The 288,358-nt window shown below is 39.2% G+C and overlaps 6 protein-coding genes and 1 long non-coding RNA gene across 30 annotated transcripts; 3 read left to right on the top strand and 4 right to left on the bottom strand.

Moving 5' to 3' along the window:
• The first annotated feature begins 2,215 nt into the window (after window positions 1-2,215).
• LOC141922784 (general transcription factor IIE subunit 1-like) lies at window positions 2,216-5,729 on the top strand. Its single transcript, XM_074822682.1, has 4 exons — window positions 2,216-2,744; window positions 4,035-4,236; window positions 4,718-4,941; window positions 5,344-5,729. Exons 1-4 carry the CDS (start codon window positions 2,297-2,299, stop codon window positions 5,727-5,729), a joined length of 1,260 nt encoding a protein of 419 aa, XP_074678783.1. The 5' UTR covers window positions 2,216-2,296.
• A 2,352-nt stretch (window positions 5,730-8,081) lies between these two features.
• Window positions 8,082-53,299, bottom strand: PCM1 (pericentriolar material 1). Of its 17 annotated transcripts, none has more exons than XM_074822664.1 (40): window positions 53,213-53,299; window positions 48,732-48,850; window positions 47,865-48,110; window positions 46,479-46,751; window positions 45,762-45,932; window positions 45,479-45,595; window positions 41,996-42,173; window positions 39,687-39,796; window positions 39,051-39,267; window positions 37,627-37,825; window positions 37,180-37,356; window positions 36,329-36,486; window positions 35,903-36,117; window positions 34,216-34,370; window positions 34,005-34,134; window positions 33,163-33,297; window positions 31,446-31,636; window positions 30,701-30,898; window positions 29,543-29,765; window positions 29,275-29,420; window positions 27,813-28,006; window positions 26,473-26,656; window positions 25,457-25,815; window positions 24,757-24,915; window positions 23,812-23,868; window positions 22,454-22,626; window positions 22,243-22,371; window positions 21,544-21,664; window positions 21,087-21,224; window positions 20,709-20,842; window positions 18,974-19,108; window positions 18,261-18,458; window positions 15,878-15,937; window positions 13,951-14,089; window positions 13,108-13,256; window positions 11,403-11,478; window positions 10,170-10,420; window positions 9,860-9,952; window positions 9,618-9,741; window positions 8,082-8,416 (listed from the first exon to the last, which is right to left on the bottom strand). In XM_074822664.1, exons 2-40 carry the CDS (start codon window positions 48,825-48,827, stop codon window positions 8,391-8,393), a joined length of 6,234 nt encoding a protein of 2,077 aa, XP_074678765.1. In that variant the 5' UTR covers window positions 48,828-48,850; window positions 53,213-53,299; the 3' UTR covers window positions 8,082-8,390. The 17 variants fall into 17 exon arrangements, with proteins under 17 accessions (XP_074678765.1, XP_074678768.1, XP_074678766.1 ...); XM_074822667.1 differs by having other exon boundaries at window positions 20,709-20,836; XM_074822665.1 differs by lacking the exon at window positions 53,213-53,299 and adding an exon at window positions 52,963-53,186.
• Window positions 53,300-66,110: 12,811 nt separating this feature from the next.
• Window positions 66,111-99,333, top strand: FGL1 (fibrinogen like 1). Of its 3 annotated transcripts, XM_074822660.1 has the most exons (9): window positions 66,111-66,184; window positions 70,718-70,793; window positions 76,559-76,739; window positions 79,203-79,362; window positions 81,414-81,511; window positions 82,451-82,539; window positions 83,097-83,284; window positions 87,242-87,365; window positions 98,289-99,333. In XM_074822660.1, exons 2-9 carry the CDS (start codon window positions 70,728-70,730, stop codon window positions 98,298-98,300), a joined length of 918 nt encoding a protein of 305 aa, XP_074678761.1. In that variant the 5' UTR covers window positions 66,111-66,184; window positions 70,718-70,727; the 3' UTR covers window positions 98,301-99,333. The 3 variants fall into 3 exon arrangements, with proteins under 3 accessions (XP_074678761.1, XP_074678758.1, XP_074678759.1); XM_074822657.1 differs by lacking the exon at window positions 98,289-99,333 and having other exon boundaries at window positions 87,242-90,063; XM_074822658.1 differs by lacking the exon at window positions 98,289-99,333 and having other exon boundaries at window positions 66,165-66,228; window positions 87,242-90,063.
• LOC141922781 (uncharacterized) lies at window positions 96,205-102,876 on the bottom strand. Its single transcript, XR_012623087.1, has 3 exons — window positions 101,499-102,876; window positions 100,317-100,382; window positions 96,205-98,336 (listed from the first exon to the last, which is right to left on the bottom strand). It is a non-coding gene; the product is annotated as an uncharacterized LOC141922781 (long non-coding RNA).
• Window positions 102,877-104,756: 1,880 nt separating this feature from the next.
• Window positions 104,757-234,002, top strand: MTUS1 (microtubule associated scaffold protein 1). Of its 6 annotated transcripts, none has more exons than XR_012623086.1 (16): window positions 104,757-104,786; window positions 143,105-145,339; window positions 147,636-147,834; window positions 158,664-158,837; window positions 163,439-163,570; window positions 165,628-165,717; window positions 167,039-167,086; window positions 203,820-204,037; window positions 217,093-217,159; window positions 224,653-224,867; window positions 225,404-225,509; window positions 226,510-226,583; window positions 226,683-226,778; window positions 229,352-229,468; window positions 230,288-230,903; window positions 231,726-231,776. XR_012623086.1 is itself a non-coding variant. In XM_074822651.1 (16 exons), exons 2-16 carry the CDS (start codon window positions 143,285-143,287, stop codon window positions 231,940-231,942), a joined length of 3,906 nt encoding a protein of 1,301 aa, XP_074678752.1. In that variant the 5' UTR covers window positions 104,770-104,786; window positions 143,105-143,284; the 3' UTR covers window positions 231,943-234,002. The 6 variants fall into 6 exon arrangements, 5 of the variants coding, with proteins under 5 accessions (XP_074678752.1, XP_074678753.1, XP_074678755.1 ...); XM_074822651.1 differs by having other exon boundaries at window positions 104,770-104,786; window positions 230,806-230,903; window positions 231,726-234,002; XM_074822652.1 differs by lacking the exon at window positions 104,757-104,786 and having other exon boundaries at window positions 143,105-143,628; window positions 144,355-145,339; window positions 230,806-230,903; window positions 231,726-234,002.
• Window positions 234,003-237,482: 3,480 nt separating this feature from the next.
• On the bottom strand, window positions 237,483-263,225 carry PDGFRL (platelet derived growth factor receptor like). The gene is made up of 6 exons (XM_074821265.1): window positions 263,171-263,225; window positions 252,483-252,777; window positions 244,474-244,625; window positions 242,760-243,053; window positions 242,300-242,439; window positions 237,483-238,206 (listed from the first exon to the last, which is right to left on the bottom strand). Exons 1-6 carry the CDS (start codon window positions 263,223-263,225, stop codon window positions 238,018-238,020), a joined length of 1,125 nt encoding a protein of 374 aa, XP_074677366.1. The 3' UTR covers window positions 237,483-238,017.
• A 3,095-nt stretch (window positions 263,226-266,320) lies between these two features.
• Window positions 266,321-288,061, bottom strand: SLC7A2 (solute carrier family 7 member 2). The gene is made up of 11 exons (XM_074822647.1): window positions 287,675-288,061; window positions 286,261-286,416; window positions 283,863-284,028; window positions 283,162-283,298; window positions 282,259-282,481; window positions 279,007-279,143; window positions 275,695-275,797; window positions 274,243-274,448; window positions 273,726-273,892; window positions 272,644-272,752; window positions 266,321-272,052 (listed from the first exon to the last, which is right to left on the bottom strand). The coding sequence occupies exons 1-11, from the start codon at window positions 288,048-288,050 to the stop codon at window positions 271,865-271,867; spliced, it is 1,968 nt and encodes a 655-aa protein (XP_074678748.1). The 5' UTR covers window positions 288,051-288,061; the 3' UTR covers window positions 266,321-271,864.
• Between the last annotated feature and the right edge of the window lie 297 nt (window positions 288,062-288,358).

Genomic DNA, 288,358 nt, shown 5'->3' with positions numbered 1-288,358 from the left:
GTCCTGCACACTGGTATCTTCTCTGCTGTCTGAAGCTTCTTGGCTATTCTCAGTATATAGATCATCTCCTCTGCATACCCTTATCCCAACTTCAAAGGAAAGCCTACTCAGCTCTAAGAGCAAAGAGCCCTTGCTGCAGAGGGGGAAAGAAAAATTGCCTGCTGAGTGCAGCTGGGGCATGAACATGGTCAAGTGGCTCAAGGATGGCCACTGTGCTCACTAACTTGTTATCCAGTAGGTCTGCTTATGATTTTAGCTGGCAGAAAATGTGCTGGCAACTTGAGGCAGTTCATCCATCAAGGAAAGAGGTGGAGATGGGATTGCAGTCAAAAAGATTTTATTAAACTTCTATTCTCTTTTCAGCAGATGGAGTTCCTGACTCTTGACTAGAGTATGTCCTTGTCCCACCACAGACACAGCCGCACGCACGTACACAGACAGTGTGTCATACCTCTGCTAGGCCTGGACTGGCAGCAAGAACAGGATTTAGCTTCTGGGAGACTCGGTTGAACACAAGTTCAAGGTCCTGTGCTTTCCTGCCTGCAGAAGGGTATATTGTTTGGTCATGTGATGAACTACGCTGCCCTGCTAACATGTGAGAGTCAGGTGCCCTGTAGTTATGCCTCTTTGGAGGATGAGGGCAAAGGAGAAGTGAAAGACTAAAACTATAATAATAATGAAAAAAATTTGTTTCTTCAAAGCTTCTGTGAAAAACCATAGAAGTGCTCTTCTTACAGTCTGAGGAGGACTGTCAAGGAACTGACTGACATTCCCAAAGCTTCTCTCCTACTATGGTTAAATTTAACTCTCTTGGAACAAAACAGAGGAATTAGGTTAGACAGCGCCTCTGAAGGCCATCTGCTCCAACCCTTGCTCATGGCACAACTAGTCTTGAAGCAAGGTCAAGCTGTGCAGGCTCTTGTCCAGTTGAAGTACGGAGACTCAACCTCCTCCCTGGACAGCCTATTCCAGTGTTCCCTCGCCCTCCCTGTGGGAAATTTTGGTCACTCTGGTGCTATTGCCTTCAGGGTTTTCAGCCTCAGACCAGCAGGTTGACATTTGGCTTAGGTTATGCAAAAGCTGGTGCTTCCTCTGTGAGATGCAAATTTAATTATGTCTCAACTACTAGGCTACTGCAAATAGGTTTTGTTCATTTAACTAGGATTTCTGATGAAGGTCACCTGAAAGCTCTGTGTAGCAATATGCAATTACCTGGGCTTGAGCCTCGGCAGTGGGTGCCAGTGCTGGCAATGCCATACCATGCCATCCCACTACTCACCCACCTTCTGATCCAGTGGCTATGCCAGCTCTATTTGGATGCATGTTGCACTATTCTCTGCAAAACAGTCTGGCTAGAGACTGCAGTATCAACTGCTACTGCAGGATTTTAACACGCCTCAAAGAAGGGAATTGGGATGTGGCTTTATTGAAACATAGCTCAATTTTTTTTCTTCTCCTTACAAATAAGAAACAGTTAGGACAGTTGGACTGATTAAAATTATTTACATTCTAGTTAACGGGATTAAGAATTGGTTATTGCCAGAAGCCCTGTTTCTACAGGGAAGAATAGCAAGGAGGAAAACGTTCTGCTGCAAATGTTCCCTGGTGATTTAGTGTGGTGAAACAAGCAGGAACAGCTCCAAGCACCCTGTGCTGAGTGAGGGTAGTGCCAGACAAGGTGGAGTATCCTGTGCCCCTGCTTGCTAGGCCTTTGTTTCACCACGGCAGCCAGCAGAAAAATCACAGAGAGCAAGCCAAAAGGTGCTGAAACACCTCTTGTGGCTTTGCCACAAAGGGAGATACAGTATCATCTATTTCATGTATTGTTATGAGCTAAGCTAAAGATTTCTTGCCCAGCTTGTGTCCTGAGCTTTACTTTTGAGCACAATGTTCACTTCAGAACACTGGCTGGCTGTGAATGAAAACAGATACCTCAGGCAGACCTAGACAGGCAAGTTAACTGTGCTGTCTTCTGTAAAGAGGATTGTATGAACTTCATGTAACCCATTTTGCTAGGTATCTTCTGTGGGATTTTACACATGAGGACCTGAATATTTCAGGTGTAATCATTGTACTTCAAGATTAGGTAATCTTTGATATCTATTGATACCTTCCCATCCCCAGGTGCAAGTTAAGGATTTTACATTAATCTAGTCAGTGAAGACTGTTGCAGAAGTGCAGCACAGCAAGTGACCTACTTTGTACCTGCCTGTGAGCACTAAGAAAGGTTCCTAGAGCTCACCTCCCTTCTGTTTGTTGTATAGCACTTCTCTTTCTAACAGTGGTTCAGCTCCTGATGGAAGAACAAAACGTTATCAGAGAGGTCCCAGCAGTCCTAAAGCGCCTGGCCAAATATATAGTGCGTGGTTTCTATGGAGTAGAGTACTCTCTGGCCCTTGATATACTGATCCGCTACCCCTGCGTGAAAGAGGATGACTTGTTACAGTTGCTCAAGTATGAGCATAAGCAACTGCGTGCTATCCTTAACACACTCAAGGCAGACAAGCTTGTGAAGCTGCGTATGCGAGTTGTAACGGGGCCTAATGGGAAGAGCACAAGGCACAATTACTATTACATCAATTACAAGGTGCTGGTGGATGTGGTAAAATACAAACTGGATCATGTGCGCCGGAAAATAGAAGCAGATGAGCGGGATGCAACTACCAGGTCCTCTTTTAAATGTCCATCTTGCTCCAGCACTTACACGGACCTGGAAGTCAATCAGCTCTTCGATGTATTTACAGGTATGTTGCTTAGATTATTTGTTTGCTCTTATCTTAAAGAATAACTGTGATAGCACAAAATTGGCTCCTGTGTGAACTTTGCAATAAAAGCATGTTTGTTAAGATATACTTCTTGTTTGCTGGTGGACAAGGGCCTGGGACAGGAGAAGCTGGGAGTTGAGTAAGAGAAAAAGCTGTCTATTTTTCCTCTTGCTTGGCCTGTTCTAATCTTGAATATATAAACTGGGGTTGGGAATCTGATGTCAGCCTACAGCTTTGCTATGAACAAGATGCTTAACCTGGTTTAAGATTACTCATCCAATTCTTGTGAGTCCCTCATACGGACATGAGAATACAGTACTCACTTGACTCCGTTCTGAATGTGTTAGTTAATCCATTTACGTGTTCAATTCTTCTAATGCAAGAGTTGGACAAGATGGATAAAACTATTTCCAGCCACTTGCTGTAATAAGCGCATTGCAGCCCGGCAGCAGAGGAGAGGCCTTCTGTCAGTCCTGTGCAGGAAATGGGGAAGGGTAGGCTCCTCCCAGGGCAACACGACATGTCCACAGAAAGGGGCATCAGAGCTTGCGTGTTTCTCTTCTCTAAAAATCAAAGTAACTAAATAGAGAGTACTCTTTCAAAATGAGTTAAAATGGCATCATATTGTAATACATTACTCTAAGCACAGCAACTGTGTTAACATCCAGAGCCAGGGAGAATGAACTTGATATGACTAACTGGAAATGTCAAAGGTGACATTAGAGTTCTGTCAGTTAGCAAAATCATCCCTTTGTTCTAAATGCAGGGACTTTGTCAAGTTACTGAAATGCAAACATTGAGGCTGGTGATAGATTTTAACAGAATATGCTTTAATTTTTTTTTGCTTAAGACATGAATATAGGTTTTTAGCATATGTTTTGGTTTTAAATGAGTCTTTTTGAACTTTAGAACTCTGAACAACTAAAATAAGATGGTATTTAAGCTTGCAAATGTCTTTTTCCTTACATTATGAACTAAGAGATGAGATCAGAGAAGAAAAAAAATAAACCTTACGGTATGATGATACTCCATGTCTTTTTTTTCCCCCCAATATAGACATTTCTCTCTTGCATAGCAAGTGTGTGAATAACAGTCCTTCTCAAAAAAAAAAAGCTTGATTTTATAACTTGAGTTCCTGTAGTTAATGTGAACAAATGGATAAAGTCAGAGTATTTTGGTAATTGTCCAGGCTGTAGATTTCTTAACAAGGTACTGCTGATCTTTTGTGTCCTATGAACATGAGCATTTCCAATTTGGATAATGTTGCAGAGACCTTCCGTTGCACTTACTGCAACACTGAAGTAGAGGAAGATGCCTCAGCGCTTCCTAAGCGTGATGCTCGAACATTGCTAGCAAAATTCAATGAGCAGATGGAACCTATCTTTGTGCTACTGCGTGAGACTGAAGATACTGTTCTGCCATATGACTTGCTGGAGCCTGAGCCAACAGAAATACCAGAATTATCTGAAAGGTATAAATGTAACCCTAGAACTTCTGATCCATACAAACCCCACAACTTTCCAGTTGTAAAATCTTTCCAATACTGAACTTGCAGCCTACTTTTTACTCCATTCTCCTTTGTTCAGTACTGCCAGCTGCTTAATGAAGAAGCCTATAATATCTACATTAGTTATGCATTTATAGTTTTATTTTTTGCTGTATTAATTTTTGATTTCTCCTTCAGCTAATGTTCATTGTGCTTTCTGTGAGAAAGTAACACAGTGTGCTTCATCCAGAGATGTGCTACTGAAGAACCTGTGCAAAAATCAGTAGTTCAGAACCACTTGCCTCTGAGATGAAGTAACAGGGAATCCAAGTTGTTTTAATATAGAGCACTTGTTAAAGCCAGTCTGCTGACAAAACATGGTTTTTATGTCTTCTTTTTTTTGAATGAGAAATAGGGGGTTCTTGACTGAATTTAACCTGTCCAAAATGTGTGACATTTCTTTCAGCTTTGATCAGAAGGTGGGTTCAAGTGTGCTGGAATCACGCAGCCAACCTGAAAAATGGGCCGATAGAAGTACCTCTTTTGGCAACATGTACACCCAAAACTTAGTTATTGATATGCAAGACTCTCAGACCAAGCAGAAAACAAGAGAAAAAGCAACTAAAAAGCAACCTATCTGGATGTCACAGAGCACGGTGGAAGGAGCAACAGCCACCAACAATAGCATTGGTAAGTTTTAAGCATTGGCAAATACTTAAATTCAGCATCCCTAGTGCATTTAAATACAGCTTTCCTATTGAAAATCTAGTGAGCTTGGTTTAGCATACAGAATAGTGTTTCAATTCTTCACTAGTGGCTATCAGATCTTAGTTTCTCAAAACTAGTCTTTAGACTGATTTAGGTAGTATTCCTAAAGCCAGAGGTCAGGTACCAGGTCCTGAAATTTTTGGCTCTAACCATGCAACATTAGTGGTAATTTTTAAAGTGGAAAGCTCTTGGAAATGCCAGCACTTTTGAGAAAATGCTAGTGTGGGTAAAAAAGATCCAGAGTAGAAAAAAAAATAATTTCTGTAGGATGCCTGTGGGAACTCTAAACTATTGATACCTCTAACACTTAGTATTGTGTATTAGGAGTAAATGCTTCTGAAGAAAGTGTTAAAGGAACCAACACTGATAATGACATCATCAAGACTCTTCTGATCCATGAATCCAAGTCATTGTCTAGCACAGACCAGGCTTCTCTTGTCAAAAGCAAGCTACCTGAATCAGGCAGTGATACTAGCGAGTCTGAAGAAGATGCCAAGTGCTCCGGAAAAGCAGGAATGAAAGTAGCAGGCAGCAACTTTAAACAAGAGGAGGAACAGGAAACACAAGGTCCTATTTTAATAGTAGCTGGTCAGCCTCATTCATATGATGAAGTTAGTGAAAATCCAGAGCTTGTGTCTCTCATGACAAATGAAGAGAGAGAAGCTTATATAAAAGTGGGGCAAGAAATATTCCAGTCTGTCTTTGAATAAATACTGTATGAATATAAAACTTGTATATAAAGGGTGAAGGCTTTTTTGAAATAAGACAGTTAGTCTAATAGGTTAACTTATGTTCTTCAAAGTTTATCACTGAAGGGTTAAGTTTTGTTTGAACTCCTTGCTGTTATGCAGACAGCAATCCTGTAGTAGGTAACTACAGTTCAAAATACTAGCATTGCAGCAAAAGCAACCCAAGTTATTATGGGTTTTCTGTTGTCTTAATCCTTAGACTTTGAATGCTGTAACTAGTTTTGGAGCACGAATCATTTCAGGATACATTGGGATCTGATTAAAATAAAGTTTCAAAGGCAGTGTTGCAATCTGTTGTAAAAAAACCAATTATTTTGCCTTCTTCCCAGAAGTAACAAATACCTCCAGGAGTGAAAATGAGTCAAAGTCCAACATGATTTGGTTTCACTCCATACCAGTGCATTCCATTGTATTGTTAGGTCATTCACTGTACAACAGTAACAGACAGGTGTTATACAGTGATCTCCCTCTGAGGGAAGAACTGTTACTAAATCATGTTACCTATAGAAGAGAACCAGCTCTGGCCTCTTAACTTTCATCTTAAAAATAATTTTCTGAATTCTTTGTATTCACTGCTCCACAGAACTGTCCCTAGAGTGAAGAAGTGTGCAATGGATACTGGACAGTAAATATAACATTTGTTTTGGTCTAGATGGGTAAGGAAGCAAGCAATGGATCAAGCAGAAGATACTGCTTCTATCTCATTCTCACACTCTCCTGTAATCTTTTTAAGCAAGATCTCCTCTACTACCACTGGAGAAACACATTCTACTTGACCTGAACTACACGAGTAGTAGTGAAAGTTAGGAAACACTACTGTGAGGGCGACAGCACCAGCACAGGTTGCCCAGAAAGGTTGTAGAGTCTCCCACCTTGGAGATACTCAAAAGCCACCTGGGCACAGTCCTGTGCAACTGGTTCTAAGTGGCCTAGCTTGAGCATTGGGGTTGGAGGTTGTGACCTACAGAGGTCCCTACCAACCTCAACCAGTCTGTAAAGAAAGGGCAGAGAGCAAGTATGACCAAAGAAATACCATTCCAGTGCCTTGAACACCATTCCAGGCCAAGAACTGAGGAATGGCATGCTATTTCTGGAGCTTGAGAGTTTAATGATTTACCATATAAACTAGACTTGTCTCAGCTATGCACAGATCTTCTTGTTCTACTTTATGAAAATGTCCTTTTTGATCTACTAAATGATTCTTTATTTCATTTTCACAGTTTTGCCTTTGTCACAATGTATATCCTCTGTCCTCTAACTTGTAAATTTTTTTCTGCATACAGTATCACCATGAGTTTAAAGCCTGCACAGTAACTAAACTGTCTTCAAACCCTCTGATGTACTTTTATTGTTGGAGATGAGAGGCATGGAACTGTAATCTGCCATTTCAAAATTCACTCATAAAACCTGGAGACACTCAAAACAAAAAAATCACAGAAAGATCACATTTTATTCAAACTTCAGGCGTATTTAAGCTTCACTGTCTCCCACAGCGTATTATTTATTACACTAACCTCAAAAGGAAGACAATCCTGAATTAAAGATGACCAATGCTTTTTAACTACTTTGAGAAAAGCCATCTGTTTTAAGGTAAACTGGATGCAGCATGTATGCTGAACAAGCTATTTCTAACTCAATTTTATAATTTACTGTTATTAGTAACTCTGAAGTGAAGAAAACTTTTAGTCTGGTTCAAGTTTTCCAATCTACTTTTCTACAATCCTAATTCTGCCTTTGCCATCAGACATCATTAGGTGCTGACTTTAACTTTTTTTAAAATATTAGTTGTAATTTTTAAAATTTCTTCCCTCCTACATGAAAACTCTTCAAAGTCAAATACTTTAGGAACAGATTCTACAGGCTTTCAATTGCAGCAATTTTAAGCATTACATGTGAAAGGATACTAAAATTTTCAGACAGGTTTATCCCTTTGCACCTTGAAAATGCAGAACAGAAAATGCAGAAAGTTGTTTTTTCTGCAGTTAACTACAAACCCAGGATATTTACTTCACCTCAGATAAATGTGCTGATAGAAATTAATTCCACAAGCCCTGAACAGGAACCTTTTTTTTACAGACTGGCTATACTCTAGGCTATAAAGGCAACATGTAGGTATGTACTGTGTCTACACCTCATACTTGTAGAAGATGGGGAACTTGGTGAGACAAGAGTTTCCTGTCCCAGGAAAGTTAGCATTGTTTCTCTGAAGGAGTTACAAACTGCTTACAAGCAGGCCAACACTTAATGTCAGTTAACTTCCAACAACAGAGTGCATACCATTTTATAAGCCACAGGAACATTTTTCCAAAGAAATTTACAGACAAGTCCAAACTTTATTTGAAACTACCATTTTGAACAATTTTAAAATTACTAAACAAGTCACAATAAAAAATAAAAAAGATTAAGACAGAAAGAGAACAGTGCAGCAAAACTGAATAGAAGAGAATTCAGTTACAGCTGTTCAAACTGCCACAGGCAGAAGTTAGCATACCTATCCTAAGAGGCAGTGTGTTAAAAATCTTACATTTTTATACACTTCCAGAATTCTGGGAAATTAGTGCTGATCTTCCATATGCATTTGTATACATGGATTTTATAAATGCAGGTATCCTCAGGTTATTCTCATGCACTTTGAGCTCCAAAAGTTTCTGTAAAATAAAGAGTATACTCATTATTGCCTACAGCTACAAGCCATCAAACAGCTCTTGATCGCATTTCAACTCCTTATAAGTATCCACTGAAGCACCTTGATGAAAAGTTTCATCCTCACCTTTTTTTCCCCACAAGCATTTTGAGCCATGGCTTACTTGAACAACTACAGCCAGCCCCCATACACAGATTTGGAATGGCTTAGTTGCTAGCTACCAACTGTGTGTGCCATGGCATTCCTAGCTAGACTGCTCCCACACCAGGTGTAAGCATCAGTATTGATGATGCTGACACAAGACTTCTGCTAGCATAGCTGTGACAAGCAGAATGGTGATGGGCAGAGAATGAAATGGAAGGAAAGATGCACCTTCCTTCACATTCTATTTTGGAAAATCCTATGCTGTCACTGCAGCTGCATTAAGAAAAGCATTTTTGTCAGCTTACACTGAAGAATTATAGGTAGCTACACTAGCAGAAAACTACCACCATCAGAATACCCAGTTCATGCATTTATATATGTCACTATACCCTCCACTGGAGAACTACAAGCCTAACCAGAGAACATAAGCCTCTAATACCATAAGTTGTGTCACAACATGAATGTCAAAAAAAAGTTTTCTGACCTGCATTACCATTAAGTTTTTGCAGCTGCATAAATACTGTTTCATGAAAGTGACAATTTTTTATTGCTGTCATACACACTGATCTTTTTTACCTCATTATATGCTTCATATGAAAAATAATTTTATTTTCCCTGAATAGATACTTTACTGTTCTGAAAAGTCTCTTGAACTTTTATAATACAAAACCACTGACCAGTCTGTCAGCAAATTATATTGAGCATTATTAGATCAGATAATAGCAATTAGAATGCACAGTATTATTAAAACCAAGCTTGTGCAACAAAAATACTATTCCATTTTAATAAGTTTCAAAATCATTACATTATAACATGCATTTTACATATGTTAATTTTTATGACTTTATTAGCCAGTGTATCTAACAGAAGCATATAGGAGGAATGGAATGCAAGATCCCTTCAGTATCAATACATCATTTTCAAATGCATGATAACAAAAAAAAAGATATTCTTTCAGCATCATGATAACTGCTTGCTTCTATCAGTGATAACAAGATGTTTCTAGACCATTCCAGAGTGTTTTCCCAATAGGTATAGAGGATTTAAAAAATAATCTTTACCAGGTTCTTTCAAACTTTGGGCATCTCCTACTAATTCTTGATCTTGAGCTCCACCTCCATCCAGTAATTCATCAGACAAACTGTTGGTTTGGGCCTCTGTTGCCATTTTCTTCATTAAATCTGCCTTTGTAACAGATAAAGTGAAACTCAAAACTCTGGGTAATTCTTACTGCTGTCTAAGTAATTAAGAGATTTAGGGTGTGCACTTCTAAACAGCCATCCCACAAACAATAGCAAAATACCTCTGAATATACTGCAAGCTTAAGGGGCAAGTCTTCAACTTTCACAAAGTCATCTTCATCAGATTTTTGACTTACATTTCCAGAACCAGCTTCCTGTTAATAAAAAATGACGTTTAGAAAAATAGTGCTACTTTGTTTTATTTTCACTCCAAAACTAGATTTTTGACTATTCTTATAAAGTACATCAAAAAACAATGCCCATATCAAATCTGCGATGAAAACTGAACAAGACTGGAAACTAGAAATAATACTGAAATAGAAAAAAAGCTTCTCATTTCTCTTGGATGTATATTAACTGAAACATACGTACATATTCATTCACTAACACAGGTGACTCCGTATCTGGGCTGCCAGCCATGGAACTTTCAGAACTTGCAGCAGATTTGTTTCCTACACATGTTGTATCTAGTGTTTGAGTTTCATTTACTGGTAAAGATGAGCTTGATTCTTCTGTTTTCATACCAGCTGTTATAAAGGATTCTGGTGTACTGACTGTTAAAGGTGGTGCATTCTCCATGACGTTGAGGTAATGAGGCAAAATTGTAGCCACATCTTGTTCACCTAAAACCGCAAAACTACATTTTAACTAGGTAGAGACAGTAAAAGATTCTGAGCATGCAAGATTCCCAGATGATTTTTTTACAAATTATGATCCAAAGCTACAAATAATTAATGAAAGTGAATTAGAGTCTCTCAGATCAACACAAAACTGACTAAAATAAAACATCAGTTATTTGTACTCTCACATATAAGTATCAGCAACTATCACAAGACAGTATGTGACTTAAAAATTTCTGACAATACAGTTGTGTTTTGGTTTAAAAAAGCCCAACTTCCAGAACTATATGACCTACTGTAAAATATTCATTCTAGGTATAAGGAGATATGATACAGAACAGTAAGTTCCTTATCATTTCACCACAGTCTTGTGCAACACAGGATCTACTCAAATACGGCTTTTAATCTACAAAAAAAAGACCAAGAACAAACACAGTATTTGCAACGAAAAACACAGGAAAAGAAGGTGGTAACAACAGTTAGATTAGAAGTAACATTCATACCACCCGGTAGTTTTCTGTCTTTTGACAGAAAATGATCTCTCAGTTCTTAATCAGTTACAACACAGCATTACTCCCAGAAATAAATCCTTAAAATATAAAGTGATTTCGATTGCTAGTAAATGGTAGTATCAGAAAAAGCAACTACTAGACAAATCTAAACATCTAAATACTGTAACAGACAAATTAACTCTGCTACAGTTGTGTGCCAAGGGCTGCAACAAACAAATGAAATTCATGCTGTTGTCAAGCATTAAAACCACATCTACCTAGCTAAGATGATTCCAGGTTTCCTTTTTAAAAGGTCTGCTGTGTCTATATCAATATAGAAATATCTAGTCAACTGATACAGCTGCATGAAAAGAAACAGCCCAGTAAACTCTTGCAAATTTGATCATCTTCGTCTTAATTACATATATCACAGGCACTGTCCAAGGCAATTCTCACAGTATGCAAATTCATGTAGAAGTGCATACAGGGCTTACCTTTAACATTAGCAGATTCTTGTTCTGATGACAAAATCTCGCTGCTTTTAGTCTTACTCAATTCTTGGTTTGAAGTCTATTGGGGAAGGTGCAAACAAGTTAAAACAAATTCTACTCATCAGCTTCATAACTTATTGGCTAATTTACTCTTCCTTGCTAACTAGAAACACACTGTACACTTGCTCTACGTTTTTGTCTTTTCACTAGTTTGAAATAGACAGCAAATTCTACTCTATTCATCAGCTAGTCAACAACTCTTTAAGAAACTATTAAACACTGATATGTGTGTTTTATCTGAACAGGTAATTTTTTTTTTATTATAGTAGTTCCCAGATAAACTCTTTGGTTCCACTGAAAAGATCTGTCATTTTAGCCTTTTAAGTAAAATGTTCCAGTTACATCCTCGCCTGATGTTAATAGCTGTTGAGTAAACCAAAGTTTCAGGTCAATCAAAGAATTGACAACTGTATTCGGTTTGTGTGGCAAGGTTTTGGTATCAGGGGGGCTACAAGGGGGGCTTCTGTGAGAAGCTGCTAGAAGCTTCCTCTATGTCTGCCAGAGCCAATGCCAGCCGGCTCCAGGATGGACCTACCACTGGCCAAGGTCAAACCCATCAGTGATGGTGGTAGCGCCTCTGTGATAACATACTTAAGAAGGGGGAAAAAACCCAGTGCAACTGCAGCCAGGAGAGGAGTGAGAGAAACACCTCTGCAGACACCAAGGTCAGTGAAGACGGAGGGGGAGGAGGTGCTCCAGGCACTGGAGCAGAGATTCCCCTGCAGCCCGTGGTGCAGACCATGGTGAGGCAGGCTGTGCCCTGAGGTGGACGGAGCAGCAGAGACAACATGTGATGAACTGACTACAAGCCCCATTCCCCATTCTCCTGTGCTGCTTGGGGGAGAAGGGAGAGAATGTGGGAGTGAAGTTGAGCCCAGGAAGGAGGGAGGGGTGAGGGAAAAGTGTTTTAAGATATGTTTTATTTTTCATTATCTTACTCTGATTTGGTTGGCAATAAACTAAGTTCATTTTCAAAGTTGAGTCTGTTTTGCCCATGACTGATTGATGAATGATCTCCCTGTCCTTATGTCAATTCACGAGCCTTTCATTATATTCTCTCCCCTACCCTACTCAGTTGAGGAGGAGGAGTGATAGAGCAGCTTTGGTGAGCACCTGGGTGGTGGGAAAACCACCACAACATCAAAATGTTTTTAAGGAAACTAACAGTGAAATGATAATAGCAGCCATTTCACCATTGCTCTAGAAAAAGTTGTATGATGAAGTGGAAAGACAAAGACATGCTAGAATACAAGAGTCAATGGATTCTGCAAAGGAAAGCTCAATTGAAACTTAATGTCAGCAAACACAGAGGAAGAACCAATTAATGGTTTAAAACATTATGCTTTTTTGAAAGTTTATCTTTTCTGCTGCAGCTTAACATTTTCCCTCTTTGATAGCAGATTTAAATGTTAGTTTTGCCTGTGTCCATCCATCCATTTTGACAGCAGCGATACCAAGAATAAATTCAGGTGGGGAATGCTACATTTTGTATGTAGTAGCTATTGCCTTCCTGCCATTTTTTGTATCACTCTTCTACTTTCATAAGAATGAAAACAGTGCAACAAGGAAAACCGAGGTACAGAAAAACATGTACTCAAAAGCTGTGCACTGACTTAGGTTTGTTCTGCATTTACAACTTCGGTGATACCTGTTCATTTTCAGTTGTTGTTTCACTGCTGGCTTGTAGTGATGTCTGCACATCAACAGGTCCTTCCTCAAATTCTATTTCATCATCTTCATTCTCATCTTCTCCACTGCCATAGTTAGTCAGAGCCTGGGTTTCTGCTTTTGATAAACCTGAAGGTAAATCAATGTAAAACCACCTTCATATTGGATTTACATATTGACAGAGCAAGTCAGGCTGCAAAATCCAAATCCCTTTTGGGAATTTATTGCAATGATCAGTTACAATTCTTACTTCAAAACATTCTTTGAAGTTAAGATACAGTGATGACTTAACTTTCAAAGATCCACATACTGTACATAAGCTATATTACAAATAAACACCACTGTGTTGGTGTAAAATATCTAAGTTATTGAACAAGTCAGTGTGAAAAATGTAAATACAAGGGAAATCAAGCCATAAGTAGTTGGTGTAAGACAACAAACAGGAAAAAAAATTATTAAAAACTATGCAAGCTTAAGTAGAATCATATTTAAAAGAATCATTTACATTAAAAACTGCATAAAATTTCAGCAGCTTTCACATCATTCAGGTTAAAAGTTGAGGAACTTCAAGTTTAGCTGAGACAATGAATCTGATTCTAACGTGTTTTTACAGATCTACTGATTACAAAGAGAAAAAGTTCCTCTCATTGGAATGTTTAACCCTTGACACAGTACTAGTAAACACAGTACTGGGAAACTTTCACTGGAGAATCTGTGAGAGAAGGCATTACACAGCAGTACTTCATGCAAATCCTGCTGTAAAATTAGTTGGTCAAAACTACAGTGAAAGCACTGAATAATGAGCTATATAAAAATCACTTACTTATTGCCACTGGACCGCTTTCACTTTCCTCATCATCCTCTTGATCAGACACATCAGACCTAAGACTTTCAGGAACTCCATTGCCATTATACATTTCTGAGTCCTGCACTTGTTTAACAGTTTCAGTCTCATCCTTGTCCTAGGAGAACAAGGAATAGTGTGCAATATCATGTTTGTTTATGTAAAGATTAAGTTACTGTTTCTGCATCAAGGAGTCACCTTTGTTTCTCAAAAATAAGAAAATCTACAGACTCAAAATAAATGGTTAAGTACTCCTTAAGGCCTTGAAATGAATACTGAAAAGCTACTCCTGAAACACAGCATCAGAACGTACTATAAGAGATCATGCACTGTTCAGACTAGCTATGAAGGACATCATAACTGATTGTTTCATTATCTGAAAAGATTCACACTGATCAGCATGCCAGCTTATTTTTTTTTTTTTAAATTAGGTTTGCCATTATCAAAAGGAAGACAGACACACCTGCATTATTACCTTCTAGCAACTTCCCCAATTCTCTTAAATGATGTAGAGTAAAAATCAGGACTATTCCTAACTGCAGCTTCTCATTTCTTTAGCAATAACTACTCAGCAGTTTCTCTGCTGAGTGATTTACTAAATACCTTGAATGAGAGAATTCTGCTCAGTCTATATGAGCCCCAAGCCCTGAGTTTCGCTCCAAAGCTTGACAGAACTTTTCTACGCTACAGCAAACCTAACAAGTGACATACAGCTTCCCACTGCTACTTCCAAAGCAGTGTGACAGAAGCTCTAAGCCCTAGAAGTAAGCACTGACTCTGTGCCCATACATGCCTATGCATATACCTATGCCCATTTAAGAAAGCATTCAACATTCTACTTAATACATTACCTATATCTTTCCCTTGGCTGGAAAAAGCTGAACATTCCAGCAGAAAACAGAATACTTCATATACAACACCTCTCCCCAAACACAATGATTTTAGTGGTTTTCAAAACAAACTTAAAGAGAAAAGGGAGACATTTTGGGTGCTAACATTTAATACTCAGCATACAGACTTTTGACTCTGAGGACTTCAAATACCGTATGTCCCAACTCAGAACATCTGCCTTCTCCTTAAGATGAAAAGTAAAACAACTTATTCCATACCATTAAAAAAAAAGTTAATTGCTGAAAATAATTAAGCTGTCCTTCTTATTGAACTCTTCAATGAATGACTACATTCTCAATGCTCTGAGCTGAGAACACAGGCAACGGCCCCAGACCAAATCCTACAATAAACACCTTCAGAACAGATCTTTTTTCTTTAAAATACAGAAAATGAATACTAAGAGGAAAAGCAAGATCCTACCCTAAAGCTGCTGAGTATCACAAATTATTCCATTTCAATTGTGTAGGATTCAACATAAACTTTGGTCTTTTTAGACTTTCAAATTGTCAGTCCTAAAGCAAAGCTCATTCTGCATAAAGGTCACTGACAATAAATAGACAGGCATCTTTAATACTATCTTTGTTGATCTGAATGCACTTCTTGAAAGGTAACAAGATAATGTTTTATAAGAAATGCATCAAACAGGCTTTACACTGGTAATGGCTCTGCAGTAGAAACAGGAGTAAAACCAAGAGCAACCAAGGAACTGATATCTAAGTCGTGTTTACTGAATGCATATAACAACAAAGACTTATCGATGAAGACAGATTTTTTGGTAGCCATTAACCAGACCATCAACCCAAATTAAAAAAGGGAAATTATAATTTAGTTAGTTTGATACAATAAATCACTGAAAGTAACGGAAAGCAGATAAAATCCATGATGTTTAATAAATTTCTAAACACTAGGAAATGGGCTGCTTACGAATACTGGATTTATATGACAGAAAATAGTAAGACTAAGTGATATGTGAAATTATCTGAGGAATAAAGACAGTTGAGAAGCATAAACATACTTTGTCCTCATCGACATCTTCAGCAGATGAACAAACACCCACCTGGAGACCTTTTTTTGCCTAGAAGAAACACAAACTGTCTTCAATTCTGAACTGAAATAACTTTGAAATACTGAACCAAACTAGGGCTTCAAGAAAGCCTGGCTGAAATGCCAGTCTTACCAAGAACTGCTACCTCAAAATGGCAGTAAGCCACAGGGACTTCTACACTACGAGAGATGTTTACACAGATGTCCTCAAAATTTTAGAGTTGCAAAACATTACAAAAAACCCTGTGATAGCCCTTTTTGTTTAAACAATTATGTTTACAGGGGCTAATTCTCCACTCTGTGGTTGAATCATATTTAATGTATAAGAATTAAGATATACCACCTCTGGTTAAGACAGAGCACTATGTTTTTCAGCATGAAATCTAAAACCAGTTAGATTACTGGACTCAAGACAGCCACAAAATTGAGCAAGATCAGATGTGTCTGCATCAGGATCCCCGAGTTGAAAGCTGTGAAAAGGCCATATAGAGATAACTGTGCAGGTCTGTACAAAGTAACCAGGACCTACCAGTTCTGGCTCATCTCTTGCTCTGTTGAATCTGAACTGCTGCCACAGCAACAATACAAACATTGACCTTAACCCTAATTCTCTGTCTTCCAGAAGAGAAAAAGAAATGCCAGATCTAAGGTGGCTCCATGCATTCTCATACCAGTGTATAAACCAATACTTTATGTAACAAAGGCTCAATAAGCAACTTCAGGTAAAATAGCAAGTCATGTCCAAACCCTTCCAAATTCAAAGTGTTTCTCTGGCCTCTTTACAAGGCACTCTGCAGTCTCTCTCATACTAGCCACATTACTGGTATATCTAAGTTGAACTATCTTGAAATATATATGCTTAAAAACTACTTATAGGACTTTATCGTTTATAACAGATCCACAAGATATCTTTCATTGAGATTTTAAAGTAAGAATGAGTTAAGGGTTTTCTTTGGTATTTGTGTTTTTAGAAGAAAGCTGAAAGGACACTGAAGTCATACCTATACTATAAAAGAAGAAACACTGAGTTAGATACCTGACTGATTTAAGTATACGAACGTGATGTTTTAATGTTTGTTTTGTAAACAGTTCATGTAACTAAAAAAAGCTATGTTCCTAAAAACTGCAATAAAAATTAAAAATGGTGATGCAACATCTTCAATAATGTAAATGGTGCAAAACCCAAAACTTGCTTTGTTAGAGCAGAATATGTACTACAGTCTCAAATATTTCTGAGAAATCTATATATATGTTATACTTCAAGTCTAGAAAGTGATACTTTCTACACATGTCGAAACACCAATTATTTGATGACTTCACAAGACTTACTCAAGTTAGGCAAAGATGGTGCCTAAGTAAGCACCTGCAAGGAAAGCTGTAGGCATAACTGGAGAGATAACAAACTGGGAACCCCCCATATGTCAAAATATTTAGCTGGGACAGAGTTACATTTTTTTCATAGTACCTTGTACATGGTTATGTTTTGGATTTGTGCTGAAAACAGGGTTGATAATACAGAGATGTTTTTGTTATTGTTGAGCAGTGCTTACACAGAGTCAAGGCCTTTTCTGCTCCTCACCCCACCCCACCAGCGAGTGGGCTGGAGGTGCACAAGAGGTTGAGAGGGGACACAGCTGGGACACTGACCCCAACTGACCACAGGGATATTGCATACCATGTGACATCATGCTCAGCATATAAAGCTGGGAGAGGAAGATGGAAGGAGGGAACATTCAGAGTTATGGCACTGTCTTCCCAGGTAACCATTACACATGACGGAGCTCTGCTTTCCTGGAGATGGCTAAACATTTCCCTGCCAACAGGAAGTAGTGAATGAACTCCTTGTTTTGCTTTGCTTGCATACACGGCTTTTGCTTTACCTATTAAACTGTCTTTATCTCAACCCAGAAGTTCCCTCACTTTTACCCTTCCAATTCTCTCCCTCATCCCACTGAGGCAAGGAGTGAGCAAGTGGCTGTGTGGTGTCGAGATGCCTACTGGGGTTAAACCACAACTACTCCTCAATGGCCCCAGATGTTAATACTATTTCAACACTTGACTACTCCCTCCTGTGTGAACATATGACCATTAAAACACATTTCCTCTGAATTACCGACAAAGTCTACACAGTTAGGTATCTGTAACAGACACTCATCTATAATACAGGACATCTCCCTTAATGAGCGAAACTAGTCCATGCTTCTGCACCAGCAATATTGTAACTACACAGCACTAATTTGTAAAAAAGAATAAATATACAATGTATGAACTAAGATAATCGAAGTAGCTTACGAAATACAGATATTTAGGAAACTCAGAAAAGCTACGTTTTTCAAAAACATAATAGAACAAACCTCTTTAGCATAAGACTGTATCACTTCAGTAGTTTCTATTTTTCTTTTACATCTCTGCTTTACGGAAATACTGTTGTTGTCCAAGTCTTGCATAAGTTTAAAAAAGGCTAATTCATTAAATAACACTTCAGAGATCTCCACAAGAAGATCTTCCCCACAATCTTTTAATTTTCTACCAGCAAATTTCGCCAGTGAATCCTGTGAAGAGAAATAATTCTTCAGTTCTTGAAACAGGCTTTCAAACTCCAAATTCTAAGTATTTGTCATAGTACTACAAAATCAGTAAGGTATATAATAGCTCTTACTTTTTTTAAAAATATGGTATTGTGTCTTAAACAGATTTTAAATAGAATCTCTAGTCACATAACAGAACTTATCAAGTTACTGATTAAAAACAGAAGAAAGAAAAGACCAGCCTATTTTCAGAAATTTACACAAAATGTCCACAAAGAGCACCACCAGAGCTCTCCTTGAAGACAGCCACAGGCAGGGGACACACCCCTATCTGGCAGTGATGGAAAAGAAGTTCAGTGCATGGTAAAGCTTTACCTTCAGGATACAAGGTAATACACCTCATTGCTGTATCAAAGCTTAAAGAGAACAGCAGCTATGCTACTAAAGTTGTAAAATATAACTTCAGGGAAGCTGTTTTATCTGTTTCTCATTATCCAAGTTGCAATAGTATTGCAAAACAACACTGAAAATCTACTAACCTGAAGTATACTGCCAAGCTGCTTATGAAAGAACTTCACAAATTCTTTACTTTCATCGTTTTGTTGTGTAAGAGTCAAGACCATACGTCTTACTGATGTCAGTAATTGAGAAGAACATACTTCATCCATGTGTTCCTAAACAAGTATCACAGAATGAGTTTAGTTACCATTAAAAAAAATTAGCCATCAACTTAAATACTGAAATTAATTTATAAAAAAATCACCTGTCCACTGAAGGAACAAGCACTCCATGAACAGGTCCTAACCCACCTTGCAAAACAAACTAACTGGATCACAGTTATAGCAGATACCATACTTCACTGATGACTGATTTGCCATGATAACAAAGCTTTATCTTGCTTCTCAAATACAGTACATGCCATCTTTTAATGTTTGGCGAAATCTTCATATATTGTGTGCTCAAGTGTATTAAAGTGTATGTGAAGATACCTACTGTTGTAAGCTTCCTTAAAATTGCAAACACAACAAGTCTTCAGGCACCGAGACTGTGACATGTCAGCAATATACAGTTTTTAAACGTAGTATCAACCAAGTACCTTATTAAACAAACTTAAGCTTATATACAGCACACACTACAAAAGGGAACTTTTTTCTCTAACCTTGCGAAGAGTGAACTGTGACTGTTTCTCCTTCTTTCAAGAATTACATTTCTGTTCTGTATTCACAGAATCACGGAATGGTTTTGGTTGGAAAGGACCTTAAAGACCATCTAGTTCCAACCCCCCTGCCATGGGCAGGCACACCTTCCACTAGACCAGGTTCCTCAAAGCCCCATCCAGCCTGGCCTTGAACACTGCCAGGAGGGGGCACCCACAAGCTCTCTGGGCAACCTGTTCTAGTGTCTCACCACCTTCACAGTAAAGAATTTCTTCCTTATATCTAATCTGAATCTGCCCTCTTTCAGTTTAAAACCATTACCCCTCATCCTATCCCTACACCCCCTGATAAAAAGTCCCTCCCCGTCTTTCCTGTAGCCCCCTTTAATACTGGAAGGCTGCTGTAGTGTCTCGTGGGAGCCTTCTCTTCTCTTGGCTGAACAACCCCAACTCTCTCAGCCTGTCCTCACAAGGGAGGTGCTCCAGCCCCCTGCTCATCTTTGTGGCCTCCTCTGGACCCGCTTGAGCAGGTCTATGTCCTTCTTATGTTGTGGAGGCCCTAGAGCTGAACACAGTACTGCAGGTGAGCACGAGAGCAAAGTAGAGGGGAAGACTCGACCTGCTAGCCACACTTTTCTTTACAAGTAGTAGTTCACAAGCTCTCAACAGCTTTAAAGAGATTTGTAAACAGGACAAAATAATGCTAAAAATCAAGAACTCAGAGCTGTTCTTCAGAAATATCTCAAGTTACATTGTATGTAACAGTTTTAATTAAAGTTATCTCAGTCGTATTTCTGTACTTTTAGTAAAGAGATTCTCAAACATTTCTATTTGATTTGGTCAGCTCCAAACAAAGAAATCTCTATTCTTGACATCAAGTCCACCAGCCCTATGCAATCTAGAAACCTTACCATTTCTTTCTCCTACTAAAAACTCCACAGAATCTGTCTCTTGGAGTACTCAATTCTTACTTCATCCTCAGCAAGGTCTGCAACTTAACACGTTTATTGGCAGCTGTTGCTAAGATGGAAGTTATCAATTTTAAATAATGTTCTTCTATGACATCATGCAGGTCCTTTTCCTATTCTAATTCACACATTATTGAAAAGAGTTCTTACCTTCAGAAAAGGAATGACCTCTTTCATAATTGCCTTAATCTGCCGGTCAAGCTGCTGAGTATCTATACGAGGACATGGAACAGCAGAAATTTCGCTTGACTGTGGCACAGGAAGACATTCATTGGTGCCTGGACCTCGTTTAAAAAAAAACCAAGCACATTTAAGTATTCAACATTACTATTAAAGAAATAGCAATTTCAAAACTATATGCTTTCATTTTTTAAAAATAAATCATATTTACTGAAGTATATACTTTGAAACTTTTCTAAATTTTCAATATAAATGAAGAGGAAAGCAATTCAGCCAATTAAATGATTCTTGATAGTTAGAGAAAAAATTATTTTCTAAAACTAAGCAAAATATGTATATAGTGCATACCTTCTAATTTAGCAGCAGAAGCACCCTGAAAATGACTAGAGCAGACCTCAGAGTCAAGGGTACTTTCAGCTTCAATTTTCATACGCTCATATTCCCTCATCCTAGCCAAAGCTTGATCTAAGTGAATCACTGTGTTGCCTATATTTAGAATAAAAACACCTTTTAATCTAAATAAAAACTTTACAATTGATAGACAAGTAAACAATGATAAAGATGAATTCAAAGCCACAAGTTTTGAAGTCTACATATAACTGTAGTTGAGTTATAGTATTTCATTACACATACTGATCAACTTGAAGTGTTTCAGAAGTGGCTGATTTCTCTAAGTGTTGTTTTATAGAACATGTGATTACAAACTAAAAATCAAAGAATAGCATACTATTTGAGCATATACAATTGTAGGCATTTTAGGAGGGAGGAAGTACACTTACAACATTGTAAATCACATCATTCTTACCAAGGTCATCAGTGGCAAAGGGTTCAAAATTTGAAGATGTGGACATAGTACTCCCATTGTCTGCATCATTTTGTTCACAATCTTGACATGCTTCTGTAGAAAAGTTCTTGCCAAAAGTCTCCTAAAAAACACCAAACAACTGAATACAAATCAGAAATGCACCATCCTCTCACAGATCTGTCAACAAGCCAGCAATTATTTTCAGCCACATGCTGTGGTATCAAGACTTGTCACCAGGCTGCCTGACTGGGGAACAACCTTACTTTCAGGATATAAATCCATCAGGTGAATGTTTGTTTCAAATACTTCAACTATAAACTACATAAGAAAGTGTACAGAGACATCAGCAATTCTCTAAACACAAAAAAACAAACATTTTTTTGGGAATCTCCTGATCAGTACTTGCCCTGACCTTATTTGCAACAGCATTTTCGCTCTTTTTGAATCAGTTTCCAATTTATGCCCCTCTCCATGTTCTATTCCTCCCCAACACATCACTTATTTCCAGCATCAAGAATCCTACCTTATTTAATCAATTTTGCATTAAGATTCTCTTGCATTTTTGTTTACAAAAGTTTAAGTTGATATTAATTTTAGGAAAATTCAAACACTAGTATGAATATTTCAGTACACAAGCATGCATGCAAACTGAAAAGATAGAATTTTACAGTAAACTAGCTTCTGAACTTGAAAACTTACATCATCTGTAGAAGCAAGGCTTTCACTGGGAGTGAGTTCAGAATTTGATGCCATCCATGTTGAAGCATTCAGTGATTTTGCGCAGTTCCCTTTTTCATTGTTCTCAGATAAATGTCTGGTCACTATATCCTGGATAAGGTAATAAATTTATACTATAAAAAAATCCACAATTTGTTTGATTCATACACAAGGTGAAAAGTTTTGTGCATACCTGTAAAGCATACAGAGCCCTTTGCCTCAGGTAATCTGTATTTAGCAGCTGAAGCTCATGAAAAAGTTCAATAAGAAAGTGGGGACGAGACTCATTTTGAGAAATAAGAGTTGCCACTTCAGAATAAATTGTGTCTCGCAAAGCTTCAAACATAGAAAGATCACTACCAGTTTCTGTAGAAAAAAAAAAGAACTCATTAAGCCCTTGACATGTATCCAGTTGAAAGACAACTGCCTGTTAGGTATACAAGTTACAGGTACACAAATTATATCTCAAACATTGTAGATTCCATTATATAGCTGCTTTCTTAAAGCTTACTCACTTCCTGAAGGGCAAAGATTTAAACATTCTGAAATAATACTTTATGCAATCCTTTATATATGAAATAAAACACAAAGTATTCATAAAAATAATTCACAATTCTGAACAATACTTTTAGAAAGTATTCTTTAAGAGAATATTGCACACACCACAATGTTGCTTTCACAATAGGTTTCAACACAGAAAATGGAGTTTTGATATTTCAAACGACATAGTCAAAGCTCTCAAGTTCATATAATACAAGTAGTCCGCACTTTTGCAACACAAGCAACAACATTAAGAAAGCTCTAGACTGAATTCAAGAAAGCCACTCCTTCCCACACAAGCATAAAACCTACACTCTCATACATGTCTAATATAAATTCTGAGGCTCACATAAAACCTCTTACCCTTAAGCCCTGTTACATATGTATGAGAAGACAATGTGTTCCCTAATAAGGCTTCCATTCCTTTGAAAATTAAGGACTACCCTTGCATCACAACAGTTACATTACTATATACATATTTTGGCAAGTGCTGAATGGAAAAAAGTTAAATTTGGAAAACTCAGCTTAGTTTAACAGATGCATATTTGTTAGTATTCAAGTTAATGAAGTTATTAGCAATACAGCAAATGTTACTATGCAATTTGATTATCTGCAAAGAGTTTACCAGTACTTTTAAGCAGAAGCAAGCTTTTTCAATCTTTAATAAGCCACCAGAAATAGCTTCCCTCCCCATCAATAAAATGTAATAACTTTTAAACATACTAAATTGCCTACTGAAATTAGTTTTTTGTTGTAGTATCTACCTGTGTATTTTCTATTTGTAATTGTAACTAACCAAGATCATGATAAACACATTCTATAATTCACAAGTAGTTCGTATTGTTGCATTTCACACAAATTACAAGTAACTTCTCTTGCCTTGTTTAAAGAGAAGGTGCTGCAATAGTACTAATTTTGAACATCTGCTAAACAGTCTGAGTTATAGGACCAAAGCTGAGAGAAAAAAAAAAGTAATAGGACATTGTTGAAGCTAAGCAGTGAATGCATTACCTGGCGCTTCAATGCATGCATTTCTGTTAGACTGCTGCAGAATTCTCCTAGCATGCGCTGTAGGAAAGTGGGGATAGACAGTGATAAACACAAAAATGTGCACCAGAAATAAAGACAGGGTCTATACAAAACAGCAGGAGGAAGACTGCTTAGTCATCCAAACCACATCAAAGCTGCTTATTGTGAGAACTTGACTCGTAAAACTTTATTACATCTATCAATAAACAGCTCTTAGTGTGGACACAGCTACACTGACAAAGCTGTACATCGTGCTACAATGACTATAATTCCTGCATCTTTCAAACAAAACAAAGATACTGGCAGAACCTAAAAAGACACAGAAGAGAGTATTTTTACGATCTAGATGCAAGAAAAGCAGTGCAGATGGCAAAAATGTAAGGGTGCAGATGGCAAAAATGTAAGGGTTTATGTGATGTTGTAAGATTGAATTTGAATGGTATTTGGTAGAGCTCCTTTTAAGCATGAACAGAAAGAAAACATGTATGCAGTACAGGATGCAGTTTAAATGCTAAACAGTTTCATCTGTTGTGCATTACTTTCCACAAAAACACCAATAAATGGGTGAGGTTTCTGGTTGGCTAGGTTTTCGTTTGTTTTACAGTAACAGGTTTGTTTCTAATTTACTTTAATCAAGTACCTAATCTACAGAAAATACCCCAAATTAATCAATACCCAGGTTGTTTTTGGTGTGGTGGTTTTTTTTTGGTTGTGTTTTTTTTTTTTTTTTTTTTTTTTTTTTTTTTACACACACTTTAATGTTTACAGCATCCTTCGAAATCAAAGAGCAAAATCCACATGCCAAATATACAGTATTGTCTTCTTGTCATAATACACTGCTTTTAAATAACACACTAGCAACTAAGTATGGAGGTCCTTTACTCAGAGGAATTCACAAAATAATTACTGATATTCAGAAAATAATACCTGAAGACATTTCTGTAGATCTACTGTATTTAATTATTTTTTCCAATTGTTCCCGATTCCTTTTGCTGAACACCTTTGCATGAACAACCTCTTCAGAGTGTCTGCTTTTATTGCTCTTGCAGGGTTCACACACACTAGAAGCGCTTGCACTTTCATAACCTAATGGGAGGGAATGGAAAGGGAGAAATAAAAAAAATAGCTTACAAAATGTTTTATTACTTTTAAAAATTTGTTCAAGAGCAATCTCAAAGATGCAAAACACCAATGATGTTTCCTAGCTAAGAATTTTCCTCTGTACACTGAAGCCATAGAGTAGCACTAAATCCTCAGTGACTACAACAGTATTATACATACTAGTACTGTCCCTCTTCTCAGTCAGTGTTTTACTGAAGCACACCTTTCAGCAAGCCATCCACTCTGAACATGAAGATGATGAAGAGAAAGATTCTCCTGGTGGCTTACTCCAAATCTTAGCAGATCTGCATCCACTATTCATTCAAATCCTGATGTCCTCATCAGTTACATTTTGTATTTACTGAAGTACTAAAAAACCTTATGCAGTTACATAGAACGAATTAATATTTCAATAACTTATTTTCATTATTATAGGTACTATTTATGGAGAGCAAATTCCCTGGAATGTTATGATTATAATCCAAGTTGAATTTGCCATGGTATCTACAATTACTTTACAACCTACCAGTATTTTTAATTCTGCCTTTTAGCTGAGAAGAACTCTTCCTCTTATTCTTTGATTTGGGTGTTTTATCTTTTGATGCCAAGCTTGCTTGCGCTGATGCTTTTCTAGATTTAAATGTCTTTGTCACAGTAGTTGGGTCTACTGGATCAGGCATGCTACTAAAACTCTCCAAAGACTCTTCATCAAACTCTCTTCTCCTGCTCATATCAGACTGATTTTTATGACCAGAAGCCACGTTTTGTACTGAAACTGCAAAACCTGCTTTCAGCTGAGATTGATCATCTTTTTTCACTTCCTGGCTATCATTAAGCCAAGCTGATCTTTCCTCCATTTCTTCTTCAGGTTGTCTATGACTCCTTCTGTCAGAAAGAAACACACACCACAACATATCATCACGTAGTCTCTCAGAGAGAAACAGCATGTATTACTAGGCAAATAGCGTTATCTGTAACGCAAGGTATCTGCCCTAGTTACTTAGGCACCAACTGAGTATTAAAAAAAAAAATAGTGAGAACCCTTCCAAATGGAAAATGGAAGGCATCTGAAAAAACTCTCATTTACCACAGATTTCAACCAGAATATACTTATACAGCTATTGCTGTGTTCAAATTGTACTACAGAACAAAACGTTTCTTGAAACAGCATTCAATACAGTCTACTGTAGCACAAAAAATAAGCATTCACTGAAATTATATCCTCTAGTTATTCAAACAGCTGTTACAAAAAGCATGGAAATGAAATATTCCTCCACTTACAAAAAGTATCACAAAACCACTCCAACACTATATTTGATCTTAAAATCAAATCTTAAAGAAATGATACATTAGTTAATATACAGAAAAAAGTTTAAAAATTGCTGAGTAGTAAAAAAATTAAACTGAGAAACTACAAAAGTATAGCCCATCTTGTAATTCTATTACAATTAATTCCCTAAAACAGTGATGAATTCCCACAAGCCCCAGGAAAGGGAGAAGAAAGGGAAGAAAAAAGGAGAGTTGCAGCGTGACATGACATACCTTTGTTTTTCTGCTCCATTAGAGGAGCTGCTTTCAAAAGGTTTGGGGAATGCCATATACTCAGTTTTCCCAGAAGCACTATGATCTAGAGGATGCTGTTGCTCCTGCTGCTCACTGCTGTGTGGGGAAATATTGTGGGAAAAATCTCCAAAACCAGAAGGGAACACTGGATTATAGTTGATACCTACGAAGTGAACAAGAGAGTCAGAAGATACTACCTCATTTATCTGTGTGGTAGAAGTCAAATTCGAGACATACTGTGTGGCAACATAAAATTATGAAGCAAAAATAAAGAGGGGAAAAAAAACTTTTCATCCTGAAAGCACTGCAATAATCAGAATTTATCTTAAATGCAGGTTTCAAACATTACTGGATACACATGCCCCTACAATCCCATCAGTGGAGAGACAAAGGTGCTCCAAGAAACCCCAGTAAAGAGCTCCTACAAGTGAAGGTAAAAATGACATCAGTTCCGAAAAAGGCAGAGTTCTGTCTGCATGAAGACTTTATCAATACTTCAACTACCGTCAAATTGACAAAAAAATTCCAACAGTACAAGTATTCTTAGGAGTTAAAGAAGCAAAATTCATAATACTTATTTTAACTTCAGAATCTTTACAGTAATGGCAAATTGAACTAAATAGTCTTCTGTGCAGGTTCCATATAATTTAAAATATATTCTTAAACAGAAAACAGACTTTAGAATCTGAAAGCTGCAATCTAGGTCTATGCCTATTTCCTGGTTTCCTGAAAAATATTAAGACAGCTTTAACAACTTATTGTATTTTTTTCCATTTCAAATTCAAGAGTAAAAGTAAGTTTGGTAATGAGATTAGGAACACTGTATCCAAGTCAACAGTTACTCTATAGGAACAAAAATTAGTAGCACACTACATTTACAGGGATTTAAAACAAAAATGAGTGCTGGAACTTCTAAGAGAAAGAAAAGTAATTACAAAGTGCCAACTTAGAGGGTTGATTTAGAACACTATTAAAGGCTTGTTGAAGATACGTAAAAGCTTCAGAGGTTGCTTCTCACATGTTGGATGAAGAACATTTAAAATGTTAACTTTATGGAGTGGCTGTTCTTAACTATAACGAACTTCTTATTGGGAAAGCCTTGCTTTTCATACTGAAGTCAAAATATACAATTGTTCAGAAATAAACATTAACAAACTTCTGCTAGGATAATACGGACTCATACAAGTACTGTTTAAGACCGTTTCAATATAAAGCAAAAGTCCCAGAGTTTCAGCAAGTTCACATTAAGATTTCAATTAAATGAGGGAACAGAAATTTTTGAAATTCGTATTACTTTTCACACCTGTAGTAATACTCACCTGGAGCAAAGGAAGAAAAATTAGTAAATCCTGGTACATTAAACAGGTTCACAGGTTGTGGAGGAAAGCTGAATGGACAGAAAACAGGAGATGGAGGTGGTGGTGCACTACTGCCTCTCTCCTTTCTTGATGGCTTCTCTTGACACTGTTGTTGTTCTTGCTGGCGCATAAGATCATTTAACATCTGTTTCAACCTTGAAAACAAGGAAAAATAAACACTTGGGAGAAAAAAAGAATGCTAAGGGAAAGCTGTAACTTTATACTCAAGTAATTTGAAATTAATATTATTTCACTTGCCCCACGTAATGTACATAAAGAACTGCTCCATTTAGCTAGGGAAAAAAAAGAAGAAAAAAACCCTCATATTTATTGCCAAGCAACAGATAGGAACAGTTTTAAAACCAACCACTCTGTACTAGCAGTCATTTTTCTAGAAGTTAAACAAAGAACAACAAAAAATTGACTAGATGCTAAAAAAAAGCAGGCTGATAAAGAAACTTAAATAAGATACAAAATACTTGCAGAAGCAGCATTAAAACTACTGTAAAATGTTGTATGAGGCCAGTAACTATATACCACATACCAAATACAGAGACGAAGAGCCTGAACTTTCATGTGAGGAATTAAAATTACTATTGCATCTTTTTTGAAAAATATCATTGTTCAGAAGGTAGAAATAGTACATCCAAATGAAGCATAAGTCAACATAAATTCTGACTGACTGAGAAAGGATGAAAAGTCTTTGCCCATCTTTCCATAACCATCAGAATCCACGATCTTGCCAGGTAGTTTAACAAAGACTACAGACATAAAAACATAGTCAAGGAAAGCAAGTCTACATCAGAAAAGCCAAAAAGCTTAGGGGAGACCTTATCACCATGTTCCAGTATTTAAAGGGTGGTTGCAAAGAAGATGGAGACTCCCTCTTTACAAGGAGTCACATGGAAAAGCCAAGAGGTAATGGGTACAAGTTACTCCTGGGGAGATTCCGACTGAACACAAGGAAAATTTTTCACAATGAGAACAATCAGCCTTTGGAATAATCTCCCCAGGGAAGTGGTGGATACCCCAACATTGGACACTTAAGATTCAGCTGGACAGGGTGCTGGGCCATCTTGTCTAGACTGTGCTTTTGCCAAGAAAGGTTGGACCACATGATTCTTGAAGTCCCTTCCAACCTGAGATTCTATGATTCTATAAAATAAAGCTATTGCAATAGGTTTTTGGAAGAGATGATACCTTTCAGTTCTCTTCACTCGAGATTACTCAAAAAGAACTAAAGGCGTTAAAGCAGTGGTGAAAAAAACAACCAAAAATGCTGTATACAATTTCAAAAGCTTGTAATTGACTCAGAAGTTCAGTAGCCTCATATTTAACTATTACCTGTAATCTTTTATTTACATAACTGTGTTCTCTGTTACTGAAGGCATTTCAAGTTCCACAGTCAAACACTAATACAAACCTTTGGATGTTATTCTGCTGCCAAGTCAGTTGAGTGTAACACTGGTTTAATTGATGCATAATAAGATGCACTTGTGAAGATGCAACATTATTGGGCATCATATTGTAAGGGCCTGTAAGCAAAGTCTGTAGAAGACAAGAGAGAGTCTGTGGAAAGAAAATACATGACAGTGACCATATTACCAAAACCAGAAGTCATTGCTGGAAAGCTTTAGAGGGAAAAAAAAACAACAACAAAGAACAGCAAAATAACCGCGCTTCATATCTACCTGCTGATCCTGCATCAAAGTTTGACAAATGCTAACACTAAATTCATGCTGTTTCTTCAACTGATTGATCTGCTCTTGCCATTGTTCCTTTTCTTCCACATATGAAAGTTCAGACATCCACCGAAGGTTTTCCTGACGTCGCATACTTATGTTTTGCTGTTGCCTGGCCTTAGACAATGGGCGATAATTCCCATCTGCTGAAAGAGGACGGCAATTTTTCCACCTGGGTGGGAAAAAAAGGAAGAATGAGGGCAAAAGCTGACATTTCAAACAACTTGTTCTAAGGATACTTCCATTATTCAAATTATGTTTCAGTTGTACATTAACAACTCACTTGGCTCAGGCCATTTCAGCGTGCCACCTAATCACCCATGTGTTTTTGTCAATCCAACATTATCCTAAACAAATGGAAGATAACAGCCACACAACTGACCACCACCGTCAAAAAAGAATTGCTAAGGATGTTTCTGGATCTTGTTTTTAGTATCATCCATTACCGATACATTATATGTACTCAAATGAAAACAGAGGCCACCAACATAATACACTAAGAATTAAGAGGTCCAGCTCCTGACTAGAAGGCCATTATCTACTGAAATTATTTTGGTATCAAAACAGAGGAAGTCAACTGAAGAGATATACATTACTTTTAATGTGGCATTTTTATTTAGTCACATAAAGCTTAAGGAAATCAATCAGGTAAGCAAGAGTTAAAAATATTCATGTTAATTAAAATATCTTTTAAGAAATAGTTTTCAAAGCTGCAAAAGCCAACAATTTGAAAGCAAAAATTTCAGAGTTAGTTTAATTCTCTGAATTACTTTTTCTGAAGAGACCAATCAGTATCATGGCAAAAATTTCATACAGGTTATCTTTTAAGCTGATTATAAAACCATGGTAACATAAGGAGCTACTGCAACACAACTGCAGAGCTCAACGGCAGACATTTAGTATGACCAAAACCAGAAGAAATAATCAGTTATACACCCTGCAGCTACAGAGTATCAGACAAGGAAGTGCCACTACACACAGCTCCCTAGCAAGCAGAAAAATATTTCACTATGCTGTAGAAGGATGCCTTGTAGTTAATGCAATGCTTCTCCCACCCCTTCCAAATATACTCTGACAAGCATCATATCAACAAGTAATGCCACTAACCTATCTTTGTTTTCTTTAACAAAATATGCATTTTCTGGTATGTTGTTATTGGGATAAATAGAGAAACTGTCATTCAAACTTGACACATCTTCCTCCTCTTCTTCTGCCTGACCAACTCCATCAGAGAGATAACCATCTTCATCTCCATTCTCTTCCTCTAGTGCACACTGGGTAGAACCTCCCCAGGTAGCCATTGTCCTAGTGAACATCGGAGAAAAGAAAAAAAATTAGAAAAGGGTGTTTGGTAAGGGAAGAGTATTTTTTTCTTTAGTTTATGATAAATTATTAAAAAAATCTGTTGACAATTACAAGTCTATCTTCAATTAATCAAGCTGCACCAAAATTAGTTTAAACATCTCACCAATGGAAAATGAAACTAGTATTCTTCTGATACTGGCACAGTTAATTAAAATTACTTACTGTTTTGGAAAATTATTACTTTATTATTGTTAAAAATGGTGTAGAGCTAAAGAGAAATTACTCTGATCATCTGGCATTTTCCCCCCGCTCTCCTCTCCTTAGGTGATTTTCACCACTTACAGAGCAGGGGAGACTAAATATGCTGGGAAGACCCATAAAACTGGCAAGTTACCAACTAACAGTCACTTTAGCAGTCAACAAATTAATTTACTGCTCTATCATCTCATTCAGTGCTCAGATGAAAACAGGAAACTGCCCCAAGACTGACATCTCGCTAAACAACAGAAGCACCCACCAACTACCACGGAGTGACTCATGTTCTTACTTTTCAGTCCTACTCTGCTGTGGAGTATGCTGAGCTTCTGATCCTTCACTTTTAACAGATGCAGCAACAGTAGATATCGTTTCTGTGAGCTCTCTCCTCCTCTGATGTTCAGCCATTAAAGCTTCAAGTTGCTTTCTTCTCTGTCGCAACTCTTCTCTTAAAATCTCATGTCTTCTCATCTCAGACCATAACTGTTCACAGTAAAATGAAAGATATTAGAATATAAACAAAATAAATACTAAACTAAAGCATGTTAAAATTTCAGTATTTGATACTACACTGATACCTTTTTGTTCAGACATCGGTATTATACTGTAACTGAAGCCACACCACAGAAAGCTGCAAAAATATATTCTGTATTTACTATTTATCTCAAATACTGCAACATCTAATAAAGTAATGAAACTTTACAGGACGTAATCTTTTAAGAAAAACAGCGCACGTTTCACTCAACACCGTTTCTATCACATAATTTATGCATTGTTAGTTAGCTCTAAATAGCATGACAGAATATTACCCTCTGAAGAAATCTGAAAATTGTGCCAAGTACTTCTTTCATAACCAAGTACAGAATACAACAAAAAGATTTTCTGCAACCTGCAGAAGCTTCAAGTTGCAGTGTATTGTTGAACAAGACCTAAGGAAGCTATGATTTATAAAGAAGAGCACATAAAGGGAAAGGTATAGGTAGAAAGAGACCTTTACCTACATTAGACTAGATACACTGAAAGCATAAGCAGCAAGATACTTTTACAAACACATAAACAGCATAATGTAATAGTATAACATACAAAACCAATTGTGTAAGCTAACTAGACTGGAAAACACAGACTTGAGAGACAGGCAAGTGACAATGTACTCAAGCCTGAAAGCAAACAAATGAGTTGGTGGTGGCAGAGCCAAAACATTTTCCAACAGAAATCCATACATATTTTGATAGTTAATAAGCCAACCTGTTTGTAGACTGTTAGCAATTGCATCAGCATATTCATTGTACAGACAGTTTCTTTTTAGCAGGAGGAATTTAGACCTTTTTAGTGAAAAGAGACAAGTTGTCCTATAATGCTTATCTGGAAGATGTCAAAGTTCTGAAATTCTCTTCTTGGCGAAGGAAAATTTGACTTTTAATGACAACAGTACAGGCATTGCCCAAATCAGCCTCACCTAATCTGTTAAAGGAAAATTTACAGGAATGCTGATGCAACTTACAAAGAAAGTCTATTAAAAAAGGTATTTTTCAGATATTTGTTTCTGACATCTAATCTAGCCAGGAAGCACTTTTCACCACATTTCCCTCTACTCCTACCAATGTTAGCGTAATTTTCAGAAGGACTGAGTAATATTCAGATCATTATTTAAAACACAAATTTTAGGGGAAAAGAGGAAGGAACACACATAGAAGATAAACTACATTTCAAATACTGCCATCATTTTCTTCATGGATATCTTGCATGTGGTATACACTATCCAATGTTCACAGTACAAACTCAAAACTCATTCAACTTCCACATTAATTTTTGGCAACAACTGCTATACTTGCGGAAAGATCTCTTGCCAGTTCAGGTCAGTATTTACTTCTTTCCAGAAATGAAACACTTTGTTAAAATGGCTACTACTTCACTTCCCATGTCAAGTACTTAAAAATGTGTCCATGTTACCTAGAACATTTTTCATTTACAAACCTTTTTTAAGTCAAAGAACATCAAGTATGAAATACCTCATTGCCTACTGGTACAGATTCATCAAACTCAAGTAAAGGCTTGCCAGCTGCGTTACACTCATTCATGGCCGGTGTTGAGGTTGCTGGTGAACTCTGCCTATTTGCTGGGCAGTTACCCAGGCCAGCTGACAACTGAAAGAGAAAGCAAAATGGCAAAATAGAGTAGAATAGCTTTCTAAAAACTTACCTTCTGTTAAAACGCAACACAGTTCAGGCTTTATGAGGTAGAAGAATTAGTATTCAGTGAAAAGGGATTTCCAAATCAAGGCTAAATATTTTTCTCAGAACTTAGCCAGGAATCAACAAAACTTATTTTTACGTAATATAATGTTACATAATGCTGTAGATGCACAGTATTGATAATTTACTGCTCATTGAAAAAAGTTAATCTTCAAAGAGTAAGACACAGTACAGCACTGTGCAGTTAAGTTTGAATACAAGGTGTTGACCATAGTTGTAACACACAATATTGTTTCAAAATACCTGACCCTGCAAATGACTACTTAGAATGAAGGTGCAGTGACTAGCAGGTATGGACAGACGCATTTCAGGTTAAAAATAAGACAGAAGGTTCTCTGTCTTTGAAGGCTTTATATCAAGGCTTTTGAGGTCAAACTACAGTGAAATTCAAGCTTGATACAGAAATCACTGTGCAAGAACCTACAGTGGAATAAGATAACCAGAGCTCTTCTCTAGGCTTAGAAGTCCAGCTGCTTACAGTATACAAGTATTACCAGTTTTATTTTTTTCAAATTTTTATAGCGAAAATATGGTGTGAAAGGTATCTTATGCTTTGTTGCTCAACAGCTTAAGAAAGCAAAGAAATACATTCTACCTACTTGAAGGTCAGGACAAGCTTTCTGTAACACTTGAATTTTTTCTTGAATTTCAATCAGTTTTCTTCTTTCTTCTTGTAACTGCTTAAGCTCCTGTTGCTGCTGCTGAAGTTTAGCTTCATAAAACTTCTCTCTGTGCAAATAAGTTATCCACGTATTACTTGGCAAGAAGTTGCCTAAAGCATGATTCTACTATCCTTTGACAAAGGCATACCTTGCTTTTTCATTTAGTCCTACATCTTTTTGTAACTTGTTGGTACTAGCTCGGACATTGTTTGGTTGTTGCTTTGCCTCTTCCATCTCACCCAAAAACAAGTCACCAATATTAGATGCATTTGCAATTGTTGCTTGAGGTTCTGGATCACCACCCTGGAAGGATGTCAGAAAGACAGTTAGACTATCTTCAAGTTGATACACAAAATGTAGCAAGTTGTTTGTCAAACTAATTCTTCAAAACTAAACAGTCTGAATGGCTTTATCTTTAGTTCAGATCACATAAACTACGAAGTCATCATCTTCATGGCATCATGACTAAGATAAATCAATGAGTGAATTTAACTTCCACTATAAATGCAAGTTAACTTGTCTCACGATGGGAGTATAAATGAGTTGAACTCTCTTTTATGCCTGATGGAGTGGATAGAAACACACAGGCATGTTAAGAAACAAAGGGGGAGGTGAAAAGAATAGAAGGAGACTGAGGTGAACAAGACTGCTTAATAACTGTAGCCATGAAGTTAAATATTACTATTAACAGCTTAAAATAAAAAACTACTCTTGAAAGTTAAATCTAAAGTATTTAGAAACTTTCTACGTGGTTCTATATTCCACTTGTTTCCATAATTTTTGTATTTTCAGTTCTCAACTTAAATCAAAAATATTAAAGCTGTAGCCACTATTTCTTTTGTTTTCCAACACGATCATTCTTAATACAGAACCTGCTTAACAGGAGAGATCATGATGAGTGACCACGTACAACACAGCTACGCAGTCCTACAGTACCATTACTGAGTACATACAGATACAAGCCTTGTAAATACAAAGGAAAGATTGAAGACATGCCATTAATTAGGTTACTTCTTAAGGAAGCTGCTGTATCATCTCTAATTCTGTTAACATCTCTACAGTGATGATAAAAAACAAGACTGATCTTGATGCTGAGAAATTTTTGATAGCAGTATACTCTTCAAATAACAAGATAGTGTTTATACTGGTGCTATTGTAAAACGTATGTTCTAATTGAGATTGATTTCAGAGTTCTCACACAGAGCCTTTACATTTCTGATACACCTATGTGTATTCAGTATGCAGACACTACATTAGATGATGCTCAAATGTGTGCATTCTGCAGGGTCATTAGATACATGAAAATATGTTTTAAATAAACATCACTAAATTAGTATGAGATATTCTGAATTAAAAAAAACTTTCAACTCATAGCTGGCTCTCAAGATTCCCAAACACGCCAAAAAACACCACCCCCAAACCAAAATACCCCAACTTGGACATGTTGCAACATCCAAAGATTTTAATCAAAACCAAGTAGTTCTTCCTCACTGATTGAACAGTGTTGCAAAACCTAAGGTTCAAAACCTAAAACTGATGAATATTCATTATACACTTTAAAATGTAGATCAGTATTGCTTAAAAAAAATATTACACTTCTTGGGTAATATTTTGTAATCCAGTGCTAAGGTTAAGTATTAAGGCCGTTCTTCTGTTAGGTTAGCAACCCGCAAGAGAATTCCAACAATGAAAAAATCAAACAGTATTTTTTTCTCCCAGCCTAAAAATTAGCATTTTAAATGTTACGTTAAGTGGAGTGTTTTTCCCCAAAGTTACACACTACATGAAATAATGAATGCTACATTTTTTTGCACACGTTTATATTTATAAAATACCTGAACCATAGCAGCAAGGTTTTGTAACTGTCTAAGTTTCTGTTTTGCAGCTATAAGCCTATTGATCTTCTGCTCAAACTCAGCGTCTCCAGCAGCATCACCCAGGCTGCTTCTGTGACTAGATATGGAATCTTCGCTAACTCTATCTTCTTCCACTTCATCATCTTCACCTTGGGGTAGGTCAGCGTCTTTGTCATCCTCCCTATTATGACAGTCTGGAAATGGGGAGAGGAAACAAAACAGTACCAACGACACATTATTGAACTTCTAAAGGCCACTGTAATTACTAGACATTAGAAAAAAAAAATCAGCTTAATGATTAGACTCGAACATTTTGCTCATCAAACAATTTTCTCCCAAATTTGGTGCAGCTATCAAAATTATCTGCACTAAGACTTAAAATTATTATTAGACTTTAGAACATACCTAGAGCAGAAGACATTTTTAGAGTCCTTATATTAGCAGCAGATCGGTTATTTATTTCACAGTCTGTATTAAGATGTCTTCCATCTCTGTTATTAGTTCCACACTGTACATTTGAGTTGCTATTTATTTCACTCCAACTACTGATTCCTTGAGGGTTTCTAGGATAAAATACATTACTCATGTTAACTTTTAAACAACTCATATTGATGGAATTTTACTTCAGCCATTTTATTAACTGACTTTTATGTGTCCTGACCCTTTAAAAAATTCAACCCCATATAAAATCAGTCCAGACACCTGAAATTTCTCAATGGCCATCTCTCCAAAAGCTTTTTATTTTTTTTAAGCAGTCAGAAGCAGCTATGCATTATCCCCTGCCAGATCTACAATACAAAATGCTTTCAAGGTATATGTTTATATTATAAAAGCTTTATGATTCACAGCTAAATTAGTATTCATTTCTGCACAGTGAAGATCCTTGATGCACACCATTGCCCTGTTGGGCTACAGCTGCAAATGCCTCCCTAAACTGAAGTTTGTTTTCATTCCAATTCTCTAGTCTAGGCCTGTTAAACTTCTAGTGCAATTCCATACACATAATTCAGTGCTTAAACCCAAAGGAATTAGAGAATTTGAAGTCTCTTACAGTGATTTTCTAAATGTCCAATCTACATAAGTTACCAAGGACAAGATAGTTATCTGTATAAGAAAGCTACTTCAAATGAAAAATTTTGGAAAGTTACTGTAATCCCAGAATTAAGTTAGTGCTCTTTGACTGAAATAATGTATTGCTTCAGGAAACCTGCAACAACTTAGCTACAAAGATTTATGATGACAAAAAATATGACAACCTAATATTTGTAACAGGCTGTGGATCTTCATGTTCAGAATCACTTTCTGATTCTTCTGTTTCTTCCTCTTCCTTAGTGTTTTCATTCACAGCATCTGTCATCATATCAGATGTTTGCTCATAGTAGTGAACTAACTCACGTAACTCATTCAGTCTCTTACGAACTTCATTTAGCTTCCTGAGGAAAAAAAGAATATGCCAAGTGTTTTGTCGTATTAATCAAATCTATGTAGAGTTGAAAAGTACATATATAAAGTTTACTGCCATTTTCCTAGCTGTAAGAATCTTCTGCTTGAAGCTCTGAACTCATTTAACTGTCTTGGATCATCTACTAAATGGTCTATATACTAAATTAAGTAGATTAAAATAGGAAATTGTTTCCTGACACAGAACTTAAGGGTAACACTCAAAATCACTAAAGCACATTATGAAAAAAAAGAACTTTTACTGAAGCTTTTCTGTTGGATTTAGATTGTCATCCTCTTCACTCTCATTCTGAGAAACCAGGCAATCAGGAGGATAGGGAGCAGATGCCAGGCTATTCGATTCACCATTCACAACAGTTACTATGCCTACAGGACCAGAAGCAGCTGAAGTTGTACTTCTTTGATCAATACTCCTTTGAGGAGAACCTGAAGTAGGAAAAACTACAAAAAAGAAATAGAGCTCATAAGTACAGCTTTCAAAAAGGAACCCACTGAACTGTATTAAAATGTAACTACAGAAAATATTATCAACATAAGAAAACCAGCAGTTAATAACTTCTTTTCTTAGAAGAACAAATGCTTTCGTCTTAAGTTACACAGTATGCAATGACAATAGGCAGAGAGTAATAAGTAGCTTTTGTAAACAATACTTCAGTAAGTTCCTTTTAGCTTTATCAAACTTCAGAAGTGGAAGCTTTCATGCTGTGAATCTGCCCAAACAGTTCTTTTAAGGGTTTATTTACAGCTGAATGGCTTTTTTTGAAATTTAACATTTCAACATGATAAAAAAAAATCCTATCAATTTTTTTCTTCTGCTAAGCTCTTTCGCCCATGAGACATTTGACACTTGCTTTTTCCAGCTATGTAAAATCATATCCAAATATGTTCATATTATATGCATTAAGTACATGTAGAAAAATGGGGGTATAGTAATGTAACTAATAAAGCATGGTCCTGGAGAAGGGCAGACTGCTTTAAGTGCCTCACTTCTTAACATTAACCAGAATACACTGTGATCACCCCTCAGAAGTTTCCAGCTATAGGACAAACCAGTACAATTCACCAGTACAAATGTATTTCTAGAAACATAAAGTAAGAGCAGCAAGTAGGCCCACATCAAGACTTTAAGGAGAAGAAAAAGCTGGCTAAGGAACAGGCCCAAACTCCAGTTCATTCAGACAGTTAAGTTCCTCTGATATGGCCTATGATCAAAGTCCCTGCGACTACTGTATGAGAAAATCTTTTGACAGCAGACAAGCAAACCTCATAACACCACAGAACTACTCACATCTGAAGTGCCAAGAACATAAATACAGATGTACTGCGATAAAAATACAGAAAGTTCAAGTTCATATGGTACATTCCACAAGTCAGATGTGTCAGACAAGCCTTGAAGAAAAAATATCCCGTCACCACATCCTCACATCAGTCCATTTCAATAATGTTATAAACCGAAGTGCTACTAGCAAAAACACTCATAATTACTCAGAGCTCTCCATTAAGCCAGAAACTTACACAGCATTAAAAACCATTTACATAATAACGCTCCAGCACAGCTTTATCACCTGCATTTCATTAACCAGTTGCAACATGAAAGATGTTACAAACATGCATGTTAAAAAAGTTGAATTTCTGAAAAGATACAATTCTGCCTCTATTTACTTACAGGAGGAGTTATTTAGATGTTGGTCACGAAGCGTATGAAGTTCACCTAACAGTTTGTCCATTTTTTGCTTTTTACCCTGCAACATTCGCATCTTGTTAAAAAGCTGCGCCTTCTCATCTGACAGGTGCTCAGACATTGAAGAGTTTCTGCTCTGTGAAACCTCTCTGGTAAGTGAAAGACTTTCTGCTTGCCTTCTATTGTCTGGTACAGACTGTGTCTACAAAGAGTAATTTCATTTTGTTCAGAATACTATGAAAAAAGCCAAATAAACGGTAAGAAACAAAAAGCCCTCTTACAGGCTTACTATGCTCAACACCAGAACAAACAACATTATAAAGTAAAACTGATACTGAAAACACTTTCATGATATTCCAATTATATATTAAATTAATATATAATTATATTGCGATACAGAAAATATTTCTTTGGAAGTTCATAGAAAACTGAGACAGAAAGCACAGATCAGTCAGCTAATAACTCTTAAGAACACAAGATGCTGAGCTTTCAAGTTTGGGGAAACCTAATTACTCCACTAGCAATTGCATGCAAATAAGCAGACAAACATTTAACTGCTCTGATCAAAATAATAAGAAACAGACAATGGCAAAACTTATACAGTGCAATCCAAGGACTGACCTGAGAATCATGAAGCTGGTTGTGAAAGCGCTGAATTAAGTCATTCAATTCTTCATTCAGTTCTGATGTAAGGCTTACTCCTGAAACACTACCTGTAGTCTCTGTTACAACTGGGCATGCAGAAGAAGGAGAAAATGTAAATACTTTTCCAGAGTGATGAAATAAAGGCTATTTGATGAAAATGGCTGGTTTCTCAAGAACATCAATATACTGCACCTCTTTAATGTTGTGTCCTTCCCACCAACTTTACTCTTGAAAGATTACTTCCATTACAGAAATACTAACAAGCCAACTCACAGCTCCTTTGTGAAGAACCACGCAAAAGGACTTTATAAGTCTGTTCTGTGTTTTGCTAAAAAAGTCAGAGCAAAATGAAAACCACCAAGCTGCCTAGGGTTGATGGAAACATTTTGCTTGTTAGAAACAAAACTGTTATTACTTAGTATAGCCAAACTAAGAACAGTGCATGTAATTTTACTTCCTTAAAGTAATAAATTAAGGACACCAAGATTTAATCTTGGTGTAAATGGCAATCTTTACAGCTGCAAACAGGGGTTTGTCCTTCAAAAAGCTTTATGAGAAGAATACATTAAGACAGCTTTTTCCCCCTCCCTGTAAGCTCAGATTCAAGCAGTACTAACAACTGAGAGATCCAAATAACAACTGTTTCCCTAAACATGAACCAACACTTCATAATGAAAATCAAGCACAAGTATTACTCATTTTCCCCACAGACCATGACTTTGTTACCTGCACAATAAAGTTTTACTATTTTTCAAGTTTAAAACCATTTTTTTTTGCCCTATGTTGAATTTGAATCTTTACATTTCCTATTCTACAATTCCTGCACATACCACATCTTTACGGAAGTCAACACAAACAGCAGTAAAACTGTTACGAGTGACACAAGTGGAAATACGAAACAAATAAAAACAACACCAAAGAGCTAAAAAAAAAGTTCTAATTTATCATAAGTAATCCTATTTTCTACCCACTTCACCTACCCACTCCTCATCAAGATGGAGTTTTCTATATTTGAGGGAAGAAGAGAAAGTAGATTCCATCACAGGTCTACTGCCACAGAGCAGGTGGGAGAAAAGCAATTACTGAAAACCATTTAAGAAACAAGAAAACACCTTCCGTAAGACACGTGCTTCTCTTGCTCCTGTGATAGCTTTCTAAAAGCTCTTTACTTACTAATTGCTCTGCTTCTCTTCCTACACTAAAATCTACAGTTTTAACTAGTTCCACCTTCTTTCCTACAGTCTATCAAACCAAGGACAGGAGAAAAAGCAGAAAGAGGAACTCATCAGAACAAGGAATCTTAAAAAGAGACCTTTTGTAAAATGTAGAAACCAATGCTTATATTGCTACAAATTAAGCTGTTTTAAATACAAAAATTAACTGTAATAATAATCAAGCCTAATAGCAACTCTTACGGGAAAGAGTCATGGAACAGCAACACAGACTGAATCTGTATTTGCTCAGTGCAAAAATGTCATTCCCTACAACTGCACGCATAACTGTACCCTATTTCCAAAGAAAACTGAACAGCATTTAGGGAAGTGGGGGGTGCAGGACAAGCTTCCAACAGAAGATAATTCACATGTCAACAGTGCACAAATGAAGGACAACTATCTCCCTTTTAAGACTGAACTCCTGAGAAAACAACTCTGCTAACAAGCTTTAAGCAGATATCAGAAGGAAGTCTCTGTCCCAAAGATATTTTTTTAAGAGTTGGAAATATAAGAATTAGTAGAATGCTTTTAAACTGAAGGTTATAACATAATGATGGTGCTCTGTTATCAGAACCATGTCCCCAGTTTACACGCCATGGAATTTCACAGAGTTCTAGTTTCATATTTACTTATGTAACTGCTTTAGCAACTTCCTCCTTTCTTTTACTGGATAAATCATTAGTCTACCAATGGCTATTAAAATGCCAAGCAACCAGCCACTAAAACCAAAATCCCATGAAAAAGCAAACAAAAACTCAAACTACCAACTGCCTGTAGCCAGAAGGATGCAGAAAGGGAGAGAACACTCTATATCCTCCTCTGATTCTTTCCTTCAAAGGCCTGGTACAAAGATGGAGATGAGAGGCAGACCCCTAATCTGAGGTCATAGACCAATTCTTAGGAGAAAAACCCACGCTTAACCACACATTTTACAATGTTACAATGCCAACTCTTTTCAGAAATAGAAGCATTGCAGTAAAAAATACCTTTTAATGTGTATTCCACAATTCCAGCTTTAATCATTCAATCAGCACGCTAACACGGTATCAAAGACACCATCATTCCACATACCAGAATCATCCATGACAGCAATTGCTTGCTCTGCTTTATGCTGCAAAGCAAGAAGAGCTGCCTGTCTTCCCTGAAGAGCCTTCAATTGCTCCTGCTGTTGTAGCATCCTTTTCAATAAATCATGCTGCTTCTTCAAGTTCTCCAACTCTTCTTTAGCTTCCTGTTGAGGATCTCTGGCCTGCAAGATACGGAAGAACATTACCATAACCATGACAATACATTTGTTGAGTACTAGTGACATAAGCCTCTAAACAAGCAGGACTTTAATAGAATCAAACAGCCTGGTTAGTGTAAAAAGGTGAAAATGAAACAGCTTCACCTTTCCGGTAGTCCTTTTCAGTCTAAAAATTTTAGACATCCCATAGGGAGAAGCCTGTACCACCAAGACATGCTTACCACTTCTGAGGGTTACGTTTTCTTTAGAAATCCACTCAGCTGCCCTAATGTCCCAAAAACTAACCCAAGCATCCCTCTGTCTCTTGAATCATAGAAGAGGATATTAAGGTATGAGACTGGTAAAGCTAAGCAAGATAAGGCATAGTATCATGGAGTATATAATACAAGATCTAGATTGATTTACTGGCCTAAAACATCTAGATTTTCAGCAGAAAGTTTTGGACAGCTTTTTTTCCTCTAACCTACAATGTGTTTAGTTTTGTATGCTGTATTTATGCCACAGATACTAGAATAGACCAGATTTAGGTAAACCAATTTCAAAACAAAAAAATGTGCAGAAGCCCCTCTATATCATATATTCCAACACATGGAAATAGATCTGAAGGAATGAAAACATGTTGAGCAGTTAAAATATATTAAAACTAAGTTATTTTCCTCATCCTATCCTTATTAAAAGCTGAAGATTTGTCTCAAAACTTTTATCCAAGGATTGTCAGCAAATTAATGAGATATCCACAGTTAAAATCTCTGACCCTGTTTGAAATTGGATTATCACACTATGCAGATGAAACCATGGAAAAAATTGCCTCCTTTTCGTTAGGAGTTTACAAATATTTAAAAAGAACATTACTAACTTAAAAGCATCATCTGCCCACATAGTGCTGAGTTCTTTAAGTACAAAATTCTCTCAGTCCAAAAATTCTGCACCAAATGTCAAAATAGAAGTGGGCATCTTATTAACTAGTTCTGGATACCAGGGAATGTTCAACTTTCCAGCAGAGGAAGGAGAGCCCGTCCAGAATTCTAAACTTCTCAAAGTGTCACTAAAACATGCACTGCAACTGGCACTGATCATTCCTGTTAAACTTTCATCTTATATATAAAAAGCAAAGTCAAAACAGAGTACGCAATGAAATCAACACAAGAAGGAACGAGTGGAAGCAAGGGAAAAAGGGAATGTCTCTCAGTCTTCCTCACCTATATAGCTTTATCCGAAGTACCAGATTTGCTCGAGTCCATCAAAATCACAATTTTTTTAAGCTTAGTTCTACATTTAGACTAATAAGCTTGACAAAACATTCAAGCCTTTTATTTTATGGAAAAAAAATTAAATCAAACCTTTAAAAAAATATCAGAGTAAGAGACAAAGCCACAGAAGAGCTAGTAACAGATAACAGAAGAAGTTTTAGACTCCAAGCCCCTTAAGTCTTTCCCCTTCCAACCAAGTATTTATATAAACAGCTATACAAAAACATTTGTGGAACAAGTTAAGGCTGCTTTCCCTAATTTATTTTCTCTATGTGGTATTAGCTTCAATTTGCATTGGCAGACTGTTGGTGTTAACATGACAAGTGCCTAGAAGTCACATTTACAGTATCTTTTTCCAGAAAGAGAACAGCAAAACTGGAAGGATCATCTATGTAAAATCAGAACTCCTGCTGCACAGTTACATGTAGTACTTTCTCTCTCAGTGTTGTCAGTTCAGAAGAGAAAGCTGTCAAAATTTCTATTTAAAGGGAAAAAAGTCTAGGCAAAGAAGATTCATTCAATGAAAAGATAGCTGGATACAGATAAGCAGGCCAAACATTCACTGTAAGTAACAAATACATCTGAAGCAGTTAAGAAGAGGAAGAAAAAAAAAATCAGCATGTATAAACCCTATTTGAGGCTAAAGTAATATTTTGAAGTGTACCTTTGAAGGCAATCCATGTTCTTGGCTATTAATCCTACAAGGCCAGATTTCCCTGTCATTCAGAGTAGCTCTGTCACTCTTCCCTTTAGGGCTTACTGTAACCTGTTCTTGTGAAGCTGAATTCCCTAGTTTGTCCTCAATGCGGGGCCGAATGCTCAAACTAAAAGATACCTCCTTCATTAAATAGTTTAGTATGTTAGATTTTAAACATGTGCTTCAACTTAGCATGCACTTTTAAGTTATCCACTTATATCTTGTCAAATAATGAAAACTAATATAAAATAAAATCTACTAAAGAGCAAAGATATTTTTAGTCATTCTTAGGATTTTCATAACAGTAAGGCTCCATATAGCAATCAACCTATTAAGACTAGAAACATTCATTCTACATGTAATATATTCAAGCTGCATGTAAAGAGAAATTAGATGCAAAATGACAAGCCAAACAATAGAAGTAAAACCCATTTTGCAAAGATGAAGAAAAATGCAAGTTTACATGCATACTTTTACAAAACTGTACTAGTCTCTTTCTAGTTTCCAATTTTTTTTTAAGTTAAAAGTATGTCTTTTGTGTTTATCATTTTATTTCTTTAGAGGGATAGAAGTTCTTACAAACCTAAAGAAGTTTTTGTAATTATTTTTATGTTTTAACTGCTGTTTTACTTCCAAGCACGTAAATTGTCCTCATCTGGAGAACTTTCAGTGTACTAAACTAGTCAAAACAGTACTAGCTCTTTGGTGCTATACTGTCCTCAGTATAGTAGTATTGGAAGATGTAAAACATAAGTTGTTATTAAAATGCTTTTGTATCTACTACAAGAACCGTTTACCATGTTAATATAAAAGCTTTTATAAATAGAAAGGAAGATTGTCTGTGTATCTCCAAACTAATTACAGAACACATTTTCTAGAAGCTGTTCATGTCTCCAAAGAGAGAAACTTCTGTGTCAGGCCAATATTTCTATCATATCACTAGCAAGATGCTTGGGCAATGGCCCACTGATGACTCATTTCTAAACCTCTTCTCACCCAACACCAGCAAGTTTTCCCCATTAACAGAAACAAAGTTATAAATGAAAAATTGTATAGAAAATTAGTCTTTCCTATATCAATCCAGTGCATGCTCTGCCAAAGCAAACATTTAACCCTTCATTCTACTGTGAAGACTAAAGATTTTTTAAAAATTAGACACATTTTTGTTGTGACAGAATCATTAGTTTTTTCCCCCCATATTAAAAAAAAATAATATCCACACATGCATGAATACCTTCTGAGTATTTGGGGATGGTTTTTTTTTTTAATTGAACTGAAGATATGACACTATCATAACAATCACCACAAAACCAAAACAAACTCTTCATTTCTAGCACCTTAATTACTAAAAGGCAGCTTACCGTTGTATCTGAAGCCTCAGACTGCACATCAATGTTTAGCGATGTGCTCTCACCTACAGAACCAGATCCCACAGCTGAATCTATAGTCCGAACATCATCCTCCTCATTTTCTCTAGCCTGAAATATTTCATTGGCATAAATCAAAAGCTATATAAGGGGGCAGGTAAAAATGAATTATGGAAGGTACTACATATCAAAGCCAACACCCCCAGTAGCACCATCAAAGGTCAACTCCTAAAACACTTACAGTGCAGAAACAAATATATTATATTCTCAAACTTACAAGCATCTTTTGCAAAAATTTCAGATAGGATTTCTCCTGCTCTTTAAGGTGATCTATAAGGTGTGATAAACGCTCAACATTGGCCGATCTTTCATTTTTCTCTACAAGATCATCCCGCATGGAGCTGGCCTTAGCAATATAGTCGCGAATCTGAACTAGTCTGCTCACAATCTGTAAAGACACTGAAATTACTGAATGCATTCAGCTACAGCTTTAATGTATTTAATGCACAAGACATGGTGATAGCAACAGCAAAGTAGTAATTAAAGGGGTGACATACTAGTACTTTCAATCCTATAAGCACACCTCTGCAAGTGGTTAAAAGTGAACAGCTTTTGTAACGATAGATTTACGCATGCATGAAGTTGCAAGGGGGCTTCTCGACATAGGCTAAAACAGAATTGAGCTCATTAACATATGAAAACATTGAACTATGAGAGTAGTTTCTGGAACTGTGCGGAAAAGAACCAGCCTCTAAGATGAAAATACTGCTTCTGTTACCAATAAGCAGACTTCTAAAGAACAATACATGACTAAGTTTGTTTTCACATTTTCCTCAAGTCAGCTTTTAGAACAGTGGGAAGATAAGTATTTCCAATAAAGACTTAATGTTTATACTTTCTGGAAAATATAGGAAGATACACTGAAAAGTAACAAGGTAATTAAAACCCTTCTTAGGAGTCAATATTCTGTAGACTTTATGGGCTATGTAAATACCTGGCTACTATCCATAGCTGCTTCTCTCCTTCCATCTTCTTGAGCAGAGACTTGACAATTTTGCAAGAAATCCTTGCTTACAGCAGCTCCAAACAACTCCTTACATTGCACTGATACCCCACTTTCCTTTTTTTGGGATCCTGAGGCAAGATCTTTGCTTTTGTTAGTATTTATCTGCAGTGACAGGAAGTTGAATGGTTTTTTGTTTTCATTAAGTTGACGTTTGTTGTTAGCAGCCGTTGCCCTGCCTTGAGAATCACTTCCAATGCTTCTCTATAAAGAAATAAAAGAACAATTGCTTTATTTTCTTCCTCCAATATATTCTCAACACTGATCAGTTTCACTGCTTGGATTATCAGTTTGGCAGTATTATTAGGCTGATTTTAAGGTTACCTTAGTCACTGATTAACCAAAAGCTAGCTAAAGGCAGTGCTGGTGATTTTTGCCATGGAGTTTTCAGAAAGCAAGCCCACCCTCCCAGAACAGCTGAGAAGCAAAAGGGTTCTTCAATTCCTCAAAGCTTAGCTCCTCACCCCAGCTGTGGCCTTCACCTTTACTATAGTGAAAGGTACCCTACTTCTCCAGGTACATTTCAGAGAATAACAGTAACAAAAAAGCAACATATTCACTTGCAGAATATGATACCTCATAACTTCAGCTTTTCTTTACAACCTTATGAATAGCAACTTGTTGCTGTAACATACATCTGGGGAGGAAGTTATGCCCAATCTTTATACTCTAAGCCAAAGCAATGAATCACATTTGAAAGAATCTTCACAACCCAAACAAGTTAATAAACTTTGGCAAAGATTAACAAGCCTCTATTCTGAAACTGTTAGAACAAATTTATGCTTTGTTACCAAAGAATTAATCCCTTGTGCTCTTCATTGTTTTGCACAAGGAAAGGACGAATGTGCCATATTCCCAAAGAAGCAGTTATGGCTCAGGAATTGATGCCATACCTTGCTTTACACTCTACTGAGCAGTTTTTAACACTACTCTTCTACTTAATCCACCATATTCAGAATCGCAAACTGGCACTTCAAGAACAGACTTCCAAAATAAGGTAACAAATATTTTTGAGTGGCAGACAAGTATGATGAATAAGAAACACTGATCTGAGGACACAGGAATTTGTTAATGATTGAGAGGAAGAAAGTGAAAACAGCTAGCTTACTCTCAAGCATACAAAAGCCACGGTCCTGAACTTTCTATAATTTTCTTGAGTTCAAAACCAGAATTTTGATTTAGCTCTCATAGCGCCTATAAGCTTTTTTTACTTTAATCACTTATGAAAGCTTGCTTTATTCATCTGTCAAATTATTAAAAGATAGCTGAATAAATTTGGTAGTCACATTTAGAATGGGAGCTAGTATTCACACAAACCTGATCCAGATCACTGAAGTTTATTCTTTGTTTAAGCCTTTCTAGTTCAGCCTGCTCTGGAACAGACATCTGGGTCATGTATCGAGCATGAGGAAAACTATGAGGAGTTCTGGTCTTCCGTCGTCCCATTCCAGGTGAGGATTCTGGAGATATATCATTAGTAAGCCTTGTTTCAGCTTCCCCACTAAGCTTTTTCTTGTTTTTTTCTGAAGATCTATTTGCTTTCTTCTGTTGACTTCCCCAGTCCTTAAGGGGAAGGAGAGGGAAGAAAAAAAAAAGTCGGAATTGTTATCCACATAGATAAAAAGCAACTGTTTCAATTCAGTAAAAGAGAGTTTACTTCCATTTTAGAAGTAAAAATAAAAACCACTATCAAAATATACACTTAAGTTTTCTCGAGCAAATGTCACGCTACAAAATACAATTTTCTCCACTGCATAAATTAAAAAATAGCTTGTCAGGAAATTTTAAACCCGTTTCACCCTACACTGCATTAAATTAATTTCAAATGAAGCTAAAATCGCATTTTTCTTCTTTGCTGAAGACTCTTCAGCAGATTAGAACTTTTAAAATTAACAGTTTTCACTTTCATGACACCTGCAATGCTTTTGTGTCTAGCTACTTTATTTACCCAAAACACTTCCCATAAATACATCTACAGACTTCCAAACCTCTGAATTACCAAGCCTTGTTGCTTGCTTACATTTACCTCAATTATTTTCATTGTTTTTGCAGATACTTACCTGTAAAGCTGTACTGACAAGGCTAGGGGTTTTGTATTGTTACCTGCCACTAACAGAATCTACCTGGTAATTTTAACATACAGTATAAAATAAAATGGCAACTGAAAGGTAAGATTAATTATACCGTGTTGTTCAGCCGGTCATCAAGGCTCTCACTGCTCCAGCTAGGCAAGTCCTGATCATTCATGCCTTCTTCAAAGGGACCACCTCCTGTTGCCATGACAAGCAATCAATAAAATGAATCTAAAAGAAATAGTTGAAAGAAATGTGCTGTATTGAAATCAGTTTATGTAGAACATTTTAAAGATTCATAATCTGAGATGACAACTACATATTCTTTATAAAATGCAAACGCAAGGCTGTTCTAGGAAACTAAAACCCCTGTTCAGTAAACCATGTTACTAAAAATGTAACTGTGAGAACACAGATACTGGCATTAAAAATTAAACAATTGAGTCCGGGGTTTTTTTTAATCTCTGCTCTTAGAAAGAAATTTTTTTTTCTTAGGCTCTCAATTTTCCTCACTTTAAAACACACTATACAATCCTTGGAGAGGCTGCTTTATGATTCACAAAGCCTGCACTTTCAGGTCCAGGGTGATGTCTATTCAATACAGTAAGTGACTTTGGATATTCAATATGACAAACTTTCACATTTATTTCAATACTAAGATGTTGACAACAGAGCACTGAAGGGAATACTTGATACAACACATAGAAAATAGATACCAATAAAAGGACTTTTACTGTCTTTGCTACAGGTTTAGTTATTTAAGCAGTGAATGACGAGCTACTTATGTAGTTTCTAGAAAAAAAACCCAAATGATTTGGGTTTCCTAGAGCTTTGCTGCTCTCTAATAGTGTCATTCCGAGCAGTATAAAGCAATCTCTATGCCAAAGTTTTCATTTTCACTTCTAGTTTTGACAGTAGTAATAAAAAAGTTGTTAAATCTGCAAGATCAGAAATGAAGTATTCCTTTATGGCAGTGAAATTAGATTAGCCTGTTTGAAAAGGTGAAGAATACATAACTGTATATACTCTCAGGCTGCAATAAAACCTGTGTAGCCTAAGTGCTGCTGGCACAGTTTCACTGCACAAAGCTGTTAACTTTTGCTTTGTAACAGCTATGAAGTTCCGTTACATATGTAGAAGAAAAACAGTCTGGCAGAGAACTACTTTTTCCAGCTAGTTTTAACTGCTATGTTAAGACATGATCCTAGCTTTATCTTTAATGGAAAAGAATCAAAAAGGACTATTTATTTCTAAACGTTTTACTGCAACCTATCTACTATTAATTTTCACACCAAGATTTCACACAGCATGGGTGAAGAAATAGCCTAAAACTCAAGATTAAGAAGTATCTAAGAAGTTGGGGTTTTTTATAATCAATTCCAGAAAAGAAATTATTAACCCTGAACTAAGTTTAAAAGCTGTACTAGTACACCTCTTCTGCTTAAGTATAGTATTCAGTCAAAATCACACAGTACAGCCCTCCCAGTAGGTGCACTGGCACAAAGCAGTATTTTTATGCAAACATAGCCTATTATGATACCATTAAGGAAATGCTCATTATACCATACCTCATCTCCACTCGGCAGTGTACCAACCTAAGTCATGCTAACACAGTTAGGAATAATTCAGCTTCTGCATCTCACAATCAAAATCATAACACAGGTATAATTAAGTGCCTGCTACTCTGGGAACTGGCAGATCTGTGCCCTGCTGTCCTTGCACGTTCATTCACACTCCCTTCTTCGTCCCAACAGATGTGTCCACTAGGCCGTGCAATCAGAGTACCATCTACAAACCAGGTAGCCAACAAACAAAATTGAAGTTAAAAAAAACCCAGATGAGATCTCAACTGGATAAGCTCCCTGGTCTGGCTAACCTTATGACTATATAAGATCTGTAGGCTCAAGGAAGGCAAATAAAAACAATGTCATCAGGCGGAGCGAAACCCAGACACATCAACTGTGAAACCACACCTTCTGTGCAACTTTCACCCAGGTGAACTGTGAGATTTATTTAGAAAATAAGAAGACAATGCCTTTTCACATTTCATTGTTTTCATGCAGAAGCACAAGCATCCTGTGAAAAGTTCAAAGAGAAGCTCTCCTGCCAACTCAAGGTAAATATGACAAGCATCCAAAGCCAACACATAGTTACCAGTTTAGCTTATTTTAGAAACAGCTATGTTTTGTAAGAACTTTCTTCAGTTACAGATAAACTGTTCAGCTTTGCTGATGCACAAGACCCAACATTTCATGTGGCACTCTATCCTGCCTGACACCACTAAGCATAACAAGTTCATCTTGACAAGATTAGAGGCCATCTGGGTTTACACTTCAATTCAGTAAGCCACTTGCTTCTCCTCATGTTATATAATTCTACTAAAACCATGGCAAAAGTAGTTTTTCCCTACCTTGTACTGTAAAAACAAGAAGTAGCAATATTCATCTTTACGTAATAGAAATAACTATTTGTATTTGATTTAAAACTTTGACAAAAGCTATCTTCAACTATCTTTGCTGTAGGAGTCTCTGATTACCTCTGAAGTAAATTCACTGTCACACATGGAATATTCTGGATAATATTGTCAAACAAGGACACTATGCAGACACCAATGCTCTCTAATAAATACAGCTCAAAAATAACAATATCCTGATTACTTCCAGCAAGAGAATTTTAAAGTGTTCCAAGAGAACTGTGTCCTTCCCAGACAGCAAGTTTCTAAACATTATAGTCTTCATATTTCCAAGTTATATTCAAGTGATCTTAAGATCACAGAGCTATGCTGATATTTTATCCCTTCGATTTAGTTAAAAAATATGAAGAGGTTCAGCCAAGTTTCTTCTTAAAGAAGAATTTCTCCCCTACAAAGCTGTGTTTTTCACCTCCACACACATACTTCACTAATTTGTATTTTTCCTTACTTTTCATTTTACCAGCTATTTCCAGAAGAAATCCTTTTATAAAAGCTCTGGTATCCTCCCATTATGCTATTTCTGCATCCAGCGACCCATTACCAATCTCAGATTCTTGCACATTACAGAATGTGTATAAAAGCTCTATTTGAGCATGTGCGTACTGCCTTACATCTACTAAGGGACTTGGGAAAAAAAAAAAAATACTGTCAACTATATTTTCTACAGAAATAGTAACTTAAGATAACATGTACGATTATAGTCAAAACATGTAAGACTACAGTCAAAACATATTTTGTACATGTAATAGTAACATACAAATTGCTCAAAGTATCACTACCAAACATACTAATGAACCAGATACATATTTTTAAACACCTTTTCTTTCTACAGCAGTTATTTGTGACATTTTTTCCTATAGCATTTATGTGAACTGCAAGAGCTCTGAAGAGCACTTAAATCTGCAGAGCTTTTGAAAATTAAAAATGGAAAACAAAAAGTAGTAAAAAAAACCCCACAGAGCTATAAAGACTGAAAATGGGATCAAACATGTCTTTAAATTTAGTTTTTACGACACGTGCCCCTCACTGAGCATTAATTTAGCATCAACTCATTCAACGCCTGCCGAGTACTGCCAACCATACAGTACCATCAAACAGAAACACACAGCGCAGCAAGCCCTCCCTTGCTGCACCGGGCAGCCCCCGCACGAGCAACGCGCGAAAGAGACCTGCAAACTCGAACACCCGGACCACAGCGGATCGCCCGGCACCCCCAGCCCGCAGGCCCGGGCCGAGCCGCGCACCTCCGCCCTTCCCGGCGCCCCGCAGGCTGCCGTCCCAACCTGGCCCACTCCCACGGCGGGACGCCGAGCCCAGGCCCGGCGGGTCTCGCCGCCGCCAACGGGGCCGGCAGGTGGAGCGATCCGGGGCGTCCCTGCCAGCCGAGCTGCAGCGGGAGGCGGGGGAAGCGCCGGGCGGGCCGGGAGGCGCGCGGGAAGCCCGCTCCTTCACGGCGCCAAAACCCGGGACAGAGGAGGAGGAGGGGCGGGCGGGCGCTGCCCAATGCGCCTCGGGCAGAAGCACGGCCGTTGCCACTGCCCCGCCGGCGTCTCCTCAGAGAGCGAGCCAGGCACCCTTCCCCGGGGCGGAGGGGAGCGGCCCGCCCCAACCGCCAGCACCGCGCCGCCTCCCTGGGCCTGCGGGCCTGGCTCCGCCGCCGCCTCCGAGCTCTCCTCCCCGCTCCGAAGCTAACCCCGCTCTCCTTGGCGGCCGGGCGCCCACCCACACGGGCCCGCGGGGGCGCAACGGTCAGGCCCAGCGGCCTAGCCCCCCCCCCCCCCCAGCGGCGGCCCCCGGCTCCGCCCGCGCTCCGCTGCCCGCGAGAGAACGGGGGCAGCCCGCCGCGCGAGGCGGGGAGAGGGCGGCTCACCCCGCGGCGGAGGGGGGGTCACCCAGGACCAGTTTCTCCTCCACCGCTGTTCGCCGCCCGCGAGGCCCGGGCTGCCCAGTCGGGCGTTCCGCCGTCCGGCAGCGGGGAAGAGCAGCGGCCCCGCTTCGCTCAGCGCCGCAGAAGAGCGCCGGCGGCGGGACTCACAGCCCTCCCTCAACGACCACCGCCGCCATCTTTGCCGCCGCTCCGTGAGGGAGGCGGCCCCCAGCGGACGGATACCCTCCGTTACCTGGTAACCTCCGCCCAGCGATGCCCTTCCGCGCTGCGCAAGCGCCGCCCTGGGCCCCGGGCCGCCTGACTGCAGGGCGGGAAGGGCGGCGCTTCCCGCGCTCCTGGGCGCCCCCTGGCGGGCGCCCCGTGCAGCCCCGGCGGCCCGCGGGGCCGGCCGAAACTCCAAATCCCAGCGGGCAGCGCGCGAGGCGCGGGCTCCGCCGCCCAGGACAGGGGCTTTTCCCGCCAGGGCACCGCCCTGCCCCGCCCTGTGATGGGGGGAGCGCGTGCCCGCCGCTGGCCTGCTCGTTTGGCTCGTAAAATAAAACACGGAAGCGATGATGAACCCTGTAAATGATTTAACGTGGCTGGAAGACTAGTGAAATCACGTCAAAGCCCCGAGCGTGGGCGAGGATCAGGCCCTGGCCCCAGCCCCATTTGGAGCAGTATCGACTTGCAGAGTCTGTTTCTGCCTGCTTTTGGTCTCCTGGGAGAAGTCACAGCTGAAAACACAGCAGTGAAGAGGTGGAAATCTTGGTAGTCTGTCCTACCTTTTTTCCTTCTTATTCTGCAATGCCATTATTCGTCTTTTGCTATTTGATTTAGGGCTTGGAGTTTAGAGATCTAGGTTCTTTAAACTTTCCTTTGGAAAAAAAAAATAGAGGATTTAGCATTTTAAAAATAGTTGTGAGTGATACTTGTGCTCTGCTTTACTGTTATGCTCCAATCACCCAGTTGTTCCAGGCAGATAAACTTGTTATTTAGCAGAAGTTCTTGTTAGTCCACAGGGGGCTGGACTTGCATAATATAATCAGTATTTTCAATTTCTGTTTCAGTAAAGCTGACATAATTTATATTGCTTTCATTTGAGGGGGTTGTCCCTCGTCAGAATGGGAAAAATGAATTACCGTTTTCAGCATTTTCATTACACTCTTTTCAGCAGACACACTTAATATTTATATAGGCCTCACAATAATCCTGGGTGAGAAACGTTCTACTGGTACTACTGGTAAATGTAGTTAACCCCCCATCTCTCTCACATCAGTACTTTTACCAATGTATTTTACTCCACCAAAAAATAAATGACACGTTAATCTATCTGTAGTTTAGAAAAGGAACTAAATTACTGGGAAACCGAAATAAAAATGTTTCAATAAAAATCCAGTTTTTCTCCAGCAGATGCCCCTGTATCAAAGAAATAGTTCTGGACAATATGAAGTGCATGAAAGAGGTGAACATAGGATTGCCTGTTATAGCAGCACTTTTATCCCATTTCTACCATGGGCTACATGACTATATCCATAACTGAAATTGCTTTAAAAAGAATCTGCAACAACTTGATGGAAGCTCTCTATGTATTGAATATATATTATTGCAATTCTGCAGCTAATAAAGAAGTTCATTTATCAGCTTTTTAAAATTATACTTTCAAGTAATGCCCTTTTATCCTAGCTTCAGGTACCACGTCTGGATATTCAGAACGATATTGGCAGTGTTGCTGTTGGCAAGACACTTTATATTGTCACAGTGGCGTATCTCCCACTGCCCAGCAGGTGGAGGCAGAATTTAAGAGAAAATAGTGCCTTAATACAATGACTGTCATTATTTTTGTTGTTGTGATTTATTCTTAAAATACAGCTCCCTCATTCCCGTTGTTTCCCACAGGAAAAAAAAAAAAAAAAAAAAGTACGTAAAAATATAATACACTGTTAAGGAAAAACTAGAAATTAAATAGATTTCAGCATGTTTTAGTAACAAGGTCTTTACTGTAGTCCTCTGTATGTCATAACTGCATATTTCCTTACCACAGAATGTCAACATTGGTAGTATGTCTCTCATAGGAGCTTACAGCATCATTACTCTGATTCCTGCTTGACATTTGTGAGACGATTTTTCTCTTATATTTTCTGTCCCTCTTCTGGAATTGGCTGCAAACTTGTTCTTTTTTTTAAAAAAAAAAAAAGTTCTCCGAAGAAATAAATCAGTACCAGCTCCTCAGAGACATTTTTCATTGGGTATGGGAGCTGAAAAAAGGTACAGTAAGCATTAAGGAATCATGGATTGTGCTGCAAGAAGCATTCTTTCCAGTAGGTGGTTCTCCACTACTGTTATAAAATAGTATCTCTGGATTTGGGATTGACTGTAGCCAAAACTAATATGGCTTAAAGAATGTCCTGTTAATTAAAAAAAAAAAAATATTTGGGGGGAAGTCCTATGTCAATGCTAATGAGCTTCTAGATTGACAGTAACTAATTCCTCCTACAAAGATCTGTTATAGGTGCTTCCATCAGCAGACATGCTAATGAATGAACCCTCACAGAAACTGAATGGATTAAGATAGCTCAATTTAATTAGGATTGAAAGCTATGTCAGAGACGTGATGATTTCTTGTGCATCTGCTGGCTATATCTTGTTAATTTCACTTTATTATTCCAGAGTGAAAGGAAAGAAGGCAAAAAAAATACAGGCATGTAAGGGCTAGAGACAAGAAGGGAAGGAATAAAGTTTTACTGAGCCAGAGGAGATAGGAGGAGTAGTTGGGGGGAGATACTTTTAAAGGCCCTGAAACAAGAGCAGTAATTAATAGGGCATTCGGTACAGATAGTAATTGTCCACTTTTTTTCTGATTTTGTGACAAAGAGGTTTTTGCTGTAAAAATGAAACTGTCCGAAAATGATTGGTCTACCATAATAGGGCTTACACAGTGACTATCAGGCTACTATATTAAAGGTAGTTTTTCTTTCTTTGTGTGACATTAGATTGGAAAGATCTTTTAAGGCATTAGTAAAGAGTTTTGAGTTGATCTTTGCAGGAAGATAAAGTGTCCATTTATCCTTGTGGGAGTCTGATCATAAGCAGATGTAGGGCAGAGGCACAGGCATTTAAGACTCCAAAGCCATGCGTTAGGCTGGCCAAGGATTAGCCAATTCACTACCGCTGAAGAAGAAAGCAATTTTTGATGATCTGCTCAAACATAATAGCCATCAGAAGTAATAAAGGAGAGTAATTGGGAGCTAGGTATTAGCTAACCTGGTCAGACCCTGGAAAATGGCCTGAATCTCAGCTGAAGAATGGACAGGATCCCTGTTGTAAACCTTCCCCATATCTGCAGGGGTGAGGAAAGTAATCCTCTTGATACTACTATTATCTCATCAGTCTGTAATATTTGCTGTTATACGCACTCAAGGTATTACATTCTAGTAAAATACTAGTGACTGGTATCAAATGGGACAGAGCCACAAGGCATAATCAATTTTCTTTTAAGCATGCTTGTTTCACACAACCAAAACACATCAGGAACACCACTGTTGCCCTGCCTAGAAGCCCTAGGACCACATTTTTCTCACTGTCCCCTTTGAAGTCAGGCTTCATTAAAGCTGATTTTGAAAACCATTTTAAAAGAGGTCTCACAGCACAGAAGTTAGCAACATCATAAGTACTATTTCACTCTTAAGAAATTAAGATCCTGTTTCACAACCAACGTACAAATATGGTGCTTAATCTGGATGTCCCTCTTTGGTGTTTAGTTCAACATTTATTTGATACACTGTACTTTTAGGTATGTAGTCTCATCTAGTTCATTTTTTTCTATTTCCAGTCCAGTAACAACATCTTCAGTTTATTCCTTGACTAACAAAAGCAGTTCAAGAAGAAACAAAATACTTTGGTTGTTCTGATAAGACAGGTTTGAGTTAAACAGGCATATCTGCCGATTCCTTAGAAAGGTGATTAAGGAACAACCTATAATTCATAGAATCTTGGATGGTCATTTTATATCATGATATTGTCTAGCCACTTCCACATTATTTAGATTTCTGGAGTCACAACTTAGTATGTGCTACATTGAAAGAAAAAAAAATAAAAAGTGAGCAAGAGAAAGATAAAATGATTACATAGCTTAGAAATACCACATAAGTTTCCCTCTCTGAATTGAATGAAAGGAAAAGAATATGAAAGAAATAAGTAACCCTACCATACGTTATAAAGAAAGATTAGGAACCAAGAATTCTCACACCTCTCTGCCTAGCCCCAATATTTTTTTTCCATTTTACAATGAAATAATTTTTTATTTTTTATTTTCCTTGGTTCTGAGTGTGCAGAATGAAAGATACTGTACGACTGTTTGAGAGTTCATTCTAAGAGGAAAAGGTTGTAGATACTTTTTTCCTTTGTAATTAGAAACTAAAATATATCTGGTAGTGTCATTCCTTCATAACTAAGTGCTTTCTCTACACTCTAGGGCTTCAGTTATGTTGCAAACATATCAGCATGAAAATAGTTAGCATAAAAAAGCTACAGTGAATTCTTCAAACCCACCTAATTTTTCTTTTCATATGTGTTCATATTTCTTTAAATGGAAAAAATCTGCCAAAGTTGTAGGTCATTTTATAGTCACTATGCAGTTTGATAGTGAACATCTGATCCAGAAAGATTCAAATTTCCTAATAATTACATGGCTTTACATTCATAATCTAGTATGTGTTGACTTTTTATAAAAAAGTTGTCGTAAAGACTTCCACTGTAGCTACACAGGGTTGATTAGTTTTATGATATACTGCATTTCATCCTTTGGCAATAATGTTTTCGAAATAGATACTTGCTTTTCTGATACAGTTTTTGCAAATACAGAAGTGCTGAGTGAGCATGATGACCTGGCATGTCCAATGACTATACATATATATATATGCAAGCATTTAAATTAGGGTAACTTTGAAGGATTTTTAAATAACTTCGTAATTAATTTTTTCTGTCACATTTCTAATAAAATTTCTTTTACGGTTCCTTTTTCTTTTTCTTTTTTTCTGATGATAAGAGGTGTAGTAGAGATTTGGTGCTAAGTGGTTTCAGTTACACTATTGATTAGGGTTGGTACAGATGGATAACAACACTAAATGGATAAATACCGAGGAAGAGAGATTAGTTGGTGCACCTTTCCAACGAGATTACATACTTTTCACAAAGTAGAATATAGGAGAAGTATGTATTTGGAGAGAACAAAAGGAAAACTGGGGCCAGCGGGAAGCTTTATGGGTAAAGGAGGCAGTCAGGAGAAGGCAGGGTATGTAAGCTGTTCTTGTGAGTAAGGCAGAAAGTTATGGACTATGTTGTCTTCTTGGCTCTTGCACAAAGATCTTGAGCAAGTCCTTTGTATGCCATAAACATTTTCTCACAATATAGCTTACAGAATCACAGAATCAACTAGGTTGGAAAAGACCTTGAAGATCATCTAGTCCAACCACTAACCTAACATTGACAGTTCCCAACTACACCATATCCCTCAGCGCTATGTCGACCCTACTCTTAAACACCTCCAGGGATGGGAACTCCACCACCTCCCTGGGCAATCCATTCCAACGCCTAATAACCCGTTCTGTAAAGAAATGCTTCCTGACATCTAGTCTAAACCTTCCCTGGCACAACTGGAGGCCATTCCCTCTTGTCCTATCGCTTGTTACTTGGTTAAAGAGGCTCATCCCCAGCTCTCTGCAACCTCCTTTCAGGTAGCTGTAGAGGGCGATGAGGTCTCCCCTGAGCCTCCTCTTCTCCAGACTAAACAACCCCAGTTCCCTCAGCCGCTCCTCCTACGACATGTGCTCCAGACCCTTCACCAGCTTTGTTGCCCTTTTCTGGACACACTCAAGTAATTCAATGTCCTTTTTGTAGTGAGGGGCCCAAAACTAAACACAGTAATCGAGGTGCGGCCTCACCAGTGCCAAGTACAGGGGTAAGATCCCTTCCCTGTCCCTGCTGGCCACGCTATTTCTGATACAAGCCAGGATGCCATTGGCCTTCTTGGCCACCTGGGCACACTGCTGGCTCATGTTCAGCCGGCTGTCAATCAACACCCCCAGGTCCCTCTCTGACTGGCAGCTCTCCAGCCACTCCTCCCCAAGCCTGTAGCTCTGCTGGGGGTTGTTGTGGCCCAAGTGCAGCACCTGGCATTTGGCCTTATTGAAACTCCTACAGTTGGCCTTAGCCCATCGCTCCAGCCTGTCCAGGTCTCTCTGTAGAGCCTCCCTACCCTCAAGCAGATCAACACTCCCACCCAACTTGGTGTCATCTGCAAACTTACTGAGGGTGCATTCGATCCCCTCGTCTAGATCATCAATAAAGATGTTAAACAGGAGTGGCCCCAAAACCGAGCCCTGGGGGACACCACTCGTGACCGGCCTCCAACTGGATTTAACTCCATTCACCACAACTCTCTGGGCCCGGCCATCCAGCCAGTTCTTTACCCAGCAAAGCGTGCGATCATCTAAGCCTCGAGCAGCCAGTTTCGCCAGGAGAATGCTGTGGGAAACGGTGTCAAAGGCCTTACTAAAGTCAAGGTAAACTACATCCACAGCCTTTCCCTCATCCAATAAGTAGGTCACTCTGTCGTAGAAGGAGATCAGGTTTGTCAAGCAGGACTTGCCTTTCATAAACCCATGCTGACTGGGCCTGATCCCCTGGTTGTCCTGCATGTGTTGTGTGATGGTACTCTGGATGAGCTGCTCCATCAGCTTCCTGGGTACCGAAGTCAAGCTGACAGGCCTGTAATTTCCTGCATCATCCTTCCGACCCTTCTTATAGATGGGTGTCACATTGGCCAATTTCCAATCTGTTGGGACCTCCCCGGTCAGCCAGGACTGCTGGTAAATGATGGAAAGCGGCTCGGTGAGCACCCCAGCCAGCTCCTTCAGCACCCTTGCGTGTATCCCATCTGGTCCCATAGACTTGTGTGTGTCTATGTGATGCAGTAGGTCATTGACTGTCTCCTCCCGGAATGCGGGGGGGTCATTCTCCCAGTCTCTGTCTTCTGGCTGAGGAGGCTGGATTCCCTCAGTACAACTAGTCTTGTTATTAAAGACTGAGGCAAAGAAGGCATTAAGTACCTCAGCCTTCCCCTCATCAGTTGCTACCAAGTTTCCTTCAGCATCTAGCAGGGGATGGAGGCTCTCCCTGGTCTTTCTTTTGCTATTGACATACTTATAGAAACATTTCTTGTTGTCCTTGATTGCTGAAGCCAGATTAATTTCCAGCTGGGCTTTGGACCTCCTGATTTCTGCCCTGCATAGCCTCACAGCGTCTTTGTAATCACTGTGAGTGGCTAGCCCCTTCTTTCAAAGGCCGTAAACTCTCCTTTTCTCCCTGAGTTGCAGCCAAAGCTCCCTGTTCACCCAGGGTGGTCTTCTCTGCCGCCTGCTCCTCTTAGAGCACCTGGGGACTGCCTGCTCCTGAGCCATAAACACTTCCTTCTTAAAGAGTGCCCAGCCTTCCTGGACCCCTATACCCTTCAGGACCATCTCCCAAGGGATCCTGTCAAGCAGGTGCCTAAACAAGACAAAGTCAGCCCTTTGGAAGTCCAGGATGTCAGTCCTGCTTAGCCCTTTCCTGGCCTCTCTAAGAATAGAGAACTCTATTATTTCATGATCGCTGTGCCCTAGTCATTAATTCATGTTTGTTGTGTTCTTGGGATTAACGAATAAAAGACAGACACCAGCAATGGAACTTATTGTGATAATTTTTTTAAAAATTACTCTGGGCCTTCACCAAATCCACCATTTTTCTATGTTCTGCAAAGGACATGTGTACAGATCGAGGTGTTTGTTAGATCTTTAACTTCTGTGATGGGTTCCATCTATGCTAGTAATATCTATGCTGTCTTTGCTACTGTCTATTGAAAAAGATGGGAGTGAGTGCTCATTTTATATTTCTAATTTCTCATTTTATATTTCTAATAAGAATTGTGGGGATGCCATATTTGGAGTGTGATAAAATAATGTCTAAATATGCTGAATTTGCTGATCTTATCCATGATAATGAAGGTGTGTTGCTGATTTCTGTATTGTGTATCTGAAATGACAAGATTATGAAATGACTGAAATGACTAAATTATGCACCTGTTTCTTAGAATACGACACAAAAATGAGGTGAATTACTTAAAAACGGTTTTATTGCTGCATATTATATCCATACACCAAAAAAGACAGTGCATTCATTCTGTCATTTCAGAATGAGTAGGAAGTTCTTTTCTGCTTATCTCTTTGCCTTATTAGGGAATTACATTTGTTGTCCTAACATTTCCAATTCATCATGCAATTATGCAAGTTTTAGAGATCTGTTATTCATATGCTTCAGGTTGCAGTCATAGGCCCTGGTCGCTCTGTGAAATCTATTTATATAGTAGGTGAAATCTTCGTAAGTTTATAGATGGACTTCTGTATTTTCGGCGTAATTTGTTTCTACCACTGCTTTCATTAGGATTATGGCAAGCATTTTGAAGACAGCATCTTAAAAGAATCAAGAGCTTTAAAATATCTGAAGTTTCTTATTTGTCCAAAAGTAAGCAAAGTATAAGCTTGGAGCATTCTAACTCATCCAACATTGAAAAAGTAAAATATTATGAATAAATTGTATGAGAGAGATGGCTAAATGTCACACATAAGCAAGTGCACAATATTCCTTAAAGGAATAGGCAAGTGAAATAATAATGGCCACTGTCTGCTTCAAAGACTGAAGCCTGTGGTGGAACACTAAGGTGGCATGCCTGAAGACTACTGCAGTGACACTGGATATCACCTCATGGAACTATGCATGTCAGTGGAAAGAAAGAGTGGAAAACTGAAATACAGGAAGAAGGCAACAGTGTCATAAAGAGAGACAAAAGAAATCAGTAACCCTCAGTAAAAGGTAGTACAAAGTGGAGAATTGGAATAGTGAACAGTGATGCTGCCTCCTTTTGTTGATTTCTGCTGTGTTCAGTACAACAGGACTTCTTCATATGCTTCCCTGTGAATAACCAGAATTGCATCAAGGAGGTCCATCACAAGCATCTCATGAAGTTCAGGGATTTGTACTGCCAAGAGTGTGTCACTCTGATCTTGTTTTGTAGCTATTTTAATACTTTGGTGCGAGCTTCTTGTATGTAAATGAGACAGTCCATGGAAGAGAGTTGCTGTTATTTGACTAAGTAGCACTCATGTTAAACTGGCATAGATTATTCCAAAGGAATCCTGAAATGCCAGATTACCTTAGTAAGAAGGAACCTTGAGAATCTATTAATGCAGGACTAAGTACGACATACTCTGGTTTTTGATACGTGTCTCCAAATAAACATAAAATACTAACAGCTAATAACTATATTTGACTTTCAAAAGCTTAGTAGATATAATTTTCTACAGCAGTCCAAACTGTTGACTAAATCCAGTGTAGCTTTTTGATCATTTTATTGTCTTGAAATGTGGGCCAACTCTTAGGTACATATGGCTAAAGTGAACTGTTGAACAATCTGAAGTAACTCCACTCAGGCAGATAGAGTTGTACTCACTTTCATCAAGTAGTCTGCCCTGGAATGTTGGAAGCCATTTAACATGTTAATCAGCTATGCAAACACCCACAGCATTGTGTGTGCAAAGCTCTGACAGAATGTTTTTATTTGTGGAATACACTTACAATGGGAAGATATAATAGTAGTCTGGTAACTGGCACATTGTCAATAATAACTACTTAACCAGATTTTCTTGTAAACATACCATGCAATTCTTAAGTCAGTCTACTAAAAAATATGCACTTACTTTTGGAAAGGAGGCTACCTTTAAAAACATGGACATACAGAGATTTTTTAGTTACAAAGCTGTGTTTGGCCTATCTTTGATTTCAGCTCTGTTCTGTTTCAGTAACAAAATATTATTATGGAAGTAACACATTGCTACTACTTTATATGTTAAAAAAATAAAAACCCCAAAAGTTACATGTTCTCATAATTCTGATGGAGTTAGTCAGGTTGGGCTTTAGGGGTTATTTTTGGTTGTTTATTTTCTCCTCTCAGAAAAAAGTCTAGTGTCTAAGTTATGAATCCAAGCAGCACATTCCATTTAAAGGTATTTTCAGTTTATTGTTGTTACTGTTTAGCATATGCAAAAGACCATTTAATTGTCATCTTATTGGATATACAATGCTGAATGCACATTTTCAAATACGTGATTTCAGCCAATCCTAGAATGGAGTCCATTACATGTTTTCTGTTTTATCCTTAGCATTACACAAACTAAAACAATACAGAAAAGAGCATAAACAAATTAATTTGTAACAGATGGAATGCAAGTACCTTTTGACAAACACAGAGTTACCATGTTGTGGTTGTACAATCTTTGACCCTTCCATATTTCTATGTGACGACTGAAGGTGATTTAAAACTTTCCTGGATAAAAGTCATTCACAGGAGAAAAAGTAAACCTGTATATTTTATAAATGGTTCTTAGCACCTGTGTTACAGCTTATCAGGGAAAAGATGCAGGTTCCTCGTACTATGAAAGCTGGTTCTGTGCTTGCAACTTCTTTTGAGTCTGAATGATAAAAGGATGATATTATGAACATGTTATCTTGTGTTTGCTGATTTTAGAATGATAGAATGGTTTGGGTTGGAAGGGACCTTAAAGATCATCTAGTTCCAACCCCCCTGCCATGGGCAGGGACACCTTCCACTACATCAGGTCCAACCTGGCCTTGAACACTGCCAGGGAGGGGGCAGCCACAGTCTCTCTGGGCAACCTGTTCCTGTGTCTCACCACCCTCACAGTAAAGAATTTCTTCCTTATACCTAATCTAAATCTACCCTCTTTCAGTTTAAAACCATTACTCCCTGTAATCATCACTACACTCCCTGATAAAGGGTCACTCCCCATCTTTCCTGTAGCCCCCTTTAAGTACTGGAAGGCTGCTATAAGGTCTCCCCAGAGCCTTCTCTTCTCCAGGCTGAACAGTCCCAACTGTCTCAGCCTGTCCTCATAAGGGAGGTGCTCCAGCCCCCTGATCATCTTTGTGGCCTCCTCTGGACCCACTTGAGCAGCTCCTTGTCCTTCTTATGTCAGGAACCCCAGAGCTGGACACAGTACTGCAGGTGGGGTCTCACAAGAGCAGAGTAGAGGGGGAGAATCACCTCCCTCGACTTGCTTTTGGTGCAGCCCAGGATACGGTTGGCTTTCTGGGCTGTGAGCACACATTGCCAGCTCATACTTAGTTTTTCATCCACCAAGTCCTTCTCCACAGGGCTGCTCTCAACCCATTTGTTGCCTGGCCTGTATCCATGTCTGGGATTGCCCAAAGCTTTCTGTCAGATAAACTACCTGGGAGGTACTCAGCTGACAGTGCTAATATAAGGAGAACAAAGACCACTGATTTCTTGTGCTAACTATTTCTTTTAAACATCCACAAAACATGTAAAATGGATTTAATTCAGCTGACTGTTTTTACCTTGCTTATAGGGAGTAATAAACATCTTGATTTAGTGTAGAAGTGAGGAACAGCAATTATACATACTTTTATAAAAAAAATGATAAAAGAGAAATTAATGATCCTTGCCATATTTTGCTTCACTTCTGTGCAAACTCTCCCAAGAGCAGCAAATCTGAATAAGATTTGTGTGAACAGCCAGGTCTTTACTGGCCGTGTTAAGGTCTATGACATTTCCCAGTTTTCGGTATTGGATATATCCAACAGGCCTAAGAAAGACCTTTCTCTCTTCTTTTTGTGCTTATATGACTTCCATTGGTATACTTTGAGGGTCTTCTATTTAGTATGTTTATTCTTGCAAAGTCATTCTGATGATGAATAGCGTATAGACTTCTTGAGTAACACAAATCTCTGACTTGACGCTGTATATAGTTCTTGTTTAAATGAACCACAGCCATACATTTTTGCCATCTAGTCTTTGTTTAAAGACTTCAAGTGATGGAGAATCTACTTGTAAACCTCAATAAATTGTTTAAATGGTTAATAAATCCGAGTTTAAAATGCCATGTCTTTTTTCCACTTTCTAAATTCAGAGCCCACCCACTGAGTAATGATTGGTTAAGAGTTAAGGGTCACACTATGAATGGGTATCTCCCTCATTGCAGAAGTCATTATCCATAGTAAGATTCCCAGTAAAAATTACTTGCTGAATGATTTTGAGTTTTTGAATGATTCTTAGTGTAGGCTACTCATGAGAAATTTATTGCAATTATTAAATATTTGAAATTTAGAATAGGACGTTAATTAGTTGATGTAATGTAATTAGTAAAGAGAAATACTGCCAAGTAACAGATTCCAAATAATACACCAGAAGTTATTCAGAGGATGTGTGCAACCAGTATTAGTCTTCAGAAGGAAGTTGATGGTGTGAATATTGTGGAATGTAAAACTCCTTTTACTGCTTTTGTTCAATATTTCCTTAAGAGTTCACTTTTCCCAGAAGCGTTCCTTTAAGCATATTCATTTATTTAACTTTTTGGGAAGAGCCAACATAGAAGGAGGGCAAACACTCAAAACAAAACGCATTTTAAAACATTCTTTGATGTATTCATCTGGCTCTAAAAAGCTTGTATAGAAAGTGATTTTGTCTAACCAAGTCACTGAGATTATGTGCTTCTGAGAGCCTTCCAATTTAGCTAAAAAATACTGACTTACATCAAACAAGATTCTTTGTCCTTTTTTTCTTGTTCCCTCTGGCTTTCTCTGTACTATCTTTGCTACCTCCTTTTTTTTTTTAGCAGATTTCTTTTTATTTTGTCACCTCTAACATGTAACTTCTAGTCTGAGTGATTATGTTTTATTTCTAAATCAGTTGAGTCGATTATGCTCTCTCTATACCTCTGAAGGCTAAGAGATTTAGGCTCAGATTCTGGAAAGCACTGGATTATATAGCTGAATATGATGCTGAGAGCAATTTCCTGGGTTGGAGCAGTGAAAGGACATGGATGATCCCTTGTTATTTTTGGTCTGTTTTTATTTCAGAAGTGTTGTGTTAGGCAGAATTACCATCTTCTCCTTGTTATGTTGCAATGTAGTCTTGATAACTGCAACTTCTCAGTAACATTCCTGCATTCTTGACCAGTGACTCATAGCAGATGTAAGCCTCAACTCCACACAATTTAATAGCAAAAACAATCGTAGCCTGGGAGGGGCTCTGGAATTCTTTACATCAGTTTAAGAAGATTTAACAACTTTGAGTTCTCTCCAGAGGGTAAAGGTAAACGTTTTAGGTACCTGTGAGGGAAGAAGGAAGAATTTGGGGTAATTGCTATAGTTACGGTTTAAAAGTAGTATGTTTTTGAAGGCCATATAACTGGTGCAATGTTGCTAACAATGTATTAATGTTTTAGCAGGAACTAGCTATTTTGCTATGATATCTAGTTAGTTAGTAAAACTCATATTCAAACCTGTAGTTTCTAAATTTATAATAATGTATGGCTGTATGAGCAAGGCTGCTTTTTAAACCTAAAAGTAGATCAAATCACGAATTATCGTCAGTTTTTCAGATGAGGAAAATAGGGCAATTTTTGTAACACTACCTAATTAAAACAAAGCAAAATTTGTGCTGGAGTTTAATCATTAAAACCACTTTGAATTTTAAGAAACTTTGAATAGTAAATGAGTAATCTCATATGGATAAAATTTCAAGGTTTCACAAGAGTTGCCCTTAAACTTCCATTTATTAAAACAGAAAGTGATTTTTTTTTCAGCTAACTGTTAAGGGCTTGTGTTTACAACTTGAAAATATTACACTGTTTTTCTCACTCTGTCATGATTGTGTGATGCGTGTCTACTGTCTGAGATTAAGATTTTCCTGGAAAGGAATCTTCCCTGCACAAATCTGGGGGTTTTTGTTTTTGTTAAACTAACACAGGTGTTATAACAAAAGTCTTGGAAGTCTCTCAGCACTTATTAACTCTTCGGATTCACTAGCATCAACAACACAAAAATAGTTGTTAAATTATGCAAGTGTTTTCATTTGTGACATGGATTAAGATTTGTGATTTGTTTGTAGTTTTTTGGAGTGAATGTTTTTATTGCATTGTGTGTGAATGTTTATCAGTGGTTGTATTCTCTCTCTGCATTTTTAATTATTTTACCTTCCACGTACATTTCTGGATAATGCATTTTAAATAGCTATATAACAACCAGATAAATGAGTGGAGAAATTAGTTTAAGAAATTGACTTTCAAAGCATTCTTCCTTGAGCAAGATTTTAAGCTTCCCTTGAACAGAACTTGAACTTTACATATTACCAAAGAGCGTGGATGTGCACTTTCAGAGAACTGTTACTAATAAAACCTTTTCTGAATTTTTTTATAGAAATGTCTAAAACTAAGTAAACAGTTACCCACAGTAATTCCAAGACTGAACCTGTTGATTCAGTTAGTGTATGCAAAGCACTTTGAACATATATGGGGCTTGACCCTATTTACCACTTTTCTTATTGCTGTAGGGTTGACCACTCAGTGAATTTCATGTCAGTGAAGCTGTGGGATCAGATAAACTACGTGAGTTTATACCTGCTGAGAAATTGGCTCAAAGGTACAAGGTACTGCCCCTTCCAGGATCAACACTGCTCACTGTCTCCTACCTCATCTGGGTCTCCCTGCTGGGCAGTGACAGAAGCAGAGAAACACTGTTAGGTCAGCTATTTCCTTTCAGAGCATGAGTTTTCATGTCTCATCCTAGTCTTCTTGACTTTCTCCTTTTTTGGGAGGACAACAGCACAAAGATTTTGGTCCTGCCAACCCTTGTTCTTACTTCAGGTCCACTCTTTTTTTCCTGTGTCCTCTCTCTTTCAATGTCTTCCCTGTTTCTGACTGACAGGTCTGCCAAATGGAGCTCCCAGTTTCTCCTTCTTTATACTTGTCTTAATTTTCTTACGATCATAGTGAACTCATATTGTGATTGACTACAGGATCAATAATCCATTTTGGTTTACTGTCCAACTTTCTTAAAAACTAAACTCCAGGATTAAAATATCTTGAGAAATGTATTTAAATAATCACATTTAGAATTTTATTTATGCCACTATTCCTATATTTTGTTATGTTTTTTGAACATATCTTAGTTCAGTGCTAAAGCTGATACACGCAAAGTTGTTTTCCAAGTGCAGCCCTTATGAAGTTCCCCACAACAGGAACACGCTTTAGAAAGAGGCACCCTTTAAACACAAAGGTGACTTCATCTGCAGATGACAAACCAAACCAACTGCACACACTACACTCCTCAACTCTTCACTCCTTTTGTCCAGCTTGCTCGTAGTAGCTCACACAAGGGACATGATCTGCCTTGATTGTGCCTGATAGTCTTTTTTTTTTTTTAGCTAACATAAATTTCTCTGAATAGTATGCAAGATTTACTTGATAGTCTTTTTTAAAAAAAACAAGAATGCTGTAGTTGTAAAGCTGTGTGACCCATTTAAGACTGATTGCGGTATTCAGGCATTCATAGTCGGTGAAATCCTGATAGAACAGTTTGAATATTAGGACTAATGTGAGGGAGAACAGTGTACTTTTATAATGAAAATAACAGAGAATTAAGCAGAACAGTTAAATATGAATCTTCCAGTGAAAAAATATAGTCCCTTCTTCCCTTGATAACATATTTAAGATATGCATGGAGTTGGAACAGCAGTTACCAGAGATGGATCATTTGCAGGTTGTCCAGATAGCTAACGTACTCTTTGGTCACTCCTCTCACAGAAAGTGTCATTGCAACAGATGGCAACAGCTGCTTTCAAAACAGTGGTGGCTGCAATAGCCATAATTACTACTGTCGTAAGGTGAAAATGCTTGGTTTATTATGGCAGAGACCTCTGAAATCTAAATTAATAACAGAATTCAATGCCAGGCAATTCTTGCAGATTCCCCCCCCCCCCTTTTTTTAAGCCTGAAATTCATAGGATTCACTAATTCGAACAGTAGCAGAACTTGTTGCGTTGAATTATGGTAAAGTTTCTAATTCAAATGATACATTATTTATTTGTTTAGCATGAAGAACAATTTATAACTTAAAATTCAGAACCTTTATGGCATAGAATACCTTAGCCTAAGATTTTCAGTTCACACTTTCTACTCAGGAAGCATTTTATAGGTAATTTTTAATGGATTCCTTTGGAATCCTTAGAGATAGATATCAGCTTAGTATAGTGGTTTGCAGCTTAATGGTAGATGTTCTGTATGTCCAAAATGCTTTAAAAAACCCTCTGAGCTGTCTGTAACATGAATCAGTGGGCACCAAGTACCCTCAACACCTTGTGTCTGCATCAGTCCAGCGCAAGAAGTGGTATAATGAGCTTTATACAGCTATACTTGGGCCTCACAACTCTATGGTTTCAAATATGATGCTTTCAAACCAGGAAAACTCAGAACTAAAAATTTTTAAAAAATGTTGCTTTTTAAAATAAGGTAACTGTAATTTTAAAAAGCATCCTAAGTATTTTATAGATAGGTGTTGAAAACCTGAAACTTGTCTGGGCTGTAATTTGTACTCTTGCATGAGTTTTTCAGAGATCGGTGAAAATCATAAGTTGGACTTGTCCAATTTTACAAGAACTTAAAAACATACTTCACATAAGCACTTATCTTTGTACAGTAAAAAGCTCAGTCTGCCAAAGTTCCACTGGTGTTTTGTATTAATTACTGTAGAAATGTGAGTGGAAATGTCCATAAAGTTGGTGTTTCAATAATACACGCTGACATGGAATCATTAATCTCTATTATAGGTTTTATGCTTTGTCTAACCATGAATGTTTTAACATGTATTTAATTTAACATGAATGTTTTAATATGATTTAATTTAATAAGTAGAAAAAGCAGAGTGGACACATACTTTGGTTCAAACAGGCGTTAGCATATGTTAAATGAAAATATTTTAAGTTAAAAAAAAAGAAACAGTCCTCAATAGCTCACAGCAGTTTAACTAGTCAATTTAGAATTGGTTCATGTATAATCTATGTAAATATTTTAGTAATTGGAGGCCTTGGTTTCTCATCTGTGAGCTGAAAAGCGTACATCTGCCTTACAGAAAATTGTGGAGTTACATCAGCTAATGTTTGCAAGGCAGTGAGATACAGTGGTGATTGTTTTGGCATTTAAATAATTTTCATATGAAATAATAGGATTTAAAATGCTATGGGTCATACAGTACAAAATATGCATAGCTATCTGTTGAAAGTTGTCATCCTTGTCACCATTAGAATAAAAGCTGATAACTATTATGCATTTTTCCTAAAAATTACTCTATAACAGTAAAATTATCACCATCCTCTCCTGGCACACAGAAGTTGCACAAATCCTTAGTTCAAGGACAACTAGCCCAATTCAGATTTTAATTACTTGAATATAACAGCGAGCTTGCTCCCAACTTTAAAGGACAAACAAGGAACATTGCCCTGCTTTTCAGAGCATTTTAAAATGCTATTTTGTTTTTGTCTTGTTTCACAATAAAATGCATGGGTTTGAATCTTGAATAGCTGTCCTAAAATACATAGAGAGCTCTGATACAAAGTGGCCTAAAAGGATAAATTCTGGTTTTACTGGGTTTTGGAGTTGTTCTTGATCAAACTATTTTAGACATTTGTAGTGAAGCCTAAATATGCGCTATATTTACAGTATGTAAGAAAATAATTATAGGTTAAATAGATTATTTCTAATAAAAAAAATTTCATTCAAATAAATATTTTCAAATATTTCATTTTAATGTTTAAGTTAACTAGTATTTCATTTGTTCCTCTACTTCACAGCTTCCAAAGAATGAAGATTTTGATAATGATTGATTTTGTCCTTGCAGCTGGCTTGATGGATGCCATTGGCAGCTCTGTAAGTTCTAGTAATTAAATTTGCCTATAGAGTTTCTTCTAAATATTTCATACCTTGTCCTCCATAGTGCTTACAATGTATCTCAGCTACACAGGATGGCAGAACCTTTGATGGAAAAGCTCAGAATTCAGAACAAAACTGAAGGACGGGGGAAATAACCTCAAATGATGTTTAGTGGGGACAAGTTTCCAATGAGGAAAGAAGTAAAAAATGCATGAATATACAATGGAAGATAAATGACAGGGCAATAGCACTGAAGAAGTTAATCCAGTCAGTTTGTTACTAGATCCGTCATGAAATAGGAGGCGATAGAATATCTTAGATAAAAAAGGTATCATATGATGCGTTAACAGGCACATTGTACAGAAGGCACAAGACAGTTTTACTACCATTCAGGAGTAATGCTAACTCAGAATAACACCGTTAGTTTTGAGCAGTATACCTACAGAAAGGCAAAACGCAGGAACTCCTAAGCGGTAGCTGCAGCAGTAGTATTTCTGGTCATTGACACTCTGAAGAATGTTTCTCTCCTTTTCTACCTTGTCCACTTGTCATACAACCTTTTCTCAAGTAAGATCCACAGCTTCATATTCTTACGTGTTCCCATGTTACTCTGTTATAATTCACACTCAGAAGCAATGATCAAAGCTCCTTCATTTCTAGCTCCCAAAACCTTCTGTTATGTATTCTGCCTCTCCAACAAAAACCCTAACACACACACACACACACACACACACACACACACACACACACACACACACACACACACACACACTCTCTCTCTCTCTCTCACACTCTCTCTCTCTCTCTCTCACTCTCTCTCACTCCGCTGCTTAAAATACTTCTAACCTCACCAGTCCTGTACTGCCTGTCTTGGCTGTCTTTCCTAGTTTGATATTCAGGTCCTAACTAGCAGGAACCTGGGAGATTGAATTGTTAATTCATAATTGCTTAATTTACAACTAGGTGAGCATCATTGTTTGTGGCATACATTATTTTATGGAAGCCTTTTGTTCAGATAAGTAGCTCTATAGCAGCAGAATAGGAAGTAGCTTCCTCTGTAATCACTTCTGCTCAGAGGAGAAAAGTATTACTAATTTTTATAGAAGCCTACTGAGAAAAAGGCATTACAATGAAATGTGTTTGATTTCTTTTGATTTTTTACTTGGAATATTAGGGGTTTTGGCTGACCCTGTGAATAAAAATTCGGAACATTCTGAAATCTCTAATTTTTTGCATTTTAATCTCATTAAAGCACTAATCTCATTAGAGATTTTTTGCAGCTCATTTAAATTCTAAAAATACAGGAAATAACACCTCAAGTAAAAATCTTGTATTTTTATAGTTTTCATAAAGTATTCTGAGTCTAATTTATAGCATCAATTTTAATGGAAGGTCACTAGCTGCTAAATAATTCACACAATAATGAAATAAAGATTGTGAATGCACATTAATTGCAGTAGCTGGTTAAATATGGGACCGCCTGTCCAAGAGCAGAGCTGTCAGCAGTTGTTAGGTAATTGCTTCTCAATGTGTAGTACAACAGTTGCTTCACTGAAACAGACAGAACAGGTTATGTTCAGTCTGGTTTCAGTCAGTGGGCACTGCTGTCCACTGGAGACAGACACAATCAAATTCATATTTTTTTGAGTGTTTCAACATTGTAATAGTTTAACTTTGGTCCATATATAACAAAAGGAATAACAATATGTTATAGCTGCTGACTCTTATAACCGTAGGTTACATTTTATTTCTATATTACTCTAGCTGTGCACTGGTTTAACTCTGATGATTTTAAAAGAGTTATCCTGTGAAAAAGTGTAGTAGTACATTAAAAGAATAGTCTGGTAACCTGGATATCTAAAAGCCATGTTGATCCACCTTGAAGTTACACAGCTAACTTGTGATTGTCCCATGGGAAAAGAGGTGTGGAATTCCAAATATGAGAATTGTGGTTTTGCTGTGCAGCAACAAAATGTAATTTTTTTTGTCTGTTTTTGTCTGTTGACAGAAAGAGATGTCAATGAGGAGGCTGGAGTCAGGGAGAGAAAGCAATGTATCAGATATCCAGAGTTTTCACATGTGCGTTACTTTCAAAACTCTATGTTTGCTCAGCCATTTCTTTCTTATGGTGTAGTTATTCAGTATGGCTGGTGATTTCTTGATTGTTACTTACTATTTATCAGCACTGTGAGCTTAAATCCTTTTCATCAGGAGATTGCTATGTGTAATGTAGATACATTATTGTTCACCCCATAAGAGTGTACATAAGAGTGTATTGACTATAAATCAGATGACAGCCAGCTCAATGTTAGTTTTTAATTTTCATGAACTAATTCACAGTTTTTAAGTAAACAAAAAGAAAAGATAAATTTAAAATACAAAGGTAAGGATAATATTTGGAGGTGTAGCCTGTTGCAGACTTGTGTTTGATTCAAAGGACAGGACCTTCTGTGGTGGTATATGAAGTAGTGTCTAACTTCGATATCAGGTTTTTCTAAGATACGATAATTTTTTAAAAGTTCTGTACTTTTACTACATAATTTAATCACAGTAGGAGAATGGCTTTTAGCAGTATGAATAGGTGAAGTGACAGATGCATTTTCACTACACCTGAAGGAAACACTTAGCTGCCTGTAGCTGCCTCTCCTCAAAAGTGCAGGCTTGTGCTCTCTCCAGAACTGAAAGTAGCTCTTCATGGCTCAGACCTTGCCATGTGTTAAAGAGAGTACCCACCTGAAGCCTTGCCTATGAAATTATAAGGGCCTGATGACAGGGGACACCATTTTCAGGGCCACCCAGGTCTTTCCTATTGTATTTTACCATGTTCTCCAAGGTTGGGAGTACTGAGTTAAGGCTGGTAGAGGCTAACCTTCTCAATAAACAGACACTGCAGTAAAAACTGATAAGTGTGGCATGGTGGCTTCTTTATCACTCTTAATATGTTTAGGATTAATATTTGCTCTGACTGTTAACATGGTTTTTTTGACAGCTTTACTTCTATAGTTAGCATTAGTTTGTCACGGTGAGCCTGGAAATATTTTTTTTTTATTATTTATTCACTCTTTCTCAATCCACCTGTGCAGCTCTCCAGTTCTCCATAATTTTCTGTATGCACTTGGGACTAGTCTGAGAATTTTCAGAGGCCCATCAAGGAAGGCTCTTCTGAATTTCCCAATTCAACTCAGCTTTTGTGAAGGGTTTATATGAAGCTGCAGATAAAAGTTGAGACAACCACCCTGGAGAGACTGCATAATAGTGCATCCTTTCTTTGTAATATGCAACATGTCACACATTAACCAGTGCTTATGGTCAAATAACATCCCTTTAAGCCACTGCAGCAAGTTTGTCTCTGTATGCGCCAATGTTTTAAGTATTCTTTTCTCTTGTTTCCTGCTAGAAGAAAATGAGGGTATGCTAGGGATCTTGTATAGCTATCAACAACTGAAAAAGATTTTCAAGGGAGTATTCTTAAATAAGATAGGACTCTAGGGATATTAAATGATTGGCTGCTTTGTTTGTTCTTCTAAAAATGTTAGTGTTTGGTAAACGTGCCTCTTACTTTACAGCTCCTCCTTGTGGTCAAGTATCTCAATGGTTTCTCAGGACCTAGTAGCAAGCAGACAGTTGGGAGTCTGCAGACACACCTGCTGTCAAAGCAGCCTGACATGGGCAGCCCAAACCCAGAGAGGCAGTTGAACCTTCTTCTCTCGAACAGGCCACCGACAAATTGCCTAGTCCTGCCACGTGTATATTCCCCATTCTTTTATTCCACCATGTATATTAGATTGCAGTTAAGTATGAATTAAAGCAAGCATCTGATACACTTCAGAAATACTTAAAGCAGAGGCCTATGTTCAGGAATTGTTCTGCAAAGTCTGATCATCAGATTTTCCAGTGTGACTAAAATGGAACATGATGGCTATGAACCACTTTACTGAACTCATGGACACAGATTCTTTTATCTTCAAATACTCTCTTGAAATGTCTCTAGTTCATTTGTGTATTTGTTGAAAGTGAATTGCATCCTCTCTAGTGAAAAAGCAAAGGGGCCAGCAACACTTCTTTCTATCAGAAATAACAGGTCATAGTCATGACACAGTTTATATGGATGTTCCTTGACAGTAGCAGAAGTTCCTCTGCTTTTTAATTAGTACCACAAATCAATTACAAAAAAAAGCTGCATGTAGCAGAGTCATAAAATGCAAATTCTAATTAATACTGTTAGTTCAATTCACAAAGTTTATTCCTGGAGTTGTGGGGAATGGTACTGCAAGGTAGTCATTCTAACCAAAGCTGTGTTTGTGCTGCATAGAAACATACAGAATGGTATCAGCTTTTCAGATAAAATTTTTAAAAATCACTGCAGAAAGAAGGCGACAAGAAACATTTTGGGGAGTGTTCATGGAAAATAGGTGAAGCCTGAGCATGATACAAATTAAAGTATGCGGATGTCACTGGAGATGCACATCAGTATGTCACTTCAGATCTCTCTGTAGTTCAGTGTGATAGGGCAATGTTCTAAGATATCAGCTCCTACATATGGATTGCAAATGTTACAGGTCTACATCCTTAGCTCAGGTAAAAAATGTTACCATATGAATAATGTTGTACCAATTTAGAACTATTGCATATTTGATCTTGCATATCAGATGTTCAAAAGGTTGCCCTCTGATTTTGCTTTTACAGTGCTAGTTGTGCTCCCATGCAAGCACCATAGCTAGTAAACTCTGCTTGCTCATATAAAATTGCAGAGACAATGTTACTGATGCAAAACCTTATGTCAGATTTGTAAAATGTATGATAAAACCCCAAAGGCTTTTTTCTGCATGTTGAAATCAAACTTCTTTAATATCTATTTGAAACTGTACAGGCTGTTCTAATTTAAGCTCCCTAGATTGGGTTCTGTTCACTTGGCTATTTTACCATAGTCATTAATCTAAAAACAATTATTTATTCCTCTGTGTACATTCAGCATGTCAGAATTTGGAATAGTTATTCCAGCTCTCTTGTCATGTGTCCCTATTTGCACCAGGGTAAAATGAGTGCTAGGCATCACCATATCAGAATTGCCACATTTCTCACCCACTCTGCATGGCAAAATTAAGTGTACAAGTAACTGCACAATACTGACTTTAAGTTTGTAACTTTTATTTTTCATGCATATTCGCAGCTTCTTAGGGACTATTTATTTTAGCATGCCAAAAATGAGCTCGAAACTTTACAATATTTATGTTGGCAATGTTAAGATTCTTATCATAAGAAGTGTGTAATCTAAAAGCATTTGAAGAATGCACAATGTAGTTGAAAACATATCAATGTGGACTGTTTAACACTCTGGGATTTTAGAACCTTCACAATGTTAGTAGGAGGCCTCACTGGATAGTAAATCTCTGTACATGGCAGGTGACAGAGAATAAGCAATCTTTATGATAGGGTCTGTAAAAAATCTTTATGATAGGGTCTCTTTTTCCCTAAAATCCCCTCTGCATGTTTGCAGTGAGAGCTGGTAGATACAGCCACTAAAGAGAAGGGCTCTTTGCAAAGCAGTTATATGTTTGGTCACTCTGTAATATACGAAATAATTTTAAATAGAGGTAGCAACTGAGGTAGAAGTCAACATAGTGTCTCTAGGGGATTGTGACCAAAATGTTTTATTCAAGTTAAATTTTATTTATGATTTGTTTAGAGGGGTTTTTTTGTGTCACATGTTAAACGTGACAAAAAATTGATGGTTTTACAATAAGATATGTTTTCCTCACCAGGATCTACAGAACTGTTTTCACGAGCAGATACGACTTCAGGGCCAGGTGAGGCTTCTGGAACATCGTGTGAAACAGCAGCAGTTAAAAGTTGTACAGCTTTTAGAGAAGAAAGAGATTCAGTACAGTGACAGAGGAGATGAAAACAGTGTCATTGACTTGGGAGGAAAAAGACAGTATTCAGGTTAGAAATGAAGCTATTCTTTTCATTTCCATTCATTGTAATGATACGCAGAAGCTTTAGCACAATTGGGCCCATTGACTTATTGTTTTAAAAGCTCATAGAAAATTGTCTGTTTAAAACACAGTGTTCAGCTTTTACCTAGGCCTGCTTGCCACAGGGAAAATTGTTAATGTTACATGGTATAAATCAAATCAGGATTGAAGCAGTTTATTGATTTATTAGTAGCGCATAATTAAAAAACAGTGAACAATAAATTCAGAATAAATATGAGCAATACAACAGATAAAAGCCAATAACAGACATTTACAAAATGTTAATAAACAGTTACAGATTTCTAAACACCCTTCTTCAACTAATCTCAAAAAGTTCTAACACACAGAGTCAGTTCACATTCACACATTCAGAGGGTTGCGTGGGTTACAAGCACACACCAACTCTGTTCCAATCTGTAAAGTCCCTGAGACATCCATATTTACATGCATAAGCCTGGCATAGTGATATTTGCATCTCACTAATAATATTCTATATGTTGCACCATTTTGACTGAGTTAGGTTCAGCTCAGGACATCTCAGCTTCTAAAATACTGGTTTTAAGTTGTTTTTGTAATCTCACCAGCATTCTGGTAGTGAGCCGGTCCCTCTGCAGTGGAAGAAGGCCAAGTGTTTTCGCCTGTAGTAGATGGAGTGAGGCCCAAACTCTTAAAATAATAAAACACCATCCAAACCAATGGTTGGATTGAAAATACAATTTGGGGGTCTGATTCTTGGGTGGTGTTCATTTCTAGTTGTCCATTGCTAGAGAGTCTAAACTTCTATAATTGTTAATAGCCTTGTTTGAATATACTTGTAGTGTTTATACTGCTAGAGGAAATCACAACATATAACAAGGCATCAAATATAATAAAGCACCATTAAAATGAAATTAAAAGCAGTTGCAAGTCTGACTTTAAATTTTAGCTGTATGTTTATTTATGTATTCAGCACCCTGGAATACTTTTTTTTATTATTATGACTGACATTTATTACTGGAAAAGATTATTAAAACCACATTTAGCTGAAAGGTATTTGTCCTTTCTTAACATATGCCTCAGTTTATTTTCTTAAAATGTGATTCTAAATAACAGATCTAAGTTGTTCTGATTTCTGATGACTTTTTTTCCCATTATTTTTTCAACTTTCCTTATAGGTTAGGAAATGCTTTTCCCTGTTGATACTGCATTATTTCATTCAAACTGCTGTAGCATTTTAATGTCAACAGAGCTGGATAATTTGGGGTTAGATAGTGAAGGAGAAATTCCACACTATATACACCTGCTAAAAATTAAAATATGATGAAGTGTTTTGCTAACCTACTAAGAAAATAATGAACAAGAAAAGCTATTTTCTATAACCCAATCAAACACTCTCTAGAAAGACAACTTAGCTGTTATTTAAATCATGTTTTCTATTAGAGTTTAATCAAATCCTGGCATAGCTATTTGTTTCCAGTATGAAGTGTTTATTTTCTATGTCTAATCTTCACTGACACTTTCACTGAGAAGAAATATAATAGTTCAGAAAGTTCCAGACTGGCCTGGAAGTTTAGCCAACACGTTCATAAACGTTTCAGGGAAAATCTTACAGTTAATCAGCCCTACCTTCGCCAGGAAAAACAGAAATGTTGAAAATTATATGTCTTTCCTGTATGACTGCTTGATGGTAGATTACATATAAACAAAGAACTCCTTTCATTTCTTAACTCTTAGAGGAAAAAAGATAAGATTATACAATTACATTGCTGTTATATTTTCATGAGCTCTGAATTTTGTCATTGCTGTAAATGCTGATTAGTCATTAACACCAATGGAGAGCAGACTGTAAATGGTATCAAACCGAAGTGGTATCATTTTACACATATGCTGCACTTTTTGGGGATAGTCTTCTATATATTTTTGCACTTCTTTGGTACAAGGGACAAGAGTAGCAGGTCCAGCAATTGTTTCCCTTTTCAAACACTGGTGATTCCCTACTCTTGTTTTTGGCAGTTCTCCTGTGGACTTTCTGGACATAGAAGTACACGTTTGTTTTTAAAGGTTACTGTGTGAACAGTATGTATGTACAGAAGTTATATGATTGTAACAGGATTCTAATGTGGATTACACCATTGTAAATTAGAAGTGACACCACTTAAACCAGAGGAATCATTTTGCTAGTCAAATGAAAACAAAAATGATAGTATTTTATGGTAGAAAAAGATTCTTTTAAAGAAAATAATTACAGCTCAATAAAGTTTTAAAGCAACACAAATAGAAGTAAACGTGCAAAAGTCATGAAAATGTGTTTGCAATGGTATTTCACCTGTATTAGCCTGGTTCATATGTGACTCTTGTATGACATGACTTGATTTCTGTTACTGACTTGATTTCTTATTTTGCCAGTAAGTATGGGACTAAAAAACCTGTCCAATAAATGTTTTGTAAACAGATTGTGCAGAAATCTACAATGACGGCCATAAGCAAAGTGGATTTTATAAAATGAAACCTATCCAGAGCCCTGCTGAATTCCTTGCCTTCTGTGACATGTCTGAAGGGGGTGGTTGGACTGTTTTTCAGAGACGTTCTGATGGCAGCCAAAATTTTGATAGGTAGGTACTAGACTTAGTCATTAAAATTGGAAATAAAGTGGAGAAACATTAAACCAGATGGAACTAAGTTAAATCTTAACTTTAGAGTTACGTGAGTAAATTGTTATCTCAGATAAATGGGTGGGGTAGCCTCCAGATGAGATACCACTTCTGGCTCTGTCTCTCTTCTGGGAGACATCTTTTTCTGACAGCTTGTGCATTTTACATGAGGACACTTCAATGTCAAATGCATTAACAATTGTTGGAGCAAGAACTCATAATGACAAGTAAAGGACTACCTTGTCTTTGGCAAATAGTAAAAATCTAAAAAATAAAAATGTAAGGAGTCTGCTTGAACTAAAATACCATCAGCAAACAAGTATGAGAGAAACCCACCACAGAGTAATTTATAGTTCATGGTAAAATGCCTCCAGGAAAGGTAAAATGGGTGAGAACTTGATCTGTGGACCCTAACCTCCTTGCCTTTGCCAGGAGTCAAGCACTTTTGGGAAAATTCCAGAAGTGAAATCTTTGGTGCTCTGAGACTTGAACATAAAAGACCACAAATATTTACAGATATTAGAAGCCACAAGAAGGTTTTTAGAACCTCCACTTTTCTCAATTTACTTTTCACATATCTGTATACTTCTGTGGATTTGTGTCTTACCTGTCTTTATAATTTCTGTAACTAACTTTACAATACCCTTATGAACTAGAGAAGCGATCCCCAGAGAGGATGAAAAACTGCAATCGAGCTAAGAAAACTTTGCTCTTCTTATTTTGTAAAATATGGTCAAGACAAGCTACAGAAGCAATCTTTAGTAGTTTACAACTATTACCACCATACATCACCCATTCTTCTTCTTCGCCAGAGTACCAGCTATTTAAGTCACAGAGGCTGCTTTCTCTTATGACTGCCAGTCCACAGCCTAATACTTTCACCCATTGGTTGAAGTATGTTTGCTTCTCATCAAGGAAATAGATCATATTTTTGTCTCTGTTAGAGCATGTCATGAAACCAAAACCACTGAGAAAGTGTTTCAAAGCCAGTGTAGACAGGGAAAAGATTCAATGCTTTCAGTATACACATCAATTCTTGAAACTCTGCACCAGCATGAGTTAAGAAATTGTTAGAATCAGTCAATAAGTCAAAGCTGAAAACTGCTAGCTAATACCTCAGCTTACAAATTATACAGCCAGCTGCAGGACTTTCACAGCTTAATCAAATCACAGAAAATAAAGAAACAATGCTCGTGATACGCCTACACATTCACTTAGATCCCCTGGGTTTAACCAGGAAAAATGTTTTCACTTTGGGTAAATTGTGCTATACCAGAGATTGGACTGAGCTCATGTGTTTTCTCCTGGTCTTAAAATCTGTTAACATTAAATGTACCTCTTAGGACTACTCTTTGGACTGGGATTCAGTGACCAGTGTAGTGTGGGATTCAGCCCTTCACATGTGAGAAATAGAAATAATTCTGTGAAGATCAACAATATAAATAAGATAATAAAGTCTAAAATATTTATTATTGCTCCAATATATAATGAACCTACAAAGAGTTCAGCAGAAGACTACCAAGATGATCAAGGGCTGGAGCCTTATGAGGACAGGCTAAGCCTGGAGAAGAGATGACTTCAGCAGAACCTAATAGTAGCTTGTATCTACCTACAAGGAGGTCACTAAGAAAACAGAGCAGTGTGAGACCTCATTGAGTAAACAGACTCTTCAGTGGTGTCTGGTGGGAGGACGGGACACAAAGTACATAAATTGAGACAAGAGGGCTTCAGACTGGATATAAGGAAAACTTTTTCACCGTGAGAACAGTCAGCAGGTTGCCCAAAGAGGACGTGCAGTCTCCATCCTTGGAGGTTTTCAAGACCTGACTGGACGAGCCCTGAGCAACCTCGTGTGGTCTCATGACTGACCCTGCCTTGAGCAGGACATTGGACTAGATTAACTCCTGAGGTTCTTTGCAATTTGAATTATTCTGTGATCTATGGTTGTATGATAAAATAAACATCCGAGCAAACTTGCTTTTTTGATAAATTAGTAATTTATTTTTTTTCAGAGTCTGGACTGACTATGAAGAAGGCTTTGGAAATTTTGTTTTGCCAAATGGTGAATATTGGCTTGGAAATAAAAATCTTCATTATTTGACTAATCAAGGTAAGATCTGTATTGTAACAATAGTCTTCTATTGTTTCTGTTTCTTTGCTCTTTCTGGGCCATTTTTTACCTTTTTTTTAAGCATAAATCATGAGTTCTGCTGTTAGTCTTCATGAATTTCTCCAAGTTTCAGAACAAAACACATTTTAATATATGTTTTCTAACAAAAGGTTCAGAACTGTCATTGGGCCAATGGCATGCAGGGACCCCCTGAAAAGCAGCAACAGTAGCCTGTATAGGTATACCTTAAAAGAATTGTCGGCACCCATTTCATTCAGCATCACTAACAGTCCAGAGTCAGGTAGTGTGCTGTACCAATTCATTTAGTCAGGGCTTTACATGGCTGCGTAGGCTATTACATGAAGGTAAATCTAGGCCTGTCCTGTGGATGAGACTAGTCTTAGAAAGCTATTTCCATCTTTCTGATAGTCACTCAATATAAGTTCTGCTTTGCTGTAGAATGCTGCATATACAAAACTTACCCATTGACTTAGCCAGCTAATTCATATGGAAATCAGTGCCACCAGGATGTGGTTCTAGTTTAACTCTTTTATCTTCAGAGTATAAAAATCTCATTTTCTTAGATGTACGCTTATTGATTGATTCTCACTGTCTTTTCATTACCACCTCAAATACCTAACTAAAATATAAAGCCTGTAAGGCCTTTTTTTTAGACATTTTTTGTCTATGCTCGAAAATCTGCATTAGAATAATTATAAAATTTTCTAAGCTGAATCAGGTGAATAAAGACAAAGAATAGCAAGACATGCTTTAATATGCATAAAGAAGATAAAACCCCATAAAATATGCTGTGATGATAGAGATAAGATTAATGAGAAAAACATAGTATTTTAATCTTCTACTATAATACTCTGTTCTGAAAAGTAGTGAGATAGGCTAGTTTAACGAAGATAATTTGTGTTGTTGTTATTTCTTAAGGGAACTATACTTTAAGAATTGATCTAACTGATTTTGAAGGAGAACGGCGTTTTGCACAATATGCAAGATTTGGAGTTGCAGGTGAAGAGGTAATAAAATATTAAATAATGTCTAGAGATTTTAATGTAAATATGGATTCTGTAGATAGACAATAAATGTACGGATTCCTAATTTTCATTAAGGTTTGTGTAGAACTTATCATATTTACTTTCTTAATGAATGCTTGGAATTTTCAAATATGTAATAATAGTGGTTTACATTGATACATCAGTTTTACACTTTCAGTGAGATGTATGAATCATTTGGTTTAGCAGACATGGATAAAAGTGTTTTTCTATTTTTGTTGATATTACCAACAATAACGGTACATGAAGTTCTGATTTGTTAATATGTACTGCAAACTAACTCTAATATTGTTTTATTATGTCATTTATACATAAGGTTATTAACAGATTTTACACCGGTAAGCATCTTTACACCCTTTCATTATCTATTACACAATGTTTAAATGATATGACATTTTTGAGCATAAAAATAGTAGCAAATGAAACAGATTAGTTTCCTCTTTGTGGTTTCACTTTCTGACATGCTAAAGGTTAAAGACATATTGGAACTTTATGTTCCCTTTCTTCACATTTTTCACTAGCAATCTTATGAGATGAGCTGTGGTGAATACTCTGGTACCGCTGGTGATTCCCTTACTGGTGGATTTCATCCTGACGTAAAATGGTGGGCTGATCATCGAGGAATGAAATTCAGTACTAGAGACAGGGATAATGACAACTATGAAGGGAACTGTGCTGAAGAGGAAAAGGCTGGCTGGTGGTTTAACAGGTATTTTGACTTTATATCAGTACTGTCAACTATTCTGCTTCATGCATATTCATACAGTAATAATATATGGTAGAAGATAGGATTGGCATTGTTTATTACATTTGCAATCTGCCCTTGACCCCTTCCAGAGATCTCAGTGCTGGTAATACTGAGACTCGCTTTAGAAGGGACAGCACCTACTGTACAGCTCAAGCTGGTCTGTGATAATGGTATTTGCCATAGACTTTGGTTGTCTTTGTTATCAGACATTAAGGAGAAGACAATTCTGCCCCTTTAAGGTAACCAGTTTTTACGCAAGTAGGTCATGTAGAGTTTGCAGATGTATCCCTGTTGTACTTCATTCTTGCATTTCTCCTGCATTGCACTAGACCAGATGTGGCAGTGCTGCAGAATAGCTGACAAGTTAAGCTAGTGCCAGCTTATTAAGCTTCATTTTTTTCACCTCATATCACAGCATCTCACTCTTGTTATTCCTTCTATATCAAGATGGGAATGCGTCCACCCAGTTTCTGTCAGTGAGTATGGCTGGACTGAGAGGAAGATTTTTTTAAATAGGGTTCAGTAAAAGAATTTTTAAATCCTACTTACGTACAAAATACCAATTCAAAAATAAAGGATAAAACTGGTAGCCTTAGCACTGTCTGTACAGACAGCTGTGTTCTTTCCCTTAATTAATTAGATAAATACAGCCGTGAAAAGAAACTGTACAATCTAGCTGTGTAATAGAGAGGTTTAAAATACAACTCAGGGAAGCATACTACTCTCATTGTGATCTCAGTTCACTTGGCAAGCGCTGCCAGGCTGGATCAACTCCATTGTTTCTCTGTGTTGTGTCATACTTTGTTTCTGTTTTTTAACTCCTCATTTTCCAAATTCTATTTCCATAAGTAGCCTGTGATCACCTTAGCTGATATGATGTAGCTATTAACTCAATGTTTCACAATTAATTACTTATTGTAATACATTTTAATTCATTTGCATGGATGGTGAGTCAGCAGAATGTTTGAGACACATGGAAAAAAATCACATGTATACAAAGGTTTTTTGCAGTTCTAATGAAAGGTAAGATATAAAAGGGAAAGGCAATTGTGTTGGAGATCCTTCTCCCATAAAATCAGAACTTCTGTGGACTTAGAGGAATATCTAGACCTCAAGTAGCATAAACCTCTGATACCATGCCATGGAGTTCATTAAGAGTGAATCAGCAATCACTTTTAGTCAATTGCATACATTTTTTGCCTGTTAAAACTTTTTTTTTTTTTTGGTAGTATTTGATTGGTCTGGAAAAAAGAATGATCCCTTTGCAAAAGTAGCTGTACAGCAGAACTTGACAGTTATTAATACCTTGTAGTTGGTGCTACGTAACTACTAAAGATAGCTGTCTCCTACCAGACTAGTTCCTATTATGGCTGTGTAGCTCATGCTCTTAAAGTGACAGTCTATCTAGATAATGAAAATTAGTTACTAATAGTGTTATTCCACTGCCTTGCTAGTGACTTTTTTATGTTAAGCCTAACATAAAACTGAATCCTGCAAAATACTAGTAAATGTCAGTGTCCTTAAATCCTACCCAAAAGAACAGTACTGGCAGAGAAAGGAAAGCACTCAGAACACGTATTTGTCATGCACAGATTAGCACACATAGAAGGAATTAGTGCTCTTGGCTGGTTTGTATAGGAGCTCCCAGCTATGAAGGAATTTTTTATAGCCAGCTCTATGCTATCTGGACTAATGGAATACAGAAACACCCAGATAATATGAATACCAAGGGATGTGACACAAGTGAGACCACATGGAAGTAGCTCAGAACTAGTTTAAAGCCACTGGTCTTGTTCCAGCTCAGCACTTGTTATCCTGGACTTCTGTTGAAAAATGGCCTCTCTGCATTCTTTTGTAATCAAAGTTCTAGAAGAGATTTTCAGCTTGGATGCAAATCCACAGAGCTGGGTTCACTCTGGTACTACACCCAGGTCATAAGCTTTCCTGCATCTAGTGTGTTGCAAAGGTCAGTAGGTTTATAACTGGTAAAAGAAGAGCTAACAAGTCTAGTTGGACATGAGCTTATTCTCTCCCCAGCACTCCCAGTTCTAGTTACACCATGCATGCATGATCACAGTGGATCTGTGAGGCATCAAGTTGGGGCCACAGATCTCACTAACTCAGGCTTCCTGCCTCACCAATCATCCTGGGGACAACATAGCTACATCCATCTGGGGCTGTACTGGAGTCAGTAAGTCCAGGCAGAATTCAAACAGTTCTTCAGGGAACCAACTCTATCTCTCTGCATCTGTCACACAGTTAATATATAATTCAGATAAAATGTCCACAGATAATTCAGAGTTGACTGTACTTTTGAAACTATTGCAGTGCAGTTTTTTACTTTAAAAATTAGCCTATCAGAAAGAAAGAACATCGGCTAACTTTAAGGTGCTTATTGACTTGTGAATAATGAATGTTGCTTCAGAATATCATATCAATAATCACACACCAGTTGTTTCTTTAGTACGTCCAGTTACTTCAGACAGCATCTAGTTGGTTACAGAGTACTGTATATTTTTGCTATTAGTGCCTCGGGCACTAATTAAGAGTTGTTACTGGCTCATGTTGCTGTTGACAAAATCATGTTTTGCCTGCTTCCATCAAAGGAAGTAAAAGAAGGGATTCGGTTGATCTAAGTATCTCTTAGCAACTATGATTCTTCTAATGAAATCTGTGTTTTGGTTCAAAGTGGACAGAGTGCCTGATCAATGCAGAATTTGTATGACTAGAAAGATTATGTCAGCTCTGATACAAGTTTGTCATTCTCAACCACAAAGTCACTTTTGATATGTGCAGTTTATAAGCTTTCAACCAACACATTACCAAAACTGAGCTTAAAAATTGTAAGCAATAAATAAGCATATATATATGAGAATTTTCCTATGTGGATTTTATTACAGTTTTTCAGTTCTCAAAAACTGTTGTTAATGAAGTGTAAGCAAAGCCAAAGAGACTAAGTTTTGCCAGTAATAATATCCATAAGGTTCATTTGGACTGTTTTCTGTTTGCTTATTTTCTGAAGTCTGCTTTTGAAATCATCATGGTGTTTGACAGCTAGATATTAACAGCATTTAAAACAAAGCACTGGACTGGCAGATAAACTAAGCCAATTCATTACAATATGCTGCAGAAAAAACAACTGTTTTGCTCTCCATATGGTCACATAAGGATCTAAACTTCTTTCTTGTAGAAACCAACTGATTATCCAGGTTGTGCTGGTACCTATTCAAGAATTTTGGGTTTTGCTAGGGGTTGGTTTGTTTGTTCATTTTAACCACTGTATTTAATAAACTGTAATAGCATTTCTGCTTCAGTGTGTTAAAGAACAAAAAAAAAAAATGTACTTCATATAGTCAAATAAAGTGCCAGCTCTGATGATCCAGTGAATTGGTATACATATGTTTAACTAGCTGTCAGATTCATCTATTTGTAAATAGAAGTCCACAGGTGAATAGGCAAACTGATAGTGGTATTCAGGTTTTGTCATATGAAACACCATGTGGAGTAACTGCAAAACTTCAGAGGGGCTACTCTGGAACAGCAAAAAGCAGAACAGTGTTTCTTTCCCAGAGTTATGCTTGGTGTATGCCCTGCTGCCACACGTGACCTGGGCAACTCTAGAATAATTCTCCACTGAAACAGATTAGTAGGCAAAACTCAGAGAGCTAGTAACATCAGAAAATGTGTGGAAAGAACAAAAAGACCTTTTGTTTTGCAAGAAGCTAAGAGCACTTGCAGTTCTGCCCTAATTAAATTGTTATTGTTTAGGTGCACTTAAGTCCACAAATGCAAATTTTTGCAGCTGTCAAACTGGGCTTTTATCAACATGGCGAAATTTTTGACTCACACAGAAACTACAGGTGCTTGCAACTTTTGGACAGGAGGCCTTATTTCTGTTTTCCTTTACTTTTCCACCAGGTGTCACTCTGCCAACTTGAACGGTTTGTACTACAAAGGCCCGTATACTGCCAAGACAGACAACGGGATTGTTTGGTACACTTGGCATGGGTGGTGGTATTCTCTGAAATCTGTTGTCATGAAGGTCAGACCAGCAGACTTTGAACCTAATATTGTTTAAGTATTTTATTAAGACGATTTATCTAGTTAATCTTTTAGCAAATCAATCCAGATTAAAACAGATGGGCAGATTTTTGCTTCTCATCTATGCATATATAAATCCAGAATAATTCCTCTGCAACCAGTAGTTTTATGAGATGTAAATGAGAAGACAATCTGGCTTGTGAATCTGTAGATACAATATATTGACATTTGGACTTTACCAAAAGGCTAAATAACAAAATCTGCAACTAATTTTAATGTCAGCTCCACTTTGAAGATAGGCTATCATGATGCATGTGTAGAGGGAAATGTATTTCATGTGCAACTAAAATCTGACATTTTAGAGGTTCTTAGTGCTTGATTCTATAAATCTTTACTTTCTTTATATAATCTGTTAGTCAAATGCCTTGTTCAGTCACTTCAAAGCGGTTCTTCTTCTAAGCCTATTATCTTCTCCTTTTCCTACATCCTTGTCTTGGCTCCCTGGGCTTTCTCCCTTCTCAAGCTGCAGATACACGTTTTTCTTGTACAAGAAAAATTGTAAGAGAGACTCTGCCTACCTCTGGCTTTTGTGCCTAGCACCACAATAGACTTCAATTGCCAGTAATAACAAGAATCGTTGATTAGTGCTTGCTGCCATGGAGAGGTCAGGAGCACTCTCTAGAAAGCTATCTGATGAAATGTAATCTATTTCTGCTGAGCAGATGCAAATGAAGATTGTAAAAAGCACATGAATCTGAGCCAAACTTGGGCACTTTTATTTTCCTCGTTCCCTAAAGTAATTTTGCTTTTGTGGTTGAACTGTCAGTCTCTCTCCCTCTGTCCAAATACAGTTTTTGAACCTGGCAGCCAGTTTCAGTCAAGCTTAACATAATGGAAACTAACTTTTGGCAATCTATCAGTCAATTCATAACTACATTGATATGAATACAGATCAGCTGAATGATAATTCCCTGCATGGCCATTTTCCCTTCCATTTCCATCCTCCAAAACCAAAAGTTTGGCAAGAATTCTTGAAAGAATTGCATGGAATAAGGGAGGGAGGATGTGTAGAACAACTGGGGGGAAAAAGGAGAGGTTCACATGAAACAGTTTCACTCAATAAGATAAATCAGATTACACCTAAACAAAAAAAAAAGGGAAATAAGTAGAGAAAATATGGGTTCAGGCAGCTAAAAAGAATATTATAATGTAAAAATGGTGCTGATAAACATCTGCAGTATAGAGGTCTTGAGGTCTGTGGTTTTTAGGTAATAGCAGGTATTCTAGATAATCCAATCTTTTTCTTGATATATTGATAGATACTGTGCTAGAGATTTCTAGTCTTGAGCACATCCCTGTACCCCTGCATGAGAGGACCAGTGGATAGCTCTACAACTGCTTATTTGGGACCTAGTTTAATCAGTTAAACCAAATTAAATTCCGTGTCTGACAGGAAGGCATACCAGCCTATGTTTATATGTGTATGTATATACGTATATACTTATATACAGTTGTATATGTATTCAGCATTCAACATTAAAACAGAACATCTGACATGTATTTTTATCCAATTTTATTACAGAATTTAAAATGGGTTCCTGTGTAATTCCATGAGCAGGTCTAGAGGTATGGGTCATTAATAATATGATGGAAGTTCTGGAGAGGTTTAGAAAGATGTTGTAAGTACAGTATTTCCCATCATGATTTTCAAAATCTTTTGCTACTCCAAGAGGAGGATTTAATTCTTTGCAAAAACATGGATGACATTATGTAGAAATTGTAAAAACACCCTTAGTTTTTCACAGGAAAATGGAGAGATTGGGTTATGTATTTGGAGAGTATCAAGACAAATAATATTTCACATAATTTAAGGAAAAAACATGGAGGATTTAAGTACAGCAAAGTTGGATCTCTAGCACACAAAAAAGACTCTTAAGATGTAGAGATTGTGCTCATAAAATCTGCAGTAATTTTTTTGTTTGCTGCAGCATAAATCCATGAGAACACTAATGAAATCTTTCAGCTGATTTAGGGTGCTTTTGTCATATTCTGATGTAAAATTTGACTCCCTTTCTCTACTGGAAATCATAAAATGAAGGAAGATCAAATCTTTCTTTATACATCTTACAATACATTTATATGTTTATTTGGACTGAATGCTCTTCAGAACAAGGACTTTGATATCCTAGCTGTCTGAAAAGCATCTAGCATACTGCTAGCAATATGCAAATCCAGTATTTAATTCTGACCACCTTTCTATGGCCTTTCTTTGTGTAATAAATCTTTTTGGCCACATGAAAAACATGTGGAAGTGTTGTAATTCCAAATGATCATATAATTGTTCTCAAATAAACAAACCCTTTATTTTCCAATGGCAAGTTTAAATAGCTACTAGAAAAGAGAGTACAGCTTGGAAGAGAATTCTTTTCTCTGCCTGGCCTGGCCTGTTCATATTAAATTATTTCCTCAACAGGTATGAACATGTTATAAGGTATTCTTTATTCTTACAAGACAGCAGAACAAAAGCCAGTTTATTTGTTCAGGCATTAGACAGAACAGCATAGTAACTCCCAAATAGATTAAAATGAATACATACCGTTTGATACAAATCATATAACCAAACAGAAGAAGAATAAGAATCAAGGAAATAACAAGGGAAATGTTTTGTCAGTCATGATTTAATAAAGAACATAATGATAGCTACCAGCAACGTGTAATCAAAAATGCCTGATGTTTGTAATATTTTGTCAAGGGAAACACCTTTACATTTTGAGTTGTCTACTTCTGTTTTCTTCCATTTGCTAAACATTTTGGAGATTGAAAGAATGGAAACCACAAGTCCAGGTGAATTAAATGATCAGTAAAAGAACCTTATATGCTACAACATTTGTTTTCCCTAAAACGTCTAGTGTGCATTGACAGAGCTGAGGTACTGCAGTCTGGTGTACTGCTTTCCAGTGGAGACTCTTCTCTTCAGCGCTACTGCCTAGCTAGAGCCTACCTCTCCCCACCATTCCCAAAACTGTTACTCCTGACACAAATTCTTGAACCCCTTTTTAAAATACTACATTTTGTTCTGTCAAAGCTACTTCTCCTTGCTGTTAGCAAAATGGTATACCCAGAAAGGGGAAGCGAACCTCAGCTTACCAGGTCTGTGAACAGTTTTCTCCTCATTAGCTCAAAAAGAATGAAAATGCAGCTTTTCATACCCTCTTTTTTCTTTTCTTCAGTAGTAGGTTCTCTTTGGCAGTTGTGAAGGAGGTAGAAAGAGCAGAAAAAGTATCCAGGGAGGTACTCTGTATCTAAATTTTCAAAAATTTCCACTTATTTCTGTCTTGGTTTTTTTTTAGTTCTCTATTAAGAGGTCAACTTAGAAAGCAAAAAATTGAGCTTTTCAAAACCAGGAGGTACTTTGAAATTAGTATGAGCATATGCTTGCTGTTTTCTCAGAGCAGGTCTGAGAATTGGAAAGTCAGCAAGGTTTCAAGCATTCAGCCAAAATCCTTATGCAATATATGCTCAGAGAGAGAAAAGTTTTAATTTTCTGTTAAAGTGCTTGTCAAAGAGAATGTAGAACTTTACAGTGATAGTGGTTCTTTGATGCTTAATTATTTTCTTGTTGACTACATAGTACTCATCCAAAAATCATCTTTTCCAAGTACCTGAGGGCCATCTTAACCTTTGCTTAGTGCAGGATGAAATCCAGCTTGTCATTGCTATGTCTTCAGTTAACTATGACAGTTCCTCTTAATGCTACCCTAATGCTAAAAAGATTGCATCAAAACAGTAATGTTGATATCCAAACGTTGATTAAACAACCCAGGGGCCAAATTCATATGTTTATCTGCCTGCAGAAGAACCAAAACATGGCCTTTGCAAAACAACCACAACCCTGTAGCTCGGTTTTTCCACCCTTCCTCAGCAACTCGTAAATACCTGTGTATAAGTTTCTTTTACCTGTTTCGTATAGAATCTAAGCTTCCTTCCTTCCTTCTTTTCTTCCCTTCTTAATGACAGTTGGATCTTTAATCTTGCCCATTGGTCATGTTTTGCATACCTGTGAATGCCTGGCTTAAGGAACCTGGGTAGCTTTGAGGTTCTGCAGAAGCTGAGCAAAGGCTCGGAGGAGCTAAATGGTGTACTTAAGGCACCTAAAATGGCAGTTGGATCTCTAAATCTCTTGTGAGAATCAGTGTCCAACCTAGTTTATAATCACATTGCATTGAATTATTGTAATGAATATATCACCCAACACCATGGGCAGGAAAATAAGCAGATTCCTCTTAAGAGTATATGGTTCTCACAAATGATTACCTGAATTTCAGTGCATCCAATTTTGTTGCCCTTGCAAAAGGTCCCAAATAATTTTCAATCCATAATCTCCCATGTAATTGCAAAATTATATTGCCACAGGAGCCACTGGGCTGGCACTTTCTGCAACCTGATAGTTCATATTAAATTAGCTGAACACAGACAAGTGACATATGAGCAGAAAGGCTTTTATGTTGGTGATATCCTGCACTAGATGGTGCTCTGTACATGTATTTTCTTAGGCAATACCACATTTGTAAACTAGTACAAATGTTTCTCCAGATTAAGTTAATTATTAAATGATAGAAAACAAGTAAAAAATGTTTAAGTGAATTTAGTCCTTAACTTACGTCTGAAATCATACATAAGTTCCTAAGGTTACCCAAGTCTTATGGAAATTCACAGCATCTAATTATGTTGAGGTATGGCACATTTAGGCAGTTAAATTATGGGCTCTTTAATTTAAAAAGCCTTGCATTACAACAGTAGTTCATATCTTCTGCTGATCAGCAAACAGCAACAAAACTGTGCAAGTTCCAAACACTACCTGAACTAACATACTGTATTCCTGCTACAATTCTTCTACTGCTCTTCCCTGATGGGATCTCTTTCTACTTTTCACATCTCAACTACCCTGAAATTCAAGGGAACTTTAGTGGAGTGAGGGAAGCCCATCTTTATATCATAACAAAAATAATAAAGCATTTTAATGTTACTCATGATCAGGAAACAGAGATTTTGTGAACACTTGTGGCACCAGCAGGATGAAGTAAGTGCTTGTGCCATAGTGAATTCACTGCAGGGAGAGCAGGAAATCCATCTCCTGCCAAGATGCCATACACCCATCTGGGAAAAGCACCCTCCCTGAAATCAGTGGGTTATTCATGCGGTACTCAGCAAATGTAAAATTCATGCTGCATGTAATTGCTAGAAAGTCACTCTGTAGGCTAGTATCTAAGTTTGAATTATTAACACTTGCAAGATGTGAAGGGGATTTTAATGTTTGTAATGCATCTCCTTTTTCTTATTTTATAATAACTTTAAATGACTTATTTTAAATATCCTATGGAAGTTTCTGAAATAATGCTAATTCAAATTGTTCCAGTACTCTGACACTGAATCCTCTCTACCTCTGTTACGCAGCATGCTTAATTAAAGATAGCAGCACAGTTCTCAACTACTCCTCTTACTGACTTTTCCTAACAAGGAGCTTTAAGCTTCTGACTTGGTTTTACTACCCCTCTGAGTACAGAAAAAAAGAAAACAGAAAAATCACACCCATCTGGAAGAACACAAGTCACTCTTAACCTAAAATTTCTAAGGAAAAAGTTCTAGAGTATTGAAGGAAGGGAAGGGCTTCCTTTTTATGTTTACACAACTTGAAAAAAAAAAGTCATTAATAACACAACTCCAAAAAAATGTCATTAAGATTTGTAATCCATAACAACAAATTCTACTTTATATTTATCTTTAACTCCCCAGCATTAAACTAAAGCACTTGAGCCTCTAAACCTGGCATAAAAGTTTAATATATAAGATACTAACTGGACACCTTCCTAGCTATGTAATTCTCAACTTCTTTTTTTTTTTTTTTCTCTCCCCAAAAGAATGAACAACATGAATCTCATGCAAATCAACTCAGTCCAGAAAGGTTACACTGGGGATGAATTAGGCCTGTCATCTGCTGCTCAAGCAGATCATTTACACTGTATCCCAAAGAAAACACAGCTTTAACAACAAATCCTTTCTATTATTCTAATACTTTCTCATTAAAAAGGTTATCAGCCATATTCATTATATAGCATTTTATAGGTAGTGTAGCCCTGTAAGTCTGTATGTGCTCTGTAATTCATGATCAACAACCTTCTCCTGTGTTACCAGAACAACAAAAATATCTGCGCTTACGTCCAGCTAGAGCTGGAAAGAGCTAGAGCTAGAAAGTAAGGAAGAGATTGCCCATGACATCTCAGACTTACGTGTTGATGCATGGGATAACAGGCTATACATTATCTATATAGATCTCATTTGTACACTAATTAACCCGCAAAACCAAAATTTGAGAGAAATTGAGACATCCTGCAGCTTTTCAAAGAACACCATCACTAAAGACGAGGAATGATCATGCTGTCCAACACATGAAGAGTTCCTGACAGAAGTAATAACAGTGTTATCAAATTCACTTTTGAAGTCTCCTGGTACATCGCAAAGTGTCTGCAGGAAAAATATGGACTTCCTTAGAGAACAGCACTATCACAGTGATTTCAGCAGGTGAAATATAATTTATGTGGATATTCACCTTTGTTTCTTACTTGATGGGCAGCCTCTTCATCTAAGACAGCTTTAAAAAAATACTGAACTCTGTATCATAGACTTTGCTCATGAAAAGCTCTTACCAGAGAATACACAAGGAAACATGCCACATTATGGTTCTTTATAATATCAGTGAGGATACAGATATTTTTGAAGAACACAGTGGAAGCTGGTGTCTAGCAGTTGCCTTGTCTCTGTTATTCACCTTTTTTTTTTTTTTTTTTTTTACCTACAGTATCTCCTTTCAGTTGAATAGTGCTGGAACCAAAAATGTAAAATGAGACTCGAGAGAAGTCAGCTGCTAATAAAAGGTTCCACTGTCCTTTCTTGCTGACCCACTAATTTAAATGCAAGCAACTCTGATGTGATACCAGAGAAAGCCTTCATTGGGGTGTATTTATGCTTACACATTAAAACCAAAGAAGTTTCACCAGACTGCTTATTGGAAGTGTTATAACATAAATCTTCAGCTACAAATGCATTTCTTCGATTATATGATAAAAACAAATATTTTAAGCAAAGCCTCTATTAGTCTCTGAAAGAAAAAAGTACTGTTTATTTCACTGCCTGTTTTACCATCAAGGAGTCCAGTCATAGTGGGAAGAGAACAAGTGACTAAAATGAAAATCCCTTTTCTCAGACATACAGATTTTGAAAGGCAGGGAAAATCTGGAACCCTTCTGACTCATGGATCTAATTTTCTTAATATGAAGAAGAATACAACCTAAATGTACGCATTTTCACTTTAAGAAGTGGAACCAGGACTTCACAGATGTAAGAGTGAGAATGAATGCTTGCCCCCATCACCTCTGATTTTCTCTGTATCATGTAGCAAGTCACTGAACTCTTTGATACTCTCCTTATGTATGAGAAATACGATTTAACCATTTTACAGAGCACTTTGAAACCTCCTCAGGAAACATGTAATTCAAGAACTACATTTTATTCTATTACTAGCCTAGGCTACTAGTTCTGGCTGATCCCTGTCTATAATCAGGAATCTTCAGGTTTTTCACTTGGATAAAACCTTACTAGCAGCAGTTTCTAAACTATATACAACATAGGAAGAGAGGTTAAGGCTTTTGTGCACTGTCTGCATACTGGTTTAAGATAGTAGAATGGCTCCGTTTCAGAAGCATTGTCCACAGTGATGAATTCAGTCTCTGGGAAAGGTGTACTGCACAAGTATTTCACAGTATATTTAAAATGCTCAGAGTTCTCCCTGAAAGATTACATCTGCCAGTTTACATCCAAGCTGTGTATTTAAAGGAAAGAAGTGCTGACTATAGCAGAAGGCTCCACTATACTTAGCACATATTGTCTTCAGTTTCTAGACTGGCATGATTAATTAAGAAAGTCTGCAGCTTCAACTTCCATAGAGATAGCAGTGCTGAAGAGCAGGAAGTAATCAGCTCGTTGGCACCACCATCCATTATATCAATATTCACAGAGAGAGACAGGATCGGTAACTCTTAATAAGAGCACTGCCTGTTGTAGCCATTTTAAACACACTGCAAGCTGCTCATCGTAAATGGCAAATGAAATCCAGAAGGACAAATCAATGTGCATAGTATGGTATTTCAGTCAGTGTTCTGTGATACATACAAAGTAGGGAAAAAAAACCAGGCATACAGGGATTCCTTGGAGAATTCTTAGAGCTTAGAAAATGCTATTTGTTACTCCAGTTTGCATTTCAGACTGTGGAAAATTATAAAAATGGACAAATGCCCACTAACAGGAGGCTGAGCAAGAGCTTGTGGTTAAGAGGGCGCCATGTGGGACAGCAGAGATGACTACTCTTCCGCTGCACATTCCAACTCTGACTCAGAAGCTTGTCACAATAGAAAACATATATGTTTTTAGAATCCTGTGTGCAAATAAACTGACTTCTGCCTTCAAAAGATTCTGACACTGCATCTTGGTGGCTTATCTACATGCTAGCCTTAAGTTCAGCTAAGAAAAAGCAAGTAGCTAGCAATGAAGAAACTAATATGTTCATTCCTACTTCAATTTAACTTTTCCTCCTACTATCCAGGACTACTGACCTATCAGAAGAAGGAACTGAAGTGAAAACAAAGAACAAAATAGATTACCCAGACAATGTTAGTGTTAATGATTTTGTAACTTTGTGTGTTTGGCTTTTTCTTTTTTGATACAGTTCATTATACTTCAAATTAATCCTTAGACTGCACAATAGCCAAAATAACACATCTAAAATATTAATTCAAAATTTATCTGGTTTATTAATAACTTCATTTGTTTACAATGGCTTTACAGTATGAAATATCAACAACACACAATTTCACAGATAAATCCTAGTACATCCCAGGTGAAGAGTGCTGTAGACACATAATACATGTGTGACCTTTCTCATTCACCTGCAGTTTTCCAACAAAATAATGTTGTTCGTATTTCAGATGCACCTGATTCAACAGTAATCTTGTCCAATTTGTACAGTCACATGGCTTGAACCCTAGACAGGACTAAGTTTTCTTATGTAAGACCTGTCCAGTCATCAAAAACTATGCCAAGAACAACAGTCTTGCAGGCTGTTGCATTTAAGTTGTGGGGTTTATTCCCTAGCAAAGTTTATTTGGTCGGTTAGAACAAGTGTTGGGGAAGCAGAAATAATACATCAGACCTGTTCTAAGGAAAATAAGGGTCGGTTTAGACATGAGTTCATGTAAGACCTCTAAGTGATCTGTGTTGCAGTGGAAAACATGGACTAAAACACATCAAGTACAAATAAGAAAATTTATATTTTTTTTTCCTACTGGATTATTTTCACTCTAAATTCCATATGTGTTTTCTCATCTTCTTCCCTTTGGCTTGTGTTACCACCCAGGAGGGAAAAAAATCCTAAATTGACATTCATTTTCTTGCTCCCATTGGATGCATACCATTTCTTTAAAATGACATGCAGAAAAGGCTTGTTTTGTATTTTCTTTACTTGTTTTCCCCCAGTCTCTCATTGTCCATTCAGTAACCTTTCACGCATACAGAACAGCATTCAGTTTCAATCACCAAATCAAAAGCACATGCTGTCCCTTCATTAATGTTAGAATTCGTCTGTCCATATTGGAGAGGATGGGGAAAAAGAAGAGGAAAGGTTTTCATTCTCCAGTTACATGGCTTTTCAACTTTAGCAGTTCCCTTTTGAGCAGTCAGTGCTAAATTCTGCCATAGGCTGCTGCAACACATCTTCCTCACAGCATTGTTTTGTTCTACCCTGTCCCAGCAACGCTCAGATGGGGACATCTTGTTGTCACACAGAACCAGTTTCGAGCTTTTCCTCTCTATTTTGTTGGTACAAGTTTGTGTTTAGTACCCGCTACCTTTATCACAATTACTCTAATTTCTTTGTTGTTTCTGTCCACTTACATATACCATGCCTCCTTCTAAACTGGACTGTTCCAGCTAATATGAACATTGGCATAACGTGCAATAGTAAGGTGCTGTGTGTCTAATGCAATACACATTTGCATACACAGAGATCTGAAACCCACAGAAGCTTACTGAAAGACCAGAAAAATCCCATTACTGATAGAACAGAGCCTAAGCAAAGAGCAGTGTGGTACACTACATTGCATTGTCTTGTGAGCTCAGAAGCAGCATCAAGTTAGCACCTATTAACAACTTACTATGCATCAGCTGGTCTGCAGAAATTGTCAGAGTGTATTACTTTGCATTTGCTATAGGCAAACTGTGTGGAAGTTAGCTTAGCCTTCTCTCCTGTCAGAACAAGTCACATCACCATGTATTTGCTGCTGGCTAAGAGCCTATTCATCCCCATGTCCACATTTACCACTGTGCAAATGATACTAAACCCTGCTAACTTAATCTCACATCCAAGCCTCACATTGGGGAGATGCTGCAATAGCAATATGATTTACTTGTTCCTTAATCACAGAAAAGTCACAGAAGCAAATAATATTCAGCTCCATTTAAACAGCTGACCTGCTACAGATAAGAATGGAATTGGTTTTACTTCAGCAAAATTTTATTTCTTCAAAACATTAAGTCTGTAGTGAGCTAGTAATGAAACCACTGAAAAGTAGGAAAAGAAACTGGTTGTGTAATCTTTTCCTTCTATTAGTTTCCCTTAAATAAGTCTTAGTGCAAATAATTCTTCCTCTGTTAACCACTGTTTATATAGCTGAAGGCAAGCGTATTTTGGAGCTGTTGCAGAGACATAGCCCTTAAAGGCTCAGGAGCACTTGTTTCCTGACAATAAACACTTTCAAATAGGTCTGTGCAAGTATCTTCCTGGAATTTTATCTTCACCTTCATTTCTTTCCCACAGATGGTTGCTTGAACAGAAAGGACAACTTTTAGAAGAAAGGGTATTTTCCTTTAAAGAAAAAAAAGAAGCAAAGAAACAATCAGTAATAAAAAAAAAGTAAGAATGTGTGGTGCTGGCTGCTTTTCATCCTGCACTCAAGACTGAAAATGTCTACTCCCTGTTCACTGTCTCTAATAGCTAGATTACCTCCCACTCCTCCAGCTTCTGACTCATCTGCCAGCATCTTGTGGGGAAAGCTCCTTCAGTTTCTCCTCTATTTTTCTACAGGGTGCCACAGAAATTTGTTGTCAGCCACTGTCTATTGCACCGAGTAGTCCCACCTGCAAAGAGATCCAGCTAGCATAGCTAGGCACTTTTTTCACAGGTCTCTTCCTCTCTCTCTTTCCTATGATGAAGTCATTCATCAGGTTAGTGCTCTTGTGGTTATTTAAACATCAGCTCCAGTTCAACATGACTGAAAACCAGGATTTTCTTTCTGTTCAGTGATTTCTTGACATCTACAAAGAACACCACTATATTCTCTTAGGAAGTGGGCAGGTTTGGCTGGAAATCTTCACATTGTGGCAATATATGAATCTCTCAAACATCTTCACATGATCTATGATTTAACCTTTCCTAGCAGCCAGCCTCCCAGCCAGTAACCTTTTTCAAGGTTTAGCCATCTTCTTTGATGTAATATCCCTCCCCCATTGCCTTGATAAAGGCAATTAACTTCTCAATTGTACTTACACGGATTGAAAATACCATTTTAAAGATAACTCTGCTAGGCTGTCATGTTCACTATACAATCTTCTTTTTTTCCTCTCAGAATAGATAAATAGCCATGTTTGGTATTTTTGCATAAATTCGCTTATGTGAAACTATGTTTGCTTAGGAAACAGCATATGTGGAAAACACCAAGGGGTAACAATTGTAGGTACAGAACAGTAAAGTTGTCATTCTGCATATGGCTATGTAAGCTTATTGAAACGACACTGAAGAAGTAAGGGGGAAAAATTAGTCAATTCTTTTTCTAACTGGAAAAAATAGAAAAGTAACTAAAATAGTCTAGAAGAATAATATACAAATTCTCAATCACTAATATCAGGAAGGAAAAAAACCCTCCTATGTAGATTTCTCAAAATATTGATAGGAATAAAACTGTTAAACTGATATCTGAACTCCACAGAAGATGAAACTGTTTTCCTTATTTATTTGCCGTAAGAAAACGCTTCCAAAAATTATTGAACAGAGTTGTTCTTATGAATTGTGCTAGAAATCATGAGTCAATTCTTTAATGTGCATTTAAGAATAATGGAAGGAATAAATAATTAATAACACATACAATGTAGGGGTTTATCTAACAGATAATGGCCCACAAAAGCAAGAGTTTTATTACATTAGGGAATCAAGTGAACTACAATTAGTCTAATGGTTAAAGCGTTAGGAGTATTTTCTAGTTCTCCACGAGTGCTGCTTGTAAGTAGAGGAGTGAACCTTGTTTTCGTGGAAAGCATATGAAAAAAAAAATCACTTAAGGGATTAATTTAGCCCAGAGATCTGTGATGTGTTCACCAATACTTTTTGTGGGGATACCCAGAGTCTGTCTAATTCTTTTCTGAACTGTGGAGGAGAAATACCAAGGATTCTTAGAATGATTTTACTTGTAGCCATTACAGGTACAATCACCAGTAAAATTACAAGATCCAGCCCAAATTACCATCCAAAGACATTTTCAACATTTTCAGCAGGACTACTCCTAATGATTTTCTCTAGCATACATCATTAGTATGTTGTCAAAGCAGGAAGTATACAATTTTATTCAAATAGGCCTTGGGCAGAAAAGAAGTCATATGAATGTGAAGTGTGTGGTAGCAAAAATTAAATATTCATTAGTAATTGAGCCTCAGAAGATAATGAAGACTTTCAACTGTAGCGCTATACTTTTCTTCCACCAAAATTGGCACTGGCCTCCAGAAAGGTTTGCTTTATTTTATGCAGTACTTTAAATGTAGTCTGCATAAGCAAACAAAGGGGAACAGTACTTACCACTTGCCAAGGAAATTGAATGCAGTTATCACATTCATTACATGTCTCCACTGGCCCTCTCCCCACCTTAAAAAAAAAAAAAAAAAAAAAATCACAACAGAGTACATTAACCTCTGGACTGCTGGAATTATACCTGACTGAAGTCAGCCTCGTGATGCCAAAAATTACCTGTGAACACACTGCTGTGTAGCATGAACAAATCCACAACATGGTGTTTTCCCAGATACAGCCAAGACAAGACTTACCACAAACTATAAACTACCATAGGCCAAGCTGTTGCAGTGTTAAGAGCTGCAACCCCCAAGTTCTGGCGCTGGTTTCCTAGCCAGGAGCCCCCAGCTCTGGGCCAGGTGCCCCCACTCCCCACCACATCAGAAGCATCCATACCTTGGACCAGAATCTCTAATAGCCAGTGTGAGAAGCACCCGAGTTGCCAATTACTGACACCACAACTATAACCTTCTTGGCATCTAAAGCATTTAATTCTTGAGTTATGCTGGAGCAGGGTCTGCATTTAGACTTTGGCGTCTTTCAAAAGCATGGCTGGAGGATGGAGAGGTCCCCTCAGCAGCTAAACAGGTAGAGCTTAGACCTGGAGAGTCCTGAGGACAACACTGAATCCCTAGCCAGCACTTCCCAGGATGTCACCAGGCCAGAGGCTAGCTGGGAGGAATGCCTTTCATTGTGCCTGCTGAAAGGCTGTTATTCCAAACAAACTAATCCACATTCATTGGGCCAGGGAAGCAAGGCATCACTTTGCAGTGCAACAACTAAGGTATCTAGCTGGGAGAGGGAAATTTAAATTTCAATCCCTGTTACAAGACTGCTTTTCTAGCTGATTACCATATAATATTAAAGTACACAAGCTGAGTGAGTTCCCTAATAACCTATTCAAAACCATCCATTACCCTGGATACCAACAGGACACAGACTTGGCGGTCCTGTGCTGCTGCATTTTTACTGCTATTGATACTCAAGTTACCTGGTACTGTTTCAAATTATTTACACCCGCTGCAATCATATCTATTATTAAAGACAGACATACACCCATCTCAGCATAGTTTTTCTTTTCAGCCCCTTCAGAGGCATTTGTGGAACTTATTCCTGACTAACTCCTCTTGACAAGAAATAAGGAAAGAATATAAAAAACTGTCTGTAACTCCCATTTCTTCCGTTTCCCACCTGTTGTGATATTCACCCCTTGCTCTGGTCTCTCCAATTCTTTCCCATGCTTTATTCCTCTTGGTTACTTTCCCCCTTGTCATCCTTTGTCTTCCATGTCTCTTCCTCATGTAAGTTTTTCTGCCTTTCTTTCCTCTTCTTTCTCTTTTCCTTCCCTCCTTTTTCAACATTAAGTTACATGATACTTCAGTCTTCCTCCTATATTTATGAAACTCAAAATGCATGGACCAGAAGAGCTGAGGAAGAAGAAAAAAGGCAGAGAAGCAAAAGTCATTTCATGGCTACTTAGCAAGAGAAGAAAGAGCTGTTACGAGATTTTGATCAGAACAACTGATTCCAACAGCTTTTGATTAGAATCCCAGGAAAAGGACTTCCAAGAGCAAATGATGCGAAAAATGTAAATTACATAGACCTCAGTGGCCTCTCTGGTTCCTTCTCCTTCCTTGCATTGAGAGTCCTTGGCCACTTTGAAATCCTCCTTGATGAGATTTGACAAACTTGTCCACTGTGCAGTGACTTCAACTACCATCATAAACGTGAATACCATCTTCCCTCTTCCCAGTTGGGAAGATATTAAAGGAATGCCAGTGCAACTATTCCTGAATTTCCTCATTATTATCGCATTTTAAAAGAACCCAAGTCTCTGTTTTTTAAATCGATTTTTTTTCCCTTGATTACTGCTGTATGAAAGGCCTAGACAAACAACAAGACCAGGAAAAATGAAAGAGCCATCAGAGTGGAATGGTTGCAGCGAATGCTGAATGAACTGTGATCTTTGGTGGGATAAAGATCAACATGACAAGCTTTCAGCTGTAGCGATCAGTCGATACTTTCCAGACCATCCCCACAGTGACAAAGAGAGAGGCATTTTTAAGTTGTAATTGAGATTAGCCTTGATACATACAGTTGGAACCATGCCTGTGAACTTTGCTAAAAGGCTGGCTATGTAAACCATCTATCACTCAGTTTCACATGAGCAGTGATCTAATGACACCACAAAAATCTCACGATGTCCCTCGCTCCACACGTCCAGCCACAGCAGCAGACTCATGCCAGGGTGCTTCAGCTGTGCTACTGAAGGGTTTGCCTCCCAAGGTCTGCAGCACCGTACAGACCCTCACTACAGATTGGCATTATTCCCTCTCGGGATGTCCAAGTCTTGTACAATGCTCAGCCTTGTAGCCCCAGAGCACTCTTGCTCTAATGTGGCTCACTACATTTGCAGTCACGTGCTAACTGAAAGCCCATGCATAATACTACTAACTCCAGCATGCTTTGGATGAAGCCCATAAAGATGGGCAAGATTGCTTTTCATGGATGGGAATAAAATATTTTGTTTGTTACTACTAAGCTAACCACAATAAAAATAAATAGTTCTCTTTCATGTGGTGGTGAAACAAAGCAATCATGCTATATTCCTTTTTTAATTATTAGGTTGAAAGATTCAGTGTCTTCCTGGCATGCTTAATTCTGAATCATATTCATCACATATATAAATAGCCAGCAACTGTATATAGTAGTGGAGGGTGGAGGGGAAGGTCAGGGAATTAGCCTGATGTCAAGAAAGCATTTCCTATGGAGTCACCAAATCTGTCCTGGATACAGACTCCTACGTTGGCACACAGGGAGCCCAGAGGCTGCTGTGCCCTCGCGCACCAGACACACTGCGTGGTAAGCGTGTCCAACCTTACCGGCATTTGAAAGCTTCTCCTCCTTGGACATTGCATAGGCAAAACTTACTTTTGGGGGCTTTGTAAAGGTGAGTAAAAGATTTTCCTTCTCTACCTCCTGTTATGGGTAGCACCACCAGCTGAAGACACTGCTTTAGTGCTGAATTCCCAGCAGGTGCTCCATGGGGTCTGGGAGACTGCCACGGGATGTACCTTCCCCAGCGAAACCCCTGAGAGGACAGATCCTGGAGGGAAGAAGTGGCTCTACTACCACTCAAATCCAGGACGTTGAGCACAAAGATGTGGCAGCAAGTAATACTGCGGACAGGGTGCTCAAAGGCAGAGTTAAAGTTGTGGCCAGTCACTACTAAACTCAAACACGTTGCACGTGGTTTGCATTTGTAAACTATTTTGCATAAATGCAAAGGTTTAGCACAAGTCCAGCACTGCGCAGCTCAGGCCATCGGGAAAATTAAGCTAGAACCTCCTGGGGTTTTTTGTTGTTGTAACCTGGCCATTGCCTCGGCGTTGCTCTGCGCCACCACGCTAACCCCAGGCCCACGACAGCTCTCAGCTGACCCCGGAGGCACAACCTGCGTTTTGCACACTCCCTGGTCCGGGATGGCAGCAGTGGGCACGGCAGGGCCAGCCGGCCGCCTCGGGCGGAGGCCCGGGGCCTAAGGGAGCCCGGCCCGGCCCTGCCGGGGGAATGCGGCCCGTCCTGACCTGCCGCTCCCCGGGGACGATGATTCACCCCGGTCCCGGCCGCCGGGCGCGAAGGCAGCGGCCCGGCCCTCTGGCAACGGGCGATCTCGACACTTCTCACCCCGCGCGCCGTCTGCGAAGCCACACGCGGTTTAAAAATTAAAGCAAGGAAAGGTTTTGTCGTCGCGGGTTGTGCTCGTGACTAGCGCACCGTGCCCGCCTGGGGCGAGGTCACCGCCTGCCCGTCACCACCTGCCCCGGCTCGGCTGCGGGGAGGGCCCCCCCCTCCGCCGGGCCCCGCTCCGCCCGGAAAGGCGCCGCCGACATGCCCCCCCCCCCCCCCGAGGGGCGACAGCCTCCCCGGGCGCCGCGGCGGGATCCTTTTCCTCGCTCCCCCGCGGTATTTTTAGTCGCTGACCCAGTTCCCCCGCTTGCTACCTGCGCCTCCCGCACCGCCCACCGCAGCGCGCCCGGGCCCCCCCCAGGGCGGGCAGCAGCCCCCGCGCCCCCGCCGACAAAAGCACCGCCCAGGGGCGGCCCAGCCCCGCGGCCCGGCGCCAGGTGAGGAGAGCGGAGCGCGGGGCCCGCTGTGGGGCAGGTGCGGCCGGAGCGCGGTTGCGGCGCCTCGCTCGGGACGGGACGGTCCGGGCCGGTCACGGAGGGGGCGCGGAGCCGCCGGGGCGGGGGGGGGACTGGGGCGCCCGCGCACGCTGGCGCGGGTGCTGTGGGCTGCCCGGTGCTCGCGGGGAGCGGGCGGGCGCGTGGGCTGGGCGCGGAGGCGGCGCTGCCGGGGCCTCCGCGGGGGCGGAGGGGACCGCGGTGCCGGCGACCGGCGCGGTGCGGAGCGGCGGTTCGGGGCAGTTTCTTCCTGCGTAACCCAGCCGCAAGTGAGGGGCGGCGTCTAAGCGCCGGCGTAAGTACCGATTTGTTTGAAAAAAAGTCTCGGTCGTTGTCCTCCCCCGCCCCGTCCCGTTCCCCCTCCTCGTACCCCAGCGCGGGCTTCCCGGGGCGGTGCGCGGGGGCGGCCGGATAACGGGGCCGGGGCTGCCCGGCCGCGGCGGTGCGTGGCCGGGGAAGTGGGTCACTGCCGCGGCCTGGGGGTGGCCGCCGCTCGGGGCTGCTCGTGCTGTCTCTTCTCTTTTCTTCTCGGCGCTCGGCCGCCCGCCGCGCTCCCGTGTGCGCCGGCGAGGAGGGACGGCGGGGCACGGCCTCGGGGAGGGCACAGGTGCAGCTGCAGCGAGGGCCGCGCCGAGGGACCTTTCCCCTGGGCTGAGGAGCCGAAACTTCAGCGGGCGTTGGTGGTGTGTTTGGGTTGTTTTTCGGTTTTTTTTTTTGTGTTTAAAGATGCGGAAATTGTACACTGCTGGCGTAGCTTTTTAGTTAGTTGAATGCTGACATGGCGTTTGAAACGTTTAAAATCTGATAGAGCTTCCTCTCATGCACCCGGACTGCTCCTGTCCTGCAGTAAGAGCACGAACGCTCCTGAGATTTTACAAGAGTATCTTCCGTGTTCGCTCCTCCGCTTGCAGCTATTTATACCACTCAAGGTTGGCACGGGCAGGAGAGACAGTGTTTGAAAAGGACATGGAGTTTAAACTTGATACCATTGTTCCAAGGCCAGAGTGCAGATGTTTAAAATAAAGCAAAACAAAAAAAGCCCCAGCAAACATCTCCCTCAAAACAACCTAAGCACCTCCCACCCCCTGTTTTTTAACTTTGTGATGGAAGCAGAGAATAGAGCATCCCATCTCTCTTCAGGGATATGTAGGTTTTAGCTTCAGACACAGCTCTGACAATCTGCCACCAGGACTAAGGCTGTGCTTTGGTGGGGTTTTTGTTTTATGCTGGTGATATCATGGACAGTGCAACTGGTTAAACACACCAGGGGGGTTATCTAAAAGCTGAAGTCTCATGCTGTGGCAGATACAAGACTTCCATTTAAGCAGATAAAATAAATCGTTATTGGTCATTGTCTATACATTGTAAGGTTGGTAACAGTCTAAAGTAGCTATAAATGTAAAATACTTTAATACTAAGTCTAGCAAACCAGATGATACCTACACTATTGAATAGATATATTCATGGTTAATAGTTTTCTTCCCCTTTTTCTAAATGAACTCAATACACAGCAATAGTTCTCTCTCTAAAGTGAGAAGAGATAAGCTTTTCATGTAATGCAACTTACTTTTTTGGGAGCAGAAAAGCTTTAACCTGCTTTATATATATTACTGAAATTTTCGGAGTGGATGGTGGTGACCAACATGATGGAGTTCACTGTCTGGATTACTAAATAGGACAGGTATTAAAATGTTTATTCTTTGTGACTTGCACATGCTCCTGTGGAACCACTGCGATGCATTGTAGCGGCTGGCTCGCGTGACTCCATACCAGCCACTGGGGCTAATTTAGTTCGCCTAATGCTAATTATCATGGGTGAGCAATAGGTTGCTTTTTGAGCTCTCTTTTTATGGGGCATAATTGTACATGTGGTAACAAGGCTGTATTTAAAATTTATATAGTCACTTTTAAACTATTGCAGAGTTCAGATTTCTGGCTGAGATCAGTCTGCTTCAGAACAGTGACTGAAATAGTGATAATAATCTGATAATTCTCATGGTAAAACTTTACCTGGCATAATTTTCCATCCAGAGTAAGCATGATTCTGTGTGTAAAGATTCTATAACTTGAAAATATTTGAACAAATGTGAAACTTTTAGTAGCTGACACCTTACAACAGGTTTCATGGTATCTTTCTGAGCAATTTAGATTCAATAAATAGCAAGCTTTACTGTTGGATGCATAACTGTTCCCAGTTCTCATGTGTTTTACTTCTCAGGTATTGATTTCAGCTGTAAGAGTAAGTCTGCAAAAATGCAATGTAAAGGCCTTGACAAAGTCAAGATTTGACAGAGTAATGACACTCTAAATGCATTTGAGACTCCTGTTTCTAACTCTTGCATTTTGTGGTTTCAAACTTTTGTCTGCCGTCACGTATGGCAGAAGTGGGTTTCTGTTTTAGGAAGAGCCAAGATTCTTGCACAGAGGTGGATTGTTATGATGTCAACTATAAGGAGGCTTTTGCTTGCCTCTTTTTTTTTTTTAACTTGTAGGACTTAGAATTGAGCTGAGATCTAACATGTCAGGTAGCTAATGATCTCAACAATCTAGCAAAATAATTCCTTAGGCTTGTAATAGCAACTGTGGAATGCAGATTAGCCAGCTGGTAGTGTGGGACTGATTTTATATATATAAAAATAAAAGCGTAAATATGGTTTTATACATATATATGCATTTCATACGTGTATAAATGTATACCTTGCATATATATAAATGTGGTATGTCACATATTCGTACTAGATGCTAAAGTGTGCCACTGCTGTATTATGAGTTATTGATATTGAGAGATACCTATGTGAAAGTGCCACATGTGGTGTGATCCAGCAGAAGCTACTGAAGTGATTACCTGCCTCGAAGTCCCTATCTCCATTTAGGTCATTTTGTTCTCTTCATTCAATTTCATAGTATATCCTGATTTACTGTTTAATTGGGAAAATCAAGTCCTTTTATAGTTGTCTTTATCCCATTAATTCAGAGGATTACTTGGTGAGTTTGTGGAATGTTCAGTCTGTGCAGTAGTTTGGAGTTAAAGCTGGACAAGGTTAATGCTCTTTTTATTCTGCTTTACTTGATTTCTTGTGGAAAGGGAAACAAGCTTGTGCTTCTTCAGTGTTTGTGAAGTGTAACTGGCTGTTGTACAGTTTCTTTTAAGCAAACATAAAAGTGAGAATGATAAGAGCCTAGTTTTTTGTTGAGGGAGTACTTGCACTGTGGAGCTTTTTCCTCTTCCTAATTCATGTATGAAGATGTTTTTAGACTCAGCAGTTGCTCTGATAGAGGCATGGGTAGAGTTGTTTTCTGCTTTCCTATTTTCTCTGTCATGGAGACTATTTCACAGAGTACATTGGCTATGATAGATATATTTTATTATTTGAAAAAAAATTAGTGCTGTTTGATAAATTTCTTTGTCTGCTAAGTGACAAAATGATATTAATTATAAGTTTCGATTTTCTACATTAGTGGGCTTTCTCCGCTACCAAAAAGTTATGTCACAACTTAACTTTCCACTGGACAGTATGATATTCCTTTTTTTCCCCATTCCTAGCACCTGTATTAACTCCAGTTTTATTTTATTGACTTTTCTTTCCCCCGGGAGAATTGCATTAATCCTTAATTATTCTAGCACTTTTCCACTTAAGTTACTTACCTCAAACTGCTTCAGTTAGTACCCTGCTTAGTTTTTGTGTCAGGAAGAACCGAAGCTGCTATTAGCGGGTGACTGTGATGCGACCTGTGTATCGCCTGCTTGTATCAACTCTCCAGTCTCTGTTGTCATTCCTCTTTAGATGGTTGCCCTAGGTCTGTCATTTTGTTTGACTTTACCATAAAACTTATTTTAGCTCTTCCAGATTACTGAAATCTAAATGCTAAGTTGCCAGTGTGCTCTCAGTCTTCAAATATTTAGAAGTTTCACAATTATTTTTCTTTTTGCAATCTTAAATATCTATTAAAAAATGGACACTAGCTCATTTTTGCATTTAATATAAATGTGGATATATGTTACTGTGCAATATGGGAATTCTGTGGGGAAATGAAACTAGTGCACTCAGAGCAGTGGGAGTTGAGATACAACTCACACTGGGTTTTGATGAACTGGTCCCTACTGCAGACCCCACTGAACATGCACGTGGTGGTTGTCTTTCTGCTCAGAGTGACAGTGGTCATCAGCTGTACAACAGAGTCCTTGAGGTGGTGTAAAACAATCTGAATGTGTTTGGTGTAGCACTTTTTCCTAATGGCTGCTATTCCTACTGCCTCTAATACCTTTATCTGTATAATCTGTATATAGTCTCTAACAAGAAGAAACAAGAAAACATTGCTTCCAGAGACAGTTTCCCTGCTGTTTGCCCCATTTATGTCAGTGAAGAAGGTGGACAGGCCTTTTTCAAGCTAAAACAGGGTTATTGAAGGAGGAATTTTCATTACTATGAAAAACATGTTTGTAGTTATTTAAGTAACTCTGTTTTCCCGTTGATCTCCTGGCAATGTACAGTGTGTCCTGGACTTGTTAGTTTAGTTTGATGGCATCAGCTGGTATCTGTGAGGTCTGGATGGAGTGGCCTGTGAAATGATGCTCCTTTTTCCTTTGTGACTGTAAATCTATGCAATTGGGCAGAAAAGAAATGCTTTTAGTCATTGTACTCCTGAATGAGTGTGATTGCTTCGAGCACAAGTATAGTGAAGACAGGGTGGAGTGTCTTTGCGTTAGAATCAGGGGGAAGGCCAACAGGGCAGATGTTGTAGTAGGAGTCTAATATAGGCCACCCAACCAGGACAGAGAGGTGGATGAAATATTCTATAGGTACTTAGGAGAAATCTCACGATCGCTTGCCCTTGTTCTTGTGGGAGACTTGAACTTCCCAGACATCTGCTGGACATACAACACAGCAGAGCGGGACCAGTCCCAGAGATTCCTGGAATGTGTGGGAGATAACTTCCTGACGCAGCTGGTGAGTGAACTAACCAGAGAAGGTGCCCTGCTGGATCTCCTCTTTGTGAACAGAGAAGGACTGGTGGATGATGTGGCGGTTGGAGGCTGACTAGGGCACATCGATCATGAAATAATAGAGTTCTCTCTTCTTAGAGAGGCCAGGAGAGGGGGAAGCAGAACTGACATCCTGCAATTCCAAAGGGCTGACTTGGTCTTGTTTAGGCACCTGCTTGACAGAATCCCTTGGGAGATGGTCCTGAAGGGTATAGGGGTCCAGGAAGGCTGGGCACTCTTTAAGAAGAGTCTTAATGGCACAGGAGCAGGCAGTCCCCAGGTGCTGTAAGAGAAGCCGGCACCAGAGAAGACTACCCTGGCTGAACAGGGAGCTTTGGCTGCAACTCAGGGAGAAAAGGAGAGTTTACGGCCTTTGAAAGAAGGGGCTAGCCACTCACAATGATTACCAAGATGCTGTGAGGCTGTGCAGGGTGGAAATTAGGAGGTCTAAAGCCCAGCTGGAAATTAGTCTGGCTTCAGCAATCAAGGACAACAAGAAATAAGTATGTCAACAGCAAAAGAAAGACCAGGGAGAGTATCCATCCCCTGCTAGATGCAGGAGGAAACATGGTAACAAGTGATGAGGAAAAGGCTGAGGTGCTTAATGCCATCTTTGCCTCAGTCTTTAATAACAAGACTAGTTGTACTGAGGGAATCCAGCCTCCTCAGCCAGAAGACAGAGACTGGGAGGACGACCCCCCCAAATCCAGGAGGAGACAGTCTACTGCATCACATAGACATACAGAAGTCTATGGGACCAGATGGGATGCACGCGAGGGTGCTGAAGGAGCTGGCTGGGGTGCTCACCAAGCCGCTTTCCATCATTTACCAGCAGTCCTGGCTGACCGGGGAGGGCCCGACAGATTGGAAATTGGCCAATGTGACGCCCATATATAAGAAGGGTCGGAAGGATGTTGCAGGAAATTACAGGCCTGTCAGCTTGACTTCGGTGCCTGGGAAGCTGATGGAGCAGCTCATCCAGAGTACCATCACACAAGACATGTGGGACAACCAGATGATCAGGCCCAGTCAGCATGGGTTTATGAAAGGCAGGTCCTGCTTGACAAACCTGATCTCCTTCTATGACAGGGCGACCCGCTTACTGGATGAAGGAAAGGCTGTGGACGTTGTCTACCTTGACTTTAGTAAGGCCTTTGACACCATTTCCCACAGCATTCTCCTGGCAAAACTGGCTGCTTGAGGCTTGAATGGGCACAGATTTTGCTGGGTAAAAAACTGGCTGGATGGCCGGGCCCAAAGAGTTGTGGTGAATGGAGTTAAATCCAGTTGACGGCCGGTCACGAGTGGTGTCCCCCAGGGCTCGGTTTTGGGGCCACTCCTGTTTAACATCTTTATTGATGATCTAGATGAGGGGATCGAGTGCACCCTCAGTAAGTTTGCAGATGACACCAAGTTGGGTGGGAGTGTTGATCTGCTCGAGGGTAGGGAGGCTCTGCAGACGGATCTGGACAGGCTGGAGCGATGGGCTAAGGCCAACTGTATGAGTTTCAATAAGGCCAAATGCCGGGTGCTGCACTTGGGCCACAACAACCCCCAGCAGCGCTACAGGCTTGGGGAGGAGTGGCTGGAGAGCTGCCAGTCAGAGAGGGACCTGGGGGTGTTGATTGACAGCTGGCTGAACATGAGCCAGCAGTGTGCCCAGGTGGCCAAGAAGGCCAATGGTATCCTGGCTTGTATCAGAAATAGCATGGCCAGCAGGGACAGGGAAGTGATCTTACCCCTGTACTTGGCACTGGTGAGGCCGCACCTCGATTACTGTGTTCAGTTTTGGGCCCCTCACTACAAAAAGGACATTGAATTACTCAAGCGTGTCCAGAGAAGGGCAACGAAGCTGGTGCAGGGTCTGGAGCACATGTCGTACGAGGAGCAGCTGAGGGAGAGTCTGGAGAAGAGGAGGCTGAGGGGAGACCTCATCGCCCTCTACAACTACCTGAAAGGAGGTTGCAGAGAGCTGGGGATGAGTCTCTTTAACCAAGTAGCAAGCGATAGGACAAGAGGTAATGGCCTCAAGTTGCACCAGGGAAGGTTTAGACTGGATATTAGGAAGCATTTCTTTACAGAACGGGTTGTTAGGTGTTGGAAGGGGCTACCCAGGGAGGTGGTGGAGTCCCCATCCCTGGAGGTGTTTAAGAGTAGGGTCGACATAGCTCTTAGGGATATGGTGTAGTTGGGAACTGTTAATGCTGGGTTGATGGTTGAACTGGATGATCTTCAAGGTCTTTTCCAACCTAGATGATTCTGTGATTCTGTACTCTTGGATGGATGTGAGTATTTGGTGCTGGTATTATTACAGACTTGATTTGCCTCCATTCATCTCCTGTGGGAGTTGTAGCTGTGGCTACTGGAGAGAGATGCTGACTGGTCATGTCTCTTGTTGAATTGTAGCAGACTGAATAATCTTGTCTGAGGAATTTCTAAAATAGGAGGATTTTGCTGCCCCATCATTGCAGGATGGCTTGAGAACTAAGGATGTGTGTGCCAATGGGCAGTCTGATAGAATTGTGGTAAAGAGTATGGGCTGGTAAATAAGTTGCCGTGAAACAAGGAAGGCTATGAATGTGTCACATCACCTATGGTTTGTGTGCCCATTCTCGCAATAAACATATGATGTACGTTTTTTATTTTACTTGGTGTTTTACTTCATGCTCCTAATGAGTCAAACATGATTACTCTTGAAAAAGCTAAAGGTAAGGTAGTATTTCAAGACCGTGATGTGAGACCGCTTTTAAACTGGAGGTATAAATGAAAGATGCTGCTGACACTGGTTTATGCATATCCTGTTAATACCTAGTCTGCAAGAGTCATGAGTTCTTGGATGACGTTTGAGGTGCTTGCTCTTAATACATGATTGAAATGTTTTAGTGGTAGTGAAATATTTTATTTAGTGTGATTACTAGAGATATTTGAAATACCAGTGGTGTGACTTTAAAAGAGAAGTCGGGAAGTGATTGCAGAATACTTTCCCTGAGTTTTCATTTCTCTTTAAAAAATGTTTTAATTTCCAGAATTACAAATTGGCTGGCAGGTACCTTTGGAGGTCACTTTTTCCAGCCTCCAGATTAAAGCAGTACTACTGCCTGTGCTAGATCAGTTCAGCCATGGTAGGGTCCAACTGAGTCTTCAAAATTTCAGTGGATGGTGTTCTGTAACCTGTTCTGGATATTCTAGCAAATAACTTTTGTTCAAAGAAATAAGTTCAACTGGGATGACTGATGAGCCACTATGGGGGTTATAGGCAAGGGATGCTACAGAAGTCAGTTGACAGTTGTACCCAGTTTTGGGTTTTGGTACTGGACTCTTTCAGATGAAATGCATAGAGACCTTCAAGGAATGAAAGAAGGAAACTCTTTGGGTTTGGTGTTTCTTTTTTTTCTTCTCCTCCTTCTTTTATTAGTTTCAGTGTCTTGAATTCTGTGTTACTTAGGGTCACTTGTCTGTAGCTGCAGTATTCCATACTGGTAGTTTCCTTGTGTCTGTCTTGGCCTTTAAGTTGCTTGGTTAAAAATACAGATTATGGCAAACTCCTTCACCATGAACTTTTGGCAGTAACGGGAGTAGGTGTTCCTTTTGGGAGATGTTGATCCATAAACAAACCCAATATGCAGTATGCTTCCCAATGTTAGGATTATTTACATCAACATTAAAACACTAAATCACCATTACAATTCTTAATCAATATAAAACTTTCTTTGACAGTACCAGGAAGCTGTCCTGTTCCTGAATTTCTGTGATGTTCTTTCAAGAAAAATTGAAGAATAAGTTGAAATTTGGTTTGGAAGACTTTTAATACTCCTCTCTGCCACAGACAGTGCTGTTTGGAGTATCATATCATTTGCAGTGATGTCACTTGGAGATTAAACTCTTCTTTTGATGGAGTTTTACCTGTCACAAAGCATGAACTTTCCTGACAGCTTTATTTAAACAGTTGATAAAACTTTTGCTGATTTGCACTGGTTCTGTTCATACTTGAATAGTGCTTTTGGGGATTAGCAAACCCAAAAGTCACACTTTTCAGAAAACACAGCTTTTTCTGAGTCCTATTCTGTCAATTAAATCAGTTTACTCCAGTTTCTTGGAAGATTATAATATGATCAAAGATGAACTGTTCTGTCTTAGTTTGTTGGCCCAGATCTGTCTGAAAGCTGACTTGTGTTGGTGGAGGAGCTGATAATTAAACACACTAAAACTCAAAACCCACTAGGGTGAAAGGACAGGTTGTTTGAACAACTAATTCTTGGAGCAAGATGTATGCAGTATTAGGGTTTCCACTTTGTGGAATGCAAAAACAAACTGTTGTTAATGATCTTCTATCTTAGTCCTGGGAGTACCCATTACACACAACATTGAACCGAAATAGTGATCTTGGTCAGCTGGTCTAAGAAATTAGCACTGAAATTATCCTCTCATACTGTTATTCAGCACAAAGATCTAATCTGGCTTGTTAGAAAATCTTTTGCAGAGATTAGACAGCTGAGTTTGACATTCCTGAGAAAGCCTCCCCTGTTGTCTTTAATGCCATGGTGCAGTTCTTGGTGTAAGGCTCGTTGCAATTTGCTACAGGCGTTCCTGTCCTGTCCTTTTTTTTTTTTTTTTTTAGATATGTTGGTTGAAATTGGGTGGTGCTTTGTCCATCTCTGAATGTGGACTTCATGATTCCCTCCGAGAGGCTTGGCAGCTTTTGATTTTGCAAATGTGCTGGTGTTCAAACCATTTCTGCGTAACTGCATGGCTCTTTTTGCCCCCCCCGCTGCTGGTCATTGCTTTGAGGAGAAGAAAAAGAGGAAAAGGACTGCTTGTATTCAACTGCTCCTTTCTACCTTTTGGACATCAGTCATTCAGTCTTGTACATGGTTATTTCTGACTCATAGCTGAAGCTCTTGATGGTCCTGCAGATTCTTGTCTGCATGTGAAGAGTTTCCCACTGATGCTGTCTCCACTGTCTCAACAGTGCTGCATGACAGCATAAACCTCACCTTTGATACTGTTTGTTTATGGCTGTTTGATGCAGGCCGCTTCTGGATGTACTGGCCTAGTGGTTCTTGGCACTGTATGCAGGCCCTGTCTGTTGCAGCACTCTCATCTGATTTGTGCACTGGTTATTGCTTTCCACCCATCAGTAGTCAAGGATCTTAAAACCATTACTCTGTGCTTGACTACTATCTAATCTTGGGAAGCCTATTGATTGCAATATTCCACTGTTGCAATGCTACCTAATTGAATGGCTTGTCTGCCAGTTTTGCCTCTGCAAGGCACCCTTAATGCTGACTCTATAGTTTTATTGCATTGTAGGTATCTAGGAGATGTCTGTAGAAATTTGGTGTTTCTTGATGCTAGTACTATCTGGACAACTCCCTATTTCAGATATGTTCTCTACCAGATATTTGTAACTGGAAAGTCCATATGGTGTCCATATCACCTCAGTTGTACTTGAGGTGTAGGTTTGCAGGAGCTAAACTATACTGCTAAAGAGAATGCTATTTGGTATATTTGATTTACTGCTCATTTAGTGATACAAGCTAGGCTTAATGGCACTTTTTTATTTTTCAAGCATTGTGAAGCATGGACTGTTTTTATTGCCTGTGAAATCTCATCCTTTTCAGGTCTCTATTATGAGCAGCTGCCATCAACAGCATGAAAGTACTGGAAGAGAAGCTGCTGATATGATTCAAAGTTCATAGAACAGCATGTGTTATCACATAACATGCAGCAACAATGAATTTGTTGCCAGTACTGTCCTTCTGGGAAGTAGTCTTCCCTCACATAATGGAATACTTACCATGCACTCTTTTGGATGCAGTGAGGGTCATATTATTTGATGCTTGGTTGCAGGTAATCAGACTTTTGTCAAGTTTGTATCTACAGGAGTTCTTCGTTTGGAAGCTTTACTTAAACAAAGGGAATTCCTCACAGACATTTTGGTCTGGTTGTGTCCTTACTTGTGTCTCAGTATAAAAGTGTCTCAAAGCTACACGTGTCCCCTGTAGTGTGTCTGTTTCCTCTGCTTTGTTTCATGTTCCTAAACAGTTCATAGGACCTGTTCAGGAATTGTTACAGTTGAGTATTATGAAACTGAACTGTCTGGGTGTTGTCTCCTACTGTAGTAATATAATCAGCCAGAGCCTTGATGCCAGGAGATAATAATGGCTGGTTCTGCAGTCAGCATGGGTTGGTGGCCTTGGGCAGCTGGATGCCTTTAGGCATTTGCGCTCGCAGTATCTGCCTAGAAGGATGGCAGAGGCTTGCCAAGCAATTAGAAGCTCACTTATTTTAGTGTGCTTCAATCTGTAGTTGCAGAATAAATGTTCTTGCTCTGCACCAACTCATCTAATGAATAGCCTCTTCTGATACTCATTTGGAGTTGTGCAGAACACTGCTTCACCTAAGGTTTCTTTGTCCTTTGTAGCTCCTTAATGTTCTTATACCAAGTAGTACAAACCTCATGAGCTTGACAGTTTTCTCAAGAGATTATAAAGGCTCTCGGTCATCCACTTCATTATGTACACTGCTCACGGTAAAAGTTTGCTTCTGCCTTATTACACAAACACACATCAAGATACCTGAGCAGTTTCTGTATGTGGTTAGGACTCATGGTTACCTTTCTTTCCTTGCCAGAACTTATTTGGTTTTGTGTGCTGTGGATTTCATGTAATGAAATATCTTGCTGCTCAGCAAATGGGCTCCAATGTCAAATACCATAAAGCAAGTAATTTGTGTCACAGATTTCTCACAGGTTTCATAATGGCTGCATTGGGCATAACTAGTATTTATTTGTGCTTCTCTGCTCTAATAGTGCTGCATCTCAACACTTAAGATGTTGGTAGATCTGGTTCCAAATTTCAGCCAGCCTGAGCTTGTGGTTAAATTTAATAGCTTAATTGTAAGGTGATAATTGAATAGCAGCTGTCTTCAGTTTCCTAGATGAGGAGGCTGTATCATTAGACCTTCTGAAGTCTTGCTAGAAGCTGCCTCTACTGAAAGAGGTATTGCAACTTTAGCGATTACTTTAGCAAGAGAAGTATTGAGTGTGCTTTTTTTTGTTGTTGTATTGGACTGGTAACTTCCCTGCTTGCCCTGTAGCCTCTTAGCTGAGTGCTTCAAACACTAAGTAGTGATGCCTGCCATTGGGGTCTCTGTATTTTTTTCAGTGTATGGCTTTTTCCACCTGTCCTAGCCTAGTGGTGATCAGTATTTTAATTCTTTTCCTCTGTGCCCAGCTATCTTTATAGCAGTGTCTTCTGTAAGCTGAACTGTTGCCATACCACAGGTCGCTGCACTGTTGTGATGGTGTGTAAGCCTTACTCTACAGTGACGTGTAGTCACAAACGCACATTTGCAAAATAGACAAATAAGCACTGTGGAGCCTTGAGAGGAGTGACCGAAACATACCCAAAACTGTTTGAAGAGCAGAGGTAATGAACTGTAGTGGTTAGAGCAGCCCTTCTAGCAGAACACTTGACGTTTCAGCAGTATAGATTGACATGTGGGCATGTCTCCAGCCTTTACTCTTGTGTGAGGTACCCTGTAGGTAAGTTGTCTTTTAAATATAGTAAGCCTGTGTGGTGGGGTTTTTTTCCCCTCCCCCTGCAATGGACTATTTTTAGTGCAAAGTAAGTGGGAAAGCTTTGTCTTCTACAAGGTCACTTCATCACAGTCTTTTAGATATATCCAGTTTAGCTTTCTTATTGAAGACCATGTGGAAGCTGGGTGAGGGACTTTGGGATCAATTTTTCTGTTCTCCAACCTCTAATGGATGCATATCATTGATAAAAGAAGTTGGTACTGTAGAGGTCATTCTGTAGTATCCACATAAGTTATATTTAGAGCTTGTTTATATCTGATTGGTATCAGAGTAAAGCTACTGTTACAAACTGCTTATTTATTTATAAACACGTAGTGAATGCCAGCTTCCTGTAGAGGGGCAGCCTAGAACTTTGTTATATAATAATTATATACCTGGAAAAAGGTTTATAGGAGAAAAAAAAATCAGTTGCAGTGTGTTCTTGGTGGTTGCTTTGTTTTGCCAACCAAGGGCTTCATATAAAATTAGTTTTGTGCTTGTCAAATATAAATATAGACAGATGCTGCAGAGAAGTAGGTTTCTCAATCTCCAGGACTAATCATGGTATCCAGGTAGCAGAAGGTGGTTTACAAAACAGTTGCAGAAGTAGTGTGCTGGCTCCTTCCCTGCATCTCTTTAGTTGATCTTCTCCCCACCCCCCTGCCAGTTCATTTAAAAATGAGATATTAGTGTTCATCACACTGATTTAGTCGTGAATGAATAATTTTAACAGTGCATAAAGGTGCAGATCCTTGAATCTCTTAAGTGTTAAGAGCCTTTCAGTGTGTGTGCTTTATTTTCTGATTTTTGTTTGAGAGCACAATTTCAGAGGAATCTTAAATGGCGAATACAACTACTTTTGAGCCTCAAAATAACATTGAATAACTGTGTAATCATACAATCTATTAAGAGTAAGTGTAGCAACCCTGTTCTTGTTCATTATTGTGCTTGTTCTGTAAATGTAGATAGGAGCTCAATGTTTTGGGTTTTTTTGTTCTTTGGTGTTTTAGGGTTTTTCTTTTAAGCCCTTGCCCTGTTGTTTTTTTTTTATTGTCACAGAGAAATTTTTAAAGTTTGCCTTAATTTTAGCTGTCAGTGTATTATACTGGTTACTACTGTTAAGTAGCTGGGTTATTGATGTAGAATAACAGAAGGAAAACTTGCCTTTGAAATCTTCAAAACTTCTTGACTTTCCTAATGCAGAACAGTAGCATTTTTAAACATAGAAGATGAATCTGTAATTCCAGAAGGGGAAAATGTCACATGTGTATCTGTGCATACTTGCAAAGAAAAGTCTGTCGTTGAAGCAATTATGAATACTCCAGTAACTTTTCCATGCTCTTCAGCTCTTGCAGAAATCACTTTCAGAAGGTGGCAAAGTGGCCTTTGTACTCAATGATACTGCCTGGAGAACAAATTTAATCTTTCTGGACTAACGGCTGCTTTTCTACAAACCAGTGACTTTGAGGTTAATGTTTAAATATTTAAACGGATTTGGCATATTGCCATTTAAGTAGAACGGCATGTGCTTAACCCTGAGACTCAAACAGTTCCCTGGGTAGCCAAAAAAAAAAAAAAAAAAAAATTCTCAATAGTGCAGTGATCTGGTAACTTCAAATATAATTTAATGCTAATCCTGAACAAGGGTATCCTAAAGGAGGACTATTAATTCAATTTTCCTATTTAGCTGAGGGGAAGGGAATTTTTGCAGATAGTATCAGAACTTTTTACAGAACTTTAGGTTAAATAGGAGTACTCATCTGTGGGTCAAAGTCCAATATATACAAGCTAGTGTAGATTCTGGTGAAAATAATCCCAAAAGATACCGATCTGCATGAAGGAATTTGAAACATCTTGAAAACTGGTTAACTTGTTCAGGTAACTTTTTGTGTTTAGTTCTTTTTGTTTGGGTTGGAACACAAGGGTTAAGCAAAGGTTTGATGAGCATAAAGCTCAAACAATATGGGATTCTTGGTACTTATGACTTGAAATGGAAAAAATTAAAGATGAAAGCCAAGAGCAATTGCACTGGCGTTCTTCAGATGTCTAGTGCTCTTTACCTTAATCCAAAGGACTGTGTTGTCTGTGTCTGGAGGAGAGGTGGGAGCTTTGACCCTGGGAGTGCACCTCTAATCCGGTTTTATTCTGACTTTAAGTTTACCAAGAACTCTGCTAAAGGCATCCCTCTCAGGGGAGTGCTTCCCACCTCTTTGTGCCAGATGATGCAAACCCAGGTTTTCTGCCAAGTATCCCAAGTATTTTCTGTTAGTGGCCAGGTCACAGTCATGCTGCATTGGTGACTGGATGCTCTCTGCAGTTGGGGGAATGAAGCAGTGTATGAGGCATGCTGAGATAAGCCTGGCTGGGCAGAGAGAGACAATTTTCTTTCCTCATCTTGCTTTGTTATACAAATTTGATGTTCAAGTTAAGTATGTGAATTTTTCAACATGTGTAGATGTGAAACCTCACTCTTAAGAACTCTTAATGAAAATAATTATAAATCCCATAACTTCAAGCCTGTGAAATAAATATTTGAGGTTGCAACAACTTCCCTGACAAACTAGTATTTGTTTAACTCTTGATTAAGTTGTGTGGTATCTGTATTTCAGCACGGAAGCGAAGCACTCTGGTCCAGTGTTACAGTTAATTGCTTGAGCTTGTGTTTGCATATCCTTTGCACAGAACTAATACCTCACATATTATCATGTGATTTATGTGGCCTAAAGGGGTGGTGCCTAAGTAAATCGTTATAAAATATGCACAGTGCCAAAAAGCATCCTCCTCTTAGCAGGATGCTAAGTGTGTTGAAGGAGAGAGGAGAAGGAGAGGGAGTGGTTGGTGATCACTTCTTTGCAGGGAGGTGTTTGGGCTGTATTTAAATAGAGTTAAGGCATCTTAATCTCCATGAGGGAGATTGTAATGAGCAAAGTGGGGAGTAATAAAGCAGAAACATTGGCCCACAGCTCAGCATTGACTGACCTTAAAGAGCAGCTTTACAGAAATCGTTAAGGTCATGACTAAGCCTAACAACTTCAAGTAGCCACCCAGGAAGGTCAGGTAATGGTAAGGTGATGGCAGGCTTGGCACAGCATGTGAGGGATGGCCTGGATGTGCAAGCTTCAGCTGGTGATGTTTTTATTTTGGGGGTGGTGGCAGCACATGGTTGTTAGATGGCTGTTTAATGTATCCTGCTCTGTCCTGTGCGCCAGCTGAACACCAGGAGGACTTGCCATGCAGTGAAACTCTGAATGGAGAATGCCTGTGGTGCTGAGTGGGAGGTTTTTCAAACTGAGTATCGTCCTAGTCAGTGGATATATACTTACTGCTTTAGTTGCTTCTGATTCCTCTGTGGTTTGGGTTTTTTTGTTTTTGTTTTTTTTTTTTTTTTATCTGAGAGATTATAGCCAGCAGACAGCTATTCCTGTTCTGCAGGTGCTCAGCTTTCTGCTTTTCTATTAAATTTCTGGTGCAGTGTATTTTTCTGATGAGTAAACACAATGAACTGGGAGCCAGTATTTGCGGTATTGAGATGGGATCTCAGTGACAAGCTGTGCAGTGCCAAAGTCTTGGCTTTTCCAGTATTGTTGTCTTTCACTGGTAGTTCAGCAGAGCTGTAGTATGCTGTGTGTTAGATAACTTTTGCAAGGGTCTTTCAAAAACAGAGAGAGACTTGGATTTGCCAAATTAGTTCGTTTGACACCTTGAAGCGCTTAAGTGTTACAAAGGTGTAAGGTGTAGAGGTTGTCATCTAGGAACATAGCTTAAACAGTTGTTTCCTGTTGTGAGTGCAAGCATTATATTCATTTAGCATTTGTTGCTGAAGGATCTTAGTAGTTTTCACGTATTTCTTTGTAGGAAAAAGAGTTAACTGATATTCTGTGCCGTCTTTTTAGGATGGTGCATTATCAATTCTCACTTATAATCAATGATAACTGTATCATTTCTCATAATACTTAAGCATCACCAACAGGATGCATATTTCGCATTTTATACATTAGATTCCTAACTTCTTTTTTCAGAAGTATTATACCTTTTTTTAAAAAAAAAGATTTTTAGCTTTTGTGACCATTTAAGAGACTTGAAGTTGGTTACATTTCTTATAGCTTGAAAACGCAGTCATTGAACTGAATAAATTAAAGGAATGGAAAGAAAATTCTGTTTCTTGTTCAGAAAGAGAAATTACTCTGAAATATTTAACTCCGACTCTAAGTTTGTGTACCCAAAGCCAGTAGTTTGTCTCTGTTTAAAACATTGTGAGTGAGCACATGCCACTCAAATGTGTTTATTTGAATGATGCATACGTTGCAGTGGAGTTCAAAATAGCTGTCATAATTTCACATTTAAATTTAATTTGTTAAAATGTATCTGTTTATATTTATTGCAATTCTTTTATACCCTGAGGAAAGAAATACAACCCTAACACTGTTTTACATAGCTAGTGTATCCTAACTTTACTTTTTTTTTTTTTTAATCTCCTTCTTTTACTTTTCCTGCAATGCTGAATTAATTGAGAAGGCTGCAGTAAATAGGTGTAACAGCACATTATACACTTTAGGGTAAATCTATGATGTGGTTAAATTAATTGACTAAAGGAAAGTCTCCAGCTTTTTGGAAGAACCATGTTCATCTCTCCTTGCCTATAGCAGACAGGAGTAAGAGACTGTGGTTTATGTCACTTAAAAAAGGTGAGGGAGAACTGTTAGTTCTGTAGGGCAAAAAGGCATAATTGTTTGACAATTGTTTGACTTTTCCAAACAACTGTTCTTTCCTCAGTGTGTCTTAAGGTAGGCTAAGATTAAATTGGTCCAAGCTGCTCTGCAGACATTTTAATATAAAGTTGTCTTCTAGGGTAGCTGTTTGTTGTACTTTGTACAACACCAGGGGAAGGATGGCAGTGGGGGTGTGTGTGTGGGGAGTGTGCATTTCTCCTTGTGACTTGGAGCACAGGGGCAGTGTTTTGCCCCCCAGCACCTGCACGCTTCGAGCTCTGAACATCCAGCTCCTTGTGGAGCCCTGTCAGACAGCACAGCACGGGTGGCACTGCAAAAACTCCTGGGCATAGCAACTGCTGTGGAGTAAGTTTGTAGCCTGACTCTATATTTGAGTTGAGGTAGCCCATAGCTTTATGAAAATAGCAGTTTGTGCTTTTTAAGTCATAGGAGTTCCTCATTAACAGAAAGGGGAGTTGGACAAGTCCATCCTCCTCTTGCTCCAGACCTGGCCGGGCAAACCAATTGCTTACTTTGTTGAACAGAGCTCTTGTCCCTCACTGTAAATAAGGTTTGAAGTGTTAGAGAAAATACCTCTTTGCACATATCATCTGTCAAATCTATGAAGTCCTTGTCAAACGTGCTCTTAGGACATGTTGCTAGCACAGGGAGCTTTTGATGCAGTGCTGGCAGAGAGTCTAAGGAAAATTCTTCAGCCTGAGCCTTTTATTGCTGCGTGACTGAACTGATCTTTAAAAGTTTGAATCTCGTGAGAGGACTCTCTAGTCTGGCTTCTATGTTTTTGTTTTGTATTTTTTCTCTTTTCCCCTTAATCTTGCTGATTGCCTGTGCTCTGATGTATGCCACTGAGGAGAGCTTTTGATGACTAATCTAACTCTTGTCTCTTTTAAAAGACTTGTGCTTTGGCTGTGGTAAGTAGTTTGTGGTGTGTCTTTTTTTTTCCCCTGTGCCCTAGTGTGAGATGGTACTGTATTCAAAATAAATTTCCAAATATATTACTTGAAGTTGTTTATTCCATAAATACAGAAGCGTGCTCTAATATGTGGCTCTTATAGTTTATTCTTTGCTACTTAGAGGATAATAAGATTACTTGTACTTTCTGAAACTGTTTGCCTGAATGTAGTCCAAAGTAAACCTTTTAGTTGCAAAAATTACATAGAAGCTGGTAATCTTTGTGAGGGGAGGTTTGGTGACTTCTGTCAAACAATAACCACATAACTGTCATTGATCTAATGTTCCCTGGTGTTTTAAATTTAACAGCTAAAACAGAAGCATTAGTGGCTTCCACAATTAATGCTAAAAACATGCCGGGTTGGGAGAGAAATGCCAAAAACACCCCCTGCAAGTAGTTTCCATTGCTGACACATTATTTCCTGGAAGGCTGGTTGATGTGTTGGCAAAACTAATATAATGTGCCATTTTCTATTAAAGTTTGGGAAGAAAATCAAGTTGCAGCTCTTAAAATGGAGAGTCGGGGATGATAAAAGGCCTCTACTTAGTGGCTTTTTTTGGTATTGTTAGTATTTGATGTGATCTTTGATCATTGATCTTTGTATGCTAAGGCATTGTTTTCTCATCTATTGCTATCTTTAGCTAAGCTAAGATACTAAAACAGGAGCTATTGGTATTTGATTTCTAAATAGAAGGAAAGATCAATCAAACTTTTAAAGGTGGTAAAGGAAGTCTGAGGTGTGTCTTCTTAGCGAATGGGAGAAAATAGAAAATGAATGTAATATTGAAAAACGTATTTAAACTAACAAAGTTCTTGACTTGAATGTATTATTAAATTGTAATGAATACTGTCTTAATAGAGCTGAACTTGTAGGCAGAACTAACTAACTTACAAATAGTAAGTGCTCAAGGATAGAGCTCAACATCAGGGACAGGCAAATCAGTGACTGTTTGAAAAGATGCAGTTCAGGGGATAGTGGGCTGCCTCCCTCTTGCTACTGTTCTCCCTTGGTGATTCAAGGGGTTTGGGTCAAGCAAGCAAGAAGCCAGGCTTCACCTTAGCTTTTAGCTCTGCTGTGATTTTTACCTTTCTTCCTGAAAGAAATATGCATGAGTAAAGGCTGTATGTGGCAGACCGACCTGCATATGGTCTCTGTTAGGTAAGGGTAGTAATTATTGCTAAAGAAATCCCAGGAGTAGCTTTTGAAGGATTGTAGTGCAATGGTAATATCTTAAGTTTATGATACTATTTCTTAGGTTATCTAACAACCTTTTAATAATAATACCTATTTTCAGTGTTTCCCATTCTAACCCTGAAATGGCAGAGGAGGGAGGGAGGAATTAGTTTGTTTCATGCCTGCATTTTTGTACTGTCTTCACCTGTGGCTTTCTGTTATCATAGAGTAGGACTGGTAACAACACTTTTCGAAAAAAGCTTAAAATTTTCCTTAATGAAATATCTTTGTTATTGCTACTGAAAGGTGAAGAGTGCATGCAAGAAAGCGTGTGCATGTGAGGAATAATATCGAATACACTTAAACAATCAGAGTGAAAGCTGTGCCTGGTGTCAGGTGTCTTGCACAGCCAGACAGGGTTAGCCTGTAGTGGAATGGGCTAGTATCTCCAAGCAGCAGGTCTGGAAAAGTGCATTAAGCTGAATCTGCTCAAACATTTAATGAAACAGTGAAACTGCTGTGGGCTCTGACCTATACTGTCTGTGTGTGAGCACAGATATGTTTTTCAAAAGTGAAAAGGGGAAACCGTTGTCACAGCCACCTAATGTGCTGCTTTTCATTACTCTCCAAAACTAATCCTTTCCTCAACAGATGGAGTGAAGGAGTGCAGGCTGTGGAGACAGCAATGGGGACCACTAACTTTGTTTTCCCTACTATGATCTGAGGGAGCATGGGATCTGAAGTGATCACATAATACCAATTGCTGCCCAGAAATGGGCTTTCATCCATGGGGCAAAAAAGGAGCAATTGTGCTTTCCTTGACTATCTTGTCCTGTTCCTGGTCACCCTACCTTAAATGAGGCTGTCTGTGACAAAGTATTCAGGTGCTTGAAAAGTAAATGTGCACACCTGTGTATTGCAGTTGGGGCTTCCTGACTTTCAGCTGTCAGCCTGGCTTTCTGCTTTACCAGTGAAGCTTTAGTTGGTGAAAGCAGGCGATTTGTACAGTGGCTGAGTACTGTTCTGTGTACTGTTGCCACTCAAGCACTTAACCAATATCTGAAAGTCTCACCTTCTGTTGGGAGGAGCTAGTGACTGGTATTTCTCTGTATATATTCTTTCTAAATAGCCTGACGGTACTGACATCTTGTTTCTGAATATGGTAGGTATTAAGCAGAAAGTGTTCTTGTGACTCTCACCTCTTTTCTTTGATTTTTGTTTTTTTAGTCAGTAATCTAAAAGTCATCTTTGCCATTCTGCTCTGAGTGTGGACTCTTATACAGGTGCCCTTTTTCAGGAGGGATCTTAGTTTTTCTTCCTATGTTGACTAAAACTTTTTTTTTCAGGCACCCACAGCTTTCTAAAGGAGTGCATGAACTTGTTGGGGTTTATTTTTATTGTGGGAAAAATGTGTGGCAGCCTGCAGTCAAGAGAGTCTGGTTTTGGGGTCTTCCCCTCCCCATCCTGATGGTGTTATAGTCATCATAGTTGTTGCTGTTTAAGTGAGTGCGCAGCCCTGATTGCAGTTGCATCTCTTGACTGGTTAGAAGCTGCTGAGGTGGTTCCTCTTGTGTTGGAGGAGCTGTCAGCTTTCCTGGACCTCAGCTGGCTCTGTGCATCTTGGCAGGATGGCATGACAGGGCTGTCAAACTCTTGTGGCTCATGTAACATGAGATATATAAAACTTGGCAGCCTCAATTTTAGAGAGGTCTGGTGGTGAGACCACGGGAATGTTTTCTGAGTTGGTATTTGGTTTCCCCATCCATACTGAATATTTTGAACGTATTGAGCTTCTGGGTGCATGTAAGATGAATTTGTCTAGGCCATGGGGTGGGTCAACGGACTCTTGCTCAGTGAGTTGTTGATACTTATGGTTGCTGGTGCTCTGATTTCAGTTAGCACGACCTGACTTTGACTTTTTTATTACATTGTTTGATTCAGAATAGAAGCAATTCTCCTGTGGTTGGTTTGGGATCCAAATTATTCACTGATCTAACTGTTGACCTGCATATGTATTTCATGTTGAATGCTTAACCTAACAGAGATCGTAATATATTTCGCGTTATTTCAAGAACTAGTACTTTATATTTCTGTACTCGAACTGGTATTTTCTCCTTGTAGAATATAAATGAATTAGTTATATCAAAGAATAAGACACAGATAGGCATCTGATTCATCAAGCTATCCTAACAGTAAGCTCTGATGTGTTATTGCACTAAATCTGTGGTTATGAGAAGACTTGTGATTGCTTTGTCAAGTAGCTTTTAAAATGTGTTTTTTCCATTGTGTGATCTTATGAGCAAACATACAGTCACCTGACACATAAATAAGCCTGAATACTGTGGTTTATTCAATTTTATTTCTGCACGTGGAAGCTAATGCTTAGCAGGCATGTTGAAGTAAGCACAGTGGGATAGTGCTGTATCTTGTGTCCAGTCCATTCTGTGCAAAATAACTGAACCATGCTTTAATGTGATAGGATGGAGATGTAAAAATTGGCTACTAAGCTGGTGCACTGAGGTTAGAGTTGAACAGAAGGCGGCCCTGATGGCTGCAGTGGTTCCTTTGTTAGTAAAGATGACTCTGCTTAAACCAAAACATGCTCTCCAGTTTGTTGGTGGGTGAATGTCACTTTACTCTCAAGGTTTAAGGCTTGCTCAGTGGAGTCTCTGGGAATATCAAATATATTGGTGATAAAAAGCATTCTCATATAGTGTCCAGAATGCTCCTTCTCTGCTTTAGATGTGCTTGACTTGGATTTGGTTTGTATTACCACCTGGTATGTGAAATCACAGTCATCTTGTAGTACATGGAATTACTGGTTTATATACGTAAAATCATTTTTAGAAATGAGGGTAGTGTGTAGCACTTAAATTTGTTACTTCCTAACTTTTAGTTTGAAATGTGGATGTGAATAATCAAAAAACCCCAAATTCGCAATCCTAATATGCAGATTTGGAATTCAGAGACGTGATAGGGAGAAACGCAAACCAGATTCAGTGCAGCTACTAAGACAGAGGTGGGTGCTAAACTGGTAAGACTTAAAACCTTTAGAAACTGGGAGCTTAAGCAGGCAGTTTCTCTTGCTTCTGCACTGGCTGTGGAGAAGATGATTGTGTGAAACAATTCAGGAAACAGTTTAGGAGAATTTAGTACAGTTTAATATTATGACAGTGGTTATTTCTGCTGCATTTCTGTATCTGCATCTGTTGTTCTCTGTAACAGTGATTTGTGAAGAAAATGGTCAAAGGATTCAGTCTAACAACTCTTACTGATGTGGAAGGCTTGATTGTCTGACACGCAACTTGATTTTTAGGCTGATATATATGCCTTGGTAGAAGCTGTTTACCTGTCATGATAATTTGAGACTCTGTATTTTGCTCCTTTCTGCTTTAGGAAAAATCAGAGACCACCTCCATGTTTGATTTTTTTTTTTTTTTTTTTTTTTAAGACAGTTATCGGTGGTCAGAAATGAACTACCCAAGCTACCAGTTGGTCCATCATGTGGAAGATCAGAAGAGCAGAACTAACTTGAGCACTTGGTACTTCTAGGCAAATTGAACATTGGCATCCTGCATGACAGTTGTCCCAGTCACTGGGGACCATCTCCCCTTTCTAACTGTTGGCATACCTGGTTTTGACTAGGAACTGCTTTGTAGATGCAAGAAATCCAGCCCAAGGAAGCTGATTACACCCAGTGTATACCTAGATCTGTTTTGACAGGACTACTGTTCCTCTACATTTTTTTCAGAAAATATTTGAACAATTTAAAGTCCAACCACCAAATACTGTTTTGTAACCCTGAAGGCTTAGCCATAGATGTACTTTCCAGAAGACTGAAGCAAGTGGTTTCCAGGTGCCAGTCCCTTCCACCCTACATCTTGTGAGGCAATTTCCTCTGGAGAAAGTTCCTAATGCAGCTTTAATTGCTTGCAGTTGACATTTGTGAGCAGTATACTACCCAAATGACTTTTGAAAATGCCTCTGGTATGTTTAACTTGGCTCAGAGAAAACAGAACACCAGTGGTGGATTTGATGGGAAAAGATCAAGGTAGAAACAGTCTCCTTTTCCAGAAACATTCCCCTGTACCTGATGAAGGAGGACGTGAGCACGCTTAACTAATAAATACTCTCTAAAATTAGAGAAGTGGAAACAAGGGGTCTGGGGGATGCAGATCTCTTGTGGATTCTTCCTGGATGGTCTGCTCAGCTCCACTTTTTTCCTCAGCATTCAGCAGTTAGGGTTATGTATTTTTCTAGCAGGAGAAGCTTCATGACTTTCCCCCTATTTATTTTCTCGGATTACTCAGCACTGGGTGTGTGTCTGTGGTTTGGGGTTTTCTACTTTGTTGGTGTGTTTTTCCCTCCTCCCGCCTAGGCAACCCTTCTCAGTTCAGGCTGTTCCAGCATTCTGGGATTTCGTTTAACCAGAGAACTTGTATCAAAAAACTGCATTTGGTGTCCTGATTGAGCAGGACATGAGGATCCTTGTTTGTGCACTGTGAATTGGTGGATTTCTAGATGGAACTTTAGAAAATGCAGCATTGTTAACATGCTTTGGTGAACCTGATGCTGGTAGATGAAATAATTCTGTCATGCAAGCTTAAACTTACCGAGATGGCTTTGAAAAAAAAAAGTTGATTACCCTTCACAGGACAGTGTTCAGTTGTGCAAGTTCAATTAACTTTTATTGGGTACCTAAGCAACTTCTTTTTTTTGACAGTGTTCCTTCTTCATTTTTCATAAGAAAACCCACTTATGCTGTGTGCAGCCCAAGTACCTGTCCCAATGTGAGAATTTTTTTTCTTCTTTCTTTAAGCTGAAACATAGGAGGCAAGAGTTGCTTATCCATGTCCCAAACTAACATCAACTCTATGAAGTTACTCAAGTACATTTACTTGTGCTAGCCCTGTCTAGGAGTTTTCCACCCACATTGCAGAGTGGTGAAATATTTGCTGGATGAAATGCTAGTGTTTCTGACTTGCTCCTGATATGGATTCATGACTTTCTGTACTGTTAAGTGACCCAGTGTTAAGTTTGTCCCAGCAGCTGCCATTTGGTGTTGGTACTTAGCAGAATTAAATAATAAAGGTCTGTGACTAACATAAATCCAGAAATAATATTCTCTTTTGCCCTCTCAGTGATGGATGTGTATTATGTCCTTGGAGGAACAGCCTGGAAAGAACAGCTTTGGACATGCTTGTGCATAGTGATGTTGTGCATCCTGGTGCTCTCTGCATTTCTGAGCAGCTTTGAGTTTTGACTGTAAGAGTCAAAAGAGGCATCATGTAACTTCAATCTCTGTATTGCCTGTCCATGTGCAGAATCTATGAACGTTGTAATTTTTTTCCACTAACACTTTTTTAGATGGTAGTAATGGAAAGCTCCTTTATCTGTGTGTTCTCCTAATTACTTTCTGCTGCAGATTTGCATGTCTTAAATGCGCTTTAGCCCAAGAAATAGTATTTTATAGGTTGCTGCTAACGGGGTGTTTGGTTGTAGAATGACTGCTTAAAGTGTGCCAGATCAGAGTAACGTCCTTTAAATCATCACGCTGCTGTCATTGTTTGTATGCAATTCAGGTTTTCCCTCCATCAGGCTCATAAAGCTGGTGAAGTCAAAGCCTAAAGGGTTAAATGTGAGGTGGGATGTATTGCAGACTGAGCATTTTATACATGGCACTAAATCCTTGGTAGGAAGAGAAAGGCAGTTTTTGCCTGTTAATCATGTAGCCCCTGTTAGGTTGTCAGTTATTCAAGGCTTACGATCTAGTGTATTATAAAACCAGGCAGCTGCTTTTTCACTTTGTAGCACAGAGGCAGTACTTCGCCTGTGTGTGCAATGTGCTCTAGTTGTGTGCATCTCTCATCTCAAGGGGAGGCTGTAGCAGAAGCTGAAACTCACTTGGGAACATCATGTATGGATGTGGCACCAGGTGTGAAACACTTCTGTCACTGCCCGTGGCGTTGATTTTGGTCAGTCCGGAGTTGATGTCAAAGCTAATGTTCCCATATAGTGTCTAACTGTAGTTCCAGGGTGTCAGCAATGATCTGGTGATCTAGATACGCTTTACTCTTATGGGAGGCTGTCAAGTCAGCTAAACAGTTGAGTGGGGAGAACTGTTTGAGAGGCTAGCATTTGAACTTAAAACACTTTTCAGCTCTTGGATTAAAGCTTTGGTGTAGAGGTTTGGCTATACTGTAAAACAAAACATAGGCTACTATAACGAGCATTTTGATTTGGTGCCTAACTTTAAGCAGCTTGATTCAAGGAAAAATATTAAAATAATGCATTTGCACCGCTTGAATCTTAAGGAAGACATTTATAATTCTTTGCTAGACTACAGCATTCCTACAGGGTCTCAGAGGGACTGACAGGGTGATTTCTGTACAGGAGCTTTGACTCCCATTTTTGCCCCACAGATGCAGAACCCTCCACAGGAGTGCTGCTTCTCAGGGCTCAAGTGGAGCCCCTTCCCCAGCACCAAGGGGGATCCGCAGGCAGTCAGATGGCAGCCTGTATATCTAGATTCCTTCCAGATCATCTGGGTGAGACCGATAACCTTGCCCTGGCAGCCGTTCAAGCAACGTGTGCCCAGCTCCCTCTTCCCTCCAGTCCTCCTCTCATCAGGTCCTGGTGGAATTTCAGCCCTGTTAGCAGCCATGTCAAGCAGCATGGGAAGCTCGTGCTTTCCAGAGAGCGCTGACCACAGCCTGCTACCTAATAGCGTTGCGTAAATCAAGCTATTTTCTCTGAACAGCTCTGCAAAACTGTCACCACATCTGTCTTGTCATTTTTCTGTTTAGCTTTGCGGAGCTACTCTCTCTTGGATTTGGAGGCTTGTGTCTTCTGGGACCAAAAGGCAAACAAACAAAGAATGTAAGAAGAATAAAACATAAAAATAAACTCATGTAGCAAGACTGATCTTCACTGTGAAAAACGGTTTCCTTTGTAGGGAACGTAATATTTTTTGAATATAAAACCAATCTATTCGTTTTTTTTTTTTTCTTGAGACTATGACATTTGGAACAGTGGTTGTGAATTGCCTGGTTGCTCCAGATGCCAGTTGTGCAACACTGCAGGTGAAATATTGGTGAAACTGTGAGGATTGATAGGCTTTAAACTACTGTTCAGCAATACTTACTGAAAATTCTCAACAACCAGTGCACCTTTAGGACTCCTAATCATTGGATTAGAACTGTTTCCTATTTGGCTACAAAAATATTATTTCCTGTAACCAGTTTATTGCAGTTTTATTAGATTTTGTTCACTATGTATAATCAGTAGCCTTGAATAGTGTTTTTTTTTAAAAAAAGTGTAGTAACAACTGTTCTTTAATTGACAAGTACAGCATCTTCAGAATTAATTTCTGCTGTGTTGCTGTGCAAAAGTGCAGTCCTAACTCAGTGGTAGAATTTCTTGTACAGTAAGTGGAAACTGTTCTTGGCTGGTAGTAGTCTTTTCTGAATGAATGACCACTTCTGCATAGCAAGCATCTTTGAGTCTGCAAAATCTGCAAGCTGATTAAACTTCTGACCTGGTTAACATGAGAGAGCCTAAGCATTTTGATTAAGTCTTCAATTTGTACTGCAAAAGGATATCATGGCAAAGATGCTGCTTTTTTAGTCACTGGAGACCATGTTGATCTGCTTTTTCAGATAAATTAATCAGGTTATATATACACAGAACAATCCACTAGAACTAAATAATACTGCTGTATGTACTGTGTCTTGCTTTGCTACAGGCTACGTTGAGAGTACTCCAGATGCTCTGTAAACTAGTTCATATTATATGTTGGTGTTAAATATAGGTAGTTGCTGAACAACTTCTCAGTTTTAGGTGAAGATCTGAAAGGACATGCAGTGCACGGGAACAGATGAGTCTTTCTGTGGCCTTAAGTATCCGATTCCATCAACACAGTCACTATAGCCAGAATACTGATAATGTCAGCTACGTGTTGTGTACCACTCATGCTAGAGCTAGGGGCACAGATGCTTCATAAAATAGTTCAGGAACACTAAGTGTTTCAAGTCAGCACATAACCTTAACTAGTCTCAGTGTATGCTGCCTAGCACATTGTGGTATATTTGCTTGGCATTAAAACTTGATTGTAAAGGCAAATATCTAATGCAGGAGTTATTTCAGTGGTAGTGTTTAAAGCCATCTCTGCTCTGACTTGCCAAATGAATGACTAAGTTGTGGCTCATTGTTAAGAAACAAGAACTATTTTTCTTTCCAGGGTTATGACTGGTATTTTAGCCACCACCTTTGCAGTATGGTGCTGCCTCTGCAGAGTATTTCTGCCATTTTTGTACTTACCATTTTGTAAAAGCCTTGTACTTGTCAGTAAAGAGGAGATTAGCAGCAGACAAGAAGTCTTCACTTATTTAAATGTCTGTAGACCTAATACTTGGAGGGGATATTTTAAAACCAAACTGAGAAAAAACAACTAACCAAAGAACCAAAACATACAGCCTCCAAAACACCAACACCCCCACCCGCCAGCACTGCTCCCGCCATTTGTCTTGAGAATCTAAGGTGTAATGGCTATTCTTCACTGCTTCCCTGTGTTCTGTACTAGGTTTCACTTCAGCTAGGATGAGAAGCAAGTGAGGAATATGGGGGAAGTTAAGAGGATTCACAGCTGTGTAAAAGAAGAGAAACATATAATGCAGAGTAGAGAGGTTGTTGAGAGGACTGAGCGGTTAGTTCAGAACAGGTCAGCCCAACTTCAAATTTTAATGTTTGAAGTTTGTTCAAAGGAAGGTGGGCAGCAAGGGTGCTGATGGCTGAAATTTCCTTAAAGAATGTATGATGAGAGACTTCAGGAAAACTGCTAGATACCTGAAGACTATCTTGAAACTTGAGGACATTCTTGACGAGCACAAACCTTATTTGTTCAAAATTTCACTTACTTGCTGTATGCGAGTGGCTGGGCAGACCTAGCATGAATTCACAAAGCTTTTTTGTTCTTCATAATCTATTACCACCTTTCTTCCTACACTGATAATATTTCAATCTTAGGAAAGTTTCTCTGAGTAATCCTGTCTCGCTGTTTCGTAACTTGAAGATACCAAAATGTATAAATGTACCCTTTAATGGTAGAAATGGAGAAAATCAGTTTTGCTGATTTCCAGGAAACACAGAAGGGGAGAGCAGTATTTGTAACCCCTACCTAGTCAAAGAACTTGAACACTGATTAGCTCTGACAGTCTCAGTCTTGTTTGTGCTTAGCTATTCAGTCAATTCTTTCAAAAAGGACTTGAACCTTGACCTTCCACAGAAGTGCCATATTGTTTTTTTTCAAGTTCCAACTCCTTGCTTTCATTTTGACCTGGAAGTTTATCCTTCCTCGTACAAGAACATATGCTTCTGCTAAACAATTTAGATGTGATAAAATAGCAAAAAAACCCCCAAAGCATCTTCCTGAGAAGTTGATGACTAATTTAACCAGGAAGTGATAACTTAATGTCATTATTAGAAGTTCCTAAAGAGTAACAGACTGCATATTGATCTCCTAGAAAACCATGCCCACCCTTTTTTTATGATGTCAATGGATAAACGAATGATACCTAGGTTAACTGACCATGTGTGCAGTTGTGTACTGCACCATACTTTGAAAACCCCATGAGTAGTCTGTGCCACTTAGAGCAGTGAATGCTGTCTTAATGAAGCTGTGAATGAGAGCTTGATTAAATCTTGAGAGCGAGAGGCTTGTTGGTATTCTTATCTGCTCATTCAAATAGATAGCTTTGGTTTTGTTTGATCATGCACTTAATCTCAAGTAATAAAGTGCACTTGCACTGCCTTAATAGCTAGCACTTGTCACTGGCTTGTGTATACTTATCTCTATTACTTCTGTGAGTTTCATCTTGTCAGTTGCTGTAAAACAGAGTGGGGGAAAGGCATGTGCATTTGCAGAACTTCCTGGTCTAGGAGATTGCACCTCCAAATCCCCAAAATAATAAATGCCATTTCTAGACACTGTTTTCAAGTATCTTGATTATCTAAGTAAAAGATTGTCTTACTTTACTTTTAAGAAAAGTGACTGGACCAGTCTTCCACTTCTGAATACAGAGTTCTCCCAGAACTTACTTTACAGTAAAAATCAAAAGTTGGCAATTATCAAAGGAAGAAGAATTATGTTATCAAGACCCTGTATAAATCCCTTGAAGTGTCTGAGTGTATTATGTGCTTACAAATTATAGTCTGAACTTGAAGATGGAGACAACAGCCTAATGTCCTTAAAGGCAGGCCAACAGGGATGGCCAGAGTTTATGGACAATTAAATAGATACAGACTCTTCATCTTAGGAAAACAATGACTATGGTCAAGGAGGAGAAGGGTCCAAAAGCAGTTGAAGCTTTCCATTGAACCAAAGCTCTGAGGACTGAATTACTGGAGGCTGTGAGTCTGGGGAAAGCGGTAGCATTGCTGTCTCTGTTGGACAACCATTTAGTCACTAGTAGGAGCAGGCTACTAGGGTAGATGTTCCTGTTAGCATGAGCAGCCATATGTTTTAGGGTAGTCTGATGGTGTCATGGTTTGAACATCTTATGAGAAGTCAGCATCTCTCACAACTTTAGGATGTCTGATTTCTGTAGCTGTATGCTCAACTACCTTTCTGCTTTACTTCTTCCATAGCTTAATGCTGAGATTTAACTGCTTGACATTTATGCTCCTTGGTTACTATCACGTGTATGTTACGCTGGTGCTTCAGACTTGAAGCAGGCTGGCAAATAGCCAAGTAGGAGGCAAACTCTGGTTTATGCCTGCATGATTGCTTGCAAGTGTAACTGGCACATTATTTCTTCTTCTCACATTGATTTTGATTTTTAAAATGGCTTTGAGTAAATCATGTAGATGACACTTAGTTACCCTGTGGGTTTTTTTTTTTGTTATAAACACAGCAGCTTCACAGTGCCAGCAGTGATGATACTGTGTGTTCTTAAGCAAGCAGTGTCATTAGCGTGTGAGCACTTCATGTAATTCACTTCTAGGAGTATGTTGTACTTTTAATGTTATAAATGTTTGGGTGAAGTTGTTCTAGGAGCTTAACTCATCCTCTCTTCTAACAGTTTGAATTAGCTCAGCCACAGTCTAATTGACATCACGATGTGGCATTACTGAGGCTGCACAGGGAGCTCTGACATTGTAATTCTGTGCAAATGCAGTGTTACCTGAAATTGTGTGTTTTTCCAGTGCTTTTTGATAGAACGTGTGAGCAACACTGGACAGAGCATGTTGGGAAGGATGCCTGGTCACTGTAGACTCCCTTCTGGATGCTTCCTTGTCTGCCTTCAGGTGTACATGCTGAAAAAGTTGGACTTGTGTGATGGTGTTGTGTTCCAGAACACGGTTGAGTAGACTGGTTGTAGTGGTAATGCGTTGACATATGAAGTGCCTTAAATGGTTTCTGATTTCAGTGACTGTGGTAGTCATGACTCTGTAATACAGTTTTCTGATGAAATAGAGATGATGGTGCATTTTGTCTCGTATCGAGGCATGTTCAGTTGATTAGAGCACTTCTAGACCGTCTTCCTGCATGTCTAGGCATACCCTCTCCTTTCAGATTTATTTCCCACCCACCCCCAATCGTCCCCTTCATACAGGCTGCACAAACACAGGGCATGGGTTTGAATAAACGCTCTGTGATGGTGTGGGTGAAAGAACCAAGTTCCAGATGGAGTACCAGAAAAACTGTAAATTATTACTGTCTGTGTTCACTAACACAAATTGACTTTCATTCTTGTAGTAATTTGTAAACTTGTAGCTTGAATTATCTATTGTAATTGATACGGTTTTGATTCCTGTTTACCCAGCACTGAATAAGTCACTGTCTCTCTGCGCTTTTACAGCACATCCCTGGATACACTTTATAGGTTAGTAGAAGTGACAGGATCCTGCTCTGAACCCAGTTTTGTGTGTTGTAATGTATTTCTCCTGGATCTGGGGCTGCTGGCAGCTGATCTCTCCTCCTTTTAGAGGAATTTGCTTGCCAAGCTCCTTTCCCTTTTTTTTCTGAAGTGATGCTTCTGTTACCCCAAGATCTTGTATGTGTTGAGGAAGGGGAAAGCTTAGAGCTCTGATAACTAAGACTTTTTTTGCAGTGTGTGAGCACTTGAAATATACTTCTGAAATCTGGCAAGCTGAGCTTTACTGAAGGCACAAAACAGCTGAACTCTTTTTGCACTGCACTGTAGGGTGTTGTAGAGGCCAGGCATGCATAATGCTTGTTGATCTAAGACAAACCCAAAGTGAGTTTGAGTAGTATTTAGTTCAGAGAGTTCCCCAAGTCATTAGTTGCGAGGAACAGTGTATTATTGGGAAGGAATGTTCTCAGGAGGTGCAACTGTTGTGTCTCTGCATCTGCTACTGACTATTCACATGGAGGAGATGTGACTGAGGTTAATTTTTCATTCAGCATCCTGTGGCAGATCTTAAATTAAAGAATTTCACAGAATCACAGAATCATCTAGGTTGGAAAGGACCTTGAAGATCAATTTGTCATCATCAGGAAGCATTCTCATAAACCTGATGACATACTGTAACTCAGCAGGTACTAGTATGTTCAATTTTTTGAGGACTAAAGTTCATCTAGGTTACAGATTTTTATACACTACAGTTAATCCTTAGGAATAACTCACCTTTTATGCAGGACATCTTTAGTACTCTTAAATGTGGATATGAAGCTGTATTTGAAGCTGCTCTAGCTGCTCGTGAAAGCATTGATTACTAAAGTGAAAATTTGCTTTAAAAACAGTTGAATCAGTGATTTATTACTGTATATTCTCTGGTTATGTGAAAGTCCAGAGTACTGAGTGAGCAGGCTTCTGTATGTACATGTACACATTCGTATATGCAACTTTAATGCACTTTCTTGTTTCTCTACTCAGTCTCAAAACTACTTTTTTCTTAGAGCTTTTTCAGCATTTGTTGGATCAAGGTTTACTTAGCTGCCTGTGTTCTTTCAAATTTTGGCATTATTAGCTATGCATACTATATGCTAATGAATTCTTTAAATTCTTGGGATCTCAGTCTGGCTAAGTCTTGGCATATTGAAGTTCCTGTTTTCTATAGTGAAAAAGCTCTTGAAAGAGATAAGACTTCTGGTTGGATCTGAGCTAATGCTGAATCAACATGGAATCTTAATTTTTTGTTGCATGACTAGGTGAGCAAGCTGTGTTATGGGCTAGTCTCCAGACAAGTAGAAACTAGTTTTAATGTGTCAAAACAACAGTGAAAGCTGTTTGCAAATATTTTTCAGCAGTAGATTCTGTGATTGACTTAAATCAATGGAAAATTATTTAGGACAGGTTCTTGCCCTGCCTTCGGGGAAGACTTTTTTGGAAGAACTCTTGAATGTGCCATAGGTTTCCTAATGGAAGATGAAAATGAGGGTACTAAAATTGTTCTTGCCTCTATAGGGGTTGAATAACAGTGGGTAGGCAAAGGATCTAGACCTTAAGGAACCAGGAGATTTTAAGCTAGTCAAGCCATTTCATCTTGAGGGAGGAAAGGAGGGGCAGAGGACGGTGCTATCTGATCTCGATAGCTTGTTGTTTACTTGTTCCATGGTCTTTTTACCCTCAGTCTGAGACAGATATGTCAAGTCCCATGTAAAGACAAGTTTGTGGACCGGAAGCTACTCTGTGTTTGGTCTACACTGAGCACACAAATTTCTGCAGTTGTAGAATGGCTTTGAGTGCTGCTTTTGTTCTCAAAACTGTTTACAGGCCCTACATACTGTCTTGAAAGCTTTATACTTTTCACTGGTATGAAAAAAGATGTATTTTGAATGTAGTTATTTAAGCTATGTTTCCAGCTGAAGAAAGTAAGGTTTAAGGAAAAAATGACAGCTTTTTGAATGATGCATTCTTGCTTTTAGTAACTTGCATTTCATTACTTAGTGTCCTGGCTTTATTTTACACTTTCCAAAGTTGTTGGTGAGTTTGTTTTCTTTCCCCTGCTGTGGTTTCCAAAATGGTTTATATGGTTTCTGTGAAGATTTAAATTTCTTTGTTAGAGAACAATCAAGAGTTGCTTCTCTAGTCATGGCAAACTTGTTTCCCAAAGCAGTCATTGAATCCTGTACAAAAATATGATCAGGGAATTATTCTTCAATGTACCTAATCAGCATTGAGATAACAGAAATCTCCCATTATTATGGGGTCCTATAGCCTCCTTGACCTGTCTCAGTGTATTGCAACCAGTGTTGTCACCCTAGTTGAAATAGTTGATAGTGCTGGTCAAATATTCTGTTTTGCTGTTTGCTCTGGATTTTTAGTCTGTAGGACTCTACTACTCATTGTGGTTAACTTAGGTCGAATAATTTCAGACTTTAAAATAATTCTCATATTCACAGAATCAGAGACTTGTCTAGGTTGGAAAAGACCTTGAAGATCATCCAGTTCAACCATCAACCCAGCATTAACAGTTCCCAACTACACCATATCCCTCACCGCTAAGTCGACCCTACTCTTAAAGACCTCCAGGGATGGGGACTCCACCACCTCCCTGGGCAGCCCCTTCCAACACCTAACAACCCGTTCTGTAAAGAAATGCTTCCTAATATCCAGTCTAAACCTTCCCTGGTGCAACTTGAGGCCATTAGCTCTTTTTCTGTTGCTTATTACTTGGTTAAAGAGACTCATCCCCAGCTCTCTGCAACCTCCTTTCAGGTAGTTGTAGAGGGCGATGAGGTCTCCCCTCAGCCTCTTCTTCAGAATAAACAACCCCAGTTCCCTCAGCCCCTCCTCATATGACATGTGCTCCAGACCCTTCACCAGCTTCGTTGCCCTTCTTTGGACACGCTCGAGTAATTCAATGTCCTTTTTGTGGTGAGGGGCCCAAAACTGAACACAGTAATCGAGGTGCGGCCTCACCAGTGCCAAGTACAGGGGTAAGATCCCTTCCCTGTCCCTGCTGGCCATGCTATTTCTGATACAAGCCAGGATACCATTGGCCTTCTTGGCCACCTGGGCACACTGCTGGCTCATGTTCAGCCGGCTGTCAGTCAACACCCCCAGGTCCCTCTCTGACTGGCAGCTCTCCAGCCACTCCTCCCCAAGCCTGTAGCGCTGCTGGGGGTTGTTGTGGCCGAAGTGCAGCACCCGGCATTTGGCCTTATTGAAACTCATACAGTTGGCCTTAGCCCATCGCTCCAGCCTGTCCAGGTCTCTCTGCAGAGCCTCCCTACCCTCGAGCAGATCAACAATCACCCAACTTGGTGTCATCTGCAAATTTACTGAGGGTGCACTTGATGCCCTCATCTAGGTCATCAATAAAGATGTTAAACAGGAGTGGCCCCAAAACCGAGCCCTGGGGGACACCACTTGTGACCGGCCATCAACTGGATTTAACTCCATTCACCACAACTCTCTGGGCCCGGCCATCCAGCCAGTTCTTTACCCAGCAAAGCGTGTGCCCATTCAAGCCACGAGCAGCCAGTTTTGCCAGGAGAATGCTGTGGGAAACGGCGTCAAAGGCCTTACTAAAGTCAAGGTAGACAACGTCCACAGCCTTTCCTTCATCCAGTAAGCGGGTCGCCCTGTTGTAGAAGGAGATCAGGTTTGTCAAGCAGGACCTGCCTTTCATAAACCCATGCTGACTGGGCCTGATCATCTGGTTGTCCCACATGTCTTGTGTGATGGTACTCAGGATGAGCTGCTCCATCAGCTTCCCAGGCACCGAAGTCAAGCTGACAGGCCTGTAATTTCCCAGATCATCCTTCTGACCCTTCTTATATATGGGTGTCACATTGGCCAATTTCCAATCTGTCGGGCCCTCCCCGGTCAGCCAGGACTGCTGGTAAATGATGGAAAGCGGCTTGGTGAGCACCCCAGCCAGCTCCTTCAGCACCCTCGCGTGTATGCCATCCAGTCTCATAGACTTGTGTATGTCTATGTGATGCAGTAGGTCACTGACTGTCTCCTCCTGTAATGCGGGGGGGTTGTTCTCCCAGTCTCTGTCTTCTGGCTGAGGAGGCTGGATTCCCTCAGTACAACTAGTCTTGTTATTAAAGACTGAGGCAAAGATGGCATTAAGCACCTCAGCCTTTTCCTCATCACTTGTTACCATGTTTCCTCCCTCACTGAGCAGGGGATGGATACTCTCCCTGGTCTTTCTTTTGCTGTTGACATACTTATTTCTTGTTGTCCTTGATTGCTGAAGCCAGATTAATTTCCAGCTGGGCTTTGGACCTCCTGATTTCTGCCCTGCATAGCCTCACAGCGTCTTTGTAATCACTGTGAGTGGCTAGCCCCTTCTTTCAAAGGCCGTAAACTCTCCTTTTCTCCCTGAGTTGCAGCCAAAGCTCCCTGTTTAGTCAGGGTGGTCTTCTCTGCCGTTGGATTCTCTTACAGCACCTGGGGACCGCCTGCTCCTGTGCCATTAAGACTCTTCTTAAAGAGTGCCCAGCCTTCCTGGACCCCTATACCCTTCAGGACCATCTCCCAAGGGATTCTGTCAAGCAGGTGCCTAAACAAGACCAAGTCAGCCCTTTGGAATTGCAGGATGTCAGTTCTGCTTCCCCCTCTCCTGGCCTCTCTAAGAAGAGAGAACTCTATTATTTCATGATTGCTGTGCCCTAGTCGGCCTCCAACTGCCACATCATCCACCAGTCCTTCTCTGTTCACAAAAAGGAGATCCAGCAGGGCACCTTCTCTGGTTAGTTCACTCACCAGCTGCGTCAGGAAGTTATCTGTCACACATTCCAGGAATCTCCAGGACTGGTCCCGCTCTGCTGTGTTGTATGTCCAGCAGATGTCTGGGAAGTTCAAGTCTCCCACAAGAACAAGGGCAAGCGATCATGAGATTTCTCCTAAGTACCTATAGAATATTTCATCCACCTCTCTGTCCTGGTTGGGTGGCCTATATTAGACTCCTACTACAACATCTGCCCTGTTGGCCTTCCCCCTGATTCTAACGCAAAGACACTCCACCCTGTCTTCACTACACTTGTACTCAAAGCAATCATAACAGTCCCTAACATACAGCGCCACTCCACCACCTCTCCTTCCTTGTCTATCCCTTCTAAAGAGCTTGTAGCCATCAACAGGCGCACTCCAGTCATGGGAGACATCCCACCATGTTTCTGTGAGAGCCACAACATAATTTTCCTTTTTCATCATGGCTTCAAGCTCCTCCTGTTTGTTACCCATGCTGTGTGCATTGGTATACATGCACTTCAGATGGGCTGATGTTTTGCCCCCTTCCCCCTTCAAATCTAGTTTAAAGCTATTAGTGTGCATTATTCTGTCAATCCTATATACTTAATCTTGATGTTCATGTCCTGCTGCTTTCTTCACACCAAATTTCAAATACATCATTATATCAGTATCCTCATTTGAGGACACCACACTCAGTTAAACGTTTCTGCATTTTAGTTGAACACCACTGACCTATTTGCTCATCATTTTTCATGGCAAGTGTCCTCTTCCTTCCTATTCTGTGATGGCAGAGTGCTGCAATCTGTCACTCCAGATGTAATGGTGTTCAACACCTGCCCAATTTCCTTGTTCATCAGTTGGGAAGCTGACCTTTGTTAGTGAATGCATCTTCAGCCTGATTTCCTTTGTTGGACCCAGTGAACTCTATCCCTCCCATTTAGATTTTACTGCTCTGAAAGTGACCCTTCTTCCTGCCAGATCCTTGACCCCACTGCAACCATATCTTATAAATCTGAAGTTCTTCCTACCGCCAGTCTCATTTCTGGTACTAGGCGCCTTTCGTGTGGAGTTGTGCTATGGAGGTCATCTCTGGCTGCTTTGGACAGTTTGGATCTTCTCTCTCATATCCTTGTGGTTTTGGTACCTGAGTGCAGTCTTAGTGCTTGCTAGGAACTTGTCCTTATGTGTTGCAAGGGCTCTTCTCTTAGGTTTTTTTTCGTTTGTTTGTTGCATGCTTCTTCCCTCATCTTCCCCCCTATCCCCCTTTCTGCTTTTATAGGGTTTTGGGTGAGGATATGTGGCTCTGCTCTGCTGGAGAAGACACTGGAATTGTTTCCCCACTTGGCTGATCTTGTGTCATTTTTATAGAAGATGAAGACTGTTGCTACATAGGGAAGTGCTCTCCAGTGACTCTGAAGGGGTCCCATGTGCATCTACCCATTGTGTACCCCAGCAGCACTGGGGTAGTGTACTTGTGTAACCCCAGAGCTGATTATAAACCTCCCCATTTTCTCTTGATTTCAGTTCAGATGTCTTAAGACTACTCTTTGAAGATGTTGATTTGCCTCTGCTGTGCATTGCTTCCTCGAAAGGCAGGAAAAAGGCCTTCAGTGCAGAGAAGCTGCTGTCTGGGGTTGTTACTGCTTTTTGCTATATACATCAAGGGATGAACACTGAAGTTTTCTTCACTGGGATTCTTATTGTTGCTCCTGTGTTGCTGCTCTGGTGTCTGTTCTAAACCCCAGTTTATACAGCAGTATTTCATCATTATTACACTTTAGATCTCTCTTAATTTCCTGTCTTCGTGCAAACTTGTATATAAGAATATATGTGTGACTAGACACAGTCAGACTGGAGATCCACCTAGTGTTGTGTCCCATCTCCGGCAGTAACCAGGGCTAAATGCTGAGTGAAGTGTGTAAGAACAGGATGAACATGTAGTGATTCTTTCCTAGAGTTCTCCTAACTGCTTGCGGCTTGTGACTGAGAGCATCTTGAGTCAGTTTGGTATTCAGTTTTGGACAGATTTTTCTTACCTGGCTCTTACCTGCTTGTGTTTGAGCCTGTGTAAGCTTTTGGCTTTCAAGCACCATGCAGTAAGAAGCTTCATAACTTGACTACACAGTGTGTGAGGAACTGTGCCCTTTTGTTGGGACCTGCTATTGGAAGAGGGAAAAATGGTGGTTCGTTCTATCATGTAGTTACCTTTTTGCTGTTGAGGAGCCAAATCTTTTGGATTGTTCCTTTGCTTTTGTGGAAGTCAAGCAAGCCAAGTATCTGAGACTGCAACCCTAAAGTCACAATTACAACTGACCAAAGGGTTCAAAAGTTGCTTGGAAGTCAGGGGAGCAGAAATAGCTTGTGAAGGTAGAGCATGTATGGACAGCATTATTGGAAGAGCCTAGTTTGCTTAAGAAAGTTGGTCACAGTAGCTGTACTTGATTCAAAGACTAACAGCTTAAGAATGCTTACTGTCTTAAAATCCTGGTTTGGCCAATCATTTTTCATTTCTCTTTAATTCTAGAACTTTTGAATCCTCTTGGGAAACATGAAAACAAAGAACTACTTTTTAAATATCTTTCAGGACAGTTGACACGTTCCAGGGAAAAGCTGTGTTTTTTTCCTGCAAGGTTCAAAAGAATCTGCATTCTCTGGGATTTTAAATAAGTATAAAATGAGAACAGGTTAAAGCTTAGCCTTCAAAATGAATATTGAAAATTCAGATGACAAGGCAAAGAATGGCTTGAAGTCTTCCTTACTTACAAGGGATGAAAATGGAAATAACTACGCACATGACAGAGCTACACCTTCCTCAAAGAATTGTGCCACCAAGATACACAGTAATTCAACTGACCAAAATACAGTGAATGAGCATGAAGATGGTACCATTCTTGAAAATAAGAGTGACTTTGGAAGTATTCTTTTAAAACAACAGTGTACTGAAGCACTTCCTCTGCAGAAGACACCTGGTACATACAACTGCACAGGAGCTCTGTTGGGAGGTGCAGATGCTGCATGCGAGTCTTTTGTGACTGAGAAGACTTGTGTGTATCCTTTGAACTGTGACTTGAAAGAAACAACCAACTTACTGGCAGGTAATGTTGCTATGGCAAAAATGCAAAATCAGAGTATCAATCAATCAGTGCCTTACAGTCAGACTGACTCTAAGCGTGTATTACCTCTTCCTGCTTCAGAGTGGAACGTGTGGTCCCTGGTAAATGACAGGTCATGCTGCCACCTGAACACGTTGGATGTTGCTAATATTATAGGTGAAACTCTGGGAACTGATCAAAATGATGGCATGCATCCAAGGGAAACACTAATATCTTCTGAAGTATGTATGAGAGAGAAATTTGATAGAACTAGCTCAGAAAGAACACCTCATCTTTCCTCTATGATAGTGGCTTCAGAAAGCCCAGATGCCCATTCAGAACTTGAAGTATGTTGTCCTGCCTCTGCAGTTGTTGAACACTATCTAAAAAACACTAACAAGACTGACAAAGAATCACAGGAAACAGAAGCACAGTCTGTAAAACTAACTGCTGGATGTATAAATCCTTATAGGCGAGATGCATTATCACCCTGCGTTAATATTAATGAAGATGACCAAGTGAAATCCTTGCAGGATACCCCTGACCATGATGAAACTGGGAATTCCAGTGCTGAGATATGCATGGATAGTCCTGTAAATAATGTACACCTTCTCCCAGTAGATAAAATGGATGGAGAACAAGTATCAAAGAAAACCAGTGAACCCTTAACCAAAGAAAAAAGTATCTGTGGAAATGCTGCTCTTCAGGATATACACAACACCTCTTACATATCTCACAGTGTACCAAAATTAAAGAGGATAGTTATGCCTGACCTGAAATGTGAAGCAACTTTTGTGGTCTTCAGTCCTACGGCTGATGAAAGCGATTCTGCTCTGTGTACTTCAACACCTAACGAACGAACAAAAAATAGAACTTTTTCTGTTTCAGCTTTGGCAGAACTTGGAGACAAGTCTCCTAAACGAAGACCAAATGAGGCGTTTTTAGGAGGGCATAATAGAAGGCCTTTGCTTAAAGCTAGTTTGGGTCAAACTGCAGGAAAACCAGTGGGCAGGTCTCCTATTGTGTCAACAATAACTAAAGCGAAGAAATCAGAGATTGTTAGTTTTCCTAAACCTAATTTCAAAAACGTTAAGCCAAAGGTTATGTCTAGACCTGTGCTACAGTCCAGAGACAGTGCAGCATTAAAACAGTCTCCCCAGTCCACCCAGATATCAACTGTCTCCTCGTCTTCACTGGTTGCTTCCGCAAGGCAACTGTCCCCCTCTATAAAAGTGCTGAAAAAGAAAATAGATCTAGCTAAAGATAATACAGTGGAATTGCCTGTGAGTAAGCCCCATAAGCTACATCTTAACAAACACCTCTTCACTAGCCAAGTCATACATGCCACAACACATCCCAGAAACGCTTCCCACAAGGCTTCAAAGACACCTGTGTTAAAGCAGAATCCGGAAGACACTGGCAAAGCAAGCTCTACGCATTCAGCATGCTCCTCAGTTTCTGCTGCGCTTCCAACGTGTGTAGAGAACTCAAAAGAGATGCTGAATGATAAAATGGAAATTGCAAACTCTTCAGTGCAGCCCTGTACTCAAAACATCTACTCGACCGGAGGTGAAAAAGAGCAAAACAGCAACATGGGAATTCTTCTGGAAGCAGCCTTGTTAAAAGATGTGGCAAATGAAACGTTTGACCTGCACTCTGTTCCTTTGGTAAGCTTTTTTTCTTTACATACTTAATTACATGTTTTGTAAATCTGGAAGAAGGGAGTTCTGCATTGCACAGTGCTGAATGGAAATTGGGGAATGAGTTTTTTGTCTACAAATGTGACTGTTGTGTTGAGTTCTGAGGTAAAGTCTCTCCCTAATGAAGGGAGCGAAGAAATACTGTTTTAAAAACTGGTTGCACTTGGCCTCACATGCAATTTCGTGTCTTCAGCCTTCATCTTATTCCATAGTATAAAAGTTGTTTTGGTCAAGTCTTTTTAAGACAATGCAGTTGGTAAGATTTCTAATAAAAGCAAACAAGTCTTAATTTAGTCAAACAGGTAAAATTGCGTAGCAAAACTTGGTGAGGTTTTTCTAAATACAGCTTTTAATATATGCTTTTATCACGATAATTCTAATAGACATAAATTTCTGTTTTTGGTATTTTCTTTCAAAACATGCTTTAGAACTAAATTAGAGTTTTTAAATTTACGGAATCACAGAATCATCTAGGTTGGAAGGGACCTTAAAGATCATCTAGTCCAACCATTAATAGAAAGAAAGATAGTGGGATTCAGACTTACTTACAGAAGTCTTGTGCATATGTTAATATTAAAGTCATACAAAACCCAAACACCAACAAGTTGGTTAAGCATTTTATTTTTAACATCTTAATTTAACTGTCTGCTTTGAATAATTTGGGAGTTTGTTTATTTGAAGTAGAACCGGGACTCATTAGAATTGTTAAGAGTAGCCAGGAAATATTTCTCATGCAGAGGGCATATACCTGGTTTTGGGCAGTTGGCCAGCTGGAAGGTGCAAACTTCCTGGCCGGGAGGTATGCGCACGCTGGTTGGTTGGGATGAGTCAGCTGCCTGTCAGGAGAAACGTGCTGCTTTCAAATACTTTTAATGAAGGTTAAAGAAAAGGAACGGTGGGAAAGAAGGGAGGAGCTTTGGGGTTGGGTTGGCCAAGATCTCAGGAGGCATGGTAGGGACACAGAGTTGGAGTCTTGATGCTGCGTGTAGTCCCTCCTGTTGTTTGCTTGTGGGTTCAACAGCTTATGTTAAATTGGTGAAATGGAGGCAGCAGCTGTTACTGGTAAAACTGGTGTTGTTGGAATTTTTGTCAGGCTTTACTGATATGCCAGAAAAACTCCAGTAAAGCTCAATATACAGAGGATGCTACTTCAGTTAAAACAGAAGCAGCTATACATTTTTGAAACAATACAGAAGAAAGTAATAAATAATATTTATTATAATAACTAATTTAACTTGAAAACCTAAATAAGCATGAAGGCTGGTCTGTTTTAATTCTAAAGTCTTTCAGAACTTGCATTCTGTTTCACTCCTTCCTTTTGGTGCCAAGGGTTGGAGAGAATGCTTTTAATTCACCCCATTGCGAAGATGGAAACCTTTGTGATATTAATTGTTCTGCTGGTACCTGGAAAATCAACAGAGCAAAATCTGTAAAATGCGCAGTAGACCAATCAGCTGGACTACACTTAATAACTAGTCTTCTGAAAAGTACAGACTAACTTCTGAAAATGAAGATGGAGATTGGAGTCAAAACTGGAAAGTGCATTTATATGACAAAATAGCTGCATATCATCTTGAGTCACAGAAAAGCGTACGAAGAACTGCACGTTATTATGTGTTTACCTTTATAGGCTTAACTTTACAGCTTGAGTGGTCATGAATTTGTGCCTGTATAAACTGGAGCAAGAATTTTGTATGAAAGGTAGATGAGTGCTACATATAAACCAGTTATTTTAAACCTGTCCTGTGTCCACTCCCGATTTGTTTTATCTGTGTCACCTGAACGTGAAAGACTTTAACCTGTTTCTGCATTGCAATGTAAGACCTAGACCAGGAAACCTGTTGTAAGGGCTGCGATGTTTCAGGTAGTACAGGACAACTAACTCCTCGGTGTGTTAACTTGTGTAGTTGCTTGATAGAGAATTCGTTTTGAGATAGGTGCAGTCATGTAATTGAATGGCTTAATTACAGTTTGGGGAGGAAGAAGTTCTGATGTAAAATGACCTCTGTAATCTCTTTAGTGTGTTTGTCATTAGGGATTAGCTTCAAACTAATATTTTTTTGTTACTGAAGGCCATTCAGGAGATGATTCTTGAGGTTCTGAACTGCAGATGTGTGGACAGTGTGACAGTGTACAGCTAAGCATAGCCCTTACGTGTGTGGTCAGTATTTCATTACAGATGCTGGAAAGGGAGATGATAGCTTCTCACAGTGGTGGTGTGTGGGGTTTTTTGTTGGTTTTGCCTTTTTTTTTTTTTAAACAGATGCCTTCTGTGAAAGATGGGACAACACAAGGGAAGAACATACCAAAGAAAGGCCCAATCACACTACGAAGTGCATCAACTCCCAAGGCTGTTAAAATGGTGCCATCTGTGTTGCCCTTGAAGAGGGGATGTGAAAATAAAACTATCAGCACAATTAAAGCACCTTCTCACAAAGGACCTGTTCTGTCATCAGGCTCTGGTAAGAGAGTTCTTCACTGGAATGCTACCACATAACCAGTTCCTTAAGATACCGTATTTAATGTACTTTCTGACAGAACTTTTATGATAATACAGAGCTGTATTTTTGGTGCTAAATAGGATTCTAGCTAAATAGCAAATTGCTGGGGGTTGGGGGGGAGGGCAGATTACACCTCATCACTGTAAAATCTCATCTTGTAAAGAATGCGTTTAGGAGGGGGTGGTGCTATTAGAAGAAATAATTTTTAAATATTATTATTTATAGTTTGGTTATATAACAGTACTTTGCAGAATTATAACTAAAATTACTCAAAAAGATGTAAAAGGGAAGAGGAGAAAATACAGAGCTCAGGTACAAAGCATTTGTGATAAGCTACTGTATGCCATCCCAACGGGAATGAGCCCTTATTTCAGGACATAACATATTTTGTTCAACCTAATTTTTTAGTACAGGTCTATACTTCCTTGCTTTCTAGAAGGGGGAGAACATAATTGAAGGAGAGACTACTGCTTGAGCTGCTAATTAAGCTCAGACTGATTAATACTAAGGGCAGGGGAGACAATCTCATGTCTTGTCTGTAGGCTGCTGTTCAAATCTGGTGACTGGAATCTGCGTTCTGTAATTGTATTGGAGAGATTCAGAAATGCTGTTGTAGGTAGGTTATGTGCTTGTTTTAACCAAGTGCGGTAATATAGCTAACTGCAAAGGTAGCCTGGCTATAAATGACTATGCTACAATACACTGTAATTTGAAAAGTGTGCACACCCATCTATACCCAGTAAAACCTGTTCTTTTTTTTAACCTGCTCAATCTAAGATTATAAAAGAGTCCAAAATACTACTTAATTATATACAGTTGGTGAAGCGTGATAAAATCTGTATCTGTAGTCCCTTATGGGCTGAGTCCCTTAAAGAAAGTGGATATAGGCTATTCTCTGAACTCAAGCCTTGCTGTGCAAGGGACTTGCTCAGTGAACTAGGTACGTACCTGTAAGCCACCAGTTTCTTGGAAGACTCATTACCTCTCTAAATAGCAATTTAGAGCTTTCCTATCTGTAATTATGGTCTTAGAAGAACTGAGATAAATACAGATACAGATGTATATTTGTCCTCTATTAATCCAGAGTAGATTTATGACACGATCACTAGAAATAAATGTAAGCATGACTAGGCTATAGGACTACTTCCCTTCATTAAAAAAAAAAAAAAAAAGAAAAGAAAATCGGATACAGTTTCAGAAGAAGCAGAGTCATTTGCTGTTGAAAATAAAAACATTTACTCTCCAAGTTTCTTTAGCTGAACCCATCACTCCTTATGTTCAAATTATGGTAGTCAACAGAATACCTTTCAAATTTTTCCTGTTGAAAAAAGGCTGCTTACAGTAAAAGTATGAAGTAGCACCTCAACGTTTCAAACTTGTGCTATAATCTGACAAGACTGGAACTTTAATGCTGCACATAAGAACTTTTTCTCCGTGCCCTCTCCCCAGGCACCCTGTCAATGCCCACTGTTCCCAGCACATCTTACCCTTCATTTTGCTTATGCAATGGTTTGGTGCTACAAAGTAGGATTTGATGTGTTAAACTGTTATCAGGTTAACTTCCCCATTCCTTGCCAAGGGAATTCTTAATCATGGTTCCTTGCTCCCTGGTGAACATAGTGCTGATGCAGATAGGAGGATGGGAGTACATGGTGGAAGAAGCAAGGATGGGGAAAGGTAGGAGTTATTTGGTATGCTACCATAGCCTTGCTGTATTACGACATCACACCTTTCAGGTAAAACCCTATCTGTTGCTGCTTACCCCATGTGTTTTTACAGTTTTTGAAGTAAAACTGTGCATACACTTCCTGTGACCAAGTGGCGGCTTGTAAACCGAACTCAATTATCTGTTTTACCTAAAGCCTTCCTGTAGGGAATAACTATTTCTTCCCATTAAGTCATTTGAACGTGTATTAAACTTGTGCCTTGATATAATTCCAACAGCACAGATAAATAATTCAGTAACTGCACAGTTGTTTGCTGTCAGGATTTCTCCAGACTACAGACACACTAGCTAAATCCAGGATGGAAAGGACTTCTGAAGGTCACCTAGTCCAACCCCCCCTGCCTGTAACTGGGTCAGCACTGAATTCAGACTAGCTTGTTCAGGCATTTGTCAAGCTGAGTCTTAAAAATGTCCAAATCCTAACGACCTCATTGCTTCCAGAGGCGCTAACATAAACGTGGCTAGTTCTTAACCAGTTGCTGGCTGTATCTGGATCATTGGGCAGGAAGACAAGTAGGTGTAGTGAGTCCATTAAATACTCTCAACAAGAGAAGTCATGGTATAGCTCTGTGTCATCTCTCAGAAGCAGTCCATCTGTCCAAAATGTATTAGTATATGTATTATTCCCAGAATAATCAAGAGCTTCTGAGCAGTGGATTGTATCGTACACTGTCATTATGAGTGGGAAGTGGGAAACTCCCCTACGACCAAGAAATAAAAGAAAAAAATGCCCTGTATAAAGCACCAATTATAAGATCCTTGCAACTTGGTAAGAGTTGAGATTTTGGTAATATTTTTTTTTCACTTGTAAATGTCTGCTAAGGGAATTCCCTGATCCTCTCCTGAACAGGAGGCAGCAGAAGGAGAGGAAGACTTAGCTATGAAGAGCTCAGTCAAGCCTCTTATGTGTAATTGAAACTATTTGGGGATATGAAAGCATCAGAAATATTATAGCTCTACTTACTGTTAAAGACTTTCAGAAATTTAATGGAAGCCATGTAAATCATCTTTGTAACCAAAATGTCTTTCACTGTCTGATAGTTATTTCAGACCTTTTGGGTATGATTTTGTCTCTGATTTAAGTCACTGATATGCTATTAGCAGAGTTAGTTAGGCCCTGTGCTTTACTAATCTTTTCCATGAGTCTAATCCAGTGGTACCTCGTCTTTCTCCTGCTAGTACATCCATAGCATTCAACTAGAGTAATGAAAGCTTGGGTAGAGAGAAGCTTTACAGTCTGAATTCTGTGTTTCTTTTAAGAAGATTTTGGACAAATGGGACCTTTTCCTTAGGAAAAGTTGATCATACTGAGCAACTTTTCCAGTGTTCTGCAACTGACTGAAGCACAGGAGATATAATTCCACATATACTATAGGAAATATATTGAAGTTGCACTAGACCACAGCAGGTTTAGTGAAACTTTGAAGTACTACTGATTTGCTTGTTAGTTCATAATTGCTAAATTCCTTCGGTTGAATTTTGGCTTGATCTTACACTTAAATGTGTAATTCAGAGAAGCTTCCAAAGATAAAACCACAACAGACTGTGATAGATTAAGACTGTGTTGATTATGGAGTGTTCTTGCTGTTTATTACACAAAGAAAGGCTTTTCAGATGGAAAATTGAAACCAAATGGTTTCACTGGGTTTTCATACAGCTGGAAACGTATAAACTCTGTAATCCAGGACTCTTTGGTATAGCCTTTCACAATACTAGTGAAGCAGAACAAAAACAATTTAGTTCCAGTAAGCATTCCCAGAGTCCTTGAATCTCTGTTCTGACACTGAACCAGGAGCTAAACCAAACATGGTAACTGCAAATCACTTTTCAGCTTGTAGCATTCCTGCTATCTACCATGTGACTCTTTAGTTGGATTGACATGCTGCCAAGAGGAAACAAAATATTTTAAAAGGCAAACATAACTTCCAGGTTCTCTGGCCTGAAACAGTCAGGACTTTTCTCAGAATTTTGGAGTGGAGAGTTACTTGTAAGGGTATCCACCTACTTTCTCATGAACAAATCTGAAGTGCAGACAAAAAAGGCTTTAAATTTAGTTTTAACCAGTCTTTTTAGGCTTTCTTCTTTTGCAGAACAGCCAGCTGCTTTTATGGATTCTAAAAGCAGGTTCCTCATACACTAATTTATCCAGGATCGTTATTTGTCCTTATGAGTGCAGACTACTTGGTCCCCTTTTCCCTTTCTTTTTAATACATATGTAGGGCTTCATTATAGTAATTAAAGCTTGTGTTAAAAGTGAACTTAAAACTCCCATATTCCCCTTCAGAGAGGTGGGAAGGAGGAAACCGATACATGGGTCTCCATGGAGTTACAAGGTCTGTAGTCTATAGTATGACATGAAGCTTGTCTATTATCCCTCTTTGGTCATCTTCACCCAGAGAGCTCTACTGCGTACTGACTCTGTATCTCATAACCAGTTGTCTTTTAATTTGCAGTGTAAAGTAGGGGGAGAACTTACCCAATGTATCTGAAAGGACTTTTGTCTAGCTAATCAGTTTGTGAGAGTTCAGAAAGCAGCGTAAGTTGTGAGGGCTTAGGAGCCTTACAGGTCATCCCTTCTCTGATGGCTTGAGTTGGATTTCCCTGGTAATGTTTCCACTCCACTTTGCCCTCGCTTCCTGGCCATCCTCAACAGCAATGGTTTGCTGGAAGCTGACTGGAGCAATTTATGTCCTTGTGCCAAGTATTGACCTCTAAGCCTCTGCCCCAGGTGTTGGTCATTGAGGTACAGAATGGTCAATTCACAGTTTGAAGCCAGAAAGGAGCCATAAAATGATGTAATTTGACTTCAGCTTAGTTTGCTTTTAGCTTTGGCTACATACACAAGTAGAAGAACTTGCTATAACTTTGACACCTGTTTTGTTTCTTCTCATGAAGAAGGAACCCTCACCATGGGGTGGATACTGCTCGTGTTTTGCAAGCCTTACATAGGGTTCAGCATAAAACCACCCATTCGGAATACACTATTTCCTATTGAGTTTTGTAAGTCGAGTTGAACACAAGAAATGAGTAAGAGCAGAAGAGTTTTTGTTTGTGAGGTAATGTGGAATCTGTTACAATTAACGATTTCGGAGCAAGTTGGTTGATCTATATCTGGTTTGCTATCCTTGGGTATGGTCCTCTGAGCTTTTGGGGGAGAGGGGGGCTGTAGGAAACGTTTGAAGATGAACTTTTTTCCGAAGTATGTGGTATTTCCAGTGAATAATTCTATTGACTCCAGCTTCCAGAAGTGAGCATTTCATCTTGTCAGCTTTGTTTCTGGTGCCATCAGTGACCATACTTAGGGAATTAAAGTTTTCACATAAGTTCCCAGACTCTTTACAAGTGATTTGTGACTAGCCCCATCGGGGTTTTAATGTGTTATACCTGTAGCAAGAAGCATGATCATACTTGCAGAGACTGATACTAACAGTTGACAAATCAGTGCTGTCATAAATGTGGATGCATCTATAAGAATATTCTCCTTTAGGAGTGAGGTGTGCACCACTTCCCTGCAGGGGAATTTCTTGGTACCTAGTCATTTACTTGCAAGGACATGCTGATGTGTCTTCACCTGTACTGGTTAGTTCTGAATTCTCTCAGGGTATAGGTAAAGAAGGAAAGAAGTAAGAATCCTTGTCTTCCTGAAGAAAATTATGTTTTGTTACAGTGAGGTTCCTTCTTCATGAAAGAAATGCACGAACTCCTGCAGCAGAAAACTTAAAATACTTGTAGATAACGTGGCTATAAAAGCTGCAAACTATCAAAAAATTCTTAATGCATAACATGAAGGGGTGTGTGCTATAAAGAGCTAGACAGTAATGAAAAGCATAATTGGATGTGGTTGGTAGTTTTCTTTTGCCTCAGCTTTCCTTGTACATTGATTTGACTTCTCCTTGTGCCCACTACTAAATGGACAGAACTTTCCAATGGCTATGTTAAAGTTAGCTGTTGGGGTTTGTTTGTTTAAGTCAGGATGCAAACAGTTTATGACAGTCTCCTGGCAAAGCTGGAGCGGACAAGCTTTGCCACCACTGTGCAGCTGCCCTGGGAAGCTGGTGTAACAATACCTGCTGTCTGGAGACTGGCTCTGCTTGGGGTCATAGGACATGACAGCATGACTGTGTGGACGTGGTCTCTCATGGGGCTGCTTTAGTTCAGTCTACAAGAGGAAAAGCCTAAAATTGAGTAAATCCAGCAGGCAGCATGAGGGCAGACAGTGCTGGAGGTGGGAGAGCAGGTGTGAGTTCAGACTTGAGCCTGGGGACTTTTGAGGCTATTTCTAGGTGCTGGAGAGATCATATGCTAGGATTTGAGTCTGAGGGAAGATGGGAAAGGGATCAGACGATCATGGAAGGATTTAACTAGGAGGAGGTCCATGACATTTCAAAACTGGGCCAAATAGGAAGCAGAGAAAGTGAAATTTAACAGTAGAAATACATCAGTGTTGTTCTTTCCCTCTTTTTCCCCATAACTGAAAGCTTTTCTGACAGTGGGAGCATTTGAGGGAATGAGAAGGGTTGGTTTGGTTGTTGTTAACTGTTAATATAATGCTCTGTAGCACTGATGATCAGTTTTCTAGTTGTAGTCGGAGTTGCACGAGGAGGAACACATGAATACCTACCAACCTGGCTGTAGGCAGCCTAGTTATGTTTTTGGCACTAGTTTGCTGATGATTCCTTGATACCTGTGCCAAAGAGGAGCACTTTCCTGAGGATTGTGGGTGAATGGGAACAATACTGTGGAAATCTACCTCAGATGGGGAATTGGGGCTTGCATTAATATGTAAACTATTCTCTGATCAGCTGATCCCCTAAACAAATAAATCTTTCTCATGTAAATTTTCAAGACCCAGCAGTAACATAATATTCTGTGTTTGTCTGTATTTATGTTTAGCAGTTCAGGCATTACTAACAACATAGCATAACCATGTCCTGCCTTTTCTTTGGTAATTTTGATAATAGTTTGAGACTTCAAAAGGGAGAGAGAACTAGAAAGAGACTATCTGTTGATCTTCAGTAGAATTATTGAACATGCTGTAACCACTCTTTATTCCTCAACGAAACACTGATGTATGTATAGTATAATATAGTATAACTAATACTGCCGAATGGCTAATCGAGCAACCTGGGGAGCTTGCAGCTGTCAGAAGTCTGTTAATATTGCTACTGCTTTACAATGCCCAAAATAGCAACCATAAATGCTCTTATAACTGTGTTACGATCATTCTGCTGGTAACAATACCAAAGTCCAGTTTGTCTTTCCATGATTTACTTGCTCCTTTTCAATAGGTGCCAAAATAGCATGTTTTCTTGAAGGTTTACTCCCTTTGCTTATAAAGACCTTGTATGGTAGGCTTAGACTGGGCTTTTTCATCATGCTTAAAATTATTTTTTTTAAGAGCTAAGAAGTTTATCACTTCTAAAATAGAGCCCTCTGGATTTTTAAACTTGCAGGAAAAATCAGAAAAGCCTAAGAAAAAAATCCAAACCTCAACATATTCATGAGATATGAAATGCCAAACTGTTAGCTTTAGGGTTAAACAAAACCAGCAACAACAAAAAGCATCCTTCCAAAGACTCCTTTTGCACTTAGTCTGTTATAAGTTTCTGTTTGGGAGAGGCTTTGAAACATTGATTTCCAGATGTTGTATAGCTCTGTGAATGCCAGTTACTCTGCGATCAGTTCTAGATGTGAAATGTGTCAATATGGTTTGGAATGGTGGATGTTGAACCTCAGAATTGGTGAATATATATTCAACTTTACAGTTTGCCTGGTGTCAACAGAGTCCCAAGTTCACCACTACTAGCATATGTTTATTCTTTTAATTTGAATTTTTTAGGCTCTAGTACTATTTAAAGGAAGCCTTAATTTATTCTTGACAATAACCACCTACGAGAGATTCATACAAGAGGATGATTATTTAAGTAAGGATATGAAATCTGACCAGCACTTCTTGAAAAATGAGCTTTGTTCTTTGCTTATTTCCGTTCCAATACAAGAGATACTGTAACATATTTGAAGTAATGCGGTTGTTGCATAGAGACTTTTTTCTAAAGAACTGCCAACTCATTACTTCACTGTAGAGGAATGTGATATTTCTAGTATTCCACTTCAGTGACTAGATTAAGTACCTGATGAAAGCCTGTTACTTTGATACTATTGCTTGTTGTCTTTATAGTAATGGTTTACTAAATATCCTGCTTTTGTGCTTGTTTCCAGTACTTTTGTTTATGTATGATATCTTCCTGCTTCTGTCTTGCAAACCTTTGCATTAATAGTGGGAATGGTATTTATAAAAATACTTTGTAAAACCATTATTGTTACTCGAAGTAACACCTAGAGTAGTTGCTTAATGATCTTGTCATGACTTAAAAGAAGTTCTCCCTCAAGCTGGGCTTTTGAAAAATGTATTTGAGTGCTTGAGTAATTACTTTAATAGAAGCCTTATAGGAAAGCACTGAGCAGTAGAAGAACTAAGAAAAGAGCAAAGGTCATCTGTTTGACATGCTTCTGAAGCTGAACATCCTAGAGCTTGTTGTGCTGGCTGAATGGGTTTGGGTTCACAGCTGGTTTGGAGCACTGCTGCGTTCCAGCATCTGCAGAGAAGCCGGGCTGGCTGCAGCTCATACATAGGGAACATGGTGTACGAGAAGAGACCTGAGCATTTTCACATGCTTGCCTTGACCCATCTTGAGTGAAAGTCACTGTGAAGAAAATGGGATTTTCTTCCTGTGCCTTTTGAACTGAATGAACAAGGCTGGCACAATAGCAATCAAGCGTGCTACCCTCATCTTTAAACAATAAAGTTCCTCTAGCTGCTTGTTGAAATGTAAAGCTTTAACTTACTAAGTCATAAAACTGTAACATGCAGTGTTTGTACAGCAGCCCTTCTTTTATTTGGTTTGCTTCTGGGGTGTGGGGTTTGGTTGGTTTTTGCACCTTGTATTGGTGAGAGGCTATTTAGAAAAGAAATCTCTGACTGGTCTGGATTAATTACTTTTCTGGTATGTTGATCCATTAATGAAACAAGGTTTTAGAAAGCAATGTGGTAAGCTTGATAAAGCTGTCGGAGTTGTTGTATGAAGTTCAGATGTCACAGAATTTTTAATTATTTTTTTGTCAAATGCAAATTATTTCAGATATGTTGTCTGGAGTACCATGTTTCAGAGGTGTTTTCAGTAAGTGTGAGCTTGTGGTTTGTGTTCTCATAGCATGACAGGGGTTGGATGCTCTTTATGAGTTGGATATATTCAGGTGTCCATTGCAGTAACTTACTAAAAATTTTAAAATATGGCTGATAATTTTGTCTTGGAGGTTTAATACCAGGCTACGGCAAAGCCATATACAGAGTCACAGTTCTGCGTAGTAATGCCAAACAAGTAATAAAAGTGCATCTCTGAAGAGAGGTCTGATGTAAAGCATGTTTCATGACTCATTGAAGCTTGTGTGTTATATTCAGTGACCAATATCGTATAATATCCTAACGCATGTTTGGTATATGTTGTATGTAGGGTTTCTGTTTTGTTACTGAGTTGATCTGAACTGAGGGAAATAGCTTGGTCATACCTTCCTTTACTAGTGCTGTTAACTGTTTTTGTGTACCTGATACACGATGTTTTGAGACAAGAACACCACCTACTGTTGAAAAGCAGACACTGGGTGTGTGTTTTTCTTGCCTAAATCTTAATGTAATCCCCTTAATGTCGTGTTTTCATGGTCTTGGTGCAAATTGATGGTTTATTTGGTCGTTGGTATTTAAGAGTGGAGATCCTGTAACAAAACTGCTGTTGAATAAAGTGGAGTTACTAGCTAATTTTGTCATATTTCAACAGTCACTTATATAGCTTAAGCAAAATTGATACATGATTTATAGTGACAAGAATAAAGGGAAGAGTATTCGCTTTAAATAGAAACTTGATTGTTCTGAGTCAAATCTGAGACACTGTAGTAGTTTCTTTTCAAGTAAGATAAACTGTCAGACTTGAAAATAACAATGACATCAGAAGTTAAGATATTTTGTAAAATACGTTACAGTAACAAAACATTTTTTTTAAAAAAATAGAAGTCTGTTTTTCATATCTCCATTTTTGGTTTTGTACAAAAATCAAAACCTCTTTTCTGTAGTTATTCAGAGGACTGTATAAAGATCTCGATGTTAGAGCTGACAGGAGTCAACTTGGTGCTGGCAAGACAAGTCTGTGTGCACGTAACTTCCTCTGGGCCACTGTAGTTTTAATCTGGGTGCACACTTTTCAGAAATAAACTAAAAGCTTAACTAAAAAAATTTCTTGTCGAAAGTGTAGTTGTGTTGTTAGTAGTACAAGAGTAAGCTGCCGTCTGAAGATGGCACACCTGTGTCCTATATAGATACTCTTCCTATTTGATTAATTTTGCTATTGGACATTTGTATTCAACAAGCTCAAATGAAAACATCAATTAATGCAAAAATGTGCCTGCACCAGTTGCCCTTCAAGAACTTGGTTCCAGGGAGTGCTGTTTAACTAGTTCTGCAGAACTAGTCAGTTTTCAGTATATTATGTGAGTACAACACAATTTGATACTCTGCTGGTGCTTTTGTCCTTGAAAGGATATTATCTTTTAGAGTATTGTGGAGGGGGGTGGGGGTGGGGGTGGGGAGGCGGAATCTCTGCTTTGAGGGCGGGAACAAACAAGAGAATCTTTCTTGGATTGTTTTTGAGCCAGAGGTTATATTTTTATGGGATCACCAGTACAGCTAGCCATAATACACAGAGGTAGGAGAATGCAAGAAAGACTTTTCGTGCATGCAAATGTCTGCCTTGAAGGCCAGTCTGTAAAGCTCTTGATTTGTTCCTGAGGTCAATATGCAGGTAAAACAGAATTCTTTAAATCCTTGGAACAGTTTTTCTGCATTTACAGTAATTTTTACTCTGTCAATATGAGGTACATTAAGCCTTTTTATATGTATTTTTAATGGGTAAATCTTTTTACTTGTAGGCTTATATGTAGAAGAAGCAATTGTTTAAGCTTCTTTCCCAACTCCTTTTTTTCTTTTTTCTCTCTCCCCCTTTCCCTCAACTGACAGGTATAGGATCTTCGCCAAGAGAGAAGCATGCCTCCCTTAAAAATTCTCCAGTCTCCTCCGGTAAACAGCTCACCAAATCCAAAGTGTCTGTCAAAAGATCAGTGCTTGAGAGAACACCTAGCATCTCATCAGTCAGCAGCACTCAGAGTGAGCGAAGTCTTTTCAGCAGTAATTGTAAGTATCTGTCAAGATTATGGGTTTTAACTCATAGTCAGTATCAACAGCTTGTTGGGAAAAAAATCCCCTTGAAGGGAGTCCTGTCTGACAAAGGCCTGTGTTAATTCTTATTGTGCTACTTATTATTAGTTCTAGATCTTACTCTTTTTGCCTCTTAACTTACAACTTAACTTCTTAAGACATGCCACCTGAAGGAGCTTTGAGCCTTGGAATTTGGTTTGAGTAGAGGTTTCAGTACAGCTCCTCTTCTGCCCTGAAATATTACAAAACCAGCAGGTTTTCTTAAGCAGAAGTTTCCTTGTGTTTACATGTAGTGTAACAAGAAGTAAGTCTGAATGGTTTGCCTGTCATAATATTTGGAACAGCATGTCACAAGTTTTTGATACTAAATGCTCTTTTTGAACTAGGTTATAAGTGCATTCAGAGTTTTAAGACAAAATGGGTAGATGAGATCAAAAGCAGGTAAGTGAAACTGCTGCATGGGTAGACTTCTGTAACTTCTAAGCATCGGTGTATGACCTGAACCAAATCCATCCTGATTAAAACTAGGGAGAAAAATAACAGAACTTGCTTTGATTTGAAGCTCTGTAAAGGATCTGTACTAGCAGTTGTAGGAGTTCTAGGGGTGAAAGTATGAAAGAAATAACACACAAATGACTGTCTGACACATTAGTATTCCTGGCTATATGTACTCAAATGAGTACATTGAAATATCCTGTTACTATCACATCATCTGTTACACCTTGGAGACTGGGCAAAGGCCTTTCCTTTATGCCAGATGTCATTTAAATCTGTCTTCAATGGACTGAAAAAGAGAACTGTCATTTAACATACATCTATAGTTTATGTATGCGCATATGCATGCATACATACATATATAACTGAATTTTCTCTTGTTCTTTTTTTTTTCCCTGTAGTGCCTTCATTAAAAAACTAAAACCTAATGCATTTCTCAAAAGAACATGTGTAATAAAATATGCAGTGCATGTTACTATGACAGCCATGTTGAGTTTTGCTGTTCAGGTTTAGGACTGTATCTGGAATTCCTAAGAAGCTTTGTTCTCTCTTCATTTTACTCTCTCATGTAACAAAGAAAAGGGTCATTGCTTCATAACGAAGAAGTGTATTCAGATTAAGTATCCAAACAGATGACTCCTTATTTAGCCTGGTTTGCTAGCTGGTTTAATCTGTTTTGTCCACTGCCTTTAAGCTTACAATTTTTTCCACTCCGATTCACAAAGAGCAAGCAAGAGCAATATGAGAGGTTGAACATGGCTGCAGTCTCTTTGGCTTTAAGCTTGCTTTGATCTTTTTTAAATGACTGTACCAGGAGGACTCCGCAGTTGCACAGAAACTAATTTTTCTCCTATTATTTTCATCAATTCTACACTAACACCACCGATTGACTCAGGAAGCCACTGTGATACTACCTTACTGACATTGCTGGTAGTGGGAATTTACAGCTTTTGTATTATTTCTTTGTTAGCCACGTTTACTGGGAAAAGAAGTAGGTTGTATTCCTTTTTATTTCTATTTTAAAGCATGTATTTTGTGGAGGTTGGTAAATTTATGCAATATTCTGACTTGCTGATTTTCTGTGAGATGATTTTTCTTTAGTTAATTTCTTACACTTAATGGGAATGATTTATGTCTGATGGTCAGGTTTTGTGACTATAATGAGTTTAGGTTACATATAATTCATATGTTAGTAAAGCGAAGTCTTTATGACTTTGAATCAAAGTGGAAAGAACTAATGAATTTACTTTGTACTCTAATAGTAAGTACAGTGCTGTTCCTGTGTTTCAGTCTTTCAGTCTACTATACAATGTCAGGGGAAAAAAAAAAATCTGTGTTTCTAAACCTAAAATGTTTTTATTAGATTGGTGGAACACACAAAGATGAAAATGGGAGGTTTATGCTGTTGAATGTAATGAAATTTTTGATAACCTATTGTGGTCCTCTCAACAGCATTAAATTGACAAAGCTGTTTGGCTTGTTTTGTTTAAGGAGTTTGCCTTGTGTTAGAGGAGCAAAAATATACGAAGAGAGGATTTCTCCTGCTCTGTCAGTTCAGCCCTTTGTTTTGGGATGCCCTTGGACGGGTAATTTCCTGTGGTAACATTAAGGATTTTTTTTGTCTAATGAGCACTTGAGTGTTATGATTCTTTTCTCTAAAAAGGCTTAATACTTGAGAAGTTTGGAAATCATGAAGTTTGAAATCCTGTTGTTAATAAAAGCATATTTTGCATGCAAACTGTTAGTTTGAGCAGTGAAAATTTGGGGTTTTAACAGAGAAATCATCTCAGTTTCAGTGCTGAGCTGAAAGTACTATCTTTTGAATTTACTGTAATGTTTAAACTCTGAGGTTAAGAACAAGATTCCAAATTTGAATTGCATTAGAATAATTACATATAAAGGAAATAGTGTTTCAGAAGTTAAAAAGCTGATTCTAGCAGTTGACCTGGAACTGCATTTCTGTACAGTAAGTATTTCACTAAAATTCTTTTAATGAGTTGAGTTTTTAAACATTTTAGATCTTAGCTGGGGTGAGATCACTTCATACCTGTCGGTCTTTGTTCAAGATTGCAGTAGCTACTCTATGAATAACCATCTTTGAATCATACAGTGACCAAACTTTGCAAATTTACCTTTTTTTCTGCATGCAGCCTGATTAGCTGACCGCAGGCTTCCAGTAGGACAATGCAGTGCCCTAACTAGTCCTGCACCAAAAGGGTGCTCACTCACCCAAAGTGTTACTTCCATGGCATGCTTCTGGTTTAGAAGACAGTAGCATAGCAGTTTGTAAGCAGTTATTAGCTGCTTGCAGTGAACTCTGAGCAAAAATCCTTAGTTTGATGTTTTACAGAAAAATTTAAGGACTGCTTCAGGCCTCATGGTTTACTAACACCAATTGGTTTGAATCATCTGATGTTGATCAGGATCAGATTCCCACAGAATAACTGTTATTGATGTGTTATGCAAATTGTTCCTCATGTATAGATTTTTTGCAAATATTTAGCTTTTGTGCCTTTAGAGAGGCTCTAACTTTGTTTATTTAAAAAAAAGAAAAGAGGAGGTCTTCAGTTGCATATGTTTCTAAAAGGAAAAGCAGTTCTGTCCCTTCTCCTGTCATGGAAAATGTATTGATTAGTGGCCAGAAAGCATCTTTTGGAAGTGGTTAACTTATGTAGTATATGCTAGTGCATTTGAAGACACTAAAATGATCTCAAGACTCTGTTCATCTTCTGATGAACAATATTAGATACGTAGTTCATACTACCTTTAAAAAAAAAAAATCAACCTTATTAAAACAATAATCTGGGACAAGCCTGATACTATATGACACACCCTCCCCCCCCCCCCCCCTTTTTATTTTGTTCCTTTAAATGACTAGAGAAGAAAACAACAGTGTGACAAACTATTCCAGTGTGCATAGGTTCTGCTTATCTCTGGTAAAAGCGTTGTCATAGTCATAGAATACCAGGTTGGAAGGGTCCTCAGGGATTATCAGGTCCAACCTCTCTGGCAAAAGCACTGTCTAGACAAGATGGCCCAGCTCCCTGTCCAGCTGATTCTTAAAAGTGTCCAGTGTTAGGGAAAATTGCTTGCTCTGCTGGGGTGTCAATTTCTTACTCTTTACTGTGTCAGTATACGTGGGTTTTTAGTACCTGAACCAAAGTGTACTCAATCTATACTTACTTTAGAAGTATTATATTTTTTTCTGAAAGAATAAAACAATGCTTTCTCTAAATTTCAGGGTTTTTTCAAGGAAAAGTTTTCATTGTGACAATAAACCAAACCTCTCTCAAGTTCCTTTGAAATGGAACAAAACGTCATCTGTAGCAACTGCCCTGTTAGGTGGAAACCTGATTTTGATGTGAGGTAGCAAATGCTTATTGTCCTGCCTTTCCCAATTTGGGGGTCTCTGCCTCTTTTTGCAGGGAGTATTTTGCTGTATGACTTGAGCTTTCCCGGGAGGGCAGGGAATTTTCTGAGGCTTGCTGTCACTGAGGAGGTCACTGTTCTGAACTTTCTTAAAACTTGTTTGGTAGCTGGTGAACACAGCTGGCCCCACAAGGATGGGAGGGGTGCAGAGTCTGCTGGTGGTGCGCGCGCCACATCATTGAAACAGCACGCTCAGCTCAAATGAGAGACAACAGGGGAAGATGTTGCATGAGGAAGTTGTCTTGAGTTTTATTTGGTTTTTATTTTTTCAACAGTCAATTTTGTGGCCAGAATGTCTTTGTGTATTGATGATGCTTTTTCTTGGCTTAAACTGAAATGTGATCTGTGTTTGCTTTGTACAGCAAGACCAGACTTCTAGTTATATATTTTGATAAATACACTTATAAATCCCTCTTACACATATTTTAAAGCTGTATGTCTGGTTCTGAGAAGTGTTTGTAACAGTCATAGGCTGATTGATCTGTTACAGTTCATCAGTCTGTACTGAAGATATCAGAGGTGGTCATAATACTTTTACTTCAACTTGTGTTTCTTCTAACTTTAACCTTGGGTAAAACAAGCTTGTTTCAGGATTTAATTTTCCCCAAACTAGATACAGCCTAGAGAAAGTTCTTTGTTGTTCTGTGTTGCAGCTGCAAGTGCCACAGTTATTGTCAAGAATGGAGAATGGCCTCCAAAACCAGCCTGCCAGAATGGTACTTCAGGATCTGTCCCTTTGAAAGCAGTACCAAGACCTAGATTACACTCGAAGTCAGCTCCAAAAGGTATATGGGTCTGTTTGTAAATAAAATGAAGCTACAGATGCTACTGTTACGGTACCTTACCTGTGGCAGATGGCTGCCTCCTGAAGCATGTTTGTTAAACAGTGGTCTTGGAAAATAGTGCAAGGAAATAAAATCACATTAGTGGTACTTCAAGTTTTGCAGGATTTCATAGGAAGGCTAAAATGTCCTTTGTATTGTTGTAATTCACTGGAGTATCTCAGGCAAATGAAGAGGAGGTCTGCACTGTGATACGGCTAAGGTTTGCATGGCACAAGGTCTTAATGCACTCTGCTGTGTGGCAGGTGTCATTGCATGGGGTTTATGTTGTTTTAGTAAGAGTTCTTTTCTGTCACAAAGCTCAGGTACAGACTCTGTGGCTGCTGGTGATCTGCAGGGTAGACCTACCCTGAATTTATCCTGAGTGTATGGTTGTCCTCATCCTTATGCATACTTTTCATTGCCTTTACCCCTTTCAGGATAGGAAGGACCTTGGGGGATGAAGTGTCTTCTTTCATAGATGAATGACATTGTCCCATCTTTCCAAGGGGAGAGTCCCAGAAAGACCTTAGCTCTTCATACTGCTTTTTTGTGATGATATTCTTAGTGGCCGAAGTGGAAGCAGAGGTTTGCTCTAACTTTTAGCAGAGATAAACAATTGTACTTCATCATCTGTTGCTAGAAGAAACATTAATTTAAATGTACTTTCTGTCTTTGTATTAAACACTATTCTGGTTCGGGTTCCTATATGAGCCAGGATCCCTTGATCAGCCGACAGTGCTTCTCCACTCAAGCCACAAACAGCAGTTGACAATTCATTCTCTGGCCAAAATTAAAGACACAATGGGAGCAGATAAATAAGCTTGCTGTCTCTCTTTCCTAAATCCTAGTTATAATCAGCTTGCTTCTGACCATCTTTGTGGTGAACTGGTTATTGTAATTGGATAAACCTAATTAAATACTATGCTCCTGCTTTAGGCTTAAGTTTTAAGCTGGTATCTGACATAATTGAGAATAAATAGAAGAGGTGTCTGCCAAATGTCACCCTATAATGACACGCTTTAAAATGGTAAACAATGAAAAGAAACAATTTGCCACAAACTGTAACACTTTGAAACAAACGCCAATTTTATGGCTGGCTGATAAGCTGATGCTTTCTGCTGGGGTCCGACACATGTGACACAGCTATGCACTGTTTAATGTCATCCATGATCTGGGCGCTAGGAGTGTGCCTTCAGCACCTGCAGGAGCAGTGTGGCCAGAAGAAGCTGGTATTCCCTGCCTTGGCTCAGTGTTACTGGGACTACTCTGTTGTGTTTTGGGGCCTTCCCAGTTCAAGGGGGTTGTTTTGAAATAGGAAAGGTCACTGGAAACTTAGGAACATGGTTAGAGTCTCTGACCACGTGACCTGTGAGGAGAGGTTGAGGGCATTGAGCTTGTGTAGTCAGGCAAAAAAGAGCCTAAGGGGAGATGCTGTAACAGTTTGCAGTAACTTGAAAAGGACAGCCACAAAGGTGGTGGTGCCAAACTCTTTTCAGTAGTACCAGATGATTTTGCGATGGGAAATAATTGAAATTGTGGAGTGGGAGTTGCAGCATTGCCCAGCGGGGCCATAGAGCCTCCCTTCCTGGAGGTTTGAAAGGCTCAGCTAGACAAAAGCATGGTCAACTGATCTAGTCTTGGTGGTGGCCCTGCTCTGAGTGGGAGACTGGATAGCTGGCCCACAGAGGTCCTTCTCAGCCAGTGTTTCTGTAGCTGTGCTGTATTTGCTGCTGTTTTGGGACTTAAGTAATTCAATCTTAGTGCTAAAGTGCAATCTTTCCTAACATTTTCTTCTGCTTAGAAGCTTTATTAAAACTATCTTTTTATTTCTTCCAATGTGAGTTCTGGTAAAGCAAAGCTAAATTGATATATAGCTTAAATTTTCTAGAAGGTGTTTCTTTTTGTGTTTACTTGAGTAGATTTGTGCATCTTGTTAACTGCAAATATGTTATTTTAGGCATGTCTTTAATTGCTGACATAGTTCTACTTTTAAACCTGATCTAAGCTTCTATTTCTAGGAGCCAAGACCAGGTCTCCTTCACTGAACCAGTGCATACCAAAATCGTCTGGGCCACTGCACTCAGCAAGGAAAGTCAGTGAGGCTAGAGGTAATCAGCTGTTGAATAAAGTCAATTTTTCACTTATGTTCTCAAATACCTCTATTTTGAAAAAGAACAGCTATGCTCTATGACTTCAGAGTAATTGTAATAATCAGTCTGTTCTTTTTCCTTGTAGTTCAAAGTATTGAAGACTGGCTTTGCGAAGTGTTCCTTATGTGTTTGTTTAATCTGGGGGGGAAAAAAACCAGGGCATTCATTGTCCACTATCTGCTTGAAACTTGCATCCCATGAGGACTCAGAATACTTGATAATGTCTGTTAAATGTTATTCTGTCATCTGCTTATAAGATCGTATACTTAAAAGACACAACACAGACTAGATTTTCCAAGTTTGTGTTTAAGCAAGATGCTTGTGAGAGTGTGCTGATCAGCTTTGACTGTTGAGAATAATTACTCCATTTCATGTGTCTGTATCAGATGCTTGGTTTATCTTTAACTTTGGATTGAAATTAGTCATTTTTACCAGAGTGAATCAAAAGAATAGATATGAATCCTCAGGCAAGTTTTGTAGGACAAAATTTTGACTTTGGGAGCCAAGTTCCATTTGCATGGCTTAGATAAGGGGAAACAAGTATGGTAGTGGTACAAAGCAGGTTGTTTCCTATTGAAACACCTTCTGTAGCATCATACACTATTTGTAAAGCCTGAAGAAAACTGATGGGTGTTTTCAACAGACCTTTTATAAACTGCACATGACTCTTGCAGTTATACGTAGCAGTCCAAAAGAGTGCTTTCATTTAATTAATATCCTTAAAAATAATGAGGTTCTTAGGTCAGTTTTCATATGACTCTAAAATAATACATAGGTGTAGATTTACCTTCTCGGTGCTTTCATTTATATCTAACTTGATTGGTAGCACATTTGAGGGTGCTCTTTCTTTATGCCTTCTTTATACAAATAAAATAACTGGAGCATATAGGTGGGAAAAAAGTTACTATGATGCTGGTATAGACAATTTTTTTTTTTATTACCTGTGGTCATCTATGAATGAGTAAAATGAAGCAGTACTATGTGGCTTAAATGACACATGATAATTGTAATGTGGAAAAAAAAAAAGTTCGGCGTATTGGGAATTCATCGTGCATTTCCAAATAGTTTAACCTTATAATTCTAAATCTTGCTGTTGAACATGCCATTGGCCATGGCAAGAAACAAAAAAACTGAAATTGTGAAGTTTAAGGAGCTTATGTGGAATGAACCTTAGAAAAAGGCACCCATACTGCCCCTTACTGGCCTGAAGTGTAATTCTCCCCTCTTTTGCTTTTTTCATTTCTTTTTCTTTTTTTTTTTCCTTCCCTGAACATCCTAGGTACTCCTGGAAGAAATGGACACCAAAGCCTGTCTCGTTTGGGTCCTGGTGAGTTTTCTGAACATATTTTTGCATTTTGGGGTGCAATTTAAATTAGGTTTATACATTACATTAGTATGTTGGTTCTTTTCTTGGAAGACCAGTTTTGCAGTGGATAATTCCATAAACCATCACTGATTCCAGTTTCAAGGGATATTGAGAAAAGTCTTTTTTTTTTTTTTTTACTTACTTCTGGCTACCCAGCTCTTAAAATATGCAGTCTGTACTATCTGTCAGTCTCTGTTTCCAGTGAAACATAAGGACGTTCTAGCTGTAACCAAAAAAAAGTTTGGCAATGAAACTTGGATGTAGTTTTTGCTGTTTAGTCACAGTGAGGTAAGTAATTATTAAAGCTCATGTGTTCTGACTTTAAAAAAAGTTAATAGAAGAATCATACAGAATAACAGTTTTTTCTGGAAGGTTCGTGGTAGACACCCTTTTGGTGTGAGCTGTCTCTGTATCACTGCAGACTAGACTTGAATAAGAAGTTGAAATTATCTGACCATATTGATGTGTGTGTCTGTTTGTATGGCAGCAGGAGGAATTGCAGCTGATTAAGTGACAGATGGCGTTCCAAAATCTGGCAGAGTTTTAAGGACTTCATATTGAGTTTGGTTTTGGTGTTTATGCCAGTTTGGACACCTGGTGCTAGCTTCTATCTGCCAGGAGACAGAAAAGTCTTCAGATGATGTTTCTACTTGCAGCAATTTCCAGGACTTTTCAAAAGAGTTGGCAGTCTAAATTGGTTACCCAAGCATCAGGGTATATTTGCTGAATTAAAAGCTGCTTGTAATTAATTACTCATTGAAAAGCCCTTTTTGAAAGATACTGAAGATCACTGGAAAGCCCTGTGTCCCCTGAGTGAATAGCAGATGTTTTTATGAAAGAGGTGCTGTAGCCAAGCAGATGTTACGGATTTGAGTCTGGAATCACTGGGTAAATCAGTTCTGACCTGTAACTCTGGTACTGTGGCAGTATGTTTTTAATTTCCTGTAGTCATAACACAAGTCTAATGCTTTTGCCTTTTACTCTCTTGGGTGTCAAATGTCTGCATATTAATTGTGACTGAGTACTTTGTTAGATATCTTCTGTTCAGAGTCAGGGCTTCTGTCATACAGCAAGCATAAAACTTTGTACAAAATGCTTATTCTGTTTGTTTGTTGCTTCTATTGATACTTGGCTGAACTAATGTTAGTTTAGGTATAGCCTGACAGTAAGTTCCACAGCCTCGTATGTAGTCAGTTATATAAGAGTATAGAGGATGATACAGGTAGCAACATAATGTCTTGATTAGCACAACTGAGGGAACTCATGATGAGCAACAATGTCTGTTTTTGGACTAGAAACAGAAAATGAAATTCCTCTCCTGTTTGCTTATGGTAGTCTTAAAATTTAACTTTATTTTCCCCTAAACTTAGCATGGCACTTTCTCTGTTTTCCACGCAGAAAACTAATTAGTGCTCCCTTCCATTTTTACTAGTTAAAAATAATTTTTCTTATGACTTGTCTTCTTCAGACTAATAAAGAATGTAGCTACGCAGCCTTGAAGTATTCTATTCAATGCCATGAAAACACAGCTATAAACTCTGAAATGGCTGTAATATTTAGTGATTCTTTAGAAAATGCTCATTTAGCATCATACTTTTGCCAGTTGATTAGCTGTATGTCAGTGTTTGTCTTGATAAACCTGAACTGTTTCTGGTATTGAGTCAGCTTCCAAAACTGGATGATGTATTAGACTTTCAAGTTAATACATTTTTAACTTATACAGAGCATTAGTATAATTTCCCATTTATGAATGCAAAGCTTTCTGATGGAGTATTTTGCTTTGTTTAAGAAAGATTTTTTTTTTTTTTTTTTTTTTAATCCCCCCCCACCCCCACCCCTCCCCCCCAGTTGCAGATAGTTCTTACAGAATAAAAATACTGTGTTGCTGCTTGGATATTCTGCAGTACAATGTCTTACATTTTAAGAAAAGACAAATGATCTTTCTTGAAATGAACGGAAATAGTGCCAGCTGGTACCATGTAGAATGATGCCTACTATCTTTTTTTTTCTTTAGTGACCTAATATTATAGTGAAGCTTTGTTCTAGTGATTTTAGCTAGTTTAAAGCTTTTTGTTCTTTTATTTCAGTGCCATAGTTAATGCTACAGTTTTTGGCTTCATTTGGTAAGGAGGTCCAACCCCACTTCTATTTCTTGCCCATGTGCTCTGTCTGAAGTCAGGACTAATTTATTGCGACAGGACTCTGATAATTGATTACAATACTAAGGCATTATTTAATGAGCTATATCTAGCTCAGTTTAATGTTGCTTTTCACATTACTTCAAGGATGGAAAAATGGCAGGTGTTTCTAGGATGTGGTCTCTGTTCTCTGTTTGTGCTCTTTATCCATTTTCCATTCACTTACAACAACAATGCAAAGCCAGAATCTGCTTGGCAAATCAAGGCACAACATACTGTTAGTATACCAGTAAAAATGGAGAGACTTACGTATTTGCAGCTGTTCATTCTTTGTACGTGTTAAAACATTCACAAGGTTTCTTTTTGTGAATTTTGTATTTTTCATAGATGATATTCCAGTGTATCAAGTAATTTCTACAAATGTTGCCTCTTGTGAGATGTAATTTTGAACTAGATGCAAAACTGCCTCTAAAAATGCATAAAGTTAGTGCTCTTTCCTTTGTTTCTCCAGCCCTCCCCGTAGAACAAGTGACCTACTTCTAATACCTGTGCAGTATATTACAGTGCAGTGTGTATATACAGTGGATATTCATGTCTCACGTCTCTGTTACTGACTGAAGGTTAAGGATAGGTTACGATACAGTAATCCCTGAAACTACATAAGCCAAGCAAAAACCAGTAGCCTTTTTGGCAGTTTCTAAGATAAGGCTATCATTTTAGGAATAAAGCATGTAAATATTTATTGGAAAGCTTTATCCTGTTGTTCAGTCACCGTGAAAGGTATGTACAGTCTATTATGGATAACAAGTTAGACTGAGGCTTGTGGCACAACACTGTCGTCAGGAGAGCTAGGGCAACTGCTGGATAAACCCGTAAATTATTATTAAATATGAACAATGTGGTTTATGTCATCTTTATTCTACTATGATCAAGTATGCGTAGTGGAATCAGTTACTAAAGGCTGTAGAAGCCATGAAAATCAAAGAAATTTCATCAAAAAAGGGTACATGCTCCATCATGGAAGATGATATTCTGTTGTCTTACCCTCATAAAGAGAAGGTTAAAAGGCTGCTTGTTTTAGTTTAATCATTTGTGAGAAAATATAACACTGTGGCAGGAAATAACTTCAGTCAGGGGACTTTATTGCAGAAGTGAGTAGTAGTGCTGATCAAGCTCAAATGGAAAAACAAGGTATAAATATAACAGTCCATGGCTGTCTCTTGAAACAGGTTGTTAAAGGTGGATGCTGGCTCCTCACTCGAACTCATACATTGGGATAGGATGCTTTTACTGACACAGTACTCTGGTTCCAACAAAAGTTGATGGAGGCGTACTTTAAGGTTCAGTTAACAGTTCAGTTACTGTTGAAAATCAGAGGAAACAGGATAAACATCTCTTCTTACATTGTAAATTCTTTGATAGAATAGTTCACCCTCCAGATACTTGCACTTTCAATGTCTGGAAAACAAGGCATTAATGTACATCACACTGTGCTTGTGCTTCTTTTTAACAACAAAAAAGCTTTACTGTGTATATATATAATGTATTGATATATATATTATATATATCAAATATATATTTAATGATACATGATACTATGTGAAAATGTGTAAGCTTCCTTGAAAAATTGGGAAGACTAATTCTGAGAGCTGATGAACATCATTATGACTGTCAGGTACTTAGGTCTTCACTGAATTACTTCATCTAGTTGACCATCATTAGTATTTAATGTGGTATGGTAAATTACCCTACTGATCAGGGTTATTTGGTCAAGCAGCTTATTAGTGCTGTTTCTCCTTTCATATCTGATCAGAAGGTCTTTTTGGATTTGTTTTTGTTTGGGGGGGCATGGGGGGGGTATTTGCTTGTAAAAGCTTTTTGCAAGTTGTAGAACCTATTCAAGTAGCGTTCTTGTTGCTTGGAGACTTGAAAAGATCTTGATGCATATGTGAACATAGGTGCCCTGGCAGCCAAGAGGGCAAACCGTATCCTGGGTGCATCAAACACAGCATAACCAACTGGTCAAAAGAGGTGATTATCCCACTATATTCAACATTGGTGCAGTCTCACCTTGAGTACTGTGTGCAGTTCTGGGCCCCAGAATTGAAGAAGGATGTGGAAGTCCTTGAATGTGTCCAGAGGAGGGAGACAAAGCTGGTCAAAGGGCAAGAAGGAATGTTCTGTGAGGAGTAGCTAAAAACTTTGAGCTTGTCTAGTTTGGAGAAAAGGAGGCCGAGGGGCCACCTCATTGCTCTCTACAGCTTCCTGAGGAGAGGAAGTGGAGAGGGAGATGCTGATCTCCTTGGGATGCAGTGATGACTTGCATGGGAGTGGTTCAAAGCTGCACCAGGGGAGGCTTAGGCTGGACATTAGGAAGCATTTCTTTACCAAGAGGGTGGTCAAACACTGGAACAGTCTTCCTAGAGAGGTGGTCAATGCCCCGAGCCTGTCGGTGTTCAAGAGGTGTTTGGACAATGCCCTTAACAACATGCTTTAGCTTTTGGTGAGCCCTGAAGTGGTCAGGCAGTTGGACTGGATCATTGTAGGTCCCTTCCAACTGAAATAGTCTATTCTGTTCTAACACAAGTGCTCATACGATTGGTCCCAAACAGGTAGGACTGGGGAGCTCACCTGAGTTAAAAACATGTCAGGAAGAATAGTGCTTTTGGTGGCAGTTCTAGCATAGATAATGAAATTAACGTTAGCAACATGCAGAAAACAGAATGAACTGCTTCTGTCTCAGCACTTCAGGCATTCTTCTTTGATGGCTTTATCTTAGTATTCACTTTTAATACCCTTTTCCTGCTGTAAAACATAAATGTTAAAAGGATTGTTGCTAGAGTATAGACAGATCTTGTTTGTTTTGATGGTGCAAGGTTATTAAATATAAAATGAATTTTCTTCAGTTCAGAAGAATGTCCATTCATATAAAAAAAAAAATCCCAGAGATCTTAAACTGCTTTTAAAAAAAGAAACAAAAAAACCACCCCAAAGCCCCAAGAATTCTGGTAAAGAATATATGTTGCAAAGCTCTATGTGCCAGTTTTCAAATAGTATTTCAATACAGTTTAAACAGTAATTTTTAATTTCATGTGTCCATTTAAAAAAAAGGCATTCTATGGTCATCTCTGGAATTTTTCCATTAAGTAAAACTTCTCCTGTTGTTGAACCAACTCTGCTGTTCTTTCAGCATCTTCTAAAACTGTACTCTGCAGGTCATGGGAAATAAATTCCCATAAGAATCATACAGGAAACAGTTTGATGGGTAAATATATTAAATATTTTAAAGCTTCTTCCGGTTCTGCGCTGGAATTAACTAGGTACCTTCTGCAGTGAAGTTAAAACCAGAAGGAAGATTTTGCTTGCTAACAGCTAATGGTTTGTCCAGTGCTTAAAGCTCTCTGGGTGTAGAAAAGAAGTGTTTTAAGTGCTTGTTGAAACTGGGTCAAGCAGCGAGGATTTTGGTCCAGGTCTTCCACATTGCAGAATTAGCATCTCTGACTAGTTCTAACCAGGAATGTCAATGTAGATGTTTTGAGACTGAAGTATCAATCTATCATGTTAAAAGCTTCAGATTTTGTAAATAAGTTGGGTTTGTCAGTTTTTCTGTCTACCTCTTTCTCCAAAAGAAAAGCCTGGAAATTTTGCAGAAAAACTTGGAACAGTTTTGTAAACTCTATAGGGTGTAGCAGGAACAAGATTAGATTCAGTATTAGTTTAATGTAGCTAATATTTTACACCTTGGAAGTTCTAGGAGTTGAATAGTATAAATAAGTCTTTTTTCCTTTATCTCTTAAAAAGCAACAAAAAGATCAGGCTTAAGCTTCTTTTTGCAGATATCGTACTGTGCTTTGGACTGTTTTGTTGCCTTTCTAGCTGCAATAAAAAGCCAGCTATAGTCTTTTTTTAGATGTTTTTTCATCTATGTGAACTACGAGGACTATCTGAATGACTTAATTGTCTCATGTGATCTAGCCTTAGAATACTTCTTCAGGCTAATAAGGAATGTTCTTATAAACAGACAGCAAAGCTGCTTAAGTGGTGTAGCTATTCCATGTGAACCAGCTATAAAAGCAGGTCCTCAGTTTGCCATTTCTGTATAAATAAATGCAGAAATTTACATAAATCTATGTAAATTTAAGTTTCTTATTAAATGCATTCATTGGGGAGGTACAATGATTTTTATTTTGAAGAGTTAAGTGAGTATCCGTAAACCTGAAATAACCTTTGAAACCCAATAGCTGTTACTTTCTTGGTCAGATTTTTCCAGCATTACCAAATAAAGTATAATACAACAGCTGGATCTAAGGATTTTGTTCCTTGGGTGAGAACTACTATGCTCCAGAAGTCTTCAAAGTGAAATGGCTGGTGCTGATGTTCAGACAATGCTATCCTAAACTCTGAAGTCATCTGTTTTGAGTGTTTTGGGCTTTTAAAATCAGTGCTGTTTTCCTGAGGTAGTATGTTTGTTAGAGTAGAGAATAGGGTGCAAAAAACTGAGACAAATGACAACACAGTCTTAAGGTATTCCAGATTGGTCCCTTCAGATTTCAAGTAAGTGTATCAGTGTATTTACATGCATGTTCCTACTGTTTGTTCCAAACCTGATCTTCTGAAAATTAACACTTTGAGAAGGTTGTCTCCTGTTCCATGCTGAAAATCAGCACTGCTCCCTGTGCCTTCAACAGATATCTTTACAAAAAACAAATAATTTTGAAACCTCAAGGCTTGCTATGGAGTAACACATGGGCCAGCTCTGTTCAAATGGTGGTATTCTGCTGGCAATTTCTCAAATTGGTGGACTGAAAATTTTGGGATTATTTTTACTACCCTGGCAATGAGGTCTTGATGTGGGTCCTATCAGTTTTCCTATAGTGACAGAGCATCATTTATTAAGGCCTTGTGTGGCATAACCCAGATGATTTTCACACTACAAGGTCTGTTTCTTCTGTTAATGCTTTTAAGGAAGGACCTGTTTTCTGGATTATAAATTAGTTATTTCAGAGATGTTTATTTAATTCCAAACTTCTGTGAGAAACTTGCTCTCCAGCTCCACACAGCCATACTCCAGATTCTTGGTAATACAGAAGTATGCAGACTTTCTATGGAGGGAATGTCTGTAGTTCACTTCTGTGGTGTGATGTTGTGAGGAATGTTTAGTTCTTTTCCATGGTATTTATTTCAGTGTTCCACAATAACAAGCCACACAGGAGAAGAACTTAGAGCTGCAGTTTTCTCACAGTTGTCTAAATATTGAACAGGCCAGTTTCTGCATGAGTAGAGGAGGCAGCTGAAATGGATATCCACAGATTGTGTCAGCTCAGTCTAAGGGATGCTTAAAGAAAACTTGCCAGTGTTGGGAACTGGAGTTCAAGGCTTTTCTAGTGTGGAAGTCTGTCCTAATGACTTTAAACTATAGACTGCATTGTTAAGATTCGTCAGAGCTGGTGTGTTTGTTACTATTCTGTCTGAATGAATTCTAAACTATCAAATTCTCACTGTTGTTTTTTTTTTTTTCCCAGTAATTAAGAGGACAGCAAGTTTTTATTTTGTTAAGAGACTTTAGAGCTTTGACCATCAGGGTCACGTACCAGTAACAAACTGTTCCCATTTTGTTATTCTCAACTGAGTTGCTGTATGCAATGCCAAGTTATATCGCCGCCTTGAAGATGCTAGTATTTAGTTCTTTCTTTACTATCTTCTTGTCCCTTCCCTCTCCAGTTAAATCTAGATATGGATCTCTTCTGATGTTCTTAGACTTGGTTTTTTTTCTTTGACTCTCTGGAGTTCCTTAGGTTGTGCACATTGTTTTATGTGTTTGCAGTAAACAGTGAGTAATTGGGTGTCACTGTATTGCAGCTCTTCCTTAACTTTGAGGTGAGGTGTATAAGATATCCCAAAGCTGACTCTTAAGTTCCTCTTCCAATATTACATTTTTTTTGGTTATTCTGAAGTCCTCTGACTTGTTCCTTCTAACTTTAAGTCCTTTCCCCATATTTCTTAAGATACTTTTCAGCAGTAGCTGCCTAGTAGCCCCTGTTAGGGAAATAAGTTGACATAATTAATACCTGAAAGACCATGGAACTGTCCCAGAGACATGAAACTCATGGATCTTGTGTTAAAGATGGTTAAACAGCTTGTGAACTGATTGCACATCTGCATTTTTGTCTGCACACCTATGGCTATGAAGAACATCAAAAGCCCACAGAGATAAGTGAAACACATCTGTTGTGAGTTGTTTTTAATTTGCTCTGTGATCTTCTGGTAAACCTCTAACATGTCGTAGGATGTATACTTGCCTAAATTGTCCTTACTTGCAATGTTCCTTTTCAGTAGTGGCTGTCTGGGTATTGTTGTTGTGAGGCCATAGATGAAGAATAGTTGCACACTGCACATAAATCAGTATTGTGTGAATAAGTAATTAATAGATCTGTAAGCTGTTGCCCTAAGTAAGACTTTTATTTTTCCACTGTTCCTTGAGGCCTTAGCTCACAAGGACCTATGTGTACACCTAGCCTGCTGCTGAACAGCAGAAGCCCCTAGCACAGAGGCAGTTGGTTTTTTTGACACATCTGGCTATGTCATTGAAGCTTCATATTTTAAGGCACGTTATCCTAATGTTAGTGACATTATTCACTGTTGTAGGGTAGCAGGTTTTTTTCAAAGCACAGTAGGATTTTGACTGAGGCAGTCTAACAAAAATGCCATTTTAGAAGGGACATCCTACCCATGGGAAGTAACTTTCTGCTCCCTGAAGTCAGAAGTTAAAAATGAAATGATTCATGCAGTGTTTTGTGGCCATTCTTAATTCTGAAAGAGTGCAACAACCTAAATGCCACCACTGTTGTGTGGGAGAGACACAGATCAGCCTGATTCCTGTAGCTGTTTGCCTGGGAATCCACCGCAGCATCACTTTATTTGACAGGCTACTGAATTTATAATGATTAAAAGCTTCTATGTACTAGAAGAAACCTAAATAATTTAGGATTTTAGTTCCCTCTCTGAGGCAGAAAGAGGTTTGCTTTTTGCTGCAGGTGAGGGTTGGAGCTTAAAATAAGTCCTGAAGCTGCAGGCTGCATTTGGCATGGCAGCGGGTATTGTTGCCTGCAGGAAGGTTAGCTTAACTGGAGCACTGGCTAGAGCAAGGTGGTCACAGGAAAATGGAGAGGGGACAGTCATTTTCCAGAAATAAAAATGAGGATACAGATGACGCTTTGGCTGTTACTAGGCTCCTGCTTCTTGCATCTCTTTTCATAAGCAATCACCTCTCGGTTCTTCCTTAAAGTAAAGCATGCCAGTAAAATCCATCTGCTCTGCACTGCCCATGCTGTCTTATGACACAGAGACAGGTGGCCTCTGTGTGGGCTTCTCAGATCTAAGTATCTAGCCTCTGATTTGGACTTCTTTGCAATGACAGACTTAACTCTGCTCTGACAGCTTTCTTAGTGATTGTTGGAATTGGGAAGAGAGATAAAGACAGCAGAAACACATTCAGATACCATGGACTTGGCCTCATGAGGCTGAATTGGAGGGCCTACAGATGCCAGTGCCCTTTGCTCCTTTCTTGTCATATTGATAATGTTCGCAAGGAGTGGCAGATGGGCTAAATCTGCTGGTGTTAAAATAGGTCAGGTATTGATGCATTTAGCAACCCAGACTGAATTACATGTTCATAACAGGATGGAGTCCCTTTGTCCATGTTGATCACCAATTTTGCCCTTCAAGTTAGAGGGAAGCCAGCAGTAAGGTGCTAGTAAATAAAATCTGTCAGTCCTTTTGTCCTCTGTCTGGGCTGTATATCACTTCCTATTTTATTCCACTATTTTCTGGTGCTATTTTCAGTCACCGTTATCCAGTATCAAGACAGAAAATGACCTCTCTGTGATCCTCATGTTATGCATGAAATGTAGACAGTGCATGCTCCTGGCATGCTGTGTTGTGATCCCACAGATGATGTCCTGGTTTTGTACCCTGCTGGCAGCAGGCACTAGGTGGTCATCGCAGGAGTACAGACACAGACCTGGAGCTGATGATGTCCTGAGCCAAGGAAACTGCTAGCCACCACAGTGGCGTGTACTGTGGTGTAATGCAGAGCTGTGGAAAGGCTACACTGGAGGAACCTCTCTGAGTTAAATCTCTCCTGCGAGCTATTCGGATAGGGACGAGGAGTCCTCTTGCTGGCTGCTGTCAGAGCTCTCTGAGCATTGGGTCCTAAATGAGACTGACATGCATCTATTGCTTTTTATTAGTGCTGTCAGGTCTGCTTCTCCATAAAGCAGACTTGTTTTAGGTTTCTCGGGTTTAACAGAATTCCAACCCTAGAGGCTAGAAAGGCTTTTTCTTCAAATTGGAAGATAGTTTTTAAAAAAAGTTACTATGATGTATCTGTTTCTTCATGGCCTATTTCCACCCAAACTAAGGGTGGGAAAGAGGAGGCAGTCAAAGTATATTACTGTGTCTCTGTAAGAGGAGTTTTGGTCTCTGCTGCAGGGATTTTGATGTCCATATAGAGCTTTTATCTGCTCCTATTTTGCCTGGTGATTCATTCCTTCCTCTGTATCCAGACTGGTTCATTACCTCACGTGTGCCCTCTAGAGATTCTTTGTTGTAGTTCCTATTTTTAGGAAGGACGTTATGGTTTCAGTGGGGTACTTCAACTTGTCTGGTTTTACAGGCTAATGAGTTCTTTACCTTTCTCCCAGGCACTATTGCAAGGAGGGGGAGAGGTGTTGATTTGTTTTTCAGGTGTGGGAATTTTTGGTGGTGGTTGTTTTTTTGTGGAGGGGTTGTGGGTTTTTTTTGAACCCAATTGGACTGTTTCTGCCTTTGAGAAAGCATCAAATTGGGATGGTGACAGAGCACTTACTACGTGGAGCAGTTCCTCTCTTGGGGAGCCATGGGGGGCAGGATGAAAACAAAAGGGAGTTCCTGTGGTGCCCTGGCAGAAAGGTGAAACGTGGTTATGTCTGGGTGTTGAGTGGTGTTTGAAGACTGACTGTAGGCCTGGTCAAAATCTCAAGATGCTTTTATTAAGACAGTATTTAACAATACTGATCTAATATTTGAAGAGATGGGCTAATGAACTATGCTGAATATGCAGGGCTACTCTAATGTGCTGCAACAAGCCTTCTGGTTTACTGCTGAGCATGGTTTCAAAGCATAATAATCTTCCAGCACAGAAAGGAGGCAATGTCTTTGATAGTGGTGTTGGACTAGGAAAGGGTCTGCATCTGCAGGCTGTTGGCAAGATAGATGAGTGCACATTGCTAGTGCTGAAGCTCTTCAGACTAGAAGGAATAGATAAGGATTTTACAGCAGTAATGACATGCATGCCCTGCTGTGTGCAGAGGCTGCCCTGGGAACCAAACAAAAAAAGCTAATTTACTGTCTTTGTACTTACTTTGAATGGTGGTGTGAGGACTGAAGATGTATTATAGTACTTCAGAGTTGGTGGTGCATCACTGTGCTGGGAAATAAATATTTTGGTATATGATCATAAAACATTCCGTAGTATTCTCCTGCAGTACGCTGTGGAAGTTGGCTTGATGGGTCTGATGGTCTTGATGCTGGGCTGCAGCTCTTTTGCTCTACTTACAATGAGCTGCTTTATTGTCACTGCATTGGTCTATGTGATGTTAGAGATACCCGGAGACCAGGATAAAGCGACAAAATGCTGGTTTTAGTTCTAGCTGATGTGGTAAATAAGCACTAGAGAATTTTAAATGTTATATGTGTTAAGCAAATAAGACATGCTACTAAAATATAATAGATTTGTGGTAAGAAGAGGACAGATAAGGCGCTGCTGGGATGAGACCTGTAAGTGTGATTATGTTTGCTTTGGGTTGTACCTGCTTCAGAGCAAGTTGGGTTAATTGTTTCTGGAACTGGAAAAACTGTCAGAGGGATAGATGCTAGAGACCATTAGCTGTGGTTTGGTGAAATGGTAGAAGTGCAGAATCAGTGGAAAAGTACCTAATTTTGTTCTCTCTGAAAAGATACAAAGGCTGTGGAAGGCAGCTCTTGAAGCAACCCAGAAGGTGGTGTGAGTTGTTACTGTCTTGTCTCCTGCAGTGCCTGTGAGATACTTGGGTGGTCCCTGCTCCTATGGCTGCCTAGCAAGGGAGCTACTGACTGTAGACAAAGTAGTGAAGTGTTTCTTTTTGCACAGAAAGGTGGCCAGTGGGTGTACTTATACTTGTGGTTGTAGGTAAAAAAGTGACCATTTTATAATCTCTGTAAAACAGTTACTCCTCTTCTCTGTGTTCTAGTTTCTGGTTTTCATTTTATTTTTGCTAGTGGCAGCTGAAAGGGGCCAAGGTATATGCAAAACTTTTGAGCTCATTAAATAGTAAGAAGAAATATTTTTTTAAGAGGGCTAGTTAAATGTGGAGACAGCATCTGTTTTGAAGGAACTCCTGTAACACTGCTTGTTTGCTACAGTGTTTGGGTGCCTTCAAAAGCCATCTGGCAGAGATCTGTTTTAATATGAAATTGATGCTTGCTTCCTTGCTCCTATTCTGATAAATGGAAGCATCTGCAGTGTTGAGCTGCCAAGCTAAATAGTGTTTCCCTTAAGCAGATCTCAAATACTGAATTGTTCTTAGAAAATAGACGTGTTTGTGGATTTGTTAAGATTTTAAATGTTGACATAATATTTAATGCCAAAAGAAACTCTGGTACAACATGTTAGCTGGTATATCTGTTTTGTTAAATTCATGTCAATTGAAAGAAACTGTTTAAAAAAAAAAAAATGTACCCTGAAAGGATTGTTGGAGAGGAGAGCTGAAATATGCCTCCAGGAATATTCAAATAATCTGCTGAACAGTCTCCAAAGAACAATTACATGGTCTGTGGCATTGCTGGATGATATATTCAGCTGGGGAGACCACCCACTTTCCTCCTCCTTCTCTTCCCTCCTCATCCTCCTCCTCCCTTTTCTCCTTTTCTAGCTCCTAGCCCACAGAGTCCCATAGCAGATTGAGCATCAACACTGATGCAATTCAGAGGCTGTTGGCTTTCCAAATCACTAAGTCGGTTTTATTCTGAGGACAAGCTTTGTTTCCACAACATCTGGTGAGGAGAAGCTGCCAGCAGCATTTACGCTGTGGATATCTGCTTTTACTGATTTTTTTTTTTTTCTTTTTTGCTTCTCTGTGCATAAGGAATAAGAGCAAAGGAATGGAGACTTGATATTTCTTCAAGCCTGTTTTTTTAGCAAGAATTGCTCACTTCTGCCAGTAGTGATTTAAAGACATAGTATGTGACAGTACATGGAGGCTATTTCTTATTTGTTTATCTTCCAATTGCACTGAAGACATGTTATGGTCTCCGAAATTTTCCTTATCCAACATGCGTGTACGGCTGACAGCAAAGGGTTTGCTCCGAAACATCCGTCTACCTTCTGGCTACAAGAAAAGCACTGTTATATTTCATACAGGTTTGTGGGTTTTTTTAATATGACAGCTAGAGCATTCACTGAGGGAATATCTTGTTTACTTCAACAGCAGCTTATTTTTAGCAAATAAAAACTGCACTGGGTGTGAAAGTTTTGGGTTTCATACAGTAGTCTGACTTTTGAGCAAAGTAGTTTCATGTTCTGAGTGTCTCTGTGTGCATGCACCCTCGCTGAGCTGCTTGTTTAGAAGATGGTTATTCTGTTTATGAAATGCAGATTGGAATTTGCTCTTTCCTACCACAAGTCCAAAAATAGCGTCAGGAAATCTGTGCTATTAAATATTTGTCTGATCATTTTAATGATTATCTGCTGGGAGTAATGTCCCTTCTATACCTTGATTTGATGTGGGGAAGAAACAGGGGGGGAAGTGGGATGAATACAAGCTGTCACGATGTGGCTTTCTGTCTGTGAGAAATATTTGAATACTTACATGTAGAGATCTGTTATCATACATGTCATGTTAAATATATTTTATTTGGAAGTAGGACAAGCAAACTTTTATGTTCACTTGTATCGTTACAAACCTAAAAAGTATGATGTTTTAGAGACATTCAAGATGAGAGTGTGTGTGTGTTTAAACCACGCACACACACCCCCTCCCCTGCCAAAGAAACCCCAAAAACCAAACCAAAAAACGGTCACAAAATTGTTAGCTTCATCTGACCTGATTTTCCTCTTCAGTGGCAGGTAAAACAAATAAAGCAAGTATCGGGAATGGCAACAAGATTATGGAAGCTGAGCTTTGTTTCAGGACATACATGTGTCATTTTAGTGGAGGGTGGCAGTTGTTTGTTGTTTGTTTTAGCTAAGATACATGAGATCTAGAGAAACTGATGGCAGCCTGCATGTTACATAAGTTTTTTTTCTCCACTGCACTATATGTAATTTTCTTGCATTTTGCTTAGGGAGGAGCAAGCAACTACATAAACTAGTTTTGCAGAAGCTCATCCTCCCAGGCATTTCCTTTCTCTCTTCAACACCACCCTCTTTGCTTTTATTTTTTGGACTTCAGTTCTACCAGTCAGTTTTCCTTCCTGTCCTGGCACTTCCCATAGCAGCTTAAACTGTTCGCCTTGTCATTACTTATCCCTGGCAAAGTAAATCTGGTTTCTGAGTTCCTCCTGGATGATAAATTCAGTTATGAACATAATACAGGCTGACTACCCAAATGTAATATAGGCTTCTGTTTGCAGCTTGCTTGCATGGCTTTAAGCTAGGATTAAAATACCTGGATGCTAAAAGTTGTTATGTAAGGGAGTCTTTGTGCATATACTTACATCCTTGATGTTGCTAACACTCAAGTTTCCACATAGCCCATATACCAGGGACAAAAATTCTAAAAGAGAAAGAGGGGAGATAATGTTCAATCTTCCAAATGTTCATTAACTGCTACTGAAATTTGTATAACTTCAAAAAATAAGAATAGATGTCAGTGTGTGTATCAGGGGAATTTTGCAATGATAAGAATCCCATTTGTGATTTTATTTCAATTGAGTGGATGTGGCAGCAAAACCTACCTGCAGGATGCCTCTGTTTGAATACAGCATGTAAAATAGATTGCTAGCCCTGTGTTCCAGTTAACCAGCACTTCACTAAATAAGAAGTGCTGAATAGACCTTCTGTGTGTTTTCTCTATGTGCAGTAAGTACAAGCTAATGGTATAACATCGACAGCTTGGAGAGGTTTTTACCTGGTCTCCTCCTTCTGCTTTGCTGTCCCTGTGTCTTGTAGGAAGTCAGTGTCTTAGCAGAAAGCTGACCAGTTGTTAGCTGGAGCTGAATATACCAAAAAAGTAGGGCATCTGAAAACCAGGTCATGTTCTGTAGTGGAGAGTGCAAGTATGTATATACTGTGGTTTAGAAACAGTGGAATGCATTGAAGCTTGTTAGTGATTATTTCAGGTTCATAAAACTCAGCAACAGTAGATCAGGCAATGACAGTGTATATCACAAGCATAAAAGGTTCGGGTTTTTGTTAGATATCAGGAGGAGCCATATTCGGTTTTGCAGCGCCAGTATGAGTATCTTTTCTTGTAGTGGTCTAATTGGATTAAAATGACATGTGGCTTCTTTCCAAGGTCACATAAGTAATGAGAAATAGAATATACTATGCACTGTATCAATAAATAAGGGAAGGAGTAATTGAAAACAGGAATTTTGGGGTCCATACAGGAATGTGAATATATGTGAGTGTTATGTAAGCAACACTCAGTTCCAGTTTTGGTGTAGATTGCAGTTTTCATAAACAGTATCATGGATTTCATCCTTTATTCCCTTTCATAATAGCATAGACTGACCGCCTTGTATGACTGCAGAGCATCCTTAAGATACGTAATAGCAATTGTTGAAATGTAGCGTTTTAAAGTAATCTAGAGCACAGGTTAAGTTGGATTCTTCTGTTACCGTGTCCTGGCTGACAGTTTGCAGTGCAGTAACTTGGTGAAATTAAGATGTAAGTACTATTGGGTGGAAGAGAATGGAATTCGCTCTGGGGTTTTCATTCTGACTTGAAGATATTTTGCAGCAGCCGGCTGCAGTTTCTTCACAGTATGTACTATGGTTGGACACGCAGGTGTTTACACTGGTGTTAAATTAGTCTAGATTAGTCATTGTATTTATAGTGAAATGGATCCTTGGGCATTCGCACTGCTTACATTTTGTCCATGTGGAGGTGTCAAAGTAACAATAATTCAGATATCTAGCAGTGTAAGTATACAGCCTGTTCGGGGGAAACCAAATAAAACTGGATTTTTTTTCTTAGGAGTGGAATAAATCCAGAGGAAACTTGCTGTAAAAGTGCTTTTTAAGGTCATTCAGCTTGTTGCCTTGTGTCTAACTTCCATTGCTGTGTGCTCTACACTGCTTTGAGGTCATCATATCCAGAAGTTTCTTCTCCCTTTAAATGCAGGCAGACATAGAAGTGTAATTTTTTTAATCTACTTAGAAGTATAGTATACCTGCATTGTTAGCTGTATGTATATGTGTCCTCTTCAAGAAATACTTTATTTACCCATCCTGTGACTTTTAAAACTTACTTGTAGCAAGTAACTGCAACAAAAATCTCAACACTTCAGAACTGTATAAACATGATAGATGAGTTAAGTATGAACCAGTGTCTTTCACTGATGAAATATAACATTTGCTTCCTTTATCATACCATTAGGTATTTTTACCAAAGAGTGACTAAAGTGCTCTTATGCTCTTCATGCATCAGTGGTGTGACAGAGTAAACCATCTCTGCATGATTCTGTGCAAACTACCTGAGAAAGACATTCTTTTATGAATGATTCAAAATAGCAGTTTTGAGTTATTTATATTTTCTCTTGCATGAAGATAAAATTCTAGACAAGGAACTAGTTTTGCAAATAGAGGTCAAAGCTCTTGTGCCTTTTGTTTAGTTTTTCAAGGTTTGTATACTGAACTGTACTGTTGCTTTTGTGGTAAACTGTTTTGTCTCAAAACATTTTCATCCAGCCCTTCTTGCTGCTCTTCCTCTTTTTGTTCTTCCCCTAAGCAAACTGTACTTAGTACTCTTACATCTCCGGTGACTTCCATTGCTTACTAAACCTAGTAACTCTTACTAGCTTGGTAATAAGAGGGGCCTCAGAGGACAAACAGCAGCTGATGTCATTACAGCAATACCAATTTTAAAAATTTCCTTTTTTCCTTGCTGGCAACAAGCAAACATCACAGACTGGTTTATTTGAGCAGATGATGTCCTTTTCCAATACAATTTCTTCCCTAAATCCTGCTTCAGATCACACTGGGAACGATGAAATTATTTCTGCACATAGCAAAGCTGTGCTCTTAAAGAAGGATTCTGAAAGCCTCAGGTGTCACAAGTTCCTTAATTGTTCATATGCCACCTTCCCCCCCTCAAGAATAGCTGAACTGCTGATTAATGTCTGATATTACAGTTTAATATAGAACTGTAGAAAGATACCCAGCACACTCAACCCTGCTAAGTATTCTAAATCTAAACGTCTGCTGGAGAGATTTGATACAGGATGAGTGTGTTAAATATGTGTCACCTACCAAAGAAAAATACAGTTCAGAGGTAAAGTCAGCTTATCTATTCTGAGCAGAAGTTGTTGAATAGCTGGAAACCATTAGTCATAGGGAATTTTGGATTTAAACATGTTCCTCTTGAAGTCAGTGAGACTCTTTGCTCCTGACTTCATCTATTCAAGACTGGGTACTAAATGACCCATCTGATGTGCTTGATTTCAGTTTAATAGGTTATAGCTTCAGTAGGCATGTAGGTGATAGCTAAATGGAGGTTCATGTTTTCAGATGGTATGGCTCTGTTTTGGAGTTTGTGAGTGTAGTTTGTACTCTATACAAGTCTCATCTAGTTGATGCATCTACAATAGTTATAAAATGAAGATGACTCTAGTTCTTTTCAAAGGAAGCCTGGATAGCAGAAAGGAACTGCTAAAAAAACCACCCCACATAACCAAAAAAGAAAACAGCAACAACAATTGGCTCACTGTTCTGTGTTACTCTTCTTTCTTTGCTGGCAGAGAAAACTCTGATGTGGGAGGGGGATAGAAGGCAAAAAACGTTTCTTGCATCTTCAATAAATCAAATATGTTAAGTACTGTGGAAGCAGTACTGAATAGATTGAGACCACACCACCCACTGCAATCAATGGCAAGAGATGACAATTTCTGGTTTTAGGTTGGCTGTTAATTGTCATGTAATGAAGCAGTGTCTCCACTGTTTTTATTACTTAAATTCTAATTCCTGAGTGGCACTATGCATAGAAGAACCTAGGTCCCAAGTTTATAGATTTGATGCCTTTAGGAAAAGCGCTGGTGTTCCAAACAGCTCTTGACTGTTTCACCAAATACCATACCAAAAACTAACTTATTTGGAAAATTATTTGCAAGCAGATCCCATCTCTCTTGGCTTGTCTTCCCCCAGAACAAAACAGGAAGGCTACATTGGTCAAGGTGGCTAGTTTGTGGAGTTCACCTCTGCTTCTGTTTGTTCTTTAGATGTATCAGCTGTCTGTGGTTTACTGGAGTAGTGTTATTGTCAGAAAGATTTGATCGAATTAAATCTTATTTTTAAGAGGAGGTTAAGCAATTATTTTTACCATGATAATATGGTAAAAGAGTGCTACAGAATTATTAATTAATGATTTCGATTACAGTTGGTGGTATCACCAGCATCTTTCTAAGCATGTCCACCAACAGTGTTCTTCCCCATTGCCTTTTCCTGGTCATGGAGTATTGTTTCTGTTCCCCATCCTGCAGGGAGAAAAAATAGCATTTGATCTCCTGAAGAATAAATGTGTCAGCAGTATAACTTATACCTTTAAATCATCTTTTAAAAAAAAATCCTATTCAATTTAGCTGTCCATGTACTGAAATGTAGAAATAACCCGTCTGAAATAACCTGACTTGTATCTGGTTGAGATGTGTCTTTATGGTTGCTATTTATGAACGTTCCATTGGTGTCATCTTTACTGATGTCTAGTGGTTGTAGCAAGGGCATTAATAACCCTAGGTCTTGTATTCAACTCCTGGTTAGGTTTAATTTTGCTACTTCTTGTCATGGTAGTGTGCTTCTTCCTCAAGATGCTCATGTAAACAGTTTGTATGTGATGTTATGGAAATACTTCTGGCTAGGCAGGAAACAGGACAGCTGAGAACATCGTGGTGAAATTTGCTCATGAAAGCTCATCCTTTTCTTAAAGAGAAATATCAATCCTTTGGTAGAAAAGTCAGGCAAGTGTTATAAATAATACTCATTAATGACTTCACTTCTTTAATACTGTTTTTAGACTCTCAGATATTTCAACGGCCTTCATTTTTATCTGTGTGTGAATATTGCTAATAATAAGCACTTAAATTATGTAAAGTGTTCTGTTTATACTTATTACAAAAATAGACTTTGTGCTAAGCTTTTTTAAAGATTTGAAGTAGTAAAACAGGAATATTGGAAATGCTTCCAGCAGAATGAATGAGGTTATTTATAAAGCTAGTTGCAAGTTATTATACTGTGAATAAAATGGAATGCTAGAAAACTTTGCTTTTCTTAGCCATAAGCATGGGCTACTTATCGTATAACCAATATAAAATCAAGGCTTACTTTTTTCCACAAATACTACTGTACAAACTACCACCTGCTTAACATGCTTATCAAACTGAGATATTTTGACACTTTAAAAAAAAAAAAACCAAAAAACTGTGAACTGAGTAGCATAACCCTATCAAACCTATATTCCTATGTTTTGGGAGGGACCTCTCAGCTAGGAGTTGGGGACAAGGAAGAGGAGATGCATGTGTAATGTGTAGTGAGTATTTTTCTTGCTCTGTTTGTGAGCACGAGTAGAAGTGTTTGTAGTTAGAGGTCTTGCATAGGGGTTAACCTCACATAGGGGTTTTGGTCTTTGCAGTAAGTTACTGGTATCCCCTGGTGAACATTGCAGTTACTTGAGGTATTGGCTCCTCAAAAAAGTTTCTGTTGTCATCTTTCCCTCCCTCCCTGCTCACCACTGAATTAAGCAAAAATGTGAGTCTGCCATCTTCATGGTTGTTTGTTAGCTTAAGCAGATGAGACTCAGGGGAACATTAAATGCAAAGAATGATGTGATGAATGTTTTAAAACTTCCTCCACAGGAACTGCTTAAACTCCACAGCAGGCATGGCAAGCAGTCGTTCCTTGAGGGGACCACTGGTACCTGTCAGGCAGCTTTTGCCAAAGCAATCTTCAGTTGCGCAGTTTGGCTAGGAGTCATGGGGAAGAGAAGTCCCTTAACTTCCAGGGGCAGTCAGCAATCAGCGGAAGGACTGTGCATCTCTGAAAGGGTGGGGATGTATTATATCTTGTAGCTAACAAAAGTACTGGGTGCTGCTGTTTTGTTTTCAGCTTGGCAAGATGTTTCCACATGGGCTCTGTTGGGTTGTGCTCAGTCTGTTCCTGAAACAATGGTGTGCAATGTTCTAGGCATGTCCCTGGGGAGACATCTTTGCTGCTTAATAACAGGAAAACTGTTTAACATAACAGGAAATACACAAATAGGCCCTTAACTATGACACAGTGACTGCCAAGAATTGTATAAGTGCCTATTTTGTGCCTTTCGAAAAGGGAATGCCCCAGTGACACTTAGAGCTGCTATGTGGCACTTGAGATGCCATGTTTTCTGTCTTGAACTTTCACCGCAGCATGAAAGATTGAGTTCACATGGATGGCTTTAACTGGCAGTAACTGAAAAGGTTCTATTAAGATGCTGTTTTATTCTGTTGACCAGCAAATTGTTTCACCATCAGGGTAGCTTTAAAGTACCGTTTCAGGGTTAATTTTAGACACGTGTTCAACTGTTCCTTAAAACATGCTGTGCTGCTGTCTCCTAAAATACATTTTCCCAAAGTTGTGAGCTTATCTCTAATTTTAGTGGCTGATTAAATTTTCCTTCATTCTGCAGAGACTTTACTTCATGTTAACTGTGTTGATATGTGTAATCAAAAGGATGAATAGCACAGGTGTTTAAACTGTAAATTGGAATAGTAATATATATAGAAGGAAAAGTAACTTCCACCATGATAATATATATTTTTTTAAATATAACCAACCCAGTGGAATGGATATGTGCAAATACTGTTTCTAGAGCCTTAGAAAAACAGTACTGATCTAGAGTAACCCAGATTCTTAACCAAGCTATGAAACAGTTGTAGAAATAGATAATCCTCTAGTTACACATAGAAGTTTAATGGAGCTTCCCTTACGTTATTTTCTAAACATCCCAGAGTAGTCTTCTGCAAATAAGCGAAATGTATGCCTCTGCTCTCTTGTTGATCTGTACCATCGTTTTCACACACTTCGCAAAGTAAATGCTTGGTTATTTTTTAATTATGGGAGAACACCTAATTTGGGATGGTGACTGAACCTGAACTCATCAAATGAAGTCAGTGTAGCTGGGGAGGAGCAGCCTGCTGGGTGGCCATTTGGGACTGTGATTAAAACCAATCGAGATAATGACTGAAACAAGGATATTGGGTGATAACACAGTGAACAACGTTGAAAATGCTATGTTAGCGTTTTCTACATAGCTCTTGAGCTCTAGGACCGATTCTTAAAGGGATTTGGGAAGTCAAACTGTTACTGTAAACTTTTTTTTTTTCTCAGTTCATTTCAAACCTATAAGCTTAATCATGCCTATATGATCACTAAATTTTTTTTTAATCAATCTCTCAGCAAAATTGATGTCCTATCTTTGTCTTTGAATTGTCTTAGTACCCTATTTCATACCCTGAAATTCATGACTTCTCTAAAAGGTGAATCTGGGTATATCAAAAGGTGAATTTTTATGTTAGCTATTTATTTTGTAACTTGGAATTGCGAATTGCAATCATCTATTTCGAGGATCTTTTGGTAGATAAAGTATGACTAGCATGGATAACTTAGCATTGATTATAGTATTTCCTACATGCTTAGAAATGCTATCACCTAGCTCTTTAAAGAACAACAAGAGTGAATTTGAGTGTAATCTGGATTTATTTGTCTTTATATGGATGTAGAATTTCAAAAACACAGGAAGCTGTTGCTGGATACATTGAGAAACAATTTTGGCACAAAGGGAATAATACAAAATATAACCAAGGCTCCAGAGCCTCTTTAAATTCCTACTGCCTGTCCTACTTTTTCTTCCATAATATCCTTTAGGCAGCGTTTCAGTGCCATGCTTAAGTCCAGTGACATTTGTTACAGTCATATAACATCAGCTCATATTAGTGTCATTGAATAAATAGCTTCTGAGTTCAAACCAAAAGCCACTCTGTCCTCTCCATCCAAGATAGCTTCAGATAATGCACAAGAAATGATGTTGCGTATTGATGTGCTAGTCTTGTGGTCAAAATGTATTTTACAGGTCTCAGTAAAGCAGTTGTTTTCAAGGGAAGATTGTGGTTCCTTGCAAGTTACTGAGCCTTACATAGACTCTTACTCTGAAAGACTTTGAACAGTTCAGACAAACAAGAAATACAAAATTCTTGAATCTAACATTAAGCTGAACTAATAAATGTTCTGGCAGTTAACTTAATCACGTGTAGGTTGTGAAGGAAGAATTGCGATGTTAAATTAGAGGCAGGCACAATTGGTGAATTGAAGTTCAGTGATTCAGGTAAAGTTCCAAATTAGTTTTGAGGTTTTTTTCCTTTATTGCAATAAAGTGGACCTCCATAGTACATAAGCAAAAAGTGGCTTTCAAATTTAAGGGCTTAATTCTATATGCTACAGGAATCCAGTTTACAATTAGCTGTTAAAATCTGGGGTCACTGGAGCCAAGTTTGACAGATCTAGAACAAATGTATGATGTCAAAAATTAAGTATGTTAACTTCTCTTACTTGGATTTGTAAGTAACAGTGTCTCTCCCGGTTACTTGATATTTATCCCAAGCATACTTACAGTTCTTGCCAGCCCTTTGGGAAGGAACCATGCTAAAAAGTAGCTGAAGAAATAGTTAAGCTGTCTACATGTCTGTCTTCCCAGAACATAGGAGACTACCATGCACAGGTGAGAACAGAGGAGAAAACTTCTCTGCTAGCCTGTTAGTAACCGCATGAAACATGTGGCACATAGAGAGATTATAGCCAGTGATTTAATTACCTGAGGTCAGATCAGGTTTGAGCTAGAAGAAAACGTATTATGAAATAATGCATGGGGGTGTTTTGTGGTGAGACTTTGAAACAGCTGAGCAATCTGATGAAATGCATTTTACGTCTAGATGGTGTTCTTACCTTGCCCTGATAAGGTCTAATGTACATGGCTTCTGAAGGTTTCTTCCAGCCCTATGTTTCCGATGCTGAGCATGGTAGTCAACAAAAGAGTTGACTAAAGTATTAAGGAAGGAATTAGTTGAACAACTGCAACTCAGATGGCTTCTTCCTATCTGGCTGTGCTTCAGCCCTTTCACCCCTGATCGATCAGTGTGAGAGAGCTGGGTTCTTCAGAAAGGCTGGAAAAGGGGAAGAGTGGCCTTGACACATCGTACTGCTGTCTGGTGTTGTGTGAGGGTTTCCTACATGCACACACATCTGTGGATAGATAGCAGACAGCTTCTGTGATGCCACCCCCACACACACTGCCCCCACAGAGTCTTTTCCCAGATGTGAAGGTACAGCACATCTAAATATCTGACAACAGGGAAATTGGTAGCCCTGAATGTATCCAAGAAGGATGTGGAGATAAGAAAAAGGGATCAAGATTTGCACTGGGGAGGCAGTTAATGGGGTCGGGCAAGTCATGATGGGATTCCCTGTCCCAGTTGACTCTGGGGCATGACTTTGTAGACAGAAGCTGCAGAATGGTGAGAAATATACCATGTCCTGTACTTGTGAAGAAGCAGTAGAGGGCACCAGACAACAAGGAGCAACTTCTTGTACAGGAGGTGGAAATGGAGAGAAAAGTCAGAGGACAGGAAATAAGAACAGAGAGGAGTGAGGAATGTCAGTGGTCTTCCCTGTGCTTGGTTCTTTGGGCAGCTGTGTGTTTCAAGGATGACAAGGTACAGCTACATCTATAAGAAGGTATGCAGACAGAGAGAACTGCTTCAGACGTCTGCCTACCCAGAGAAACAGTTGAACTAGGAACTTACTTAAACATAAACCCCTTACGTAAACATAATTGCTAGCTTCCAGATACAGCATTTTCTCTTCTTTCCTTCAAAAGTTGGGGAATGGAATGGTTTAAGATTGCCTGTGGGGTATATGATTAACTGATTTAGCAAAATTCAAATATCTAAAGCAAGGATGATAGATTGAGATATTTTATAAACTTTAACTTGGTCCTTATTGGCCAAGGCTGCAGCACACTGTAATGCATCCTCATGCAATTACTTTGCATCCTGTTGTTGTCTTTGTGCTTAAAAATGGATCACTCACTGCAGTATTATTTTTAAGATGCATGAAGAGTTGATTCATCAGCATACATACGTGCAGTCTCCCTCATGTCAAAACATCCATGCTCTAGGTTTTGCATTACTAGTATAATTAAACTAGTTCTACCATCTTCCCCCCACTTTTCATTTTGCTAAGACAATGGTATGTAGCACTGTATGGTGAACTGGCATGTGTCAGGCTTTTTCCTAATTCAGAACAAGCTAAGAAATCAAGCATCTATTATTGCTCTTGGTTATTTAGAAAATAGCCAGAACAAATCTGATCTACTGGTGGTCTAGGTGGTGCATGCTAAGAGTTGTCTTCTGTAAATTGCATAGCATTTCAAATTTATTTATTTAGTTCACAGTCATCTCTGAATGTATGGTGGACTTATTAATATTTTTATCTTCGATGTGTGGTTCATATTCATGCTTGATATGTACTGGCTAGATGAAAATCTAATTCAATTCTAGATGTTACAGTTCCAGTAAACTTGACTAAATATATTGTGAATGCAATATTAAGACAAAATCACTTTGTATATTAAGTGTTCAAAACTCAACTAGTGCTTCTGTTTAAGATAGGCATGTGGTACATAAGGTAAAAAGTGTTATGGGCACAATGCTGAGATTCACAGTATTAGTCAGATTTGCATGTGTGCTGTGCATTTAACAGGCAGACATCTGTCTGGTACATTAATTACACAATTAATGTTCAGGACTGGGACACCTTTAAGTCCTTTGTAAAACATGGCTTTTAAAGATTATCCCTTCCAATCTTCTAATCTGCTAGAAAATTTGGACATCGCTATTTTGAAGTGTTTTTTAAAGTTCTTTCCTGCCTTCATCTCACCCAATACAAATTTTGTCATCATCAAGACTGGAAAAGAAACAGCCACTGGTGAAATGGCAAAGAAACATGTAACACTTGAACTGTGCCCTCTGCTGTCTTAGAGAGTCTTGATCACTGGACTTTCCTTCAAAACTTGCTCTTTAAGAAACACACAGGCTGGTTGATGATGCAGTTGCAGCGATGACATGAGTTGAGCTAATACTTGTCTTTGTGCTTTTATTTTGGAAGCCACCAGCAATTTGGAAGGTAATGCATTTTCTCAGATGTAGTTAAGTATGTTTACAAACATCATAATCTAGCTCCTTGCAAAGCTTCTGTATAAGTTTAACGTAGGTTTTAAAACATAATCTTCAGAAATGTAAGGCTAATGCAACATAGAGATTCTGTATGCTTAATCAGTACAGTAACAGATCATACCAAATTACTGGCAAATGAAAGTGTGTGTCATTAACATGTTTCCTAAAGTGGGAAAAATACTGTCTCAGACAATCAGTAGTGCGTTTGACAATGTCCTAAAACAGTTGTACAAGCTCAAGAGCCATATTCTGTAGGATGGGTGACATGTTAGGGAAACAAAGACACATCAGTATTAATCACTTGGATGATGGGATGTTTTTGGTTGAGAAATACTTGAGGCTTTAACAGGTGGTTAATTTTAATAGGCATATGCACATGGAGAACCCAGTTCAAAGGTTGTCATGTGGGTGAGAGCCTATTAGGGTAGGAGTTGGAAAGGTGATGTACTGAGGCTTATCTAGGAGCCTTAGTGCAACATCATAGTTGCAATGTTGGTCTTTTGCTTGACTTGCATTCGTGGCTGCCTCCAGTGCCTCCTGATTGCAGGGAGACAGCAGGGGCATGTTCATAACCCAACAGAAAAAGTCCAGACCATCACACTGCAGGGCAGAGAGCTTGCTACACACTGTGGGTTGTCACTTCAGAGCCTGAAAGATTATGAAGTATGTGTCAGATTAACTGGCAAGGAGTAGGCTTGCATCTGTCTTCAAGAAGAACCTTTGTGCAGAAGTAGTTAAGGACTGCTTGGCGTTGCGAAGCCTTTTGTGGAGATCATACAAAAGCTCACGTAGAAAGGTGCGCGGTTGGAAAACTGGCCTTGCTTGCTATCTTGCTTATCTCTTGGTTTCTTCCCAGTCTGTATATGCAGGCTTCCTTTTGCACCCGTTTGTGTGTAAAGGACAGTAACAAAATGGCGCTCTTGGTTCATGCTCCGTTTGTTGTGTCAACAAGCAGGAAGCTACTAAAGAGCTGCATGCAGTATATTATAGTTTCTAAGTAACAGTTTTAGGCAGCAGGACTTGGCGTTGTCCGTAAACATTTGGTTTCTTACCTAATAATCAGCATTGTAACGGACAGGGAAGTGTTTGACATGCTCATAGGTTCTGCTTCAGAACTTGCTCCTACCATCATGAAACCCTGTGTGGCCAGTGCTGCAAGATACATGTGTGTTAAGCATGCGATTAAAACATTAAACAGGCATAAAGCTCTTTGAAGAGTGTAAATACATCTGAGACTTTCCTTTCCTTTTCTCTATCGTGTGTATAAAGAGAATATCCATTTTTGTGGTGAGAAGTGAGGAGCGAAAAGGGATGGATTTAAAATGCTGTACTGAGGCTAGAAGTCAGTGCTGTAATAACTCTAAGTCAATGTATGAGTTGGCATGAGAGGATAGACACAGACTTCAGAAACACTACTTCAAACTGAATACCTGAAATAATATGTGATGATTCTGCATTCGCCCTCCAGGCTGTACCCACATTTAGGGTAAAATATGCTGAAAAACCTTTGTACCCCTGCAAAGGAAGGCAGACAGATTTCTGCAGTGTATGTTTTAATCGTGCTGAGTCAGTTTAAGCATCTGGGTCAGGTTTTACCTGCCTGCAGTTAAATTTTGTTTGGTTCCTGCAACCTTTTTAAAAGCCTTTTTGGTGGCTGTGGTTGTTGTTTGTTCAGAACAACTTGAAAAAGATTTGATGACAGTTAAAATAAGCTGATGTTCCTGGACACAGGCTAATGCCTGACCTTAAAGAAGGGAAAGTTAAAAGGTTATAGTAAGAGTAAAGGAAAGGGAGAGCTGCCGTGCTGCTTTAGGAAGCATTTAGTTGTCTTGGGTTTCAGACTCTGTTGATGCATGGAAAGATGCCAGAGGAGAAGTGTTGTTTCTCTGCTTTGAGACAAGACTGGCTAAATAAATGGCTAGAAAAGTTCCTAAGGTACAGCATCTTAAGCATTTCAGTTGGGCAAATTATCCAGGCACAACTCTGAAAAATGAAGTCACTTTGCTGTGGTCTAGAACTGGCTCATGATTGGTGTGCTTGAAGTGTGAACAGAGCAAGTCGGGGCTGTCTGCACTGGCTTATACAGACAGGCCTAAGGCAGAGCTTGGAAACAAAACATCACTTCTTCAGGAGTCTGTGTTTGTACAGTCACTACCCTGGACTCTGAGAGACACAGCAGGAAGATGTGCATTCGCCACTTGCCAAGCTGGATGCAGGCAAAAATTACAGTTGACCAAGCTGTGGAGTGGCTGGGGGGGTTTGAAGACTCCTATCCAAGTCTAGCCTGTCAGGGCCTATGCAGACACTGTTAATTTAGTTTTGTGACTGCTTTCCCTGTATATTTGTCTGAAACTGCTTCCTGGGTTTATAGCCCAGAGCAGGAGTTTTGAAAGAATTTAGGGTGGTAATTTACAGCTAGCCAAATTTCCAAGTCCTCTCAAAGATAATATATGTACTGCTGTGGATTAAACCCAACAGCTTTCTTACTTGTACAGATGTTCTCAAGTCTCCCTCTCTGAAGTGCCGTAGCTTGTAATGAGGCAAACGTTAAAATCAAATCTGTGAGATCAAATGGTTGATCAGTCTTTCTGTTGCATTGCTTGAATAGCTTGTACGCATTGCGGGGGAGGAGGATGGCGGGAGAACTGTAGCGATTTTTTGAGGCTTCAGAACTAGCTGTGTAAAGATTAACATACAAGGCAAAGTTATGTGCTCACTGGAGGACTAGTTCATATGCAAGAATGTGATTTGGTGACTCCTGAAGGAAAAACCTCAGAATCAGACCTGCGGGTCACGCAGTACTGCATCGATGGGACTAGCTCGCTTACAGGAGGAAAAGATAAAGCATCTAGAGTAGAGGTTAGCAGTGTAGGTGTGTGTTCTTCAGGCCCTAATAAAAACAGGTAGACCTTCAAGTTTACTTCAGTTTTTATCAGTGTATTTGGAGAAATTTGATCTAGCTCACAACTCCACTGAACACAATTACTTACAAGTGTTTCATGATTGTTAATATTGTACAGGATACCTGTTTTGTAATGCTTTCCATAACTCGGTTCAGTGTGTATTGTGAGATGTGCTGGCAGCATTTCCTTACCTTTATTTCAGTATTCTAGTTGAGACTTGACTGATTTCATAAAGATGAGTATATACCTAGTTTGCAAGGATATATTCTTGTCCAAGTGTTCCCTACTATTATATGTAGCAAGTACTCAGTTCTGTAGCCGTCTTTAGTCCTTACTCTATTTTTTCATTTTTAATTTCATTTTTCTCCTTAGTTCTCAGACTCTTTGCCAGTCTAATGCCAAGAAGTCCAAGGCTGGGGGTATTTTTGTTTGTGGTTTGGTTTTATACTGAGGGAGTGTGTTCCGTTATCAATTATAGTTAGGTGTAAATCAGACTTTTTGAAAAAGGGAAAAGTCATTATGTAGGTGCAACTAGATGCTTCCTCTTTCATGTTTGGGAAGTGAAAATATCTGGTTGCTGTTTTAAGTCTGACCCCAGTCCTAGCTGTACGAACTGGTCAGCCTTACACAATGTGAAACCACCCTGAAGGTCAAAGTAATGGGATTTTTGTAAGATTCATTGTAAGCTTTGTGTAAACTTTTTAGTTTAATACTTCAAATGTGCTGTATTACTTAACACTGTAAAATATAACTGTTACTGTGGTTTAGTGAGTTTCTGTGTTGACTTTGAAACTATGCGTGGTGCTACTCAGATATTTTAACTTCATGGATTTTATTCTTATATGGAGTTATAGAAGTAGGGGTGTTCTGTGTTTGCTGGTAGCTAATTGTGTAAAAGATTTCTGTGTTTCCATAAAGCAAAAGAAATACTTTAAAAAACGACACCCCCCCACCCCTCCAACCACGCATATCCCACCCAAATAGACCAGATTTTATTTAAATAAGGCTTTTTTTTGTTTTGCTCTAATCATTAATTTACTCTTGAGAGGAAATGCTCATCAGTGTTTGATTTCTGTAAGTCTGTGAAATCGGGAGGTTTTTTCCCTAGACATGGGAAAACATTAAGATACTTGAGATGCATTAAGGATAGAGGTAGCTTGGCTGGAGCACAAACAGGTAATTCTGAGACAATGAATTCTAGGTTGGGAAGCTTGTGCATTGCTGAAAGCTATTGTTCGTGTGTCATTAGCTACCAAGTATGCCTGTTGAAAGACAGGTTGTAAAATTCAAAGTACCAGCAACCTCTGCAGACTTTCAGTTTGCTTTGCAGTATCTACCTACAAATATAATTTTAAGTAAGTTTTTAAAGAGTGTCTTCCAGAGTAGAGAAGAGTAAAAGAAACCTGCCTGGAAGCTACGTGAAGAGCATTATCTGTACCAGAGTACTTAGTGATCTTAGTTTGAGTGAGGAATGTACCAAACACATTGATTGTGTTCTGGATGGAATTCATGTTTTCATACAGAGCAAGAGATCAGTTTCCAAGGAGAACTTTTCTTCACAGTACATATATTATAGCAGAGAGCATTTGGGGGTTGCGTGCACACATATAGAAAGGAGGCTGCAGCCTTTGGAGCTGGTGGCATTGGACAGGAATGACAATCGGAGCACCCAGTTTAGTCACCCAAGCATTGTCATCTGGGCTTTCGATGTAACTAATAGAGAAGGGCTCCCCCCAAGCCCTCTGTGATGTCCCAGTTAGGATTTTGGAGAAGCCTGTTCCTCTGCAGAGGGATCGGTTGGATACCCCCTTTTACCCCAAACCCATCTTTTTTTTTACCCCAGCTGAAATCACGGCATGCACTTTTCATGGTATTACACCTTTAAAATCACCAGAAGAATGAAATTTATGCAGGATGGCGCTTCAAGCTGTTCTTCTTAGCCAACACAGATTCTGTGTTTATACTACCAAAAGCCATCAGGAAGAGTTAGATCTTGGATGGTTACATCTATGAGTCTGGTGAATACCTTCCCTCTCACAGAAAGAGACCTGTTCTCCACCTGTATCGTAACTGAACCACTGGACATCAGTTCAGCTGGATCCTCTTTTGCTGCCAGGAAGTGTCTGACAGTCTCTGCAAGTGCTTCACTTCCATTCATGAGTATGGTGAAGGTTGGAATGAAGAGTTCTACTGCTGAGCTGAATTACTGCAGGTGTTGGTCTAGGGTGCAGAAGTATTACTAGTGCTCATACCCATCTCTCTTCACCTACGTAAATCTTTTGTCAAAGGTGTTACATGGATACAAATTTCAGATTGTGCTTCTGCAGTCTTTTTTGGGTACTGGTCTTCAGCGGTGACTGTATGTGAATAATAACACTTAGGAGATCTCGGGATAACTATCAAGCTAGAAAAGGGGCAAGGGGCTGAGGGGGGAAGGAACTACACCTGCAGCCTGTGGCTGTATTGGGGAAATCCCATCAGAAAGCCCATGTCTGGCCTTCTGGCTGATGATAGAGAGACTTGGAAAAAAGCTGTGCTATTGGCCCTGTGTCCACCAGGGGCGGCGATAATCGCTGTGATAACAGGACAGTTGGAGGATACCTGCAAGCCCTGAGGTGCTCTGTGTGGAGGAGGTATCTCTGATACCTTCCAGGTCCAATGAGTATGCCTGGACTACTGTAGAAGGCAAACTGGAAAGTGACCAGTATACTTTCATTGCAAGTGGGACTCCCCAGACTGGCTCTTTGGCCAGCAGCACTGTGGTGGGTTGGAAATCCTGTGTCTGTGCGTTCATGGACTATTGGCATTCTTCATAATGCTTCCCAGGCTAAAATAGTCCTGATGGGGGTTACTGAGGTTTTGGATGGATAGCATAGGTCCTCTGTTCTGGGGTGTCTGTGGGATCATCACTGTCTCCACAAGCATCCTGGAGGCATGACAGGGTGAAAGGTGTGGTGTGAAAGCTCTCCTGAGCTCCAGCTTGTCTGCTGCTCTGAGTCCTGCTCTGAATGATGGGTGTTGTGCTGAATACTAGCTCACCTCTTTGAAGGCAGAGACTGATGCCTTCTGTAGACCAAGATCTGTGTTGCATTGGGCATTTTTTCCAGTTACTGGATTCAGTTTGGGTAATGAAATTGCTGTGTAACAAAACAGCTAACAACCTGGTGTCATTAATCTAGCTTTTATTATGTGGAGCCTAGACCTATTATGAGTTCTGTGCTTAAAAGTAAGAACCCTTAGCTTTTATGGAGAAAAGTTAACACTCAGACCTGGTAGCTAAAAGGCTTAGCCTTCTTAGCCTGCCAAAAATACCTCATTAGTCAGTTTTCGTGTATTGCTCTGGTGGCTGTTTATTGTTTGTGGACTAGAGGGCTTCCTCAGGATCTGGGTTCTTCCAAAAATTGCTAAAAGCACATTGCCCCACTCCCACTGAATACCCTCCTCATGCCCACAGCTAACAATGTCCAGCTTGCTCACAGATGTACTCCTGAACCCTCACTGCAAACATTAGCAGAAGGACAGGTGTATAATCACCTTGTTGAATATACAATTGAAATAACTAAGCGCTGTTGAACTGTTTGGCTTTCAGCTTCTGCAGGCAGTTCGGGCTCCTTTTGAACCTTTGTGTTGGAAAGGAAGGGCCGCTTCGTTCTTGCAGGCTGTTTGGCTGTGTTGCAACAATCTAGTTACTGATGCCTGGGCATACTTTGATTGATGCACAGATCAAATGACTGTTGGGAGTGGCTTTTGGGGTGACGTCCCACATACAATGATGTCAGCAAAAGATTTTAAAAAATTCAGGTGTGGCATAATCTGCCAATTAAACTGATTAGTGCTCTGGCTGAGTCCTGAGAAGAAGCTCTGGCTCTAGAGCGCTGCTTACTGAAGTATTTTATTCAGTGCCTTTGTCTCGCCTTGTCCTAGACTCTTACCTAGTACCGTCGCTGCAGCACGCTGTAAATTGAGGTGCGATATCATACCAAGGGCTATGTGCTAGCTCTCTTGCTATCCAGGGAAATCTGCGACCAGCTCACAGCTTGGAAGCTGTGACACTGGAAGAAGTCCTGTGATTCCAGTGGGATCAGGATGGAGTGCCTCGCTGCTCTGTTGGCAGAAGTGAAAGCTAGCCAGGAGGCGATGCAGGCTGGGCAGAAAGAACTAAAGCATGACGTGGAAACATCTCAAAAGGAAATCAGAACAGTGTTAGCACTGCAGAGGAGCCAGCAACAAGTGAAAGAAGATCTCAAAGCAGAGGTGAAGTCCAGTCACTTGGATATAAGAACCGTGCTTGAGGAAATCCAGCGAGTAAGAGAAGAAATGGAAACTCGATTAAATACTCAGGCTGATCTGGTCTTACTAATCAAAGAAGTGAGCACCAATTTAACATGTGTAGACAAGGCTTTCCAGAAAATGGAGGAAAGGCAAAAAGTTTTTACCAGCCTGCATCTTCCTACAAGAGAAAAAGTTGAGCAAGGATTTTTCTTTGAAAAACGCTTACACAAGACGCACATGGGTTTTGAAAAACCTGTGGAAGCTAACAGTTTGGATGAGGAATGTGAGAAGACGGTGCTTAGGGGTAAGGCAATGGTCACTGCAAAAGCATGGGAACAGAAGTGAGGTTGTTCCTATTTGTGCTTGGCAAGTAGTTTGTTCAGGCTATTTGGAATGCTTTTAAGAAATGTAATTTTTTTTTTTTAGAAATTGAACCTCTTAAAATAATTTCTAGCTAGCATAGACATTACTACACAGACCTTGCTAGTACATGATAAGCAAAGGAAGGCTTTGATTTGACTCACCAAACCAAAAAGTGGGTGATAAATGTTTCATCTGGTAATCCAGCAACAGTGCACAAGATAGAGTCTCAGGAAACCTGCAGTACTAGGCAAGCTCAGAGATAGCCAGCCAGTCGGGTACACTGTCAAGTACTGGGCAGTACCCCAGCACTTAAACATAACTTTATGGAACAGACCCTCATGTACAGACAGTGTGTATTTCTTGCTTCTGAACACCTATCGACTAGAGAAGCTATGTATGGGAAACAGTTTGCTTTATGGAATATCTTGGGGTGGGTCTAATATTCTTCCCAAAGAACTGGAGTTCACAACTCCAGAGGGAGTGGCAGGATTTCTGGACCTTTTCCAAGGTCATGGGGTATTCTTTTGTGAATGACTGTATCACAAGGCTCAGTCTTTGCAAAATCACTGCTAGCATTTTTTTTTTACTGGTATAAAGAAAGATAGGATCTTAGGTGGTGATTCTTTCCAGTTACTGTGCTACATGTAGTACTGATATCTAGTCTTTAAGAATTGAGCATTTCAACTAGATTGGGTACAGTGTTTTAGAGCCTGTTGGAGAGGAGTCCAGAACCTAACTTAAGGGTGGAAGTTGTTCTACTCTACAAGTCTGACTGTGTAAAGGTGGCAGGTAAAAAGACCAAAGTGAGGAGGACTTGGACTGGTAACCAATACTGTCTTTAATTTATAATTCATCACTGATGTGTTGTATTGGTAATTATACTCATGATGCTTTTGTTTTAATGAAAGTATGGCTTTTGTTTTGACATCACAGCATGCCTTCTGTAGAAATCTGGAAGCAATCTGTCATTGCCCAGAGGTATGTAGGCCATAAATAAGCATTGGAGTGTTGCTGGTGTTAATCTGTAGGGGCAGTTCATGCTACAGAGCGTTCATGCTAGCAGAGAGATGCTTTTTAACATTTGAAGTGGCTGTGTATAGCACATGTGTATGATAAAATTGCCAACAGTAATGTCACTGAATTTCTCTAGTGCATGTTTTTTGCTCAGCTTTTTTTAGTGTGGTATCCAGGGTTGGCATGGTTGGATGTTTGAATGAGCTTCTAGGAGAAGACTTGGTAGTCTGGGCACCACGATAAAAGCAGTGGTGTGAAACTGGCAAACTGTAAAGGCTGGCTGAACTCTGGGAACAGTGGATATCTGGAGTTTTGTGTCATTTGTGGTTAACGTTTATCGCTATATATAAAGGTAGCAGCATGCAACGTAATTTTTTCCCAGAATAAAAATTGTCTGCAAACATTTGTTCAGGATTAATGCAGCTCTGTCAGGGTCCTACAAATGGATGTAAAAGTCACTCATATAGTTAATTAGATGATGATATTAGCATCCATATCAGTGAATTTACCCAGTAGCCTTAAATCAAGAAGAGTGCTCTAGTTATTCTAAGTGGAGCATTCAGGAAGGGAGGTGGAATATATGAGAGAGCAGGAGTATGTGAGCCAGTAGGGCACAGAAGGACTGACTGTACATGTTCATTCTCTAGTCCCTACTCTTTTTTTCCTCTCTCCTTGATTACTGTCTCTTGTGATTTTTTTTTTTTTTTTTTTTTTTTTAAGGCGCTTCAGAAGGTAGCCAGTATTTTCCTAAGCACAGTATTCTCCATAAGATTGCTGGAAATCTGACATGTTTGCTCTTAAATGTGAACTGTCATTCATTTGAAGAGGTCTACTCAAAGGGCATTGTTATGTCTGCACTGTGAGAAAAGAAGTGGTCACATTAGTTAAAATGGTGGTAAAAATAAGCTAACTAGAAATAGCAGCCACACTTGATTTTTCTTTCCCCTACAGATTTGTATTTTGATTTATCATGTCAATATACCTTTTAACAGCTTCCTATTAAACTGCAAGACTGTATGTTTCTATTTGAAAATATACCCTTTAACAGTCAGCATCTCTGAGCAGAAGGGTAGTGAAATCTCCAAAAATACAAGAGCATCTGAACATGATAAAGCAATATGCTGACAGTTCTCTAACTATGAGGGATGACAGAAAATCTTGCCTAGAGAGGATTTATTTGGAAAATTAATAGGCTCATGAGGTACTTTATACTGGCTCACTAGGAGAGGCACAGAGGTTATCAGTATTTTGAACAGGAAACTTGTTTTCAAATGTTTTGAAAACAAGCGAAGGCTGTGCAAGACTGATATATTAATGCAATAGTTGGTGTGTCAGACTATCATTAACTGAGAATCAAAGCTTTTGTTACTAATACTGTCTCCAGTGGTGTGATTTGAGCCTTATACCATTGGCACTATTTAACAGTTGCTTGACAACCTTCAAACCAGGTGCTTGGACTTCATGAGCAACTACTTCTAGCTGGTTAGTTTGTCCCCTGTTTTTTTCTCATGCTCCTATTTTTCTTTTCTCCAAATCTCACCTCTCAGGTTTTTTCACTTTATCTTGAAGAAATCTTGTTAAGTTGAAACTGTACAAAGTAATCTGCTTAGATGTCTTCATGAAATCACCAAGGGATATTTATGTATTGCATCAGCCTTTTATTGCAAAGGTGTTTGCTCATTCCCCGTGCAATCAAACGGGGAAGACTGGCCTTCTCTCTATAGCAGCACTGTACTCCCTTTTCAGTCTGAAGGCAGCAGAGAAACCTGTAACCTCTGTGATGTTTACGAGTCCCACACTGGGTTATGTAATGTGGTTTCCTCTGACACGAGATGATTGTGTACTGTGAAGGGATTGAGGTTGCAACATAACTAGGAATATTAAATCAACGATGTAATTCTTGGACCATGAATAGTGCCAGGGCAAACTTGAAATATATTACATTTTAGAGTATTTTTAGGTCTGGTCCTTGTGACTGACTGCTGACACTGAGAAATGCTGCAAGACCTCTAGTTCATAAAGCTCAAACCTGAGCTGCAGAGAGGGGAGTTCTTGCAATGAAAACTTTGAAAGGAAGAAAAAGATTGAGTAAATGTAGGGAAAATGTTTTTGATTCAGCAATATTTTAGAGTGCAAGAAGTATGAAATCCACTTTGCAAATAGAAGTGATCAACTCTTCTAAGTAACTGGATAGGTACGATGACAGAGATCTTGCATTTTATGAAAATACTCATTCAAAGCATGGTGTGAAGAGTATGCTGAAAAGTAAGCCACAGAATACGTGAAGGTGAGAGTGATGTGCAAAACATTGTATACAAGCTTATGGTTCTAGAAATTAACCTGGCAGATGATAGTGTCTGCTCTGCAGTGCTACTGAAGTAACGCCTTCTCCTAGTTAGTATTTCAGGAAGTGTTTATAAGAATTCACAACTACTTTCTTTTGCACTGTCTTTTTAAGTTTTGGTGAGACTTAAACATAAAAGTGCATATTAATTAGTTGTTGTTGTTGTTTCAGTTGACAAGGGCAAGCAGCGGAGTCCCAAGAGCTCGTGCATACAGACTCAAGCCTCCACAGATGTGCATTTGCCTGGCACAAAAACAGCTGAGTTGACACAGTACAAAACAAAATGTGAGACCCAAAGTGGAATCATCCTGCAGCTGAAAAAATTCCTGACAAGCAGTAACCAGAAGTTTGAAGCATTAACAGTTGTGATCCAGCACCTACAGTCTGAGGTAAAAATGTGCAGCTAATCAATTTTGGCTTTGATTTTTTGAACTATTCTCAACAAGGGCTTCTGAAAATATTAGTATAATGATACATAATATCTGTGTTTCTGTTCCAATTATTACTTTTTTCCTGTGGAGGTAGCAGTAAACTTGCTCCTGGCATCAATTGGATAGAAAAAATGAAAACCCTGACACTCGGTTTTATGGTCTTTTTGCAGCTTCACATCATTTTTAGAAGAGAAGTTTTTAAATGTTTGTAGTCAGAGTGTCCTTCAGGGTTGAGTACCTTTCCAAGTATATACTTCAAGTTCTGCCCTTGTAGGAAGGACTAGTTTCAACAGATAATCTGCATGACCTTGCTTTGTTATCTGACATTGGATAGAAGAGAGTATATAAGGGGTGGATATGTTTTTGAGCTATTCAGAATAAAGTGTGAGTTATAATGATTGAATTCTGCACTATAGGTGGCATCTTCAAATTATCAACATTTCATTTAAAAAAAAAAAAGAGAAATGCACCTGGAGTTTAGAGTGAAATTAATCTGATGTGGTTTAATGTTTGTTTTAATCTGTATGACATGCATAATGAACTAATCAGTTTGATATTACACTAGAAACTTTTGGTCTGCTTTGAAAACTTTTGAGAGAAGAAAAGTCTGAAGTGAAGGAAATCATAACAGTTATAGATTTATGCTGCAGCAGTTGATGCAGGCTTTAATAGCAGTTTCTGTTGCACTTGTAACTAATGTTCCAAGATTGGTATCAATTTTATTTCAGCTGTTACGATATGTGGTGATTTTGTAGTCTGGTGTACAGAAAAGTACTGAGTTGTTGTACTATGCTGCCAGAAACATAAGATTCTCTTCTTGCGGGATAATATCTGCTCACTCTCATTTCATCCAGAAATACTGCATTTAAGTCTGAGTCTGGCTCAACTCAGTAAGAGCAGTGGCTCTTAGCCATTTTTGTGGGTTTGGTTTGGTTGGGCTTTTTAAACTCTTGATTGGAACACCTTTCTCTGCTAAGGAACCTAGTTTAAGATCTTCAAAGCACTTTTATACAGGATTTTTGAATGCCTGGCATCTAATACAAAATTACGGAATTTATATGTGAAATTCTCACTACTAAACTTCTCTGCAGTCTTCTAATTACTGTATAATAAGGATCTTGATTTTTTTGGTAACTTATAATCATCTTGGCCTAGATTCTTCTCTCAAATATTTTTGTATTGAAACTTCTTAAAATTCAGGAATACTATATCACTGTCATATTTAATGAGAAGCCACCTATCATATATATTTGCTTCTTCGAGGCTATTTCATAGGTCACTTAGTCTTAAGATGATTTTTTTTAAAGAATATTGGAATGGTTATTTAAAAAAAAGGAAAAAGTGGTGTTGAAGATGGAGGGAAGAAAGAAATCCATGGAGGAAACAAGTAATTTTGCTCCTTCTTCCTCTTCATTATTCTTTTGCAGATGGAAAGAAAAAAGAAATTTTATTTCTATCAAACTATATAAAATTAGTAATCTTGGAGAGTTAAGTCTAAGCACATGAAACTGGACTAAATATTGATGTATAAACATTACCAGTATTGAGGTTCTCTCCTTTCCCAGGATAAAACAGTGCTTGCTGAAGAGTCTCTTATTCTTGTGTACTTAACACAGGGTTGAGAAGGAGTCTTCTGCCATGGTGGTGTAAGGAATGCTCAGAATCTGGTAGTTAGGTGGGGGAAACATCCTGTAGGAGTTCTGTGTTTTAGGGAACATTGTGAAGAGTTGTTTTGGTTTTGTGGTTTGTTTTGGTTTTGTTTGTTGGTTTGGGGTTGTTTTTCCTTTCTGGTGAGGTGTGGAGTCTGGCATAGCTAACAATCTCAACTGGCTATATGTTTATTTTTCTGAAGCATCTCTTGGGGATCCCTTTGATGTAGTTTTCAAACTCTTTGAGTAAACTCAGGGAGAAACTTGGAGTTAGCGTTTAGCTTGTAAGGCAGGGGCTCATAGCTTAACTACTGCTGAGCCAACTGAAAGTAACTTCAGCTTTTCTGGTTTAAAAAAATAAATCATGCTTAGCTGATTACGTGAGGAACAAAGCTGTGCTTCCATTCCTCACAGTAGAGCAAGTGTGAAGTGACACAATGCAGTGTAAGCTGATAAAACAACTTGCTGTAATGAGAGGAGGGTTCTGCTCTGGACTCTTCTCGTGCTGGTCTGTCTGTCCCTGCAGAAGGCTTATTCAGCTTGCAACTACCAGAAAGCTAACCCGGCCAAAGAGAGAGCATTTCTTTGCCAGATTAGCGACGTGGAACATCCTAATGTGTGTTCAGAGCCAGTGCGAGGGTGAGATGGGATCAAGGACAGGCTGCCTGGCCAAATGGAGAACAGAGCTGGAGTGAGCTGTTGTTAGGTCACTTAAAGGCTGTGCAGCCCAGCCCCAACCTCTCTGCAAAACCTGCCCCAGCCTCTCCCACTTTCCCTGCAAAGCTAAAGTTAATGGGACGTGATTCAGCTGTTATGTTTGTTTGAGTTTGCTTGCCTTTTATTCCGACCCCCCCCGGCCCATTTCTGCACGAAAGTTTTAAAGTTGCTTCTTATGAGCTCATTTGAAATGGGATAGCTGCGAGCAAAATCAGGACTTGCTGGCAGTGACTTCTGTCAGAAATGCAGCCAGCCCATCTGGAGTGAAGTTGAGAGGCTGCTGTTGAAGGGTTGAATGAGATTGAGCAATGCTGCTGTTCTGTTTCTAGCCCAGCAGGAATCTCTCACAAAACTCTGAGCTCAAACCTGTTTGTTGCAAGCATTATCTTGGAGCTGTCAATATTAACAGCTGGCTCTGATAACACCTTCCGACTTGAGCTGTCAGAGTTTGTCCAGGGAATTTCTATGCTTAACTACCTTTACCAAGACTCTTCTGAATTTAAAAATCCTAAAAACCCAGTTTCTACCTTGCAGGAGCTACTGTTGCATGGAGTTAATACCAGATGGAAACCCTCTTGGCATCCAGAATACTTGATGGCAATGAATGGTGTGGCTGGTGAGAACACCACACTGTACTGAGTTTTTCCATTGTTAGACAGCTGTATGTGTGCTAGTGGTGTCAGAAACACATGTCAAATTGTGGACTAATCACAAAAGCAAATTTACTCTTTCTAGGCTGCTGCACTCCTCCTGATCCCCTGGTAATTCCTGTGACTTCGTAACTGTTTTCCTGTTTTTTAAGTTTAAGCGAGAAAGGAAAAGTGGCAGTATGGAGGAAATGGTGAAATCAGCCATTTACAATAAGTGCATGAAGTGCCAAGGAAAGCCATTTTGCATTAACCTTTAACTGCATTACGCTCTAAAATTTGCACCTCTGCTTTTGAGTTGATCTGTTAACTTCCCCTGGTATTCATTTTTCATATTAATTCTGAATTTATTTCTTGTCCCTTCGGTAACAGATGTGTTCACAGAGGCTTTAAATACATGGTTTAGCACATCTGCAGTAAGTCAGGCTATGGCTGCTGCTCCTGCAGCCCTGCCCTCTCTTCCTTTTGCCCTTGTGTCTGCATGGGCTGGTGCTCACCTGGCCTTGAGGAGCCAGTTCAGGCACCCAGTCAGGGGGAAAAAAAAAAAAAGATGATTATGGGTCTGGTTTTATAGGTCTGTTCATACCCAAAATGTGATGGGGATGCCCCCACACAGTGGTTCACTGTGGGAAGGAGTGAGAGTGAAGAACCATCAGTGCTGTGGTGGGGTGGGAGGTGTGCCTGAGAAGTCTGCAGCTGTGGGTAGGGGCTAGGTGCTCCCTTGGGAAGGAAAATTCCAAACTCTGATTGTTTTCATGATGTCCTGCAAAGGTACATCACCAGCTGATGAGCCTGAGGCTGTGGTGACTCCTGCGTGAGCCTTTGCTTCTTGCCTCCTGAGGGGTGTGCAGCCCCTTCCCCTGCCTTGGGGCTGCCCCCCACAAGGCTGCAAGATTGCTGCAGCTGGGGAATTTGAACCCCTAACTCACTGCCATGTATAAACTCTTACATGTTTGGGGGTAGAGGGTGTTTGTTTTAGCAGCACAGTACTAGCTTGGTTTTACATCTGGTTTTGGTAACTTATAAAGCTGTTTAAGGGAGGCTTAGCTTTCGAGTGGAAAGGTAATGTATTGTTAGAGTGACTTGAACGGCTTTGTGACTGTTCGAAGTGTGAATTGACAAATACTACCTTTTCATCCTCTCATTTTAATGCGTGAATTGCCACATTCAGAACTTTAGATGGTAAAATGTTTAATTATTATAAACAGCCATTTCTGTTCCTCAGCTTTAATAAATGAATCTTAAGTGTTTCAAGAGCTCTCAGCAGATTCTGCTGTAGAAAAGAGCCACAAATTATGTCTGCTACAGAGATGAATAGAAATTAAGTTTCACTGTTAAACATGTTTCTCTTGGTATGGTTATGGGGAGACTGGTATTTACAGTTCAAACTTTACTTGGAAAGGGCTGTGGCGACATTTCAAGAAGTTTCCTTCATAGAGGGAAATGCTTTTTGAGAGACTATAGAGCCTTGACAATAATATGTGGATACCACTAATTGTGGATGTGATACAGGAAGCAACATAAGTCATGTGCTAGAAATCGTGTGGCTGAAACAGGCTTCAGTATTTCTAGGTGGAAATAGAAATTAACTGTTAGTATATGAGCTACTCTAACTGGCATTTCCTGGCATGGATGACTGTAAGAGTGGAGATACTAGGTTTTTTTTGAACTTCTTAGCACTTTAAAGAAGTTTTTTTCCATTTTGGAATACATAGACACATGTATCAGAAGAACTTGTCCTGGCCTTTGTGGAAGTTCAGCAGAAAATTTTAATATTTATCAAATGAGAAATGCATATCCAGCTTAAGGAGTAGAAGTACACACTGCATCACTAAACCCAAATAAAAGGAAGAATTTTGGAACAGTCATATTTTTGGCCTAGAAATCCAAAATATATTGGTTAGGCCTGTTGTTTAGAGCAGCTGTCTTTGAGTTAAATTTATAGTTTTGATTTTCTAGAACTTAACATCAAACTTGACTGGTTCTTATTAGGATTTTCATCCAAAGTGTACTTCTGCTCTTTAAATCTGCCTTCCCAAAGTATGGATGTAACTTTTTGCAAGAGAGAATAAGGGTATTTAATTTACATAATTTCTGTGTTTCTCAGATTTATTTTTTTTTTAAAAAGCCACTTAGAACATTAGTCAAAAGGTATCTTGAATTTGAGGAATTCAAATAATTTCTGTTCAGTAAAGGAGAGTATTTGAGAAATAAGACAGTAGCTTCCCCTTGTAAAGCAAACCTAGGCTCTGGCAGCTTGCATCTGACAGCTAGATGTTGGAAAGCAAGGATGTTTCAAATTACTCTCACGGTCTCTGTAACACATGGCTGCTGATGGACAAGAATATTTTTGGCAACAGGTTGAAGGTTTGTGAGCTCTAACATCCAGAAAAAGATTTTAATCCATTAATTACTGTGAAACTAGGCTCTGGTGAAAATAGGTTTTTAGAAGACGCCTCAGTTAAGCAGTTTATTGGGTACATTTGGGTATTCAGAATGGTTTACAGCTGGAGACAATTGGGAGTCCTGTCTTACAGGTTGTTATTTCTCCTAATTTACTTAGTAGCAAGCTAAATGTATCTATTGCATAGATGGGGAGGGGTTAGTGGAAGAAAATAACATCCTTGCTTTTTGTTTCCCTCTTTTGTACTGCTTTTTCAAATGATATTCTAAACAGCCTTAACAATGGAATGTTTTAAAACAAATACTGTAATGTTGTGCTCAAGCAAAAGATCTTGTATCCTAACATTTCAAAGAACTTTATAAATATGATAATAATTTTACAGATGTGAGAACCTGAGTTGTGACAGTGTAACTTGTTAAAGCTGCATGGTATCTGATGGAGACTTTATCTCATACTCAGATGAGATTAATGGAGACAGACTTTAAATACTGAAAAATAAGTAATTGCTCAGGTAGGGTAAACTTTTTTTTGAGATCAGAATTTTTATAGGGAAAAAATGAGTCATTCTATGTAATAAGTGAAAACTAATATTAAGAGTTCAGAAACCCTGTAAAGTAGAAAAGAGGCTGTGATAAAGAAGTAGAGTTAAATAGCCTGTATTACTACACCTGGACCTAACTTTGTAAAGCTATTGCATGAAGGTGGACATCACTTCAAAATGGGAAAACAAAGATCCCATATGAGCATAAGATCTCATGTAAAGCTTGTAAAGGCATAAAGAGCCTGCAAGTGTAAAATCCCTGTTAAATATTAAGTGACTCATAGGAATTCTGTTTGGCTGGTTCTCTGCTTTAGTGTTTCACACAAAACATCAGGGAAGAAGCATCTGATTCTCCATGGATATACCTGGTAACTGAGAAGTAAACTATTAGAAATTACAGTGAATCTTTATTGGCTAATCTTCTAAATGTTGTAGTCTGAGGCTTAATTGAATGCTGTTTGAAGTAATAAGTCAAGGTGAAAATTGATTACTTCTTTCATTTGGTAATAAGGCAACACATACACTAACAAATGTCAATAGTAATTTGGAAATAGTTGTTTCACTGTAGATTTTTTTTTTTGATATGTTAATGGCATTTTTACTTTATTGCAGTAATAGCCTACTCCTCCATTGAAAAATGTACAGGGAGCAGGGGGAGTAAAGCCTGCTGCCCGTGCCACTTCTTCACTTCACCTTGGCTTATTTCTTTAGCTTGCCTATACCTCTGATGTGAAAGAAATGACCTTTTAAGGTTTGGGTTTTTTTAAGCAGAGTGGGGGACAGGTGAGTTTGTTTTTGGTTTTGTTTTTTTTTAAAAAAGTCACTTCTAAAATTACTGATTTCTAACTAGATTTATTTAGAGGATTGGGTTTTGCTAGCAAAGAAGGAACAGGAACTGGTAGAAATACTGTAGTATGAGGACCAAAATAATCAAAGCAAATGTCATATTGCAGAGCGGCTATGAATGGCCCTTTTGTTACCTCTTCATGATCACCTCCAGGCTATAGCTGATGACACATGAGTGACTGGAGTTTATGCAAAGATGTGACTCAATTTCTACAGTACGGCCAATGATCATGTTCATCTTTTCATGAGTGGTATGGCACAAGGATGGAGTAGGCTCCAATTTCTAATGCTTTGTCCGTGAGAGGAATATCTGCTCAGATGAGAAAGATGCATCCTGTATTAAGAGCTGTTGGCAACTGAGACTGCACCAGTATTAAATAGTTAAATGATAATCTGTTCTTCCTTACAAACTAAGTCCATCTTCTGTAAAGTCTAAGCACTCGTATTACAGAATGGTTTGCAAATAACCATAATTTATTACTTTTTAAGATGTTCAGTATTTCTCTCTAAATCTGATTTTTAGGAGTATGTCTTGTGGTTTGAGCACATTACTTTCAAAAATAAAATTTCAATTCAATTTCAAATATTTCCTTTTCCAGAAAAAAATTAATTTGACCCTGTGTGTGACAGTAGAACAAATTTAAGTGCTTCCTTTCTGTTCTATGCACTCTGAACAAATTTTATTTAGTCTGGCCTAATAAAATGCTTTTTAAAAAAGCATTGTGATGTTTTTATATTTGACACTTAATGTTCTCCTTCCATAAGTCTTGACTTTTGAAGTTACTTGTTTACAAGATATATTGCTGATAAAACGAGAAGGTTGATCTACAGCCTTCCAGTTCAGAGCCGTTTCCACCTGCTAGTTCTCCCTGTGACAGGTACAGTTGCTGCCCTTTCCATGTAACTCAAAGCTGCCCGACCACAGGTTGCAGAGTGCTTAGTACCACCATTGTCTGGGCCTTTCTCCACCTGCTCTGAGCAGGGACCACATCACATCCCAGCCTTAAGAGGGGAAAGTTCCAGTATGGGCACAGTATGTTTGTGTTATGGGAGAAGTCGCACAACATGACCTGATTCCCTGGGATGTTTCAGGAACTTGAAGTGGGTTGTGCCTGTTCCTTTACAATGTACTAGTGCGTTGCAGTTTTCAGTTGTGGCAAGGCATGATGCTTGTTCTAAACCTGTTAAAATTGTAGGAGATACAAGGCTTCACACGAGTACAATTTTGAGGTAGATTGGGAAACATGAATCTGAACATGAAAAGCTGAGAGGGTTTCATTAAATGACAGAAGCTTGCTAAGAACTTTGAAATGGCACAGAGCTCCTGCAGGAGGTGATATGTTGCATGTGGTAGACTAGGCAGCTGTGACAGGTAGCTTATTAGATAGATATTGGTGTGACATAGCTGCTTGAAATGAAAACTACAAACTGACCCTCCATATTTTGGTATATAAGTGCAAACTTTTCAGTATTGTTTCTTGTGAATTCTTCTTTCTTCAGTGCAACTCCAAAAGAGTACATGTTTTGTTTCCAGGAGGAGTGTAGTTGTTCAAAACATGAATTCTGCTGTGTGGATAACTACTACCAGATGGGAGGTGTTAGCTTATTTGGACATGCATACTCGAAACCCAGTTTCTGCCATGGTTTGCTCTTTTACATCGAGTAGCTGTTGGAAAGACTTGTAGCTTTAAACATGGAGGAAAAACTTGCAGAAAGTGGATAGGGCTCTTTGGCCAGGCACAGCCAATCTGTGGCTCTCAAAGCCTTGACTTGCAGACAGAGCATGAGGCTCCCACGCCAGGGCCACCTCACCTAGCCAGCAGCAGGACTGTGCTGGGAAATTTGGGATGATTAGTCCAGCTAATTGCACGTCCTCACAAGGGAATAAGAATTGCCAGTTTGCCATAAGACTGCATGCTCCTGGATTTGGGGTCTGCAAAGGAGCTGTGGGAAGCTTGAGAACTGCTCATAACCTGAGCTCTTGGAGGTATCTTGTGTCTTTCTTACGTGAAGATTTGTTATAGGTACGTAGCCAGAAGGTTGTCTGCTTGCATGCTTGGTATAATACCTTTTTTGTTCATTCGGGGATGTGGACTTCTGTAGAGCTTCCTGCTTTTGAAGCAGAGCAGTGGAAATTGTTCAGATGTTGATGCGTCTTCATCCTCATTTGTATGTAAAATGACCCTGGGCTGGTCTGTTTGAATCTCAAGCTGTAGCAAAAATAGCTGGTTACCAGGAAAAATACTCCTAAGCCTGTAATTGGGCTGTGTAACTGCTAGTAACACAAACATGAATGAGAAATTTAATCATTTATTCCATTCCTGACTTGGTCATTTTTGTCATCCTGAAGCTGTCATGTTCTCCAACCCCCTACCTTGGACCTCTTCTTTTGCCATCCAGTTCTAGTTGGACATACCTCACCTTCCCAAGCACCCTTGCTATCGGGCGCACATCCTCCTGAACTCGCTTGTCAAACTTTCAAACATGAAGGTTTTTTAACTGCCTAATCTTCCACATAACAAGAAATGTCCAAGTCTCCTTTATGCTGAGAGGATTTTTTGTAGCATCTGAAAGCAGATGTGCACCTCCCTGACTTATTGCCGGTGGCAAAGCTTTTAGCCCCAAACTCTGTTCGTGTTCCTTCCTACAGCTTCCATGTTTATGGTAGGGGGAATGATTTGGCTAAAGCTTGACTGGGCTTCTTGTGCACCTACAACAGATTCTTTTGAAACAAGAGAAATAGGTACCCAGTCATCCTATATGATCTTGGTATAAACTCCTAAATTGTGCCAGAAGCAGCTTTAAATTGGTATGAAGACCTTCCTTAAGTCTTTGATAACTAAGTGAGGATGATCCCTATTGCCAGATTTATCTGGATAAATGAACAATGCCAAGATTGCTCGATCCTGGGTGCTTTCACTCAATTTTGGTCTTTCAGTTTCTGGTATTGATTTTTCAACTAGAATCTTGTAAAGCATAAACTAGTGGATTGCTCAATATTCCAGCCCAAAGCATGTGCATACCTGCCTTTAAATTAAATACCAAAGATGGCCCTTACTGGATTATTCAAGTGATTTTTGGAATTTCACTGCACTTAGATTTCTGGTCTTGGAAACTTTCATGTTTTCTTGGGTAGTCTCCTGTACCTGGAGCTTCAGTTCTGAGAGAACTTAGATAAAAAGTGTGCTAAATTAACTGCCAATCAGTCTGACTACTTTATGTGGCTGCTTAACCATATGACCAACTTACTATTCTTATTTTAGGCTGGCAGTGTCTATGGCTAACTTTTTCTGAATACATTCTTTAACGGACAGTGATGATACAAGTCTGTCTGTCTGGATTTCTTGATTTGCAAAACTATGAATGGACAAACTGGAGATTGAGGCACAAGGTTAAACACCACTAGTAAAAAGCAAGAGGGCTTAAGAGCAGCAGAAAGCAATAAACATTAAAAAGAAAAAAAAGGCAGGTAGTGGGATTTTTAAATTTTATTTTAGGTTTTTAGTGTCAGGCTTTCTCCTTAGTATATTATGATCTCATATGGCCTTTTCTCATCAAATTGCTTTAACTAAAACCAAATACAAAATGTGTGCACCATGAAGCAAAAATGTTAACATTTTTAAAGGGTCTGCTGTGTAGTCCAGCCACTAGGCTGAGAGGGGAAAATTTGGAATGTTTTACCAACAAAGTGGGCTGGAAGAAAACAGGTTCAAGATGATTTTTTTGAGAGTTAGACTAAACAAAGAATATGCAAACCAAGAAGGGGGGGCATTAAAAACAAAATAAATCTCCTAAATGTGTTTGTACACTTATTTAGTAATGGACAAGGTTACTGTAAATGCTTTGGAAAATCCCCTCAGGAGCCCACAGCACAAAATTAAAAGTACTTCAGTAGTTAACTTGCTTGCAAATCCACTACAGGGTTGTGTCCCAGCGTGCTAGGGTGCAGCTCAAATACCTCACTGCAGCATTCACATTTTCATCATCGGATGCTGTGTCTGTAGCGGGAACTGGTGTTGAACAGGAGCAAGATGACTCATCTCTCCTTCCTGAGCAGGGAAGAGCTGGGTGACTCCTTTCAATAACTGAGCTCTCTGCTCTCCTGAGAATTTACCGTGGAGGATGAGGCATTGTTTTCAATCTTAGCCCACAGTCACTGTAAAAAGCTTTTAAGTGTTTAATGTAAGAGTGCAACGCAGCTGCTTAATACCCCTACTAGTGTGTCGGTGTCCAAATAGCTGTTAAGACTGCTTAAACTGTAGTGATTAAAAGGAGATCTTTCCCATACAAGGTCAAAAATACAAATATTTCTAGTAAAGGGCTGGTGCTTTCTTCAAACCAGCCTTATCAGCTGCAGACTAATTTCCTATAACCTGCAGCAGATGAGAGTACATCGCATAATAGTCACTCATTTCAATTAGTCTTGTGTCAGACCTTAATACATGACTGGTTTCTGGGTGCTCATTCCCTCTATTTTTACTTAAGAATGGTGTAATTTATTGCTTTATTTGTTCTGCAGCCATGGAGTGGGTATCCCCACCTCCAGGGCAGGGTGCTTTCAACAGACCTGGTGAGTGACTGCTGATATTAGCCTGGGGTCAGGCTGTGGCAAGAGTGACCGGGGGCAAACGGGAGAGCCTGCACTAAAGGTGAGGTTTTTCCTGAGGAAAACTAGGTGCAGGTGTGGCCCTGCCAGCGTGCAAACTCATCTGCCATGGTTAGTTGTGTACAATGTAATGAAAAAGTCTTAAGTGATTTTTGGGCTGGTGCGTTATTTTTAATTTTTCTAATGTATCCTGGCTGAAGGAAAAGCATGCAAAGTGACTTCCAAGCGTGTGCAGGGGCTATGTGCAAGCCCGGGCATTGACAGCAGCAAAGCTGCTGTATCCGTGGCTCTCCCATTCAGCTCAGGCCTCCCGTGGCTTATTTTTGCATCAACAAATCAAGTGTGAAAGCCGTGTATAGCAAGCTCGAAACAGCTAAAAATAAGCTCCATTATCTGCAGAGAAGGGCAGTGTTCCCTTCACAATCCCGGCTGCCGTTTGAGCAAGAGGAGATCGATCGGTCTCATGTCTGGGGCTCGCCTTTCATAAAAGAAGGGCTGTGGCTTTAAGTAATCGCTGGCTGCTTGTGCCAATTGCAGAAGCTGCAGTATCTGCCGCTGTCGGGAGCAATCGGCGCGGAAGTGGGATAACCTGCAGAGGCAAGGTCCAGCGTTGCCGCTCGGCCGCCGCCAGACCAGCCGGGCTGGTGGTGGCCGCCACCTGCGCATCGCCGATGAGTGCCGGGGGGCTGAGCAGGGGGCTGCCGGAGCTGGAAGATGGGCTGCTCTAGCGGCAAACTGTGCCTCTATTCTCAGTGTGCTGCAGCAAGGGTAATTAGTATTTGTTTCGCAGCGCTTCTCCGACGGCAGGGAGCTGGACGGGAGCTTGGCCGGGAGCGAGGTGAAGGCACCCCGGCAGTGGGAAGCCAGGACCTTGTCACCTCTGTGCTGTGACCATGGGTGTGAGGTGCTGGTCACCAAGCCGTGGAGCAGCTCTGCTGTGGCCCTACCTCGCTTCTCCCTGGGGTGTGGGTCTGGGGCAGGGGGGCCTAGACAGCCACCTTCCCCTTGATGAGGCGCAGCTCCTAGGCAAAGCAGAGAGCTGGGTGCTTCTGCTTGTTCTGAGCACGGATTTTTTTATGATTTTCTCAGTATAAGAAACATCATCTATCTTAAGAACTGCAAGCAGTGGGGTAGGTTGTATTCAACTTTGAAGAGGGCCTTTACATCCTGGAAGACTGAGCATTTAGGAAAGTTTTTGGCTTTGCGTTTGAGTAAGCTTAATATAAATATTTAATGTATGCCTCTTTCACATATATACCATACTGCTGTGCCCTTGACCGCTATCAGTTGATTTGTTCTGGAGGCTTATGTTGCTACACCCATCATAAAATATATAATTAATTGCTGCAAAGTAGGATTTTAATTGCAGTGTTATCCTGGAAAAAGCTATTCTTTGTTTTAAAGTATAACTTCCTTAACAACAGAAGAACATCTGTGTATTTTGTAACAGCAGAACTGTTATGCTAAATGATTCATATCTTGGCTTCTTGCTCCTGCCTCTTGTTTTCCTACAGAACACATGTAAGTTAATTATTGGAAGGTGCCCTGCTCAGATCACTAGTAACCAACTGTTTGGGTTTGTTTGGTTTTTTTTGTTCTGCAGAGGGAGGAAGCACTGAAACAGCGTAAAGAGCTATCTCAAGAGCTAGTTAACCTTCGAGGAGAACTAGGTAAGAAATTATTTTTGTATTCTTCATGAGAACAAAAATGCAGCAAAACAGATCTGCGGAAAGACAGATGCCCTGGTATTGTAATGGCAGTCCTTTAGTTCCCTGACTGGATTCTGCTCAGATGCTTTAATTGCTGCATTTCTCTGGAGCCCTGACAGCATGACCCCAGGTTCACCAAATTCCTGGCACTGATCTGACTGTGCCTAGTGGGGCCTCCTCGAAAAACATGTGTCTGAGGACCAAAGCACTCGCTTTCTTCAAAATGGGAGGATGGCTGACAGTGTATATACTTCTGTTTGATCCCTAACTTATTTGTACACTGCCTGCTAGAGATTGCTGGCAAAAATCCATAAACCTGTAGAATATACTGCGCAAAATCTGCATTTTGCCTCAGTGGCTTCTAGTCGAATGAGTGTAACATTAACAGAAGGAAATGCTGTCAGGCTAATGAGATTAAATCTTTGAACTCATCCTAGTGTACAGCTATAATGTGAAATTAAGCTGTAATGTGCAGGAGCTGCTTTTGCAGACTTTGAAGCTTAATTTAACTGCATTTAATGGTAACTTCATATAGCTTATTTGAGCTCAGCACAGTTGTCTTGTGAAGTGCAAAAAGTCATCGGATTGAAAATGATAACACTTGAAAAAGAAGCTAGCATTTTACAAAAGCACACTTCTGTTATGGTGAAGCCCCTTTAAAAAAGAAAAGCAGAAGTAATACATGTGGAGCGGTTTCAGATACGTCACTTATTACTGAAAAGTTGGAAATGTTTATTTTCACATGCTTTGGAAGTTGAGTATTGTCTCAGCCAAACTTGAGTGTGAATGTAGGTCTTGTTACATGCAGGTGGTGCATTTAATGTTCAGATTTAATTTTTAGCACCGATTAATAAAGGCAGGCATTCCGTGGCAACTACTCAGGATTGGAAGTGTGGTTGGGGAGGGAGCGGTCTCCCTGTCCCCCCAGCTGAAGCAACAGAACACAGCTTCTCCACTTGTCACTATTACTGTTGTCCAGTTTTGAGGGTTATGTTAAAGTGCAGCTTTCTGGGAGCTTTATTTGATGCTACATAAAATTGGAAATGGATGAATGGGGTGTATTACAAGCAGAGAAAGACTTGCAGCCTAAATAGGTAAGAGTACTAAGGACACTGCAGAAACTTGTAGCATTTTCTGTCTTGGAAGGTTAGTACTAAAAAGCTGAGGCTTTTCTAGAGCTTGGCGCAGTCTGGCATCTGTCAAGCTGCAGCTTTTAACCTTCCTACTGCTGAAGCACCTGGATTGCAGTTTTGCAGTTGTTTCAGTTAGGTCTCAGTAGGGCCTGACTTTGAAGGAGCCTGGCCTTCCTCTGCCTTTGCATTCCTCTGTCCTGCCTTGTGCCAGCCCCGCTGCCTGGGCAGCCGTGTACTGACCTGCCTGGGGACCAAAGCTGGCTGAAAACTAGGGGCTCGAAGTGGTGTTTTGCCAAAGCTTCCTGGCCTGGCTCAGCATGTGGCTGAAGGAGCGCCCGTGCTGGAGCAGAGGAAGAGGAAGGAGCGGTAGGGTGGAGGGTTGTGTCTGCCATTAGCTGCAGCCAGCACTTCTGTCACCCTAAAGGGGCAACAACAAAACTGGAGTCTTGGTGTGGAAATGGGCTTCTTGCATTCCTACAAAGTTTTTTATAAACATTATAAACTAGATACAGATTATTTTTTTATGTACATACATGTGATTTTTCTGGGCAAATCATTTGTTTGCCTTATCATGAAAATGACTTCAGAAGGATTGCCATTGGAGCAAGAAGGTCTCTGTTCTTCCATGTGCTTGCATCTTCAGTATTATTTTTCCTTTATCAACCTAGGCACTGTGTTTTCACTTATCAGGAAAGGGAAAATTCTGCTTGGATGGGCAGACCAGAAACTAGCCAGCAGTTTTTCCCATTACCACTTTCAGGGTTGGTTTTGGTGGGTTGGTTTTTTTGGTGTGGGTTTTGTGGTTTTTGTTTGTTTTTTTTTTTTTTGAAAGCCTAGTTCTTTCCAAGGGTGCCTCACTCTTAACTGAGCTTCCCATAAACTTGTTACCTTCCTGCTTTGATTAACAGCCTGCTGAGCTCATATGTGGGACTCCCATTGCAAGAATATGCCATTCAGTAGGTTGATAACTACAAAAAACTTTCAATGCAACTGAGCTTGATGGATCTGTGATGCCCGAGTGCAGAGCTGTCGGCTGGGGATTCTGGCCAGTGTGCTGCCTTTGCAGAGCTGATCTTACTGGGTCAGCTCTGCAGGAGTATCTGCATGGCAGCCTCAGGCTTGCTTCCCTTTGTAAGGTTTCCAGACCGTGGTTTCAGTGAAGCATTTATCTTCATGCAGTTTTTGTCTCAACCACATCACGCATCTAGCCTGTCTGTACTTCTCTCTGCAATACATAAAGGGAGTGGATTTAATCACAGAAATTAAAAACTACCCAGGTCTTCGATTCCATCTGGCTTTAAAAAGATTTGTTTCAAAAATTTAAGAAAAATAAGCAAGCCAGCCAGACCACCCTTGTTGACAAGGTACAAGAAGAGCATTCTTTAACAGTAGCTTTAACTGAAAATAATCTATTTAAATATATACCTGCTAATCAGCTTCCTGCTGCCACTGTTAAATGGGTAGAGCTTAGCTTAAGATGTCCATAGGCTATTTTGACATTAAGTACTGCGAATTTTGATTCACAGTATGGTCTAGGCACAGATTGGCTCAGAAAGTCAAGCACAGTTTGAATCTTATTTTGGCTGTGTGGACATGTGTACGTGTTTCATGGAGTTCCAGCTGTGGTGGTCTTAATGCCTGTTGGTTTGCAGTTCGGGAAGAGGCAGCGTAGGAAGAGGAACCAGGTGCGTCCAGCTCAGTGTAGTCTGTGCCCTGCACACTGTCAACTTTGAGAGGAACGTGAAGTCTCCTGCAGCTTGCACCCTGCACAGTTTAGACTCCTCAGTTTCTTGCTGTGAAGTTTAATTGTGCACGCTTCCAAGCTCCTGGATTTACCTTGCAAAACCAAATTGGCTTGCTGTCAAATTGTCCATTTTGCTGGGTTATTCTGTATGACCCTTTCTACCAAAATACCTTTCACTTCAATGGTTTAAAGATGCACTGCAATCCCAGAACGTGCCTTTGGCAGTGACTGCGTGGCTGCGCAGAGCGTGGGGTGGATGGTTGCCGGACGCAGTAGCTGGAAACGCGTAGGGAGGGTTAGCAACGATGATGTGTTTGGGGATGGGCTTTTCCAAAGGAGGTAAAATTTGTTAACAGTCAGGCTCTGTGAACTTGGGTTTCCTTAAAATCTCTAGCCACAAAGACTAAACTTTGTGGTTTGAATATAAATGTCTTAGTTCTGGGAGCCTGGAGCAGGTACAGATGTCCTGTTTGTCACCTGTTTCCGTTTTTATTAAGATGCAAGCTAGTGTGTAAATTATTTCTAGCTACCTGCTTAATTATGTAAGCAGAAATTGCAAGAGCTGCATATTTCTTGAGAGGTACGAAACTACTCCTCTAAATTAATTGCGCTCCAAATTGTTTCGGAGCCTTTTTGCAACCGTGCTGGATGTGATCCAGCTCAGTCCTGCCACAAAACAGCAGGTGCGAAGCTGACTCAGCCTGCGCCTGCCTCAGCCCTTTGAAAATTGCTGTTCATGAGCCTTTTCCAGTGGGCTGGAGAGGCTTGCACATATCCTGTACAGCCAAATGCTTTACCCCTCTCTCTCCTCTCATTTGCTGCACTGCAATTGATAAACAATATTTTCTTCAAAATACCTTCATGCTATTTTTAATTAATAAATTATCTTTAATATGTTTTGGAGGTTGGGATAAAAAAGGCTATTGTGTGTTACAGACGGGTGGAATGAATGTCATTTGGTTTTCAGATTTTGGTGATCCTTAAAAATACTTAATAGTAGGTAGACATTTCTATTAATTATTTGGAGCAGGGCCTGACTTAATCAGAGTTGTACACTTGCCTGCCTGCCGACACTGTAGGGTTTGCAGCATTAGAGGATAGCAGCTTGCTTCCCAGCAGATATCTGAATGCTTCACATACATATGCAATCATACCCAATTAAATGTAGCTTAAAGCATGTTTTTTTGGTCTACCTGCCTCATTTCAACTTGCCCAGGCACAAAAATATGAAATGTGGCTTAATGTCCTGTACCGTTAGTCTCGCTATAGAAGTAACACCAAGCAAACCTTGGTCATAAACTTGAAAGCATGTTTGGATAGAACAATTTCCAATATTGAGAAATTAATTAATTATTAGATAACATTTTTTAAAAAAAAACTATCTAGAGATGGAAATGAGCCTTTTTGTTTACAGTACTTACTGAGCAATGGAACATACACAATAGATCTTACAATGTGAAATATAAAGTTGGAGCAATAAAGTGTTCTACACCATGACATAACCCATGTCTGTTAAAATGCTGCTAGTTTACTGTCCTAGTGGCCTCTATTTCAAAATGTCAGACAGTCTAATGGCTTTTCATAAGTCATAACTAGACCAGTGAGTGATTTAGACAATTTTATGAAGATAACTTCATTTCAAAACAATTTAGGATTCAAAAAAGACCTATTATGTTTTATCATCTTAGAGCTATGGTTATGGTAATTTCTAGGGGAATGTAAGCTGAAAAATGTTTTTATGTAAGTGAAGAGCACATGTGGCAGTTACAAATTTTTCTTCAAAACTAAGCACCAGTTCAATGAGAAAGCTAAGGTGAGTAGCCATCAAGTTTGGTTAGTCAGGAGTTTTGCAGCATCTCCTTGCAGTGGATAAATGGCCAAACTAAGGAATTAGTTGCCCTTTTCATGGCTTGTCCTTTTCTTAAAACAAGGCAGTGTATAGTCATAAAATACATGATTCAGTCTGGAGATGGATAGGGCTGTGCAGAGTATTTGCTGCAGACACTTGAATCTCGAGTATGGGGACAAACTTTGGTTTACAGGACATCTCATAATTTCAAACTGACAATTCTTCAGTCGGTGCTTTTGCGGAAGCTTCACATGCAGTTTCTTGCACCACCATGATACTGGGAGCTCACTGGTTGTGTAGTGGTTCTGCTCCTTGTTTGGGTGGCAGGGCAAGTCAGGCTTGCAATCTTAAGGAAGCATTGCAGCCTCCAGCTTTGTGGAGGCCAGACTTACCTTCAAGGTAACAAACACAACATTCAAGTGCCAATGCAAGTTTTAGAAGTTTTTGTTTACCTTTGTAACATTAGTCTTCTCATAACTCTAAATTGCAGACTGGCTGAACAAGAACTGATGTGTCTATTTTCTTTGACAAAGGCGTGGTTTGCTATTTGATTTTTTTTCTGAAGTGTTTTGCATCATCTGAAGTTCTGTGTGCTGACATTTAGAGATAAGGCAATGATAGGCTGCACATTCTTTTAGCTAAATGGAGGCAAACAAATGGCTCTGGCCTTACAAATAAAGAATCGGATGCTTGCTTCTTACTCTGTTGTGTTTAAAAGGGGGATCATTTGAAGCATTCTGCTACAGTTACCTCAAATGAGGCATGTGAATTGCCTGCCTCTTAGCTATACCCCTCTTACTCTGCTATACGTGGTCAGACCCATTCTGCATGCAGTTGGCTGTGTAATGTCTTCATATGACTAGCTGCCTGGTTCTTTGCATCGTGAAATAATGTCCTCTACCTGTGAGGTTTCCTCTTCCCCAGAAACATGACAATATGAGCATATATATTCGATAATGTTATGCCAGTGTGATAGAAGGGTGAATGCTTATTTTCCATTTTTTTTTCCAAAGGAAGCAGTTATAATAGAAGTTTGTGGAAATAATAAAGATAGGGAAATAAAAAGCTTTGGTGGTGGTATAGAAAACTGAAATTTGCTTGGGTTGCAGAGAATGTTGTGGTATGTTTCAGTTGAGCCTTTAGTTGCATCGTTGCCAGTCACGGGATGAACAGCTTGGCTTAAATCTGTCCTGATCAGCAGATCTTTCACACAGACCTAGCGTAGAGCTAAGCCTCCTGTTCAAAGTAATTCAGGTAGACACACATGCAGATTGGTTTCCATGCAGTACAGCTCACCCTTACACTGTCTAGTTCAACTACAGGTTCTAAGTAATGGCAGTAGGGCCAAGACTACTTTACAGTTTCCTTAAAAGAGAGTGCAAGTATCATTCATCGAGTTACTCACTTGCTCTTGATGAGCCGTAGCAAAAAGGGAATCCGACATGTGTGTAACTTGAGGCAGGCTGCTTTCCCTAGAGCCGAGCCCAGTACTGCTTTGGGAATCGGTCCTTGAAGATACTGAAATTTATATATCTTAAGGCTCGAACACAGCTGTGATGAGAATTTCCTGTACTGCTTGCACAAAAATCCTTCAAACTTCGCATGCTTTTGCATAGAGTTTATACTGTTTGGGCAGTGTGCCAAGCTGCTATAAAGTATGTATGCATGACTTCTCCTGTATTTGAAGATCAAGTTAACATTTTAGTTGATTTTTCTCGTAAGCAGACACTCATCTGACTAATTTATTTTAAACCTAAGCACTAGTGGCTGTATAGAAGCAGCTTTGCCTAAGGTCAGTGACCACACACTGGTGTTAGAGGTCCTGTTTCGCCTTGCTTCCAGGCTTTGGGTGCAGCTGGAACTGCATAAGGCACTTATTCCAGTCATACCAACAGTAGGAAAATGTTTCCTCCTGTGGAGGCCTGGCTGGCTGCAGTTGGGAATGCTGAATTTCAAACTCAAAAATACGAGTTACTAACTTCTGTTTTGCTTTTTAATCAGCTGTAAATGTGGGGAGACATCAGCCTAGGCAGTCTCCTTAGCTGAACTGTGTTAATTTAAATGTGAAGAGAATTACGCAGCATTTCTTTTTGTCTTCTTAATACTCTGCACTTTCTGCCTGAAACTATTCCGTATCTTGCATATTTAAATATCTTGGTCATATACAGCTTAGCAGGACGTTTCAGATTGGCAGTTCTGTATCGCTCTGTATTGGGCAGTTCACGTCGGGCTAGAATTGTTTCTCTGCTGCATATCTGAGTGTAACGTGTTGAATGGATGGTCTTCAGGATATTAAGCCTTTCGAATTTAGCTAAGTGGTTTATATTTCAAAAAGTGAAGTACTTAGACAAATATGCTACTGAAATGGGATCAAATTAGGTGAAGTAGCAAATCCAATTAATTTTTTTATTGGAGCACTCCAGTGTGTCTCGTGAGACATTCATTCTTCTATGTCATGACAAACTGTCACACTTGTGCTTTCTTTATGGGCTTCTGGCTTAACTAGATTCAATTAATTCTCAGCATAAGAAACACCAAATTTGATATTTTTGCAAAGATTTTTTTTTTTTATGTGTCTTGGAGGTGGTGCTCATTTCATGGATAAATTATATTTGTCTTTGTATAACCATGTTGCTGTGCAGAGTGTTCCCTATCTTTAATACTTGTAACAGACGGTGAAATTAGCATTGAACTTGATTCAATTACTTTTTTCTTTTGACATCTTCAGTAACCACTTCTGCAGCTTGTGAGAAATTGGAGAGAGACAGGAATGAACTGCAAGTTGCTTATGAAGGGTTTTTGCAGAAGTTAAACCAGCAACATCACAACGATTTAGCTGAGCTGGAGGAGAGGCTTAAACAATTTTACACTGCAGAATGTGAGAAACTCCAAAGTATCTGCATTGAAGAAGCTGAAAAGTACAAAGCGCAACTCCAGGAGCAGGTTTGTAACATTTGAAGTAGAAATGTTCTCTAGCGATTGCTTTCAGCTACAAATGAGCCTTCAGAGAATCCTGGGTTTTGCTAATAATGGAGTTACTTTATCTAATGTGGAACTCCATTTCGTTGCAACTATAAAAATATTACTGCACTAAGCTGTCCAGATCTTCAGCTTGTGTTTAAACGTGGTGGAGATTCCCTGTGTTCTGCAAACTTCAGAGACTTCTAGAGCTCCACTGGATACTTGAGGCAGCTTGAGATTTAAAATTTATAGAAACACATCTGGCTTGTGACCTTGCTTTGCAACAACTCCATGTGTGCAACAGATGTGTACATTGTCCTGTTGGTAGTGGTAAAGCGTAGGCATTGTTCTCATCTATTAAGTGTTGTATGTGGCTTAGCTTCTCCTGTGACCATCTGTTAAGTGCTACCTAGACCATTTAAAATGTACTCAACGTACTGCATAAAAGCACTGGAACAATACTTTCAACAAGGGTTGACACATGTGAGGGGGGAAAAAATCATGTTGTCATATTGCAGGTGGACAACTTAAATATCACACATGAAAACTTTAAGCTGGAACTTGAAAACAGCCACTCAGAAAAAGTAGAGGAGCTGAAAAAGGAGTATGAATCCTCTTTTTCAGGCAAGTATTTTGTATTCAAGTATATATGCTGTAGTACTGCTAGTCACAAAAAGTGTTCAAGCTTTTTCATCAATATGTCCACTTCATTGTTCTTGGCTGTCAGCTATCTTTTAAAAATATTGGCTGAATTCCTCCTTTTGAACTGAACAACTCTCATTTTATGTACAGAAATAACCATGATCCCATCATAGTTGAATGAAACTTTTAAAATGGTTTTAAGAGATAAATTTTTCTTTCAGTAAAAGATGTCTGAATTGCAGTCTGCCCTCAAAATCTCAAGTTGATGAGTAATTGCTCCCACCCCCCCCAGTTCTATAAGGAGTGCCTCAAAATTGAAATTGAGGATAAGTAGGGTTATGCGCTTTCCAGACTGTCATGGGAATGTTGAGAAATATTACACCCTGCTTACAGTATACTGGGGCAAAGGTTGTTTTTCAAGGAGGGGGTGGTGAGCGTGCTCAGTTTTAAATGGCATTGCACCTAATTGATTTAAGTGATGATTTCCATCCTCCTTCCAACGCCACTTGATAGCCAAGTTTCCAGTGATAATTTTGTGTCATTAAACTGGTGATGCTTCCTCTCCAGTCGAACAGCACACTCCTCTCTGTGGCAGCTCCAAAGTAGGAAAGGAAATGTGTTTCTAGAAGCTTGTGGAAGACACAATTTGAGTTTTGGCTGTGTGTTCCTTCAGAAACTCAGCTTTTGTCAGATGTGGCTCGTGGTCAATTCATCCATTTGTTGCATGTAGATGAATGCTTTCAGAATTGACACGCTGTCAACTAATGAAATGGATATGTGAAGGGACAATCAACAAATCTGAAGCAGGAATAAATCTGATACTTTGTACATGCTTTGGATCAGTTGATAAATGTTCTTTCCGTGTTGTCATTGCCTCTGCATCTCTTTATATGTGTATTGGCTGGCTTTTCGTGCTGCTGCTTTTCAGAAAGGATTTTTGTCTTGCACAGTATTAAAAATCTGCAAAAATAATTTGTTGCAGAGCTCAAGAGTGCCCATGAATCTGAAAGGAAGTCACTTGAAGATTCCTTTAAAGAGAAGCAGGAATTGCTAGAGGTTTGTTAAGGCTTCGGGTCATTGCAACAGTCTAAAACTTACTACTTTGGAGATGTGCACTGAATTCTTGGCCTAACTATACCATATCTTTCATTTCAGAGAAAAATCGATGAATTAAAAAGTGAAAACGACTTTCTGAGTGAGAAGTTGAAATTAGAAGAGCAAAAACAAACAGCCAAAGAAAAAGCCAGTCTTGTAAGTCTTGATCTTCAAAAGTAATGCAGATGAGCAGATCTTGTAAGCCTGGGTGTATTTTATTGCATAATACGCAAGGTTTGCAATCAAGCCTGATAGGGCTTCCATACCTATTAACATTTTATGTAGATAGCTCACTTGCCAGAAGTTTTCCTCAAGTACTACAACGTTGTGTATTAACCTTACCATTACAAATCTATAAAGCTACTGAGTATCTAAGTCAGCGGTGTAAGTTATAGCCCAAGTTAAATTGAAGACCTACATGTACACAGAAGTTGTACCACGGCTTGCTTCTGGCCAGTCGATAAATGTTCTAACAGTGCTATGATCAGTGTGGGCTTACATCGCTACTACAAAACTTCCTTCTTGTCCTTGAGTCTTTAATGCATTTATTCAGACATTGATTCATACTTGTGGCTGACTTACCCTTCAGACAAACTTCTATTTTGTGCTGCCCTTCCTCCCAAGGCTGGTGTTATCTGTGGTGCTCCTGGGCTAGAAATGGGCTCTGAGAGAGGTTTCTCATGCACTGGGAGGGTTAGACACAAACATGCTTATCTTTCTGGTTACCTGGAAATAACTGCAATATCAATAGTATTGCTTATCCCACAAAGAATAATTCCACACTTAAAAACTCACTTAGGATGCTTCTAATACAAGTTGCCCTAGTCTTCACTGGAATTTAACTTACTTTTTTCTCTCTTACTGCTTGTTCTAGTGGCAGGACAGAGCTGCCGCAAGAAGAATCTGCAACCACAATACATTGCTGTGGTTGGGAGAGATGATACCAAAGAGAACATGTTATACACTGCACTTGGGAGTTTGAACTGTATTCCGCAGGCATGCCCAGATGTTGTTATTTAAATGAACAATAGTCAAGTGCTTTTACATAGCTACAGATGCACTTTGCATCCTGACAGCATAAGACATACCATAAGCTTGAGGCTTCTCTATGGGAAAATATTGATTTGACCCAGTATATTCTTCTGCGCTACCAGAATTCCCATTAGCCCTTTGAAGACAGAGGTGAATTTCCAACTCTCCAGTGTTATTTAGATAGTGTCACTTGATATTCTCAGCTTTTTTGCTAATATCTTGTGTAGGCTTTTCAGTCTTTTTATCTGCCTCTGTGTTCTGCTATGAGTAGCTAATGTGGTGGCTCAGATTTAACTTTAAACAGACATTTTAAGACCATTGGGGCAGAGAAGGGAAACAAAAAATAATACACTTTGAACATACTGTAAGCTGCATTTAAAATTTTCAGGATCGCTTTTCTCACTAGCTCCTAGATTCCATGTAAGGCCACAAAACGGAAGAATGAAGTTCAAATTGTCTGCTGCCTCCTCTGAGGCAGCATAGCACACCCCACTCTTACGTGTGAATAGAATACTTCTATTCAAAAGTAGAACTTAAACAAGAATCACTAATGCCACAGTCCTTAAAAACAGGCAGGAGAATGAAATGAGTAGGTGATGAGGCCCTTGTTACCTGTGAGGTGTGCTGGCTCTGCCCTTGCGGGACCACACCCCACAGAACTGTAGGCATTGCCCTCAGTCTTGGGTTTCTGATGCGGCAGTGAAGCTGTTAACTCAATGCGGTACACCAGTATTCTTACCCAAATAGGCTAAATCAAGTTTTCTTTGTTTTTAAACATAAGCTTAGTTACATAACATGCTTAATCATTCATTGGTTTCTGTTTGTGTTCCACTCAGACTACCTGGAAATGGACTGAGATTTGATTTATTTCTCCTTATTTTTGCCTGTAACCTTGCCTTTGTAATGTAGAGAATACGTTTTACTCGGCAGTGTTTGAATGGTTCCTTACTCTGGAAAAGAGGTCCTTGAGGAAACCAGATCTGACCCTGCCCTGTCTCCCTCCTCCTCTCCCCTCCACCTCCTGGAAAACAACAAAAAAAAAGGAAAAATAAAAAGAAAGTCCTAACTTGCTGTATTGTAGATAAGTCATGGAAGTATAGCAGTGCAAGATTTTTACGTGCAATTGCATTGCTAGGCTTCAAGAAGAATGTAAACCAGAAAATTTTCAATTTCTGCTTATGAACTGGGTACCTTCAGACTCAAAACAGGGAAAATCAGCTACAGTTGAGTTCATAGCTTTAGATTGCTGGTGCTTTTTGAACTATTCCAGCATCTGAAAACTCTTCAAATGTTTACTCTAATTACCTCTTGGGATGGGTTATGAGTAATACGAAATATATTTTGGAACTCCTAGCCTTAAAGGGAGCCTCTGGGCACTCCTGCAAAACAAGTTTTGTTGTGATAGCTTTAGTGCCTGCCTTTGACTCACAAGGGTTTTTCGTGTTTATGCATAAAGTGTTTTCTGAACAGTTCCTAAGGACACCTGCAACTGTCCACCTACACTAAAGGACAAACAAAATCAGAGGAGAAAGCAGTACTGGATCTTTTCTTTAATTCTAAACTATTTGACTTGTTTCACCTAGGACAAGTAACTGTCATTACCATACTGATTTTCTTGCTCTTTCTAAACAGCAGAGAACTACTTAAATTGTTCCTGAAATTCAGGGTACTAAGCAAACTCTGTGGAAATCTTTCAGAAAAACCCGCAAATCATGTATCTGGAACAGGAGCTGGAAAGTTTGAAAGCGGTGCTGGAGATCAAGAATGAGAAACTCCATCAGCAGGATATAAAGCTAATGAAGATGGAAAAACTGGTGAGTTTTCCTTGGGGGATGGCAGGTTTGGACCATGTCTCTGAGCTATGTTCTGATAATGAACTTGGGCTACTCAGACTTACATGCAAGGATTAATTTTTTTGTTGTTGAAAAGGAAACATGAAATGATGATGGGAAATGCTCCCATTGCAGGTACAATTAGATCTGCATTGGGCTGTAATGTCAAGAGGGGGAAGGAATCACCAGATGCTGTAAATGACCTTTTAACTTCTTAAAAAGCTTGCAAAAACTACTGCTAAGTTAGAACAGGGTTATCTGGGAGCCTCTTCCACATTTCCTTTCCTCCTTCCTCTCCTCCCTCACCCCCCAAAGAAAAAATCTTTACCTGCTACATTTGCTTGAGTGTTCTGGAAGATAGATTGCACTGTCAGGAAAACATTAACATGGAAATGATCCTGATTAAACAAGAAGGGATCAAATACAAAATGGAATAAATGCTTTCATCTAGAGTTGGTTAGCTTAGGTCAATCATTTTAGCAGTTATCTTTACGTTACTTGTTTAGCTGTGTGGATTTGCTCCTGATCTGTGCATAATTCCACATGAAGGCAATTTTGGGGGCAGAACTTGACATTACTTAGTATGCTCTTATTTGTGGCAGGACAGGGTCCTTATCCTGGGTGGGGCCTTTGAACACTGTTGTAATACTTGCTTAAGCAAGATTTTAATGAGGAAGTACAGAAAGAGGTTTGGATACAAAGGAATGCCTTCGTGTCAGTTGTTCAGTATTGTACAGCATCATGTTGCCCTGGTCTACAATTACTAGTAAATTACTAGTAAACCTTCATCTTTTCTGACAGACATTGGCCACAGTACAGAAGCCCTTGGAGGACCATCTAACCATTTAATCAGTTCTTCCTTAACTTTTGATAACATCCTGCAGCAATGAAGTGGAATCAGGAGAGCAACAGGGAGAGTTGTTTACACAGGGGAGCTCTTGAATTTATGACATTAGCATGTTCTTGCTAGACAGTCTTATGTCTGCAACAGCTTCTGAAACTGTTGCCTGTTACTGGCAGATGTTACTAGAATGTCTGGTTAACTGTAGTAGATGCCTTATCCAGTCCTCCCTTGTTGGCATCTGATCAGCACAAGTGGCAAGGTGCCGGTGTTGTGCATGGGTAAGGTAAGTAGGATCAATTTGACTGTTACAGAATATTAAGCCGTGCTAGCAGGTCAGTCTTGTGTCACTCTAGGTTTCTGCATTTACTGTAACAAGGTCTGCAAACCCCAGATTATGAACGTCTGTGATAGCTCAGTCAGTATCTTGATGAGTGCATATATGGGTTTTGTTTTAAACTCTGACCTTTTTTCTAAGCTGGAGAACAACACAATCTTAATGGATAAGCTAAAGAAGGTTCAGCAAGAAAATGAAGAATTAAAAGCTCGGATGGACAAACATATGGAGCTTTCAAGGTGAAAAATATCTGTGGACTCTTAGATGTTCTTATGAACTGGGGGACAGTGTTCCTGTGACAAAGAAAATTCTGTGTAAATATCAGTGATGGGGATTTTGTAGTACTCTGTACAAGAACACATGCCTTTCTTCCCCACTTGTACCTCTACAAATGTAGAAGAACAAACAGGAACAGATTGTAAGGGGGTAGAGGCTCAGTATGTTCTTCAGTGCTCCAAAACAATATTTCAGGGAAGAAAAAGCAACTCAGAGTATCATCTTAGGATAGACTGGCTCTTTAAGTATTACTGGCTTGTGAGCTAAACCTGGTTTTACTTTTAACCACTTCAGTTGAGTCATTTGTCCCCAGTTTAGATCAGTGAAAAGACCAGTGTGTTTTACTCAGCAGTTAACAGCAATATTTAACGTGAATAAAAGGGGTCTGAGGTTCTCTTAACTTCAACGCTTAAATAGATGGGCAAATTCTTCCAGTTGAAAGGAGATGACAGAAATGTAGCCTCTGTAGAGCTGAGCCTCCAGCAAGACCCAAAGGCTCCTGCATGGCAATTTAAAAGCATCTGTCACTAAATAGGACAAGACTCACTTTTCAGATGCTTCTTCTGGCCTTCAGGGACATTTCTTACTGGGACTTTTGCTTTCTGCAAGCTACTAGTTTAAATCCACCAAGGATGAGAACATGCTAAATCCTCCTTTTAAGAAAGTAATTTAATTGTAAGCCAAGCAGGGTTTTATGCAATTTCAAACCTTTCTTTAACAATTAAGTTCAATACTGTAGCCTCCAACTTGGGTTATATGTTCTGATGTAAACCTTACATTTGCAGGCAACTTTCTACGGAGCAAGCCGTTTTACAGGAGTCACTAGAGAAAGAATCAAAAGTAAACAAACGCCTGTCAATGGAAAATGAAGAACTTCTGTGGAAGTTGCACAATGGTGACCTATGCAGCCCAAGAAAACTGTCTCCCAGTTCTCCATCTGTGCCTCTTCAGTCCCCACGAAATTCTGGAAACTTCTCTAGTCCTACTGTATCACCAAGATGACATCTCTTGAGAGAAAGATGGGATTGCATTTCATTTGTGAGCTGCAGAACCAATCCTACCTTTAATCACAGAAACAAGAGCTATATTAGCCGAGTATGACAACTGAACGTAACTGGAAACTATTTGGTGCAAAAACGGCGATAAGAGACTGAGAATATGGGAGTAAGACATTCATGTTGCTCCTCCCAAAAAGACTTGTTTGTGACCTCTAATGGACATTGTTGCACAAAGCACTTACAGAGCAAGGAAAGACTTGTTCATTGCCTTTTCACCTAACTATAAGAAAAAGCTCAGGGGCTTAGAGATAAAGATCACAACCTTTATAATATGTTCCTTATCACAGACACTTTTTTTAAGGCTGTGTGTATGCGTGTGTGTGTGCGTGTGCTGTGGATGGAATGGATGTAACACACTGTGCGTGTGTCTAATGCTGCCTTCTTTGCTGTGTACGTAATAAAGGATAAAAGCTGAAGACTATACATTGACATGTACTTCCTTAATAATGTCAGTATGCATGCTTTTAGCAAAGAGTACCCTCACCGAGGAATGAGGAGAAACTGCCACTAGTACTACAGGTTAGTTTCCTTCATCTTTCTGGCTTCAGTTCAGTAAAAAAAAGGGGCATGAAAAGCTTTGTCAACTGACTCATTAGTGTCTTGGCTGACCTGAGTATGCAACTTTGAATTAATTTTAAAAACAAACTGAATTGCAGCCATATTTTACATGGATTCTTGGTTTAAGTCCATGCATGACTCTGCCATTTATGAGGAGATATTTTTTGCAGGATTTTGGCTTCCAAGTCAACACCATGGTAGCCCTCAAGGTCAGAAGTTATTAGTTGAGTTGCAGGTTTAGAAACCTAGACCTATCATCTTACCTGCTGAAAAGGAATCACTTATTTCCCCAAAATAGCATGTACATTGCTGAGGCTATCTGCTGAGGATAAACTAGATGTAGATTTGAAAGCCAAAGAGAAAAATGCAATAATTGTCATAAGGTGCATTCTTAACTCAGTTCTCAAGAAAAATCTTAAGTAATTTGTGAATTCCGATGTATCTGGTGACACACTTTGCCTTTTTAAGCATTAGCATTTGTATTAACATTCTTCAGGGTTGGCTAAATTCACCTGAGGAAGAGAGGGAAGGTGGTAGCTGTGTATTTATCTGGCTAACTCTGCCATACCTTCCCTCTTAGACTGCAGGATATCAATCTTTTGCCAGTTCATTTGGCAAAAGATCCTGTATGTGAGATTCTGTAGAGTTGGGAAAAAAATGGAACTGGAGGCTGAGGGTGTCAGCATTTCTGGAAATGTCATATGCTGAGCTTCGGCTTCAACAAGGTAATCATACAGCCTTGCCACACCCTTGGTCAGACCTGTTGAAGATGTCTACATTGTCCCTACTAAACACAGGTTCAACTTCAAATTAGTATTGCAAAGCCCACTTTATGCTTACAATAGCTTGGGTTTTGCAGTGCCACTTCCAGGATCATTGCTATACTGCTGTTTAGCTAATGCTCTTAGCTAGCTGTACTGGTAACTGTTATGGCAAATTGTATCTTATCTGCTGAGTTGCCCTATGTTTTTCAGTAGCTTGGGGACAGGAATCAAGGGGAGGGACAGTGTTTAGGGAATTGACTGGAGAACCACTTCAAACCATTTTACCCAAGACTTGAAAAATCTTGGCTAGTAATGAGGAACACAGACATATAAACAAGACTGTTAACAGTACTCATACAGTAAGTAAACTTTTAATAAACTTGTGATTGACTATTTAATCATTAAATTTACTTAATTTTCCATAATGTACAAGTTAAGGGTGCCATTTCTATGGAACATTATGCTCTCTTTTAATCCTCTTTAGGGCACTGTACATACCACTTGTTAGTGGTGTCAGTACTTAAATGTTTTCTAGGGGTTTCAAATTTAACTATGAAAACCCTCTGTGGACTGAAACTTGCCTTAAAGTATATCTTGGAACATTCTTATCTTCTATGGTCAAAGAGATTTGATCACATGTATATGAGCTGAATGCTTAAAAAATAAATTTTTTTTATACTGATGGAAGGGTTTTTCTCCTGCTTGTATTAGTCAAATGATCTTCAATCTAAGGAGGAACATTCCTCCAAATACTAAAAACACTTAGTATCTGCTCAGCACAGCAGAACAACAATAGTGAAGCTTTACTGCCCAAATTAATGTTCAACTAACCCTTAGAAGATTTTAACTCTACCCTTGCTACTCTAATGTAGGTAGAAGTTACACAGAGCTTGCTTGTGATTATTAGTGATTCAGTCTGAGTTAGCTGTTAAAAAAAAAAAAACAAACATTGCTTAATTCTGTAATAATAAAATACTTGAGTACAGTTGGCTTAATGTAGGGACCCAATGTGCATATGCCTGGTAAAGGCATCCTACAGGACTCACCTTACTAAAATGCTCACCTCAGGAAAATTTTTGTGTGAGAAAAGCCACCTAGAGTTCAGCAATCTTAACAGGTCATGTCACAAGAACAGTTGTCTAGCCCTGGTTATTAGCTTAGCTGCAATGTTTAGTGCCTCAAATAAAACATGCAAGAAGAGTGCGTAGAGATGTTTGAAGATACCATATAGTGTACCCCTTCGTGTAACAGAAGGGGAAAGATTTTTCCAGGCTACCAGTACAGAAAAGTAAGTATGGTATATTAAATAATAAAAGATGGTTAATTTGTCAAGTCTCCCTTCACAATACAGGAGGCTCCTCACCTCTAAATTTCTTGCAAGTGGAATCTTTAATACACTTACAAAGAAATGAAGAACCCTTGTATATAGAAATCCTTGTATATACAAATCAGACTACAGAAATACCTGTTTAGTGTTTGTCCTATTGGTCCAAAACTAAATAATTCTGTTCATCTATAAGCACTGTTTCAATATTTTTCTCTGAGTATTAATATTTCAAGCTTTAACTTATATGGCACGTATTAGCAAAGGCTTTGTTTGATCCAGTAACTTTTACATGGTTTTTAGTACTTTCTTTAGCTTTTCCTGAAAGAAACTTTATGCTAGAAACCTGCTCACCATAAATATACGCCAAAGGTCTAGTGCTAATCAAGCAATTAAACAAGTGATTTTCTTCAGATACTCAACCTTAACTAGTAGTTCCAACTCTAATGATAAGTTTAAAAGGAAGTTACATCACATTTATATCTGTATCATATAGTTTGTTGCCATTCAAACTATTCATAACGTGGGTCACCTTCATATGGTTGCACTATATTTGCTGTAAAATTTGAGGTGAATCATTTCCTTATGCTAATAGAAGACTTCAAGTTTCTCATTACAAACACCCATGTAAACTAGTATCATCATGCAATTCATGCAGAAAATTCTTTCTTGACAGTAAGTAACCACTGATCTTTAGAACTGTAGTTGCCTGACAGCCAGGAAGCTGGAGTTAAAAAGGTCATCAGAATGTTGGAATAACTCTTCAACACTTAAGAAAGAAATACCTTCTGTCCATTGCTGCTGCCTTGCCTTAGCAGAGCAGTGACTGAGGTATGGGAAGAGAAATAATAACAGTGGCAGGTTTAAGCATGTGACTTTGACAAGTCACTGAAATTCCATTTCCCAGGTGTCATTCTCTTACCCTGTGTCACTGTTCATTTATGTGGAAATGTGCAACTGCATTGATGTAATAAAAAATCAGGCCTGCCCAGGAGGCTTTTGGTAAAGTAAGAACTATTTAAAATACATAGTAAAATAATTCTTGTAGTTTGAGAATTATTTTGATGTTGGTAAGGGGGGAAAAAAATCACCAAAAATTCTTCCTTAAAGGCATTGCTTCTGCAGTTATAATCAATCTTGAGAACTGCATGTGATCAGTACACATAGCCATTAGACCTGAGGGAGACTACTCAAGCAATAATGCAGCAATGGATTTACATTGTCTTTTCTTCTCCTGCCAAACTGTCAACCAAGGAAGTGATGCTACCACATGAACCACTGTGCTGTTGAACAAGTCTGAACAGGTGACAGACACTATCTCCCACTTGCTAGATATTTTAAAGGAAATCAATTGTTGAATTAAAGGCTCAAAAGCACTTTGAAATTTAAGAAGTTGGTACAGATCCCATAGTTCAAAGGGAAATACAGTGTTCTGATAAATGAAAATGCTAAAAAGGAATGAACACATTGCACAGTCTCATCCAGAAGCTCAGGGATTGTTAAAGTTACTTTGGTCAGACTGAAATCTGATGAAAATGGTACAAAGACCTCTTTTAGGTATTACTATGAAATTGTGTAACATCTATTTAGTCATTTGGGTAACAGTGTAACATTCTTGCTACTTTTTAATAGCAATGAGAAAAGATTAACAAGGGACTGCCTCTTACACCTTCAACATTGGTCCTATTGCTTGCTGTATTTATTTTTGGTTTTGTAGTTACCTTGTTTCCAGAGGTTCTCCATGAAGCCTGTTTTATGTGACGTGCATAGAGCCATTTCAGTCTTTACCATGGATATTTATCATATTGATTACATTGGTTTAGGTTCCTGCATGTCGAAGAAAAAACTGTCAGCAAGCTTGTTTAATGTTTTCATTAGCTACACGAATAATCAGGTTTAATGACATTATTGAGAAGCTGCCATTTTTACACTAGTACTTCCTAGATATCACTACTCCAAACAATACTGTACACATCTGCTCAAAGGTTGAATTATCTGGAGCAAAGGGCTTACTTCATGCCTTCACCAGAAGAAAGCTTTAGGAATTCTAGTCAAATGTAGGCTGAGACACACTGAAGTGTGGAAACAAAGGACCAGTTCCTGGTTTGGTTCCTTGTGTGCTCAGCATATGCTGGTTTTCACATGCCTTGAAAATAAAATGGCTTGCATTAAGACTTTTTTTTGTCACACAATTACACTCCTGAGTAGATTTGTATTAGAAGTTCTAGCATACATGGATTCTGTGCTTGAGGCTAGGAAGAAAAAATACTGCCAAAACATCCAACAACACTGTTATTAAGTTCTTACCTTTTCCCTGAAAAGTCTCTTTCCTTGTATTGGTAACTAAACCTGGGGTGAGAGAGGCAGTTGCTTATTTATCCACATACAGTTCTGTGTAAATGAAACATCGTTCCTATTCCCCTAAGTAAATTAATACAATGGAGTTGAAATTGTTATTAACCTGGAACAGATTCTGCTGTGTAATTGAACATTGTTCTAATGTTACATTTGGGTTTTCTTCTTCTGTAAATGATATTATATAAATAAATATAAGTTTTACCTTTAGCAAACATAATTTGCTACATAATTTAGTAAACACAACACCATACATCTGTTGAAGAATGAACTCTAAGATACATATTATAAGGTTGTAAGAATGCAACAACATAAGGAAAATCCAACATACCCAACTACTTAAAGTCTCTGGCGATACCCTCTAGCACCTTAACATATATTTAGTATTAATCATTCCCAGGAGTGAGAATTTTATTTCTTTGTGTCTTTACACATATATGAAATGAATATACACACACACACAGATAGGGACACACACATGTACATTTGCATAATGTTCAGAAATTTAATTATTCTTACAAAATAAACATTTGCTATTGGCTAATGCTGTAACAAGTTTTTTTGGTTTTTTTTTTTGTTGTCGTTGTTTTAAACATGTACAGTACTCTAAACTTTAAAATTGCACAGCACCAGAATGAATCCACCTGCCTGGTGGATTGAGGATATTTGATATCCTCTCAGTTCTCACATACACAAAAAGGGCACAAACCATACAGCAGGTTAACCTTATGAAAGAGTTTGAGGAAAAAGACCAAGAGCATCTATTCCTAAATAGAGTAAGCCCTATGCATGTTCAGGCTTAAGCTTTAACGCTTCATAGTTTTATTAACTCACAGCTGACTACTGCTGGGTATAGAGGAACTCTGTTTTGGCCTGTGAAGCTAGTGAAATACGGAATGCATTGACATATGAAGACAGACAGTGATAGAGAAAACTTCCTTTAAACATTAATAAAGAAAATAAATGGTTATAATATCAAATAACATACAGTTCATTCTACATCCAGAAGCCTTTCCTATCAATTTAGTTCAACTGTAGTAGCTACTGTGGTTTTTCCTTGTAGGTTCTGAGCTATACAAATGTAGTTTCCAGCATCCCTGGCTTCAAAATCCTCAACAAGAAGAACGCTTTTTGAGATTCTTGTGGTATGTCCAGTTCCTCTGTTTATCAGTCTCCAGAAGTTTTGGATAATCACAGGTCTCTCAGACTGTTTAAAAGAAAAAAAAAAAAAAAACCAACCCATCCACATAAGAAAATCCATGATTCTGCAAAGTGTACTTGGTGACACTACCCTATCAAACCCTGAAGCAAGGTCACATAGCAGGAGCCTATATCCAAAAAATCAGCCTTAAGTGAGAAAACTGAAAATGTCTGGCAGTTGCAGCAACATCCCTGCATTAAATATTGACATACCAGTAAGTTATGCCAAATAAGGATAATACTCTTCCACTCTTGTGTATCTTTAGATTAGTGATGGGCTGCCAAAGCTCTGCCTGGAGTACATGAATGAACTCAGTAGCAGTTATGGGCTACTTGCTAAGGTTGCATTTGGGTACTTGATACCCAAATAGGTGCAGTATCTTGGGGGAGATGTCAGGATAGGTGTGTGAGCTTATTTTCAGACTTTCAGCATGTCTCAAAAAAGAAGGGAGCAGTGGCATGAGTTAGTTGACCAAGCTTTACTTAGTTCTCTTTTAGCACAGAGAATAGCTTTAAATTGTGTGTTGCAAACTAATTCCTCCTCCTCCTCTAGTTGCAGAAACACTGTATTAGATAACATACAAGCAAACAGTAACAATTCACTAATGCTTCTAAATTACTCCTCGCATTATGCTTTCCAAACTGTGTAACTTCAAAGCCAAAAATACAAACAAGGATGCTTAGGAAGATGCTTTTTAGATTGTTGTTGTTGTTGTCATAACAGGCTTTTTTTTTTTTTTTTCTATAAGAGAATTCTCTGATGGACTGTTTATCAGGTCACACTCCCTGGCACCTCAGAAGTTTGCAAAGAACTGGGTAAGAGAAACTGGCCCAAAAATTGACTAAGGCAGTCTCCTTCCTTCCAAAATCCATCATGCTAGTCAGCAGCTTTGGTCATGTTGGCTTGTGCTATACCAATAACCAGGATAAAACTGGTAAGAGAGGTTTCTGCTTGGAAACCATCTCTTCTTGCTTCATGAAATAGATGGATTAGCCATTTACCAATATGAATACTACAAGGCTTAAGCTAATGGTAGCCAAAGGGTAAGTTACACACTTACCTAGAGCCAAAGCTACAATCTTGCACTTGCAAAATGACCAGTACAGAGGAAGCTGCCAGCCTTGAAGCTTAGACCAGCCACAGTGCAGTCAGGGTGCCTAGGAAGTGGCAGGCATTTACAGCTAGCAAGTACTTTTTTGCAAAACTGGTTATCTCATCTAGAAATTCTTAACCTTTTAGAAGGAATCAAGCTACTTAGCAGAGTTCTACCTAGCAGAGCACTACGTCCTCTTCCCAGACTGAAAATCAAGTGCTACCTACAATCAAGTATTACTGCAGACTAAATTTAAGCCTGAATTAGTTCTTAAATATAACAAGTGGAACTTCCCTGACCCTACTGAAAGTGAAGGTAAAGGCCCACGTAAGGCAAATGCTCTTTGCATGGCTGGGCTCCTGCTAACCCAGTTTTTCTCAAATTAATTGCTGCTTCTTTGAAGATAGTCCTGGGGAACCACATTAAGGAGTGGATCAGTATGCATTCACAGCAGGTGAATGAGCAAATGCAATTATCAGGGAGTGACAAGGGAAAAAAAAGTGAAAAAAGTAAGAGGGAAAGGTTAGTGACTCCAGAGATGAGATAAGGGTCTCTCCAATGCAATGTACCTAGGAGCAAGCAGGGATTCAAGTGCTGCTTCTGCTCAGGGATCAAGTGGTAGGTGACAGCCCAGGTGCTGGGTAAGGTGGTGGTGGTGAACAAAAACTGTCACTGATCTCCCTCCACTGAAAGCAGCAGCAATGAATGAAAACATCCAGTGAATCTTAGAACTCTGACAGTCCTTTTTCTTGCACAAAAGAAGGTGTATCTGACCAGCATCACCAATGGTCCTCTCTCTTCTCTCTCCACCCCCACCTTTTCCCTTTGCAGTATGTAAATACTTCCTTAATAAACGTTAAGTCTCCAACAAGCATACAGTGCTTCTACTCTGACATTTACTTAATCATTTTGTTGGGGCAGAAACCCAAACACACCTCTTCCCTCCCCATCCCCAGGCACAGCTGGAGCTGAGACTGTTTACTGCAGCGGATAAGCACATCAGCCCTTCCCAGGGCAGATGCAGGCCACAGGCCACAGTCTCTCTCTCAGCCCTCTCGGTGGGTGCACTAAGAGGGTGTAGTCCTCTGCTGAGAGTGCATGGGCCCTGCACTGCAGCCGCAGCATCCACAGCAAACAAGGGAGAAAATATGCATGTGTTTAGCTGGTTATAGTCAGTCAGTGCTAGAGTAGCTGCAGTGCATGTGCTGGTGCTGCATCAGGTGCTGTAAGACCACTGGAAGCCAAGAACAGCCAGCAACAAGGCTTGGGCAGCTGTTCAGCTGTGAAAGATGTAGCCCTAATAAGATACGGAATTTTGGAAGGCCAGGCTGAGTCTAGAATTTAATTTCTTCAATTGTTTGTACTCAGCAATTACCATGAGTTACAAAAGAATTAAAATAGGGGTTTGTATAGCCAGTTACTACAGTCCAATAAACAGATGTTACAAGAAGCTAACAAAAACCCAGAAAAACTTTATCAAAGTTAACGTGATCAGTGGGAAACAGGCACTTCTCTTCCCCACCCGAGAGAGTGGATAGTTATGAAGACTGTCAGAGTTAAAGTCCCCCCTTGAAGGACACACACTGCCATTTCTTGACTCAAACCCCACTATTGCTCAGCAGCTCTCCAAACCTGGAGGCACTTCAGATTTCCCTAGCATTTGACTTTTTACTCCACCAACAGCTGCAAGTTTCCCCACTCATTCAGACATCTGCCCCTTTCCTTCCTAACTTCAAATGGACTCCAGAAACAGGAATTCTTCTGCCAGAGTCTTCCGGTGCTTCATTCAGTAGTTACTCCTCAGATCACCTAATTCATGCTATCAATACCAAGGCCCCTCACCAAATGCGGTTGAGGCTGCCCTCATTTAACAACCAGGACAGGGCAAGGAGGGGAAGTTGGTAATTGCTCACAAACTCTTAGACTTCAATAGTCTCAGCAGGAAAACGTATGACAAACAGCAGGAAGAAAAAAACAACAGTGAGGTAGAGGGGAGCGGGGGAAGTGAAAGAACAAACTAATGTCTAAGAAAGGACTAGAAACCTGGTTCTAAGTGCCCAGTGCCCTCACCAGCAGTTCAAATCCTTTTTGTGCTCACTTGCTCTCTCACTGTTTTCTTCCCCTGAAAATGCACACACCTTCCACAACAGCAGAGTGCTAGTCTCTATCTTCATGGCTACAGCAAACCTCTGGGGTTTAGATTTGAATTTTCTCAAGCCCAGTAAGCACTGAACTCCAATCACTCATTCAAACAATTACCTTTGCCATTAAATTACTTAATTTTATGCCAGCTCAGGGAGACTAGCGCTGCTACAAGTACCTTATTAGCAAACTCTGCATTGGCCTTTGACAACCCAGCACCAGGAGGGTTGGCAAATGGAATACAACGCAAACCCTCAGGTCTTAGAGGACCCCTTTCCTCTGGTGAAGGGTTCCATCTTCCAGCGGTCCTTCCTTTGCTCCTAGCCTGCTTCGGATAAACAGCACTAGAGATGATGCTGGGCAGAAGCAGATCTCTGTGCCTCTGGATGAGAGCAAAAATTCAGCTCAGAGATTCTTTGCTGTGATGATTCACGCACCCAAGCCATGGAGATGGAAGGGATATCAAATGCAGAGGTATCAGTGAGGCTTTGTGGCTTGCCCTAGAATGGCTTCCCGATGCTGGCTGGCTTTGACCCTGTCTGAGGCTTTTCTTTGTAAATGCTGCCAGAGGCCAAGTGTCTCTGGAATGGAAACCTGAGGGAGGAGTGAGCTCTGCTGAGCTTGATTTTTGCTAGATGGGTAGAGCTCTCCAGCTTCATTCCTGTGCTACTCCTAGACTCTCACAGAAAGATAGGCTGAAGTTCAAAAGGGATGTGCTGCCTCCTCCTGCCAGCACACCTGAGCTAGCAAGAGGCAGACACCACAATCTAAAGAATCTTTACTCCAAATCTAGACACTGACAGGCATTCAAAGCATTGCCTTTATGAAGAACAAACCATTTCAGACAGGGCATGCATCTCTTACCTCTTGCCCTGGGTACTGCCACCTGAAGTTCACATCAACATCTGGCTCCCCAAGGGCTGTACAGATTACATGAACTCTGTCACTTACTTCTGCTCTGTTGGATGATGCCGCAATTGTAGCTGAAGGGGGACCCTTGGGAACTGACAGAAAGACAGCGTTTGGAAGCAAAAAATTAGTTTCTAAAGTTAAATACACTGATAAAACATTAAGAGTCAATTTTTGCCTCAGTTTGCTTAAGACAACATGTAAGTGATGTACACCTGCAGCTTTCCCCTCTACACTGGGAAATTGCTGGAATTTAAACCTACAAAGTTTTATCACATATAGTTTTGATCAAGATTTTAAAACTCGGTGATCACATTACTTATGTTACAAATTATTTTTTTAAAAAAATGTTTTCTATACAATGTCAGCAGAAGAATCAAGTGTCAGTGTAAGCACAGAGAAAATTGCACCTTACCTTCCACATACAGTAGGTGGTACTTTATGGAAATTTGAGGTGCTCCATGTGACTCTGCTTTGCAGTAGACAATACCCTTATGATCAGAAGTAGGGTGCTGGTAGACAAAACCTTTCTTCACATCATAAATAATATCAGTTCCATCTGTTTCAATTTCTTCTGCTGGGAATTCCCTGTGTAGAGTTACTTTTGCTGAAGGAGTAGTAACACGGCATGGAATGACTGCGGGTTTATCTGGGTTCAGGTAGACAATCTCAAAATAACTGGGAGTAGGTACAAAGAGTTCCTCTTTATCTGTGCAGAAGAGTTGATTTGCTATAGTTAGAATAATATTTACATCTTGGTTTAACAGAAAGAACAGAAAGAACATATGACAAGAGAAAATAGCTATGAGCAACATTAAAAATTAACCCAAAGCTTTTTACTTTAAATAAGCACACACAAAAGAAAAAAAAAAAAACATCTGTGAGTATATATTGACATAGCTTGCATTAAAAACATTGAATCAAAAAGAAAAACAAAGTATTCTTCACTGTAATCAGATTTTTTTTAATCTTAAGAAAATCTTTGGAATTCCTTTTTAGTAAGTTTCCAAATACTCATCTGGATCTAATTCTGTTCTCTCGCCCACTTTTAAAGGGTAACACACATAAAAAACCCAACACCACTGGTAAGATAAGCACTACTAGAAAGAGATATTCTTTGGACCTACAGCCTTTTTATACATACAATTTTAGGCAAAATGTCTGATGTACTGCCCTAAGCAGCTGAAATATTTAGTGGTTTTAGAATGACAGTTAAAGAGTATTTCCACATTTGGCATGCTGCTTAGAAATATAAAGCCGAAATTCCTCTTTCTAGCACAAGCATTTACATAATAACTTGACTGAAAAGTTTATTCCACCCTTTCTAAAGGAATGTATCCTCAGAACATCAAGCACTTCTGATAAATGGCTTCTGCACACTCTCATGGTCTAATTTAGCTCCAAAACACAATGACAAACAATCCTATCCCAGCATTTTGTACCGAAACATTTTCTAGCCAAGAATGCTTTAGCTCTGATCAGGCAGTGAAGGTTGTTTTACCATTCAGAATGTTTTCCATGAGAAGAACATTTGATTTCAGCTCTGTTGTACCAAGTAGCAGTAAACTGTGCACGGTTACCTACTATGACCATATCCATGCAGTGTTAGGGCTACAGTCAGCCTCAAGCTCTGTGGAACAACACATGTATTTAAGAGTGTTTTGCCACGAAACATGCTATCTATATATACTCTTGGGAGAAACCGTGGCCTTACCAAGATCAGTGAGGTCAAGGTTTTTAAGGTAGTGCAGGAGTCCACACAGTCATCTGAATGCCACGACAAAATGAATCTTCTGCATAGATTTATTTTCTTTATCCAGACACATTTTCAAAAATTAAACGTTTTTTAAATTCATTTTGTAGAATACCCTCAGAATCCATGTTAGTATTTTCAAAGGTATTTGCTTTTCACTGTGTTATGCATTATTTTGGGTACACATTTAACATAATCCATAGGGGAAATGAACTCATAAACCACACTAAGCAAGTAATTTTCTTCTCACCAGCACTGTCTTTATTAACATCTATTAAAAAAAGGTGGAAGGAAAATCTTGACAGTGAAATCGCTGATTATTCCTGTATTACAAGCAAATATATTTCCATTAATAATCCCCCAGTCAGTTAATTACCTGTGAAAAAGATGTATGTTGAACCTGTTTTAGTTTCATCCTTCCTGCATTTGTTACCGTTGCACAGCTGAAGCCAGCAGCTATATTCACCTGTGTCAGCTGCAGTGGAGTTTGCAAGGATCAGCTGACCGTACCTGTCAAGCTGCTTTATACTGGGGAGAAGAAAAACAAAAGGCACAGACAAACACAGATGTATTTCCTTGCACATTTCTGTTAGCTCACTTCTACTTGTGATTTTTTTTATTCCTACTCTGCAACTGACCCACCTTTCACTTTCAGAGCTATGTGGCAACTTCCCCTTTTGCTCCAGCAAAGGCCTGCTTACATTAGTAGTTTTATTGATTTCAACTACACACAAGCACTTGACAAGCTTTTGTCTTGTACAGTTCATTCTTGGATTCCTTTCGGTCCCTATTTGGAAACTGAACTGGGACTGCTGTAGACAGTATTAAGAGTAGGGTCGTCATAGTGCTCAGGGATATGGTGTAGTTGGGAACTGTCAATGTTAGGTTAACAGTTGGACTAGATGATCTTCAAGGTCTTTTCCAACCTAGATGATTCTGTGATTCTGTGACTCTGTATGTTCACCTATGTTTTGTCTCAGTTTGTTTATGTATATCCCATATTTTCATGCTCCAAGTCAACCCCCATGCACCTCAGTCCTTTTTTGATACCATTGACTTCAGCTGTAGCACTACTTCAATAGTATGTAACAAATACTTCAGGAGTAGTAAATAGCAGCTACTTGAAGAATAGCTTGTTTGCTGATTTATGCCTGCTTTCAGTGTGAGGGCTTTCCCATCTTTAACATACCGGTCCTGGTTTCCACTTGCGAACACCATCATAAAGAGCTTCTATCTCAACTTGGATTTGTTCTGCAAGTAAATCCTTTTTCATTGCCTACTCCTCTGCCCTAAGCCACCTCACTGGCATCCTCTCACTGGATTTTCCTCGTCACCCCTTGGCTATTTCAGAGCACGACCCTGAGAACTGCCGGAGGTGTGCTGGCAGTGTCATCACGTAACTACACAAAATTCAGCCTGTGTGATTATTTCAGAGACTTAATTTGCTTTTTGCTCCTTCTCCAGGATTTCCCACATATATCTCTCAGTGGACCAAAATTTGTAAATGTGTAAATATTTGTAAGTGTGTAGATACTGACAGTGTTTCTAAGGGTCAAAGGTCCTATCTCTGAAATTTAGAAGCCACAATCTCATCTTGCTCTTTTTTATTTTAAAGCTTGCTTTCCTGGCTCTTTCTTGCAGACAGATGGTGTTACAGTTGGCAGCGTTGGCTGTGTTACCTTTGGATGGATTGCAAAAGCAATGATCCAACAGTACCAGTTCTTAGGGAACCCCATCAGGACAGCCGTGTGTGGCAGTACTGATGCACCCACCCCACTGCTGCTCCGACTCTTGTTTTCAACCACCTGCCTTTACATGGTAGCACAGCCAGGTCACAAAGGTTTCCTGCTTTACTTTGCAAGACATCAAGTTACAGGGTCATTGCTGTTGTAACCAAGTCAGGAGAGGTTTTTCCAGTTTTAGACATTTGATAGCGAACTCCTTTTCAGTGTTTCAAATGGGGTCTGGACAAATACGCAGTGTGCATGAAGTCTGAACAGCTCCCATGCTCTTATTCAACTGTGGGTTCTCTGAGGATTTATTATCCTTGTAGTTCTTCTTCTTAATGTGGCAGTTATTCTGGAAGGCAGATGCCTGACCAAATCATTTATTTCTGAGATTAATATGCTTTGAAGAAGTTCTTATCTTCTAAAACACCTTGTTACTGTGTAACAGTGGTACCACAGACATGCCTGACTGCACTGCATGTTCTAAATGCTCTGTTTTGCTCATGTCTCCATCACAGGCAACCCCCCACTAACTGCTCAAACAGAGAGGCCACTGCTTTCAGCTACACGCACTTCCCCAAATTTCTGACTCCCTAGGTGTTCTGCTAGCAGTTTGCACTACTACCAGTAATCATGAGCAACGGTTCATGTAACCCAACATTCAGCCTCCAGCCAGGGCCAGTAGCTTAGGAATTAAAACCACACCAAATACACAACCCAAACAGGGCTAACTGAGAATTACCTTCTCCATGAAAGCCCTCAGACACCACTAGTACACTCATCCACCACCGGGCAGTTTTGAGGCCTAAGGAAACAGGCAAATTGTGTTTCCTACCTGCTAAATGCGCTTGTCCTACACAACCTCATCTGATTCCACTCTTTGGAATTATGTAATTATGGAGTAGTAGCATTTTCATTTTTAATATATACACTAGCTTACATTATAAATTATCTCCAGTTTTTGGATGACCTTTGAGAGATTCCTATTTGTGCAAGAGATCCTGTTGTGTATCATACCCAACAGGAAGAGAAATCCAAAACATGTCCTAGTCTTTATTATTATTATTACTTAGTTTCACAGTTCACATTTCATAGGCTACATGACTACATCAGCATAAAATGTTTTGCAAGTATCCAGTACTAAATGTCAGCATTTTACAGAGAAACCATTATGCCAGAACATTTTTGCCTCCAACTGTTAATGGAGACACTAAACTACAGCTCGAAATCCCAACAGACAGAAAAATAAGGTCAGACTTAATTAATTATTGTACAGTGTGTTCTACTTAACTGAGAACAAGCTATCCAATAATCAATGGAAATAGCCTAGCGAGGTAGTCACCCTCAAACATGCACTAACAGAACCTGGCAACCACCAGTGGAAGTATTGAAATTTGTGACAAAACCATATTAAGCAGACAAAACAGGCCATATAAAGTAAATTATAAATGGTAAATCCTGCAACTGACCAATATTTCCAGGATACCTTTTATTTCATTAGTATTCTGGGTGCTGGGAAATCTGACTCAAAAGCCAAAACTTTGCTGTGCTCTACATATCACAAAGTAAAAATGTTGTATATACAAACATTTCAAGACTGTTTAAGGAAACTAGAAAACTACTCCAAAATCTTATTCCATACATTCATCTTATGACGCTTTAGTTATTTGAAGTTCAAAAGATCTCTGACAGAAAAACCACGTCAAGTTTAGAAGCTAAAAATAAAAAGATATAAAAAGACAAAAAGATAGTGTACACAGCATCACTCAAAGAGCATCTAGCAAACTCCTCTCAAGCAGCTGCACTCATATTGACAAAAGAGAGCTTATCTCAAATACAAGCTCACTAGGAGAGGAACATAACCTCTTACTGTTTAACACAAGAAAAAAATCCCTAGCTTTCAGACTTCAGAGCACATGGAACAAAATGAGATTCAGTTATACACATGAGCACAACCAATGTCCCACTAAGCCAGCCCGAGCCTGCATTCACTGAAAGCAGTCTAATTTTGCCCTCTACAACATAGTCTCCTCAATACTTGTGAGAGTGCTCCTGACCACACACCCCCCACACACACAAATGTGCATGTGATGCATGTCCAGCTCTTTGCCCCAGCTTCTTCCACTGGAGCAGTTCCATTTCACATGAGTTTATTTATCAGATGAAGTTCTGTGATAAATACAGCTGGTCTTTGGCAAGTGAGAGATCCATACTCCAAGTCAGGCAGAGCAGAGACTATGCAAAGTTAGCCTGCCTTCATCTAGAGCAGCTTTCTGCTATAAAGCATAACAAAGGGAAAACGTGCTTGCGCTTATTTTCCTTTCATCCGTTTCAGTTTTTATCCTTCTCTTTATCCTGCAGATCCAGTTTCTGGGTGAGCCTACAGTCATTAATTTGTTATGCACAGTCTTACAAAACAGCAGTCCAGCCCTTCTGCTCTGGAGGTGCATGAGCTACCTCTGACCATTAACACCACCATGACTTTTGGGCAGTTTCGTGAGTACATAAAATTTTCAGACAAAAATTTATCTGCAGGGTGTATTTATGCTGCACAAGGCAAGAGAGCATTACAGATAATAAGCTAGTCCTGAAGCAAGCTGGCGTGTGTCCTTAACTCGGGAGCCAAGTTTGCTTGATTCTAGCTTTCTCCCCAGAGTTGCATTGCATGCTACAGTCTCTAAAGCTAAGTAAATCATTTCAGTGTGTACTGTTATTTACTCCAGTCAGTATAGTGGAAAGAGAATTTCTTCTCTGGCTCAACAAGAAACAGTCAAAGAAAGAGACATCCTTCTCCTTTCACTCAGAGTCTTTCCCTGCCCCTACATGATAATTTTAGGTCTGTAGCTGTTAATGTTTGCTATTAAAAACTGAGACTCTCTTGTATAGCAAGCAAAAATATTTCATTTACCAGGTCATAAAGTATACCTACAAAGACAAACTCAAAGAAAGCATAGCCACTAATGCTACTGAAATGGCTTTTCTAATTATAATCTCTTCCTTAGAAAAGTCATATTGTCTTCCAGGCTGCTGTATTCTCCTTACCATATGGGCAAGTTAAAAACATAATAAGCATAGCATGGAGACAAAACATCTGGCTTTTATCCCTCCTTTTTGCAACCACCCATAGGAAATACATTACGTGGATGATAAATTTAACTAGTTGCAAACCAAAACACCCTCTTCTCCCAGAACTACAGATGGGAAACAGAACAGAGTGGGCATCTTCAGTGTCAGCCCTGGAGCTCTGCTGTTAACAAACCCTCCAACCAGCTGAGCTACAAATGCCCTCACACCATCCTGAACCTTAAGGTCTCTTCTGCCTCCTGTAATTGCAATTCTGTTAGATACCAGGATCCTTAAAGCCTCCTCTTGTCACAGCTAGAGTTAGAGGATGTTAGCAGTTCCTAGGAGATGTAAAACACCTTGCTTATCGTTAAAATTCCCACCAGACCAGCTGAATTTGTATATCCCTCCCATTATTTAAAGAAAATACAGGAATTGAGCATCTGCTGCTGTAGGAACGTACAAATGAACAAAAGAATGGTAGTCATTAGTCCCCAGCAATCACATGGGCCTCATCATCACTGCCCCATCCCACTTACCCAGTGGCAACCCACTCCTTCACTTCCCATTACCTCCTCAGACCCCAACCACTTCCCCCCGATGCTGCCGACAACTCTGGTTTGCACCAGTGCCCCAACTCCAGCACGGAAATCTAAGGTAAAAAAGCCCAGCCCAGTTAATTAGCTTAGGTTTCACTCCACACCTCAGTAATTACGGGATTACCTTACACTTGGTCTTTAAGCACTCGAAAAATGTTAGAATATACTGGACATATATCTATCTAGATGATTAGACAATTTTTGCTGTAGGTTATTTGCTAATAATTTTTCTGATTTCCCCCCCGTTTGCCCTATATTCAGCAATTTGTTTTAAAATAATGAGTGCAGTATATTCATAAAATTTAAAAATTTGTCTACTGTGGTTGGTGCTTGGTGCATGGTCTTTTGTCTGCCACGAGGAAGATCTAAGCTCCTCTTGAGAGATGATTAGCATTTTCTGCTGCCAGTTCACTTACAAACACTACCAACTGAGCTAACTAAATAACATGCTATCTTAATGCTATTTCCAGTTAAATTCAATCAAAGTTTTCTAAAACTATGGAATATAGATTTTATATTTCACATTCTATAAAGCAGACTTTGTTTCATATGCATCTATTAGCAATAAAGCAAAAATCTTGAGATAATTACCAAAATGCTAGAAATGTGATGAAATATAACTGTACAACATTTTGTGGTCAATGTTTCCATAACTATGCTGTGACTCTGAAGTGTGCTACTAATCTACATTTTCGATTTCTCAAGTTAATTATAGGATCTTCTGCTTACATTTAAAATTGTTGACTCAGTCTAACTCAGCCTTACTGTTTCAATAACTTATTTCAAAATAATTTTTCTAAAGCAAAGATCATCGTATTTCAACACAGACCCTTAAATATAAGCCTAACATACTTCTAAAAGAAAATAACTATTTAGGCAAGTTATATCCACCCAGTCAAAACGTGTTATAGCATTTATTTTGTGTGACATTATTAACTTTTGTTATATAGTTAAAATATTACCAATACTGTGAACTTGAGTGAGAACAGAAAGGTAAATTGTTGAGGCAACAGAATCCCAAACTACTTCAAACTACAAAATGCCAAACTACACAATTAGGAAATGCCTATCTTTTTTCTCCCCAAACTACCTTAAATTCTTGTATTCTTGTATGTTGTCCCATGTGCATCACTACAAAATTACTTAATTTTGCAAGAGAGGAATAGACAGTCAAACAAATCATGAAGCAACATTCAGATTCCTCTCCAAAAACTGTGAATACTTGCCTTGCCTTCTTCAATGCCAGATGCTAATACTCAGAAAACATGACCTGGAGGTCTACAGGACCAAATCATGCCAGCAACCTATTTGCAAATGCACAAAACATTAACATACACTTGAAAACAACCACCACCACACACACACATGCTCCTTGTTGATATGATTTTGCTTTGGCTTGCTGGAAGGCCAGGTCTGTACTGCGGCTCATAAACGCCACCTACTGGAATAAATCCAGATAAAACATTATTTCTTGCAAAAGAAAAAAGCCATAGTTGTTTAAATCGACCACAAGATCTTTTGAGAGATGTTGCTGCGATAAACCCTCAGCAGAAATAGACTTGCTGCTGTAACTTACTATGACAGAAGCCTTGCACTACCTACAAAGGTTTATTCAGCCAGTGTAGTTCTTGAATACCTTAGCCATCAGGGGACAAGCAAATAAACACTCAGAGAAGAACTGGCTCACAAATTTCAGAAGGATATGCTAGAAATCACAGTCTGTAACTGCCAATTGTTGACGCTCCTCTTTGAAAAGAGAAGTGGAAAGAAGAATATATCTGAAAAATTAATTAACTGGGAGTGATTTTAAGGTAGCATCATACCTGTAAATAAGTGAAATGGATCATAAAGATTCAGACAACCTCGGTTATTTACAGAGAGCATACATGCTTGTACTTAATTTAGGAACAAAAGGACAATAGGAGTTGATACCTTTGCTCATACCTCTGTGCCTCTCTCACCTAATAATCACGACAAGCTCCTTACACTCTTTCCTAGGACATCGTTCAATGCTCCACAGTCTCCTCACTACTTGTCTCAGAAACATAAACCTCCATAAAACAGTCAGTGAAAACAAACACTACTCATGGCAAAAAGATGCCTGTGGAAGACATCCTTAAGCTCCTTATATGTGCCTCCTCTTTCAAATACAGAACTAAATTACTACATTTAATCTACATTTGGCTATGTGTACTATCCTCAAAAAGTGGGAAGGCAAACAAATACAGTTTTGGAGATGTTTAGAGCAACAGGACACTCACCTGGAGGGTGGGGCAGAGAAAGGGAGAAAATCCTCAGTCCCTCTTCCTGTTCTACCAACTATTTATGCAGTTTCCATTAAAATGTCACTAGATGAAAGAAAAAGCCTTCCTAAACCCAAGGTGACTATCCTCAGCATTAAACTCTGCCACACCACGAACACTGCAATTCCCTTTTGCACACAAAGGTTAACTTTGACTGAAAAAGTAAAGACTACTCTTATTTTTTCTTTAACATGGTGGTTGGTGTATTTTTTTGCTAGTTCAGTGATGGGGTTTGAGCCTCTTTGGGAAATTAATTTTAGTGTCTCAGGTGGTAGCTACATTAGCAACCAGTACAGCCCACCAGGAGCAGGTCTCCGTAGAGTTGGTAGCGAGCACCTGACATCCACACTCACACATTTTGAGAGTTTTACTTTGGACTAGCTCTAATGTGGTTCCCTGTTAGTGGCTGGAGCACACTGGTGTCCTGCTGGACCACATCTTCTATTTTAGACTCATCTTAAGGAAATCCAGTTCACATGCTACAAGACTACTCCACAGTGCAAATCACAGGGCAGTAACTGGTGCTGACTGAAAGATGCTCATCCTTTCTTGTTGACATTAGAAACTACTAGGTGGAACAGCCTGATTGTAAAAATGTAAACAAACAAACAAAAAAAACAATGGTGTTGAAAGTGGTAGGAAAAACAAGTTCTGGATTTTTTTTTTTTCCCCCAAAAATGAAAAATAGCTTACCTGAGTCTGGAGTCTTTAAAGGTGTCTAAGTATGAAGGATAGTTCCAAGTAACATTACTCCCCTTACATCGCAGTTCTAGGCTTTGTCCTGCAGAGAGGCTTAAAGTGGCAGCTAGTTTCTGGAAACGACCTTTATCCATCACCTGTGTCAGTATGGACTGGGACTTTAAAGAGGAGTCAGCAGATTCTCTCTCCTTCATTTTGGGGGTCTTGGGTTTTACTTTTTTGTTAACAGGCTTAATTTTGTTTTCCCCAGGTTCTTTTGGACGCTTACCCTTCGAAGGTTGTCCAATAACTAGTAAAATAAAAGGTGGAAATGTTACTGATTAGAAAAAGGTTATATAGTCCTTTCGCAAAAAAATCCCCTTCCTTATTATCACAGAGAATAACTAAAGTTTTGTTCTTCCTATAAGGGATTCATAAAAATTAATAAGGGTTAATTTCCATAAGTTTTTGAAGTCTCTGGCATGACCCATTTTCATGGGGAAAAAGGAAGAAAAGAGAGCTTTCAACAACATGTGGAAAATCTATACTTACAGTTCACATAAACAGACAAGTATGTAAGGTATGAGTACTTTACAAATGGGAAGAGAAAGAAATACAGCATTTCTATCTCCAGTTACTTTTGTCATTTCTACCTCATGTCATTGCCATTTAGTACACAATGCTACACAAGTTCCCCATCCTGGTAGGGATGTCACACACGCATCAATTCTGCATAACCTTTTCACACATCTTGTTACCATAAGGGACCCATGAAGAAAAACTGGCAAGTGTGGAACTTCATGACAATTTATAAAATAGTGATGCAGTTTTCTTCTTTTACAGTAAGTACTGTGAAAATACAAATGGCACTTAAGTCACTTGAAGGTAGTATTTAATTCATCACTTCTCTGTAACAGCCATTCATTTTGACAGTCCAGATGAAAACAGAACTTTATTTAGAGGCAAACAGTAAGAGGTTTCATTAGTTGCTAGAGACAACAGGGATACCCAGATCCCTTTAAAAACAAAGCAAAGAAAATGGAAGGGAAAAAGAAAAGTGAGGTGTCTCAAATCTAAAAAAAAAAAAAATTAAAAAATCAAGACATTCTTGCTTTAACTGACAGCAGGAAGCATAGATCTTTTGTGAGACAAGCCTAAAACTGCTGTCCCCAGACATCAAAAACTCCACTAACTGTGCCTGACAACTAATTCACATTGAACACAGCTTTTCCACATGAAAATGCTTGGGTATTTTATTGTATAAATCAAGCAACAAGTTCCCTCTGGAATTAAAAATAGCCTTGCTGTATACTGAGTTAACATGAAATAAAACTGGTACTGGCTGCAGTATGAAGAGCAGCACTTTCAGACTCCTGCCACTGATGGCTCCCGTGACGCTCCTCATACCCCAGCTGGACACCTTGCACTGCTTCAGCCTTCTACTTTTCTAAGTCCAGCCTGATGTACGCCACATCTCTTTCAAATGGCACAGAGCCTTCTGAGTACAAATTTAAAAACCAGAAAATTCAATTGGAACACAAGAAAACATTTTTTTACTGTGACGCTGGTCAAGCACTGGCACAGATTGCCCAGAGAGATTGTGGAGTATCCATCCATGGAGATATTCAACACCCAACTGGACACAGTCCTAGGCAGCCTGCTCTAGATGACCCTGTTTGAGCATGGGATTAGACTGGATAATCCCAAGAGGTCTCTTTCAACCTCAGCCATTCTGTGACTCTTGTGATCTCAGCACGCAGAGTAAGGCTGCCTGTGTAGGAGCATTTGCTTTCTGGTCTCACACCAACTGGAAAATAAACTGGAAAACAGCAATGCTGTTGTCATCTTAGTTTTCCCAATGCATTTTGAACTCTTTTGGACTCTTACGTAATAAGAATAATTCTTCTGAGAGGCACACATCCAGTTACTAAGGTATACCCCTCCCCTGCCAAACAAACATTTTTCCCAATTCTACATTATAAGCATTGGTGAAGTTGATTGCAAAGATGCCTTACCAACTTAAAATGAGACACAAATTGAAGTGATCAAATAGAAATGCCTTCCAAAGATCATGACATAAAGAGTAACATTTTATAGTTTCTGGAAGGGAGAGTGAAACAAATACTTATGCTTTTTCCAATTTTTCTTCACACCTGTGATGCCACTGGCCATGCAAAATTCACAAACTTGGGGGAATGATGATAACAAAGGAGAATTTCGTAGAAGTGGTTGCTGCCTCCTGTGGAAGACCATGCAGTAGGGTTTTTCTAGTTATCAGAGCACATTACCCTAGTGAGTGACACAGCGCATGTATTACAGGGACAAACAGGTCGTGTAGGAGCACTTTTTCCCTGCATTACCTTAGAAAGGCTACAGTGAGTTAGGCCAAATGTCTACCTAGCCAACACCTTCACACTGACTCCACCCAGTGTCAGCTGTCAACCAGAGAACAGGACAACCATCTCTGCTCCTTTGATACTATTCTCCTAGCTTCCAAGAACCTTTAGTTCAAGGGATCTGTGAACCACAGTTGCCATTGTTTTTGTCCTTGGTGAATTCTTCCTTCATTAATTTGTCTGGTCAATTTTCAAAACTACACAAATTATACATAAATATTAGATGCCTCCTAGTTTTTGTATTAAGTGAATAATCCATTGTTTCTCCAATAACATTCTCTGCAGCACTGGTACTTTTACAGAACTTAAGCGTCCTTCAAACATAGCCTTTCTGGACTGACAAGTCTTACTCTATTTAATTGCTCCTTGTAAAGAATATGCATCTTAAACAGTTCAGTTACATCACATTTGGGTAATGGAAAGAAGACAAAAGCAGACTGTACACCAGGTTCAAGATGTGGTCAAATCACAGTTGTACATATTAGTGGTGCCTTCTTTCCTGTCTAAATAGCTCATTACTTTTCAAGAAAGCAATATTAAGAGTTGATTTTCTCTAGAATAATCAAATGTAACTCCAAGATCACTTTCCTAACTAGGAGTTATTGGCCAGAAATTCCTAAGCAGAAACCCATCAATGTGTATATGAATGTGTTACTTTGCATCTACCAACATAAAATTTCAAGTCCTATTTTCACTGCCCAGTGTTTCAAAATGGAGAAATTCTTCTGCAACTCTTTATTGACAGTCTTGTTTTCTTTTAGCAGATTTATAAATATGCTGAAAAGCACGTACCTTACAAGATCCCTGTGAAATTCAACTGGATAAAAACAATTCTGTGCCCATATCGCAAAAACTGAGGATTAACAATTTGTTTTCTATTAGTTATTACACCACGAGAGGTCTTCCCTTGTCTCACAGCACCACTGTTCCCATGAAGTCTTTAACAGGCTTATCAAAAGCCTCTGGGAACCTAATCAACTCACCTATGCCCACACCCTTATAAAGTCCTTTGGAGAACTTCAACAGATCTGCAAAACAAAACACACTTCTGAAGTGGGGGAAAAAAATAAAAAAAAGGCAGCCATACAAAAGCATACTGATTCTACTGTAATTCATTCCTATCTAATGGCGAGTTCAATTTGCAGAATAGAGATCTGGCTTTGTGCCTATACCTCCCTCAAAAATCTTAAAATGTCGGCATATTTCCATTTCCCTGGGAAAGAGTAGTTATGTGATAGGTCATGCATCCGAGCTAAGACTTCAGCAATTTCAGATTCAAATTTCTTTTAAGTCTCAGGTGTATATCATCAAATCATGGCACTTAAACACTGCAGAGAAGGACTTGGGGGTATTAGTGGATGGAAAACTGACTATGAGCCAGCAATGTGCACTCGCAGCCCAGAAACCCAACTGTATCCTGGGCTACATCAAGAAAAGTGTGGCCAGCAGGTCTAGGAAGGTGATTCTCCCCCTCTACTCTGCTCTCCTGACACCCCACCTGCAGTACTGTGTCCAGCTCTGGGACCCCCAACATAAGAAGGACATGGAGCTGCTGGAGCAGGTCCATAGGAGGCCATGAAGATGATCAGGGGGCTGGAGCACCTCCCCTATGAGGACAGACTGAGAGAGTTGGGGTTGTTCAGCTAAGAGAAGGCTCCCAGGAGACACTACAGCAGCCTTCCAGTACTTAAAGGGGGCTACAGGAAAGATGGGGAAGGACTCTTTATCAGGGGGTGTAGCAATAGGATGAGGGGTAATGGTTTTAAACTGGAAGAGGGCAGATTTAGATTAGATATAAGGAAGAAATTCTTTACTGTGAAGGTGGTGAGACACTGGAACAGGTTGCCCAGAGAGGTTGTGGCTGCCCCCTCCCTGGAAGTGTTCAAGGCCAGGTTGGACGGGGCTTTGAGCAACCTGATCTAGTGGAAGGTGTCCCTGCCCCTGGCAGGGGGGTTGGAACTAGATGGTCTTTAGGGTCCCTTCCAACCCAAACCATCCTGTGATTCCATGTGCTGGCGTGTGACACGGAGAGATGGCCAAAAAATTTCTAAGACTGGTAGGAATGGGGGATAAGAAAGAACACCTACAGAAAGTGAAACTTGAAAATTAAAAACTTAATTATTTGTGTGACCCATGTTCACTCTGGAGGTGCTTCGGGAGGTTTTGATGGAAAATGGTGACATGATAAACATATCAGAAACTCTGAGTGCAGTATCCTACTGAGCACGGTAATAGATTTTTCTGTATAACAGATTCCACTTCTTTTGATGCATCCCAGGATGCAGTTGGCTTTCTGGGCTGCAAACACATGTTGAGCTTCTCATCAACCAACACCCCCAAGTCCTTCTCTGCAGGGCTCTCAATTGACTCTTTGCCCAACCTGTATTTGTGCTTGGGATTGCCCCAGCCCATGTGCAGGACCTTGCACTTGGCCTTGTTGAACTTCATGAGGTTTGCACGGACCCACCTCTCAAGCCTGTCCAGGTCTCTTCCCTCCAGCGTGTCGACCGCACCACACAGCTTGGTGTCATTGGCAAACTTGCTGAGGGTGCACTCCATCCCACTGTCCATGTCACCAACAAAGATGTTAAACAGCCCTGGTCCCAACACCGACCTCTGAGGAACATCACTTGTCACTGCTCTCCACTTGGACATCAAGCCATTGACTTCAACTCTTTGAGTGTGACTGTCCAGCCAATTCCTTATCCACTGAGTGGTCCATCCATCAAATCCATGTCTCTCCAATTTAGAGACAAGGATGTCATGCGGGGACAGTGTCAAATCAGGTAGGTGATGTCAGTTGCTCTTCCCTTATCCACCAGCACTGTAACCCATTGTAGAAGGCCACCAGATTTGTCAGGCACAATTTGCCCTTAGTGACGCAATGCTGGCTGTCACAAATCACCTCTTTATTTTCCATGTGCCTTAGCACAGTTTCCAGGAGGATCTGCTCCATGATCTTACCGGGCACAGAGGTGAGACTAACAGGCCTGTAGTTCCCCGGGTCTTCCTTTTTCCCCTTTTTAAAAATGGAGGTTATGTTTCCCCTTTCCTGGTCCGTGGGAACTTCACTGGACTGCCATGACTTCTCAAATATGGTGGACATTGGCTTAATCACTTTGTCTGTCAGTTTCCTCAGGACCCGCAGATGCATCTCATCGAGTCCCATGGACTTGTTCCTTAGATGGTCGCGAACCTGATCTTCTCCTACAGTGGCTGGTTCTTCATTCTCCCAGTCCCTGCCTTTGCCTTCTGCAACCTGGGCAGTGTAGCTGGAGCACTTGCCAGTGAAGTCTGAGCAAAAAAGCTGTTGAGTACCTCAGCCTTCTCCATGTCCCAGGTAACCAGGTCTCCCATTTCCTTCTGGAGAGGGCCCATATTTTCAATAATCTTCCTTTTATCACCAATGTACCTATAGAAGCTTTTCCTGTTGCCCTTGATGTCCCTGGCCAGATTTAATTCTATCAGGGCTTTGGCCTTCCTAACCTGATCCCTGGTTAGGGATCAGACAATTTCTCTGTATGTCTCCCAGATTACCTGTCCTTGCTTCCACCATCTGTAGGCTTCCTTTCTGCATTTGCGTTTGTCCAGGAGCTCCTTGTTCATCCATGCAGGCCTCCTGGTATTTTTGCCTGGCTTCCTCTTCGTTGGGATGCATTGCTCCTGAGCTTGGAGGAGGTGATCCTTGAATATTAACCAGTTTTCTTGGGCCCCTCTTCCCTCCAGGGCCTTATCCCATGCTACTCTGCCAAGCAGATCCCTGAACAGGCCAAAGTCTGCTCCCCTGAAGTCCAGAGCAGCGAGCTTGCTGTGCACCCTCCTCACTGCCCTAAGGATCTTGAACTCCACCATTTCATGGTCACTGCAGCCAAGGCTGCCCTTGAGCTTCACACTCCCCACCAGCTCCTCCTTGTTGGTGAGAACAAGGTCCATCATAGCACCTCTCCTTGTTGGCTCCCCTATCACTTGGAGAAGGACATTATCATCCACACATTCCAGGAACCTCCAGAATTGCTTGTGCCCTGCTGTGCTGTCCCTCCAACAGGTACTGGGGTGGTTGAAGCCCCCCATGGGGACCAGGGCTTGTGAACATGAAGCTGCTCCTATCTGTCTATAGAGGGCCTCATCAGCTCCTGGTTGGGTGGCCTGTAGCAGACCCTCAACTATAATGTCTCCTGTCCCTGTGTTTCCTTTAATCCTGACCCATAATCTCTTGGTTGGCTCCTCATCCATCCCATCCCCAGGCAGAGCTCCATGCACTCCAGCTGATCACTGCCACAGAGGTCACCCCCCCCCCCCCCCCATCTCCCTCACCTGTCCTTCCTAAAGGGCCTGTATCCTTCCATTCTAACACTCCAGCCATAGGAGCCATCCCACCACGTCTCTGTGATGCCAGTAAGATCATAGCCCTCAGGCGTGCACACATCTCCAGCTCCTCTTGTTTATTCATCATCATCAGAAGAAAAGGATTTATGGCTGGTTTTATCCCTTTTGCAAGCTGCTTCCTCAAACTCTTTTCGTCTGCCTTATTCTGATTTTTATATTTAACCCATATGTGAGTTAATGAGCCTCCTCATCTTATGCAATCCCCCCTTCCAAAATTAAATGCATCAGTTGTTTCTTTGGCTTTTATTATTCCTGCAAGAATATTAAAACTACAGTCTGGCTGTTCTAAAGCAACATCTGAATCCAATTAGCTGAGTACTGCTTCGAATCAAGTCAAGAAGTGCTGCTTTTCTCAGGGGTTCTCTGAGTAGTGGCTCTAAGAAGTCATCATTTGTAGCATCTAAACAATTGCACTTGGTGTCACATCCCAACATGTGTGATCCAACCTATGAGAGTATAAGTAATTCTTCCTTTTGCTTTTTTATCCAGTCCTTGCCACCCCTCTGATTTTCTTTAACAGAGCGGTCATACTCTCCATCATGTTGGGTGGTCAGTAACCAGGTTGTTTTTCCTCCACAGGGTTGGTATTTCAGTCCAGATGTCTTTTACTGACAAAACCCACCAGGAATCAGATTTAACACTAAAGCTTTCTTTAACAGATACTGCCACTTCTCCCTCGGGTTGAGGTACTCCATCCTTCCTGTGTAGTTTGTGCCCTAGTATTAGAAGGTCCCACTGACAGTTATGATAAGCCTTTTGGATAAGTATTTGTATTTCAAACCAGCCACTCCAGTTCCCTGTTGCACTTTCCAGATTTGTCTGTGGAAGCACACACCCTTTGGTCCAGCCACCCTTTTCGCCCTATTGAAACAGGACAATTTGTTCAAACTACTCTCTGCCATTTCCACTATGTTCTGACAACCTCAATCCTGACATTTGTTCGAAGGCACACAGATCTTACCACCTCACTCCAAGGAAACACGTCATCCCAAACTGTGTTCTCTTCCACACCTGACACTCTGCCTTTAAGAAACTTTTAAAGACTCCCCTATGAAAGCTTTTCAATTTTAAGTGCCAGAAGCCTGGTTTTGATTTTCTCTAGATTAAGTTTTTCCTCTGCACAAGCTCCATCTGTTCCATGTAGTTCCCAGTGAGTCTGAACACTTTCCTCCTATACCACACTCCCAGCTACACAGTAAGACTCCTGTGTGTCTGACCTTGTATTTCCCTGCAGGTGAGAGCAGGGGCATTTCAGGAAACATGATCGTAGGAGCTTTTATGCTCCTACACAGAAAACCTAGTTCTGCCTCTCTGCTGCACCTCCCCGAGAGTTGACTTTCCAAGCAAGCCATCACCACGCTCCTCCCTAACACTTCCTCTAAGTCTGTCCAGGTATCTACTGACGCCACCACTTCAGCACCTCATAATCCTGCCTTCTCTCATCGCTGAATCAAGTACCTGTATGCCCAATAACTAGATTAACTGGTACAGTAGCCTATCACCTAAGACAAAGAGGACACACAATCAAATCCCTTCAGGAACACAGAACCCAGAGAGATTCCTCTATTTCCTTACCCAAACTGCAAGACTTTCCCAGGGAACGGAACAAACTCAACTAGCCCATTTATGCACGTACATGAATATGCCATGTTTGGGATACTTTACCATCTCACTAGATTTATGCACAGAGCCCTCACTGTTTTAATCCAGCAATAGCACTTCTTATTAAAAAAATAATAAAATTAAGACTTAGTAGAAAAATATTCATTGAGAAAACTCTTTTCTACCTCTGATCAGCTCCCAGTGTCACTTCTAAGATGCACTGTACTAATTTTCTCTGCAACAGTACATTCAGGGTCCCTACTAACTCATTCTGTCAAAGTAGGAGACTATGCACCGACGTGTCACAGAAATACATCACAGAGCACTTTTGCTCCTAGGTCACAGTATTTGTCTCACGTTACACACACAATCCTCAAATGAGTGTTAGTCACATAATGCTAAAAAACATCCATCCAGTTTTGATTTGAGACATCACCAGTTTTGACTTCATATATCTGCATGCACATTCCACTGGTTTCATAGCTGCACAGGTTACAACTCGAGAAGGCCCCTGATCTTCAAGTGTCCACCCAGAGAACTTCAGAAGCAGAGAGTGCGCAAGGTCTCCCACAAGGACAGCGGAATTGTGTTCACTGCCCACCAGATGTACCCATTCCATGAGGCAGGCCCCAGCATCAGAGACCTTTCAACTCTCATTAATACTGATTAACTCTTCCTTGAAAAAAAAATAATAAATCAAGTGTAAGGTTACCATAAAGAATAATTTTTAACCACCAGGACTAACATGAGAGAGCAGAGTCATTGTGATCACAACTGATGTAACAAACCAGGTTGGACACATCTCTATTTCTGGTACTTCAAATGAAAATTCCATCATCTGAACACTCACACGGACAATACAGGGTGGCACATCAATGCTCATACGGACAATCTGGAGGGACATATTTCACTGTTCATAAACTAAGCGAAATTAGGAAGCCTATTTTGAAATCACAGTGTCTACATTAGGACTTATACCTCTAGCTTTAGATAAGGAACTGTCATTAAATACGCCGGCTTACTTTCTCCCATAGCTAAGCTTCTGGATGACATAGCGTGAAGCACCAAGTCACACCTCAGTATAAACTAGACAAACTGACAAAAACATAGGCCTGGGAAATCTTTTGCCCAAGTTACAACTCATTTCTCATTCTGCTTTTATTGTCTATTTCTCAAATAGAAAACACTTTTCTTGACGTGGTAATGTACACCCACAGACCGAATCTTTCAGCACAAATGCTCTCCCACACTACAGCAGTCCAGAGTGCAATTCCTTTGCACGTAGTCATAAGAAAAACTGGACTGGAAAGGACTTCTAGAAGTCCCTTCTCACCCCCCTTCAGTTGCTCAGAACCTTGTCCTGTTGAGCTCTGACTATCCCAAAGACTGGAAACTCTACAGTCTCCCCTGACAACTTCATTCACTGCTTAACAGCTCTCGGGGTGAAGGATTTTTTATGTTCTTTCAAGAATTTTTCCTTACGACCTCCTTGGGCCACTTGTGGTAGCTGCCTCTTTGCCTTTCACCACACACCTCAGAACCTGCCTCCAATTTCTCTATAAACCCTTCTATGGACTACATAGGCCTTGTTCCCCAAGCCCTCCGTGGTGAAAAGGAAAGGAATTTTTTTTGTTGTTTCTTCTGAATAAGTTTTAGTAAGTTTATTCAGATTTTGCAAGAGGGAAACAGCCTCTCTTTAGCCTAGCTAAAGTCTATGTAAGTCAAGGATTGGTTACGAATGTGCCTTCCCAGTCAAAAACTTGCCTCTTCCCCCAAGGCTTCATCACAAGCTGAAAAAGAGTTACGAGTAAAGTTTGGTCCTCTCTACAAACGAAAAACCGTGCACAAATATTTTTTTTTTTTTTTAAACCCGAGCACCTCGTCCAGCCGCGGCATGACTATTTAAGCGCGGACTTAAACGTCGATCCTAAAGAGAAACGGCGCCAGGGGGGCAGCTGGTGTTGCCGCAAACGTCTCTCCCCAAAACCCCAGCACGGACTGAAACCACATCTTCGGTTCCCGACGGCTTGCTGGCCCCAGACCAAGAGCGCAACCCGCCTTCCCAGCGGGACGGGAGCCCAGCGGGACGGGAGCCCCGCCGTCGCCCCCGAGATGGCTCCCGGCCGTTCCCCGGGGGCTGTCATGGCGGGGGGCGAGGGGCTGCCGCGGGCACCCGCCTCAGCTTCGCGGGGCAGGGGCGGCCGCGCTGAGGGCGACGGAGGCAGCCCGGCAATAAGGGAAGCCCGAGGCGGCTCGCAAAGGGTGGGGGGGGAACCCGGCGGGGCGGCGGAGTCGAGGGTGGGGGGGGTCGCGGCTCACCGTGTGGCAGCGTTTCCTGCAGCAGCAGCAGGCTGAGGAGCACCCAGAGCCGCATGGCGGGAGCGGCCGGGGCGCCGAGCTGAGGCGGGGCGGGCGCGGCGACGGTGGCGGTGGAGGGGGGGGAACGGCCCCGTGGCGCCTCGGCGGGCCGCGGCGTGGGGAGGAGCCGGCCGGCGCCGGGGCTCCCTGCCCGGGGCTCCCCGCCGGCGGAAGGCGCGGCGCAACTGTGCTACCTCAGGGGCCGCTCCCGCCGCCCCCCGCCTTCTCCTCTGAGGGAAGGAGGACACACGGACCCCACCGGCGGGCCCGGCCGGAGGGCGTCCTCCGCGGGTCGGGGCACCTGCTGCGGCGCTGCGCCGCCTACGCGGGGAAGCCTCCGGCTCCTTGTGTTCCCCCTGAACTCCTCCCCTGCGGCGCTCTCCTCCGCAGCTCCTCGCTGAGCGGGGCGGCAGGGTCCCCTCCGGCCATCAGTGCCCCAGGCCCCGCAGGCCCCGCGCGCTCCCACAGGACTCGGTGACTAGGGCAGGAACACGGCTGCCCCCCAAATAATCTCTACCTGAGGGCCACCTGTGGAAGTTTCTTGCTTGAGCGAGCTTGTCGGGGACAGCCGCCCTTCGCCATGCGTGGCTTTGCGCGGGTGCACGCTGTTGGTTGCCTTTGGGCCTGTAGCCGGGTCTGCAGAGGGGAGCAGGGAGCAGAGCAGAGCGACAGCTGTACAGGTTATACAGCACAGGTGACCCTACGGATGGACGACAGGCACAGATCAGTGCCTAAGACAGCAAAAGCACATTTTTAAGTCAAACTACTGCATTCATTCCAGCCTGCCACAGCAAAGAGATTCCCAAAAGCCTGCTTAGGAAAAGCTACCTCACAGTGGAAAAGTAGAGGAAGTATCTATGTGTTGCTATTTGGGTCTCTGTAGTCCGTGACCCAGCTTTGAAGTATGATTGATGCCTGTGTGAAGCACACTGGGAAGGTGCAGGTATCTCTTCAATGCTAAGAGATGAACATGCTAAATTTGACATTTGCTGCATGTATGTTTATGCCCTGAGCTGTCAAAAGGTGCTTCTTGAAATCTAAGGGTTTCCTTGGAGGAGAAGGGAGGGGAAAATATGACTGGAGGGGTCACAGAGGTAGATGCAGGGCAAGGTGAAACCAGTGGACTGGGAGGAGGAAAAATAATGGCTGTCAGATGTCACAGGCAGACCCTGTAGTAGACAAGATCACAGTTCAGTGTGAATCAAGATGGAGAACGACACCCCTCGCCACAGCTCCAGGGCCATAGTAGACGTGAGAGTAGAGCATTTACGGATCTTAAAGGAAGTCTAGTCTGTCTGCATCCATTAAAAAATATTAGAAGGGATATACATAAAGCTTCCTTGCATTATAAGTGCATATGCATGCAGAGTTCAGAGACCTGCTTGCCTAAACCTGCTCTGAGACTTCACCCTGGGGTCTCTGGTTAGTGGTAAAGCAGCCAGTAGGGCCCAGGTGTGGAGTAAGATGATGAAATTTCATGATCTCTTTTTCATTCCACAGCCCTATTACAGTTCTGCGTAGAACTTCTTAGGGGTTTTATGCAGTGACCTGAGTATACATCAGCATATCCTAAACATGTCATCCATTACCTGTAACAAATTAAGAAAAATGGTATTTTTGTTGCTACAGGGTATTTTAAAAGTCCCCCTTTAAACAGTTAGAATACCACCAAGTATTATATTCTGAAAAGGTTATCAGTCTTTGTGTGAAAGGAAATGAATCTTGGAGATAACTTAGAAAAGATGTGTAATATAAACTCCAGATTTGCACTGGAAATATTCACAGCTCCTGCTTTTGACGAAGAGTGGGTTTTCTTCTATCATCTGCAAAACTGCTAGTTGCAATTCTTATGTGCCTCCCTAGGTCAAATTCAAATTTCTCTTTTCCTTTCATACACAGGGTAGGTCAATGATCTAATGGTGACTGAGCTCTAAATATTCGTATTTTTTGGAAAATACGGTAATAACACTTGGAAATAACACTCAGACTTCATTAATTTTAAGACATTTTTAAGATGACATACACCTTTTTTCAATGAAGATATACAATGAAGAAAGTGATTTTATGAATTCTAAATTTCCTAGCTCTTAAGTGCATATGCATGAAAAACTAGTTACATTTTCATTTATAGTCATCAGAAGAACTAATGTAAACCTACATGTAATGACCCCAGTTCTCCACACCAGTGAACTAATAGCTTAAATACATCTTTTCAGCTCAATGCTTTAAATGTGATACTTGCAGAATGACTCTTGTCCTCATTTAAATCAGTGGTCATATTCCCACTGCTTCCTGGGATCAAAATTTTCAAGATCAATCTTACTAAGTCTGTATGTACGATAAGGTGACTATTAATCACTTGAAAACTTTATAAGGAATTATATAAACAAGTTGCCGTATACCTCAGGAAAAAACCCAAATACATAGCTACTCTTTAAGTCTGTGAACAAAGATGACTACCCAAATGACTTTAGAAACAGTGCCAGATGATAGGGTTGCCCTGTGAGTGTGGTTCTCAGTGTCAAGGCTATTGTTATCCAGACTCATGCTTTTATTCTCCTGATATACCCACAGTACTATTCAAAGTTGAGGAAGTTCTTTTGTTCGTTTTTTTTTTTTTTTTCCCTGAAAAAGGAGAAAGGAGACAACAGTGAGTTTACCCATCCAACTCTGAGGTTGCATGCTGCCAGGACGAGGCGTGGTGCTTCAGAAAGTTGAGCACCATGAATGCCGAGAGCTACTCACTCCCTCTGGAAACCAAATCTAACATAATCTCTGGTTTGGCACTGTAAGACAAAATGTCCAAATCAAAGGGTGTTATTCTCTATTTCAGTTACTTCTTGAGTGCTTGGAAGCAAGTATGAAACAAATGCTGCTGCTATCCTCATCTCCAGACCACTGGGAATGTAAACGTTTTAAACATAAAACATGGTTGGTTTTTTCCCCTCTATAAAATCCATCCAAGCTATCATGTTATTTATTTTAAGTGAGTTATGATTCGTACACTGTCATGACATTAGATCTGACACATTAATGGTTATTAAGTCACTGTATTATTTTAGTGTTTACTAAAATTATAGTCATGGTTAAAGTTAGAGCTGTTGTATGAAGTACATACAAGTGATATTCAGCTTTATTTAAAAAATACAGAACAAATGCACAATTGTTCTCCCATGGAGCACATTTTACATTAAATGAAAAGCAATGTAATTTTCATCAGAATTTGTAACTAAGGTAATTAAAAATATAGCTGATTACAGTTCTATTGTAAAAGTGAAAAAACAAGCACCATATTCTTAAATATAAGCATTTTTACATTCATAAAAATTCAAGACTTTTCATTTTGGTAGAGCACTTCAAAGAAATACAAATTTGTAGTTTAAGTTGCATTAGAATCATTCTATCTACATTTTAAATGCTCAGCAGCATATAATACAGAAATCACTACAATGTACATATGAACAAAAAGAAAAGTTAAAATGGATATGAACACTACTGTTCTTTAAAATGTTGCACACATAACTGTTTTTAAAGATATGTAACACATATTTCATGCTTTACTTTCTGGTAGTACAAAAGGAAAAAACCCTCCTAAACATTCAAATCCTTTTATACTTTGTCCTGACTCCAACTAAACTTGGTGAAGCTGGAGTTTACCTGGCACAAGGCTCAGTGAAAACATACAAAGACAACAGAATTTGTCCAACTGACAATAAAAAGAATGATATATATACATAGTTCTTTGTAATGCATGTCTGTGCACAGAAATCCTTCAACTTAGCTAATGTTAAGCTGTTTGATTTCTAAAATCGAATGGAAAACAGATCAGGAGATGGTAAAGGCATTACATTTAGCTTTGGAAAGGCCCAACTATTAAAAATGCAGAGGTTCTCAAAACATACACCAGAAAGAAATACTAAAAGTACAGGAAATGAAAAACAATTACAAAGATCCTACACTATCTGAAATACCACCCGCTCTTTTTGTAAAATATTTATTTGCCTAACACTGAGTAATCTCAGTGCTTTAAATGAGCATACTGCCATTTGTACAAACTTCCTGGCAAGTTTAGAAAGAACTAGGGCATAAGAGCATTAAAAGGTGGTTTTATTTTTTATGTAATCAAGTAACACATGCCAGCCATCATGTGAATTAAATTCCTACTGTACAAAATGCGCCTCCATGTCAAAGGCATCACACCTGATTAAAACAATTGCACGGTCCCACACAGATTTCCTGCACTGTCACTGATCTCACCCAGGTTGTTCAGGATACTTATGGCACATCTGCTACTGGCACTTATTAAAACCTCCATGAAAACAGTATGCCTTTTATTTCTTAAAAGTATATGTATCTTTGCATAAACTTTAGGGAAAAGGTGGCTAGACTGGTATATTTATCATCTAATAAAATACAGAATATATAAACTTTACCAAGTTTTGCTTCTAAATTCATTGTATCATTTGAAGTTTCTGGATGGCATGGTTAAATTGATAAGAACATAAGTAACCCTCCATCACTACTGTTGACATTTATTACTGATAATTCCCTAACAGCAGGTAATATAAATAGCTTTACCACATGGTGACATAAATATAATATAACGGATTTCAGGAATCTAGCCAGCATCTGTTGTGCAGGAAAAAGTGTACTATTATGAACAGAATAGTTTTATCCAGGATAACAGATAATGAAATCTAAGATACCCCATAAAATTTCCTACTGCAGAATTAGAACTGGAATACTACAAGAAGATCAGTTAACATGAATTATACAGAAATGTTTTATAACTCTTATCCCTCAGAACAAAAAGATTTGTTTGTTCTCCCTTAAATATGCTTTGGCTTACTTTCTTAAATCCAACTAGGTAAGAATAATTCCTCTATCTAAAGGCATATCCAAAATGTACCAATGCAAATAAAGTTTTTGGAGGATTTTTTCTACAAAGGAAGAAAAAAACATTAACATATTTTGTATTAACACATACCATTATTATTTGCACAGAACAATTTACAGTATCAACATCTATGTTAAAAAATAACAACAACTATTTAATTCCACTGGACTTGTGCTTTTCAGCTGCTCTCGGCAAATACAGATATACAGCAAGCACGAGAACAAAATCAGGATTTGTTTCATACACAGCTTCTGGGTAAGGACTAGCATGGCATGTCCTTCGCTCCTGCAAAGTCCCACTAAAGCTTCTGGAATTTCAAGACTGCATATACAAATGTATACCAAAATTAGCATAAATATCTTACTTCTGGCTTATGTTCTTACTCAGCCACTGACTAATGACTTTAACATACATATAAATAAGCTTTGCACTGTTGAAGCAACTGAGAATACCCAATGACTTTCCTTCAATTTCATTTTATATCTCATTAGTTACAGGATAGTTCCTGTGATGCAGCTGCTCCCATCTCCCTTAGCAACATTTGTACAGGCACATTCTTTTATTTTTATATAATTAATTTTTCTAAAAAGGGGGGAGAAATATTCATACAAATGAAAAGGGAAACTGTCAATACACAAAGTGCTGACACATCCATTAGTTAAATAAGGTAGAAAAAAATATTTTCTTTAATTAGCTCCAGAAGCCTTAGCTAGCACTTGCTTTAGTCAGAAGTTTATTATATTGACAGTATCTCTTCAAAGGAAAATTCCAGTGCAATATAGAAACTATTTTAACCAGTACATCAAAATCACTAACTATGGGCTAATGTCAGACAGATGCAAACATATAGACAGGCGTGCACACATACATTCTATATGATGGCCTTGGGAGGGAATGGGGTCTTCCTTGCACATCACAGAACAGCAGCCGTTTGCATCTTGGGAGCCTGGCTTGCCTGCTCTGCAGCATCAGCAACCATAGGAAAAAGTAAGTCTCTACTTCCTACACACCAAGATGTGTAGGGAATTTTAAAAAGAGCTGTAGGCTTCTAAAGATGTCATGGAAAAGCTTTACCTCACCACTGCTGACTTGCTACCACAGCACTGGCATTTTTTGCTGCTGAGGATTTAAGAGTACTGGGCAAGACAGGTTAAGAATGCGCTCTGACAGTATAACCATCAAAGAAGCCATGCTCTTGGCAGAGTTGTAGCTGATGAGGAAAAGCATCAGCTTCTCTGTTTCAAATAGTTGTGGGATTAAAAACAACTGAACATACATTCATTTACTCAATTTTTTCATTACTTATAAATAAAACCTTTTCTTTGACATATTTAAGAATTACTACATTGGATTCCTTTCAAGAGCCTGGAGTCTTAGATTTCTAATATTTCAAACAAGAACATAAAGTTCTTTTTGTCATTTTTAACAATTAAAACAGCAGATCCAACTGACATAGACAGCTCTTTCATTTACTGAATAGAAGTATTGAAAATTATCAATAGCTCTAAGAACTGCCCTGAGAATTCCTATCCGTTCCTATCAACCACATATTTACTTAGTGTATCATCTACTTGTATTAGTCTAATATGAGATTTGAGTCTTTCTTTAATGGCATTTGTAAAATGATGATGAATTGTGGAAAGAAGTGGCTATAATTTATGATCAATTAGGATATATTAAAAACCAGTATCCCATTACCACCTACCCTATAGCTTCTCCTCATCCTCTGTGTCCCATCCATTTTGAAGGATCTCCAGTTGCTAGGACTGGAGGACAACAGCAGTTGCAGTTAAAGGATGTATACGCTGGAATCTCAGCTAAGAGGTAGGTGTTTTACCTATTGCATGCTTCTTTCATTTTCAGATTGCTACTCCTAATCCTGAGTAGTCAGTAGAGGCCACTGGTGCCACAGCACACAACGATCCACTCGCTGCTGCCCACACTGCAGGACCCTCTCCTCCCAGTTCAAGGTAAGAAAGGCTGAGAACCTCAGACCAGCCCCACGGTAGGACACCAGCCCATTGCAGGGTTCCCTATCAAGAAGCACTTCGCCTTTTGCCCTTCAACATTTAGGCATGTTACACCCTTACAACAAAAGAAGTCATTTTAAGATTAAAAAGCGTGAGTCTATTGCTATGAAAAAGAACAGGAGACAGAAGCAGCTTAACTAGTTTCCTTTTTCTTTTTTTTTTCCTCTTTTTTTTTTTTTTTTTTGTGAAATTCCAGCTATTATAAAAAGTAAGGTGCTTTTCACTGTCAACCAACACAGCTCTCACAGGATCTAAAGTTTTTATACCTAACAACAGTGATTAATACCAATGATTAGTACTGGCAACAGATTGCAACTCTCCATGACAAAATCCAAGACAGTTCTTACTTCAGGGAAGTTATTTTTATAAACACGTTCTTGCAAAATAACTTCATATTGTGGAATCAGTCCTTCATGGGACTTGAGCCTACTACTTGCTGAGAGAAAGTGTTAAAGTATCTGGGTGCCTATGACAGGTAGCGTGACTTCTATGCTGAAAGAAGAACAGTTTCTATTTTCACCAGCTTTAAAATAATTGTTCACCCAGCACTGCTGCAACAATTTGGTTCTTTACGTAAATAAGCATTTGGACATCCTACCCACATGAATGGATTTGTGGATGTAGGCTTGGCTCACAAAAAAATGCTGTGCTAAGGCTTAGTGAAACACTGCAATACTGTTTTGATGAGGATTTTTTCCAAAGCTCAGGCCTCTGTTTTTTTAACCTCCCCTTCCATCTGAAAAGGAGGCTGGGATTTTGTGCATTAATTTTTCTGAGGAGAAGCAATGCGTAACAGCTAATCTCAGAAATACCAGCTCTGGCACATGTTAAAGGAGATGAAAGTATAGGGGAAATAAATGAGTAGTAAGGAGGAAAACTTGATGACTGCTGTATGTAAGTACCAAATTATGTAGTCAGGGATAAAATCCTGTCCCTTCTGAAATCAAAAGCAAGATACTTGCTAAATCACATATGAATGTTGCTGTCAATACTGTGACCAACAGATTATTTTGCAGATGCTTTTGCAGAAAACAACATAGCTGCTCTTGGGAATATACACAGCATCTCTGAAAAGAAAGGAATTTACATAAACAGAAATCTTGAATACTGTTTAGAGGGACTAAATCCCTTTGAAGTATCTTCACTGTTTGAGTTCTCCATGACTACTGATTAGTAAAGGTAAGCAATTATTTCCTTCTACATAAATATATGTTCCTCTACTTTTTGCAAAGTATCAGATCTGTACAATTACCATTCGTTTTGGAAATACTTTGCAGGCCTGTCTGCAATTTATCTCCCATGACAGTTACTTCTGTAGAGAGAAGAGAGCTATTAGATTGTGACCAAAACATGTACCAGAGATAAGGAGAAGGTACAAAAGACACTTGTGTTCACAATGCAGTGTCAAATATTCAGAACTTCTTGCAGGCAGTTCTAAAATTCTTCATATTTTGTGATTGTCAGTGATTTTGGATGACAGTTCAAACAATGCATCCAAATTTTTGCTTACCAAAAGGTATTCCTCTTGTTTGTTTTTTAATTTAAATATTAATATCCATGCTGTCAGTTCTGAAATGATGAAGATGGATTAGCAGCTTGTCCAAAATATCAGCCAGGCCTTGTAGTAAACACTTTCAAGAGGCACAATGTTGGCAGAAAGCTTCTGAAATTTCAGTCCGCAAGTAAAATGTCAGTTAAAGGTTTAGAAGACTTATATGTTTGCACAGATTAACATTCACTTGTCCTCTCATGTGCAAGAAATTGATCATGTTCATTTGCATTTTCAGGTTCATCCACTTCTTCCACAGGGTTCTTTTCTTGCAACCCACTATTTTCTGAACAAGAATCGTCATCTCCATCGCTACGATGACCTTCAAGACTGTGTCTGATGCCATAAGCAAAGTAAATGAGGAAGCCTTCCAAAAGGAAAAAAAAAGTTAATAGGGTTTCAGGCCAGTAGTGCATTAAAAAGTAGTTAGTTCTTACTCTCTGGCTGAACACATTTTCCAAAACAAGTTTCTTCTTCAGGTATCTGAACCAGAGCTCATGCTTCAGGTCTTCCCTGTTTCTATGGAAATTCCAGTGCATCATTTTTGCATAATTAAATGCTCTGAAAGGTCATGGAAATTACTGTCTCTAATTTATGTCTAGATGAAATTAATACAATTTTCCGTATCTTAAAAGAGTGACTGATATAGTGGGAAGAAACCTGTTACAAACAGGTTTCTGCGCAATTTTAGCTATACTTATTAGGAAAAAAAAAATTGTGGCTTATTGGAATATCCTATGACTTGGATTCTTCCTGTTACCACAAAACTGTACTGACAATTTTGACTGCATATAAATACTGCTTCTGAACCATGCTCTTGTTTTGATCAGAAATATCAGCAGACCTTTAATAAAACAGATACTTTTTTTCAAATATTTAAAGGAAGATAATCAAATGTTCTAAGATGGGATTCATGAGTCCTAACTAAGAGGTGACTGAAATGAACAGAAGTACCTACCAAGTGCCATCCAGAAGCTAAATCTGATCCAAGTGTCTCCACTTAATTGTACCATCAAGTAAATATTTACGAGGATACTGAACGATGGCAAAAATGGCAGTAGTGGAACCTAAAAGGAAATATTTAATATGTTTGTATTAAATAGAATTCCTTGCATGTCACACTTCAGTTATACAACACAAACTAGAGGTGACACATCTAATCACTAAAAAAGGATTGAAACTTTTTTTAGTTGGAATATAGTGAAATTTTCTTTTTCATTGGGTTTTACCACCAGTTTCTACAGATCTTAAACTTTTAAAATACATTATGTTTAATATATATATTCACTAAGGCTGTGTAGAAAAGCTCTCCAATTTGTGCTGAATATATACTAATGAATTCCTGTATCTACAGCTGAAAAATATTATATGTTTATATATATTCCTTCTTTCTGAAATGTCCCCCCAACTCCACCAGATTCCTTGACCTTCATCACTATACTTCATTATTTCCATTAATTACTCCATTAAATAACAAATCTTAGAACATATCTGAAAGCTCAGAATGAAAGGATTATACTCTGGGAAGTACAAACTGTAGTGTGGTCCAAAGCATTGCACACAACACAGACAAGTGATTGTACACTTATCAGTTTCGGAATCATTGTCTAGTTTCTAAGTGCTTAAATAGAGGTCTAAAATTACTTGGATCTCAGCAATGTGCACTTTGAGAATGCGCCTAAAGAAATACCTAGAGGATCAGTGCTGTCAGATCCACTAGAGTTGTAGTAGCAGCTGTTCACACCAACGTCAGTTGAACCGCCATTTTCTGCAGCCATGCTCATATGCATGTCACACATTCAATCTGCGGGCAATAAAACCCTTTCTCTAGTCCTGAGAAGATCTGAACTGGACTGCACATGCCGATGATACAGCCATGACCATCCACTACTCCCACCTTCACCAAAAAACCTGCAATAGTAGCAGGGCATAATGAAAGACTGCCTGAAAAAGGACCATCTCTCTCTCTGCCCCTCTCCCACTCGTTAGGATCCATTCAAACCTCTCATTAGAGAATAACATAGAGAGTATGTTTTTCACCATAAAGGCCACTTTCTGCTGGTTCTGAGGCTGCCTTTGGATGAGGAGAATGGTAACTACGAAGGATGCCACCAACACAGCAAGAAGGCCAATACTCCAGGGCTCCAAGTTAGCAATGAAATGAATCCCGTATGTAGTGAGGACACTCAAGCCACAAACCAAGCAAGCTGTGTGAAAAACAAAATGATGGAAATAGGACAGAGTTCATTTGTGTGAAAAACAAAATGATGGAAATAGGACAGAGTTCATTTAATCTCTGCATTGAAGAGGAAGTGACTTTTAAGAAGAATGATAGCTGGTCTTCGGTATGAAATGTTATCATGAAAATGTTTGATTAAAGGAAAATACACTAGACTGCAGATTAGATCCATCAAGAAGTATAAAAGCATTCTTCAGAACAACACATTAATTATGACTGAAAGAAGGTACGTTATCACTGGATTTTTAATTTTGTCTTTAATGTAATGCCATTATTTATGTTAATGCATTTTATGAGTTTGGACAGCTGAATACTTACCTAAGAGACCCACTAAAAAGTTAACAGTAGTTGCAGTCTGCTCGGTAGGTAAACTGGTTGGATTCATCAGGGTCTGAAGACTGAAGTGATTCTCTTGTATCATATTTATCTGTGATTCACTTACTGCAGATTCCCTTTCAGATGCTGCCAAAGCTGCTTTTTCTGGAGAATATTTTGGTTGCTCATAGGTTAAACTGGGTTGGTACCTATGCATAAAACAAACAGGATAGTAAAAAAAATTAAGCTTACTTTGGGATTTGAAGCAATATGACTCTAGGAATGTATTTAAATACTAAATTCTTTGCACTAGAGATTTAGAATTTCCCAATTTATAACTGAACTGAACTAATAATATTATTAGTCACTATCATATATAAACAAACTATGGCAACTCACTTTTTTGCTGGGTTTGTTTGGGGATTTTTTGGACTGTTTTTTAAGTTACATGAATGCACCAATAGGTCAGACAAATGACCAGTCTCATACAAAAAGAGGTAACAGGGTCTGATGGTCAGTGACAGGGAAAGGGTAGGGGAGCTTCCTTCTCACCTGCTTCCAGTACTGTAAGAAGCCTACTACTGTAAGAGTTTACTGCACTGTAAGGGGCCATAAACTGAATTTTTACATCTGCTTTGTTAGAATTCAAGTGTATTTTTAAAAATACATATGTTAAATAAGTCACAATGGGATAAAATATTGTTCTCTTTTAAAGTGTAAATTATCACAACAATGAATTTGAGCTGAATTTAAGCTGTTATACTTTTCAAAGACAATTATGTACCCTTAAGTAATAAAGGCTGACTTTTTAAGTTAAAAAAAAAATACATTATAAAGTGAGCTGTAGCTATCAATATAGAAATATTATTCCATAGCTTTACAAGCAGAACAGATACCAGAGTTTTACTGACAAGTATTTATAATCTCTCTCATTGAGAGATAATATTTGCACTCTCTTCTAGGGCTACCACCTATTGAAACACTTGACTGGTCTTATGTTTCTGACTAGGGTAATACAAAGCAATTATTTGAACTTGTTTATCTTGTGAACTACCTAGAATATCTACACCTTTCACATGTAGTCCCCACCATGTAATAGGCGTGATGTACAGCATAAATTGTATTCATATCAAAATATCATTCGTTGAATTTTATACACAGTCTTACATCTAGTACCTTTGGGACAAATGCTTGGACCAATACATCTTCTGGAAAATAAAAGGTGTCTAGATTCCACATGAAGCTTTGACTTGGCTAACTGCTATATTGAGATGACAATATATCATGGTTTTCTTTGATAGGTCACTGCTTCTTAGTAATTATTTATATGCATACAGCTAATTTTAAACATTTAGCTATCTAGCAAAAAACGTATCCTGTAAATGTCACTTCTGTTTATATACTGACCAACACAAAATAAAACACAGTAGAATACAAAGGATGTTTTTGACTTACCTAAGAATGAGGACACAGGTTGCCACAAGTGAATAAGCAAGAAGTGTACCAATAGACATCATGTCCACTAAAGCCTTTAGATCAAACAGAAATGCCATTATAGCTAAAAAAGAAAAGAAAATAAAATGCAAAATTTGTATGAGGCTGACACAGAATCATAGAATCATTTAGGTTGGAAAAGACCTTTAAGATCATTGAGTCCAACCATAAGTGATAAGATTAAGACCTATTAAGAGCTGAGATTTTAAAATCTGTCCGCAGAGTAACTTTACATTGGTTTACTGACAGCAATATGAGTGAAATCATGATAATCCTTAATAACACATTTTTGAAGTCATCGCCAACATTCCCAATCCTAATTCCCTACAGTTGGGAGTCTCATTCGTATAGATGTGCACTAATGAGCCATACAGTCATGATGCATAATCAAGTGATTTGTATTGGACTTATTTGGACATAGGTGTTTGCATATATGGCTTGTTGAATTTGGGCCACATTAAGAATACATTTTTATGGAATAAGGTTCAGATCCTGCAACAGAATCTCACCAAAGCTGAGAGGACGGATCCCACTGCAAAACTGGGGAAAAATGATCTGACCCATTAAGTCACCGGTATGTTAAATTTCTGCGGAGTGGAGAAAGAGCTCTATGTAAAGAGGACTTTCAGGAGTTGTCTCGAATAAAATATTTTTTAAAATTGATTATTTTAGTAAAAAGAAGTGGCCTTTAAGAAAGGCCAGCAAAATTTCACAAAATTAATATTCTTAAGATCATTGAAATCAGAGGCAGAACCTTTCATGATTCTGAGAGTAATGATAGCAATCTTTGTGTTTATAAAAGCTAATGCCACATTCTTTTGGAGATTCTGGAATGTCTTTTTTGTCTATGCAGTTTGCACACAGACACACGTAGCTCAAAGAAATTAGCACAAGCCATCACTAAATTAAAGGCTAGTGCTAATTGATTTGAAATATATATCGTCAAAGAACCTCTTAAAATATTTGCATTTTATGAACATTATTGAGATGCAGAAAGAATCTAAAAATACTTAATCTTTTGAATCATCAATAATCTCAACATCAAAAGAAACTATTAAACATAGCCCTTATACACTGTCTGTATACGCTCATACAAATTTTTCTGTATTCAGAAATACTTATATATATTTGCATTATGTGTTTGTTAATATATTTGTAGAGATGTGTATAACTGCACAAACACACAAACACATGTTCCCCTGGTATTTGATCCTGAAGGAGAAAGCAAAACGTGGTTTGCTGAAAACAAGACTGCTGTGTCTCCTTTTCCAATGAAGGAAGAAATACCATCCTGTCTTCTTTAATGATGGTGGATGTTCCTAAATCCAAGAAGTCATTTATGGGGCAGATTTCTGAATACCTCATTGCTTTGCATTCTCAAAAGAGCACATGTAAGCAAAGCTGAGGAAGAACAGAACCTACTATAACCTCATGTACAATAGCTATATTTAATTTTCAATCCTAGCTTTGAAAAGGTACTTTGTAGACCAGAATATTCTTTTACATTAGAACCAAACTGATAAATGCCTGTAAGTTTCTGACTAAGAGAAAAAAAGACACGGTATTGCTTTTCCACCTCTCCTAATTCTATTCCAAGAAACAACAGCAGATCAATTTATGGTGAAACCTTGGACTGACACCAAAACACTTTGCTATGTGCAGAGTTTCACAATTGCGATTACCACCTGTGAAAAGGTAAGTCACAGTAATAACATGTGACAATTGCCTCAGTTGTAGTCTTGGCCTCATAACTTTAATTAAGGGGTCAAACATCTAACCTCCTTGACATTTCTTAAAGCTATGAAACTACCCATGCTATGAATGAATAGAAAAATCAGATAATATAAGCTGTTGCATACATCTGTAACTATTCTGGCAAAACTATTTGTGACCACAAGTTATCAAATATGCATCTTTTTAAAAATAGAAGAAATTACACCTTCTCCAGCAGCAGATGAAGCTGTCTTCAGGTGAGTTGTTGACACACCAAAGTCCCCAAACTGTCTAAAAGCAGTCCAAGTGATGGGTGCTGCACAGCTATAGTCAGGGCTGTATAACTATATCATTTTACCAGCTCGGTAATATGGTTTTCTTTCTCCTCATAATTACTGTGATTTCAGATAAAGACGTTAATTTCATCCCATATAACTGCACTTCCAAATTATTATAGGGGAATATGTCAATATTATACATTCAAATAATATAAAGTCAAAACAATAAAAGTAATTCTAAGCAATTTATTTGTACTCTGACCAAAGAAAAGGGAACTGATAATAATGCTTCATGTAGAAACTATCCAGACAATGACTGTGCTTTCCCACATTATTGCCAAGTACATGGTGTGAGCAGTTCCAGTCTTGTGGCATCTGAGGGTGACCCTGACTATAAATAATAATATTTTAGTCTCAGTTCTGAACCTCTTAATTGATATTAATTTTAGCCAGGGTTGCCAAATATTATAAGGTGCATATTTCATATTTGAATTACTTTTAAGACTTATTTATTTGCCTTTGAGTTAAATACTTATAGAGCTTCCAGTTTTCCTGGGTAATTAGACATCCCACTGAAATGGCAATGAAATTTGGGCACAGCTACATGTACCTCTGCAACAAGTATGGACAAAAGTGAAACAGTTGTACATTAAGAATTTATCTTTGTGAAACATTAAAAGTTGGCAACAGCTCCCAAAATGCTGTTTTGCTAAAATATATGTGGGCAGGTATGTACATACATATATGTGCATACACACATAACTCCCCAACACACACACAGAGCCCTCAACCAATTTGGTAAGCCTATACAAAACCAGAATCATTTTCTTTAGAAGAAAATTTAAAAATATTTGTATTTTACACAAAAGTTGATCCTGCTGCAAATGTATAATTTTTTTTCTCACATCTCATAATAAAAACTGTGACAGTTATTTTCCCCCCTTATAGATGTGATAAATATACAGGTGTACATCAGGAAACCCTGTAAGCAGAGCATCAGCCTAAGGGACCCAGATTAAGTAACAAGCTTATTCACCATACAAGAGGCCAATATTAAAAAAAAATTTTTTTAAAAAATCATTTTGAATTCTGTGACATTAAGACATCACCACCACCGTGATTGGCATGATCTGGAGTTCAACCCTTTGATTACTCAGTAATTTTATTCCCATTGTACATGCAAGGGAAGTTAACAAGCAGCCCTTTTCAAAAATATAGTACCATGCACGTGCACAGAGTGTTTACATCTCAGTTTTAAGTAACACGGGCTTTGAGAGCTTACCAGAGATGACCCCTGCTGTCAAGGTGGCAGAAACTGGTGCCTGCCTCTTACTCACTTTGGCAAGAAAACTAAAGAGTAAACCATCGCGTGCCATGGCAAACAGAATTCGGGGCAAAGGGAACATAGAGCCGAGAAGACTAGAACAGAAAAATGTATAGTTCAAATACAGGTTATTAAAAGCACAGTGCTTTACTGGTAAACCCAACTACACAAAAAGAAAGCTTGGAAGAGTTAATGGGTTTAGGTATATAGTTTTGGTTTAGGCTCTGTGTTGCTGCTCTTGGTTTTTTGGTTGGTTGACTGATGTTCTTGGTTTTGGGTTGTTGTTTATTTTGAACCTAGGCTTTGAAAGCACTTGAGATTAACCAACAAATACAAAACCTGTGGTAGAGAAAAGTTTTACTGGTAGCCTACTTTACCTGGCGTCAAGCAGATTTGATCATTTCAGTCCAAAGCAAATCAAAGCTGCACAACAGTGGTTTATTTTCATATATGCAACGTGTTTAGCAGTGCACCTTTCTTTACAAGGATCAACTCTTAGTCTCACCTGCTACTGCACCAGACGATAGAGTAGCAACTAGTGGGGTCTTCGTTTTGGAACTGATTTGAGCTAGACATTTGAAAAGCAACCCATCCTTCGCCATAGCATAGATTACACGTGGCATTGGGAAAATGGATCCAAGAAGACTGAGTAAAAAGCAAACACATGCAACATGGCAAACACAGTTCATGCAGAGTTGTATCATGGACAAGATAAACAATGTTAATTAATGGCATGTACAGAAACAAAATTGATGATTGTAAGACAAAACCAGAAAGCCCCATAGCCCAAGATACTACAGATCAGACACAAATAGAAATTTCTTTTTCCCTGCAAAGTTGATTGCTTTTTTTTAAAAAAAAAAAAAAAAATTTAGGTATGGAATTGCTTCATCAGAGAGAATTCAGATTAGCAAAGTAACTCTTGCCATCACTGTAGTTCTTGGGTATTAGTGGACCGGGAACATGTTCCAGGTCACACTAACTATGCAATTAAGCTTTAGTATTCCTGGAGAAAGTCTGTCAGTCAGCAGCAGCAAATCAATAAGCATTAGCAGCATTTTTTACACTCTACATTTCCATGTGAGGCTGCTGATTAACAGTAATTCAAAGTAAGCATCATACGGTTATACTTGGGCACATTATTTCTTTTGATTAAAGCACCTCTAGCCAAGCTTCATTAAGATTGTTTCTTTTTTTTTTTTTTTAAGAAATAAAGCTAATTAATTTAGATTTGTTATTAGCAGAACACAGAAAGGTTTTAGACTGTTGATAACTCAAAGCTCTTTTTAAACATACTTCTTAAATTAGGTGTTTTTTTTCCCTCAAAGCAAAATAATTGTAATCAAGAAAACCAAAAAACGTTGAAAGGACAAAAGGCAAAATCATAGCCAGTATAACCTCTGCAGCAAGCACACTAGTTTTTAACCAGGTGAATGGTTGCCTTTCTTACTTTAGGGAATCACCTATATCACTTACAGAAGGCACAGCTTTTACGTACCACAGATGCAAAGTACCTCCAGTAATGCTCGTGAGACACAAGTGTTAAGGTTAGACACATGAGAGAAGTTTCACTGCACATGAACTGATTTTGATGTATGAATGTCCCTTACAAAAAAGAATGTTTCCTGAATCAGGGTGACAATTGATTTTTCAGATAAGGATACTGTTAAAATCCACTGCCAAATTTTTTGCTGTTGTGGCTTTGTAAAACGTATTTATCCTACCCCTTTTTAAGTACATTCATATAAATAACAGAAATATTAACAAACACCTTTACCCTGAGGAAACAAGTTCACAACATAACATAATAAGAGGTAACTATATGGACCAAAAGCAATGATCCCCACTTTTTTTCTTACTTACACCTCTAAAATGAGGAATATGAAATACTATTTCCTCTGTTTTGTTCTAAACTGACATTAGGCAACAGACTGAAAGATGAACCTCTCTATATGAGTAAATATAATTCTTCAGAATAGACTAGAAAAAGAGACCAACAGTTCAAATTTCTGAAAAAGCGTTTTACCATCTGAGTTAATTTAGTTTTCCAGTATTTATTTCTTTTATCTAGTTCCTGCTTATATATCACTTTTACTATTTATCAATATAGAGGAAAAATTCAATAAAACCCTCCAAACTGAGGAGACCATGACAACTAGATAGAAAATAACTCTAAACTATAATCCCAGAATGAACTGTGTAACTATGACATTCTTCAGTCAGCCCTACAATTCTTTTAATGTCATTCTGGAACTATTTCCCTTTTCTGTCCCCTCCGACATCAAAATATTCCTTTCCTTTAAACCATTGTCCACAGTCAGCACGCTCATCTTCTTCAGGCTAATGCTTACAGGGTTATCTCAAAGTGCTGTTAGCATTAGGGCTCCACAAGGCATGTGGTTTTCCTTTGTGGAAAGGCAGCCAGTATTCTTACCACTGAAGCTCACATAAATGATTCCTTACCTACATAAGCTCAGGCAGAAGATTAGCATCAGCATTTTTCTATCCCTAAATTCAAGTACCAGGCAATTTTCTATTCTATGAAAGTGTTTATAGCACATTACAATTGGTGTGTAATATATATGAACACATACTAATATATCTCATGCCCTCCCTGATCTTTTTAATCAAAATAACACGTTAAGGTTACATCCACAGTTTCACAAAGCAGAATAAATTATAATATTTTCACAGCTATAATCTACATCTCAAATACCCACACAGAAACCACAGGAAGGGATGATGTCAGAAGACAGACTGGCTACTGGAGGAAAACAGAGACAGGCAACGAAGATGAGGAGTGGAGCTAGTTAATCATCTCTTCAATTTTGCCTGCAAATACACAGAGCCCATAAAGCTGCTGAGTTATTGGGAGTGGACAGCAAGAAAGGACAAAATGGGTGAGGTTTATTTTATCAGTTAATAAAGATAACTTGCAGGTCATATGTCTGAAAATACATATTTTAAATAAAAAAACTTTTGGGTAATAAGCCAAAGAGGTAGAGTTCAATAACAGTACAGTTTAAAAAAGGAACTTAAATTAATGCACCTACTGTGATCAAGACCTGCTTAAGTATAAAACATGCTATAATTCTTATTGCTAAATCTTTGCATGAACTGAGCCTTCAAAATGAACCCATGAACATATATTTAAATGTAATATATTATCCATAATTTTTCCCAATAAAATCAGCATTTCAATGTCTTTACCTTGTAGACAAAGCACAGAGGGATCCCACAGCTACAACATATTTTGCAGGACCCCATCCAACATATTCAAATGCTACTGGCAGAGGACTTTTCTCATCTAGTAGATAGTATGGCATCATAAGTGTCAGTGCAGCTGAAACCCCAAAATAAGCCAAGAAGCAGACAAGCAAGGACGCCACAATTCCTATGGGTATGGCTTTCTGAGGATTCTTGACCTCTTCTCCTGAAAAAAGAAAAAAAAAAAGCCCCACCAAAAATTCTTACTCATTTCCACCTTCAGCTTTAAAAGATAACATCAAAGACAAATACTTTGTTAGTCTAAACCATGGGAATCATATTTGTAATAGAAGTTTTAAAAATCTGTATAAAATAATCTCAGTGACACAGAACAAAACTCAGTATTTTGTTGACAGAAATAGCATTAAAAAATAGAGGTAAACTAAAGGACATAAAATACATTCTGTATTTAGAGTACTCAAAGCCCATCATTTCTAGTTATTTACCTATGATTTCTAAGTTCAATGTACTCATTCCCTATCAGCCATATACCAGCCAGCCTTTAGGAGACATACCTCATTTCAGAGAACTGTAAAAGTGAGCAGGTGATTAACATGATTTGGGCAGAAAAAATTGTATACTAAACACTTCCCAGACTTAGAAAGCTACAATTAGTCTCTTTAGAACAAGAATAAAGTAAGTAAAATTTCCTCCTTCCTTCCCAGAATGATAGCCACATTCAGGAATGAACTCAGACTCATTCTACATGGACTGAAGGAGGTTTAAGAGAAAGCAAAGGAAGAACATTAGACAGATTGTTATGTTGTTTGTGTGGGTTATTTTATCAAAAAAGCATGTTTTATATATATACATATACATATAGACACACGCATATAAATACTGTACCAGTTGTTGCAATGCAGTCAAATCCTACAAAAGCATAAAAACAGGTTGCAGCACCAGCCAAAGTTCCTGTGAAACCATATGGCATAAAGCCACCGCTCCCATATATACTTGTCACATTCTCATAGGATGAACAGTTCCTATAAAGAATAAAAATACAATGGAAAAATAACTTTTTAAAATTATTATTATTGGTAGGACAAACACATGCATCCTCCTCTCCTATCACTCTGGAAAAACATGTTAAAATGCTCTCATCAAGACAGAGTTCCGCTTCACAAAACTGCACGAGAAGACATTGTTATGTCAAAGCTTGTAAGAGAGACAAACATAACAGTAGATGAAAGAATACCTAAATCAAGTAACTATCATCTTACTCACTTTGCAGTTTGTGGGAAAACATACTAAAACACTAATGGTGTAGGCAGCTCTTGCTGTCACACTCTCATGCTGCAGTTAATACATGGCTTAAGGACAAGAAGGCAGTAATCTCTCAAACAGCTATGGACAACGGTATTGAAATAAGATAGTTTTTTAAAGGAAACTACAAACAAGAAAATAAACTATTTTTAAGGGAATAAAAAGTTTATCATTCCCAGAAACAGAGCTATTAGTTGATTTATTAGCTGCAATACCACTAAAACAAGTATAACAGAAAATTGTTTGGAATATGAGTAAGTAAATTGATTTTTAAAAAAAATTACTCTGTTACTGCAGTAAGGTTTATGAGATATTCTTCACTTATTTTCCAGTTCTCAGCATCTCCTTTCACAAAACCGGAAATCATAACGAAGAGTAGGACCAAGATGTTAATAGCAGTGAAAATTTTATTCACCCATGCAGATTCTTTTACTCCAAAAGATAAAAGACCTATAAAATAAAAATATTTTATAGATGTGAATAGTCCCTTAAACTAATACAATGGCATTTTAAAGAAGATATAAATGCAAGTACTGTGAATATACTAAAAAACAGCACTAGATTTTGTACTTTTAAAAAGTAGTAGCACAAATTTACTAGACTCTTTGACAGCATGGCAATAGGCAAATGTATTCGAAACCACAAAACAGAAAGATTCTTTAATTGTATTCTTTAAGTATTTAAAAGTATTTTGAGCAATTGTTACTGCTTTTCTGAGATTCCAATTCGTATCCCTATTTTATGTGATGGAGTAAAAATCAGTACAAGAATTCTATACTTAGTAAAAACAGATTGGTAGAATCGATTCCCTACAGAACAATTACTTAATAGATTAATAAAATAGGCAAAATTATTACATTGATAATGTAGTCTGTTCATTCTAAATTTTTCAGGGCATATCCATCACAGAGGAAGAGTCCCATTTCCTAGCTCATTAGTAAAACCTTTAAAAGAAATGCACACCTCCTGTTCATAAACACTGATTCACAGAGATTCTAGAAAACAGTCTGATACAAAATACAGATGCCTTAGGTTGCAGAGTAGTGCATTTAAAAAATCTGAAAGTTATTCTGTCAGGATCCTACTGTGTCATTAGATTTGTAACATCTGTAAGTGTACTAACAGTTTAACGGAAGAACAGGCAGTGAGCAGATCAGGAAAGATGAAATACAAAGGGAAAGCCTTCACAGGTTCTTTGCACTCTAAGTGTTTCCACTAATATCAACATACATGCTTTCCCTCATTATTTAGAGATTAAGTCTGAAAATTTTAAGCCTCTCAAGATAATGACCAAAAAATTTCTGACTCCGCTAATGAGATATTTGCTATCTTATCATAACACAGAAGTTATCATATGAGCTGCTCAAGTTTTCTTCAGCAATAGCATTTTTACTGGGAATAGGTGTATGCTTTTTTTAGCCCAGTTTTTTCCCAAGAAGGCGATGTCTCAGTCAGCCTAATGCAGCATGAAACATAGTATATAGATTTTTTTAAAAGTCCTTTGTGTAGAAAAAAAAACCCCAAACCAGATTTCTGTGTACTTTCCCTTGTGCTTAGCACATAGTATTTTCTGTAAAACATCATCTGCTACTCCTGTGATTCAGCTTTGCTCAGCTCAGAATCCAATTACTGTATCATGCTCAGTCTACACAGCGCTGAGCTATCCCCTCCTCTCAGCAGCAGTGAATTCCATCCAGTTCATTCACTGGTGGTTTGGCTGCTTACCACAGAGACCTGGAGTAGTTATACCCATATAATGTAGTTTCACTTTCCAGAGAAGAAATGCTCCTGCTTTTGTTTGGTCTAAAGAGAGACTGAACATGACAAATATTTGAGATATGGGTAAGACCTCTACTAAATACTGAAATGCTTCTAGGATTGGCTGAAAACAAACTATACATTTAGAATACACTTACTGCTTCCTTCACTCCTGGTGGCAGGAAGAATATTTCCTTGTGGGAAGCAATTGTTAAATGCAAATAAGTGGCAGTATTTTCGAGCTTTCTGATCCCTCAAAAAGCATATAGTTGGTGTCAATTTTTGTGATTTAAAAACATGATACATGAGTAAAGACAGCAAAGAAGCAGAACTGAGTGGAGTAGACATGAAAGGTTTACTCAGGTTTCAAAGTGGTCTGTTGGGCTATGCCAATACCCCGGAGTGTCCTTTAGTTCAAACAAGTTCTAGGCTAAAGAACTTTTTTGAAGACTTAAAAAGTGGAAAATTATTTTATATTGAATAAGTTAACAATTTAGAGGGGGAAAAAAACCCCTTACAAATGTGTGCTACCTGCACAATATATGATTTAAGGAGAGCACGTCACATCACCATACTACAGAGCTTAACCTCAAGGATCCTGTGAAGGCATTTACCAGTGATAAAGCCATAAAAACCACACAGAACTGTATAATTTTCCTGTTATCATCAATCTGTATCGTGGGTTTTATAAAAAAAGTACTGACAAGCGATTATTTCATGTCTCAGCTTCAACAAAAGAAGGTACACATGAACATTTGTTTATACACATTTAATTCCCAGAGTTACTGTGTCAGTACACATATGTGCATCTGAACTTCTTAAATATTATTAAGGTATTTCTGGTAAAGCACAGTCTAGCATTTTTGTCTGTAAGAAACACTCTGACATCACAACCAGCATAAATGAGGCCATATGTGGTCTTACCTGATAAAAGTAATATAAGGAATACAGCAAAGAAGTCAGGATACTCTGCTAGCCCAGAGTAATTCATTTTGAAGTAGGTTCCGAAGAAATGACCAATCTGTTTTCCAAGAAGTTCATCAAAGGTCCCACTCCAGGCTCTTGCTACACTTGATGTACCTTCATAAAATACATGCATGTTTAGGGGTTTGCATACGTACAATGGGATAGTTACTTCTACTGAAAAAGAATAAAACTAAGCATGTTGCTGCTTGCATTTAAAAGAGCTGAGCTTGTGTTAAAACAGTGATTTTGTTTTGCCAAGGAATTTTAATGTTTTAGAATTTTTCTACATAGTTAAATGGTAAGATATTATTCTACAACTAAAATATACAAATTCGTATCTGATTTATTCCCAAAATATTGCAGAAATTATTTCTGTGTCATTAATATCTGATGTCATTATGGAAAACACTTGTTTCTAAAGTTACCATATGGCATATGTTAAACAATATAAGCAATGTAAGAAAGCAGTTTAAGAAAGAACATGAAGGAAAGTTTGTCCACCTGGAAGTAAAGTGAAAAATCACTAGCAAGATGTATATCGTTAGAGTTAGTATTTAAGATTAATATTGTCCTCTGGTAAAGAGTGCATGTGGGCACAGCTAAATACAACCTTATTTTTACAACTCTCCTATCATGAAAGACATTTCAGTACAATAGTCAGGCATATTGATTTTGTAGTGATTTGGGCAACAGTCCTGTAGTTAGGTATACATATACAGCTAGGTGTACTTATACATAATATAACGGATGCTTGGAGCATGTACCTCTGGAAAAAAATGTTTTTGAAACAAAAGATGTCTCTGCTAAAGCACTGAAATATTTATTTGAATACCTGCCATGTAAGCATTGATTTTATTCAGATCTGGTCAGTTTTGTATTTTATGGGATTACCCATAAAATAAGGACACTATTTAATTAGCATGAGGCTATAGTAACAAGTCAGTACTTAAACATCATGACTTTCTTGAAGGGAGATACTATAGCAATGGGGTCCCTGTAAATGTCCTTGTTGAGTATATTCAGAAAAGAAAATGCTTATTGATTTTACTGAAATTATTCTTGCTGACCAAAGACAGCAATGTTTATTCTTGTGCGTCATCATTGAACAGTCTGATACAATTTTCATACAAGGTATGCGGTTTATGCTGCTAAAGACACACTATTTACAAAAGCATCTCGCAAAAAACCTGTTTGCAATAGGGATGCACAGGAGGAAGTAACCTAATCCAATTACTTTAGTTATTTCATCTCAGCAGGAGTAAAAAACAATAGTAGTTAAGTATAAAGACAGAAAAGAAAGACAGACCCGTATCTGTATCTTGTATCTGCTGTCTGAGAAACTCTTGAGAGCTGTGCTTGTTCTTAAGCTTACCTATAACATAGGATAAAATGAGATTCCAACCAGTGATAAAAGCCCACAGTTCACCAACAGTTACGTAAGTATACAAATACGCAGAACCAGTCTTGGGTACACGAGCACCAAACTCAGCGTAGCAGAGACCTGCCATCACAGATGCCAGTGCAGCAATGAGGAAAGAAACAACGATGCTAGGTCCAGAATCAGATTTGGCTACTTCTCCAGCAAGGACATAAACACCAGCACCAAGGGTACTTCCTACTCCCAGGGCTATAAGATCCACCGTCGATAAGCATCTGCACAACTTGGAGTCCTCAAGACTTTCACCACTGACATTCTTCTTCCGCACCAGACACCGAATAAAGGACAAAGCTGGTCCACAGGGCAACATGGTGGATGTAGAGCTCTGAAATAAAAGAAATCATTACACAAAAAGCACATAGACACTGGTGAAAAACAATGAAAAAATGTATTTGCACAAAGAACTTTTATCACATCTACTAATTAATATATTTATACTCCTCTGTGACATTAAATAAATTGGCACGTACTTTTTCCTCAGGAAACAAATTAGAGACTGAGTATTCCTAATTTTATACTGAGCATTTATTTCCCCAGGAAACAAATTAGAGATTGAGTATTCCTAATTTTATATTTAGCACTTATTTCCCCAGGGAAAGATGTACATTATCACTAGGT

The sequence above is a fragment of the Strix aluco genome, chromosome 4 (genome assembly GCF_031877795.1).
Source record: "Strix aluco isolate bStrAlu1 chromosome 4, bStrAlu1.hap1, whole genome shotgun sequence".
Taxonomy (NCBI): domain Eukaryota; kingdom Metazoa; phylum Chordata; class Aves; order Strigiformes; family Strigidae; genus Strix; species Strix aluco.
Note: the sequence above shows the minus strand (reverse complement) of the source record. Positions and strands in the feature narration are given on the sequence as shown.

Excerpts from the sequence above, each read along its gene's own strand:
- LOC141922784 (XM_074822682.1), top strand. The coding sequence starts at position 2,297 with ATGGAAGAACAAAACGTTATCAGAGAGGTCCCAGCAGTCCTAAAGCGC. Across the intron at positions 4,237-4,717 it reads ATACCAGAATTATCTGAAAG|CTTTGATCAGAAGGTGGGTT; the intron begins GTATAAATGTAA and ends CATTTCTTTCAG. Across the intron at positions 4,942-5,343 it reads AGCCACCAACAATAGCATTG|GAGTAAATGCTTCTGAAGAA; the intron begins GTAAGTTTTAAG and ends ATTGTGTATTAG.
- PCM1 (XM_074822664.1), bottom strand. The coding sequence starts at position 48,827 with ATGGCAACAGGAGGTGGTCCCTTTGAAGAAGGCATGAATGATCAGGAC. Across the intron at positions 25,816-26,472 it reads AATGGAGCAGAAAAACAAAG|AAGGAGTCATAGACAACCTG; the intron begins GTATGTCATGTC and ends TCTTTCTGACAG. Across the intron at positions 22,372-22,453 it reads GGGCTCTGTATGCTTTACAG|GATATAGTGACCAGACATTT; the intron begins GTATGCACAAAA and ends TACCTTATCCAG.
- FGL1 (XM_074822657.1), top strand. The coding sequence starts at position 70,728 with ATGAAGATTTTGATAATGATTGATTTTGTCCTTGCAGCTGGCTTGATG. Across the intron at positions 76,740-79,202 it reads AGGAAAAAGACAGTATTCAG|ATTGTGCAGAAATCTACAAT; the intron begins GTTAGAAATGAA and ends TTTTGTAAACAG. Across the intron at positions 81,512-82,450 it reads TCATTATTTGACTAATCAAG|GGAACTATACTTTAAGAATT; the intron begins GTAAGATCTGTA and ends TTATTTCTTAAG.
- MTUS1 (XM_074822651.1), top strand. The coding sequence starts at position 143,285 with ATGAATATTGAAAATTCAGATGACAAGGCAAAGAATGGCTTGAAGTCT. Across the intron at positions 167,087-203,819 it reads CCTGTCTCGTTTGGGTCCTG|TTGACAAGGGCAAGCAGCGG; the intron begins GTGAGTTTTCTG and ends TTGTTGTTTCAG. Across the intron at positions 229,469-230,805 it reads TAATGAAGATGGAAAAACTG|CTGGAGAACAACACAATCTT; the intron begins GTGAGTTTTCCT and ends CTTTTTTCTAAG.
- PDGFRL (XM_074821265.1), bottom strand. The coding sequence starts at position 263,225 with ATGCGGCTCTGGGTGCTCCTCAGCCTGCTGCTGCTGCAGGAAACGCTG. Across the intron at positions 244,626-252,482 it reads TTTAAAGACTCCAGACTCAG|TATAAAGCAGCTTGACAGGT; the intron begins GTAAGCTATTTT and ends TCTTCTCCCCAG. Across the intron at positions 238,207-242,299 it reads GGCAGTACCCAGGGCAAGAG|TCTGAGAGACCTGTGATTAT; the intron begins GTAAGAGATGCA and ends TCTTTTAAACAG.
- SLC7A2 (XM_074822647.1), bottom strand. The coding sequence starts at position 288,050 with ATGTTGCCCTGTGGACCAGCTTTGTCCTTTATTCGGTGTCTGGTGCGG. Across the intron at positions 284,029-286,260 it reads CCTTATATTACTTTTATCAG|GTCTTTTATCTTTTGGAGTA; the intron begins GTAAGACCACAT and ends TTTATTTTATAG. Across the intron at positions 274,449-275,694 it reads ACCTGTGTCCTCATTCTTAG|GTACCAACCCAGTTTAACCT; the intron begins GTAAGTCAAAAA and ends TTTTATGCATAG.